At 46.0% G+C, this 277,964-nt stretch overlaps 16 protein-coding genes and 1 long non-coding RNA gene across 23 annotated transcripts; 6 read left to right on the top strand and 11 right to left on the bottom strand.

Moving 5' to 3' along the window:
- The first annotated feature begins 6,160 nt into the window (after positions 1-6,160).
- Positions 6,161-56,935, top strand: LOC115598744. 2 transcript variants are annotated; one of them, XR_003987883.1, is made up of 11 exons: positions 6,161-6,393; positions 6,948-7,144; positions 8,700-8,879; positions 36,213-36,389; positions 38,561-38,640; positions 39,311-39,374; positions 40,343-40,451; positions 51,289-51,446; positions 51,596-51,883; positions 52,842-53,769; positions 55,330-56,935. It is a non-coding gene; the product is annotated as an uncharacterized LOC115598744 (long non-coding RNA). The 2 variants fall into 2 exon arrangements; XR_003987884.1 differs by lacking the exons at positions 6,161-6,393; positions 6,948-7,144; positions 8,700-8,879; positions 36,213-36,389 and adding an exon at positions 37,329-37,454 and having other exon boundaries at positions 52,842-56,935.
- Positions 56,936-65,037: 8,102 nt separating this feature from the next.
- Positions 65,038-86,658, top strand: TSC22D2 (TSC22 domain family member 2). Of its 2 annotated transcripts, XM_008500195.2 has the most exons (4): positions 65,038-67,229; positions 79,116-79,187; positions 83,515-83,566; positions 84,946-86,658. In XM_008500195.2, the coding sequence occupies exons 1-4, from the start codon at positions 65,233-65,235 to the stop codon at positions 85,198-85,200; spliced, it is 2,376 nt and encodes a 791-aa protein (XP_008498417.1). In that variant the 5' UTR covers positions 65,038-65,232; the 3' UTR covers positions 85,201-86,658. The 2 variants fall into 2 exon arrangements, with proteins under 2 accessions (XP_008498417.1, XP_030311870.1); XM_030456010.1 differs by lacking the exon at positions 79,116-79,187.
- Positions 86,659-91,099: 4,441 nt separating this feature from the next.
- On the bottom strand, positions 91,100-92,228 carry SERP1 (stress associated endoplasmic reticulum protein 1). The gene is made up of 3 exons (XM_030456626.1): positions 92,052-92,228; positions 91,878-91,958; positions 91,100-91,722 (listed from the first exon to the last, which is right to left on the bottom strand). The coding sequence occupies exons 1-3, from the start codon at positions 92,135-92,137 to the stop codon at positions 91,521-91,523; spliced, it is 369 nt and encodes a 122-aa protein (XP_030312486.1). The 5' UTR covers positions 92,138-92,228; the 3' UTR covers positions 91,100-91,520.
- A 92-nt stretch (positions 92,229-92,320) lies between these two features.
- Positions 92,321-104,564, top strand: EIF2A (eukaryotic translation initiation factor 2A). Of its 3 annotated transcripts, none has more exons than XM_030456622.1 (14): positions 92,321-92,405; positions 93,960-94,029; positions 94,274-94,348; positions 94,887-95,005; positions 96,100-96,199; positions 96,396-96,478; positions 97,675-97,748; positions 97,893-98,037; positions 98,911-99,027; positions 101,196-101,767; positions 103,089-103,205; positions 103,756-103,884; positions 104,037-104,102; positions 104,187-104,564. In XM_030456622.1, exons 1-14 carry the CDS (start codon positions 92,378-92,380, stop codon positions 104,250-104,252), a joined length of 1,761 nt encoding a protein of 586 aa, XP_030312482.1. In that variant the 5' UTR covers positions 92,321-92,377; the 3' UTR covers positions 104,253-104,564. The 3 variants fall into 3 exon arrangements, with proteins under 3 accessions (XP_030312482.1, XP_030312485.1, XP_030312483.1); XM_030456625.1 differs by having other exon boundaries at positions 103,756-103,888; XM_030456623.1 differs by lacking the exon at positions 104,037-104,102.
- Positions 104,565-104,829: 265 nt separating this feature from the next.
- On the top strand, positions 104,830-112,710 carry SELENOT (selenoprotein T). Its single transcript, XM_030456621.1, has 6 exons — positions 104,830-105,039; positions 106,088-106,198; positions 107,255-107,381; positions 108,800-108,887; positions 110,385-110,536; positions 111,894-112,710. The coding sequence occupies exons 1-5, from the start codon at positions 104,864-104,866 to the stop codon at positions 110,507-110,509; spliced, it is 627 nt and encodes a 208-aa protein (XP_030312481.1). The 5' UTR covers positions 104,830-104,863; the 3' UTR covers positions 110,510-110,536; positions 111,894-112,710.
- A 2,026-nt stretch (positions 112,711-114,736) lies between these two features.
- Positions 114,737-115,698, top strand: GPR119 (G protein-coupled receptor 119). Its single transcript, XM_008500235.2, has one exon. It carries the CDS (start codon positions 114,737-114,739, stop codon positions 115,673-115,675), a length of 939 nt encoding a protein of 312 aa, XP_008498457.2. The 3' UTR covers positions 115,676-115,698.
- A 268-nt stretch (positions 115,699-115,966) lies between these two features.
- ERICH6 (glutamate rich 6) lies at positions 115,967-122,377 on the bottom strand. 2 transcript variants are annotated; one of them, XM_030456216.1, is made up of 12 exons: positions 122,371-122,377; positions 121,960-122,075; positions 120,945-120,991; positions 120,726-120,842; positions 119,798-119,893; positions 119,555-119,721; positions 119,027-119,097; positions 118,058-118,284; positions 117,886-117,971; positions 117,254-117,406; positions 116,760-116,991; positions 115,967-116,359 (listed from the first exon to the last, which is right to left on the bottom strand). In XM_030456216.1, exons 2-12 carry the CDS (start codon positions 122,069-122,071, stop codon positions 116,090-116,092), a joined length of 1,578 nt encoding a protein of 525 aa, XP_030312076.1. In that variant the 5' UTR covers positions 122,072-122,075; positions 122,371-122,377; the 3' UTR covers positions 115,967-116,089. The 2 variants fall into 2 exon arrangements, with proteins under 2 accessions (XP_030312076.1, XP_030312077.1); XM_030456217.1 differs by lacking the exon at positions 115,967-116,359 and adding an exon at positions 116,361-116,412.
- Positions 122,378-125,385: 3,008 nt separating this feature from the next.
- On the bottom strand, positions 125,386-132,989 carry SIAH2 (siah E3 ubiquitin protein ligase 2). Its single transcript, XM_030456580.1, has 2 exons — positions 132,550-132,989; positions 125,386-126,479 (listed from the first exon to the last, which is right to left on the bottom strand). Exons 1-2 carry the CDS (start codon positions 132,925-132,927, stop codon positions 125,922-125,924), a joined length of 936 nt encoding a protein of 311 aa, XP_030312440.1. The 5' UTR covers positions 132,928-132,989; the 3' UTR covers positions 125,386-125,921.
- A 3,296-nt stretch (positions 132,990-136,285) lies between these two features.
- On the bottom strand, positions 136,286-143,027 carry MINDY4B (MINDY family member 4B). The gene is made up of 11 exons (XM_030455811.1): positions 142,921-143,027; positions 141,975-142,095; positions 140,968-141,087; positions 140,698-140,789; positions 140,032-140,197; positions 139,535-139,600; positions 138,928-138,998; positions 138,068-138,140; positions 137,609-137,752; positions 137,354-137,528; positions 136,286-136,428 (listed from the first exon to the last, which is right to left on the bottom strand). The coding sequence occupies exons 1-11, from the start codon at positions 143,025-143,027 to the stop codon at positions 136,286-136,288; spliced, it is 1,278 nt and encodes a 425-aa protein (XP_030311671.1).
- Positions 143,028-145,781: 2,754 nt separating this feature from the next.
- Positions 145,782-152,081, bottom strand: CLRN1 (clarin 1). 2 transcript variants are annotated; one of them, XM_008500198.2, is made up of 3 exons: positions 151,739-152,081; positions 146,954-147,133; positions 145,782-146,047 (listed from the first exon to the last, which is right to left on the bottom strand). In XM_008500198.2, the coding sequence occupies exons 1-3, from the start codon at positions 151,989-151,991 to the stop codon at positions 145,782-145,784; spliced, it is 699 nt and encodes a 232-aa protein (XP_008498420.1). In that variant the 5' UTR covers positions 151,992-152,081. The 2 variants fall into 2 exon arrangements, with proteins under 2 accessions (XP_008498420.1, XP_030312232.1); XM_030456372.1 differs by having other exon boundaries at positions 146,954-147,067.
- A 2,266-nt stretch (positions 152,082-154,347) lies between these two features.
- On the top strand, positions 154,348-257,771 carry MED12L (mediator complex subunit 12L). The gene is made up of 44 exons (XM_030455917.1): positions 154,348-154,518; positions 159,462-159,566; positions 161,026-161,217; positions 161,586-161,745; positions 163,791-163,960; positions 164,605-164,715; positions 165,126-165,395; positions 167,473-167,622; positions 168,099-168,198; positions 168,385-168,521; positions 174,653-174,784; positions 175,811-175,937; positions 177,657-177,862; positions 178,430-178,528; positions 179,428-179,604; positions 226,520-226,667; positions 227,425-227,543; positions 227,965-228,108; positions 228,538-228,701; positions 229,090-229,221; positions 231,470-231,697; positions 233,706-233,847; positions 234,712-234,832; positions 235,421-235,522; positions 237,136-237,249; positions 239,485-239,687; positions 240,176-240,364; positions 240,938-241,012; positions 241,144-241,334; positions 241,753-241,914; positions 243,315-243,426; positions 244,638-244,727; positions 245,313-245,422; positions 245,849-245,984; positions 246,478-246,639; positions 247,987-248,349; positions 249,319-249,475; positions 250,226-250,443; positions 253,159-253,248; positions 253,868-254,049; positions 254,884-255,034; positions 255,518-255,580; positions 257,000-257,081; positions 257,574-257,771. The coding sequence occupies exons 1-44, from the start codon at positions 154,420-154,422 to the stop codon at positions 257,624-257,626; spliced, it is 6,438 nt and encodes a 2,145-aa protein (XP_030311777.1). The 5' UTR covers positions 154,348-154,419; the 3' UTR covers positions 257,627-257,771.
- On the bottom strand, positions 180,847-182,212 carry GPR171 (G protein-coupled receptor 171). The gene has a single exon (XM_008500201.2). It carries the CDS (start codon positions 182,210-182,212, stop codon positions 181,247-181,249), a length of 966 nt encoding a protein of 321 aa, XP_008498423.1. The 3' UTR covers positions 180,847-181,246.
- Positions 187,297-194,407, bottom strand: P2RY14 (purinergic receptor P2Y14). The gene is made up of 3 exons (XM_008500200.2): positions 193,966-194,407; positions 190,197-190,287; positions 187,297-188,868 (listed from the first exon to the last, which is right to left on the bottom strand). Exon 3 carries the CDS (start codon positions 188,848-188,850, stop codon positions 187,840-187,842), a length of 1,011 nt encoding a protein of 336 aa, XP_008498422.1. The 5' UTR covers positions 188,851-188,868; positions 190,197-190,287; positions 193,966-194,407; the 3' UTR covers positions 187,297-187,839.
- On the bottom strand, positions 202,431-204,297 carry GPR87 (G protein-coupled receptor 87). The gene is made up of 2 exons (XM_030455914.1): positions 204,198-204,297; positions 202,431-203,467 (listed from the first exon to the last, which is right to left on the bottom strand). The coding sequence occupies exons 1-2, from the start codon at positions 204,229-204,231 to the stop codon at positions 202,431-202,433; spliced, it is 1,071 nt and encodes a 356-aa protein (XP_030311774.1). The 5' UTR covers positions 204,232-204,297.
- On the bottom strand, positions 219,976-230,505 carry P2RY13 (purinergic receptor P2Y13). Its single transcript, XM_008500222.2, has 5 exons — positions 230,392-230,505; positions 229,163-229,408; positions 226,501-226,636; positions 221,660-224,955; positions 219,976-221,152 (listed from the first exon to the last, which is right to left on the bottom strand). Exons 4-5 carry the CDS (start codon positions 221,833-221,835, stop codon positions 220,108-220,110), a joined length of 1,221 nt encoding a protein of 406 aa, XP_008498444.2. The 5' UTR covers positions 221,836-224,955; positions 226,501-226,636; positions 229,163-229,408; positions 230,392-230,505; the 3' UTR covers positions 219,976-220,107.
- P2RY12 (purinergic receptor P2Y12) lies at positions 223,900-224,948 on the bottom strand. The gene has a single exon (XM_008500223.2). The coding sequence runs from the start codon at positions 224,927-224,929 to the stop codon at positions 223,919-223,921; it is 1,011 nt and encodes a 336-aa protein (XP_008498445.1). The 5' UTR covers positions 224,930-224,948; the 3' UTR covers positions 223,900-223,918.
- Positions 257,772-259,259: 1,488 nt separating the features above from the next.
- On the bottom strand, positions 259,260-270,302 carry IGSF10 (immunoglobulin superfamily member 10). The gene is made up of 8 exons (XM_030455810.1): positions 270,214-270,302; positions 269,512-269,751; positions 268,130-268,259; positions 267,467-267,857; positions 265,262-267,070; positions 262,904-265,210; positions 261,459-262,341; positions 259,260-261,244 (listed from the first exon to the last, which is right to left on the bottom strand). The coding sequence occupies exons 2-8, from the start codon at positions 269,697-269,699 to the stop codon at positions 259,336-259,338; spliced, it is 7,617 nt and encodes a 2,538-aa protein (XP_030311670.1). The 5' UTR covers positions 269,700-269,751; positions 270,214-270,302; the 3' UTR covers positions 259,260-259,335.
- Between the last annotated feature and the right edge of the window lie 7,662 nt (positions 270,303-277,964).

Below are 277,964 nucleotides of genomic sequence, written 5' to 3'. Positions count from 1 at the left end.
ATATCACTGATACAGACATAAGAAGGTTAAATGTGGCGATTTCTTTACACTTCCATTTTACAGAAATAGCTCTAAGTGCCTGAGCATTCTTTGCTGCATTTGGCAGCTCCTCTGCAGTTGTGTCTGGGCACCATTTCATTAAACGGGTAGAGGTAGCTGGAAGTCTGTCCTCTGGTACCACCATTATTATATGCAAAGCATATCTACAGAAAGAAGTGCCCTAAAATCTGCACAGGGCATAAATTGACTTTTATTTCTTTTTAGATGCTCTTTATCTCATTGTTCCATGTAACAAATAGTGTGGCTGGACCATTCTTCCTTTTTACTTTCAACTGGAAAAGAAGATGCATAGGCTTTCAAAGATGAGTATAGGATTTATCCACAAAGCTTCCTCTGACATAAAGCTGGAAAAAATTTCCTCTTTGTAAATGTGGAGATTGGAGTGTGGATTAGATGTTCATGTTCAAATAACTAACTCCTGAAGTCTGGATAACATCTTGGCAAGCAAACCAAGCAGGAAATACAGAACAGAGGAATCTGTGGAGACACAGGACTGATTAGTTTATACAGAATATGACAGCAAGACCATATTTATATATATATGCTGTCCACTTTTAATTACTGTCCCACATTTAATTAGTGCCCAAGTTGTGGCTTATGCCGGTAAAGAAACTCTTGACAAGCATGCTCTTGGCACCACCTCTGTGTTCCCTCTTACTCCAGTGTGGCTGCCCAAACACAACCAGTTGCTGGAGAGCAGTGTGTCAAACTGGGACCCAGCACAGACAGGTCCATCCTGCTGGGAAGAACGAGGCTACACTGTTTCTTCTGTATCCATCTGTGTCTGTCCATTTGTGCAAAAGAATCCATCTATCATTAGCAATATTTGAAAGCTGACTGGGAAAGGAATCAATCTTTTTGTTTGGTTGGTTTTTCTGCATCATGCTTGGTGAATATTCCTTTGTAATTGTTGTGGTTCTCCTTAGGGTTTTTCATCTTAAAAGACTACTTGGCACTACTGCACTACCAAATGTGCAATATCATAAATTCAAAATGGCCACAGAGGGAAATAAAAATAAATCACTTCACTGTTCAGAAAGATCCTTACTACAGTAAGGGACCAGGCAATAATTAATGTTGGGGTTTTTTTGTTGCTTTACTACAAAACCTGATAAAAATCTGATTCTTGTGGTGTTTTATTTACTTTCTGTCACAGATGCTTTTTGGTTAGGATGCATCAGGCACTTGAGGACAATGCACTCTACAAATACTGCTTAAAAACAGCGTTCTTCCCTTTGTAGTGTTGGTGGTTTCAGAGGACTGTGAACAAAAAGTGGAAAAAGCAGAGGTATATTCTTCAGCCACCTGAGGCCTGAATCTGATTGTGTCCTGTTCCTTGTGATGATATCACTTCTGAACTCCAAATGATTCCTGTTTCAACAGAATTAGGTCTGTAGTAACTGTGGCAACCCAAACCACAGAAAGCAGCTTATGACCTAAAGCTGAGGTTGCTTCTGAGAATTAATGGGGTGCTTTTTTTCCTCCTAGCTAAGTTACATGAGTTGGCCAAGAAAACAAAACAAAACAAAACAACTGATCTTTGATTACAACAATGCTTTGATGTTTCTGTTTTACCCTGATGTAATCTTAGGAATAAATAAAAAACAGAAGGTGGGAAGTGAGACAATAACACTGGAAACAAATTCTGTCATTAAAGCACTAAATGTTTTTTGTTGGCTCACTACAAAATCTAAGCATGAATTTCCATATTCTTACAGACCTTTCTTTATGGGAATAGGACAAGTAGGATGTATTGAAGTCCTCAGCAAGGCATGCAGTTTTTTGCAGTACACAGCTAGACAGGACCTGCAAAGAATGTACAAGAAGTTATCACTGTGTTCTCTTCTCACCTTCTTAATATGTAGTGAAGGCTTTGTTTGTGTCCTGAAATAATTCTGTTAATTATCTCTGGAATACTTGTAATGTCTGTGACATTGGAGGAAAGCTTTTTGACACATCACACACAAACTTTATAGGTTTATTCTATCATTTTTCATTGCACTGTATCTTAGTCACCCTGCAGCCCTCTGATGAAGCAGGACTTCAATTTCTATCATTAAACACCTCCCATTAGTAATTTAAAACAGAAACATGTTCGGCTGTTTTCATTCTTCCTTATTTCTCTTCAGAGAGCAAATGAGGGCATTAGCCAAAAATCTTTTTTCTCTATCACAGCGTGTGATAATAGGTGGGCAGGAAATGATTTTGCTCCTCTCTGGAAGAGAAAAAACACCTAGTGAAAATGAGAGGCCTAGGCATGAAATAGACACTAGGCTGCTCGGCAGTGTTAAGACTGATGTGCTTCCCAGAATATTCAGATCTTTTTCTAGGTCTCTGGAGACTGTAACTTCAGAAACACAGACATTTCTGAGTTTAGGTGGCTGGTAAGCAGGAATGTTTTGAGCTCTGGGTCCCTGAAGTGTCTGGACCCTTCTGAAGGCTGTTGTGAGAACGAAGATATTTGCCAGACAGGAACTGAACTCAAAAGTGAGCCTCGTTGTCCAACCTGCAATTGCTCTTCACCCTGTGGTGGCCAATTTGTTTGCGTGTCTTCCCAGGTCAAAAACCACTTGTGCTTGTGTTGTTTTCCAGAATAGCTGGCATGAGGGAGTCAGCATTATGGAAAGCCCTGTGCTGTGGATCACTCCCGGCCTGACCTTTTGTACTCAGCTGGTCACCAACAGCTGGGAAAGGTCTCATCCTCACAGCTCTCTCCTTAGAGAAAGAATGTGGCTGCTTCTAACAGTTTATTGGCCAAACTAAGTGTGTTCAGCTGGCATACTGAGCTGTCAGGCTGCAGTAATCATCTTGGCAGGCTTCATGCAGTTGTGGGGGCTTCCTTCCCCTTTGGGTTTTCTTGGGGGAGAGGAGCTGGTGAGCTCTGCTGCTGTTGACCTCCCAAGGCTTTCCTGGTGCCTCCTGCTGCTAAATGACATGGCTGCTTTTGTCTGCTCCCACGTGAATGTAATTCCAGATTCAGGGCAGAGTCACAGGAGAGCAGCAGCTCTTTTACTCCTTAAAGGCCATTTTTAAAAAATAAAGATCTAAATGATGGCTTACTCAGGCAAGTTTATTTTCTGTTGGTATCAAAACCAACCCATTTAAATAATTGCAACATTTTCCCTATATTTCCTTTCCATGCCATTTTTCACAGACCACACTGCCTGCTTTTGCAATGGATTCCAAATATAGTGGAGCATCTGAGTCTTATACAGTAATGCAGATGCTGAGTAGCTGTTGTGTTTCTACCTAGAAGAGCTCCATGTTACTGTGATTACCTATCTTGACTGTAGAACACTAGCTTTTGGTTCTTGTTGCAAGTGAAAAAATCAAGATTTATTTCACTTTACTGCAGAAGTGTAACTTCCCCTGATGGAACAGCAGGCTATGTTGGGCCAGTGTGTGTCAGGATGCACAGATCCCGTAGATCTGTAGACAGACCTAGCAATGTACAAGCTCTTGTTACAGAGAAGATCCTTTGTCCTTCAGTGCATTAATGAGGAATTCCTTCCACATTCAGCTCTGGTAATGGCAGCTATAGTACTTGATCTAGCAGCTGATCTACCCAAGAGAGCAGTTGTTTTGTGTGTTTCTTAGAGGCTAATGCAGTGCTACTTCTAAATCTTTACAGCCCTGTCATGTTAATGCCAAAAAAGAGAGAGTATTTGATTTTCTTAAAAAAATAAACTAGCCAACTGCAAACCTTGTTTTTTGTGGTCAGCCCTTCAAAAGCACCCTGGAAGCTGTTCAGTTCTTTCTATTGAATAATTTCAGCATAGAGCCCTTGTGAAGTTGGCTCTAAAATGGGTTCAGTCCAAACCTTTTGTTTGGTAGTAAAGAACATGTTATAGACAGTTGATCTTTCTTTCTTGTTTAACATGTTCAAGCTCCTTTTACAAACTCTGTCCAAAGAACATTCAGTTAATTACTCAAGGCATCTTGTTATTTGGGGACACTGCTTGTAGGGGAAGTGAAACTGCTTCTTTTGAGGAGGCACAAGCATATCTTCGTGACTGTTTTGTTCCCGGCTGTACAGCCCAGCCGAGCACTGAACATTCCTTCTCTCCGTGCTTGCTTCTCCTGGTGCTCCAGCACAGGGGAGGAATAACTGTCAAACAGCACTTGGGAATAGAATTGAACAGCAGGAGAGCAGAGGCTGGGTGGCTGCCAGGGCAAGGGCAGGTGAGCTGAATCCTCTGCTCTCCTACCTGGCCAGTCCTTTCCATGCCAGAGCAGAGCTAGGCAGGGATGTGGAGGTGGTGAGGGCTGTCGCAGGACACTTGTGTGCTTGTTTTTTCTGAAGTGGGTCTCTGATGTTTTCAGACAAGTGCTATAAGCTGGTGGTGCTTCAGATCTCCCTTTCAGCATAGCTGCCAACTGATGGGCAGCCTGTCTGCTTACAGCAGAACCTGCTCCTCAAATGGCTGGCACAGGGCTGTCCCATTCCCCTTCTCCCAGCTCAGGGGAACAGCACTCGCCTCTTGTGCCTTCCAGAAACGGCCCATGGGATCCATCAGACCTTCCTTAGGGTGCTTAAGAAGAGGTGTGCTGGCCGTGAGCCTGCTCAACAGGTACAAAGAACCAAAGGCAGAGATTTTGTGGGCCGTCTGTGAGGGCTTCTGCCCTTGTGTGAGCCGTGTTCTGTGAGCAGCTGCCCTGCTGCAGACCGGGACCTTTCACACTGCCAGAGCTCATCCCCTGGCACGGGGTGTGAGGAGCACAACAAAGCACTCCTCTTGCTTCCTATGGCAGCCACAGGACGGTGCTGGCATCCAGGCGCTGCCGTGGCCCCGGGACACGCCGGGTACCGGCGCGGCGGCTCTCGAGCTGCGGGCACGGGAGGTGGGGACGGTGTCTCTGCACCTGATGCCTTCCTATGCAGTGAGGAGGCTTAGTGCTAATCCTCGGGAGCTGCACCGCGCTCAGACCCGCGGGAGCTCGGCGGTTCTGCGCTGGTGCTGAGGGAGCGCCTGCGCTCCTGTGGCGGGAGCGGGGCCGGGCCCGGGCCGGGATTCCGGTGCTGGGGCCACGCGTGGGCCCGACCTCCCAGCAGTGCTGCTGTGCAGTCCTGTCCTGAGCAGAGCACCGGGCGGTAACCAGGGGGGGAGATGGGGTCCTGCCCGTGGCCGTGGCCGCTGCCTCTGGGGAGGCTCTGCGGTGGCTGCGGCCGTGGTGCCCGGAGCACGGCAGCTCCTTGGCTGGGAAGGAGGGACCGGTCACCTCTGTGCGGAGCAAACCGAGTGACCCCGCCGAGCGCAGCATCAGCTCCATGGCGGCCCTGCTGCGGCTGAGTCATCACCTCAGCCTGGCAAGGATTGGAGCTCTCAGACCCTAAGAATTTCACTCTCTCTTTATTAATTTTAAATTGATTAAAATGAATCTTTAACATACCATGAGAGACTTGCCTAAAGAAATGGTTATAAAAAAAAGAAGACAATAGACTGTGGGAGATAACTGTGTGCTTAACAATCTGCCTCATACAGGTGTGAACACCCATTGCAGCTTGGAGGAGTCTCATGTCAGCTATTCCATCCTGGTGGATTTAGCAAGGACAGGATCAGTCAATCGTCATTATTAGAAAAGTGAGAATTGTCCTTGCTTATAGCCAGTGCAGGCCCACTGGTGTCCTCATCCATGGCAGGATGGTGTTGCAGGCTTCTGCTGTCAGCTATGAGGCCTTGTCCAAAAGTCAGGATCTCCTGGGGAGCAGCATCCCTGCAGGAGCAATGTGTTCTCTCCCAGCATCACCCAGTGCCTGATGAATCTCCAAATATGGTCCAGAGACTCCCTGGAGTAGCCTGTGGGGCACCTTCTACCAGAACAGGCTGTCGTGTCCTCTGCTCAGCCTCCATGTAAGGGTGCCACAGTGAGTGTAGGCAGTAACAGATGGGTGGAAGATCCTTTTCCCCACCCTCAAAGGGCCTTTATAAATGTACTTTTCCTCTGAGCCATTTTTGCTTGCTGTTCTTGTCCCTGCTTCACCAGGTGGAAGATGCGAAGCAAGAGTATTCTGGTCCCTTATGATGCCCATCTGCTCCAGTGTGACTGTACTAGTCAAGGTTATGTAGATATTTAAAGCTATCTCCTCTTTCAAGGATGGAGAGGTGGGTGCAGTGTACCCTCCAACCAGCAGCCTGGGACTCCTGTGGACCCACCTCAGCCAAGAACACCAGAAGGCCTTCCATGTGTGGTGAACTCCAGAGATGTAGAAACCCTCCACTTGGATGCTACAGAAACAGTGTCAGAGCCCTCTCCATGTGGACAGTCCTCCCTAAAAGATCATCCAGAGGGCTCCATCCCTCAGTATCCCACCTGCTGCACTGGAAGAGGAAGGTGGGCAGTGACGTCGCCTCCATGGTGCTGCACTCTGAGGAAGCAGTGCTGGGGCTGGCACTAATTTGGCAGTAGGAATTGTTCTCCATTCTGATAAAGGCCAGGGCTAGGTCAGACAGCATAAACAGTAGATTAATTGATAAAGCCTTTTGTCCTGTGAACAAATTAAAAAAAAAAAAAAAAAAAAAAGGCAGGTAGAAAGCTCTGTGACACTCCAGAGAAGACTGCAGGATGCTGAGGGGAGTGAAGGAGCAGAAAATGGAGTTCACCTGGAGATAATGAAGCATCAGGTTTTGTCAGACCCTTTTATGTCTATCTAAAAAAAGAGACCTGCTATTTCAGTGAGACTAGAGTAAAAAATCTAGAAAAAAAAACAAACCAGAAAACCTGTGCAAAAACACTGTGACACCTGCTATTGATTGAAGTAATGGAGCATGCAGAGTTCTAAGAAATTGCATTTTTATTGCATCTTTGGTCTGCTTTAAAAATCCCTCTAAAAGATAGAGTGAAATTGCTCATATGCTGTTCACCTATCTGTCTCTTCTCATCTCCAGGTCTCCAAAGCTGAACTGCTCTAAATTCACATGCCAAAGCAGAGTCTGGTTTTTATGACTGTGTCCTGCCCTCAGCTGTCCCTCTTGCTGTAAAACAGATACCGCTGTGGAAGAGCTGGGCTGATGAGAGACACATAGGTCCAGTTTTCCTGCTTGACTGGAGAAGCCCATCTCCTTTCCTCGTCCTCTGATTCCAGGTAGGATTGGTTCATTCTTAGGATGTCCCACAGTCAGCAGCAGACCTTTGCTGGGTGGGTCACCATTTGCTTGGTGGGTCACCACTTCTGTGAAATGTTCTCTTTGGCTTCACCTCAGAGACCTAAGAAAGGTGGCAAAGGACTGGTTTTGGATGGTTTGCACACTGATGCTTTATCTGAGACTGGCTTATGTTTAGCTTTTAATGTGTTTTAATTTTTTTGTGACCATGGTGCTTTCCAGATTTATAAATAACACTTATTCCTTTCTGTGTTTAAACAGACTCTAATTTAGTGCTTTATTCAAATCAGGAAATTACTAAGGAGGATAAGAATCACACTGGTTTACAGAATATTCTTGCCTTATTCATTCTCTCCATTGCAGTTTCAGTTTTACTGGTAGCACACCATAATGTACTAGTTACTTTACAGTAGCATATTTCTGTACAGTCATGAAATTAGTGATATGAGCCTTACTGAAGCACTTGCTGTTTACTCTTTGCTGAGTAATATGCACATTAATTACATACATATTAGAATGGCTTGAAAATATATTTAGACTCAGATAGAGGATGAAAGTATTTTAGACTTGCTTGTTCTTCATGTAGTTAAAAATAGTGTCATTTAAGACCTGGTCCTAAAGAAGTACATGAAATCAGTGTGACTATTTGTGGATGGAAGGTTCTGGCTATGTGAAATTCTTTCAGTCTCTGTAGGGCCAGACCTTAGCCAGCCAATCATTAAAGAGCAGATTCCAGTGCTTTGAGTACAAGGTTGTCTGGTTCCTTCTAGTTAAAAGGTAGCTAACAAGATTGCCTTTTCTGTCCCATATGAGCTGCCACAAAGTAGCTCTGCTGCTGTTAATGATGAGCATGGGTGTAAAGGTTGGAGAAGTGCTGGAAACATGACTGACAAAACAAAATACTGACAGATTCACTAGGCAAACAGACTTGAAAATAGAGAAAATATTTTTTCTTTATCACTCCACTGTGCTATTTGTAGTGGTAGTAGACACAACATTTGTGGAAGGAAATGTGACAGATCTATTCAGCTGACAATACCAAATTTCTCTGTACTGATACCATGTCTTGCCAACAACTCCTCTCCCATGGTGAAAGTTGTGTGTAGTTAACCAACAGGACAACTACCTGTCTTCATTCTGCATTTCCATTTTTTTCAGCCAGAGATAAGACATGCCCAGCTATGCCAAGAATTAAAACAACCAAACGTGTTCATTCTTGTTTAGTGAAAATGCTGCCTGATATTCTCAGAGCAAAACAGTAACAGTCTTTGTATTGTCACAGGTTCTGCTATTTAGTGGTAATAACTCAAGCATCAAAAAACCCACAACAAAACAAACAGAAGCAGCCCAAGGAAGATATTCTTCCTAGCAAGTGCCTTCCCTTAATCACTACTTTGCTGTGCTTAGCTCCAGGCTAAGAATACTGCTGAAAGAAGAGTGATTCACCCCAGCAGCTTGCCCCCTGGGGTTTGGTTTCCCTGTTCACCCTGGTACAGTGGCTGGCCATAAACATGCATGATCAATGCTTTCTTGCAGCCCCCACACGCCTGGCAAAAGCAAGGATTGGCTGGATGGACAGAATCTGAGGGACTTTGCCCTTCAAAATTCAGCATATGTGAAGAGATCACATCAAGAAACTGAGCTGCATTTTCATTTTCTGTGAGACTTTTCTGGAGGAGTGGACGTCGCCTCGTGGGGAGGCTGAAACAGTGCCAGGTAAGTGCCACTCCTGTGCTCCTGGCAGCAGGGGCAGGCACAGGAGACCCAAGGTCCAGGAGCTCCTCACACAACTCTTGGGTCACCCACCAGCCCTTTTGTTGAGTCAGGCTCCTCACTGCCAAGGGTAGAGTCACACTCCCATCCTATCACACAGGGTGGACAAGGGTGGAGGTGGGCAAGGGTGAAAGGATGCTCAGTAATGTGAAAAAGCTGACTTAATGTCATCGTGAAGGGGACTGGAGGGTGGCCTTTGCTTTAGATAAACAGGTATCAACAGCTGAGTGGATCAACTGGTGGTGTAAATATCTCCCTGAGTTAGCCAGCCTGGCATGGGGGGGATTATGTGGCTCAGTCTAGCCTGGGGTAAAAAATCTGAACAACTAGCAGAAGAATTTTGAAGGCAGCAATGGGCTGCAGCTGCCATCAACATACATATTCCCTCCCAGTGACAGGAACACCCAGTGATATGCTGATGAGACCAGTAATGGGAATCACACAGTGGTGTGGTGACCGAATTGTGCATTGCAATTCCTAACTCACATTTGTATTGTGTTTTAAGTCACCCCTTCCCCTCTGAGGCCCTTGTGCCCATCACCAGGAGCAAAAACTCACCTGCAGGTACCAAATGTCTGTGTGCACCTGAATTTAATTGATGCAAAGGAGCTGAATTTGAAATGCAGTAGAGAACCAAACGGCCAGCTGGAGGATTTCCTGTAAGAGAAAGGAAAAGCCTGGGGAGGCAGCAGACAGAAACTGTGCTGAGCTGTGATGCATTCCTTCTGGCTGTGCATAATGTATCTGGAAGGAGGGGAATGGCTTGGTTTGGTCGTTTGGTCTAGTGAACTCTTCTAGTTAACATTCTTCTCATCAAGCATTTGACATGTTTGAGGGATTTACATTTTTATATGTTTGTTTTAAAAAGATACATGTATGTGGGAGGAGGTTGATTAAGTATTCAGTATAAAGGTCCCAGGAGCCCTGTGCTTCCATCTCTGAGCACAAAGAGAAATAACTGAAGATAGAGAATAACTTGTCAGGGTTACACTCTAGTAAATGACTTAGAACTGTGTGAGTTGTATTTGATTTGAGATTTGATTTTGTTAGTGAGCGACAGTGCTGCAGGTTTGGGATTAGAATGAGCAGGGAGCATTGCTCTAGAATGAGCAGGGAGGCAAACACTGTCCCACCTTGTCCAGCCTGGCCTTGTCTCCCTGGCTTGGTCAGCTCTGGCTCCCTCACAGCAGTGGGCATGGCAGGTGGCACTCAAATCCATCAAACACATCCACACCATAAAACACATTCGACTGTTGCACAGACTTTGAGTTTCCAGTGTTTTCTTTACCAGGCATTAACAAAAAAGCTTAAGTCAAGTAGAGGCATGTTTAATTAAGTGCTTGTCTTTCAGTTTCAGTCTTGTCATACCTCTTAATTTTAACAAAGGCTGAGTCATTTCCATCCAGCTTTAAAATCAGGGTATGGAGCAAGGTCTTGTTCTGGTATGTTTGGGAAGTAGAACAATTTTTTTTCTCTCTTAGTCAGATCTTGCCTGCCAAGCTTTTATCACTCTCTGCTCTTAGATATAAAAATAACATATCTGGGGATGATTTGCAGAGTTAGTTTTATTGCTGTAAGCAAAACTGAAACGTGAAGTATGCTACCTTGCATCATGTGGATTGATTTATAAAAATAAATTTAAAAATTAGTCCCAATGAAATATTTAACTTTGTTTTGACATGATTTCTTGGGGAAGAATTTGCATGGTGTAGCAGTAGTTAAACAAAATACAGAAAGCAAGTTCTGTCTATCTGTGGCCTCTCAATTCCTCTTCAGCCTGCCTGTCAAACCCTCTCCTAAGGTTGCAGTTGTTAATGTTTTTATGCTTAAGGTACTGTAATGCTCCCTGGTTTTGTTCTTGAAAACAGCTGATTTTGTTGCAAATCCAAAGTCTTCAAATGGAGACTTTTGCTGTGGAAAATACAGGTGGAGCAGCTGTAGTCTGGCAATGCTGTAAACTAATGGAAACTGTTGTCATACGAAGCCTTGGCAGTAGGTAGAGCTGTTCTAAATGTCCTACCTTCAAGTACACATCCCTGTGCTACAGGGAGGGGAAGCAGAGGACACCAGGGGAATGCCACAACACACCTGTGACTGTGATGCAACTAGAATATTGCACTCCTGTGTGTGGCTTAGGAAGGGCATGGCAAAGCTAGAAAAAATACTGAAAATGGGACAAATCCTAGACTGCAGGACTCAACAAGCTTGCTCTGTTTATATACAAAATCTGGTTATGAATCTGTGCTGATCTACATTTGCATTCTCAGGTTGGTCTCTTCACATGAATTTGAATTGTAAAGGAGTGACTGGTTTCAGGTTTTTAAATTTATTTATTTTTGCTTTGAGTTCATCTGAACCTGCATCTCAGCAACAGCTTGGGCCTTCAGACAATGTGGGCTGTAGCAGAAGCAAATACACAGGTGTCATCCTCCCTGTGCAGTTTCCCTCTGGGTGCACACGAGGCAGGGAGCTGTTCTGCTGCACTGGCCAGGGGCGTGGATGGAAGCTGTGGGACGAGGCTCTGCTGCCTATTTTTAATGTTTCTTCCAGGCTGGCACAGATTTCACCTCCCAATGTTAAGTGTGAGTATTGGCCTGCAACATGAAGTGGTACCTGGTGAGGACTTGCTTTATTTATACTGTCAAGCAGGTATTAAAGATCTCTGCTCATGCTCCAGTACGAGTCAGTTTGCACAACCAAGAAACCTCTGGTTCACTCAGCTGATCTTGGTGAGATTCTGGCATAGTCCTTGCTTACAGAGACAGGCTAGCAATTGTTAGCCACATTAATGGAATTACATGTCTTTTAAATGGGAAAGATAACTTGATTTAGTTGCCTTTGTTTATTTTCTACCAATTTACTGGTCTGCTATGTGAAAGTAAAGCATCTTACAATGGCAAAGAGATCCAATTCAGTATGGAGATTTTGTTTGGTTTGTATGTAAGTCACTATCTGTTATCTACTAAAAAAGTTGGTTGAAAAAATGCTAGAAATATTATGTATGATTCTGTTTTTTCCACACTTAAAATGGTATATAAGCAAAAACAACAAAAGACAACCACAGCATACTTTTTATTGCCTTACAGGGAGTCACACCAGAACTAAAGTCTGTAGCATGAAGGGAAGTAATTCTGTGCCTCTCTGAGGCTTCTTCATTGCCCAAGACGTTACCATAAATACGAAGAAAACTCCACACATTCACAAGGGAGAGTAAGGTACCTGACCTGGCACTTGTTGTGCATGAGTTCTGTCTCTCAGATCCACAGGAGGACCTTCCAGCTCCCTGCATGCTGTCTCTGTGCTCTTTTCCTGTTTCAAGCCCCATCCAAAGTCCAAAGGGAGAGCATAAGTCTCCCTTGACTTTGTCAGCTCTTTGGCCTGGTGCTCAGCCTGCCAGCAAGGCTGCAGTGGTGATCTCCAGTGCTTATTTGTGTTTCCTGAGGCTGAAGGTCTCCACCAAAGACCACACACTGAACAAATGCAAAGCAGGAGACAAATGCAGGCAGGTGTGGGAGAAGATGTTTGTGTGCTGTCTGTCTGGTTGCTGGCTGAGAACTAGGCCAGGATGATCAGTCCCCTCTTTCAGTAGCTATATCATCTGGCCATGCCTTTCAGTCATTCAGAAGCAGGTGTCAGCCACTGAAACAGGCTGTGTCCCATTGCCAGTTCCCTAAAAGCTGCCACCTGCAAAAGCTGGTTTTCTATTTGTAGCCATGGGTTTATTTGCTGATTTTAAAAACCTTGCACAAATGGATCTCCACCCAGCTAGGCACACACAGGCTAATTTAATTTCTGTCACTAGCAACTGTTGCCCTATTGCATCCCATATTGTGCACAGGGTACTCCAGATTTCTTGCAAAATGAGGTGATGGAGTGTCTAACGTCACCTGTCAGGTGCCTTCTAAAGGACAAGGTGAGGCTGAGTGTAACAGACTGAAGAGCATATGTTAGTCTGAATTTGTCCATGGCTTCAGTGCCACAATAGAAATGCTGTGATCAGAAGCATCATTTCCAATATTGAAGATAAAATTATTATGATAAATGCAGGCTAAAATAAAGAAACACTTGAAAAAAAAAAAGACTGAGAAGCACATGAAGCTGGATCCTGTGAATAGTGGGTGTCAGGGCTGGACTTCAAGGAGGTGGTCCCTTTTTTTCAACCTACTTATCTAGATTTGGCTTCTAGATAATTCAACTGACTTTTTTTCTTTTTTGGTGTACTTCAGAATTTGAAAGTTCTGAGCTTTTAAAAGGAATTCACCATTTGCAGTGGAACTGATAAAAACAGAGGCATTAGCTGTAATGAAGGTAGTATCTGGCAAGGCAATGGTTTTCTGGTTTCTGGCTTCATTTGGGGTATTTTTAAGGTATTTGGTTTCTGTTTTGCTGTGCAGAAGCAGTTTATACTAGCACATTAAATTCATCAGTCTTGAGATCAGATTTCTTTTCCTACCTGCCTCATCCACTGAGCTTCTTTGAAGATTGCAAAGCCTTCCTACAGAATAAAGATTGTCCCTGGGGGATAGCAAAAGAAATATTGTTATGATGCTTTCTTCTGCCAAGACTCTAATCGGCTAGACTAATAGTACCTAGGCAATCCTGAAAGCTGTTCACCCCTTTTCCTGTTTTAATTTGCTGCTGCTGGCATTCCATTGTCTCTTCCAGCACTTTGTCCTTCCTGCAGAAAATTCAACATACATATTTTTCCACAAAACTACCCTGTTATTCTTGATCTATACTCGGAAGAAGTGAACACCACTGTCTGCTTCAAAAGGATCTTTTGTGCCCACCCTCAGCTTTTTCATTTTAGACTAAACACATCACATTTTTCCTGTTTCTTGCACAATTGAAAGACAGCTGAGGTTGGAAGGGACCTCTGAAGATCATCTAGTCCAACTCTTCTCTTTACAGCAGGTTGTGCAGAGCCCTGTCAGATATGTTGAGAACCCTTGAGCACAGACACTGCACAGCCTCCCTGGTAACCCACCCCAGTGTTGGCCCAGCATCACCCAGAAGACATTTTCTCTCTCATGAATGGATCTTCCTGTATGGATTGTCCTGTTCACCACTCACTGTTCAGTGCTCCCATCAGTATCCATACACGGATAAAATCACCCCAAGCCTTTCTTCTCAAGCCTGCATGCCCCCAGCTCTCTCAGCCTCTCCCCGGATGCCATGGCCTTCTATCCCTTATCATCTTCGTGGCCCTTCACTGGACTCTCTCCAGTATGTCCAGGTCTCTCTGCTACTCGATGATTTTTAATATTGCCAGATCTTGAGATCACACTATATAAATAAAAAGGTGTTTGGTGACTGAGCAGGGGGGAGAAGTGAGAACTGTGGCTATGAAGGAGCAGAGAGGGGCAAAGAGACACCATGTCTTGTTCTCTGTTCTGTCAGGATTAACATGGCAAATGCAGAGCAAACACAAGTGACTATTAACATTCAAAAGTGGCTGATCTGGTGATTAAGCACCATTTTGTATCCTTGCTTTCTGGAGGGGCTTATTTTCTTGTCTGTAAAATGGGAATGACAGTCTGTAAAATGGGAATGTCCAGAAACCTGACCATACCCTGTGTTAACACTCACAGAGCTGCTTTCGCTCTCTGAAGCTATTTGTCACTCTCCCTTTCTTGGGAATCACAGTATTTCTGTTGGGCAAAGGTACAGCTAACCTAGATGTAAAGGACTGAAAACAGTAAATGTGAGATTGTGTGGGGTGCAGAAGGAGGAGACAGCTTGTCCCAGTAAACCATGAGGTAGTATGTTGAGGTGGAGCTTTGAATCTGGTCTGCAGGATGCAGTCTAGGATCTGCTTTAGCAGTGTCAGTGGTAATCAGTGGTCATGCTTTCTGATGCTGCTAGTATTTTGGAAAAGGGCTTTGGCACAGACTTACTACATTCATGAACCTTTTGTCATCAGATTAGTTAAATGACAAAAAAACCCCAACAACCCAAGAACACAGCAGATTCAGACTCTTGTTTCTCCTCTATGGATACTCCCATTTATTGTGGTGAGGTGGCTTCACTTCAGACAGAGCAGTCCTGCAGAGCCTTTCCCCGGGCTCAGCCCTGCCTCCCTGCCTTGCCCACTCCAGGCTGCAGTAGAACCTTATTCTGGTAATTTCTGGGCATTTTCTACTTGTATTCGCTGCTTTGGAAGCCTCAGGAGAGGAAATGTGAAGGTTTCTGATGTTCATAAGGTCTGTCTATGTTTTTTTGTTCTTTTATTTTTTTTCCAACCTACTTCTTCCACAAGCTATCCAGTAGTCCTCTATCAGTTCTGTGCAACCTCTGGTTTTACAGAGGATTACTTTTGTGTTTCCTGCCATTTTCTGCATTCTTTTATGCTCCAGTTATACTCATCTCCTCCTATCTGCCCTCTCCACCTCTCTGTCTGAGTGCTGGGCTCTGGTGTGTGGGTGGCAATGGAGCAGGTGGGGTGTCCAGCAGAGCAGGGTGGATGTTTCTCACCTGAGCCAGCCTTGGGTAGCAGCCACAGCAAGCAAACAGTTTCCAGGTTTGGTCTGCAGTGTGTTCTGACACTGAAGCATGGGTGCTTTTGGGTACGCTGTGCACACTGGAGCCACCTCTTGTGGAAATCCTGCACACACTGACGACTCTCTGAGGTCTCAGCAAGCTGGGCTCTGGCTTTGGGCAGCAGCTGAAGGAATCCTGTGCAGCTGGGCAGAAACTGGGAGTGAGCAGGACTGCCAGTGCCTGTTCAGTGTGTGAGTGGGACAGAGCAGGCTGGGCCATTGTGACTGTCCCCTCTGCTCCTGCAGCTGTGCTTAGGAAACCTCTGGGGACTTGTGTGAACTGAGGACCTTCCCGGTCTCGGTGTACAGCTGGTGCTTCCTTCCTGGGGCTGTTTCAGGTCTGTAGGTGGTGGCAGGTTGACGCAGGGTGTGCTGGGTGGAATGACGTGGTGTCTGGCATGGCCAAGACAGTTTCAGTGAAACTCCTGTTGATGAGACACTTGGCTGACATCTCAGCACTCCACGGGCTGGTGTGGGCAAGGGCTGTATCACACCGGTGTGCTGCTCATCGAGACACTGCCCAGGGATCAGTGCAGCATCAGGTGTGACTGGGAATTTCTCTCCACCACGGTTGGGTTGCACCCTGTGCTGTTACCAGGCAGAGCTTGTCTAAGGAAATCACTGGCATGCATCACCAGATCCAGTGACATGGGCTAGCTTGAACCATGGGAGTATTCTGCTGTCACCATCTGCACACCAACACGGCACTTGGTGCCCTATTTCCAGGCACAGGGATGCTGTGAGGAGGAATCCAGCCAGGTGTATCAGAGACACCTTCCTCCACAGCATCCAGACACCTCACAGGCGTTCAGTTAGAGTAATGTCTGCCTCATCAAACACCCAGGGGGACCAAATAATTGTAAGGGCATTCTGCTCTTTTTTAACACTTCATTTATCTGTACCAGTTGGGTGAGAGCCTTTGTTCCAAACACCATCCAAACTGCCTTTGAAATCAGAAATGTGACTGTTCAGATGCACAGTGTTACTTCCTTTCTTTTTCACATAGTCTAATTCTTTTTCTCCCCTTCTTCTTAAAGCCAGCAGCCTCTGGGGTGTTTTGCAGTACTACTGATGTTTAACATGAAGAGGCTGAGGAGCTGGTGTGTGCAATCATGAAGTCATTTTCACAAGGTCACGCGGCAAATCGTTGGCAACGCCAAGAATAGCACCCCAAGTCTCTTGGCTCTCTCTAGCCCACCCTGAACACTACAGCCTGCCTTTTTCCCTGTGAACATGATCTGATTCATAATGCAGTAGTTCTGCTGTAAGGCTGGCTACCTCTCTGCAAGCTGTCTCTGCTGCTGCAGAGGAAAGCAGCCAGGCTGAGGCAGCAACAGAGATTGCACACGTCTGTAGCAAAAAGTCTAAACCCCAGAAATGGTATTTAGCTGCTTATCTTATATCAGATAAGCTCATAAAATGTACTGACTGGTTAAAAATAGGTTTTCAAGTTCTTGGCAAACATCTCTGACTTTTATATTCTTTGTTTTTTTGCTGCAGTACAAAAATATCATTTCAGTGGTTCTACTTCATACTGGCTTTTTCTGGTCTTTCTGGAAATGTACCAAATTATTGATGGGTGTTTTTTGCTTTCAATTGTGCTCTTTAGTGCTAAACCTATTCCTGATATTTGCCTGCAGTATGTTTAGGCTATGTTTAGGGAAATGCAAATATAAGTGGTTATTCAGTGCCTTTGGCACTCTGAACAGAATGTACCGAGTGCCTGGGGCTTGTCACAAAGCCTCAGCCTCCAGCCCTGGCAAAGCCTGTGTAGTCAATAGCTAAAATAAGAGGACTACCTGGTCTTGACACAGGGAGCTCAGAGGATCTGGGATGATCACAAGTTATGAACCTGAACCCTGTTTTTGTCCTGTGAATTGGGTAAATAAGGAGACTCTCACCTGTCTACCAGCAGCTCTGGATGCTGCACGTGCCTGTGCTGTGGCCAGGTTGGGTTAATTTTGTGGTCTGTGGATCCTTTTGCAGCGCGTAGTTTGCTGGTGAAGTTCTTGCCTCAGCTCAGTGTGTTCCTGAATCATAATGGAGGCTTTGCTTCTACAAACACCACAGTCGTTGGAAGTGAGCTGAAACAGCACAAAGTTGCTGCCTGCTGCGTGGCCCTTGGCAGCAGCTTGAGATTTTTACAGTTGTTTGCCTTGTTACTAAACCTATTTTAAGCTCTGATGGAATAAGGATGGCATTTGATCACAGCACTGGGCACAACTGTTTGGCTTTTATAACCCATGTTTTAAACCAGAGGCTTTTTCCATATATGCTTGTGTCTTCAAATGACTTTAATCTGGTGGCTTTAGACTTTTGTGCTCTTATGCTGGCTTTTGCCATTGCCTCTTACAAGAGAGTTCCTGACCTGCACTGTGATGGGTGTTGTTTATCCAGGAGAGAACCCCTTGAAGGAAGGAGCAAAGTGATGGTTCAGGGACTCAGACTGAACATAGACCTAACCTCCATCCTTGCTCTGGTTCTCATGAGGGGAGTTAGGGATGGCTTTGTACCTGCCTTTTTATTGGATTTTCTTTATAATCTCTACATGTGTGCCGTGTCTTCTTATCTTCAGTTTATTGGGTAGGTGTCAGACTGTAAAGACTTTAATATCTAGCACTACAAGATAAATCTCTCCCCTCATGGAAATGATGAGCAGCTCATGCTGGGTCTATGTTCATCTACCTTTGGTGTGCTGTCTGCCACGTAAAATACTCTTGAAACTGGTGTTCTGCTTTTTGCCCACAGGACTGAGACTTTTGAGAGCAGCTTGTCCTGCAGCTCTGGTCCCTCAGCTGGTGTATTAATTGCATTTATGGTTAGCAGTGAACTTTAGTCTCGTGTCATTTGCTTTATTACTGTGCAGAGCAAGGCAGAAGGCTTGTTTCTTCTTGCAATTGAATGTAGCCAGGAGATGAATGTTTGCCATCTGGGAAGAAAACCAGAACTGGCAGTAACATGAAGTCAGGGCTGGAGGAAAGAAAAAAGAAACACTTGGTTGAGAGGGCCAGGGTATGGAGCCAAGGAGAGGCAGATAGGGAGATATCTGCCATGGTTATCTCTCATCTCCTTACTTAATAACCTAAGAAACTCCGGAAGGTAAATTGCCAAAGCTGCTGCTTTACTTGTTTCACAGCTGTGTCTGGGTGGTAAGGAAAACCATGGGTCCTCAGAGCTGCTTTATCCCATATAAGTGTTTTTCAAGGCCCACGCTGATGGTGGATACCCATAAAACCAGCACACATTTACTGTGATTTGAAGTTAGATTTCTACCCATATATTGCCCTGCTTTCATGTTTTGATGACCAAATTATTATAAAAGCTCAGCCTTTTGATTTCATGTTTTCAAGCTGTGCACTGTGTTCACATACATAAATACCTGATCCTTGTCACACCCTGGGACTGAGGATGGAGACCTCACCATAGCCTCTAAAATCAGGAGCTCAGTTAAGGGACTGCTGGGTTATTGTGCATGTTGGTGCTTGGTGTGTGAAAGAAAGAAAATCACATTCTACATGAAGTAAATTACAGCTGCTGAAACCTCTGTGCTATATATACTGTATGTTGGAAAGAAATGTGGAACAGTGGGTTTGTTACAGTAAACTACAGTTTGTGCTGCTGGGGCTTAGGGACAGCTCGTTACAGGAATGCTGCTTCCCCCAGAAAACCTCTTGCAGTGAAGAGACAAAAGCTGTAGCAATTTGGCCAAACACAGGTACCTGACACCCCAAAAGCCACGTATGCAGACAGAACTGTTTGAGGCAGCTTTTAATGAGAAATATAAAGAATGTGATTATTGAAAAATGTAACTAAGTCATTGTCTAAATATACAGTACAGCAAATGAACCAAAAGCTAACACAAAAACACAAGTTCAAGCCATTTGTGGGAAGGGAAGCGGCCTTCACTGCCACCTTCTTGTTAGTATTCCCAGTATTATCCAGGGCTGAGTGTGCATCACGCACCCAGGAAAAACTGGAATATTTCAGTTCTTAATGAAGACTTGTTAAGCTGGAGCACGAACTGCTGGGGTTTGGGGCAGAGGAGCAGGTCACTGACTGTGGTGGCACTGCTGGGTCCTGCTGGCACCATGGCTGGAGGGACGAGGAGGATCTCCAGAGGAGATCTGCCCATGCAGGTCAGGGTGCTGGCAGCATGCTCTGTCTTGGAGCTGTCTGTGCCCTCCTGGCCTTTAAGGTATTCTTATTAACATTATGAAGTCATAACTTTTATTTGAGGTTTCTGAAGTGCCATAGGAACCTCCCAACAGGTGTACTTTTCAAGCTGTTATGTTTTTGTTCCCTTATCTTGTAATTTCCAAAATTGTGTCCTGTAAAAACATTTTTTTACAAAGCTTTTGAGCATATTTTCTGCTGCTTCCTGGGGGAGTCCCTGATCCAAGCTCTGGTTTGGTATGAACCCATGAGAAGCTGAAAGAGAAACTGATTGCTCTCTGCATCTTGCCTCCATTTTTCCTCTTGTGATAAGGGCCATAAAGCAGAAAAGTAATTGGAAAATGGTAGTTTTAAGCCAGTGCTGTACGTGAATTTGAGAGAGCTGTTTGCCCTTCCTCCTCCTTGCCTCTTTACTCCGCTGTTAATGGATTTGGATAGGAAACTCAGAATTTCTGTTGCCTGATGCTGGCTGGCAGCTCCTGTGGGTGCTGTGGCTGGCAGCCCTCGCTGGCCCAGGAGCCCCTGCTCACGTCAGGCTGCCTGTCCTGCTGCACTGGGAAGCCTGGTGTATCCATAGCCTGGAACACAGCAAAGGGAGTACACGAAGAGCAAGGCAGAGGTTGGATTTTTATTGCATTTTGAGCTCTCTCTGTAGATGGCAAAGCAAGTGCTGTGGTTTTCCTTATTTGTGTAGTCCTGATACAGAGAATTGTGACTTGCAAAGAATGGCCCGGGCAGAGAATGTTTGTGCTGGTAATGGGTTGACGTGTTTTCTGTCTTGGAAAAGCTGAACAAGCCAATTCCACATCACCTTTCTTTTCTAAGACTGATGAGTACTGTCAGCATTGCTGCTATTTTAATTCCTGAGCTGCTGCCCTGTGTGGTATAAACACCATTGCTATGTGTGGTCAAGTGTTGCCTTCCCAGGAACAGCAGGGAGGGAGTCAGAGGGCACAAGTCCTCCGTGTGCTCCCTCTGCCTGCCCCCTGCTCTTCACCTTTTGCTGTATCACAGTGCTCAAGGCAAATCAGGGCAGGAGATTGAAGGGACCAAAGGTGTCAGCAGGAGAGTCTAAAGGGACAGGCAATATGGGAGCAGTAGGTAGCAAAGGCCAGGGTACCATGCCCAAAGTCTTTCTGTGGCCACGGTCAGTCCCCTGTATTCCTTGTCCTTCCTAGCTGGTGACAAACGCTGTAGTCAGACCTGTGGGAATCAGACCTCCTGCTTTGGTAAGCTCAAAAGGATGTTAGCAGAAGAATGGTGGTAAACTCCCCTGTTGCAGCTCTGAGCTTTCTGAAACTCTTTTGTCCCAATCAGACGTGATATGAAAGCCTTATAAATAATGCAATACTGATAGGTGAAGTCTCTGTAAGGATGAAATTATCAGCTAAATGGTGCTTATGGAGGCTTTCCATATGTGGAGGACAGCAGCTCTGTGTGTTGGAAGCAGTGAGAGACACAAAATTGTCACACAGTCTCTGTGTTTGTGATCTGACCAGGCCAGGAATCACTGCAACATTAATTAGAAAAATGTGCAGGTTCTTTTTGAGATTATTTTTCCCTTGCTACAGTCACAGGCAAAGGGTATATTATGGGAGCATATACTAACAGTGAAAAGCCTTGGGTCTGTCTTTCTGTCAGAGGGAAGATGCCCTGATTATCCCTTCTGTAGTCATCACCCAACTGATGGTGCATCACCTTGAGCTACCAAATACCCCTTGCAGTTGATGTCAGTGTGTACAGAACCAGACACCGAAGAAACTTGTTGGAGAGCTTCCTTTCACTTCTGTGGGAGCAGGAGCTTCTCCCTGTCACCCTCACTCTTCTGGAGCTGCTCTTCTCTAAGTTGATGAGTCCTTAACATCAGCAGGGTTGCTCTGTCTCCACTCAGTTTCCCCGTTAGTATCCAGCTTGCTCAGTACTGATGTGGACAAAAGCTTCCACAACTTGGTACCTTTGAAAGTCTTTTAAGTGCACGGGCAGATGCTCTGGGAGGAAAAGTGATTGAGTGCTGAAACTGCCAGAGTTGCCTGTGCATGGTATTAGAGCTGGTTCCTCTGCATGTGTCTGTGCTCGTGTGTATCTCCTCTCCAGCACTTTATCTCCCTCTTCTCTTTAGTGCTTTATCTCACTCTTGCTCTTTAGTGCCCATTATCTCATGTCAGCTATCTGCCTTACAGAGTGTAGGACACTATTTAGGAGGAGTGCTGTGAATCAACCTTGTCTGCCATCTCAGAGAGCCACACGTGTGGGTGATGTATGTTTCACTTGAATGTGCCTCCTAGGGCAGCATGGGGTATGCCCCATCTTGCTGGCAGATACAGTAGCAAATCATACAGATACTTCTTGGTTTTCCTGTCTCTGCTTGAGTTGCTTTCTCTCTAGCTGACTGAATGTAAGTATCCTGGCTGCTGTCTGTCTGCAGTTCTGCCATCCTGAGTCGCTTTCCCCTGTCATTCATTAACGGGTGAATACCCTGTGCAAGCCCTATTGATTATCTTCATGACCACCTGCCTGTAAATCATTTTCCATCTCTGGCTGCAAGTAATACCTGTGTGCTTTGCTCCTGACCCTGGTTCTCCTCCCATTTCTCAGCAGCCCTGCTCCACTGCACACAAGGAAATGATGTGGGGATCAGGCTGGAGTGGATGAGGAAGACTCTGCCCCCAGGTGGGTTTTATGCTCTTTGTAGATGCCTGAAGTAATTGGAGAAAGTGGCAGGTGTCCAGAATGTGCAAATGCAAGTGTGGGACAAATGATCAGTTGACCATTTCTTGCTGAAGTAAAGCAGTTGTACTTGAGCAGGCAGTGTGCTGGTGAAGGACCCTTCTGTGCTTCTGTGGCTACAGGAAACTCCTCTGCTCAAACAGGAGCCCGGAGAGCACAGCCCAACCTGATTTTTGTCCCAAGTGGTGCTGTTGTGTGTGACTGTATGGCTGCAGGAGACAAGTGGCTGGCAGGAAGGCAGCAAGCATGTGTTCCTCAAACATGCACTGCCTAGTGGCTGTCTGCCCATCATCCAGGGTATGGCTTGCTCTAGGACACTGGGACCTCCCTCTCTGCTGCAGTAGACACTTCTATTATTAGCTCAGTGGCAGCTTTCCATATGCCAGCCCTCGTGACAGCAGGACTGTTTAACTTTCACTTCTCTGAAGTGTTTAATTTATCAGCTGTTGGCTTCTCTTTATTAAAGACCAAACCTCCAAGTCCCTACCTATATTTTTGCTCTGTTACTGCTGAAGCACAGATCCTGTTGAGCAGACCTCTGTGCCTTCACAGAATCAGAGGCAGGATGAAGTCTGAAATGCAGAAAGTCAGTTGTTATTCAGATAATCAGCAGAAAATCCCTGTCTTCAGAGATGGGCATCCAGTCTCCCTCGTGCTAAATTCTCTTCAGAGAAATGAAAAATCATTTCTGTTAAAAGTGTCCCACCTGCTTGTGTTCCAGTGCCTGACCATGAAGATTTGTGCAGTTGCCAGAGCCTATCTTCAGGTACTGGCACTGCTCTGTGGCTGTGGATAGCTGCTGCTGCCATATAATCACGCAGCAATCCACTGGGGGGTCTCTCTTTAATTATTGAATGCCAGAATAGATGTATATTGAGTTACCTTGCTGGCAAATATCATCTCCAGCATCTCGTATAACTCTACAGTATTCTCAGTTTTCTTACTTGCATAACGTGAAATCTACCTCAAAGTATCTTTAAAAAGTCAAGCTATGTTTTTATATATTGCTTATAGCACAAAGTTTCCAGAGAATAACAAGTTGGACTCTGGCTTTGAAGATAGCCTTCCCTGGCAGTCTGTAGCATGTGATTACTCTTGTTTGAAGTCAAGCCTGCACTTGGATGTGCAGCAGAACAGAGCAGGATGTACCCCCCAAGGGAAAAAAAAACAACAACAAATCACAAAGAGGGCAGCCTAGTTTTGTTCTCACTTCTCTGAGGCATTTAATTTGTCATAAGTATTCTTTCTCCTCTGTCCCACTCTTACATACGTTAGATCTGCAAGCAGTGGTTCAGAAAGTGGCCACAGATCCCTTGACTTTGGTTCCTTTAAATCCTCTGGATAATATAGTCTTGAGTGTTCACAGACGTGATACAGTTTTTATATATGTTCTCTCTAAATGTGGCAAGCAAAACTCGTCATTCCTTATTTTGCAATAATAATAAAATAAAACAAAAGAAGCCCTTTCATTTCCCAAACTGCTGAATTCCATGTCATCCTGGCAACAGTTTACAAAAGAAAGGAAGAATATTACACAATGCAGTGAAGGAAAAGCAATATTATGGTTAATCAAACATTTTTGTCATTTCCAAGTTTGGGAGAATTCCATACTGCTGGATGATGTCACGCAGGCAGCCCTGGAGCCCGAGATCCCTCCTTTGTGACCGGCAGGGATACGTCACATGCAGCAGTGCTGGCAGGTGCTGACAGGGTAATGACAGTGCTGGGATATGCAATACTGCAGACATTAATGGACTCCTGGAGCCAGTGACAGGAGAGCTCCATCTACTGTTGTATGAAGAGAAGGCAAAAATAACTCGAAAGGCCTTCTTCCTAGCAGAAAAGCTGCTGGGCACCATGCACTACTTGTCTTTTGTTATTATTTTTCATCATTTCATTATTCGTGTGGCTTTTAGTGCCCTCCACTTCCAATGGAGTTCCCTGCCTCGGGTGCTGTGCAGGGACATTGCAGGGGACAGTCCCTTCTCAGCCATCACTGAGCAGGCAGTGCAGACAAAGGATTTGAGAACAGAAGCATAGAAATTAAGTGACTACTACATGCACATGCAGGCTGAGGAGCAGAACCAGAAACTGACCCTGATTTCTGGTTCATTTCCCTGTCAGGAGGGGGTTCATTTTCTACAAGGTGTGGAAAGCAGGGATTTCTTGGCGGGCTGCAGGCAATGCTTGCTTTAGAGCTGCAGAAGCTGGGAAAAGCTCCAGCAAGCTCCACAGTTCTTTTTGCAAGCACACTGCAGCTTTTTGCTTGATTTGCCACTGCGGCTATTGCTGCAATTTCTGAATTTACTGAATCTTAGATAGCCAGGGAAGTCTTTCTTGTCTAAGTCTGCTTAGGCATTTATATAGGAACTGGACCCTGCATGAAACCTGTGTCCCTCCTCTACCAATCATAGGAAAAGAATGAGGGGTGCAAGCCCTGAGCTGAGGTCCAGATATGAATTCTGCAAGTAAATTATGTCCTCGAGATTTCAGCTGTAATCCTACTTGCTGATATTCAGATTATGCTTTTTGTAGTGGTCGTGCAAGTTCATAAGTGGGTGTTTTCTACTGATGTTAATCTTTGTAATAGGCTGTATTAAGATCCACTGTTAAAGTGCCCTTTGTGCTGGCCTCAGATATATGATAAATATAGCCATTACTGGCCAGTTTGAATAGCTCCTAAAGGACAATGTGTACAACTTAATTCCAAAAAAAACAAAGACAACTTGTAAAAAGTTCTAGTTTTTCTCTGCAAGTGGTTTGCTAGTAGTGAAAATGCATTGTTTGTCTGTGCTTGCAGGGAACATCAGAAGTGCCTGGATTCCTAAATTTCCACAAAAAAGCTTAACTGATAATTGTTCTGCACTGATGTCAGGAAGAGCTTATACTTATGTTACTTGAGTATGAGAGCTCATCTCGAGTTACATGAAGAGATGTTTCAGATTTGAGTTGAGCATGGCAGAAAAGAGAGAACAGTCTTGTCCCCAGTATTTTTCGTATTTCAGTGTTACCACAAGCTCACATCTCCTAGATAGGCTCTTGGATACCACATCTTCTGTAGATACTTGCAGTCCCTTTTCTGTCCAGGAAAAAAAATAGAATTCATTAGTGATTAATTATTTTTTTAGCTGGAAGTATATTTATTGTGAGATGGAAATGCAAATTCCTTGAGAGGAAAAGGGGGGAATCACTTTTATTCATCCTAGTACTTCTCATGTAGCACTGTGCTGAGTAAAATGTGTGGGTAAATACAACTTTGCAAGTTCTCCTAACTCTAACTAATGTGTTACTAGCACTGGATTTTCCTTTGTGAGAGGACCCATAGCTCTGTAACAACTGTATGTAATGTGCTCATACTAATTAACTCTATTACTTGCTTATCAATAATCTGTAGTTTCAGAGCTTCACAGCTCTTTGCTCAAATGCTTACTTGTCAGAGTTATAACATATGGAGCTGCAAGTCTCCTGGTAAAATTATAACAATTAAACCTGACAGTAACACACTCTGGGAAGTCATCCTCTGCTTTCCAGCTCCTGGGCTCTCGCACAGCTGAGCAGTCCTGGACGGAGTAACTCAAACGTATTCAGCAAGAGGAGCAACAAAAGCATAAAATACTGCTCATGACACAGCTGTCAACAATTAAACTGTGTGAGGCTTTGCTAGTAGAGGTTATGAAGAAGCCCGTGGAAATCTGAAACAGCTTTCAAAAGAAAGCAGTGAAAATGTGTGCCAGAAATGGAGGAATAGATTGCAGATGGCAAATACATGTCTCTGCAGACTGTCAGGGAACAATTTGGTTTGACAAATGTCCGTGATCTGCCATGGAGCTGTGCAGAAGATGAACCATCAGGCAGAGTGGCAGTGTACAGAAATAATTAAGCAAGATTAATCATGCCCAATACTGATTTTTATAGGAGATTCTGCCCATGTATTCAGTGGCCCAGATCCCCTGGACTGTGGGGAGGTGGAGGACCCTCTGCTCCTGCAGACTGTGTGCTGTTGTTTTTCCATGTTTTCCACGTACCAGGGATGTACGTACAACCCTCGGGACCTGAGAGCATGCAGGAGGTGGGGACCTGCAGGGCTGCAGCAAATAGGTTTGAAGTTGGGTCTAAAATAGCTGAACTGTGACATTTTCTCTTGATGGTTACAAGCGGTGGGAGAGGCTGCAGGCGCTTCTTTTCTGGGATGCAGAAACTTGAAAATCTTTGATTCACACCTTATAAGTAAAATTAGCCTGTGCTTCGCTGTTGCCAAACTTATTCAAAGCAAAGTTATTTGTACAATGGAATTCAGCAGCAGAAATGCAATTTGCTCATGCATCAGATTACTGTTATTTCTGGCTAGAAGCAGCACCAGAAATACTTGCAGGGATTTCCACTTTGCCTTTGGAAAGATGTTGCGCATGTTGTTGACAGAAAAGAAGCTATTTGGGAGGATAATTCGTGTACATTAAGAGACAGGAAGGGAGACGAGCCCCTGAGGCTGTCGCAGCCATAAACATGAGTGTTTAGTTTTGCATTATAACATTCAGTCACTTGTGAAATGGGGATCTTCAGCTGCTGCTGTCAAGCGTGTTGTGACATGAGTTGCATGGATTGCTACTGCTCCAGAGAAGATGTTTCCAGCCCAAAGTCTAAGCTTTCATTCCAAGCACAGCTCTCCTCAGACTCCTGGAGAGTTGAGCCAGTCATCTTCCTGCCCGTGGGACTCTGCAGAGATACTTAATGAAGGGAAATATTTTGGTGATGATTATAGCAGCCACCACCTGTGACACTGATGAATGTGACATTATGGGCAGATCCTGATGTCATCTGAAGAGCTGGGCTTAGAGGCTGGTGGTCCTGCGTGTTGTGTTCCCCTCCAGATGCTGGGATGGAGTGGGTACCTCCAACAGCATTCACTACCTGGGGTAGCAAGGGACAGCCACAAACTGTAAACTTTTAATACAAAAATACCTAATTGCTTATAATACACATGGATGATTTGAAAAATAAAGTCAGAGTCCTCTAACCTTAAAGGCTGATAAAAAAGTTGGAAGGAACAGATGTCTGTATTGTAATGTAGAGCAACATTTCTATTCCTGGAAAAGCGAGAATTTTAAAGTAAAGGAGTATTTAAAATGTTTTACCTAAGAAAAAGTTAGGCTTGTTGCATTGGAAGTAGGGCTGAATTTATTATTTTACCTAAATATAATGGTTGGTATCTCTGAATATCAAGTGAAGTCTTAAAAACACATCGTTGCCTACTGTGGCCATCTTAGCTGGGTTTCTTTATGCTGCTGGATGGGCTGTGCACAAAGAAGAGTATCCTAGAGGAAGGAATTTTGTGGCTTTTTGGAAATGCATGTGAAAGGGGACAGCAACACGTAGATATGGCATACCCCAGGGGATAGCTGCGGGAGCCTGAGAACATTTCATGCCTGCAGCAAGTGTAGGAAGAAGGGAGGAGATGAGACATCCCACCAGCTGCAGGGGGTTGTGTGGTGAGTGCACCCAGTTACACACTGCTCATCCCACCAGGAGTAGGAGCAGCTCCGCTGGTCAGGCAGCCCTCCCACACCCAACGTGGAGAACATGTCTGATACCATGCTCCTTCCCTCCACGTGGGCTGCAGCAGAACTGGGAGATGGTTGTGAAGAGCCACGGGCAACATCTGCACCATTAAAATTATTGGACCGAAACCAAGGCAGATGCTGAGGGAAGAACAGAAGAAGGGCTGGTTCTGGGGCTGGTTCAGCCATCAAAGGGTTCAGGCATGAGCAGAGGCGGGAGTACCCTGTGGCTTTTCCAAATGTACTGCCCTGAGGGGATGTATTTATGGATCAGAAATGCCAAATGTTGAGCACCACAATGGACCAAAAATAGAACTCTTACCAATCTCCCACAAATTGCAGGTGAGGACACCATGGGCAGAAGGGCACACACAGAGTACCTGCAGCGAATGCCTGCAGGAGCCTGCATGTTGCCATATACTCCACAGCAGGTCTTCAGTACATTTTCTCTCTCTCAGATGGAAACAGAGCAATTGCTTACTTCTTCAGTGCTGTGAATGGCAGCTGTAATGGTAGAGTGTTAAGAATTACAGGTCTCTCATTCTGGGTCTTAAAGAATAATCCCCTCAACTTGTAAATAACATACACAATCAAATGGAGTGCATTTTCTTCTGCCTAAAATGTGTGATATATTCTAGTGAGGCCAATGGAGGCTCCTGTTCCTTTCTATAGTTTTTATTGGTGTTAAAAGGTCATCTGATTTATTTACAAGACCTGTTCATAAAGGCTGGGCCTTTTTTTCACTCTGATACCCCAAGCAGGTATTTGGCAGGAGATGCTTTCACCTCCACAGCTGTTAGTCTCAGCATTTCCGTGGTTTGCTTGGAGCAGCAGCACAAGCCCGATGTCACCTCCAGACTTGCCTGCACGTAGGGCCAAATGCCACCACGCAGCCACATCTCATGACCAGGTCCCTGCTGCTCTCACCCTGCAGCTGTGGACACCACATCAGAACACAGTGGCAAAGACACAGGAAACTTGCTGAGGTCAAGGCAGGACCAGCTTCTTGGGAAGGAAGTAGTCTTGACAGTAATATTAATGTAAATCTATACTCAGACTATATATTAATCAACTCTTAGTTGTTATGTGAAGAATTAATTGCATTAAGTTATCCAAGAACTACAGAATTATTAATTTTTTTCCTTCAGATTTCATGCAACTCCAGTGGACCAGATCTGCATCCCAAAATTTTTAATGCAAAAAAAATGGAATTCACTTTTAGACCTAGCTTATGAACCAAGTTTCTGCTCGAGGAGGAGCATGTGGCACTGAGCTAGCTGTCCAGTAGAGCAGAGGACTTGGCATGGGGATCCCATCCCAGCCCTAGCAGCAGCAGGACAGCTGGTGAGTGTCTTACAGGACACACCTCACATTTGTGCTCACAGGTGTGCATCCTGCAGGCTAGTCCTGCTCTCCGATTCTTGAGTTCTCATTTCTGAATGGTCCCAGTAAAGGAATAAATAGTTCTTTTTGTTGCCAGCGACGAGATGAACTCAGCACTAATAGAATAATAGAATAATAATATCTCTTAACTCCAGGGCACTAGAGATGCAGCTTGTAACTGACAGCTTGGCTTCTCTTCAGTTTCTGTCTTCTCTCTCATCACCTTCTGCTGTTGGCTTGCCCCTGTTTTTACGTATCCATTTCTAGAGTACTATACCTTGTACCTCTTCCTTTACCAGTAATGGTTAATGATGTTTCCCAAGCCATGGCACAGAGAATAGCATCCATCCCAGTTTGTCACAAGGTGCTGAGTTGTGGACACACAATCTCTTTCCAGGACCAGCCCTGCCATGGTACCTGCTCGGAAGGGCAGAGATGCCAGACAGGCTCCCCGTGTGCGAGGCATGCCAGGCTGTCAGGGCTTTTCCTCATGGAGCTGGGAGCTCCTCATGAATGGGAGTTGATTTTATGATTATTTCAGTCAGTCAAGAAAAATCAGGGACATGAACTGCTGAACTGTCATTAATTTCAGTAACTGCAGAGCTCAATTAAGCCTCTAATTTTAGCTTCATGCTAATGCTATTGTCAGCTCCTTCTGTCAAGCAGGTGATGCAGTTTTAGACATTGCTCTGCAGCTGCTTCAAGTGGATTGTATAGTTCCCTCTAATCTGACACCCAGCAGGAGGATCAGGACAGCATTTGGAAATGTTTTAAAGGGCCCTTGTTTGTTTTTTTTTATATAGTGCCATATCATGTTCTCCACAAAGAAAACAGAACTTTCTGAAGCTTCAGAAATCTCTGCTGGCTCAGAGAGGTATGTCCATGATGTTGGTCACTTATGAATCCTTGTCGCTTCTTTTGAGGGTCTGAAGGCTTTGTTTTCCAGGAGAAAAGCCTGAGTGTTATTTTTGCTGGACTGAGCTTCAAAAAAACCTGCTGCTAGAAACTGACAGCATGCATGACAGCGAGTGGTATGCAACAGCCCTTTCAAGGAATGGATAATCCCCCATCCTGAAATATACTTTCTATTTATGTTGGCAGTATACAGACTTCTAGGGATCTTACCAGTTACCCCAGACATAACACTTCAAAAGCACCACCAAGGAAACATGTATGCAAATCTCTTTCTATTTCAAAACTTCCTAACTAAGTAATGTGAGTGGGCAAATATATTGCAGGCTTTTGGGGCTTAAGGTGGAAAAATATTCGAAAGCAAACCAAAAATACTTGGAGAGGATCTTTCTGCTAACACAGACCTGGAAACTGAATCAGCTGATAGGATACACCAGTTGTTCTTGCAGCTTAATTCTACCTGGTTCATTTATTTTTCATGTTTATCAGAATTCCAAGGTACCAAACCCCTTCCTAAAAAAGCTTGAACTGACTGTCCCAAATAGTCAGTGCTTTGACAAAACCATGGCATAATTTTCATTTCAGTGTTGCAAGCAGACTTATGACGAGATTCTGGTGAGAGAAACTGATAGTTTGGGGCTCTGCTGCGTGGCTACTGCTTGTGGGACTGCTGCTGGCCTTGGGATCCCTGCTCTGGGGCTGCCCAGTGCCCGTCCTGAGCTCAGCCCCAATGCAGCTGCAGCAGGCAGCCGGGGGAAGACTTCCTTGGTTTTTAACCATCTGAATCCAGGGATCTGTTTCTCTCTAGTGCTGACTGGTACAATCACCACAGCCTGGCTGGAATTAATTGAATTAAATGGGAAGCTTGCCAGGGACTCCAGTTATCTTGCTTCAGTCATTAGCACAGAAACCGTGTCAGGATTAGCTGTTGTTTGCTGTCTCAGGTGTTAGAGGTGATACCAGCCAACAAGTTACAGTCTTGTGAGAAGCAGTACACTCTGGAAGAGAGCAGCCTTTATGACTGATAATATCTATCTATATATTATTTTCTAAAAATCCATGCATTCCTCATTTAAATTATTTTATTCCTCACTTTGAATAGTTTACTCTGTTTCTTATCTCCTCTCCTTTCTGCTGCAAACTGCACTCACATTTTCAGGGGTTTTGCAAGCCTGTAAGACAGATTTCCTCATCTTTCTGACATTTCTGAAAGACTTGACTTTCCATGCCTTGGTGGTTGGCTTTTCCTGGCTGGTGGAGTGGTGAGTGGTGCAGGAGGGGTTCAGTCACCCCCAAGAGTGTCCATGGGCTATGCAGGGAGGGGAGGAACGAGCTGGTCTTTTTGGTTCTGAGGGATATTGCTTTGACAAATAAAGAACAGATTTTTCTACTGCAGGAAGCCATGGTTTTGCTGGTTTGTATTCTAGATGAGAAATTCTAGCCCTGAAAGTCAGCACGGTTACTGAGGAAGCAATGGGAAAAGTTACATACTTGAGAGCCCCAGGAGACCCTTGAGGAAATCAAGGCAGACTCAACATTCCTTAAATATTTCTTAAAGTGAAGGGGGGAACCCCAAGCTTATTCATTCTCCTGGTCCCCAGCATTTTGGACTTTTGTTCTGCTTTGCAAATGAGCATAACAGGAGAAAAGGCCAATTTGTGAAGGCTCCCTTTCTGAAAGGCTTTTCACCTCCCTCAGGAGCAGAAGCACTTGGGAAGTTCTCCTGAAGCAGAGCAGCCATCCCCACAGCCAGAGCAGTTTCTGGTCCTGCTGGATGTCTCCCCATAAAGTCTCCCTGGATGACTCTGAACCTTGAGACTTTTTGGTGGTGAAGTCCTGCCGGGGGCCAGAGAAGCTGTGATCCCCTGGGCTAAAGCTTGGCCTGTGTTGGGCTTGGCCCACAGAGGGTGAGAACATCCAGGGAGGCCCCAGCTCAGCCCCTCAGCCTGGGTTTCTTGATGGGTTCCCTCTTTCATAAACCACTTCTTCAAAGGCAGTACTCTGTGCAGCAGGCTTGCAGCCAGTCTGTGAGCCCATGGCTCCCCATGATAACCTCAGTCTGCTCTGGATGTTGTGAAGGGGCCTTTGCTTTAGGGGGTTGTTTTAAGCACTTTTTGAGGGGCCTTAAAAATTTCTGAACTTTTGAACTATATTCTTATAAGCAAATATTTATTGTTGAACTCAGCATGAAATATAGAACAAAGCTTAAATCCAGGGATGTTCTTGACTTCAGCAGTAAACACTGACAGCATTTTTAATATATACTGTATTTTAGTGGTGAATGCTTAAAATTCTTCCCATGTTTTTCGTCCTCAGCTATTTCTGTCTCCACTGTGGTTAGCTCTAGGTTCTGCACTGAAATGAGCAACATGCAGAGATCTAAGACTTATGATAAACTTAGCCTAGACTGGTCTAATACATGTTTTGTAGAAAAGTGGATATTTGCTGGCAATGCTAGAGAGTTTTTGCTTTTTTGCCCTTTAACGTGCATGTTAAAAGAAAAAGGTGAGGACCTCATCAGGTAGTAAAGGCAGCAGGCAGGGCAGTTTCTGGTTCTGCTGGTCCAGAATCACCAGTTTTGGTCCGTCATTAGAACATTGTTCATTCTGATGGGTAAGGCAGAGTTAATGTTGTGTGGCTGGTGCAGGGCCTGCCTGGAGCTGACTGACAGCCTGAGGCAACAGGCCCTGACCTGGGATCCAGCCTGACAGGGCTGGTGCAGTTTCCAAGGCACAGTTGGTAATTTCTGGTGTACTCTGGAGTATTATCAAGAAATATAAATATACAGGACCTGTCCAAATCCAAAAATCCACAAAATGCCTTTTGTACTGTTTGACAAAATCTCATAAATGTTTCTTTCATATAAAATATCCCCAGTGTTTGCTGATTCCCAAGAGAAATGCATTCCAAGTGGTAACTGCAGTAACTAGCAAATAGAATTGTAACTGCTTACTGAAAGAAAAAGCACACTGTAATGATAAAAGGGCAGAGCTGGTACAAAATGTAGTCTTCATTAGAGTCAAAATGAGACAGATGTGAAACATTATGCTAGTATTTCCTCAAGGGTAGCACTTAAGTGGTTCTTTGCTTACTGAAATGTATCACAGAAGGTTTGTACCAAAGTAACGTTAGCCCAACTTATTTGTGTAAGAGGAGATAACCATCTCTGCTTGGAATTTCACAGATAGGCTTATCAGATATGAGAAATATGGCACAGAAGTAACGAGAGCCTTCAAAAGATTCTCTTTGTCCCCAGGCCTTGCTTTGGAGAACATGATGTCCTGAGGGGACACTGAAACAGCAGCTGTCTGTTCTCAGTGAAAAAGCAGATCTGTTCCAGTTAAGGTATGGGAGGTGTGGGGCTCTCTGTGGTGCAGCCCATGACCAGCACCTTCCAGTGAGCTGGGGGGAGTCAGGGATCTCCCTTTCCAGGAGTGAAAGAAGGTTATGGACACTGTTGCTGTTCCTACAGCCCACACTCTGGCTTACTCTCAGGAGTATGGGCTTACTCATACTCTTACTTCATGCTTACTCTGGGGCAAGTAAAGGGGTATTGCACCAGGCCCATTGTCAGATGAACACTAATCATAAGAATTATTGTTAATTAAAGAACAGTGCATGCCTTAACTGAAGGCATGTTTTGTAAGTTGGTTGCTCTAAGCTGGTTCAAAATCCCCATCAAGTGGAGCTGTCTCAGGAATATCAGATTATGGTCACTGAGAATAGGTTGAAGCTAAAATCATGGCCTGGTCTAAATACATCTGTGCTGGTCTTTATGCCAGTTGAGTACCTAGTTTTAATTCAAGAGATAGGTAAAACTTGTATCCAAAGGCTGTGATCTCTCTGCCTGTGGGCAGTTATGGGCTGATCTAATGAAGTCTGATGATTTCCATCAACGAACCTGAGATACAAAAAAAGTCACTGAAGAATTCTCCAGAGCAGCAACCTCTTACACAGGTGGTATCCCAAAAAATGCCATTGAGATTTCTTTTTCAAAGGCTTCCAGCTCTTCCTAGCTATGTTGTTTTGGGTTTAATGCTGTCACATAGCATCCAAGTGTTTTAACACTGAAAGTATCAGCTGGGGATAAAACACTTTCTTTTAGCTCTGAGCAAGAAATCAGTGGGCAAGAAAGCAGGACTGCATTTCAGAGGAATGAAAAGGCGCTCAGAGACTGATAGAGCTGTCCTGGAGGTAAAGAAGAAGGAGTCTTGATGTCTCGGAGATACCACAGAAGCCAGAGCTGGCCTGTAACTTTCCAAAACTTGGTGTGCTTGCATTTGTCCCACTGCCACAACTCCAGGCTATAGGGAGTCTGATTTTGAGTGTTTCTGTGAACAACATTTTCAGAAAACAAGGAGAAATCTTGTGCTTCAAAAGCACCTATTAATACGTAATAATCAGATTATATTTTTAAAATTTTAATGCAAAATAATGCATATTTTGTTCATTAATACGAATGTCTAAAAAGTGCTAGACTAAAAGTACCCATCCATGATTTTATTAGGCTTCAAAACAGAAATGCTTTGAGTTTTCTTTTAATGTCTATCCCAAGCCCTTTCTGACTCCTTTAGCAGTTTCCCATAAAAGAGCTTTGTTCTCAGCCCTGGTTTCCCCGAGAGCAAGTGTTAGGTACCCACCACACCGAGCTGGGCATCTCAGCAAATTCTCTTCTAAAAAGAGGTGTCAGATTGTTCAGCCAGCTGAAGTAATCCAGTTGGCAGGAGAGTGACTTAATTCAATAAGCAGAATTTTAAAAACACTGTGGTTCTTTGTTTGACAGCCAGATCCTACAAAATTAGCTCCAGCTCTGAAGTAATTTCTCTCCCCACCCTCCCTGTGCTCTGCCCCTTCCCTCCCACCTCTCCCTGCCTCTCCCTGCTGCCCAGTTTGCTGTCACCAGTGACCAGCAAACCCCGGGGGAGTTAAAAACACTCAGGACCTGCAAGCATCTTTGCAAGGAAAGAGAAGTTCTGGGTGCTGGTCTCCTAAGACTGCTATGCTGCTGCTCCTTGCTCCCAGGAAAATACCTTCTTTGTTGTTTTCTGTCTCCTTTGCTCTTGTCTGTTGAGATAGATGAGTACACAAGTTACCTGCTGGCTGTTCCTGGTGGGGCTGGAGTGGCCTCACTGCTGCTCAGAGATGCTTCATAATATTTTCTCTTTCTTTTTTTTTTTTCCTCTCTTTCCAGAGGGCTATTTTTTGTGCACTGACCATGTTTAAAGTACATTCCATATCACCAGCAGCTGTGGAGCTTTTTTCCAAAGATGTTTCTTCCCTTCTCCATGCCTGTGCTCCTGTCTGTATCTTTCCTGCTTTGAAAAAAAGCCAGAGGAAGTGAAAAGCACTCTGCTCAGACTGGGTTCCTGCTGAGGAGAACTGGAGGAAGGAGGGTGAGCAGTCAGGCTCAGGCTGACAGCAAGATGCAGATCTGAAGTGAAACACCCGGAGCCCTGGTGCAGTCCTGATCCTTTCTCCAGCCTCTCAGCTGCTCTCTGATTTTGGGGAGGCAGTAACCAGCCAGGCTCAGCCCTGTCAGAAGGAAAGTAACTCCAGGTCATCCCGTGGACTTCTGGTCAGTTGATGAATCAATGAAAACCAGGATTCATATTAACAGAAAACACCAATCTCCCACTAGCCCATGATTCAAGTCAGGTGGAGATCAGATGTTCAGAAATTAAGCTGGCTTACCATGGCAACTGAATGGCTACCTTATTTGGCCAGTTTTTACCATCCTTTTACTGAGTGGGCCATTGACTGCGAGAACCCAGCAGGTACCCAGCAACTATTGTTCCTGTCTGAGCCTGGCAACTGTGCTGTCATGATTTGTCTGTCATCCACAAGTCCTTAGCTTTCTTTTTCAAATGCACCTTCATAATCTTAAGCAAGGACAGATGTGGCTGAAATTCTGGGCAAAACTGCACCACAAATGTCACCCCTTCTTGGCTGCTTCTACTGTTTGATTTATCTTTTGCTTTTCATTTCAGGTCTTCTGTTTCCTGGCTGTAGCATTTTTTTATAGTCTGCATTATAAGAAAACCCACACATGAAGAAAGGAAAAAAGAAGTAAATGGAAAACAAACTACAGGCATGGTCATTAATTCTTCTGGGGAAGGGATGGCCTGCCTTCTTCAGGCATCCAGACCTGCTGCAGAACATGTGAGGTAAAAATAGAAAGCAAAATGCTAAACCAAAGAGGGGGTAAAGATTAAGGCAAGGGGACTTGGTGGCCTAAATATAGACAATTCTGCCTCTCTCCAGTAATTTACAATAACAGAGAATATTCTACAGCCAGCATGATTTGGCCAATAGCCAAAGGATAGCACAGAGATATGACAGTAGGGACTGCAGCTAGAAAATGTGGCGTTCTCTTTGGCACAGCTGTCATATACTAAGCCAGTTACTTCCCTTTAATCCTAATTAATACTCTCTCTTTCCACTCTGAGCCAGGTTCTGTGGTCAGCAGTCATCCTGGGGGGGTCTGTGCCTGCTTTCCCTACAGGAACCTTCTCTCTTCAGGCAGCCAAATTCTCTGTGCTTCTCCCACAAAGGAGCAGCTGAAATAATTGATAAAACATTACTGATATTAAAGATAAGGAGAGGTCTGCTCCTGCTAAGTGTAGGCTCCTGCCGTCCCTGCCAGAACCACCCCAGCACCTGCATTGCCCCAAGGGTGCTTGCTGGTGCAGGCTGGAGAGACACCACCAGATCTCTTCCATCTTGGGCTGCATTTCGACCCCAGACCACTAAGCAATGTGCAAATTAAATATATCTGGGGGGGGGGGGGTGACGGGAGGCAAGCTGAGCTCTAGTGTCTCAATGCCATGCTCTTTTTATTTTATTCCCAGCATTTTTCAGATTGCATGATTCACTAGAGTTTGCAAATATACACAGTAACCAGAAACTATTAAATGTAGCTGGTTTTAAAGGACAATGTGTCTCTAACAAATGCTATATATATATGTTATATAAACACTGCAAATGTTCCACCATGTTTTTTTATAGTTTTAGACTGCTATTAATGGCCACAAACAACATGTTTGTAGTCTGAGAATACTGAAATGTTTTGGTCTCTATGTTTTTCTAATTATAGATTTTCATATTTTCTCAAAATATGTCCCCATGAGCATGTTATGAAATATTTAATTCCAAGCATAAGATAAATGTAATTGGAGTGGATCTCGACTTGGATCCAGAAGTCAAAGCAGGCACAGAGGGAGCAGAGCATGGTATGCCAAGCAGCAGGTTTTTAACCACGCAGAAAAGACTGATGAAAAGATGTGTTTGCACTTCAGTAGAGAAAACTATGGTTGTCTGCATGTGATGGAGCTATAATGTTAGAAATAATTAACACACTTCTTTCCTGAAGAACATGTGTTTCTGTACAAATGCATTGTGTGTCACCCTCACTTGGGAACACTCTGTCCTGTGCAATCATTTCTGTACCTTCATGGTCTGCAAGATGTTGGGAATAGTGAAAACTTTCCAGAAGACTGGAAAAGTTTTTGAGGTCTCTACTGAGAATCTTTGAAATAGTTGGCAAGAATGTGGGTCAAGTGATCAAGGCAGCCCCAAGTACTTGAGTTGCCCTCCCCTGAGAAGCTGATAGTGACAGCACTTGGAGGTACTCATGGGACAGATGAACCTCAGACAAATTTTATGTCCCTGTGTCTTCAACAGCATCTAAAACCCAAGGCAGTCTGTGTTCTCCTGAAGAGCTTGATACAGGAGAGTCACTTTAATCAGCTTGATTTGTGCAACTTTTTTCCAGTAGAAGTGCAGATCCTTGTGCAATAACCACAAACCAGAGCCTTGTACTAGGTTTTGCAATTTGAAAAAGCCTTTTAAAAACTTCTAATGAGTTTGCATCTGAAGTGGCATCGTTCTGTTCTTGATTACAAATTCTTTTTCAGTAAATAAGTCTGATTTATTAAATTACAATCACTCCTAAAATAGAAATTTTATCTTGCAAAGTCCCTGTGTGCTTCCAGAGCATAGTATTAAACAAATCATTTACTTCTGTAGTTGGAATTGAACTTACTAAAGAATAACATGTTTCTTTAATTTTGTTTGATGTTTTTTGTCTATTTTTGTATGAATGTTGGCATTATTTGACCATCTTGTGTCTGTTACAGTTGTCAGGTGGCTTCCTGTTTGACTGGGTGGCTGCACAAGTCTGTGCATGTCAGAAGTGGTTTTAGATTGTTTTTCATATCATGGTGCAAAGATAAAGCTTGTAAGTGGCTTAGAAGTATAAGAATGTAGTGAGAAGAGTCTTTGCAAACCTCAGCCATTCTCAGGGCAGCAGTGAACAACGCAGATTTTTCCCAAGCAGGTGACTCTTGAGGAGGTATCTTGGGAAGAAAACAGGAGGAGATGGTGCCAGGACATGGAACAGATGGATCCATGGGGCCAGTGAGTTCGAGACTTTTACAAAGCCACCTTGTTCTTTTCCTGGTTTATGTGGGCTTTTGTTTAACAAAGAAAGTAGCTGGAAAAATTACCCAGAAATATTTGACCTTCAAAAAGGCCTCTAAGGCACAATTACCTGATGTTCACTGAACTGGTTCATGTGGTTCCCACTCCAAATGACTTTCTAGGTTCACCCATGTGTGAAAAGGGGTCTTAGTATATATGGAGGAGTGCAAATGAGAAAATAAACTTTGGGAGGGAGAGAAATTTCGCTGGGGATTTTTCCTGGTTATGTTTGCTTCAAGGGGAGGAAAGGGCAAATAAATGTAGCGATTGAAAGTAGCTTTGAACTTCAAAAGAAAGTAACACAGGAGAGATGTGAGATATGGGCAGCCTAGATACAAGTGGTTTCATGCATTTCATGGACCTGGTCCTTGGGGATGTGGTTTAGTGGTGAACTTACAGTGTTGGTCAAAGGTGGGACTTGATGATCTTGAAAGTTTCTTCCAACCAAACATTCAGTGAATTTGTGATTTAGAAAGGAATTGTAGACTACATTGCACTTAACTTTGAAAAAATCTTTTTTTCCTCAAGTACAACAGAAATATAACAAAAATCTTGCTTTCCTCATGTGTCTTTTCCTTCCATGTGCCCTTGGATGCCCTGCACACAGGAGACCCCTTGGCTATGCCCTCTCTGCAGCTTCAGCTCTTGCTCCCAACACTGGAACAAAGCAAGTGGGTTATCTAGGGTTGCAATCTCTATTGGGCTTTAGGGAAAATACTTTTTTAAGGAAATAAATTCCATGGTTGGCACAAAAGTGCTGCTACCATGTACTCTTTTCAGTGGAAGGTACAACCAGGTGCACATAAAAGTGTGACTTCAGTAGATTAGTACTGGCAGAGGCACAAAGAAACATTTTATGTGCTGTCCCTCTGCTCTGAACTGCCAGCAGAATGCATTGATGTGCAGACACAGTCCTTCATACAGTCTGAAAACAGTAGCACTTGAGAAGTGGAAGAAACTTCTTCAAACTGAGGAATGGGATTTCCATCTTTGGTGGGAGAGCACCGTGTGCAATAGGAAGTATCTTGTATGGAAGGCAATTATTTTAAATAATCTTGGAACTTAAAGACTTGCATGAGCAAAAGCAGTCAGTATGCCTCCTGTCTGCATTATGTAACAAAAGGAACAAATTCTCTGAGGCAAGGTAGAAAGTCAAGAGCACCAGCATGACAGCCTGGTGCAGTGTGTGTGTGTGTGTGTGTGTGTGTGTGTGTGTGTGTGTGTGTGCTGGGGTTTAAGCTGGTGCTCACAGCACTCATCCAGAGCACAGGTTGGACCCAGTACCCTGTTTCTCCTGTAGCTGGGAGGGCCAAGGACTTGTGGTCAGGGACACAGTGAGATGTGGAGCAGGTGCTGGGGCTTGGGAAATGTTCTGTTGTTTCTCAGCATGAGCTCATGAACTTGGAATAAAATTGTCCTTTGTGGAAAAAGCAAAACATGAAAATTAGGAGCTCAAGTAAGGGTTGAAGGTGGAGGTGGTCTCAGAAATATGGTTTTGCATCTGTTTGTTTTCCATCAGGTTCAGGAGCAACTCTGAGCAGGAGTTGCCTCAGTTTAGGGAGGTAGAAAAAAAATCCGTTGTTATAAATGAAAGAAGAAACCTGAATAAGGTTTTTCAAAGAGCCATTTTTTTTCCTAGACAAGACATCCAGATCAAAAATGAACAGTGAATCAGGAGAGCACTGAAGCACATGGTTACAGCAACAGCTCCCAGACACCCTCAGGCAGCATCTCTGCTGGAAGGCCAGGTTAGTTTCAGCTCATAGTAGCATAAATATGGGACAATGGGGCATTTGTCAGGCTCCTGCCTCCTCTTTTTGGGGGCTGAACAATGTGCACACATCCATGCTTCTGAATTTACACCTGTTCCAGCAGTTTGTTTGCCTGATCCTTAAATTTATGTGTTCATTTTGGTTTACATTAAGTGCTCCAGAGCTCTGCCAGCCTACAGCAGTTGGCTATGGGGCACAGATGGGTGCCTCAGCTTACTGGAGAGGCTGCATGGAAGTTCTCTCCCTTCCTGCAGTGCCTGCTGCTTGTTAACAGCTAATCCTGAAAAGGAGCTGACATAAGGGCACAGAGGAGCATGGCTTTATAAAATGCACTCCGTGCATTTTTGACTGAGGGTATGTGCTGAGTAGTTAAACTATGGCAGAGAGACTGAAATGATTGAAAGCTTTCTACTGGAGTCTGCTTTTAACTGTCTGTAGCCCTGTTTAGAAGAGGGCTGTGGTTAGTGCATGCTTTTACCTTGAATTTGCACTTCTTCAGTCTGGGAGGAAGAATGGAAGAAATGTTCTGAGAGCAAATTCCATGTATGTCTTCTGCCATCTGCTAATAGCATGTGTGAGCAGCTCTGCTGCCAGAAACTGAGGAACAAAGATAACATCATTGTGGAGAAAATTGCACTGCTCTGAAAATGAGACTCTTATTCCAGATGACTTGATAGCTCAGCACCCGCTGAGGCCAAGCCTGGGGCTCAGCTCTGCTCACCAGCACTTGAATAGACCCAGGATAATGTCACTCAAACTAGAACAGGGGCAACACTGTTCCTGCTAAGCCTAAAGGATGTGTAAGTTTTATAATCTGTCCAGTATAGCAGCCTCGTTGGGATCCCAGAAATGAAATTATTTAAGATGGGAGGAAGGACAAAAGCTGAAGAGCTTCTCCAAGCTTGACAAGAAAGGTCTAAAAATTACGTGAGGATTTTGATTCATTTGATACAACCTGTTAAAGAATTACTGTCTGTAATTCTGCTTGTGGTCAGCTCAGCTTCTTCCCCATCTAGGACTTAGCCTGTGATACTTCAGAAAAAAAGTTATTGGTAGATCTCAGAAGTGTTTAAATTTCAGTGTGGAGCTGGTACAAGGACAGTGTGTTGGCCTGACTGTCCTCTCAAAGGCAAAACAAAAGAGGAAAAAGGTCTATGTTTTGCCTTAGCAGGCTGGAGTGTATATTTATAGCATTACTTCCAGAGCAGGAGGGGGCATGAAACACAATGAGGGTTTCTGCACAGCTCACACTTTTTTTGTGGTCCCCTTTTCTGCTTGGAAAGCTTCCTTTGTGTTTCACCATCTTCCTGGTACTGAGAAGTTGTCTTTTGAAGGACACTGACCCTTTATCTCTCCAAGCCCAGCAGTATGGACAAGGAGAAGGGGAGAGAGATGAGAGGGAGGAAAGGAAAAGGAGCACTGTAGTCTTGGGGCAAGGAGAGGAGCCAAGGAAAGGAACATGGTCATCACGACATGAAAACTGTCCTCTGTTCACGTCATCTAACCTTTCAGGCTTCACTGCTCCTCTTTGTGCCAAGGCTTTTCCATTCCTCCTCTCCTAGAAAGTGTCCCTGGTCCTCCTCCTAGGCTAACTTACCAGAGCTGAAAGGACATGCTGTGTCACCAGGTAAATGCACATCCATCCCCAAGTCAGGCTTTTCTATCTACAGTCTAATTATTAATAGAGGCAAAGGGTGAAGGGTGTTAACAACTGTCCAGCTTTCAGGTAAATCTGCTAATTGAAAACTTATGCCCTGGCCAGTGTATTAGTGCACTAGGTGGGTAGCTCTTCACAAGTAAATATCCATTTACAACAGGGTCATAAAGGTCTTTGAGGCACTCAGCAGCAAGTTGCCTGTGGCTTTTCACCCTTCTATCTCCAGGAGTTATTGCTTAATGAGGGAGTATGTGGTGTTTTGTGTGAACCAAGACGTAATTGTGAGCAGCTACTCAAATAGCCCTAATTATGTTTAGAGAAGGCTGTTCCCTAAAAGCAGCTGGAGTCCGTGAATAAACATATTGCCACAGGTAATCAGCTGATCTGTTCATATGGACCTAAAAACAGCCAGTTTGCTAAGTTTAAATACCTCAAAATAAAGCTGAGCAGACACCAGACGCCAATAGCTGTGCCTGCTCCGTGCACAGGACCAAGAGCATCACTGCACAGGGAGTGCAGCCCAGGTCCTTGTGGCACTGCAGACAAACACTCCATGTTTAGCCAGGCCCCAGCACCCCTGAGGGGAATAGAGGGCTTAAAATACAGCCTTGAAATACCACACAGACAAAGAAAGATGAAGTGACTAGGCCCTGTGAATGGGGGATGGGGAAACCCAGAGGCTTATTTTGCTTAATCTTTTCTCAAACAGACTGTGTGTCTGCTGAAGTCCAGCAGCAGTCCCTGGAGCTCCCAGGGGACCCTGGGCACCTGCTCTCTGCCCAGGGCCAGCGTCCAGCTTGGCCATGGCCCTTTGCTGACAGAATTTTTGAAAGAGAAAATCCATGACAGTGGAGACCATCATGAAACAGTAATGTCTGTGAGGGGTGAAGAGTTGCTGTGACAGCCTGGCTGGGCCCCACTCCCTCTCTGCTGCCTGCATCCCATCCCCTCCTGTGGGAGTGAGTGCCTGGCTGCCTCACACACTGCTACCACTGCTGGCTTCAGGGAGACCTAAAATTAACAGCTATGTGTGAAATTAGTACATCATTATTACATGCATATATATATACACATATTACTGCATTCTTACAGTACAGTAGGTCTAGAAACAAACCCTGTGCCTGTGTGCACATCACACCAGGTAGAAGAACAGTCACTGTGTGACTGCCAGGAGCACGAATCTGCCCTGAGGGGACAGCTGAAGTTTTGGTTGTAACTGTGGGAAACCGTAATAATAAGCAGGCAGGATATCAGAACACAGCAATGTGCAGGGAAGGTGCAGGCATGAACCCCGGGTGCTCAGGCAGTCACTGGTTCAATGAGGACACTGTTGAGCAGCACGTCTCTGCTGAGGCTGTTCTGAGACCAGAGATCCACGGGATGAAAGCAGGTCTGTCTCCAGCTTGTTTACACAGACTCTCACATCCATGAGCCTCAGTGGTCACTCGGAGCAGTGGCTTTAACCACTCACAACCAGCACCACATCCCTCTTTCAGAGAAGTGTTTTGAAACACTGGTCCAGAGTTTTCAGCGAGGAGTGACAATTTTCAGAAGGGAACAGCAGCACAGGGTGAGGAACAGGAGGCCATGGCAGGAGGGGCAGGCTGCCTGCATCTCTAGCTGCCTCTCATCCTGGAGGACTCATCCTGCTCTCAGCAGCCTCAGCTTCATTTCTGCAGGCAGAATGCCCTGACACCAGGCATGTTCCCGTGGCTGTGTACTCACAGGGTTAGTCATGAAGCAGCAATTGCAGCCATCTCAGCAGCAGCAAGGCCGCCTGGTGAAGAGCAGTATCACTCTGACATGCTTCTTCCTGCTCCATGCATACTTTGAAGCCAGACCACAAAAGGTTTCTTCTGCGATCCTCACTGGGTCCCTGCTGGAGATCAGCCTTGGGGCTTTTTTCCTGGCTTCTGTGTAATTACAGAGTGAAATCAGTGAATGGGATAGAGGATTGCTGCTGGCCAGTCCCTGTGCTGCAGGCGTGAAGGCAGGGGCAAGGTTGCTGATCCTGGCTCTGTTGAAGGGCAGGTGCAGTTCCTTGGTGGGACTGTCCTGGTGCAGTTGGGTGATGATTCATCTGCAGTGGTGGACTGAGCTGCACGCCCAAAGCTCTTAGCACCACAGGCTCCTTCCACACCACTGTCCTGGAGGTTCCTGGCCCTAAAGCAAGGACAGACAGGACACACAGCAGACTCTGAAAAGCCACACTTTGTAGTGTGGTGTAACACAAGCCACGCTGCACAGGCCACGTCCCCTGTTAGTCTGGTGTCCCTTCTCCCAGCCCAGCTGCAAGCAGATACCTATGAAACAGTAAGAAAATAGCAAATCTGCTGTTTTCTCCCTGCTAATTTTCCAGCTTTTAGTACTTTCACTGCACAGAATTTTATGAGCTGGCTGTAGTCTCTTTGGCAATTCCCACTGGCTTTATCCCATGTTCTTGTCCCTTTACCCTTGACTCCCAGAGAAATTTTTGCATGCTTTTGCAGTTGCCTTTTGCTAAGTGCTCTACAGGCTGGTGCTGCTGTATGAGGAATGACCTCTGATGTTCTTTGCACGTGGCTCTTATGATCCTTCACTCTTTGTAGGTACCACCCTACCCAATGGCTTCCAGCATGTTGCCTTTGAATTTCCCAATTTGAATGAATGTGTTGGAGATGAGGCAACCAGAACTGCAAACAGTGCTCAGTGTGTGACTGAACCTCAGATTTGTAGCCTACCACAATTATGTCTTCTGCTTTGGTCCCCGAATAATAGTGTTAAATTTGCTGAGTATTTTGGCCACAGCAGAGCACTGAGCTGATGTTTTCACAGTGTTGAGGCCTCACTCCTGCCTAGGAGCCATCAGCTCTTTTTTTACAGGTGCAGCTCTAATTTTTTCTAGTTATATCTCTTTAGAGTTATATATATTACATATAATTTGCTGTTGTATTGCTCCATACTCAATTTTGCTAAAGTCTTGGGCATTTCTTCATAGTTAACTCTTACTACTGCAACGTATTGAAATAAGTGCTAGTAATCTTCACTGTGCTGGGCTGCAACTGCACTGAGTCAGAAGCTGCTGGAAGTCCTGTTCAGCATTTTCTCTTCAGGATCAGCAATATCCAGGAGAGTCAAGACAGTAAACTGGAGATGGTTATAGCATCACTCATCTCAGTTTAATTTACTGTCAGATGGAAATCAATGCTTTAATCCCACTGTGATAAGAATCTTTATGATCTCTGCAGTGGATCAAGCTTGTTTGGTCAGACCAAGCAGACAATTTTAAGCCAGTCATTGTAATCCTCTTTTTCACTAAAGCAGATAATTTTGTAATCACTGTACATACCAGATCCCAACAATAAACCATTATTCTGTAACATTAGCTGCAACACTAAATTTACTTTGGAATTTGCTAGGACACATGATGGAGTTGTCAGTTTGCTTCATCCTCACATCACAGCCTGCACTGACACATAACATACAAAGCTAAGTTTCTTTGCACTGCTACGTGAACAAAAAAGATTAGAGTAGCATCTTTTCCAAGAATGATGAGCAAGCATCTTTAGTTAGATGAAGACGGGAAGTCTTGTGGTTAGACACCCACTTAGAAGCCACAGGGCTGGCTTCTTTCCAGTACTGAACAGATTTTTTATATTATCTTTGAGCCTCAGCTTCCCCATTCAGGAATTTTGTGAAGTTCAAGTGATTCGTATTTCCTAAATTGATTTCTCTCTTCCTCCTATAACCATTTTGGCTGACTGGGCTTGTTCTTCTTTTCTTGCAACAATTATATTTAAATATGAGTCAACGTGGAAAAAGTCAGTAGCACAGGATGTACTGGCTTTTGCTGAGAGCATAGCCCCATGTGCATGCATTTAAAGAATTAAATTGCAGTGTTATGGCACTGGCCACTTACAACTTCACTTTTCTCAGCTGACACAAATCTGTTCAGCTCAGAAAAGCTGGGAACATGGCAGACAACTGCTGTGATGACATCCATGTTCCTCTTGGGCAGGATATGCAGAGCTTCTCTAAAAGAACAGCTAACACGTTCTCCTCTTGGTGTGTTACAGCAGCTTCCCAAGGACCAACCCATGTGAACAAAAGAACTCATGAGAAAAACACCGTGGGTCTCTTGACTCCTCACTTACTCCTAGGAGTCCTTATTACTGACATTCTGATGAGAATCCTTTGCATTCCTCCTGGCACATCCACTGAAGGATATGATTCAGAGATGGCCTCTTGCTGTGGACAGGGTGGCATTTCTTAGCTTTCACAGTAACCAGGCATTAAAACATAGATGACTGGAGCAGAACAGCCTTTTTTTCTCTTGAGTGGCAATAATAACATTTGGGACATACCTTATGTTTCTAACAGAAAGCCCTGGTTGCATTACCCCAAACCAGAGTACAGTAAGTGCTTCTCCCTTCCTCCTGATGTGCCCATTTTCCACCACCCCAGGCAGGGCAGGTACTTGCAGTGATTCTGGGTACTGCTGTGTAGGAAATAACATCCCCAAGCAGCTGCTGGCATGGTAGATTCCATCCCTCCACATCAGCAGACCTGGGTTAGTGACCAGACAGATAAAAGCATAAGGCCCAAAGCCAGCAGGCACCCAGTGCAACCACAGGAGATGTCTGCTTCCAGTAGCTGAGCTTGGCTGCCTTTTTTAAGGGACAAAACCTCTGCCTGGCAGTAAACATCTTTTTGCAGGTCCCTTGGTGTGCCTCAGCTGAAGCACAGATAAAATGAGGTAAGAGAGACTCACAGGTCAGTTGCAGGGCTGAAAAGACAGGTTCAGATACTGCCACAGCTCTGACTTATGATCTAACAGATCCTTGCACACTCCAAGTTGCAGAACTTAAGCTTTTTGTATTTCAGCATTTTTACAACATTTCATCTACCAGATTTCTCAGTTTTATCTGCCCTCAGAGCAAACTTTACCCCTAATTTTGCTGCCTTTCCGTGCTTGTAAATGGGTGGAAAGCAGATCAGCTCCAAAGAGGCCTTGTGAAGAGGAGGGTGGTAATAGCTGTGAAATGCCCTGTCTGGTGAAGTCTCAAATGACAGACAAGATGGCTGTGTTGAGCATTATCAAGTCTTCAAAAATTAAGATAATAACAAGGCAGGCCAGTGTCTCCTGCTAGCACGTGAGATTCAGACTTGCTGCTCCTGAGCAGCATTTCCATGCCAGGAACCTGCACCGGCTGCCACGGCTGCAGATCAGCCCTCCAGCTGATACCAGAGCATGGGTTGTGCTCCAGTTCTTGGACTCCTTCACCTCGGGATCACCAGGATTTCTTCAGCACAGTCATTACCAGCTCACACCATCCTGCCACACCTTCCAGCACACACCTCTGCATTCCTGCCTGCTCCAAGCTGAGCCTTGTCCATGGACTTGTGCTAACCCTCTGATTCATGTGGGGCCAGCAGGGCCCATGAGGTGCTGCTGACTTGTGATCATGATGAATTTAGCCCACAGTGACCCTGTCCTTGCAGGAGCAGATCAAGGGCAAAGGAAATAGTTAATCTATCACTCCTTTGAAGCACAAATCTCTGCTTGTTACCAGGGCAAGGGAAAGATAGAAGTCCTCAACTTATATTAGAACATTCAGCTTAGGCTGATTTAATTTCCTATTTTTCTGTTCTAGTCTCAAATATTATGCCTTATGGCATCAACTGCTTCTCAAAACTATTCATTCTGTCCAATAATTAGGCCTATTAGCTATTTACCTAGCAAGTTGCCTGATTATAATTAAGGCAATGTTCTGGAAAAAAAATAATCTGGGAAGTGATATCTCTTTAAAAGGAGTTTGTTAGATTTGTATGGCAGAGAAGGTGTCCCTGGGCTCTGGGTGAGAAGATGCTTACTGATTGCTCTTGTTTTCTTCTAGTCATGTTTCTGCACATGCAGGTCCTGCTGGACAGAAGACATATGAGGGTGCTGACAGGTTGAGGTATATATTTTGAGAACTGGTTTATGGTAAATAAGATGTCACTGACAGATTCTCCTCAGCCTCTTCACAAAAAAGGTTTGTTCAGGAGGAATGCCCAGGAAGAAGATGGAGACACAGGCAGGAGCTGGAGGCAGAGAAGCTCCTGTTGCCTACACAAAGATTTGCAGTCCTGCTGCAGGACAAGTGCTCTGCAAGTCTTCCTGAGGGAAGAATGACCTGGTGATGGAAAATGGCCTTTCTCTGGGACTGATCCCAACACACACTTGCTTTGAGGCTGTGGATTTCTTTTGCAGGTTCTCTGCAACACTGTTTTGATTGAGGAAAGTGATGCACCCTGAGATGTGGTATCACTTCTCTGATACAGCAGAAACTCTTCTGATCACACACTAGTGCAAGGCTTGCCTGCTTTCTCACTTTTATTTTCTACAATGAGCTTTTCAGTCTTTCATCCCTGCTATACTGTCATACACAAAACTGCACTTTAAAAGCCTGTCTTCATTGAAAAAATCCCTCCTCCTGATGTTTTTACTAGCATCAGTCCCCAACTCAGGGAGCATGTTCCCCACTGATGTGCCAGACAAAAGTTCATGGCTTTGTCTTACTGAAAATGAAGTCTTGATTATTCATGCAGTTCCCAATGAGTCACTCCACACCCTTGAATTATTTCTGACAGATGTAAAATGCCTTCTGCTGAATCCCTGCTCCAAAGAGCCTTTTGCATGACCGGTTTATCAGTGAATGTGAGCAGACTCATGATTTACAGTCCTTCACCATCATGCCATGTGTAATACTAAACATGATGACTAAGGAAACCAGACACACCTATTTTTTGCCATTGGCTCAGGGTCTCCAAAATCTCCCAGCAGCTGCACCAGAGATGTTCAGGCAGGGCAGGTGTGACCCTCTGTTAATCTGTGGATCCCAGCACAGCAATGCAGGTGAAAGAAGGTTGCTGGGCTAAGGGTATATGAATCCACTCAAAGGGGTGATAAGGAGACTGAAGGACTAACCTGAAGGCCTGTTTCTGTTGCTTGTCACTTTCTTGCTGCCAAGAGTGTGCTTACCACTGGCTGTGCACTCAGCTGTGGTGCAAGTCACACACAGTCACTGTGAGCAGTGAGCAGACCTTTCCATGTGAGCTGAAGGGCTCTGCACCCCCAGCCTGGCCCTGACCTCCCTCCTGCCAGCTGGAAGCTCACTCCCTGCTGTGTTTACTCACAAACACGGTCAGTGCCCATCACTCTGTACACAGGCAGGAGCCATGGATAAACTTTCCTCCACAGCCTGCAGAATGAGTTCTGCCAACACAAGGCTGAAGACAGAGCCTCTGCCATGGGAGGCTTTAGGCTAGGATTGAAGACTTTTTCTCTTGCAGAAATATCTGTCCCTGCATGACAAGACAACAGAACACAAAACCATGCTAAGTGGTCATTTTAGCAATTCTGAAATCCGATATTCGTCTGGCTAATTAAGATAAAATACCCTGTGCATTACAACAGTGAATTTTGTATTTCCAGTGGTGAAACTCCCCCCTTCTCTTTCTTCCCAGATGGTCATGATGATACCTTTTATTCAATAATTACTTATTTTTGTGTCAAGTTTGACTTCTTTTAGGGAATTAAACTAAGCATCTCATTCAAGGAAATCTACAATTGGGATACAAATCTGGGCATCTGTGAAAAATGTCAAGATTTGTACAGATGACTAAGTATATGCTTTTAAACATGTATTTTACTACCTTAAAGGTGTCTACCCAGGATGCTGGTAGAGGCTGATCTGTCATCCCTCTGTCTTGTCAGTAGGCCCACTGGATGCTGACAGCTGAATAGAGGCGATCAAATAAAACTGCCAGGTTTTGTCAGACTTCTGTCATAATCCCTAGATAATTCGGTCTTTGCATTTCAAGTAGCTTCAGTGGGAACACAACCAAACCTTTTAAATTCCCTCCTAAATTCTTTGCCTTTCCTTCTACAAAATAGGATTTGTTCCTGCAGTAATAACCCTTTGCATTTTTTGGGGTGAATGTTAAGGAATGCCCAGGGGTGTGCTGACCCTTTGGTAGAGCAGCCCTGGGCAGCCACCAGTGCAAAGGTTCTGGTGTTAACTCCCCACCCTCGTGAAGGTTACAGAGGATAATGCCACAAGTTTTGCAGGAATAAAGAGCCTTTTTCTTGCTTTTCTAAGGAGGATCTATGCTAGAATAAGCAAACAAAAACTGGACCTGATTTGACGTCCCTCTGCTCCCACAGCTATCCTCACTGGAGTCAGTGACTCTGCTCTGTGGACATGCAGCATGGTGTAATGGCTCATAACTATTCATTCTTAAAGGAGAAGTGTTATTTTTTCATGTAACTTTGACCTAGTTTTTTATTTTGCTCTATATACAAATTTACTTTTCATAGCACATCTATGAATCCTTTTAAACCTGTGTGATACAGAGCAAATGCTTGGACCTTGGAGGCATGCTTAGAAAATGCCAGCTTTGTTTATTTTACACATTCTTAATTTTCTCTGGCCATATTATCATTGATACCTTTTCATAGTAGCTTTCAAAAAAAAAATGTTCATCTAAAAAGCACTTAAAACATTAAACACAAAAGGAGGTGTTTGGTTTTTCTTGCTGCTGCAGGCTGACAGAGCTGAACCATGAGCCACTGTGGCACAGCTGCTGAAATCAGAGTAGAGCTGGATAATTCACAGCATAGCACAGGCCAAAGATACACCAGGATCTGTCAAGAATCCCTGGCATGCAAATGGCCTGCACTTCAGTGTTCTTGCATTGTGTTTTCAGTACATGCTTGCTTTGTTTCAAAGGCATTTGAAAATAAAATAGTTTGGGTTGACAGAAAGGTTTGGGATGAGATAATAACCTGTAGTCGTAATGGGAAGATCTTTATTATGCTGCTTGCTTTCTAAATTATCCTCATCAGAGCTTTTTGTTAAACATTTAATTGTCTATGCTCCTCTCCACTCCTTAGACTGAAGTGCTTGGGGACTGAACTGGGTCAGTCTGTGGATTCCTACACACACAAAAACTCTGTCGCTGGAGCAGAAACAACTTTTCCTTCCCTGTAGCTATAGCATAGTAAATTTATAAATTTTATGTTTCTGTAAGAGATTATTTTATTTATTGTAGCTGAAGTAATATTAATAAATAAATTATTTATTTAAGTACAATGTATACATACTCTAATTCTGTTTATTTCTTTTCTTGTAGGGCTTTTTACCCCACCTCACTGGAGGAAGGAAACTGATTTAAAGAAAAAAAAAAAGTAAGATAGAGTTTCAACTGGAAATAAAGTACTCGGTGGGCACACCATCATCAAGCTGCAAGCCTGATGCCCCCAAGCTCAGCCATGGCAGCTCTGGAGGCAGGTAACTGGGGTCTTGGTGTTCAGGGGGATTTTCCCCCAGCTCACCTGGGTTCAGGTGGGAGTCTCTAGAGTCCCTGTTGCCCATCACAGTTTTTCCCCTGCAGTGACTCAGGCAGTAAGCAGGTTTTCTGTTCTTGGTCCCTTCTCCAGGGCCTGCCCAGACAACAAGGGACTCTTGGGCAACCTCTGACATCAGGGTCAGCCCAACTGAGGAGATAATGTTCAGTTCTGAAGTGGTGTGAATAAGAGCATCTGCCAATGCCTGCCTGTGCACGAGGTCAGCGGGTTTGCATTCCTTCAGGTCAGGAGGCAGAACAAGAGTGATCTCATCCCCGTGCCAGTTTCTCCACATTACAAAGTTACAGGAAGAGGAGTGGATGGGACGGAGCCCTTGTCTGCACTGCTGGGGAGGAGCAAACACCCAGAAGCAATCTCAAGGTAGGAATGAGGTGGAGAACAAGCACATTGGTTTTCCCACAGCATGAAACAGATGAGCTCACAGTATATATTTCCTCAAACCCTTACCTGCCTTTAATATGGTCTTTACTATGCTTTTACCACAGTCATTCACACTCCTTAGTAAAAGTGTACCATATTTATAAGGACTGCAAGATGTTAATGACCAGGTCTGCTTGGTGCTTGCCCAGCTGGTGGGCAGAGGTCTGCCACTAAAATTATGTGTATGATGTATTGTTCAGCCCTGATGATCAGAGAGGGAGTGGAAAGCAGGAAGAGTGGCAGACAGCTAGGCAGAGCCTCCACAGAGGAATTGTATTTTCCCACTCCTCATTTGTTATTCTGTGTGCTAATGTATTAATTAACTAAAGTATTTTTATTATTTTTATAACCCTTACTGATGTCACTCTGAATATTACTGTTAGCCTTACAAATACACAGTTGCCTTTCTGGAGAAATTTTAGCCATACAGCTAACTTGCCCTATGACTACTACTACCTGCCTACTACTACCAGAGTCAATTTATCAGTGGAATAGACCCTAACATCCACAAGTTGACCATACATATAGAGTGACAAACAAATTAAAAAGTCAATTTGGATACTGCAATTATTCTTTTCAGTGCATAGAACTTGAATAGGGCTCTGGGAATTACCAACAAAAATAATGATGATAGTGATGAATTTGAAATACTCTCCAAACAAAAAATTGAGGAAGTCTTTAGAGGTCTTGTGGTGTACTTGATAAATCTTTCCACAGTTTTTAATTCTGAGTATTAATTATTTCACCATCTACAATGCTTATGTAGCAACTGCTACAGGCTACTGAATAAACTACCAAGGCAACATGAAGCTTTTGCCATAGGCCAGGATCACGAAACTGCCTGTGGCTCACTTATCATTGTGAATCTGTCCGTGGTTCTGTTACTGTCTAACTGCAGAGCTCACGCTGATTAACACTGCTGGGTATTCATCAGCCTGATTTCGAAAACGGGGCATCTGTGAGGTAACGAGGTGAGGAAACTCACTGGATGTCACAGGATGAATGAGCATCCACACAGGACTGGAACTCATCTCCACATTCCTGGGGCCATTTGTAATCCATGCACAAGAATGCCAGAACAACCTTTTATTGCCATTCACTAAGTTCCCATATAACAGGGCATCGAAGGACCAGGCATTGAATCTTCTTCACTTTTCATGGGTTTTTTTAAGAAACTGTGGTGACTAAAAAGAGGACTTCAGCAGCTGCAGAAAAAAGCCCACACTGCACTCTTTCACCATCTACCTCCTTTCACAGGTCTACCTCTCCGTTCCCTCACTCCATCCTCCAAGATGCAAATCCAGGAATTTTCATGGATATTTGAAGCGTACTTCCCAGGTCCTTTGCGTTACCAGAAGTTAATTTTTAGAGTCAGATTGTATGTAACTTCTGTATTACTTCCACTCAGTAGTGCAGTTGTTCCAGATAGATATCAGTAGAGTTGAGACCAAGGTTTGTCTTGCATTATATTCAGTGAATTTGGAAGCAAACTTGCCATGAAATTTCTTTGCCTCTGTTGTTTTCATCTACAATGTACTATCGTAAATTGCTAATACTCATAAAATTTATGAAGAAAAACATTGCTAGATTACTCTTCCTGTTTTATAACCTGTGAAAATCAGCTCATAAAACTCTAACATATCTTTAACTTCCACGCCTTCCAAGATATTCTAATTTTTTTTTTTCAACACAGCATGGAAGAGACTGTGAACAAGTACCTTCAAGTTTACCCATTATCAGAGCTGTGATGTGAGCTTGTAATTCAGGTTCTGTGTCATCTGGGGAAAAATGTAGAATGCTCATCTCTGCCCCCTGCACCCACCCAGGTGTGGTATTAGGTTTTGATCACTTTAATAACTAAATTTTTTTACTTATTATTTGAGTTAGCATACTGTGTAGATGAATTCCTTACAGACCAGGATGTTACTATGCTGTATGTTACCCAGCTTTTTCTGATCTGTATTTTGTAGATCCCTGAATGGTTTAATTTACCATGTGCTATTCCCCACAAACCCAACATCACAATCAGGGGAGGAGGATTGTCCTGCAGTCATGATCCTACCATAGTGCTCTGTCCTAAAGCTTTTTCTTTAACAGCTGAGTGGGCTCATGCCAGGAGCTCCTGCAGAGGGGAATTCATCCAAGCTGGGATGAGGGTCAGCAGGGACTGTGAGGGTGTGGTTTTTCATTTTAGTATTTCAGCAAGGTGAGGCTGAAAGGTGTTAAGTCTCATGATTTACAAAGCCCAGACAGGGTTGCAAGGTTCTTATCTGCATGCAACTGTATATGAATCATGGAAAGAAGTGAGACACATTACACATTCTGCAGGGTGAAGTCATACGACCTTGTCACTTGGGGTTTCTTGGTACAGAACACAAGTCCCTGCCAGGTTCCTGTTACCTACTTTATTTCACATCCCACAGCTTGTCTTTGTGAATACCAGACAGAGGAAAGCCCCAGACCTAACTGCTGGTCTCAGTTATGCTGATGTGACCTAAATAAACATTCTTATGTAAAATCTCTAGCAATTTGCTCAAAGTGCTTGGTCTGAGAGCTCTGATGACCAAGCAGTAGACCACCAGCCCTGTGGAGCCACTGCAGCTGGATGGGAGTCTGACCACCAGTGGAGGATCTTGCACAGGGACCTGGAGAATTTCCTCCTGCTGCCACACGTGTGAAGGGTAGGCAGGAACAGAAAGCAAATGCAACAGGGAAAGACATAACCAGAAACTGTGGGAGGGAACTGAAAGCATCTCACTGCTCTTTGTGTGACTTTATCTCCAACTCTGCTCTGCATCACCTCTGTTATAAGCAAAACCTGGTTTCCCTTCATCTGAGAATGCACAGGGAAGTATGGCCTCAAAAATCCCTCACTAATTTAACACTCAGAATCACTTTTCCCTCATATCCTATGTGGTATCAATGCAGCTGCAAAAGCACAGATTAAGAAACCATGGATGAGTGCACTGTGAATTATGCAATCCACAGCTATAGGCTTAAGAAATTTGAGTATGTTGGTATACTTGAAAAGTGTAATTTCAAATAAATTTCAATGTGCATACTGTCATGCTAATCTGAACACTGTGCCCACTGCACACTTCAACTTTCAGAGTATTCTGAAACCCTTTTCTGCTACTTGCATGTACACTGATATCACTTAACCTTCATGTTCTTACAGAGCTCACCACAAAATTTCCCACGTGCAAAACCTATCATGCTCAATATTTTCTCATGATTATAAAAGTCTTTCATCACAAGAGTAAATACTGAAATATTTACACAGGTTAACTGTGATATTGGTCTGCACAGAATAAAAACACAGTCTCACTGCACTGCTGATCTGTATTTTAGCACCATTCTTCCACCATCATCTTTGTCTCCTCCAGTTTTTCCGACCTGTGTGTCCTGGTAAAGACCTTGGTGATGATGGAGCAGACTATGAGCAGCCACCCCTAGTACCACATTGGCAGGAAACTGATTCCCCGAAGCACGATGCAGCCATCAGACAGAAGGATGCCCTGTGTGTCTTTTACTGGAGGGAACTGCTTGCCACAGCCACCCTCAGGCAGGGCAGCAGAGAGCAGGACCAAGGCCACCACCCCCCTGTCACTGCTGGTCACTGGGACAGCACAAGGGCCACCCACACTCTGACAGTAACATTTTCCCATAGCCGACATCCTTTCCCTCAGAAAACTTCCATTTATAGTTCACATCTTTGTCTCAGCTTGTCCTGCAGTGGTTTACACATACCAGCATTCAATTAGCATCTCTAAGTAGTACAGACAGCTGGGTAAGGGCCGTGCAGCCTGCAGGCAGACTTTCCCATCCAGGTGTTTGGGATCTGAAGGATACTGAAGACCTCTTCCAGAATTTTGTTGGATCCACCAAGCAGTGTTGTGCAACCTGCAATTCTGTAACAAAGAACAATACTGATGTCATGTGTCAGCTCTGCCCATCATTCCTGGCACCAGATGAGAAGAAAAAAAGAACCAGCTCCAAGATAACTGGATGGAGAAACATCCTAAAAGTTTAAAAAGAAAACACAGGCAATCTTTGATCTAGACAATGCCCGATTCATAGTAGCACATGTAATCTGAGTGCCTCACTGAGGGGAAAAAAAGTGAGAAATCACATTGCTTTTTTATATGGTCATCATGATGCAAACTCAAGGTGCTAATGCAGAAAGACTAGGAAATTAAGAAAAATCCTCTCCCTTTTCCTTCAGCTGATCTTCTGTGTGTATGATTTTATCATCTAAAAATTGTGTATGACTTAATGCTGGGGGGAAAAAAAAAAAGATAAAGCCTCCTGTCCTAGAGAGACCACACTAAATCTGCTTACAAACTGAATTAGTCATAATGTACACTACTGTGTGCTGTTGGAGTGAGTTATCTGTAGAGAGTGAGTATCAGCCAGTACAAACAAATGCTGTTGTCCAAGGAGGGAAATCTACACCAGTGATGGTATTCAGTACTCAGACCCTCTCTGTCCACTTCTTAAGTAGGACAGAAGATTTTTTGTTTTGTTTTTTTTTTCTTTTTTTCTTTTTTTTTTCTTTTTTAAACATCATATAAAAACTGAAAAAGAAATTTAATGAAAAATCTATAATAGGGTTATTCATGTGGTAAAATAACTGCAAAAGCAGTTCAGAACCATTCTCACACTTAGGTGAGCTGAAATTGTTATTTTCTCCAAAGAGGGAGGCAGAAGAAGTGAAATAACAAAGGTGAATGGACAACTTTAAGATTTACTAATTCAGAGAGAAAAAACTCCATAGATTTTCACAAAGCAAATCTCCTTGGAGATACTGGATTATACGTCACACAATGATTGCCAAATGTCTCACTTGATCAGGGTGGCCCATTCTCCAATGAACATGTATTATCTTCACAGCTTTGTGACCACAATAATGAAGTAAAAGGCAATCTTGCAGTTCACATCAGTTAGAGAGATTACATAATTTTTACTATTTTTCCAACCCATGTCTGGTTTCCATATAGATGCATGTGACACTTCTTCTAGTATTTGGGAGAGTATTAAAAGAAACAGTCGTAACAATTTGGTGCCTGCAGCCTCAGGTAGGATTCAGAGTGATATTGAATCTCTGCATCACCTCCTGCCAAACCCAGGGCTGCTGAAAGGAGCAAGAATCCACTGCAACTGTTACTGAGAATGTTACATGAAACACTCCAGCTGTGTACTGGTCTCAATTTCAGACCTAATTAAAAACGCATGGAGAATTCCACAGGCTTTGTCAGCACTCCAGGTTTAAGTTAATTCATCAGCAGTGCCTGCACTTGACCAGAATTTCAATGAAAGAAAAAAAACCATGAATCTGCATCACAGAGTGCAAAGCACTTAGAAACTTCTTCATGGTGACAGACATTGCTAAAACTTGGTCAGTGTTCGCTGACACCAATTTCCAAACTGGATTTGGATGGGAATTCTGCTTGAACAAGGATTTCAAGCTCGATTCCTGCGTTTCATGTATGCCTACTAGTATTAATTTCAGCTACCCAACTATGTGCATTGTTATTGAAGAGCAATACAGCTTCAAGACTTAATTCCACATGGTGTTTGCATTGTTCACTAAATTAATTTTCTTGTGCATCAATGCAGAATTGCTACTAATAAAGCAGCCTAGCCCTTAACTTTGCTTACTAGAGCAAGGCAACCCCTAAAGAAATAAGGAAGTGTTCCATTATAAAATAATAGTATCTGCTATACAAAATACATGTTGTAAACAACTATGGCTTGTCTACTTTTTTTTTTTTCTTTTTTTCTGTGTCATCTCTCAGTTTCACTGACAACTTTATTTCAGTGCTGCTTAATGTAAGTTTTAAAATGAAATTAACATCAGAAAAACTGTGGCTTACATGAAGAGAATTTAGGTTTTTATTCACCACATCATGTTAGTGTCTGCCAGCATGTGTGTTTCAGTAGGTGCAGGCAGAGGCTGTTATAGCACCTGTATGGTCTGACAAGAAGAGCAGGGATTAGCCACAGGAGCATTACAGAGGCCTCATGTTTTGCATACAGAGCCATTTGGAGACAGAGAACCCATCAATCAACCATCCACTACAACAAAACACTTGTGCTTTTGTAAAAATGTGGCAGCTATTGCAGAATGTCATTTTTGTGTAGCATCTTTATGCAAAAAAGGCCAGCGAACCAGTTTTGTCTAATCAGTATCCCACTTGACATGGCAGCAATAGATCTGTCAAAAATTACTCAGAACCTGAGTATGTACAAGCTCCCACACACCTTTATTTATCTAGCTCTACTCTTTGCTCTTGAATGCGTGCTTAACAAGTAGAAAGGGGAAGAAAAGTCCCTGCATGAGCTGAAGTGAAATGTGAGGGGCAGAGACACAAGGTCACCTTTGAACCCCAGTATCTCACAGACTTGAACGAAGAGAGTCCGGTCACAGAGCACAGGCAGTACCATGCCCAGCAACCAGGACTCCCTGGAAAGTCTATTTATATGGGACATCTAAATATTAGTATTATAGAGTTGCAATTGCTTTAATGTCTGATCTGTAGCTGCCCTCTCATCTTGAAAATAAGTCATCATTCTGTGCCATGGAATGATGGCACAAATACTACAGATTTGCATGGGGAGCATGCAGAATGCTCCAGAAACTCAAACTGCAAACTGATCTGTAACTGCAGATAAGTCATGCCACAGGTTATTTATAAATGTCTGACTGCAACTCTGAAATTTGTGTTCATTCCTTTTCTGCTTAGACAACGTTAGGTAAAAAAAATTAATCCTCAGCCATTATTCATGCTTTTAACTCATGGAGATCATTGCTGTAACTAGTAAAAAATCTGAATAGTTGTTTATACTCAAAGTAAAGTGACTACTATTATTCAGTAAGATGAGAAATTTCCTGATTCCAGGAAACCCAACAATGAATTACTGAGAAGTCCCATTAAAATACACTCCTGCCAAACAGAAAGGTTTAAGACATGCAGAATGTATTGAAGAAATGTGGACTTTCTCCACTAACTGTATTAGTCTTTACTCAGTATAAGTTTGAAAAATATCAGAGAATATGCTGATGAACGGATATCTGAAACCATTCACATGCTCCTTTAACTAAGCTAATTGAAACCTGATCTGGATTCCGCTTGATCATAAGACTGGAATGCTGAAAACGCTGCAATCTATTTATACATCAAATTGAAGAAATTTCATGTGTCTTTAACTTCTGTTACATTCCAGTATGTTAACTAAATATCGACAGTTTACAGACTGTTTCCTGTTCAAACAGAAAGAGAAACCAGACCAACCTGACATATTTAACCTAAAGCTAGGATTCATTTTCTGGCTTTTCAGGCATGGACCAAACCCACGTCTGCTCTGTGCCTTCCCTAAAAGTGGTATCCTGCAGCAATAACTCACTGCTAGTGTCAGCTCAAGGTAATTGCCTTATAATCACTTCAAAATACATACTGTTTTTAACCAGCATCAGGAATGTACTACAATTCCAAACTGGATCTGCAGCTCAGATTTTATTTACCCTTCTCTTCTTCCTTCTGTCTCTAAACCACAAATAATTCAAAATCCAGCAGACAGCAAGGCTGGGAACAACTCCGTAAATGAGAACAGCCAAATCAGACAGATGAAAACCACACAGGGGCTTACACAGCCCAGAAGCAATTAACAATAACGAGTCCACTAACAGGCAACCCCAGGCTCCCCTGGTGAAACAGCACTCTTCAGGCAGCCCTTCCCTTTAATGCTGCAATTTCCCTAAGTTATTTACATAATTATTTAGGTGTGCACAAGGCTCTCTGACATGTTCTGCAGAACAGAGGTGAAGTTCTACCCCAGAGTGCTCCAGTCAAATGTGATCAGGTGCAGCACAAGATGGTGTGAAAAAAGTAAAGGTACCCAACGTGATGGAGGCTGCACTGTGGGGAAGACCTCTCTGTCAGCCTGCACAAATGTTCATCTTGGATTTTAACATCTTGGTAAGTAAAACTCAGCTCCCACTGACATTTAGTGGGTTTGCCACTGACTTGAAAGGGGTCAGGATCAGGCTAACAACAGCTGATGAGATTTCATAACATATATTCATTTCTGTTTGCACTTTAAATGTGTTTCCATGCGTGTAACTTTTTCCATTTGCTCCCAGTTCTTGGTCATAGTAATTCTTTTTCAGTGGTTGTTGTATTTAGTGTCTATTATTTTCCATATAACAATGAACACTGCAAAGAGCAATTTTGTTAGGGTCAGGAAAGAGGAAATTTCCATGCTTTTTGTCACATGAGACTTTAAGAAGAGCCTAAAGCTAAATACTGCAGCTGTTACTTGCTGGATCTCTTGGTAGTTAGTGGCCTTTATAAATGCAAAAATCTCACTCAGACGTTCAAGTAACTCATTTTCCCTTTTCTCTGTCCTTCTTCCCCCATCAGTCTGTAACCTGGAATTTGTCTTCCAGGTCTTGCAGTTGGTGTCTTGCAGCTTGAAATTCAAAAGGACTTGAAATCCAGGTTACCATTGCATCTCAGTCCAGTTTGAGATAATTTGTGGTAAATTAGTTGGGCTCTAAAAACAAGAATAACTTAGATAAATGTCTGTCTAGCACCACTTGTTTAATAAACTGGAAAATGTACAGATTACAGTGAAGGAAATGATTTTCTGATATTACTGTTTATTTTAATATTGATGTTAATGCAGGATCTCAATACATGGGTCACCTGGAAGGGAGTGCAGTCTTGAAGTACCAAGCTGGTAAATGTGTGTTCACACACATGAAAATCTAACTTTTTATTAACTCCAAAATTTCTGTCCACTTTTGAGGATAACCTAATGATGAATTAATTGTTTGTCACTTGTCCATAGTAGTGCCAGTATGTTACTAAGGCAGTATCACATAGCTTGGCCAAAAATCTATGTCCGAATACACAACACAGAAAAAAAGGCAGGCAGAGCCCTGAAGTTGTCTCTGTATTTGCATACAGGGAGATCGATAGATGGAACAGGAGGGGAGGGGGGGAAAGAGGCACAGAAATGGAAGAATAACTTATAGAAGGCTACACTGCAGGTAAATACCAACTTAGGTGTAAGTCTGAAGTTTAAAATAATTCAGTCTGGACTCCTGAGATAAAGGCAAGTGCCCTGTTTGCTCAGGCTGCCTCTCCAGGCTAGTTTTTAATCTTCAGCAATCATCACTTGATGTTATTAAAAGCTAAGAAATTTGAGCTCATGAACTCTGCCTGGGCAGTATATGGTATAAGCTATGACCAACAGGAAGGACGACCTTTTGCCCTTTCAATATCATACAAACAAACAAATGGAATATTTTGTTACCATTTTCACTGGCTGCATACATGAGGTCTGTGCCTGAGTCTGTATCTTATGCTCTAAGGAGGAGTTTCTTTTTCTCAGGCTTCTCTCATCCATTACAACATTTCTGCTCTCTCAGCCTTTGAGAGATTTGTGACAGATTCATCTTGGGCATGACTGTTGGGTAATCCTTAAATGCCAAAAACTGTAAGTTCCCCTGCAGCCCCCAAAACAGAACTACAAGTGTGGGAAGCTGCTCACAGCTTTCATTGCTACTGAGCCCTATCACAGGATCCTCTTGGTGGAATGTGAAATGGTAGAAGGGGATGGAGAGCATGTGGAAGAATTACCCAGCAGCAGTGAAAAGAGCCTGCTGCCCACCCCATTGCCTGCTGGGTCCCCCCTGGCCACATCTTGAAAGAACAGGGACATAAAAACAAGGAGGCCCGTGGAGCTGACACTCACAGGAACTCAAACAGGAGTCATGTGGGAATTTCTTCTGACTAACTGTGGCAGGTGTTTTTCTTGAAGGCAAAAAAGGAATATATGCATGCTTGACACTTCATAAAAATATCAGGGGTTTTGTGCCCAACATACTGGAATATTGTTCAGCACCAATTCAACCTTGCAAAAATATTATCAGTGTAATGCTGCCAAGGCCATTGTGTGGGTTATTTGTGTGTATCTTGGCTAACCTGGCCATGGGCTGCAGCAATTTTTATACTTGACTTTTCAGAAACCTTTCTGTTTTGTGAGTGAATCAGTTTATCTTGTTCATTCTTGTCTCTTATCCATTCCCTATTTTGCTTTTTAACCATTTTCCCTTTCTTCTTTGCTAGACCCCACTAATGTCACACTAAATGTATGACATTATGTCCATTCCTCATTACATTTTAGGGTGTGTTAATATATTCATATTTAGGCAGCTCATGGATGGAGGGCTTAGCAAATGGCTGTTTCAGCCTGGGATTTAGAATTTCACAATCTCAAATGTTAATTTATTCCAAACAACAGTGGCAAACTAATGGATTCTAAAATAGCATGTTTGCTATTTTAAATTTCAGACCTATTCAAAGCAGACCACTCTACTAACGCATATTTTCAGAAATTAAAGTGATACAGTAGTTTCATTAAAATGAGAGGAAATTAGCTTTAAATTTTGTTTTACTGAACTGTCAGGAAACACTTGTGTTCAACATCTTAACAGTAGTTGTTCAACATTGAAAAAAAGTGTTACCCTTTCTCTTCCAAGTCTTTGTAACTATATGGTGGGAAAGAACTTCATCCCACTAATTATGAATCAGTCTCTCTTGTACAGTAATTTTGAAAGATCACTCATAGGGGTAGGTTTAGTAGAATAACATCTGCCACTGTTTTTAAGGCTCTCTTGCAGGTTTTTAAAATGTCATTTACTGAGGGAGATTTTACTGAGATGAAGTACAACACACACATGCAATAGTCGGTCAACAAGAATCTTCACAACTACTTTGTATCATCATATATTTAAAACGTACTCTTCTAAAGTGAAGCAAATTTTAAATATTACAGTTTGAGGGAGATTTTTGCCATCTTTGCTCATGATAAACAGTCCCCACAGATTGCCTTATGGACTGAAAAGTAATTGTTGGATTGGGTTGCTCGTGTTGTGGCATCCTGCATCTTTCCACTGATACATCTATTATTTATCTGTAGGGGGACTGTTTTTAAATGTATCACTATCCAGAAACGATTTATCACCTGTTGTCCTGAAAACTGAGAATTATTATGGTCAGTTCAATTTTCAATGAGAAAATGAAGACATTTAAGGAGACCCATATACATAAGATCCCTCAAGTCTTTACTGTTCCCTGTAGCTAGCTGTTCCTTGCTTTCACGACTTGTTTTTCCCAAAGATTAACATAATCATGATTTATAGAAGATTTACAGCAGTCTCACCTGCTTCACCTCCCTGCAGCTTTCCTACCAACCTGAAAAAAAAAAAAAAATAAAATTAGAGCTCCTGCTGACCTCATTGTAGCTGTGGTATAAACAGGAGTGCTGTATAATGTATTGCACTGACACCTCCAGCCATATGACTTTGCCTCACTGTTTATCTGTCACTGCTGGGATGAGTTTAAAAACTTCCAGAAACATCCAGATGCTGCTTGGTAAAACGAAACTTAACTTGCCAAAGCTGCATTGCCCAAAGACGTCCAGAGTTCCACTCCTCTCTCAGGTTACACTCGGGGGGCAGCAGCGGTGGGGTTGGGGTCAAGCTGCACATCATCCACAGCGTTGGATTTATGAGAAATAGCTAGGAATTGGTTACGCCTGTGACTGTTATTTGGCTGTAAATAAATTCAGGCCAGAAAAGACTATTTTAATAACCAGAGAAGTTTCTGTGAGAACTTTCTGTGGTGTCTGGGCAAACGCCACTCAACAGTAGGTGTCAAGAGCTTCAATGCAGCACATTTATGTAGAGGGCTTCCTCAGCAACTCTTCTGGGCTACCTGCACACAGGGAACTTGGCACAGAGCAGACAAAGGCCGAGAGGGTGGGCATACCCGGCCAGGCAATAGCACTGCCCCTCACTTCTCCCCTCACCTCTCCCCTCACACTGCCCCTCACACTGCCCCTCACACTGCCCCTCACACTGCCCCTCACCTCTCCCCTCACCTCTCCCCTCACACCTCCCCTCACACTGCCCCTCACCTCTCCCCTCACCTCTCCCCTCACCTCTCCCCTCACCTCTCCCCTCACCTCTCCCCTCACATCTCCCCTCACATTTCCCCTCACACCGCCCCTCACACTGCCCCTCACATCTCCCCTCACATCTCCCCTCACATTTCCCCTCACACTGCCCCTCACACTGCCCCTCACATCTCCCCTCACACTGCCCCTCACATCTGCCCTCACATCTCCCCTCACACCGCCCCTCACATCTGCCCTCACATCTCCCCTCACATCTCCCCTCACATCTCCCCTCACATCTCCCCTCACATCTCCCCTCACACCTCCCCTCACATCTCCCCTCACATCTCCCCTCACATCTCCCCTCACACTGCCCCTCACATCTCCCCTCACACCGCCCCTCACACTGCCCCTCACATCTCCCCTCACATCTCCCCTCACATCTCCCCTCACACCTCCCGCCCTCCTGAGGAGACGCCCGCGAGCCCCGACGGCACGCGCGCGGCCGGGCGGGACCAATCCGGGGGTGTGGTGGGGGGAGCGCGATGGGGGCGGTGCCGGGCGGTGGCACATTCCAAACGGACGCCGCGCGCGCCGCTCCCCCGCTGCCCCACCCCCACCTAGCGCAGCCGGGCCGTGACGTCAGCGCGTGGCGGCGTCGGGGGGCGTGTCCCGTGCCCTTCCCAGGGTGCCGCGCGGCAGAACTTGAGCCCCATCTTGGGCGAGGGGACCGCGTTCGGGCCGCGCTCCGGGGCCGGCGCAGCGCAGCGGCGACAGCCGCCCGCCCCAGGGCCCCAGCGCCGCCGCTATCGCCTCCTGAAACGCCGCCGCCGCCTCCTCCTCCTCGCTGCCGCGCCGGCCCTTCGCCCCGGGGACGGGGGGGGTTGCCCGCCGGGCTCGCCCGCGGGCTGGTTCCGAGCAGGATGCGCCTGGCGCTGGTCTCCAGGTAGAGCGCGGAGACAAGGCGGGCGGGAGCGGGGGGGAGACGGGGCCGCCTGGGCCTCGCCCGGCCGCCGCGGGGCCCCTCGAGCGGGGCGGGCCGCGGGCCCGCCCGGGGCCCGGCAGGAAGCCGCGGAGCGCTCGGCCGGCCCCGCCGCGCTCGGAGCGGGGGCTGCGGCGAGGAGGGGGAGGCCCGCGTCCCGGCGGCGGGAGGAGGGCTGCGGACGGGGAGGAAGAGGAGGAGCCCCGCCGCTCGCCCGCCGCAGGAAGCAGCCGGAGAATGTGCGGTAGCGCCGGGGGCCCGGCCGGCACGCCGTGACAGCCCGCCCCGGCACCGCTCTCGCTTCGCCCCGGCTGGCCCGACCCCTCCCCGCGGAGGAAACATGTCCAAGATGCCGGCCAAGAAGAAGAGCTGCTTCCAGATCACCAGCGTGACCACGGCGCAGGTGGCCAGCAGCATCACCGAGGACACCGAGAGCTTAGACGACCCAGATGAGTCCCGGACCGAGGACGTCTCTTCGGAAATCTTTGATGTGTCCCGAGCCACCGACTACGGCCCCGAGGATGTTTGCGAGCGGAGCTCCTCAGAAGAGACTCTCAACAACGTGGGTGAGGCCGAAACTCCTGGCAGCGTCTCTCCCAACCCCCTTCTGGACGGGCATCTGGCTGTGGCTGCGGGAGGGGCGGCTGCAGCTCCGCCAGCTGTAGCCCCCAACGGGGGGGCTGTGCCCAAGAGCTCTGCCCTGCCCCTGCCAGCTGCTGCCTCGGGCGCTGCCATGGCAGGAGGCAGCACTGCTCCACCTGCCGTGCCCTCCACGGGGCCTCCTGCATCTGCCCCTCCTGGGACCATGTCTCAAACCGTGGCCGCTGCCTGCAGCTCGCGCTTCAGGGTGATCAAGCTGGACCATGGCACAGGGGAGCCCTACAGGCGAGGACGATGGACGTGTATGGAGTATTATGACCGGGACTCAGACGGTGGTGGTGCTGTCCTGAGCAGGACTGGAGATTGCATTCGGCACAGCAGCACCTTTGAGCAGGCTGCTCAGGACAGGGACAGCGGCCTTGGTGCCACGGGAGGTTCCATCGTGGTTTCGGCTGTGCCGGTGTCGGCCCATGGCCCTGATTCTATAGCTGACAGTTCCCTGTCTGCTGTGTCACAGCTGCTCCAGACAGAGAAAATGAACCAGTCCTCTCTACAGCAACCTAATTTTGTCATTGGGCAACAACAGCAGCCGCAGCAGCCCATAGGTGGGGCCATGCCTCAGAGTACTGCTCAGCCGATGTTCTCTGGGGCTCCAGTAGCGAACCAGCAGATGATGGTGCCACAGCAGCCTCAGCCTCCAGCCAGTACGCAGGGTGTTGCACAGCCTGGACCCAACGGGAAAGCCATGGCACCTCCCAGTGCAGCAGTGGGGCAGCCGAGCATTCCTGTGGCACAGCAGCAGGTGCAGCAGGCAAACGTACCAGTGACTCAGCCTCAACAATTTGCTTATTCTCAGTCCCAGATCCCACCGGTGCATCTACTGCCGACGCAGCCTTCTGGTCAGACTGAATACATGCAGCACATGACAATTATGCAGTCTCAAGGAACTATTCAGCAGGCTACTGCGGGCTCTGTTCCAAGTACTGTGGCTTCCAGCCTTCCTGTGGGGCAGGTGACCAGCCAGAATCCCTCACCTGTGGGAGTGCCAGCCATGGGGGTGTCGGCGCAGCCCGGCGAAGCGGTCGGACAGGGATCAGGATTAGTGCAGGGTGGGCAGACACAAGCTGGTCAGAGCACCGTCCCGCAGCCCGGAGGGGTGGTGCAGCAAGGCATGGGGCAGACAGGGGTTGTGCAACAGAAATCTGTGACTCAGCATCCAATGGGTGGAAGCAGTCAAGTGTCCGGAATGCCTGGTGCTCCCCACGCCGTGGTCTCCGGGGTTCAGAACGTGCCTGCAGCCGTGCCCGGTACCAGCGTGCCTACTGCCTCTACCACCACTTCTGTTACTATGCCAAATGTCCCTGTTACACCAGCGCAGTCACAGCTGAGCAGCCACACCTCTGCCAGCAGGAGCTCCGGTGTTGTCCAGCCACAGCACGTGGGACACTCGCTGATGCCAGGCACACCCAGTGTACCTGCTGGTCTGACACAGCCAAACCTCGGACAGTTTCAGACTCAAGCTCAATCCTTAGTAGGCCAGATTGATGATACTAGAAGAAAATCGGAACCCCTACCTCAGCCACCACTTTCTCTTATAGCTGAAAATAAACCTCTTGTGAAGCCTCCCATTCCAGACACTCTAGCAAATCCTCTCCAGTTACCTGCAAGTACTCCTATGAACAGTTTTGCCAGCTCTGTGTTTGGCATATCTATTCCTGTTGATGGTGATGAAGACAGGTATGAATTTTTCTAACGCCATAAAAATACCTTTTCTTAAGGCAGAAAAAACAACTTTAGAGTTATTATCAATTGTTTTTTCTAAGTCCATATTTTCAGAAACTTGTACTGAAATTTACCTGGGCTGCCCCTTTTCTGTTGGGGTTTTGGTTTTGTTTTTTTGAAAGACTATAAAGTATAGCAAAGTGTTCAGGCAAGTATTGAGCTGTATGTGTGCTTCCCAGCCTACAAGTGTTTACTTTTTTCACAGAACAGGGCAGAAAGTTGCCTGAGAGCTGCTTAATGCACAAGCAGTAAGACCTCCTCCAAATCAAAGAGGGAAAAACTACTTTCGTGCTTAGTTGCTCAGTATGCAAGGAAATTTTTTTCTCCTTTCCCGTGAATGCATCATAAAACACTCGGATGACAGCCAGGTTAAAAGGGGTTTATCAACACACCACACTGTGTTGTTAAAAATAGAAGTGGTGCTGTCTCAGGGCCATTGGGTGAGATATCTTGGAAGACTTCAAGGGTTTATAGCGCAGATTCTTCCTTTTTATCCTGCTGTTGAATTTGCACATTATAGTATTGTTTAGTAAGGAGAGTACCTGCATCTGGATATGAATTTGTGTGTCCTTACACAGTGGAAGCTCTACAGATAATGGTCCTTTGTGATGTATGAAAAGGACACTACTTGGGCAAAGGTGTGGACACAGTGGAAAGTACAATCTTGTGATAAGTTTTCCTTGTAGGAAAGTAGTTTGGAGCTATTAGTTGTAACAGAGGTGTGTGGTCTGCAGACTCAAAGGGCCAGGGAGAGGAAGTGAGTATGTGACTTGTCAAAGTACTCTGAAGGGTAGCCTGATGGCTAACTGCTCTTAATTGACTTCAAGAGCAGGCTTTCAGGGAAAGCAGTGTTGTTAATTGGCACTGAGTTAATGTCGTTAATGTTTACTGTTGGTATTACTGCAGTTTCGAGGAATGAAATACATGTGGGTTATACATATTTGTATTTTTTAAAGTAATAACACTGCTATGAGGAGATCTGCTGTGCTGGATTACCCTTTAAGCCTTGGAGAACACCAGACTCAAGGAGTCTGTCACTGTTGCTGAGAGCACCTTGAAGCAAAGCAGCCTCGTGTGTGGGGTTAGGGTGCAGTGGATGGAGAAGGTATCTCCCAGAAAAAAATAGTGTTTGTGGAGGTAAATCTGCAGTAATGCTGCCTTGTGCTCAAGAGCTTTGGCTAGTGCTGTGTTTGAGGTAGTAACTGCTGATGCCTTTGTGCAGGCAGCAGCTGTGTTGCAGGGTTGTGCTAGTTCTGATGGACATTGCTTAAAGAACAACTTAAACAGTTAAAATTTTCTAGCTGTTGTGCCTACCTTAAGAGGATTGCTGACCCAGCCGACAAACTCTTCTTTGTGCAAATAAGGTTAGATTTCAAGCTGGCAGTGTTTGGTTCATAGCTCAGTATGTTATCAGAAGATGATTTGTCTTGTGTTTAATAGTTCCGATGATTAAGGAGCCAGAAAGGAATGTAGTTTGCATAGCTTCTAATACTTTATATAAATTGTAGTACAAGACGTGATTATCTGTGACAAATAAATCACTTTCTATAATGATAAGGAAAAACTTACCCTACTTCCTCAAAACTGTAGGCTGCTACTGTTGTGCTGCACACTAGTGGGACACTTTTTGGTACCCCAATCCTGAACAGTGATTTTTAAGTTATTTCTGTGCTTTTGTCTTTGAACTTGGCAGCATTGTTTCAGACACTTTGTTTCTAAAGAAACCTGTTGAGAAACTTGGCTATGAGAACCAGGAGTAAGAAATGGCAGTAGTCTCAGTGCAGAGCACTCGTTCTGATGTGCCTCTGTACCAGGGTCAGGAGGGAAGTTAGTTCCTGGTTATCTGGAAAGGAGCACGTACTGCTGGGCTGCCCGCCTCTGCACAGGGTGATAAAACCTTGTCTGTGCTCAAGTGGTACAGTGAGCAAGGAACTGCATCTCATTAGAGTCTCTCCCAGCTTGGGGCAGCTTTCTTTAGCAGTGGTACCAGCACACAATAAAAGTTGACTTTAAATAGGCCCAGACCTCGGACAGACCAGGAGATAGAGTGCTGGTAGACCTATGATTCTTTACCCCCCTCAAACAGTGTTCTGACTACCAGTGGTTTTAGACAGAGAAAGGAGAAAATAAAAACTTAGCAGCCTGTTAAGGATGTTTTACCACTTTTTATAATTAGCTGTATTCCATGAGAAGGCTTTACAATATAACCTTCACCTATGTGTCTGCTTTTCTATTCTTGCTTTTTTCCTCTTCCCAGACATAAATTGTACCACTACTCCCATGGGCTTGTGCCCAGCTGTGTTATCTACTGAAATCAGTGGTGAAATAGTTAATGAAGACCTTCAGGTGTCATTAGTAGGCTGAGGCTTGACACTCAGATAAAACTAATAGGGCACAAGGGGAGTTGCAAGACACATCATGAGTCACTGTTCCAGGCTGCCTGCAGGTTCCTGAAGTTTATGCTTAGTTTTGTTTAGAGAGCTTACTTTGTGATCCTAAGAGCTAGAAATCTTTGGGAACATATGCATGAAGGGGGGGTATCTGTGAAGCAGGTATCTGCACTTCTCTGACACCTTTAATTATATTTAAACATTTGTATATACTTGAAGTTTGAGAAACTTGTGTAGATTATTCTGCTATGGTCATCTTCTAAAACACTGATTCATCAAGGAATATGTATAGCTCGGAATATCCTGGATTTATCTAGCAAGTAATTCACCATTCTGAACATGAAGAGGAACTGCTTTTAAAGGTAAAATATAGTCTAGCATGGGAATTATTTAAAAACAATGTGAGAAATACAGTGCAAGGCAGAGGTCTGATACAAATAGCCGGTCAGTTCCCATCTTTCTGATAAAGCTCTTTGTGTTATTCCTGTCTTATGGTCTGCTATTTTGAATGAAACTAAATCCAAGATAGTTAAAAGTGGGGGTGTGAAGTATATAACCTGACACATAGCTAAATGCTAAAGAACTATATAGATGTAGAACTGACCTTTTTGCAAGACGTTGTTTGAAAACCTTTAATTTCCTGTTCTGATAGTCCAGTACTTTTACAGTGGTTAAAGCAAAACTGTGGCTTCTTGCATTGACCTGATGAATAGTGAAGAATCAATTGATAAAGAAATCTTACCTGCCCTTTGTCCTTCCCCCCAAGTGTGTGATTCCAAAGAAGAAAAAAAAAAAAAAAAAAAAAAAAAATCGAAACCCTTTGGCATGTCACACCTTCCTTTAAAAAGCACAGATGTCTGTTGTTTTAGTTGATGTGTCCAAATTACTGAGCTCTTAAAAGAGAAATATGTTCCCTGGAAGTTAAAGATTTAAAGGGTAACATAGTTTTATTTTCTTTTCCTCTCTAATGTGGCTACAAGTGGAATAAACTGCAACAGTATTCAAGGAGGGAAGAAATTGTGCTCTTAGGGAGGCAGATTTGAATATTGGAGTTTGCTTCACATTTGGGGTCTGACGAATAGCATAAAAACACAAGTAGATCTGGATCTTGCCCTGGGTCTTAGTTTGCTGACCTTTAGCAGCAGTACTCATTGTTGAGGATGAGGGTACCTGAGAAGATTTTGGGATTGATCCATGGAAGTTTCCCCACTCACCTTTATGCCCATGTATACACAGATTTGTAGTTGACAAGCATAATATTCCAGCTGACTTAATAACTTTATTTTGGCTCTTGGGGGAAAAGAAATATGTTGCCTCTGTTAAAAGAATTTGACTGAGAAAGCTTGTTCAAACCTCCTACATGTTTGGCACGACTTTTGGGGCAAAACATTACTAGGCATGTTGGAAAAGGAGCAGAGTATAGATCATTTTCCAGAGATAGCTGACCAGCCTGAACTGTGCAGGCTGTATTCCAGGAACGCTAATGAATGGCAGCAATTGTGAACTGTCAGCTACAGCAGCTGAGCTGCTGAAAACCTGATTGTGCAGACTTCTTCACAGCATATATCTCTGCTCAGCTAAATCATATATTTATATAGTATACTCACTGTGATAAAACTGAGCCCTTAGACCCATGTTCACAATAAAAGGACAAAACTAGGCATGGACATTAATGTAACCTTTAAGTGTTTCCTTATGTATTGTCCTAGATGCCTATTTTTTTAAGTTTTTATTTACAATGCTTTATTTCCTAAAGGAAAATGGTGTTCTGCACATAGGTACCAGTAGGCAGTACTTGAAGGCATTATAATTGCATACTCTGCCTTGCTTGTCAACTTACTGTAGATTTGAGCTCCCTGCAGCTGCAGACTAACATTTTCTGCTTCCTGAAGGATTCTGTTTAAGAGTGTTTGTAGAAGCAGGTGAGAATGAAACATGGATTATCATGCTCCAGAATCCTGAGTGCCTTCAGTTCCACTGCCAGAACTATAGCATTTGAAAAACATGGGATAGTACTTCTGAGGTGAACATTATAGCTGGTGATACCAAATGATAGTTAATGCAAACAAAACTCCAGTGAAGTTGCAGTCACTTCTTGCTTGACTTTCTATGATAAAAAATTATATAAGGTAACTCCAGTTACCACATCAGTTTCTATGCCATGCCTTCAGTTTTTGAGTGTTACAATATATCTTAACAGAAAAACTCATTTGCACCACCATTTCTCAGTTTAAACATTCAAATGCCTTTGTTAAGGATGAGTTAGTACATTCTTAAAATTAATGAGCTGATTTTCAGGTGAGATAGTTATTAAAAAGAGGAAAGGAGGGAAATACTTGAAACAAATTCACAAAGTGAAACAGTTCCATTGATTTTAAAGGCTGTAGTGTATCAGCTCTGTCAAACAGTTCTCCGTAGCTCGTGTTCCTCAGTGTTCAGCTCGGCTGCTGTGGGTTAATTTTTTTTATGCTTCCCTATAGAAGAGTGCAAGTGTTCCTGAGTCAGCTCACTTCTGAATGCTGTCTTGTGTGATGGAAATAACAGCGTATGTTTCATGAGAGCTTTTTTTAAGGCTCTTGAAAGATGAATATTCAAGTGCTTAGGGGTTTTTTTGAGCAGGCATGACTACCAAACTGCTATGAAACTACTGAGGAGCTGAAATTTATCCCAGGCTGTGAGTATTTTTGTGGTCCTGATAATCTGTGACTTCAAGTGACACTGTAGTAATAAGGAGTTGTTCACTGTTACTGTACTGGATAGTTGGATATCAGCCTGTTGCACTTTGAGGATATATATAAAGTTTTCAGTTTTAACGCTGGTGATGAACAGCTTCTCCAGCTCCTGAAGAATGCCAGCCTTGCTTGTGCTTTCTGTGTGTCAGCAAAGATTCCATAAGAAACTGGTGTGGCCCCTCCTGCTAGAGTACAACTGGTTTAATTCTGGTAGATAAATCTAGATTGTCAGCCACAGGTGTTTGCTTTTATTCCTATATGTGACAAAGTGCAAAGATAGAAGTATTAATAGTAACTGCTAAAGCTACTGTCTTCTGAGAAGCTTCTCCAGACATAAAAGGTCACTTGAAGTGCAGTGTAAGGTTATATCTTCCTTCTTGAAAATTCCTGTCTTTAAGCTTAATGCTTTATGAATACAAATGTTTGTTGAGTGCTAGTAAATTCTTTGCATTATGGGATAATCTATTTTTGGTCATACAGAGCAGGTGGGTTACTGAGCCTCATGAAGGACAGCTAGGTGCTTGTCATAATTTTTTTGTCATGCAAAATAAAATTATCCCAAGAGGTTTTTTGCATATATCTGTTCTCTCTTTGGAGCTGGGAGTAATGCATTTGTATCATGACAGCTTGCTTGAATGCATTTAACAGGGGGGAGTGAAGGTAGAAATACTATTTAGCACCATAGAGAGGTGTCAGCTGTCAATCACAGTGACAACTGGCATGGTTTCTGGTACTCATTAAAGGTTACAAACTGAAATAGAGATCTGTGTCAAGAGCAGAAACCAGCCACAGAATGACAGACTGGGTGAGCTTGGCAGGGTCCTCAGGGGTCCCATCTGGTCCAACACCCCTGCTCAGGCAGGGTCACTCACCTGGTTACCTAGGACCATGTCCAGGTGGCTTCTAAATACCTCCAACAAGGACAGAGACTCCACCTCCTCCCTGGGCAACCTGTGCCAGTCTTCAGTCACCCTCACAATGAGAATTGTTTCCTGATGGAACAATCAGGAAAGGGAACCTCCAGTGTGTGAATTTGTGCCCATTGCCTCTGGTCCTGTCACTGGGCATCACTGGGAAGAACCTGGCTCCATCTTCTTGATGTCCTCCCTGCAAGTATTTATAATATGATCCTCCTGAGGCTTCTTATTTGCAGGCTGAGCAGCCCCAGCTCAGCTCTCTCAGCCTTTCCTCACAGGAGGAGATGTTTTCTTGTCCCTTCATCATCATTGTGGCCCTGGCCCTTTGGGCTCTCTCCAGTCTGTCCAGGTCTCTCTTGAGGTGCCAGCACTGGACCCAGCACTCCAGGTGTGGTCTCACCAGTGCTGAGCCAGGGGTAAAGCCCTCATACTTAAAGTGCTTTAGTAAGAATTTAAGCTGAGTGCAGGCTTGCATGAGACTTGAAGAGTTAGTGAAGAAGTTGTAAATTGTGTGGAAAGGCAGACATATATTTATAATATGCTGTATAGTGTACTGACATACGTGGTCTTGGCTCTACTATTTTTTTTAAGAAAACCAACAGAATATGTAATTACACACAAAACTTAAAGCTTTTAATCTTGATTACTTTTCTTAATCTCACATTGACTTCCCCATTTTTAGTCCTTGTCACTTCTCTCCTGCAAAGCTTTGTACTGTAGTTACTGTTCTGGAGATGGAGTTGCAGGTGCTTTAAATAGAAGGCAATATAAATAAAATAGCAAAATTTCTTTTAAAAGAAGAAGGACAAAGAAGTAATTCTGTTACTAGTGCAAAAATTATCTCAAAATGCTGTAAACTTTACTGGGAGTTTCCTGATGAGCTATGATCAAGTGATTGCAAAACCCCTTGGTTTAGCTGCTCAGTGTTTTAATTTGGAGACCTGCTGTAATAAGCCTTTGTTGCAGGTCACAGGAGTAACCTGGTTAAAGGTGGCCTTCAGGAAGATGTGTAACTGACAGCTAACCAGAAATGTTTCTGGATAATAATAATAATAATAATAATCAACTTTTATGAACATTAGAAAGTAAAGAGGGATGATTTTGTTGTCTTTTAGCGCACATCAAATTAGGTGGGTGATGGCTCTACCTTTCTGTTTTATTTATTTCTGTGCCTTGATTCCTCATTGATCACCATAGTTAAAATATTCATAAATGCTATTAGTCCTCTTCAGTAAGATCAGACTGTGCTTACCATCAAGTCTCTTGATTGTTGAATAACTCTGATGTTGCATGAAGGCTAAATACTTTTATTTGCTGACTTCATCTTTAGGCTATTTATGATTGACCTTTTTTCTCAGAGTGGTCAGTTCAGTTTTGGCACTGCACAAAAACTGTAGGTCTAAAAAGTAACATACTAGTATCTTTGACAAACCTGTGTGCTGGTCTGGAGATGTAAGGGCCTGAAATCGTTTGAAACAATAAGTGCTTCATCTTGATGGCATGTATGGGAATCCCACCACTTCTGTAAGAAGTCTTCTGTTCCTTGCTGTTTGAGGAGAACGGTTCTGATGTGTAGTTTAAACTTATTTTGCTGCAATTAAACCCCATAGTGTTTGTGCTTGCTTATACCTACCAGGTATGACAAGTTTTCTCCTCTTCATATACTTTAAGCTATGTGAAGCTGTACCTGTTACTGAAAAAAAACCAAAGCAACCAAACAAAAAAGTAAAACAGGAGTGTGACATCTCCTAGCTGTCTTACCTGGACTTTGTTGGGCTTATATCCTTCTGCAGAGCTGGTATCCAAAACTGGCTGTAAAATCACAGTTCAGGACACAGGCTGAAAAAAGCACGACTTCAGTTAGCATGTGTACATCCTGTGCTAGAGGAGTATTGGAAGTCTGACACCTTTGCAAAGTCTTTTAAAACTTCTCTTTGCAATTCCACAGAAGAGAAACTAGTCAGTTACTTGCTCCATCTTTCGTACTTATGTAGCTGCTTATTGCTAAAAAAAACATACAGAGCATAGTACTTCATGTTTATCCTTCTTGAAGTGCATCCTTTTCATTTCAGACCATGGCTTCAATTGGGCAAGATCTTCCTGAATTCTATTCTATTCTTGCTGTTCAGAGTGTTTGCAGATCATCTGCAGGTATAAAGATAGCCTGTACTCCACTGTCCAAGTCATGGATGAGGTATCCTGTAACATGCTCAGAAGAGGCCTCTGGAGAGCTCTGTTTGCATCCTTCCACAGAACCACTGGAGAGCCATGTATACACAGTACTTACCAATGATGGACCCATCTTCTTACTTAAAGGAATGTCATGCTGAGTGGCATTGAAAGCTCCACTGATTTTTATAAAGTGGTCACATCTTCTGTGTCATTTCTATATGAGGTCTGTTGATTTTTCTCAGATGGAGTCTTTGTCACATGTAAGCTTCTGCAAAGGCCATCTGTGTTGGCTTGCTGCTGTCTAGGTGATGTTAAACAGGTGATTCTGCTTTGCTTTGTTTTTTCTCTGAGGTATTGAGCACGGGTTATCTGACTTGTGAATTTATGTTCTTCAGAGACAGATACTGAGGCCTTTTTAATCTTCTGGATCATTCCTGTCCTCAAAGTGAATGAAAAGAATGGTGATATTGAGAGAGAACTGTCTGAGGTGCTCTCGTGTGAATTTTTTATTTTGCCACCCTGGGGAAAAAGAAGTGTGATATTCTTCATGTGTTCCTCCTCTTCTTACCCTTAGCTGCTGAAGCTGGGAAGTGGTTTGAAAGCTAGCTGTGTTGTGAAGAGCAATGTTACTGCTCCTCCTTCAAAGGTAATGGCTTCTGTTCAGCAGCCTCTATATACTGAGCTGATACCCAGCACTTCCAAAGCCAATGTCATTATTTAAACTAAAAGGCATTTATCTGTATACTTGAAAAGTTGCCAGCTTCCATGGGCATGGTTTCTGGCAAAGCAGAGCTCTCTAGAATAAAGTTTGTATGGCAGTGGGAGGAGACTCTTTCAGCTGTGAGATGAGACTTTGGATGTGCCTTTCCAAGGCACAACTTGGAAGTTTCAGGTATTCAGAGAACTGAACAAATTCTCATCCTTTAAATTTGGATCAGATTTCTGTTGCATGAAAATTGTTGTTAGTAACAGTGACATGGGAATGTTGTAAAGGTTGATGGTTTTGAGCTTTTAAAGGAAATAAATAAGGTAGGTGTTGCAGGACTTTTTTAGAGACAGAGGCATTTTTTGCCAATCAAGATTCAGTTTGAAGGTTGGAATGTGCTTGTCTAGTTGACTGTCATAGCCTCTGGGGTGGAATGGGGCCTCTCTGTCCTTGTCAATCCCTGTTCTGTCCCTCCAGAGGCAGAGGAGAAGTACCTGGTGTCCCTCCTGGGGACGAGGAGGTGGGCTCTGGTTCTCTGGGTCAGGGTGAGGGACAGCCCCTTTCTGGCTGGCCATGGGCTCCAGTTTGTCACCCTGCCAGCAACTGGGCTGAGTCTTGACCTCTTGCACCCGTCTGTCTCCCAGAGTGGGGGTGTGAGGAATCTGCTCCCCTGGTCCAGGCTGTCCCTGCCTTCAGTTCAGGCAGTGTCAGAAGGATGCTGGTGTCATTAACCACAGCAGGCTGAGTTGTTCTGCTTCTGTAAGCCATTTTATCCATTGTTTCTGCAAACTGAAAAGAGTTTTCAGTAATGCCCTAACCTTTTGCTGTTTGATGTGGTTAAAAATAGATGTCTCAACAGTCTGAAACTCAGTCATATTTGCTCAGACCTTCACATCAGGCATCATTCATGTTACCTCTGTGCATTTGCTTTTCCTGTTTAGGTAGCATCCTCCTACCTCCAACTAATATCTTGCTAGAATATAGCTATGGAGCAGGAAGTGTTCTCTTGGTTGTCTAAAGTAATACAAAAGGTACAAGTGAGAATTTATTCAGGAAAACTTTTTCATACCTTTTCAGATGCTTGCTTAAGAATAGTTCAATAATGTATAGCACATAAGGTATCAGTATAAAAATGGACTGTATGAAATACATGTCACGTGGTTATAAGCCACAACTTTTTATACCTATCAATAGAAACAGGGCTTTTATACGCTGCAAGTAAATTTATCTTGGAAGTTAAATGACTTTCTATTTACAGTCACTTTCTGAGGAAGAGACTTTCTGCATATTCCTCACAAACAACTGAATTGGAAAGAAGAGCTTGGGCCTCATCCTTCAACAAAGGAATGATCTCTTGATCTCCAGATGCTGATTCCTTTCTGTGTTAAGTCCCTGTATCACTCAAATGTCCTTTAGCTATTGTGTTGGTTTTCCTATGTTTAGTTGTCACCTAATGTGCAATACTTCTTAAGAAAATAAGCAGTACCAACAGCAGAGCATGGGATTTGTCAGCTTGATCAAGCAGTGTCCGTAGCAGATTTTAAGTTGAATTCCAGACTTACAGGGAATTTGGGGTTTTGTTTTGTGTGTGGCTTTTTTTTTTATATGTACAAATGAGGGTCTGGTGACTTCTGGTAGTGTTTTGCTATGATCCTGCTTCTGTGATTTTTGTTGCTGTTTCATTCTCTGATTTCAACTATGCAGTAATTATACTTAAATGGAAATAATAACTTGATAACAGTTGTTCTAAGAAGTATTCTTACCACAAACTTAGGAAAGGGTTGGGCACCTGTGCTTTTAACATTGATGTAAACTTACAATATACATAACTTGGTAAAACTTGCTTTAAAAGGAATATGAACTAATACTAGCTTTTCTGGAGATTTTCCAGCCAAGCTGTTGCATTCTTCTCTAGGACTGGCATAGCTGCACCATTGTGAGGATGAACTGTGGTGTTGATAAAAGGAGTTGCTGAACTTAAGTATAATGCTCTGATAAAGCCAATAGCAGTAGAGAATTTTGACTTTGTGCTTCATCCTCAGTACCTTGTAAGCAGTAAGTGTCCAGGTGAGCCTTTGGAGAAATGAGGTATCCAAGGTTCACTCTTGATATTGTTGCTGTCTAGGGGCCTGATGAGCTCTGCATGAGGGTCAGGCTCTCTCAGGGGTGGCACTGGTCACAGTGTTTGTGTTGCAGAGACTGATTTTCATCAGGGTTGCTGGAGCTTGTGTCAAAGGCTTGTGAGACCCAGGGTGAGGCTCCAAATAGTGCCTGGCAAAGGGCCTCCAAACAGCAGCTGCCTTTGCACATCAAGAAGAGAGCCTGAGGATGACTGACAGCTGCTTACAAAGTTACTGATATTTTAGATTCCACTTTTCAATTTTAACTTGATATGGTTTTCAGTTGTAACTTCATCTGTCATAGCTTGAATGTGACATATTTAGCTCTGACTTGTAAGTCCCCTTGGAGAACTCACGTTTAGAATATAAAGTAGGGTGCTAAGTAGAACAGAAGCACTGAGTACTGTTTGTGGAGATGTTTTGTGAAGTGTGAAAGGTATCTTTTGAATTTAGGTGTTATACAGCTTTCCTTTGCATGATTGTCAGGGTGACATGAAATACTTCAGTAGTGGCTTTACAGTCGTCTTTTTACAGTAGCAATTTGAAATAGCATGAAGATCCATAGGGCTTGAGGATTACTTATTCTTCTGGGATCAGTATGTTCTTAATGGAAACCCATAGAAACAGTAGGGCCCTACAGTCACTAAACTGTTCTGTAGGTACTGTGAAGTGTGTAAACTTTTGGACATAAATTTAACCTGTTTGGACATCTAATTTACTTTGTAATGCAGGCTGAGTAAGAGAGTTAGTATTTTTGTTATGTACCCATTTTCAATATGTCTGTTTGATTCTTGGATCTCATAGGAATCCGTCAACTGCATTCTACCAAGCGTTCCATTTCAACAAGTTACGCGAGTCAAAGACCTTCTGGGATAGGTATGAATGCTTCAGTATGGAATGCATACGTGCTGGGGTATGCATGAACAGCTTTGCTCTACGCAAGTTTCTCGTCATTTTTGTTTGCACAGAACTGCTGCTTGTGTTTGGAACTTCATATGAGGCTGCTGCAGCCTGGAGATCTGAAAGCAGTCATAGAAGTGAAGTATTCGCACTGAAACTTAAAGCTAAACAAGTCTAACATAGACAATGTGATGTGTTTTCTTCATTTTTCTTTCATTATGCATGTATCATACATGTGTAAGCTGGAAGAGTTTAATGCCAGTCAGCTACTAGCTGAGCTGCACTGAAACAATTGCAGCTTCCTTTACCAGAAAAAAAAAGGGGAAGCTTTCTGACATTCTGGCTATTGAGTCCTGTATCTGAAAAGATGTTGTGAAAATGTTATATTTAAACACTATTTTGCAAAGTTAAAATCTTTCACTCTCAAAACCAGGAAAGGAAGCTTTCTGGCTTGCTTTCATTCTGCTTAAGTAAAGCTAGATGGGGAACAAATGTGAACCATGGCAAGAGACAAGGATGAAGTAAACCCACTGAGTTAGCACTGAACTCATGGCGAGAAGCTGCAGTGAAGTGCAGCAAAGTCACATCTGCTATGGGTGTGGCCTCTCAGAGGCACATCACTAATTAATTCATCAGTAGCTGCAAGCTGTTTCTTTCACGCACTTTGATGGTTTTGAAGGGGGGCTGTTTTTTTGTCAGCATTAGTTGAAGTCGTAGTGATTATGTGACTTCATGCCTGTGATGCTCTGGCTTGTCACAATACTTCTGCTTAGCAAGCTCTGTAGAAGCTGTTGAAGTATTGATAACCATTTCATCATTGTACTTGCTGTATTTGACTTGAGAGGCTTTTCAACTTGCAAAGCTTAACTGACTCCTTCAAAGTTTGCTTAGCAACAAGTTGTGTACCCTACAACACTGGTGGTTAAAAGTAATGCTAATGCATCCTGCTCTGTATTTTGCTGCAGTGGCATTAGGCTAAGTTTCAAAAGCACATCTTCCTTTTCTAGCAGAAACTTGTACAAATTTACATATTTGCTTTAAGCTCTGAATTATGTCACTTTCTGGTATTTATGGGACAGAGCCAATATTCAGGTTCCAGGGGTTTCATTATTTAAGTGAAATAAACTTCAGGGCTATGAGTAAGAATGGGGTAGGTAGGCCAAAAGTTTACTATAAGGTGTAGCCTTCATCTCTTTCTCTGTTTTCATGCCTCTTAAGATCAGGAAGCCGACTAAAAAAATCCAAACCACTAAAATCAAGTACTTAATCGTAAAGATTGAGGCTTCACAAATCTGAGTCTTATATATGTCTGAATCAAGTACTGGAAGCATGGGATATAGAAGAAAATTAAATTCTGGTAGAAGACTGTAAGTGGCTTCCTTTAAAAATAGTCTTGCATCTTTGCTGTTGAACACTGTGGTAAAAACAAGTATTTGTAAAAATATAGAAGCAAATTCCTCAGGGCTGATGCAAGTTCTAAGCTTCTAATCTATTCAGATTCCAGAGTCCTCAACAAGGTTTAGCAGATTTTGCATTTATAACCCAGTTACTGGGTTGTCTTTAGATCACATGATGCAGTTTTGCTTTACTGGGTGCCTGAAGCCCAAAAGCTTTCAACAATAAAATTGCAATGGAAACCCCCAGGAGGGGCTGGAAGGGGCATGGGCAGGAGTGGGGTGGGCTGGTGTGGCTCTGCCAGGAAAGCTGGCTGTGCCCTCACCTCTTGGACATCTTTTGTCAGACACCAGTAGCTGGAGCACAGGTACAGAGCTTTGGGGCTTTTTTTTTTTTGTCTCTGGTTTGTGAAAGAGAAATCTCTGCTGTGAAAATGGTAAACTCATGTGTAACTTCCTGAGAATCCCTTTGTTTCCCCATCCCAAAATGTGGGGGTTACCACACTGTTGAACACAAGGATCGTAAGCATGCTGGCAGTAGACAAATTACATTCTGCAGCTCCTTCAGAAGCAGTTGGTGAACCTCGGGGGCTTCAGTTAGGAGACTTTAGCATAAGCATAATAGAAAACTCTTCTGTGCAATTTCAGTATTTCCTTCCATCAAATACAGATTGTCCCATGAGCAGCCATCCCTTGGGACCATCTGAAGTCAGCAAAGCTAACCACGTGCTATTGCAGTAGGCAGTGAAAGGTTGCTAAATTGCTCCAGTGAAATAGACACCTGTTTATTTTTCACTGACACATCATGGCAGGGAAGGTTGCTGGTAACATTCAAACCATTAAATACTAGTGAAATACTAGTTGTTACCAGCACACGTAGGTGTTACCAGTGCTCACATAGGTGTTGCCAAGGGCACAAGTCTCATGGGTTTGTCTTTTCCATGGGCACAGTTACTGAGAGGATTTAGAAGGTGAATGATGGCTTCTTGGCATAGTGACTGCATTACCTTCGTATGGTAATAGGGACATGGGAGCTTCAGATGGGTTTTCCTAAAACGTAGCCCTTGTTGGTAAACTTGTATTTAAAGGAGTAGGATTTGTGTTTTGGAACAGTCTGTAGTCACTGAGCTGTCTTGAACTGCAATATAATGCTTTACTAACAACACTTGTTTGATCACTATAAAACACCTCTGTTTTCAGCAAGGCTGTACACTGGTTGGTATGTGTTGTGCTAACAGGGCTACCAAACACTTTTAAAACAATATTATATTTGGTTGATAATACTGAAACACTAGTAGGTCCCACTAAAAAGTGTGCTGTTTACTCTAATTTTTCCCCTCTTGTCTTCACCTCTTCAGAGCTGCTCTGGGGTGGTGTTCATGAGAGGCTGTGACAGGGATCATCAGAGGTTTCAGTGACTCTTGAACACAGACATTGTGGGCAGTTTCAGATGGATCAAAACACAGTAATTCAGGATGGAATGGAATACTTAAACTTGTAATGAGTTACAAATGCTCTGTATTGTGAGGAGTTTTCCATGAAATACAGCTTTAGAGGGTCTCAGAAGACAGGGAGACACTGGAACAATTTTCTTGTGCAATGGGTGTTTAGCAGTTCTGTTTTAGATTACAAGCTCTGTTCAGTGTAGAACTAGAGGCTGTTACTCTGAAAAGCTGATTCCCTGCACTTGCAAGTGCTTGGTGCTGGGTACTGACAGTTCTTGTGAGACTTGGGAAAATGGATTTCTCTAAATAGTCTAATCTTTTCTCAGGAGTTGAGCCTTGTTTCATGTATGTAGTTAATACTGCTGAGCACATTGCTGACACTCCTTTTGAAAAGCCTTGAGCAGTTTTTCCCTGCCTGTTGGGTATTTTCGGGGCAGCATGTTTCCAAGCACAGCCACAAACCTTGCTTTTTTCCCGGGTGCTAACTTTTTTTTTTTTTTAAACGTAGCTGCAGACTGCTGATAGGAGCTTCCCCCTCCGGGGAGCATTATCAGTGGTTATCAGAGCTGCCTGGGCAGAGCCCCTGCAGGGAGCCTGGCTCCTCCACTGCCTTGGGGCTGGAGAGAGCAGGGACAGCCCCAGCCCCCCAAATCCTGACTCCAGAGTTAGGAGTGAGGAACTGGCTTGTGCTCCTGTGTTGTGACTGGAGAACTGACCAAAAATAGCGAGGCCTGGGTTGCTGTCAGCCAGGACTTTAAGGCATAGCTCAGCATCTTGATTCACACAGCAAACACGTTCTTACAGTGATGGCTGAGATGTTTTGTTGGGCTGCTCATCACCAGCGTGTCTGTGAACAAGGCTGACCCTTGCTGTGAACAGCCAGCCACAGATAATGCTGATCCAGTGAGAACTCATCAGAACACAGCACTGGTGGAGCTCAGGGCTTGGGTTCTGTCTGCTGCCACTCAATTGCAAAGTGGTACAGACAGTGCTGATCCAGAAACATTTTAACTGGAAAGTAGTCTTCAAGTACAACCAGAGAATAAATATAAGAGGTTTGGGGGTTTTTTCCTTCAGTGCTTTATAAAAGGAGTTCAGCAGAAATAAAACTGTAGAGATAAGGGCCTTGTGGGTATCCCACGGATCCCTGTTTTCCCAGTGAAGAAAGCTGTAAAATGAGGCAAGGAATCAAAGGCAGTTGATTTACTGTTTATTCTAATGCATTTTTATGGTTATGGGTGTCATAAGTATAGTCTGAGGAATTGTAAACTGAAGGAGCAGTGTCTCTTAAGAGCTCTGACTGCACTGGGTGGAGGGAGGAACCCACCATGATCGTGTACAGAGTGCTTGAACCATTAGCTGCTCAGAGAAGCTCATTCTGGGAGTCCTGGGGGTACCAGGGGGTGCATAGTTTTAACTGAATGTTACAGTGATACTCACAAAGTTTTCTCCTTGTATTTACAGTGCATCTGGTGCAAGCGTTGTTGCCATTGACAACAAAATAGAACAGGCAATGGTAAGTAAAAAGTTATTTCTAATAGGATTAGTTGTTCAGTATTACTCATAAATTTCCAGCTGTGTTGTGAGTCTGTAACAATCCTTCCAGTCAGGTCAAACTGAGACCATAATTTGAAAAAACAGATTTTCTGTATCAACTATGGGATGACCCCAAGTAATGATTGCTTTTACTGTGTGCCCAGAAGTGCTCTTAAGTGAATTCTTTTACAAATTTCTGTGAATGAGCTGATTGAACTTAAAGCAGTGCTGAGATGAAGTAGCACATTTATATCTCCTGCTTCAGCTAAGTTTATCACTTCTTTTTCTTACTTGTCACAATGCCATCCTTGGCATTTTTTTCAGCGTCAGTTACATCTGTTTGATTTTTGCTTTGGCTGATTTGAAGGCTTTTTTTCTTGGTTCTTGTAGACCTTAGTGCTTGGCTGGCATGGAGTGATACAGTCTCCTACCTCCAGGTCAGAGCTGATTCTTTCAGTCTCAGTACCTGGAATGTAGCTCTGGTCCTTGTCTCCAATGTAACTTCACTGCTGAATGTTGGAAACAAAGGGTTTGATATAGGGGCCTTTTTGCACTTGTTATGATCCGAGCTATTATTTTATATTTTGATTGTGAGGAAAAATCAGCCACTACTCATAGACGTCACACAAATTTACAAAAATACAGGCTTTATGATTTAAGCAAATTACAAAGATCTATTTCAGGGAAAGGAGACAATAACACCACCTTTAAAAGAAAAAAAACAATTGCTCTCTTGTTTTTTCTTTACTTAACAACTCTCTCCTCAGAGTGGCTAATTTAGATAAAATTTTGCCCAAGACTTCTCCTTTTTTCTTGGAGTTTTTATACAGCAAAAAAAGGGGTTCTGTCTTTTCATAAATCACTGGCACACAGACTTGCCAAAGATAAGACACAGATTTTGCCATCCCAAGAATTTATAATTATTGTAATATTTCAGTCCTTGTTACCTTGCTAAATTTATTATCTTTGTCTTGACTGTGTACCCAGGAGGTGACCGGATTAGCAGTCTTACCTTTAGGTGTCTGTCCGGCATGATAGAAAACAGAAGCTAGTTAAGTTTGGGGTAAAAATCTGTTAATTGAGAATATGTTTGATATATTTTTAAAAGAGCAAAAAAAAAACTGATTCAAGAGACATATTTCATATTTTCAAAGTGTTTACATCAGTACTTCATAAAAGGATTATGTTATTGTCTCTCCAAGGCCAATTTATTCTTATACTTCTAGTGACAACTGTTGTAGTTTTTCCAGCCTCATCACCTCAGTGATGAGTAAAGCAGTAAAATAGAGTAAATTCTGGGGCTGGAGTGGAATGAAACCATTCTCCAACTTGGTGTAACTGTTACCTTGTTTTCCACAGGATCTAGTGAAAAGCCATTTGATGTATGCAGTAAGAGAAGAAGTGGAAGTCCTGAAGGAACAAATAAAAGAATTAGTTGAAAGGAACTCTTTACTTGAACGTGAGAACGCACTGTTAAAATCTCTTTCAAACAATGATCAGTTATCCCAACTCTCAAGCCAACAGGCCAACCCCAGTAGCACTTCACAAGCAGTGACAGCACAGCCTCCTCAGCCAGCACAACCCCCACAGCAACCGAATGTCTCCTCGGCGTGAAGCTTCCCCGAGAGCCTGCGAGCAGCCTGTGCCCTGGCACCTCCCTCACCTCTGTCCCAGCCAGCAGCCACGCTTCTCTTGTCTCTTTGGCCTTTTCAGTATTAGACAATCATTCTACACGAGCTGCCCCTCACTGGTGTCTGAGGCCTGCAGGTGGTGTCCCTTAAGCCACCAGTGCCCGAGGGAGGTCTGAGAGGGAGTTCCTGGTGCACAGGATGCCTCTGCTTGGTGTGCAGGAGTGAGATCTGCAGGGGCTTGGGTGGCTCTCCAAGGTTTCCATTTCCCGTGGATTACTTTGCGCCTTGCTATCTGCTAAGCAGTAACAATTCATCTGAAGAGCCACTGTTCTTTCAATATAAGTAACATTTGCCTACATTAGTTTCATTTGTTTTATTTATTACAGGGCTGCTATTTTCATAATGTACATGAACAATGTCACAGAACTTTTTTATTTTTTTTTAAATAAATGTATGTATCAGTAAAATGATAGATGGGATTGCGTTTAATAGATAAAATGTTTAGGCAATAATGGAACAAAAGAATCCTGGCATATTTCTAACACTAATGGCAATTTACCTTTGGTATTTATTTACGGTAGTAAAGATGCAGCTTGAATGTAAATTTTGTATAGAGTGTAAGTATGAAAACCATAGTGCATCTGTACAGGTAGTCACCAGTTATTGTGATATAATAAATAATTGATGGGCTATTTTGATGAAGAAAACTTTGCTCATTTCTGTTTCTACTTTCTAATTGAGAGAAATTGCCATGATTCCTCTGCTTTTTGACATTTCGTATAGGTTTGGGTTTTGTTGTGTTTTTTTTTTGGGTGGGAATAAAAAGCTGTGAAAATTGTTCAACCTACTTTGTAACCAAAAGAAGCAAAGCTGTGTAATTGAGGTTTTGGTTTTTTGTTTGTTTGGGTTTTTTTTTTTAATTTTTATTTCATAATGCACATCTTTATGTATTTTTATTTAGTGTTTTTCTCATTCACAAACTTTCTTTGCTGTCTAGCATGATCTGCATGACCCTATAATCTTTGAACCACTTTCGTACCTCATGTTTTTATCCAGCACTCTTATTGTAATATGTAATAGTCTGTGAACAATGTCAAATAAACAAGAAAGAACAGCTGGTGTTGGTGGAGCTGAACTAGTGTGCTGTACACTAGTTGTTTAAAAAGATAAATGAAGTGAGCCATCTTTTGTTCATTAAAATGGTGTTTTTGAATTTCGTATGCAGAAAACGTTTTGTTACATTGCAGATTTTAATGTATTTAATAAATGCAACATGCAGATTAAGTGCAGTGTATACTGAGTATTTAAATTAAAAATGTACATTTCATAAATACAGTTTCAAGAGAGACCATCATTTGTGTAAACTAACACAGTGTGTCAAATTGATGTATAAATATATATTTTAACACCTTTTCTGAAATTAAACTGCAGTTTTGTTGAATTTTTTTTTGGCTGTAGATGTTGTTACAGTGTAATTACATTCAGTAGCACCTTTTTTCCTAGCAGAGTGAAGAAAGGTAACTTTGAGCCAGTAAAAAAATAATGCTGAAATTTATAACTACTTCTCTTGCAGCAGATGCTTTAATTTTACTCCAGGAAAAGCATAATTCTGGTGCTGTCACTGACCCTCTTGGTTTGGTTTTGCACTGATACCTGTAAATAACACTTGGGTGTGTTGAAGCAGTTTGGCAGCTTGGTGTGTTAAATGAAGACTCTGCTGTTAAGAAGCAGACATGTGCTGTGGTTTGTCAGGTTGCCTGCAAAGGTTTTCTGCAATTTCTTACCTGTGTGTATGTCTGACTCTGGTCAGGTTTGTGTTGGATGAAACAACAGAAGCAGCAGTGCTGGGAACTGCAAGTTTTGGTGTCTTCGGATTTCAAGGAAGCCTCTCTGTCCCATGTTCCAGAAGCTCGGAGCATCACACCTTCCTGGTAAGTGTCAGTTCACAGCACAGCTTGGAAAGCCACGTGTGTGAGTGTATTTTAGATAAATATATTTTTTATATATAAGGAAGTATTTGCTGAAGTAATAACACTAAAATGATTTTCAGCTGTAGGTTGGCACTCTGGGCTTGCTGTGAGCATGTGTGCACACTGCTGTAAATCCTCTAGTGAAACAAGAGCTTTGCACACAGAAATCAACATTAATAGTTGAGTGTATTCTCCCTCCAGTGTGATGAACAGCTCATTCCAACTATACAGCAAGGATGTAACTAGTAAAGCACCTAAAAAGGAACAAATCAGGAGTTCTGGGAACAGAAGTCTTGCAGCTGAACAGTTGATCAGAACTTTTATGGAGGGGACTCTGCTAATTCTTTAAGTGTGGAATAGAAAGGTGATGTTTGGAACATGGCTGAAGCTGCTGATGGAGGAGCTGGTGAGAAGAGAGTCCTAAGCACCTGTGTGCCCGTGGGGCTGGGGTCTGTGCATCTCCTCTCCCTTGTGTAATGCTTGTGCTGTGTGGTGTGGAGTTGTCTTTGTGTGAGCTCTGCTGTAGAGCCACAGCTCGATACACTTAGAGGTGTTCTGGAGAGCAGTTTAGCATTTAGTAAATCTGGAAATAGTGGATGAAACAAAGATCTGGTGTAGAAATCCTTCACTCCACTTGTCAGGTTTGGTTTTAGTTTTCTCCTCGTGGTAAGCTGTGTTTGGTTCTAAATGCCAACTTCTCTTGTTGTGCAGGACACAATAAAATGGCAGAAATGGTTTTTGCATAGATGCTGCCTTTTCCCACGAGGCAGTTAGAAGCTGCTGCCTGGGGAGAGGAAGCAACAGCAGTTCCTCATGGTGAGAACATCGTCTTGAGGTTATTAAATGGTTGATTTTGGAGAGGATGGAGGAAGTTTTGTTGACAATCGATTGTGCTGCTGTCAGGCTGTATTGGCTGCTTTGTGCACACCGTGTCAGTCAGCTCCCCGCTGCTGTAAAGCACTTCTTTGTTGTCCATGCCTGTGACAGCACCAGCGATATCCATCAGCTGCCTGCCAGCGTGGGCATTGCGTGGGGCTGGGGCAGCCGTGCCCCTCCAGATGGCTTTTGGGTGCTCTTCCTGGGGAAGTGGCTGAGGGAGCTTGTGTGTCCACATGTGTGTCCAAGTGGACTCTCGAGGTGTAAAACTCTCCTCTGGGGAGCAGTGCTATAGTGCATGTCTTTGAAATGACTCCATAGTTTCAGCATAACGCGTGGAGAAGCAATTCGGGGTTGCTTGGGACAGGGGTTGACCCGACAGGAGTGGAGGAAATGCTTGATGAGATGCTTAGCGATGGGCCTGAGCAGGCTCTGGGAGGTTCCAGTCTGAGGAAGTTTCACTGCGTTTCTGCTCACCAGGGCGAGTCCCCTGGACCAGAGGTGTGGGCTGGGGCGGTTCGGAGGGCCAGGCACCAGCGCAGCATCTCCCACCGGGTATTCCTGGACTCAATCAGCACACAGGGATTTGCTCCTGCTCACACCCTGGGGTGCGCTGCTCTTGTGCTTTTCCTTTGTGGACAGGCTGTGAGGGGTGCGGGGCTCTGGTCCGGGGGTTACCGGGGAACCTGCGCTGTGGGGAGCGGGACAGGCGGTGTTTGTGGCGCCTCGGGCTGCCGGGGAGAACGTTGGACCCGCGGGTCCGGGAACCGGCGGAGGTGCCGGCCAGGGCGCGGGGGACGCTCTCGGGTTACCAACGGGATCTGGGGCCGGGGCGGCTTGCTGCGGGAGGTGACGGAGCGCCGGTCCCGCCTCGGTGCGGGGTCGCTGACCCCGGTAGGGCGCCGGGGTGGCGGGACCGGACCGGATCGGGCCGGGTCGGGCTCAGTGGGACGGAGGGTGCCGGGCCCGCAGTGCCACGAGCTCCCCTGCAATGGCGGCCGCCTGCCACAAGGCGGCGCAGTCGAGGTGCGGGCGGGCTCCAGCGGGGCCTGCGGGAGGGCGGGACCGGCCGGGGACTCCTGACCCGCGGAGCCCGCACTGTCCCGGCCTGGGCGTCCCCGGGACCGCCTGGCCTGCCCTCGGCCCGGTTCGGCCGTGCTGGGCCGCGGTGCAGGTCCGCCCCTCGCCCTGCTGTGCAGGGACCGGCGTTTCAGACGCAGCCCCCTCCCCGGGTGCGGAGCAGCCGCTGCGGGCTCTCCCAGCACAGCCCGCGGGCTTCCGAGCAGCGGTTGCTGCGACAGGCGCAGCGGTTCCCCGTCTGTCAGACACAGCTCTCGGTCTCTGACACTCGGTGCACTCAGGTGTCTCTGAGCCCCGCGTGTGCGCAGGGGACACGCGGTTTATGGATGCTCAAAGCTCAGTTGCGTCACCGCCGTTTCTCATCCCTCCCCTCGGTTCGTGCCGTGCTGAGGGGAAGGGAACAGGCGCGAACGGCGCCGGAGCTGCCCAAGCGGTGCTGGGCACTCGGTGGGTCGCGGCTCCAGCCCCGGGAGGCCGCGGGGCCCGTCCTGCCGCCACCCCCGGGGGTAGACCCGGGTGTTCCCCGCACACCGGGACCACGGGAGCAGAGTCCGCGGGGGCTTCCGCCGCCGCGCACCGGCACGAGGACAGGCGCCGGTGTCCCTCGGACCGCGTTTCCCCGGTGCTGAATGCCTCACCCGCCGCAGCGGCTCAGGCTCCGATCAGCTCACACCGCAGAGCAGCTGAGCCCTGGATCCCGCACAGCCCGCACCGGCTCCTGGCTCTGGCTGCTCCTTCACCCCTGTGACACGGAACGCTTCGGTTTGGAGCCAACAGCGCTTTCCAGAGGCACCACGCGACAAAGCTGCGGGAGTAGGAAGAGGACGGGACCCTGCCAGGCCTGGGCTGCATCCCCAGGGACCAGAGAGGAGGGCAGCAGCCACGCACCCACCCTTGCGGAGAGAGGGGCCGGGCCCCGGGGGCAGGGAGCAGCACCGGTTCACGGCCGTCCCCATAACCCCAGCACCGGGCTCCTGCAGGAAGAGGCTCCACTCATTCAGCTGCACTGAGGGTTCCAACACCCAGCAAGGCCACCATTTGGCCAACCTCAAACCAACACAACTCGCCTTTGAAAAGAACTTTATTTAAAATCAGAGGTATTACATACTTCCCCCTCCATCACCACGTACAGAACACGAGGGTCCGAGCAGGGGGGAACGTGTGTTACCCGACATAGCTCGGGCCTGGGCATGCTCCTGGTTGCACTGGTTTTGCAGCAGTCCCATGATTTAAAATGGAATACGACAACTCACACAAAGGATCTGCTCTTCTCACGGCTAACAGGCATTTAATTCACCTCTAACAGGAAACATTTTTCTATTAATTCTAATGTAAAAGATTTACAATTCGTCTTCTGCTAAGAAACCTGGAAAAAAAAGCACCTTCCTCCAGCAGCTGCATGTAGCAGCAGAACCATCTCAGACCAGCTTTGTTTACAAGAGAAGCCACGGCAAAGCTGGGGCCACAGCAATGAAACACATCAACAGCAGCATTTTCCACTGTCATCTACAGTTACAGTTGTCTACAGATGTAAAGAGGGCTTTTTTTCCTTTTTTTCTTCAGTGTCACTAAGCAGGACCTGTGATTGTCCATAGAGAAGCAGTTATGCACCGGATCCGTCATTAGATGAGAAGAGTTGAAAGCAGGATTTACCTTAAATAGAATTAAATATATATATATTGCGAGACACACCCACACTCTGCGGTGTTGCACAGCAAGCAGGGCCGTGGGCAGGCTCCCAGCACCTTGCTGACATTCACAGGACTTTGCAGAAGGAGAAGCTGTCACCAGTGGTAGAGAGTCATCCCAGAAGCATCCAGAGCCCATCCGAGGCCATGGGCAGGAGAGGTGCTTGGGGAGCCACGCTGCTGTCCTCTGGCTCCATGCCCGTCCTGTCAAAGCAGCTGCTCGCTCTATCCTGCTGGTTTCTAATTACAGCAACACCCACTAGCTCTATACAAACAAGCATTTTGCATTTATTAGGACAAAGAGGTATAGGCTGAAGTTTCCGTGGTGATAAGCGTGTCGGGCACTGCCACATGCTGCAGCACTACTCTACGTGTACGAGAGGACGAGTCACTGGGGAGCGCCGCGCGGCCCCACGGCGTCGCTGGGAACGTGCTTCCAAATGAAAATCCTGGCTTCCAACTTTTTAAATAAAACCATTTCCAGCTTATACAGAGACTCACAACACTCTCAGGCCCGGGCGTTCTGCAGCAGGTGTCGGTTCCTACGTATCTACATGGCGTACAGTTTGGCATCTCTACAGAGCACGGGGCTGCACTTCACCGAATAAGTGGGTCCACGATTGCAGATCAAACAATATCGTTTTATTGCTTTGTACATGTGGTGCTCGTCAAGGCACTGTGGCACGGGCTTAGAAAATTCGGAATGACTCGGAAATGGTGACGGGACTGGAATGCCGACGTGGCCGGTGCCGGCACCGCTCCGCGGCAGCCGCTGCGAGGAGGAACCGGGGCTGGCGGGCGCCGGCCGGGGGGACAGTCCATGGCAGCGCTGGGGGCGGGCGGGGACCCTCACATGCCCATCCGGATGCTCCTGGATGATCTGGAAGATGGCTGCAAGAGAGCGGGGGGGTGGGCCAGGACGAAACCGGCGTCCCCTGGGGCCGGAGATCCCCGGCGTTGGGGGGACACGCAGCCCCCGGGAGGGGGGCAACCCGCACACCCCCCGCCACGCGGGCCCGCCCGCCCGCGCCGCTCCGCTGACTTACCTGATCCGCAAACCAGCGAAGATGAAGAGCGGCCCAACAGCCGGGCCCGACCGGACGCCTTCTCCCTCCGGCGGCCGTCCTTCTGCGGGCACAGCACCGCCGTCACCCCGGCCCGGGCCGGCCCTTTCCCTCCCCCCCTCCCCCCGCCGCCACCTCCCCGTTCCCCCGACGCACCGAGGTCTTGGCGACGTTCCCGGCGCTGCGCTGATGTTCTTGCTGTGCTTCTCGTTGGCCATGCGGATGCGCTGCTTGGCCACCATGGTGCCCGTCTGTCGTCCGTCTCGTCTGTCGGTCCGTCCGTGGGTCTCGCCGCCCGCCCCGGGCCCCGCCGCCGCTCCGCTGGGGCTCCTCGCGCCGCCCGCTGCCAGCGTCAGCACCGCGCGGCGCCGCCCGCCGGAAACACGCGCCGGGGCGGGGCGGCACTTCCGGCGACGTGGTCGTCTGTGCGGGGCCGCGGCGGACGCTGACCCGGAAGGGGAAGGGCCGGGCCGCCGCTCAAGATGGCGCCTCCCGCGCCGCTGCTGGCAGGTGGTCGGGCCCGGGGGGCGGCAGAGGCTTCACTCCCGTCCCGTCCCGAGCGGTGGCTGGGCTGACCGCGTCCCCGGCAGCCGCGTCCCCCGCCGGGCCGGGTAGTTGGCGGTCCCGGGGCACCGGTCCTTGCGGGTCCCGCAGGAGCCTCGGAGCTGAGTGCCGCGTGTTCCCGGCGCTTGGGCGGCGTTCCCCGGGGCTCCTCCTGCCTTCTCTCTCTGTTTCTGAGGTGTCCGTGCGGCAGGGAGCTGCCTTCTCCCTTTGCCGGGGCTCTAAGCTCGACACGGCCGCCTCTCCCCGCTCCCGGGGTGTGTGCGGGGCCGGAGCTGCTCGGGTGGGTGTGCACAGCTCCCTGCAGCCCCTGACCTCCCGCACCTCGGCAGCTGCTCGGGAGAGAAGGACAGAGGACCTGGAGAGCAGAGCCGGTTGCCCTGGTCAGAAGCACCGCCCGAGGGCTCCGGGGCTCGGTGCCCCGGGGGGCTGCGGGGAGGGCCCGTGGGAAATCTGCCCAAAGAGCTTTTTCTACAATAAACTAGTGTGAAGTATTTACATTTGTTAATTAATGACGAGCAGTGAAAGAGGCGAAGAGGGAGGGAATGGTTCTAAGATGGAAAAGTGGAGATTTGTGTCAGATATTGGGTAGAAATTCTTTGGTGTGAGGGTGCTGAGCCCCGGGCTGCCCCGTCCCTGGCCGTGTCTCAGCCCAGGCTGGATGGGGCCTGGAGCACCCTGGGCTGTGGGAAGGGTGGCACTGGGTGATCCTTAAGGTCCCGTCCAACCTGGGATCCTGTTAGTAGCACCCTTGGCAGCTCAGGAGTATCTGGGGGATGTTTGGTGTCAGATGTTACTGTTGTCCAGGGCTCTGGGTGTGGAGCAGATGGACCCAGCTGAGCAGGAGTGCTGCCGCTCTGCTGTCAGACCTCTGTGTGCTGCTGGCCCTGGCACTTCCTGCAAGTAATGCAGAGCCTGTGGATGGAGCTGGGAGAGAGCTGTCTCTCTTGAGCCCTCTTTGTCAGCAAACAGTTGTCACTTCAGTTGGCACCTTTGGTACCCCAAGAAAATGCAGAGCAGGGAACTAGTGTCAGTGTAAGAGCTGCCTGTTGTGTGGCTCAGCACTGAGTTCTCACATGGTTGCAGTAGATCTGCCTGGAAACACTGTGGTTTACTTCTTGTGTAACAATTCCAGCTGCCTGATCCTGCCTGCATCTGTCTGTACTGCTGGTGTGTCTTCTCATGCCCTAAGCCTGTCAATGTCTCTAGAAAGAGTGACATTTTCCATGGGTGTTTCCTTCATGCTCTCCTTTTCCCAGTTGAGCTGCAGTGCTGACACCAGCACCAGCACCAGGGGAAATGCTGTGCTGTGTCCTCAGCCCTGCAGCTGCTGCAGAGGGAGCCACGTCCTGGCACCTTCTGCAGCTCCCTCTCTCACGTTTGCTCTCAAATGCAAGCAGGAAAAAAGTGTGTGCAGATCTCAAGGTTCACAAATTCGGAGCAGCTCTGGCTTTGGGTGGTTTTCTGAGTTGGAAATAAGTGGTTTTGTGTTTGCTCTTCCAGTGAGAGGATCCGAAGGGCTTTATATGGTGAATGGGCCTCCTAGTTTCACAGAGAGCACAACGTTTCAAAGGTATTCTTACCTTAAGTATTTCTGTTCTTTTGCACAAAAGAAACAATATTCTAAAAAGTAAAGGCAGACTCTGCAACTGACAGATGTATAAATGTAAGTGAATTTGTTCTCACTGTCAGTAGTCCAGAAAATTGATAGTTTTGAAAACTTTTGAAAATTTGATAGTTTTGAGTTTTGAGTTCCTTATTTTAACTAAAAATATGCAGTGTGGTTGAATACTAACATGCTTTTCTTATTCCCACAGGGACTCTGGAAAAAACTGCAAAGTTGTTGCTTTTAGCAAGGACGGCTCCCTCTTCGCCTGGTGCAATGGAGAGAAGTTGGTGCATTTTATCATGTGAATTTGTATTAAACAGGCTGGGTTAGATGTGCCACTTGCTCTCCTCTGGCTGTTATTAATACAAGTATCTGTGTATAGGCTTTAAATGCAGTTGATGTTTGCATTATTCACAGCAGTGTCTTTGCTTCTATCTTACACTTTGTATACTGATGGGAAAAAGATCTTTATGTGGGATAAATGTGTGTTTGAATTCTGTTAGAATCTTGTGTTGGCAGTTGTTCAACTCAAGCTCTGTGGAAATGTAGGTGGATTCTCTGCAGAGAGTCTGTTTTGTCTCCTGTTCAGAGTTTAAATGTTGCAGATGATAATGTGTGCCATGTTTTGACCAGCACTTTCACTTACCTTATGTTATGCAAAAATTCAGTAAAAGCAGAAGGGGGAAAAAAACACCTCTTCATCTTGTCCCATTGGCCAAATGTGGGGCAGATCGAGAAGAGTCAAACAAATCAGAAGTTACCTTGGCTGCTAATTAATTGTTCTGGGAATGTTTTCTTGAAACAGTATCTTTTGGTTGCAGAGTCAATGTTGTTAATGTCTCCAGTGCTGAGCTGCTGCATTCCTTTGATCTCCCCAAGGCAGTTTGCCTTGAGTTCTCACCAAAGAATAATGTTCTGGCCACGTGGCAGGCCTACACCAGTGAGTATTGTACCAGCTGCAGCAGTGCAGAGGCTGTCTGCATGTTTGATTGCAGTTTGCAGGCCTTCCATTACCTGCCCTGTTATTTTAGGGTATTTATTTGCTAAGTGAAATAGCATAGAAAATATACAGAAAATGACACAGGGGATCAGCTGTGGAGGGGAGCAGAGAGGGATGCTGTATCCAAAAGCTCTTCCTACAAACAGCACATCAGAGGGCAGGTACTAACAGTTGCTTTAAGTGATTCTTGTGTTTTTAGAAATTACCAGCTGATCTCAGGGCAGAGTGTTTTTGAGTGGGGTGCTGTTCACACAGTTTGTGTCTGGGTATAGACAGGGGAATGGGAAGCTGCCTCAGAGGAGTGGTGTCCTCCATGAGGCACAGCTGACTGAGTGCTCTTCATTGTCCAGAGGGCTTTGTCCTCCCCTCTGCCTCTCTTGTGGAGCTGCTGCTCCTGATCCAGACAGCCTCAGTCCAGACAGCAGGCAGTGTCAATGTGGCACAGAAGGAGGTGGCTGTGAGCTGAGGTGTGGGATGTGTCCTGGGGCAGACAAGGCATCACAGGTGACAGAACTGGAGCTGGCCATGGGCTGTGTGTGGGAGACCTACTGAGGGGTCTGCTTTGAGTCACTGGTAGCACTGGGCAGGATGGAGGGTACAGAGGCTTTAAAAAACCAGCAGAGCCACTTTGTGTGTCAGATACAGCTGTGACTGCAGCTGTGGTCAAAACACATGGCATTCCCATGAGAACAAAATGTAGGAGTGAAGAAGTTATCCTCTGGGCAAACAATAAAGGTAGTGTTTGATTTTGATGAAAAAACACATTAAAAAGCCATGGTAGCATTGGTGGTCCTGGTCTTGTCACGGGGAGTAGAAACCCCACACATCCAAACATCATCTCTTTCTGCAGGAAGACTGATGTTAATGGGTAAAGCAATTATCAGGCTCAGGTTTAGTCCCTCAGGGGGTAGGATGCTTCTTGCAGGAATTTCAGGCATGTTTGGTTGCTTGTAGAATGCTGGGGTGGGATGTTCTCATGGTGAAGCAGGTTGAGCCCCCAGGGACCACCACTGAAGTCTCTGGTTTTGTTGCAGCTGCTAAAGATGGTACAGCAGGGATGCCCAACCTGCAGCTTCATGATGTGAAAACTGGAAAATGTTTAAAATCTTTCATCCAGAAGAAGATGCAGAACTGGTAAGTAACACTTCCAGGTGCTGATTGTTTGCAAAGAAATTATCAGAGAGAGCTGGGAGGACAGTAAGTCAAGCTGGTTTTTCCTATGCAAATGTTATTTTTCCATTTGAAACATGTGCAATTTCTGAACTTACTTGGTTTTAAAAATCAGAGGGGGAAAATGTTCACTGTTTCTAATGCTTCCTTTTAAATGCAGGTGTCCTTGCTGGGCAGATGATGAGAGCATTTGTGCCAGGAATGTGAACAATGAAGTGCACTTCTTTGAAAACAACGACTTCAGTACGCAAGTATTTCTATGAGACAGTTTCAATGCATTCTGTATAAGCATCTTATTTTGGGTGGGTTTTTCCCTTGTTTCTTTTTTTTCTTTTCTTGCTATTTGTTAGAAATATGACTTACATTCTATTTGAATTTGGAATTCAGAATCATTATGTTCTAATGAAGTCTATTTCCACTTTTATATTTTCAGTGACTTAGCTAGTATGAAATGTATCTAATTTTCAATTAAAGACCCCTGATTTTCTATTGTGTCTCACTTAATGAGATCCAGGAAATTGTCAGTAGAGAATGTGATCTATGATTACTTCTTTGTGTCTTGTGTATTCTGAGTGAAAGTTGACTGCAAAAATGAAGTTGTGAATCTACAGCATTTTTTTCAAGGAAATGTCCTACTTATGGTAGAATATTTGGAGTCAATAGAGTTAAAAAAGGGAAAGGAGAAGAAAACAGCAGGAACATAAAAAAAGGAATTGGAACAAAAATTTAGAGGAATACAAGAAAAACTTCTGGGTGTGACAAGAGTAGTGTGTGGTTTGGGGTTTGTTTTGTTTTTTAATATAAAGCTGAAACAATTTATTTTGGAAGCTGAAACACAGGCTGTGAGCTGGTCAGTTTCCTGAGAATTTGCCTCAGTGGTGTTCCAGAAGCTCCCTAAGGGAAGCATGGAGCATCTGTTGCAGCAGGAGGGCTGCTGCTCAGCACATAATTCTGTGCTGGAATAAGACTGTGGGTTGTGGCTGTTAATTACTTTTTAAACACACATTTCCAGTGAGCTGTTTGTTAGGGGGGCAGCAGTAAGCTCGGATGCCTCCTCCAGGGATGTGTAATGGTGCCTGTTACCTGGAGGTGACTGGTGCTGCTTCCTCTGAAGCCAGCAGGGTGAGATGAGCACTGTGTCTGCCTTCCAGCATCAGCTGTGTTCCTGTGTGCTCAGAAGCTTCCTTGCTGGTTGAGCTTCAAATATTAAACATTGTGTTTCAGACCTGGGCTTGGTTCAGGCTGGCTTTCTAAATAAAAATGTGTTGAAATGGGAAGGTAATGGCTGTTTGCCTAATAAAAGGAATCTTTGTCATCATATGTACTGTTCTCTGCTATCTGTGACACAGGCCCATAAAAAGGTGCAGTTAAGTCATTGAAGCCAACGTGGTTTGTCATTAACCTCATCACATCTGTGACTTTTATTTTTTTTTTTCCAGATACTATTGCAAATAAACTGCATTTGCAAAAGGTTAATGATTTTGTGTTATCTCCAGGAGCACAGCCAACCAAGGTACTTCTGATGTTGTTTACTATTTTTTTTCTTGGTTTTCTTCAAAAAGAAAAAAATTACTGTAATTTTAGTGTAATATACTAGTAATGAGCATGCCCTGTACTGCCAAGAACATCATCTGCAGTCCATCTGGTGTCTTTGCAGGTTGCTGTGTATGTCCCGGGCAGCAAAGGAGCACCCTCCTTCGTTAGGTTGTACCAGTACCCCAGCTTTGGGGGCCCTCAGTCTGCACTAGCCAATAAAAGCTTCTTTAAAGCTGACAAGGTGACAATGCTGTGGAACAAAAAAGGTACAACACGTTTAAACTCTTAGATTCCACCCATTATGGATTTTAATTTCTTGGTTTAATGCATGGGGTTTGTGTTTAATTTGCATGTGCAGGTGAATACTGAAAAGCAGCCACTAGTGTTCAGGTGACAGTGCTTGAGGGAACTTTCCCCTGCTGACTTCCATGATTTTAGATGTTGTAATTCAGAATACTCCCTGTCTTGGTAAATTTTGCAGTCAAATAGCACATTCAAATTTTGAATTCTGTGATGGTAATGTATTTAGACTGTAAGCATAAGATTATAATGGAGCATAAACTGGTCTTAATACATAAAATTATATATAGGCAGGTGTGTCACAACTGGGAGCACTTGCACAGCCCTCTGCTTTGCTGTTTGTCAGCAATCAGCTCTGTCAGAATAATTTTGTAAAAGCCATTTTACTTCACCCCACCTTGCTTGGAGTACAGGGGAGGTATGACAGGCATGTAGAAATCACCTGGGGCACACAGTTGGATAAAATAGATGTGCATACAGAAGCTGTTGATGAAACATTTTATTTGAAGACTGATCAGGGTGCTTGGCTTCTGCCTGAGATTAATGGCTTTTTTTATGGCTGGGAATCACAGAGTTCTGTGATTTTCTGATTCTGCGAGAAGGATGTTCTTAATTAAACAGTGAATGAACAGCCTTAGATAAAGTTTTTCACCTGAGAAAGGAAGATACTTGCTCTTTTTGGAGTAACATTTATGAAAAATTAAATTGAGAGGAGCACGATAACAGCGCTGTGACCCAGTCATATCCAAACTGATTTCCCTTTGTTCGTGGCACTCTGTGAAGTGGTTTCTGTAACTCGCAGTGACTGTGTTGAGCTAACTGCCTGTCTGTCCTGGTAGCCACTGCTGTGCTGGTGGTAGCCAGTACCGAGGTTGATAAAACAGGAGCTTCCTACTACGGAGAGCAGACTCTGCACTACATCGCCACCAACGGGGAGAGCGCCGTCGTGCAGCTGCGTGAGTAGCTCAGACACCTCCTCATTGCAGGGATTGCTGTTCACTGACCTTTGCTTAATGTTTGAGGGGTTTCTTGTAAGTGTAATTGAAACAATTTAACAGAAAAATAATTACTTCATCACCAGAATTATTTTTTTTTTCCTCTGAAATAAGGTGTTTTGTTGTTTGGGCTTTTTCAGTAGCTGAATTATCTTGTCAGTGGCAAACACTTAAACTAATATATACTGATGATTTGCTTTAGAGGGTGTTCATGTGTGCAGGACAGAAATTGTGCATGTCTACTAAGGGAACACCTGGGCAGCAGAGCCAGCTTAGTGTCTGAGAATCTGAAGTGGGGAAAAAAAATGCTTCCAAAGAGAATAATCTTGCCTGCACTTTTAGGTGTGTGATTGGTACTTTTACTCAAGTGGGGCAGAGTGAGAGCAATTTTTTGAAGTATTTTGGCAACTTAAAGTCCTTTAGTTTGTATTGTACAATCTGGATATGCTTTATTTCAGTGTCTTTTTTTGAGCTGAAAGTATTTATTTTCTAGTGGTATTTTTTCATTATCCCAAGCTGTGGCTGTTTATGCTAAACATTTGTCTTGTCTGGAATTACAGAGAGATGTGTTTGTTGCTGGTATTTCAAAACACTGGGGATGAGGTGATGTAGACAGGGTCTGGTTAAGTGGCTGTAGAGAGATTGTGAATATTTTCTCCTCAGTACTAGTGCTGACTGGGAAGACATCTCCAGTTTGTCTTCTGTAACAAAACTGTGCCCATTTTCCTTTGTTGCTGTATTCACTGGGGAAAAGTACTCAGGATTACAACTCACTGTCTTGATTCTTTCTGGGAGCAATTTCCTGGGCTGAGAACACCTGTTGTTTAAATACATGTGTACTAAAGCATTTGCCCTTTGCAGTTACTTATTTCTAGTGTATATTTATTTAACAGGAAGCTTAGAATCAATTTCCATTTAATTCAGCACCTCCTTTCCAAGGAAAAAAAATACTCAAACTGATGTTTGTTTTGTGAAACCTTTTTTTCCAACAAAAGCAAGTGGTGGGCACTTGGAGTGAGTGGTGCCTCATCTCCTGTGGGTTTGTGTCTCTGGTTACCTATGCAGTCCAGTTTTGAAGCTTTTTTCACCCCAGCATTTGTAGAAGATTTTTTTGTTTTGGCTGACACGAGGCTCACACTGCAGCCTTTCCTGTCACTGTTGAAGCCCAAATAAAGCTGCCCTCATGCCTCTCCAGCTGCCTGCTGTCATGAAACTAATTTTCTGTCAGAAAATGCAACTCTGCAGTTACGTTTGGTTAATGTCATCTATAAAGTTTTAAAGGGAGAACAGACAGTGTGATTGCACAGTCGAGTTTCTAAAGATAAAAAGGCTTTAGAATAACAATGGGATTGAACAATTAACTCAGTTTGGTATTTTGGGTCAATGTCTGGATTTAAGAATTGTCAGTAATGGACCTGGCATATATCTGAAATACAGGTTGAGTTGTCCAGATTATGAAAAGTTACAAGGACCTGTGGTTTATATTTACCTCTCTACATTTTGCATGAGTTGCCATCACTAACTCACCATTCTTCAGGATCTCCTCTAACCCCCAGAATAGCTCGTAGCAATGTCAAGTTTTAACCATTATGTGTAAAACCATTTTTGGTGTGCTCTCTCACTTCAAAGTCTGTCTTATAAAACACTGTGTGTGAGCACAGTCCAAAGATGACATGGATAATATTCTTTAGCTCTGCAAAGCTGAGCTATGCAATGTTTCTTAGATTTTTAAAAAAGAAACTAGTATCCAGCTGGTATAAAAATCCTGTTTTTGCAGGTTTCCAGTGGGACACTTTGAGAAGGTCCTGAGAGATCGTACTTGAATAACGAGGAAAAAATAAAAGAATTTTTTACATGAAAAAGTATGCTTACTGTTAAAGTGCTGATGCTGACCCTACAGAGGTAACTTGGAATGGCTGCAGTCACTGTTGTAAACCTTAACTAAAATTGTCAGAAGACCAGAATGTTGTTTCTACCTCTATTGTTGGCAGAATGAATTTTCTGTCAGTAATTAGATCACAGCGTTTTAGCCAAGCATGAAGTTTAAGAATAGCTGTTGATTTTATTTTTGATTGCACTGGCAAGGTACTGTCTCCTAACAACAGCTGCATATCTTCTTTTTCCTTTAGCAAAAACTGGCCCTATTTATGATGTTGTCTGGAGCCCCAATTCTGTCGAGTTCTGTGTGGTGTATGGTTTTATGCCTGCCAAAGCAACAGTTTTTAATCTGAAATGTGACCCCGTGTTTGATTTTGGAACCGGTCCTCGCAACGCTGCCTACTACAGCCCCCACGGACACATCCTGGTGCTAGCAGGGTTTGGAAATCTCAGGGGACAGATGGAAGTGTGGGATGTTAAAAACTACAAACTCATTTCCAAACCAGTAGCCTCGGATTCCACGTACTTCGCTTGGTGTCCCGACGGGGAGCACATCGTAACAGCCACCTGTGCCCCCCGGCTGAGAGTCAGCAATGGCTACAAGATCTGGCACTACACGGGCTCTCTGCTGCACAGCTACCAGGTCCCATCAGAGGAAGAAATGTGGCAGGTTTCTTGGCAGCCCTTCTTGGATGGAGTCTTCCCAGCCAAAGCTGTAAAGTACCAGGCGGTTCCGAGTGAACTGCCCAGTGCTGAGCCAAAGCCTGCTCAGGCCTACAGACCTCCAGCCCTGAGAAACAAACCCGTGACCAGTTCCAAACTGGTAAGGAGACACTTGCATGCATCCTCTAAACTGATCTGTTTCGTTGCTTGGCCCATCTTTGAAGCTTGTCTGGAGTGTGTGTATGTATTTAATGAGAGACGTGAGAGGTGTGATCAGACTGGCAGTATAGCTGTGACAGCATCCTTTGGGGCTTAGGAGAGGTTTTCTTGATAATCCTCTCTAACACTTTGCTGTTAGTAAGAATGCGTGCTATGAAACCGAGATGTCTCTGGTCCAAATAGTCTCCTTTTACAAAGTCATTTACAAGCACTCTGTATTGTGCACAGAAACAAAGGACTGCAAATTTGGTTTATAGTGAAACAGAAAGAACCTTATGGTTTGGGTCATGCAAATTACCAGTCAGATCCCAGGCAGACAAGTGGGTGATTGTCCTCCCAGTACTGTGGGGGTTTTTTGAGGGTTTTTTGGGGTTTTTTTGTAAGAGGGGAGAGGGCAAGTTTACTTGCTAGAAAGATTTGAATCCTAGCAAGTCAAGTGCAGTTTAAATAGGTTTCAATGTAGTGACCTACTTGCCTAGTTAGTTTCTTTTCTGTCAGTTTTCAAAGTAGGCTGAGTAGCAATTAATCACATTTAGCAATGGCACCCTTGATGTTCAAGTCTTAGCTTTGATTTTGAGGTTTGTGCTTTTGAAGGAAGGGCTGCTGCTCACCTTGTGAGGAATCTGCTAATCATGCTAATTCCTGATTGCACAAGTGATCAGCAAGCAGAGGTAGTAGAGAAAAGATGCATTAAATAAAATTCTGTTTACTTATGTGGGTGAGAAATCTTGTTTGTTAAAACAACCCAGCTCCTCAAATAAGAGTTACCATAAAAAGACAAAAGACTGAAAAAACCCTCCTTTTCATATCCCATCTGACATCCACACCCCAGCAGCCACTGCCACCCCCAGCAACGTATTTTTCCCTTCCTGTCACTGGGAGTTTGAGTTAAAAAGTCCATGAAAGCAGAATGCCAAGCTTCAGCCATTTTTGTGCTGGTTTATTCATCTGGTTTTATTCTCCCTCAGAGATATAAACATGTTGGCTTTATTATTTTATCAGAAGTCCATTAAATCTTTAAGACACATAGGACAGTCCCATCCAAACTTGAGAATGGGTAACTTTGAAACCCGTATCACACTGTCTTCTGCTGCTCAAAAGAGAAAGGACTTGTGCTTTTGTATCTTTTTGTTCTTTCTTTGTTTTTCCTTCCTCTTCCCTTATGGTTCATCGTTGGGAGTTCACTGTGAGGGTTTTTTTGTACCAGCGTGCTTGCTAAGATTTAATGCAGATTTTGTCACTTAATTTTGCATGTCCTGCAGCATGAGGATGAGCCACCTCAGAATATGAAACCACAGTCAGGAAGCAGTGATAAACCAATGTCTAAAACAGCTCTCAAAAATCAAAGGAAGCACGAAGCGAAGAAAGCTGCTAAACAGGTACTGCAAAAGTAGTTATGTCAAGAATAACATTAAATATTTTACACAGCTGGCACTAATCAATCACAAAACAGTGCCTCCACACATTGTGCACACATGAAGTTGTGGGGAAGTTGGTAGGCCTAACTTCTGAAGCAATAATTTCTTCAAATAAGATTTTATTTTTTTTTAATTGATTACACTGGTTTTGAGTCCTTTCTTTTACTTCAGAGGCAATGACCAACCAGATTACCTAATAAAATATTTGCATATATGTTTGTCACATCATCCTTACTGATGTTTCCCTATGCTGTGTATGGTTGATATCTGGAGGAGTAGAAATTAAACAAGAAACAGCACATGGGTTGTTACAGATAACCCTTTTTTCATGGGAAGTACATACACAGGTGATGCAGTACAGCAAAGCAAGTCACTGAAAGATTTGAGTACACCAGCAAACTAGTGAAGGTAGAAATATCCAATGTGCCCCTTGAAATCACTAAAGACATTCTGCAGCCCTTCTGTAATTGAACACATTTTCTGGGTAATGTCTTATTTTATTTGCCCACAGGAGGCCAAAGCTGATGGGAACCAGGAGCCTGCACAGTCCTCGGTACCACAGAAGACCCCACGGAGTGCTGTGCCTGCTGTTACATCAGGAGATCCTGAAGTGGACAAGAAGATCAAGAATTTAAAAAAAGTGAGTGGATTTCTTTCCTAAAAGATCTGCCTCCTGGTAAATCAGGCAGTTGCAACTGGAGGAACTTCTAAGACTGTGTTTTATATTCTCAGTTCACCATTTCTTTGTCTTAAGTGTGGGTTTATTTTGGTTTGGTTTGGTTTTTTTTACAGAAACTAAAGGCAATTGAGCAGCTGAAGGAACAAGCAGCTGCTGGCAAACAGCTGGAGAAGAATCAGGTACTGTTCTGGGCAGTTTATTCAAGTTTTATTTTATAATAAGCTACATCTGTGACATCTTGTGCTATTTTTTTGTTCTTCTAGTTGGAGAAGATTCAGAAGGAAACTGCTCTCCTTCAGGAACTTGAAGACTTAGAACTGGGTCTTTAAAGCTCCATAGAAATCCAAATTGGCGTTCACACAAAGTCCATGAAAACTGTAAAATTGTATTAACTGGAACCCAATAAAATGCTCCAGCACCTGTCTGGTGATGCAGAAGGCCACAGGTTTGGTGCACACTTGCCTTCTGAGCAGCTTCCTAAGGATTTGTGCAATGTGTCCCCAGGGATCCTGCTGGCCGTCCCTCTGCTCCCCCTGGGGAACTGGAGGATTACCGTCTGACAGCTTTATTATATTTTAAAAGACGTGACCTTTATGCAACGATGGGATGTAGATAAAAATAAAGAGCATTTACTAACAAAAAGCGCCGTTTTTCCGCGGCAGGGCGGAGCGGGGAGCAGGCTGTGCCGTGACGGGGCAGGTCCCCTCGCACCCCTTTGCAGTCGGAGTTTTGTTTCTTTTCTCCCCATTCTCGTCTTCCCCTTCACCTGCGGCCCTTAAACCCCCTCCACCCCCTCGCTCCCCTCAGTCACAGCCGGGCCCTTACCGGTACCGGTACCGCCCGCCGGGGGGCGGGGCCTGCCTGTGTCACGTGGCCGGCGGGGCGTGGCGGCGATCGCGTGCCCTTGTGCGGCGCGGGGCTGCGGGCGGGGCGCGGAGCGATGCGGGCGGCGGGAGCGGTACCGGGGGTACCGGCCCTGCTGCTGGTCCTGCTGGCGCTGCTGGCGGCGGGGCCCGGCGGGGCGCAGCACGGCGGCGGAGCGCAGCACGGCGGGCTGCCCGCCAAGAAGCTGCGGATGGCCTACGCCACCGGGCCGCTGCTCAAGTTCCAGATCTGGTGAGGGCGCCCGGCAAGATGGCGGCGCCGGCCGGGCCCGCGCTTCACCCACCCCTCCCCTTCCCCGCAGCGATGCGGGAATCGGCGGGCGGGGCGCCACGGGGATGGATCCGTTCGGCCGGCCCTCGGCTGGGGGCTGCGGGCCGCGGGAAGTCCCCGGGGCGGCCGAGCGGGGATGGGGCCTGGGGGGCGGCGGGAATGGGGAGCAGACGGCGGAGGTGGGAGCGGGAGTGGGGGGCAGGGGATGGCGGCAGCCCCGCCGGTGCCGAACCCCATCCCCGGTACCGAATCCCTTCCCCGGTGCCGCGGGCCGCCGGCGCTGGGGTGACTGAGCAGCGCTTGGGAAAAGGGCCCTGAGAAAATGGCGACCCGCGGTAGAACCGCTCTGGGCAGGATCCGCCGGCGGTGCGGGGCGGTACCGGCTCGGGATCGTGTCTGGGGCAGCGGCGGGGCGGGCACAGGGCTTGGGGACCGCACCGCTGCCGGGGGGTGTTCGGGCACCTGTGGGGGGGAGAAGGGGCCGGTGTGGGCTCTCCCGGGGAAGGTCGGTTCTGGTAATCCTCATTTCGGATACTGGAGAGGCAGCGGGAGGCAAAGTGCGGGTCTGCAGTGTGTAACTGCGCTGCCGCGGATCTGCTCACCCGCACACAGCGATAGCCGGGACGGGGTTACCGGGCAGGGACAGGCTCGGGACGGGTTAAATCTGACTGGTGAGGCATTCAAGCTGCGTTGTGTGAAACTTTTTTTTTTTTTTTTTCCCCTGACTTTCGGACTTGACAGCTTTTTATGATGGGAAGCAGGTAATTCCCTGCTCAGTGGCTTTAGCAAAGCATGGAGAACAGAGCTGAGAGAGCCCAAAGGCCCAGCCGGCTCTCGGGAGGTCCGTGGGTAACGTGGCTGTAGATCAGTGTTCTCCTTTGGCACAGAGAATTTTAGTTTTACTTGAAACTGGGTATATCACAAGACAAGCAGTGCTGGTGCTGCCCATCCAGCAGCAAGGTTGAGGTGCAGCAGAGCAGCTGTGGTGACAATCCCTGTCTGTGTGCAGTGTCTCCTGAGGCTACAGGCGGGTGTTTGAGGAGTACATGCGGGTTATCAGCCAGCGGTACCCAGACATCCGCATCGAAGGGGAGAACTACCTTCCTCAACCTATATATAGGTAAGCAAATGACTAGCAGGGATAACTGGCTTTTTTCCAGCATGGAATGTCAGCACAGCATGTGGTGAACGTGTGCCTTTACACTTAAACTTCCATTTTCAATACTAATGAAGGTTTTTTGCCCATAATGTTCACACACAAGCTTGGTTATCTTCCCTCTTCGGGATAGCCAGCCACACAAATGCTGCCTTCTGGGTATCTGTATGAGGCCTGATGTGTTTCAGTCTAAAGCAGATTACACAGTTCCCCTTTTTTCACAGTGAATCTTTCCAGCCTTCCTTCATGGTGTGTCTGGATATCAGTTGGCATTTGTTGCTCAGGGCTACGCACTTAGTGACAAATTCCTGTAATCAGAATTACGGCTGCAGAGGTGGGAAGAGTTTGTTTAAAACATCTAGATTAGGGTAGAGGTAACCTTACCAGAGAGACTGCAGGTTGTCCTGAACTACAGTTTTGGGGGAAAAAACCCAAAGAAACTGGCAAAAGACAAAAGTAACGTTATTGCTTATATTTTAACCGTTGTGTACATGTGGAGAGTGACACCATAGTTACTGTGATTCTGAACCACTTCTTGACTTGATTGCTGTACTAATTACAATGGTAAGTGCTACAGTAGTGAATACCTCATTGTCCATTTGTTCTCTAGCTATAGGATTATTTTCTACAAACAACTGTAGTGTTTTCTGTATCTGCTGGAAAAATGCAGCATTTAAATGTGTCTGTAATGTGGAACATCTCTAGGAAACTGCATGTTATCCAGCTAGGCACATATAAGTTGAAATTTCTGTTTGAGGTCTGCTCAGGAAAATAAAACAATCTGCATGGTGTACTGGAGTGGTATCCTTCTGAGCCTGTGTGTCTTTGTTAATGTGTGATGCATTTTTGGTTTTTTTGTTTATTTTACAGCAAGATAAGCTTGAAAATTTTGATGTTTCCTCTGAAACACTGCATTGTACACTATGAAAATTCCTCAAAAACTGATGAACTATAGCTATATAGTGATGAAGTAGTACCTGTGAACCTTCTAAGTCACTTTTATGTGTTTTCTTTTGATAGGCACATAGCATCCTTCCTGTCTGTCTTCAAACTAGTATTAATAGGCTTAATAATTGTTGGCAAGGATCCTTTTGCTTTCTTTGGCATGCAAGCTCCAAGCATCTGGCAGTGGGGCCAAGAAAATAAGGTAAACAGCATACTTCATTCTTTTATTTTGAAAAAACAGTTATATAAAGACCTCATGAGTGTACACTGGGAGTCCTTCACAATTCTTACTGGTTTAGCTTTCATACACTGCAGCCTTAAATCCTTTAGGCTCCTATAACTAAATGCACTCAAGAATTTTAGAGCAGTGTGGTAATTCTTTGTAGCTGTGCTTCATGGTTTTGGCAGACCCAGATTTGATTCTCAGCATTTCTCTTCTCCAAGCTGGTGTTGCTGCAGAGGGACAGCTGGGGTTAACATTACTATCACAGATGATTACAGATTTTTTTACTTATTTTTTAGGGCTCAAGAGTAGAATTTCAAGCCAGTATGATTGGTGCTAAAATTACAGCTCCCCTTTTCTGTTGTCTCATAACTACTTAGCATTTGTTGCTTTCTCCAGACTTTAATAGATGAGGCATGCAATTAGGTGGTGGTTAGAAAAATGGAGTTGAAATGGTGTGGGAGTTTGTGCAGAACATAGTTGGGCATGACAGACTGTGCCTCGTGGGATGAATATCCCTGTGAATCAGTACTGGAGATGCTCACAGATTAGTGTTGTACTTGGATTTATCGTAACCTTAGTCCAGATTTATTCAATGGAACAAAAGCAATTTAGAAATGTATTAACCTACATATATATATCTATATATTTGGTGCCTGGATCCTCAAACTGAGCTGCCCAGTGCAGTGGGTCTGTCATCAGCCAGTCTGCATCTGCAGAAGCTGTAGTAGATCCTGTTTAATTAAGTGGTGGTCCTGCACCAGGCTGGCTGTGGTGTGTCTGCACGGGGTGCTGTAACCAACCAACTCTGCTTTGCTGGACTCTGGTGTGTCAGCAACCCCTGTCAGTGTGACAGTGGTGTGTGACAAGGGGATGGCAAAGGTGCTGGCACTGGGAGAGATGCTGTGCTGCAGAAGATTGGTGCCTCAGGGTGGAGTGATGCAACACACAGAAAATTCCAGAGCATTAGGCTGAAGCAGTGCTGCAGGGCTGGTTGTACACAGATTCAGTTGGATCTCTGCTGTTTGTGGCCTTTGGGCAGAAGGGTCACAACTTTCCTTGTGCTGCAGATGCCATTGTGGCCTGTAGGTGGGCAGAGGGGCTGTGAGGATGTTCATGGGTTGTGGAAGAAAGCAGGGAGGAGGTGTGACTTTACTGTGTGTCAGGGCTGTGAGCCAGGTGTCCTCAGAACTGTTCTGATACCTGTGTGGGAAGGCAGCGTGCACAGCTCTGGAAAGAGGATGAGAGGGAGGGCTCTGCCCGACAGGGAGACTTCTTCAGAAGGTGCAGGGGGAAATTCAAAGACCCCTGTCAACTTCAGCACTTGTTAAGAGTAAATAAAGTAAGCCATGGCACATGTGGCTGAGGTGTCTGGGGTTCTCTCTGTTCCTCTCTAGGTTTATGCTTGTATGATGGTCTTCTTCCTGAGCAACATGATTGAGAACCAGTGTATGTCAACCGGCGCCTTCGAGATAACGCTGAACGGTGAGTGAGAGCAGCCTGTCCAGGGGACCCCATCCTGCTGCACATGCACAGGCAGGTGGAGAGCTCACACACAGGTCAGAGAGCTCACACACAGGTCAGAGAGCTCACACACAGGTTGGAGAGCTGTTGTGCTGGGAGGAGGTGGTGGTGTGAATACTGTGGACAACAATGTAAGCGTGACCTGAAAGGTGTGTTTCAGAATGTGATGGTATGTGGTAAATGCCCTTTATTTTGAAACTTCAGATGTTGCCTGTAATAAATTATGGAAATCATAAGCTTATGAAGTAGTTTGTGCAGATGTCACTAATGTGTTTTAAAATAGCTATGAAAAATGTGTTGAGGGGAAAGCTTGGTCACTTAGAGTAAGCATATTATGTTTTTTCTTTGTGTGTGATGTGCATTAAGTAAGAAATGGTCAACAGATGAGTACTCTTCACTTGATTAGATGCTTTCCCTATCCTTTTTTGCAACATGGTTTAGCCTTGGAATCCTTCTAAATCTACTGCTTTTCCCTTATTTTTGGTGAGCAGCAATACTGATTTTTCAGGTTGATGGTCTGTGGTCTACCTGCCTTCAAATAATTTTGTAGTTTTAAAGAGTATATAAACTTGGTGGAGTATAGATACAACCTTTCAGGCTCTAGGTTACCTGTGTGTCATCTGTGGTGTATAATCTCCAGGTGTGATTGTGCAAGATGTATTTCAGCACAGTAGTTTCTAACAGAGGTGATAAATTGCAGAACCTCTTAAGGACTGTATTGCATCAAAGTGGTTGAACTTGATGCCCACCTACTCCCAAATCTTGGGTTAGGAGTGGCAGCAGAGCCTTCCTGGGGCTGAACAGCCAGGTCCCAGCTTCCATAAGCCTCTGGGTTGTGTGTTGGGACAGTGTGGCTCCAGCCTGGCTTTTGTTTGATGTAGATGACAGCAGTTATGTTTGTCAGGCTGCAGCACTGAGAGATGTTTGAGGGTGTAAGGATTGGTCACATCAGGAATGCAGGTCATATTTATCTTATATGTTTATAGACTGTGCTGCCTTTTGTGTGTCTGGGTAATGGGACAATGGTTGCAGCCTCTTAGAGTGATACCTTCCAAGGCAGATCTTGGCAAGCAGAACTTCTGAGGGCCACTTTTATGTTAGGCAGAATGAGATGAATGTCGTGGGACATTTCAAAGATTTAGTGATGGTTCCAAAACTTGGTGTGCTGTTTTGCCACTCACTAATCTATTTTCAGACATTCTGTCAAGGGATTTTTTGAACCTCTAAATCCATGTGGTGTGCTTCTACACGGAAGCATTAGACTTCTTTGTTGTGTGGTCAGGGTGGGTTTTAGTATAGCCAGAGGTTTCCAACATTGTTGATCCAGCTATTTTACTCAGTATAAAATTACATCAATGTGCATGATCTATGATTTGTAAATCTAAATCATCTTTAAATGTTTTTTATGCCTTGGCCAATGTAATGATGCTTTTCTCCCCTGCATGTGTTCTCTGGCAGATGTTCCAGTGTGGTCCAAGCTGGAGTCTGGCCACCTTCCTTCCATGCAGCAGCTTGTACAAATTCTTGATAACGAAATGAAGCTCAATGTGCACATGGAGTCAATGCCCCATCATCGATCATAGCCCCATCTATCAGCACTGAAACTTCTTGTAAGTCTTCTCCCAGTCTCCAGCTGTCTGTTGACTCTGCATGTTGCAGAATGAACACCCTAACGTGTATTTTTTAGAAGTGCTTTACTGGAGGACCAGCTGTCATGACAGCAAGTAAATTGATATAGGTGATTTAACAGATACTGTTCTGGTGGGAGGTGTTGGTTTGGGGCTCATTGGGCTGTTTCAGAACTGGAAGCTGGCATTCCTTTGGGCAGGAAAAGATGTGTTATTGTGTGCAGAAGGCCTTAAGCCAGTGAACTGCATTGTGCAGAGATCAGAAAGCACTGCATTATGTGCCTTAATTTAGTGTTCAGAGGATTTCTGTACAGCTTGTAACCTAATTGCATCCCCAGAAAGCAGAATGCTTCCTTGCTGCCATCTCTATCCTGTTCTGTATTAACCTCTTGCAGCACTCCTTGGCTGTTGGGAGCACAGGGTTTGCATCCATATATTTTATGGCAAACCAATTCCACATTCCTAAGTCACCTGTGGCTTCCAAAACACTGAGCTTACGATTAATCACAGGAACAGGGATGTGCTACAAACAGACTATCGTGGTGCAGAAATGGACAGCTAACAGGAGACCACTGAAGTATTCCAGTGCTGTGGGGCAGCTTTTTGTGCAGGAGCCTTTGGTGCAAAGTGTCTTGGCCTTCCCCTCCAGCAGACCCACACTTGGGGTGACAGCCCCTGTGCCCCTGACCTCTGACAGGACCTCCCCTCCTCACACAGACCCGTTGGTCCCAGCTCTGGCAGTTGATGCCCTGGCTCTGCTCACACCTGCACAGCTTGCAGGTTGCCTCTGGGTCTCTGCTGGGATTTGCCTGCTGCAAGTTCCTGTTGATGTAAGCAGACAGTGCTTACACCCAGGCCCTGTTGGGTGGTGCCACTGCTGTGGGGAGCCTGGCTTCATGGCAAGCTGGGATCATTTGGTATTCAAATGTTTGGTGTCTCCTGACACGGTCAGCTGGGCTTGCAGGAGCCCAGCAGCCTACCTGTGTGTGCCTTGGGAGAGGCCTGGGCAGTTTCCCTTGTTCCAGAGTAGGCTGATGTTGCTTTTAAGCTTTCAAAGCACACAGAATTTTATGCAGTAGGATACGAGTTGCACACAATCCCTGCTCAGGTTGTATGGGGAAACAACAGTCAGACCTGGGGACTGTTGTGTTCTCCTGTCTCCTTGTTCAGACTGATGCTAATGTCATCTCACTCTGGTGGCATCTTGGTAAGCAAATGCCCAGAATAAAAGAGGACTGGTTGCCCCCTCCCAGCAGACACTGCCTGTGCCTGGGGTCTGCAGCCCAAGGGGGTTTGGTGGGTGTGGGGCTGATGGTGACTCTGGTGTCTCCTTTTCCAGGCACTAATGGTGGTTTCCAAGGGCAGCGTGGTGCAGACCCTTGAAGGCCTGTACTGAAGACAGCCTGCTGTTAGTACAGACTGGATGCTTCTCCTGCAGCCACGTGGTGCCTCCTGAGAAAAACCCTTAGTGACAGATGCCTTTCAGTGCTGGCTCTTCCCATACTGCACAGTCACGAGTGCAATAATACTGTATAGTTTTTTTAAGATTTCATCTGACCAGTTCATAGCTCAGCAATGCAGGCATTACTAATTGTAACTTATTTTATATTCATGTTTCACACAATGGCAGATTGAGTTGATACCTAATTTTTCCTCAGAAAAAAAAATTCTTTAATCTGTTGTATTTTATATGAATTTTTGTTCTTTTTGTAGTTTAAAATGAAGTTATAGGAGTGTCTGATATTGTCCTAAACTGTTAAGTAATAGACAGCTGTCTATCAAAGATCTCTAATGTGGTTAAAGCAGGTTTGTATATTTTTCAAAATATATGGCAGAGTTGAACAGTGCATTATATACTAAAATATATGAACAAAATTATATGCAGAGTAGTTACATCATTTTGTGACGTCAGTAAAAATGAAGATCAGCTGCTCTTTCAATTGTGTTGGTCAGCCCAAGAGGTTTTTCCTTGACCATTCTGAAGAGGTGACAAGCTGGGCTTTTCTACTCTCCTGAACAGAAACCCCGGAGAGTTATAATTTAAATTAAGAGTTCTCATTTACTGTGTGAAGTACCTTGTTTGAGTCACTGATGGATATTCTTAGAATTGTAATTGAAAAAAAATGCATAAAAAGCCTACTTTCCAAAGTCATTAACCTCGTGTTTGTCTTGTTTAAGCTCCTGACAATCTCTGTGACCCAAAGGAGCAGAGAGAGCTGGGTCTGTCCCTTGGTGTCTGCCAAAATCCATCTGCCAGGAGCCCCCAGCTGCAGCTGTGCAGGGGAGGTGGCTGGGGCAGAGACTTCTCAGGTGCTGTTCTCTTGCTGGGGCTGGGAATGTTCCTCTGAGAAGGGAATCTGCAGAGCTGTGATGGAGGCAGCTGTCACGGTTTGTAAGAATTGTCCTTCCTAAGGCTGTCTGGACTGATGTTAGAAATACTTTGGTAACCACAGCTCTGTCACACAGCCCAGGGAGAAGTGGATGGAGTGTTAGAAAGGTGTTGCTAATCACAACCATTAAACACACCCAGTGGCCTCAAGGCTGCTGTGATTTGGTGATGAAATCATTGCTTCAGGTAATTCATGCCTTCTCTTCTGAGGTAGATTAGCCAAGATCTTTCAGTTTTATTTTCTCATTAATTACACAGTTCAGACAAATTAGACATAAAACAAATAAATGCACAGATGTGTTGCTAAGCTAAGATTTTCCATGAGCTGCTCACTCTGGTACCCTAGTGATTACTTTCTCAGGATCTGCTTGCTGCCCCCAGTATTCCTCCTCTTCCACCTCAGATGGTTTATCCATGTGTTGGGAGTCAGGTACGTGAGACCCTTTGCTAAGTGCATCAGAAGCTTTTCCCATTGCAGGGGCTGGGCTGGGCAGTGTTTTTGTCATCTGTAATTGCACTGGGTTGTTGGGTGCACTGAACAGAGCTGGTTTTATGGGTTGGACCCAGCCCCATGATGGCTGTTCATAGAGCACTTCCAAATGGAAAAACAGAACAATAAAATGGGAATAAAGAACCTTGATAGTCATTAGAGGCAGCAATACCTGACAGCCTTCCTGTAAAGTGGTTGCCAGACACCATCTGACAGTTCAGTGTTTGTGGTGCTTTAACTGTTCTGGTCCAAGATTGGTGCTGTGGCTACTTGTGGGTTTGGGCTCCCTGAGCGTGGAAGCCTCCAGCAGTTCCCTGCCCATTCTCCCTCCCTGCTGCCAGGAACCCCCAGCACTGGGATCTCTTGCGTCCTTTGTGCTTTCTGTGTGCTCAGTAATTCTGAAGGGTTTCTGCTTGAATTTTACTAAATGTGTCTTGTGGAGAAGGGTCCAGCACTGTGGGGGAGGCACAGATAGTCACATCTTGTCCTGGTGATAATGTGGATTTTTGGTCTCCCCTCCTACACCATGCTACTGTATAATTTTGAGATGAAGGTTGATGAAAGACTCATCTAACAAAACTCCTGTTTGAATACTTGATTGATTTCACCCACGTGCAAAATGGGAATCAGGTAACGTCTGAGGGACAAATTCAAGCTGCTTGGCCTGGTGGAGTTGCTGTGAGCTGGGTTCAAGCTCAGGAAGAACAAAAAAATGGTTCAGCCTGGCAGTGCCCCAGTCCCGCAGGGTTTATTCTTACCCATTGCCCCCTCCCCATCGCCCACCCCTGAGCGGGGCCGGGAGGCTGCGGGCTGTGCCGTGCCGGATGCTCAGCCTGGCACCGCGCCTGTCCCCGCAGCCCCGGCGCTGGGCGGGGATGGTGCTGCTGGGAGGAGCGCACCCGCCTGTCCCTGTCCCGCTGCCTTCTCCAAGGCTTTCCCTGGAGAGGCCGCTCCCGAGCACTCAGTGTCACGGTGCTGGGGACTGCGGTGGCTCTGCCCAGCCCAGGTGAGGACCCCGGCGCTTCTGCATGCCTGCAGGCACGGAGCAAAATCGGATGGTAGAAGAGAGGGCAAAGACCCTGGAAAGACAACCGAGACACAACAGCTGGGAAGGTGCTGGAGGTCTGGGATGTACAAAGTGCTCCTTAAAGGGCTTGGTTAGATGCTCTGGGCCTGCAGCTGGAGGATCTGAAGCACTTCTATCCCATCCCTCAGCTCAGCCACGTGTTGCCTCATGGTGGGGTTTTTCCACGCTGGGCCAAGTTTTCCTGGTCATCTCTTTCTACCCTCCTCACCAGAAAAGATGGCCAAGCTCCTGCGTGCAGTGCTGCACTCCCTCCTCAGCTGTCTCATCCCCCCGGCCAACCTGCTGGTGATTGTGGCCGTCTGCCAGCTGATGAGGAAGCAGCCAGGCACCAGCTATGTCTACATCCTCAACCTGGCCACGGCTGACCTGCTGGTGGGCATGACGTGCATCACCGAGGCGCTGGATGACATTCTTGATGGAGGTTTTGACCACAGCAAGTCCTTGTGCCTCCTGCGCATCGCCATGAGCGTGACTCCTTGCATCGGCTCCATCCTGACCCTGCTCCTCATCTCCCTGGACAGGTACCTGGCAGTGACACTGCCACTCTCCTACCCCATCCTCCTGAAGAAAACACCCCTGGTCCTCTCCCTGGTTGTCCTCTGGATGATTTCCTTCTTTCTCGGTTACTTGCCTCTGATCCTGCCCTCCCTCCAGCCAGGCAACTACACGGGTTACTGTGGGCTCCTGTATGTGGCCAAGAGTGAGTACCTCTACACCATCTGCTTTGGTGTCTTTGCCCCATCCCTGCTGGTGCTGGTGGCACTGCACGTCTCGGTGGGCAGCATCGCCTACGCGCAGCACACGCGGCTCCGGCACTCCTGCGCCCGCCGGCGACACTTCAAGGCCCTGCGGACCGTGCTCCTCATCCTTGTTGGCTTCAGCCTCTCCTGGGGCCCCTACCTCGTGGGGGGCACCGTGCAGGCTGCCTGCAGCTCCTGCACCCTGGCTGCCCCACTCAAGGATGCCTTGTTCCTGCTGGGTGAGACCAACTCCCTCATCAACCCCCTCATCTACGCCCTGTACAGCAGGGACATCCGGAGCCACCTTGCAAAGCTGCTTGGGTGCAGGGCCCAGGGCCAGGTGCAGCCCCCAGACCCAAGCATCGGAACCATTGGGACCTGGGCCAGGGGCCAGCCCGCAGCACCCTATTCATGAGGGGTCAGTGCTGCGGGCTGCTGGGCCTGCAAGGGGGGGGAACATTGTGCCCAGAGCAGCAGCTCCTCAGGCTCCCTGTGCTCACTGTCCCAGCCCACACAAACCTCGCCAAGACAATGACCTTTCCTTGCCTGGGCTTTTTGGGATGGGCTGAGCCTCATCACTGCTGGCACCACGGAGGCCTGGGCATCCCACCCAGCCGTGTCCCTGGCAGAGGCTGCAGGAGCGGTGGCTCTGTGGGTGACTTCTGAGCAAACACCCCCTGCACCTGTCACGGGTGTGACTTGGCTGTGCTCTGTTTGCTTTTATCTTTGTGCCACATCCATGGGCTGAAAATTACTTCCAGCCTGGGCTGGTTTACACCGGAGATAGGAGGGAGGCTGCTGGGGAGCCAGGCACCCACCGACCTGCTGGTCAGAACTGAGCATCTGCAATCGCCCTGACCCAGCTGCGCAGCTCATCTCTTCTGCCAGAAGTTGTGCAAAGCTGCAGGAGCTTTAAAGTCTGTGTGATAAGGTACGCTGGAGGCTTAATTTTGTCTCGTTGCTCGTAAGATGGGAAGCTGAGGCAACCACGCAGCCTGTGTAAGAGCCACAGGATCCTCACCCTGAGGGCAAGCAGCAGGAGCTCCTCTTCACCCAGCAGTGCCGGGGCTGGGGGAGGCAGTCTGATGGTGTTGAGGGGCTGGGGAGTGGAGGTGAGTGGTGTCAGCAGAACCACACATGGGACAGGAAAACCTGGGATGGGGGAAACCTGGGATGGGGGAAACCTGGTCTCATGGCAGGAGCCTGTGGAGGAAGGGAGCTGCCAGACAGCCTGCAGCTCTGCTGCCCTCCAGAGCCAGGGTGACACTGGGGAACACAGCCAGGGACAGCAGGGACCCACTTGGGTAGACCCATCTGCTTGGGACTGAGTCAGGTGCACCTCCTCTGTTTGCTGTTTTGGGGGACAACACCATGGGGAACATGGGGAGCTCCCACTGAGGGATGAGAATACTTCCCCAGGAATGGGAGGTTCCCTGGCTGCCCTGCTCCTGCTGTTTGGAGCAGCTTTGCATGGAGCTGCCTGTGTGATGGAGAAATACCTGCACTTTGGTTCCCACGTTGAGTTTTGCTTGTTGCCCCATGGCGAGGAAGGAAACGGTGATCTTGTCCTGGCCCAGGATCCTGACCCCCACATGCAGGTTCAGGGAGATGAAGATGGGGCTCAGGGAGACGTGGGGTCCTGGTGACATGATGGTGTTTGGCCACGTCCACCTTCTCACCCTGCTGCCTGCTTGGTCCATATACTGCCCACCCTGAATATTCATGGTTATCCTAAAAGAGGAGAAAACCAAAGCTCTGCACCCTGCAGGTCCCACAGCTGCTGTCCCCTGTCCCCCAGAGGGACAGGACTGACACTGTCCTACCTCAGGACACAGCTGGGGTAACCTTCCCCTTCTGGGAGGCACCTGAAATGGCCTGCAAGCTGCTACCATTGCTTTTTAACTACTGAATGCTACTAAAAATGCCCTTCATGACTCTTGAAAATTAAAATGCTCAGTGGAGAGCACAAGTGCTCATCCCACAGTTAACTCACCACACAGACCCCCCGGGGTAGTAGCAGGTACTGCGGCCGCTGGACGTGAACACCGCCTGTATGGCAGCCATGCTCTCCTTGTCTTCCTGCACTATGCAAACAAGATGGCTCTTCTCTCGCACCACAATGACTGCCAGATTTCCAGATGGATAACTGCCATCAGATAAGGTGTTCATAACCCCGCTCTTTGCTTGCTCTGTTAGTACACACTAAGTATTGCACAGCGCTACTTTGTCCTCTAAAAATTGCCATACGACCCTGCTCACCATGTTCAAGGTGCAGTGGTGCTGGGATGCTGCCAGAGCTGCTCTTCATTGAAGGATTCTGTATGAACTGACAAAAGATCAGGTAGAGATACAGAATACATTTTTGTTGTTAGTTTTTTTTTTATCCAGTAACCCAGGCAGAACTGCTTAGCAAGTTTGTTTTAAAGACACATCCTTGGACAATGCCTGTTCTGAAAAACTTCAGAACAAGTGCTATGTAATTGGTTTTACTCCCCCTTTGTTTTCAAACTGTAAAAGTGAGTGTGAGTGGTGGGGATCAGGTTATTGGGTGACAGAGCAGACTAGGACACAAACATCAGTTACAACCCTGCACTAAGGCAGGCAAACAAACCCCTTGAAGGATACAATAACTGTACTGTTCCATCTGGGAGCATGGTAAGGAATTTCCCTCCGTGTTTGTAGTATTTTTCTAACAATTGATTCTTCACTGCCTAAGATGGGAAACATAACAACAGAATGGAGAGGAGCCCCCTGCACCAGCTGAAAGAACACACAGCCCCGGGCCATCAGTTCTTGCCTTGGCACCCAGAAGGGTGAAATCACAGCAGGTGATGGTGTTGGAGAGAGTTTCCTCCTCGGGAGCTGCTGCTGGGGAACCAGGCATCAGTGTCCATCCCTCCGGCGACGGGGGCTCCCGAGAAAGCTGGTAGGAAATGGTTCCAGGCTGGTTTGAGCCTTGAGAGCAAAGGGAGGATCTGCGTGCAGTGGGCAGGGCTGGCAGCAGCGCTGCAGGCAGGGTGGAACCTGGGGGAACAGGAATTTCTGTTTGACATGCTCCCTCCTGGGAGTCTGTATCAGGGTATGTTCTACCTAATAAGGACAGTCCAAAGTGTTCAGCTATTTCTGAGAACAGGATTATGAAAAGGAAGAGGGTTTTTTCTGTTATATATACATACACATCTGTGTGAGTAAAAAGTTACATTTTTTGGCACTTCGTGGCTCCAAGCTCTGGAGAACTGACAGTCTGAAATCCCTGGTGCCACAAAAGCCTCAGTGCCCTGCCATCCTCTGGGCAAATGTGTTCATATTATAAGTCTAGTTTATCTGTTCTTAGTCAAAATGCCTTTGATTTTATAGCTAGATCCAAAGGGCTGCTCAGTCATCCACAGCCTGGGCTAGGAATTTGTGGAGTACTCACCTGATAAGGCAAAATGTTTATTTAGCACCTTAATGCTGGCAGTTCCTTCCTTCCAAGTAAGTCCTAGTCTCTAAGTGCATCAGAAATGTCAGGTTTTGTGGATCTCAGCTGAAATGTTCAGATGTAAATACTAAAACCACAGCAAGGAGATACTCTGTGCAATGGGAATTCGTTTTTCACGAGAGGGATTATTCAATGTGGCAGTATCTAATTTAATGGGATTGCACACATGAAAATGAACTGATGTCATGGTATAAATCCTGTTCAATTAGACAGTATGAGACAAGAAATTCCATTGAATTCATTGCTGTAATAAATAAATAAATAGATAAGGAAATGCAAACTCACGTTCAGCTACACTTGCTGACTCTTCTGCCGGGAAAGCTTCTGACTGTTTGGCCATTTGTCTCTCCTCCTGCCTGGAAAATGAAAACATTCCTGATACGTGTTTCATGTGTCCTGTTTTGAAAGCTGGAAGTAGGCTTAGATACTTGGATCAGCTTTGGGCCTCCTGCTAAGCAGCCCAGCAGAAGTCAAAGTCACAAACTCAGGAAACCGGAATCCAAATGCAGGTTATGCAGCAAAACACAGAGTTCTGTTTCTGGCTCTACCTGTCTCTCATACTTCATCTGTTAGCACTAGAAGCAGTGCTTTAGCTAGCACAAACCTCACCATGTTCTAACACAGCCTGGTAAGAGAAGAGCCAAGAGGATTCAGACTCAGAATATGACCTTGTGTTGCCTAAAGCAAATTATTCTCTGCTTTCACTCCCTCTTGCTGCAGTTTCATTTTCATAATGCTGCTTTTCCCTCCAGAGCTGCTGCTGGTCCTTTCACACAGCCTGACCCCCATCTCCCTGTGGTCATTCCATAATACCTCTGGGATGTTTTCTCCTTGGGCTGGAGTTTGCTGTCCTTGGTGCCATGGGGTGCCACGGGTTGGTGGGGGCTGGCAGCAGAGGGGTGGCTCCAGGCACTCTCCTGGTTCTTCCTCTCATTTACAATGAACTCGTAGAGGTCTCGGTTACGCTCACAGCAGAAATTCTGAAAGGCAGAGGAGCAGTGCCAGGGAGGGGGCCTTCCCACAGCAAACCTCTGCCAGTCTTTCCCTCCAGCTCACCAACTCGTAATCCTGTGGACAAGTGTCTTTGAAGGAAGGGAAGGGCTGCAGCAGGCTGCCACAGTACTCGCATCTCGGAGCTGAGTCCTCCTGGGGCTGAAGTGGAGGTGGGGAGAGAAGAACAGGGAGGACAGAAATATAGCATCAGCACACAAGTCCTTGTTTTATTTTGGGGTAAGGGGGCTCTGCCCAAAACACAGTGTTAAAAACATGCAAGAGCAGTTAAAACAGATCTGTGTCTGTGGTATCTTGGAACAATTTAGCCCATAACGTTAGGTTCAGGAAGCCACCAAAAAAAGCAAAAGCTGATCTACAGTAAATAAATAAATCAAAACCCTCAAAGAAGTGGGATGACTGTTGTATTCCTGGGACCCGTTTCTTCCAAGGGAAACCCTCACCACATGCAGAATGCTGTAGCTGAGTACTCTGATGCATTAACCCTTTCAAATACATTGCTCGGGGCTTTGAAAAAGCTCCCCAAATGTGGCACTGTTGATCACAGGAAAATCTGTGGGGAATTTCCTGAGGAACCACCAGCAGATCTGTTGAGAAGAGCAGTGAGCTCCTTTGACCAGATACAAATCAGGGCTGCTGCAGGATGTATTTTGAGGATGGTTACTGGACTTTGTCTCTATACCTAATATTTATATAAATTTTATATCTCTGCTTTAGACAAAGGGCAAAATCTTCAGCTAGGAAATTCTCAACATAGGATGTAGTGGTGGGGAGTTGAGTTGCACAGCCTCTTGCTGTTTAAGTGGGCACAACAAACATCACTTCAACAGCCTCACAAAGTAAAACCCTTTCAGAAAGGAACTCCTGCAGTGTCTTGCCAAAGGGCATCACTTTTATTTTTTTGACATGGGAATCATATAAATCAATATAAAGAAAACCCCCACACTGTAGGGATGCCCTGCCACTGACTCACCTGGATCTCCATGAGTTCTTGTGAGGACTCGGGTCTGAAGGCCAGCAGGGCAGGCAGGCCAACAGAGGGGAGCGTGCACAGAGAGCTCTTGAACAGCTCCACAAACTCTTCTTTGAACTCAGGATGGAAAATACCAAAAGAAACATGGAGTCATATCTTTCTTCAGGGGTAATACTGCTTGGCACAAAATGTGTATATGCAACCTGGGTGAGTCCTTACCTCCGTGTCACACAAAACATCTAAGCTGCTGAGCTCTTCTGACAGGGCTGCAAGTGACAGTGATAGTGAGAATTACAGAACAGCAGTGCTATCTTCTCAGCTTATCTTCTAGACACACTTGGTTTGTTCCTTTTTTCAGCATGCTGGCCTTTTCTCTGCAGCCACATCAGCTGCCTGAGACCTGCAGAAGAGCAGCTCTGGCTCTGTGTAATGCCTGAGGGACTGGAGCTGGGCACTGGCATCGAAACAGGGCTCTACAAAATTGTCCCACTGAAGTCATGGAGATGGCTTATTGGTTAGGGTCAGTGACTTGTATCACTAATCTAGTATTGCATTATCCTCTTAAGCATTTCCAGCCTCTCTTGTCCTAAGAAGAAAGTGCTGGAGAGACTGAAGTGTTTCATCATTTCCAAGTGCAGGTCATGCTGCATGAGTGCAAGGAAGGGTTGGTGAACTGTGTGTTGAGGCCTGGATCACTTCTGCTCTCAGAGGAACATAAGATGTGGGACGTGCTCTCCTACAGAGGAGAGATGGCTGAAAATGAATCCCCAGGGATGTTTGATGTGCTTAAAAGGGATGGGCTCAGGCAGCAGCCAGCACCAATACACTGTGTGCACAGTACAAAGCTGAACTTCAGCAGGCAAGTGATGGAGCTGGTTGCTCCATAACGTGCTGGGATGACACAGCTGGGCAGGAGGAGAAAAAAGGTGGGTGTTAATTTCACCTCCCCTTACAGGCTCTGGCAGTACCCTCGCAGAGATACAATTTCTGCTGAGCACTCCCACGCCTGCTGCGTGCTCCAGGAGGACCCAGAGGTTCGTTTAGGATCGGCTCTGCGGGGAAGTTAATGAGGGGAGCACAGAGGGGAGTTTCGGGGGGCTGCTGCCACTTTGCTAAAGGATTCCCGGGAAAAGGCAAAGTCACACGTCCCCTGCAAGACACCGGGGGACGAGGCAACCCGAGTGGGTGACAGCACCAGTGAGCAGCCTCAGCCTAGAGCAAAGCTGCTTCTTACTTGTGCTTCTGCCGCCGAGCTCAGGAAGGCAGGAGGCTCCTGCCCGCACCGGACCCGGCTCCCCTGTCAGCTCCTGCCCCAGCTCGGGCTGGGCGCTGCCCGGCGCTGCCATCTCCCTGAGTTTAAGACACAAACCCGGCGATCAGTCACAGGCAACGGCTCCAGAGCAGTTGCCCTTGACGACACTAACGAAGGAAACTTTTCCAGATGTAGAGAGTTAAGAATCCGAACAGTTTGGCCGCAGCTGTGCCGCCCTGGGCGGGGGTGCTGGCCCGGGGGCGGTCCCAGGGGCCCGGGTGGTCGCACCCCCGGGCTCCTTACGCAGATTTCAGGTGGTCGGGAGCCCAGCGCTGGCTCTCACCGGGGCTCCCGCAGCGGCACTGGCCGCCCCCCGCCCCTCTCCCTCCTCACCGACCCGGGGGGTTCTCTGCGCTGTCCCGGCCCGCCCGGAGCCGCCCCGTCCATGGCGTCGTCTCCAGGGTGACGCGGCGGGGGCTGTAGGGCAGGGCCGGGGGAAGGCAGAGCCAGAGCCCGGCGGCGGCTCCGCCTGGGACGGGGGAGGGAGACCGGGACCGGGTCCGTCCGCCCCGGTGCTACCCCCGCGAGTGGGCCAGGGGCGGGCACCTGGCGGAGTGGGGTCCCGGCTGGAGCTGCGGGGGTTCGTGGTCGGGCTGCGGGAGTACGGGGCAGTGTTGCCCGCATCCCCCGGCCAGGCGTGGGGAGCCGCAAAGGCTCCACCGAGTGCGCTGGAGGGACCCAGACCCCTGTAGGTGCTGCAGGACCCAGCGGCGGTGGGTTGTGGTGAGCCGGGGGATCTGCTGTGTTACGAGACCTCTGGGTCTGTCCTGCCGGTGGCACTTCCAATCTGCAGGGACCCCCTGGGGCTGCGGTGGGGGGTACCAGGCTGGTGAGGTGTGACTCGCCTGTTGGGACAGGAGCTCCTCACCGCACCTGAAACACCCGCCTGTCCAGATTGCTTGTGCTTGTGTCATGCTCTTGTCCTGACCCATCCGATGCCGATGCGTCTTGTGGTCCAGGTGCTGCTGGGTCACTTGAATTTGCATTCGGAGCTTGGAAAATGAAAGTAAGTGCTTCCCTTCAGGTCTGCGAGCCAACACGGGCTTTACACGCACCTGAGGGGGAGGTGTATGTGCTGCATTACTCGGGCTTTGTGTAAGAGCTTCCAGTTGTCTTACAAGCACATGAACCCTACAACAAAAGGTTTGGAAAAAATGATTTTAAAGGTTTCTTCCAACGCAAACCATTCTATGATTCTAAAATGACTTGGCTTTTACTCATTGTCAAGAATGGAAAGGGTACACTGGGGTGCAGCCACGCGTGTTAGTGCAGTGTTGGGATGGACGATGCCCCTTGCTGCACCGGGGTCCTGGTGGATCATCTGTGCTGGGTGCAGGTCCTGGCCTTGCCATAGGTTTGGGTCCTGGCTGTGGCAGGGGAGAGGTGAGTGTCCATCCCAACAGCACAGGCCCAGCACTGCAGCACTGCATGCTCTACTCAGGTTAAAAATTCACCAGTCCCTAGGAGGTTTTGCATTTTTGTGCTTAAAGTGGAAATTGTCAGAGTTGTCAACAATCGTGTGGTGACTCGAGAGAAACTGCTTCAGTAACCACAGCTCGTTTTTTCATGGGGCTGTCTGCAGTTAACAGTGCTGGGGTACAGCTGAGAGGGGCTGCTGGAACACTTGCTGAATTTTTTGAGGAGTTTTCACACTCTGACATGCTGCCACTTCCCTCGGCAAGATGCTGGTGTCCTCTAAGCCTCTCCTGCCTCTGGCCCTTGGACATCCCCCTAGGGAAGTCACACCAGATGCAAAAGGAAACCTGAAACGTTTTGATCAAGTGCTGGGACAAGGATCACCTGTTCTTTTGCTGACCTGAGGAGGAAATGCATCCCTTCTGGCAGTGCCAGCTAAGGTATTTGTTATCCTAAATTCAGTTTCAGTCAGAAAAGATATGGGGTGGTGTGTGTTTTTGGGTTTGTTTTTGTTTTTTTTTTCTGTAAGATTTTACAGAAGTTTGCTGTTCCTTCAGAAGTGAATGTTGTGGAAAGCTCTAATGAAATAATGTGTGTTAACTTACCTAAAGTGGATCATAGGCAACATGATTAATTAATTAATTTCATTAATCCTGCTATAATCAAAAACATGATTCAGAGTTTTGCTTTACACAAAAAAAAGCCCTTTTGTCCCAGCCGTCAGTGAGAAAATTTATCTTCTATAAATGTTGCTGAAATATGGGAAAATGAATCAACTCCTCAGGAATTCTTGCTTAGCAAGTTCTGCTGAAAGCACAGGTGTTAATGCCTGTCAGAGCCAGAGCCTGACTTTGATCCTGCTTAAGCAGGAGCAAATTAGTTGACTTGGCCTGATGCTGCTGGAGTTCTGCCAGCACAGTACAAGTGAGATCAAATGTAGGATCTTTATAGGAAAGGGATACAGAAAGATGAACGATTTCTTGTGAGTTTTTTCTGTGGTCACTTCCAAAGTCTGAAGGCCAAAACAAGCTTCCATCCACTGATGTGGTCCTTGTCATTCTCCCCTCATTTGTTTTTCTGCTCTTCTGGTGATCACTACCAGGCACTGAGTGACATTTGTGTAGGACTCTGGGTCATAATGCCAAACAGCTTTTCCCCTGGAGGGAGGCTGTTAGGACTGCTTTTCCTCCTTGTGTATTATATTTGTTCACACCAAGCTTCATCTGTCACTTTACATGGAGTTTTCCACTATCATGAATGAGCTTCTTACTATGGAATAACTCGGAGGACTGTATCACTTGGCAACTTGTTGCCTTTTCCACATGGCAAACATCTTGATATTCAGCAGAGCCGTATGTGGAGCTGGTGGTTTTTTCTGGAGTGATTCAGACAGGAGGCTTCTGCTTGAGAGGGGGTAGGAGAGTGCAGGCACGTTCAGCTCTGGTGGCTTCAGTTTGCACCAGTCAGGCTGCTACTGCTGCCCCTGGGACTCAAATCACCACCCTGTTCTTACCCCAACTACCCAGGAAGCTACTGCCACACACACATGGTAGCACAGCATGCTATGCAGGATAGTTTTTGCAAAATATTTATTACAAAATAAAAGTAAATATGGCAACAAAACTTAAATAGCAATGTCATGACACTGGCCATAAAGCTCTTGCTGTATTATTAGTCTTTTACAATAATCAGTAATCAAGTAGGCCTCTGAGGGAAGCTGCAGGTGGACTGCTTGAATATATTTATTATTGGCTCTAGCTGTTTGAGATGCATTAGTTTGTGCCTCCTCCTTCTGCCAGTACCTGGCTGTACTATGTGCTGGGCTCACTGACGCCCCTCAGCCAGGCTGGAGTTGGCGATTCCCACACTCTGTAAAGCCCAACAGGCTTTACCCCAGCCTTTCCTCCCCTTTTCTTTTAAAAACAGAGCACATGATCCAATGCCCATCCCTTTTTACTAGGGTAGCAGGAAATGGAGTAGCAACACTGAAGTACCTGTTGTTCCCCTTCGAGCCACAACTTCTCTTGTAAGAGGTTGCTTGGATTTCTTTCCCACCTCCTAAAAACTGTTACTGAAGTTCACCAGTGAAAGAGTAAGTCTGTGTTCCTGCTGAAAGGGCTTTTATGTGCACTCCAAAGAGGAATGCAGTTCTTCAAGTCTCTTAAGACACATGTCTAATGGAAGCACTCTTTAAATAAAATACAATTAAATTTTAAAAAAAAGGTGACTGTGTGGGAATCTTCCTAAGGCACCCAAGAATTTTTAAAAAGCCTTTTCTCACCCATTTTACTTACAGGACAGTCTTGTTCCTCTTCTCTCCAAAGTTAAAAATGTTGGCTAGTTAGGAACCTTAGCTACACGTGATGACATAGCCGGAGATCATTTAAAAAGAAAAACAAAAAGAGAACAAAAAGAAAACCCTTGGTGAATGTAAAGCTGTATGTCCAGACAGCCCACAGGCAGGCAGGTCACGGACAGCAGGTAGAAATGGTGACGTTGATGCCCAGGTTGCCGTTGTCAGCGAAGAGGTGGGCGATGGCGGTGTCGAAGGCCAAGCAGTCGCTGTTGCGGATGGCAGCGGAGACCCCGTCGTGGATGGAGCGCGGCGTCGCCTCCCACGTCAGCCGCCGGCGGTTCCCGTTCAGCTCCAGTCTGTAGGCAAAGTTCTCCGCCTGCTTGCGGGTGCCGATGAGCAGCACGATGGCAAAAAACTGCTGGTGGCCTTCGTACTTCTCTTGTTTCTCCAGCACCAGCATGAAGTGGTGGCCAAAGCAGGACTGCATCATCACCCAGTCCACCGCTCCGGGAAGGTTAATGTCTGTGGCTAGGAAAACGATGTCTTCTCCCTGAAGGGTGGTAATGCTTTTGTGGGCATGCATGAGGTGGGACATCACGGCTTCCAAGGATCCCTGCCACTTGCAGGAGGCACCAGGACACGGGCAGGAGTAGGGACGATACTCGCAGATGTCTTCGTGTTCTGGCTTTTCTGTGTGGTGGAGTGTCAGGGAGCAGCCCGTTGTGGCGTACTGGGAAAAACAAACACAAGCTGTCAGGACAGGCAACAGCTCCACTGCTCCCAGCTGGGAACACTGGTCATCAACCAGCACTCTTGTGCTTATTGCAAATTTTACATTAGATACTTATGTTTAGCCCTGGATGCAGAGCTGAGCTCCATTTATTTTTTTGTTTCCACTTAAAAATGGGTTCCTCTTGTCTGTTGTGGATGGTTCTTTCTAATGCAAGTGCTTAGATAAACTGGATTGTAAGGCAGAGTTCTGGTTGCTGTTGAAGTTAGATCTGATCGGTTCTTGATTAGCTGAAATGGTCTTGGTTGGGATTTTTCTTTTCTTTAAAAAGAACAAAGGATTCTAGTTTCAGCAAAGAGTAGCTAGAGTGAAGTATTTTTAATAGATGTATCTTATTACCATCGCAGAGCAAATTCAAATGCAGATTCCACACAGCTTTTTTTTAACCCTGCAACAGTATCAAGACTGCAAGAGTGAGAAGTGGAAAGAGAGGGGATGGTTTTTCACTGAGCATAAAGCTAGCAGACAAGTAAGTACCATCTAATTTCTCTTAATTGCAATGCTAATGCTGTCATGCTGGCTACAACATGTGTGCATGGCTGCTTGTGGACACTGTGACACTTCCTTGAGGGTGGTTATAACCCAGGTATAAATGATTATGTCTGGGCTCATACGTGTAAAAGAAGTTTCAGCTCAAGGGTTAAATTCCCAAGATGCAAATCACCCGTGCTGTGAGCACCAGAATACTGGGGCAGAGACCTGACCTTGCACTTCTGACGGAGCTTGTTTGATAAAGAGTTAACGTGAGCCCTCACTTACTGTGTCTGCCCCTGCTGCTTAATGCTCTGCTCAGGGCTTTATTGCAGGGCACTGTGAGGAGCAGGATGCCCTCCTGCCACTGCAGGACCCCCTGATGGCAGACACAGGCTTGCCACGACTGCTGCCCTGCCACAGGCTGCAGGGTCCCAGGTCTGTGCATGGCTCCAGCCCTGGTGACCTGCTTGCGTCTCCCATGTCCATACCCCTGCTAACACTTCAGTCATCCAAGGTGCTGAAGAGCAGCTCTGAGTCTGACCTCATTAACAAGATCAGAAGGCTGCTGGTTAGGGGAAAACAGATGTCTATGCAAAAGCAACTGGTGGTGACTGTAGAAGTGAGAGCATAAAATCAAGAAGAGCAAATGGTGGTGGCTTTGCCCTTCAGGGTGAGAGGTGCCTGTGCTGGTGTGCTCCCAAACCCATCACTGGGTTTCACTGGGTGAGATGCCCTACCAGTCATGGGAGGCTGTTGACAGCAAAAACTGACTTGCCATCTTCCTGCTGCTTGGCAAATGTCACTGATCTTTATCACCCCCTCCAAGCCTGCTTTGTCTCTTCCTCTGCACAGGTCACACAATATCTCTGAGCTACCTGTTCCAGTTCTACCATGTCCACTTTGGGACAGGGAGCTGGGGCTGTGCATTGTGTTAATAGCTCAGGTGTGGCACCAATGCCAGGGCTGGCCTGACTGTTTTCTGCTTTTTCATCGCTCCTCATAATTTCTAGTATTCTGTGCTGGAAAGCATCATGTACGTGTTTTCATGGTTGTTTAGCTCTGTATTCTCCTTCCCAAGAGGTCAGCTCAGAGCTCATCCCCACACACATGACTTGCCATGACATGTTTTTGCCATGTCTGTCACTCCTGGTGCTGCTCTGACCTCCACTTTGATGGGACAGTTTTCTGAGTCTCCTAAAGCATTTGGAAAATATCAGTTGAGCCTGAATGTGCTCAGCAGAGGCAGGACAGCATTATCAACCCTGTAAATGAAGGTAGGCACAGACATGGGATTTAAGTAACTTGTCTGAAACCACACAGACAATCAGAGGCAGAGTGGGGAATATGCCTGCCAAGTCCAAATCCCTCCTGCTCAGGCCAGCAGACTCTCTAGGATACAAGTAGGTTGAGATAAAAATAGTGCTCCTGGAAAGAAGAGGCATGCCAGCTCCTGTGAGTGTTGTCAGCAATGTTCAGGGCCTCAACAAGGACTGAGACCCTCTCGTGCTTCTCCTTCCTCCAGTCCTTTGTAAAGATCTGTCCCTGCTTTTAAGATCTTCCCCAGGCTTCTGCAGCATCCATTCCAGCGTGGGTACAGATGCTGTCAGCCCAGCAGTGATCCCAGGGAGCTCTCCTGGGGGTGCACAATAAGCCTGTGCTCCCTGGAGCCCCACACTGGGGAGGAACCTGGCTCAGGCCACGGGCAGCTGCCTGGCAGTGTGTTTGTAAATGCTGCTCTGCCAGCAGTGCTGACAGCACAGCCCAGAAAGGACCAGAGAGCACTGTGTCATGCCACGTGGAGCCTGCAGCCTCCATCCATCTGTGCAGGTAGGGTCAAGTAAGCAGATCCCTCTGTGTAATGATGTCTGTTCAGTTAAAACCAAAATAATCTTGCACTTTTTAAATCAGAAACCCCCCCCTGCTTTATTTGAGTCTACTATGTCTTGGAAATAGACGTGTGATCTCATTTTGGTTCAGTATATTTGCTTAAGATCTTTAAAATTACTTTAAAGGAAAAAAATAGAGCTCTGAAGAAGAGGCTGTAGAGGCAGCACTGGACAATGTACAGGAGTAAGTTTGTATACCATAACATGAATCTGCAATTTCTGTTCTAAAGTTGTATGTTTACATGGGAAATGTCATGTTTTCCTTTAAGCTGATGGTGCAGCAGCAGTGCTCTAGGGACACAAGCAGAACTGCTCTACCTCCTACCACCTGACTAAAGAAAATCAAGGAAAGTAATTACTCTGTTATTATTTAAGCTTGTTAGTTTATATATAGTATCACTATGCTTTCCACTTTTTAAATACAAAGTATGCAGATTTTTTTCCCTGCAAAACAAAATGTAATACAGTACAATGAGTTTACAGGATTCACTTTTTTTCACAAGGACCAGAGCTCTCTGGAGTCTCAGATGCTGGTATCTCCAGTTAGGGGTGGCTGTGTTGAAGGATCTTGGAATACTCTTGGTGAGGGGCATCTGCCCTAGCTTCCAAAGTGCAGAACATCACCATTCTTAGGAAAGCCGGTAAGAATGGGGCTTCAAGCCCCATTTACTTAAGATGTATTTTTAATGCATGTAATAACTAGAAAACTAATTTCTGATACTAAAAGTAAACTTATTGTTATGTTGAACTGATCTCAGTACTGAGAATTCCCTGGTGTACCCATGCAGCAGTTTGGTTGTTTTGTTTGTTTGACTTCTCCCTGTGGTACATTGCTAAATGCCATCTGTATAGCTGCCCACCTGGGCTGCTGTCAGTGTGTGAACACACTCTGGATTTGCTCCTGGACATTCTCTCCTCAGTGCTGGGCCAGGTTTAGCCCATACAAGTTGGAGGTGAGCTCTGCTGCAAATGGAAATGCAAGCAGGAACTGCCCATGGTTTTACACAGGGCAGAGGAGGAGTGATAGTCCCACGTCATTTCCATGGCCACCATCACTCAAGCATGAATATCTCTGTTTGTCAAGCCCCACCACAAAAGGCCAACAAACCAGAAACACCTCTCCCACCCTGCACTGCTCAGCTCGATGGGTCACGGTTCCCAGTTTAGCAGCAGATGATCACAGAGCACCTCCCACACTGCTCTGAGAATGGATTCTCGTGTCTCTTCATGAAGCTTCCAATTCATCAGATTTATTTTCCTTTACAGACATATTGGACAAACCGTCCCCGTCCCCCCCCCCAAGTTACAGAAGAACCCATATCTGAATTAAGTCAGCTTCACAGCATAGAGGGCAGCTTTATATATTTTCCACTTGCACTTATTTAAAAGATGAAAGAAAACAACTAGATCCTTTTGGCATTTGTTAATCAGTAGTTTGTGTTTACAATGTGCATTTTCTGCTGATTGCTTAGAGCACTAAAAGGCACTTTCAGCAACTTCACTGTTTCTTTAAGATTTAAATTATCTTGTAGATTTTTTCCAGAAGCCCTGTAAAGCACAGAGATGCAGTAACTGTAGTTCTTTTTACAGCATTTCAAGAGCAACCCTCAAAGCAGCTACACCCACAGGCAACACCAAATCCCCTATTTCTGTTTCTGTCATACCTCAGTCCTCATTCCAAGTAGCATTCACAGTTGTCTCTATAAGTGATGGGACCTCCTCCAGCCAGACCACTGTCCCTGTTTGTTCTTTCAGATTTTCTGGAGCTCTGACTTTCTTCTCCTCCCTCTCCCCAGGAGCTTACATCAGTTTCCTCAACACAGTGAAAGCCTCAGGTGAGTCAGAGCCGGGCTGGGCACTGGTGTGTGCCAGCTGCAGAGCAACTCTGGCTGAGCCCCTGCTGCTGCTGTGGCACCCATGGGTGCTCGGTGGGTCACCCCTGAGCACTGCCAGTCCCTGCACATCACCCACTGAGCACCACAGCCCTGGTGGTTTGTTGCTGGGCACAAGAAGTACGAGAGAAACACATGAACGTGTGCTGATCTCATCATGCGGCTCCTGGGAACGGGGAAAGCAGCTGAGCAGGAATTGCTGATGGCAGAAAGAACCCACATAAAAGAGAGGGTGTGCGAGAGGAGAGGAGCAGAGACTTATTTACCTTTGCCTGCCTGAGGAGCTGCTGGGTGCCCAACACACAGGGGGTAGAGAGCTTGTGAGCAGAGGCTGCTGACAGGGAGGGAGCCTGATCCTGCGTGGGCCACACCACAGCATGTCCTGGGACACAGGGCTTTGTGGTTTTTGAGCTGGGCAATTCACAGGGACACGTGTAGCATGGCCCAGGGTTCCTGCCTGCACTAGGATCTCACTGGGCCACTGAGAGGTGCAGATTGACCACGGCTGGTTCAGTCTCTGCAGATTTCCCAGCTCTGAACTAGCTTGCAGGCACAAGAAACCAGACCAAGCCCAGTCCACAGCCTCTGAGACACTGACCAGCACACACCCACGCCTTGGGTTACTGCAGAGACCACCAAAACACAGCTGGGTTAAAGCAAAACTCCCAGTTCTGTAACCAAGATACTAAGCTGCCCAACCTTCAGCACTTGCTTCTGCAAACCTCACCAGCCTCCCTCCTCCTCCAAGCCAGTGCTTGAAGAGCACAATATTGACCCCAGTAGTAATACTGGGAGGGATTTTTGGAAATGCTCTCTAACTGGTTGACATGTGCCAGTCATGTTGTTATTTATCTTTAGAGAATATCCAAACTAAACTAAAAGAGTGTTTACGGCTGACACACCTGAACCAGAACTTGGGACAGATGCCAGACCGCCTGGCACCTTCAGGCAGCAGAGCTGCACCTCGGTGCAGGGAAGGGCTGCAAGGACCAGGGAGCTGCTCCAGCCTGGATGCCTCGGTTCTGCTGCAGACAAGCAGGGAATGCCAGCTGTCACAAATGAGACACTTCAGAAAATGAGAACTAGGCCAGCATTCCTGTGAAAAAACCTGCACTGGCTGCCTGTGTTCCCCTGGGCTCAGCCGGGGTCACAGCTGGGCGCACGGCATTCCGCACTTCTGCTGCGTTCAGTAGAGGGGACCCGTGCCCCACCACCGTGCTCCATCTGCTCCATCTATCCCGAGGTTAACTCCCACCCGACGGTGAGCAGCCAAGCAGCCCCACGGTGCCACAGCCTCTGCCAGCCCCCCGCTCCGTGGCCCAGCCCGCGGCACACGGGGCTCTCCCCACGCAGCACGCGTGCTCCATCCACACGGAGGATCCGCTCCGGAGGTGCTGTCACCCCCGTGCATCCCGAGCGATGCTCCTGCGGGCTGCCCGGGGGCCGTGCCTGCCGGTATCAGCGGAGGCGGTGCGGGCTCCAGGCGCTCACCGGAACGCTCGCCACGTGCCACCGGCGGTCCCGCCACCGACAGCTCCCTCCTAAAAAACTTTCTTCTGTTCCTCGCCAGCAGTGGCTCCAGCAGTTCCACTATCCGCCCTGCCATCACTTCAGCCTCTGGTTTCAGAGTACTTTTGATATTACGGAGGTGTGAGGGGGCTCCAGGAAGAGATAAAAAGGAGCACGGATATTGTGGTGTTTAGAATTAAGACGAAAGGCAGGGGACGGGGGACCCCATCCCGCTGCCACCCCCCTTACCTTGCAGGGGAAGAGCACCGCCGAGGCCACCTTCTCCATGGCCAGGTTCCTGATGCTGGGGGTGAGGGAGCCCCGGCAAGTGGGGCAGAGGCTCAGCTTCTGCCGGCATTGATTGCAGACCAGGTGCCCGGCCTGACACTGCAGGATGGGCGGCAGCACATAGTCGAAGCAGACGGGGCACTCGAAGAGAGAGGTCAGTTCGTGATGCTGCTGCTGCTGCTGCGGCGGCGGGGGAGGAGGCGGCGGCGGGGGGGGTGGCGGAGAGGCCCCGCCGGGGCCGGGCAGGACAGCGGCGGGGCCCGCGGGAGACGGGGCGTGCTGCTGCTGCTTGCCGCAGGGCTTGTTAGCGCCGGGGCCGGCGGAGGACGGGCGGCTCATGGCGCCGCCGACACCATCGGGGCGAGGGAGGGAGCGGCGGCAGCGGCGGCGCGGAGGGGAGCGGCGGCTGCGCGGGGACCCGCCCGCTCCCGGCATACCCTGCGCGGGGGCGGCCTGGGACGGGGTGCGGGGGGGCCGGGGCGCGGGGAGGCCGGGGCGCGGGGAGCGGCGGGGCCGGGCGGTTCGGCTGCGGTCGGCGGCGGGGGTGGTTGATCGGGTACTGTCGGTGTCGGGGGCGATTCAGCGCCCCTCGTCGTTGCGGGCGGTCAGCACCCCCGCGTCGCTCCGTGCGCGGTGTCTCCAGCGTGCGGAGAGCTGGGTACCGGCCCGTGCGGGGCTCACGGGGCTGTGGTGGTGGAAACGCGGTGAAGAGTGTGTAACAGGTGCTCTGGTTTGGTTTCAGAGGTTATTTAGAGTGAGGTATTTTGGTTCACCATCGCGTCCCGGCGTCCTTGGCAAGTGGTTCGTCTCTTGGCCGAGTTAGGTTAATAGTGGGGCTCGGTGAGCTTAAAGGTCACAGAATTGTTTGAAAGGACCTTTGAGATCATCGGGTCCAACCACTAACCGTTTTCATTCATAAAAGTTTTTTTTGGAACAAAAGTGTGATACTTGGAACATCATCTGACGCAGTAACGCTGGAAGTGAGGACAGCAGAGAAGAGACGGGAGTCCCGGGACAGAGCTGTCAGAATCCCTTTGCTCTTACAGCCAGATTGAGAAATTGAGAAAGGCGAGCGTTTGCTTGTAGGTGGTGGAGTCAAGGCGACGTAGGCGTGTTTGTGTACAGGTTTATTGTTCTCTGTTCTCCTGGTCCCTGTGGTGTGAATTGCCTCTGGCTGTGCTGGGTGGAGGTGCAATTTTCACCTATTCCATACAAAATCCCACTCAATACCCCCGTGCAGCACACCCATCCAGGGGGCCAGAAACAAGCTCTGTCATACAAGGTTATTTCCCCTGTCGGCAAAATTGGAAAGTTTCTCTCACTTTTATTTTTTCCCAAGAGTTCTTCTTGCAAATTGACTTTGAGGCTTCTTGTCCTTAAACGAACAGTACTTTCTCCTGAGATGCCCACACAGAGCATTTCTAACACTCTGCTAAAGTGCTTTTATTATCAAAGTTCCTTTAGGATGTGCAGGCCCGTGACTCATTCTTGGCTCCTGGCCTTGCAAAATTTCCAATTAAGGCACTATCTGTACTCAGCTTCCAGTAAGAAGGCATCTTATTAGCGGTTTTTTCTCCCATGATTGAGAGAAGGCAGGGCACAGGGCACACCTCACTGGGAGAGTTTGCACCAGGAATGCAGTATTGGGAATGAGTACCTTGAATTGCATTTTTAGAGGGCCCTGGTGCTGCCCTGGGTGAAGCCTATGACTGTCTCTCCTTGAGCCCCAGAAGCGAGATGGCACTAAGATAAGATTTGCCAGTTACACTGAGTTAACCTAAAAAACTAACAAACAATTCTCTCCTCCTTGAGATGGACTCACTCAAGGCCCCAGAGTGAGTTTCACTGCTGTATTCCTGGGTTTGTTGCTTGTATTCCTTGCCAAGTCACCCTTCTTTCCCTACAAATATTCCTGTATTTCAGGGTATGACAGCACCCCGGAGTGTCTCTGAGAGGTGTCTGGGGGTTTGCAAGGTTTCTTTGTCTGCAAAGAAATTTCCAGGGTAGAAGTGAAAATCTTCAGAGCTTTCTGAGGTGCTGGAGCTGTGGGGGTTTTCAGACAAGTTTGGCTAATAGCCAGATTGTGTCATTACTGCTTCTTATTTTTAAATCATCCATAAGCGTGATTGTTACCTTGCAGAAATGAGCAAGAACTTAGTTCTCTTCAGGGGAAATTAGCGGCTTAAATTTAGCCCCACACTGCAAGAAAGTTATAAAAAAGACAGGAAGCTGTGGGGGCAGAAGGATAAGAGCCTGAGGGAGGCAGCAAGACTCTGTGTGCCTGCACTTTTCTCTTCCCCTTTCCATCTGCAGCAACCAGGTGGGCATTTGCTGCCACCCTGGCAGCCCCCATGCTGTGGAAAACTGCTCTGGAAGTCTGGAAAGGCAGTCTTTGCACCCTTTTGTCTCTGTAGTAACCTGTGAAGCCCTGATTTGGTGCACCCAGCCTGGCAATACTCCATGTTGTGCATTTCCTCAGCATTTACCACGCGGTGTCATTCATCTGTTATGAATTATTTGCATAAGCACACGCTGGTTTTCCACACTTAAAATAAGAGCTGTCTTGCAGCATCTGGTTGCAAGATCCCCCAGGCTTAGGGTGCTGCCAGCCCTGCCCCCCGGCCCTTCTGCAGTGGCAGGCTTGTCACCTGTCAGCAGGGCTGTGGCTGCCTGCAGATGCAGTGTTTGGCTGCTCACCTGCAGGGATGCCACACACTCAGGGAACTGAAATGAGCAGCAGCTGAGGAAGGGGCAGTGGGCAGTGACCAGTGCAGACCCCACATTAGGTTGCTAACCAGCAGGCTCCTCACCCATCCAGGCTAAATTTCAGGCTGCTTATGACCACTCGATTTTATTTTATTTTTATTCAAACTCTTTAATCCAACTTCTGGGTCGCTCACAGAAAGGTTTATTGTTCTCAGTACAGTTGTCACTAGCAACACACATTTTTGTGTGACTAATAGGTCTTGTTTGTGGGGTGTTGTCTATCAAAAAGGAAGTAGAAAGTGGTTAACATGAGTGAGGAGCAATGTGCCCATCCCGTGCTCCCAGAGGTGCTGCAGGGTGCTTGGAGTCAGTGAAATCACTGACTTCACAGCAAGGAGCACCTCACCAATCTTTACTTTGTCCCAGTCCCCGTGTATCAGCTCTGCTTCCTGGCTGGAGTGCAGGATGCAGGGTCTGGCTGGGGTCTGTGCTTGAGCTTTTGCTGGAGCAGGAGAGAGGTTGGGTTGCAGAAGCCACAGCTGTGGGGAGCTGGGAGGAAACCTGGCTTGTTGCAGACAGATAAATTAGTTGCACACGCTGGATTAAATCAATTAGATGCACACAGTATTGTCACTGGCCAATGTTCGTTTTGCTTCCACTGCACTCTCAAGAGACATCTCGGTTGCTTAAACACCTCTGCCCAGCACAGGAGGGAGGCAAATTGATGCTCTCTTTCCTTTGTCTGCCGGCTGTCGTGGGAAGCAGAGGAACCTGCACCCCACCCCGGGACATGTGCGCAGCGAGGACCCATCGCCAGTGACTGCTCCTCGCCAGAGCAGGTGCCAGAGGCTGTTTTGGTGGTGAGTGTTTCATCTCCTCCAGATGGCAGTGTGCAGTGGAGTCCGCGGCACTGGGAGGTGCTGGGGCTCCTCACAAGAAGGGGTCTGTCCTGTCCATCTCCTCCGAAGAGGGGTCTGTTCTGTCCATGTCCTCACAAGAAGGGGTCTGTCCCATTCCAGCTGATGGTTGCACCTGCCCACTTGGTTCTGATTGCCATCTCCACAGGTGGACACCTCTTCCCCTGGCTGCCTGGGTCTTCACGTCGATCCTCTTCCCAGTGATGAGAATGAGTGTCTGAAAGGGAAACACAGTTAAAAAAATCTAAAAAAAAACCCCAGCCCCTCTCAGAACAGTTTTAGAAAAGGCTGAAAGCAGGGAGGGCAGGATTGCTGTAGGTGTGCCAGGTTGGTGAGACTGTTCCGGCCCTGCCTTGGGAAATCCAGGCACTGTAAGTACAGATTTGGGCTTCTTGCAGAGTGTGTTTGCATAATTTTTTTTTTTTTTCTGAACAGGTCTCTGTCCTTTCAGAGCTAGGATTTTATTTGTGGATGTAACAGCTTGAGAGAGCTGGGGTTCTTCAGCCTGGAGAAGGCTCCATGCAGACCTTATTGCACCTTCCTGTACTTTAAGGAGGGCTACACAATGGGGACAGACATTTTATCTGAGCCTGTAGTGCTGGGATGAGGGGTGATGGTTTGAAACTGAAAGAGGGAAGATTCAGACTAGATGTAAGGAAGAAACATTTTATAATGAGGGTGGTGGGACCCTGGCCCAGGTTGCCCAGAGTGGTGGAAGATGCCCCATACCTAGGAACACCTCAGGTCAAGTTGGAGGGGGGTCTGGATGACCTGATCGGATTGAAGATGGCCCTGCCCATGACATGGGGTTGGACTAGATGGCCTTGAAAGGCCTCTTCCAGCTTGACCCTGTCTGTGAGTCTGCAAGTCTTTTTACACTGCTGTTTGGAGCGGTCTCCTCACATTCTGTGTAAAGGTTAATGTGATGTATGTTTTTATTTATGTATATATGCATATATTGTGGATATTGCAGCGCTTTGAGTTGGACTCAATGATCTTGAAGGTCTTTTCCAACCAAAAGGGATCCTGTGACTCCGTATCTGTTAGGCACAGAGCACTGGACTCGGTGGAAGGGTCCCTACCCAGCTGTGCACACCCCCTCTTTCTGTGTGACAGCCCTGCCCGGGGGCTGGGGTGCCTACCCACGGTCAGACGGGCTGTTCCCCCCTGCTGTCCGCTGTAGAGGTGCAGGTGGAAGAGTTTCTCCCGTTTCCAGTCGCAGAGGAGGTGTCTGTCGGTGCTGAAGAGGACGCAGTGCCTGCGGGACGCGCTGCAGAGCCAGACGGGGAAGCGAGGGGTGCGCAGCCCCCGGCACACCTGGGGAGAGGAGGAGGGGACAGCCCGGCCTCAGTGCCAGGGTGGGAGCAGTGTGATGAGACGGCCCCGGCAGCCCTCACCTGCTCCTCCAGACCCCGTCCCCAGCGCAGGTATCCCACGGGGCCGCGCCATGCCCGACCCTCCATGGCCCCGTCGTTGGGCTCCGGGCCACCATCCGGTTCCTGTGGGCTGGCCCGGCCCATGAGGAGAAGGCTGATCAGGGCCTGCGGGCAGGTGAGATGGTCCATGGTCACACCATGAGGCAGCAGGGAGAGAGCCCTTCGGTAAATGGCAGCTGTAGCCATCTCTGTGGTGGGCAGAGGAATGCCAGGCTACCAGGACCTTCATTAGCATCATTATTATTCATTTTTAAAATGGATAATGATTGAAATTGGCATGTATGATTCATGATTGAATTTGGCAAGTATTTTCCTATAACTTACCCTTTTCCCCCATCAGAGTAACAGATGAGACTTTTTTCCTAAATCAAATGTGGGAGTAATAAAAAAAGAAAACTTGAGAAATGCAGTTACTCTTACCTCTGTACAGGTGATGATTCCAGAACTGCAATTTAACAGAGGAGTTGCTGTGCAGCCTAAATCTTCTTGGACCCTGTAGGACCAAGCACAAAATGTTAGGATGGCACTGGGACCAGTGCCTGTGGTGGTGGCTGTACATCACTCTCTGATTAACAGGCAACAGGGAGAAATCCTATGGACCCTTTTATTCCTCTGTGCTGTCCTGACACAGCAGTTTTATCCTGATGCAGCAATTTTCTGCTCAGCTGGAGCTCTTGCACTTCAGGTCTGTTCCTGTTAAAACTCCAGTTCAGGGCTGTGTTCAGGCCCTGCAGACAGAGCCAGGATTTCCCTGGCAGCACTTGCTGCCATGAGGCTTCCATCACACCAGGCGTAGCCTGAACACAACTGTTTGAAGCAGAGGTGCAATTCTTTTGCTGACTAGCTAGGATAGTGTCACATCAGCATGAGTCATGTTTCATATTGGTATAAATATGCCTCTGTACCTTTCTAAAGCATCTTTACCCAAACCTAATTACATGAGGCTTAGAAAGACCCTGTCAGTGTCCTCTGCCAGCAGTCCCCCTGGCAGAATCTGTGTTTATGTAGACTCCTTTTGATTTTCATATTTTAGTGCCTGTGATTGTTGATATCCATGGGTTTACACAGTATATTATTTTTGCTTTGCAAAGGCTTTCTCTCTGCTCTGTTGCCCCTCCTTGCTGGCTCCTGGGGCAGATGCTCAGGGGCTGCAACACCCACAGCCAGCAGGGCTGCTTCTCCATCTGTGGCTAAGAATGGACAATCAGGTAAAACAAGAAAAAGACCGGTTCAGAAGATGTAACTGAACTAGAAGAAAATATTTAAAAATGGAAATATACCTTTTCAGTGTCCTAGAGAAAAGTAAACTGTATAAAAATAGGATCACGCCACAACTGCCTTCACCTTTGAACTGTAAAAAAGAAGTAAATAATCTCAGGGGAGGAATTATGGCAGGTATATGATGTTTAATTAAACAATTCTTCTGCTTAAACAGAACCGTGGGTGAGTATGGTGCCAAATGAATGAGGTGTTATTCCAGGAGGGTTTTATAACTTATTTTGTTGAGTAGGATCAGGTTAAAAATAAAGGACTAACTTTCAATAATTGACTAAACTGGTTCTGTACAATTTTTTTCCTCCCAGATTTTTGCTGAAATTGCAAGAAACAGTATTTTATATTTGAGTAATGTACAAAATGCTGCCTGTTTTCAAATGCCATTTTTGGGATGAGAGTGCTGACATAGGTGGTTGCAGTCCTGGGGATGTAGTGGGAGCAGGATCGTTTCCCATAGGAAAGGCTAGAAATGATCCAGAACTGTGCACTAAGTGTCTGAATGTCCTGCTGAAAGTGATACTATTGACCTCCATGAGGTCCACTATTGACTGGGAAATAAGATGCAAACGAGCACCAGAATAACTCATAATAAAGCAAATATCTCACACTTACACAGTTTATGTGGTCAAAGATGAACTCCTGAGCTGCTGCTTTCTCAGAGAACTCAAACAGCTGGATCTGTAGGGCACGAGTGTAGGGGGAGATGTGGTAAAGGAGATGCTAATGGTATCAAAAAGCTGAGCTGTTTTCTTTAGATAAATTAAAGAATAATTCAAGAGTCTACTTGGCCCCTTCCTAAACCAATATGTTCAGCTGCACACAGAGAGCCAGAGGAACAGCTTTATGTTAAGTGAGCGTTCGTCCTTTCTGTTGAAGCCTCAAATGGAAGGGAACAGCAGTTCCCTGGGCTCCCCTAATGCCTCTGTGAGGAGACTCAAGTGTCTCAGAGGCTGCAGCTGGCTCTGGTTCGAGAGTGCTCACAACTTGTGGTGCACCAGGAGTTACAACACAGGATTATTATGAGATTTTAAGTTTCTTGCTTTCAAACATTTCAGGCCAAATGTGTCTTCATAGAAAACCCCATTTGCAGAAGGTGCTTTTGTACTCACTCTTTCTGTGAAGTTGTCAGCCGTGTAGTCTCCGCATGGGGCGATGTGGAGGGCGGTGGTGATGAGGCAGACCACGGCTCTGCCACCTCCTCCCGCTGCCCACAGGGTCTCTGCGAGGGCGGCGGCCAAAGCCTCTCCCTGCACCCTCCTGCTGATGCTGCACAGCCTACAGGGAGAGGCCGTGGGGCTGGGGGGGCACCTCGGGGTCCTGCGCCCCGGGGGTGGTGGGTGCAGCCTCAGTGGGGTGCATGGAGGGGGTGTCTGCGTGTCGAGCTGTGCCCGTTTGTCCACAAAATCCCCTCTTTTCACTTGATGCTGTCACTGTTGCTGGGGTGGACATGTTCCCCATGGTGTGTCTGAGATCCTATGTTCCCTGCAGAGGGGCTAACCCCCCCTGCAGCCCGGGAGCAGCTGTGTGGTGCTGGCACTGCTGCCGGGAGGGGATGGGTGAGCATGCGGTGTCGGTACAGAAACAGGGATTTGTTGGGAAAAGCCTTGCCTGAGAGTCAGACAAAGGTACAGATCCTCACCTGTGGCTGCAAACCTGAGCTGGGGTCCAGTTTGGCTAAACCTAGAGGCTGGTGCTGGTCTGTCTTAGTCCAAGTAACACAATGAAATAGTTTCTGAATAGTTTCCCTAACCCAATGGGAAGGTTCAGCTTCTTACCTTTCCAGCTCAGTACATTTTGTGTTTCTGATGAAGAGCAGGTATGTGATGATGTGTGCTTGTACAGCCATCAGAAGGGCTCTTGTGCCCCCCTGGAAACAGAAAGGCAGCACTCCCCAGTGCTCCAGAGCAACAGAGCCCGTGTCCATCCCCTCAGTCAGGGGAGCAGAGCACGGGGAGCATCCGTGTGCACCCTGTGCTGCCTGCCAGCTCCCAGGAGTGGCTGAGGCACTGATGAGAGGGTGCTGGCCTCTTCACCCAAAACTTTACCTTTTCTGCCTCCAGAGCATAGCCCAGGTCAGAGTATGGCTCCCAAAACCTGAAGTTTGCTTTTTCCCACTCGCAGCTGAAGCGCTGGCACACATCTCCAAAGAGCAACTGCCGCAGCCCCTGCAGAGCAGGAGGAGAGGAGAGGAGAGGAGAGGAGAGGAGAGGAGAGGAGAGGAGAGGAGAGGAGAGGAGAGGAGAGGAGAGGAGAGGAGAGGAGAGGAGAGGAGAGGAGAGGAGAGGAGAGGAGAGGAGAGGAGAGGAGAGGAGAGGAGAGGAGGATGAGAAGGAGAAGAAGGAGAAGGAGAAGGAGAAGGAGAAGGAGAAGGAGAAGGAGAAGGAGAAGGAGAAGGAGAAGGAGAAGGAGAAGGAGTGTGTGGGTTCAGCTCCCTTCATGTGGGAGGATCTCAGGTCAGGGCAGGCTGGGGTTGCCACTGCAGTGAGTGTGCTACAGCATAACAAAGTCATCTGCTGAGGATCAGGGTGCGCAGAAGGGGCAGGGACTGGTTTGGTGTGGGAGGCTGTGGTGGTACAGCTGGCACTGAAGCCTGTCCTGTCACCCACAGAACTCCTGAGCTCCTGGAGAAGGCTCTTCATGGGGCAGCAGGCACCCAGTGTGGGTGTCTCAAAACCGGGGGATGGGGTGAAGGCAGAAACATCTTACTGATCTCCTGAACCTCTGCCTCCTGCCCTGAGGAGATTTGCTAGAAAGCCTGGAGAGAAAGGAACCATTATGCTTTGCCATCTGACCTCTTATCTAATGAGACTTATAGCAGATCAGCTTTAAGGTTGTGTTGCAGCCATGTCTTTGAAAGTCTGATAAATAAATCATGATGATATACCCTTCTGTTGCAGCTCCCAGCAGCCTGCAGCCCAGCAGCACCCTGAACCTCCCCTCACACCAGGTAAGGTTCCTGTGGCTCTTTCTTTCAACAAGATTAAATTACAGCTCATGCTTCACTCCACAGGCCTGCTCACCATGGCCATTTCCAAGGAGATGGGACGGCCACCCCTGTCTGGAGGGACCAGGAGGAGCCTGGGGACTGCTGAGGGAGGCTGAGGTGGTGGTCGTGGTGGCCCCGTGGGCTCTCCAGCTCCAGGTGGTCCATGGCCACTGCTGCCTGGGTGCTGCTGGGTGGAGAGAGGAGCAGAAGGTCCATCATCCTCAGGCTGATCCCCCTGCACCAGTGTCACCCCCACATTGCAGCAGGGTGGGCACCAGGGCCTGGGGGAGCCTCTGGCAGGCAGGAGCTGCTGCCAGGCAGAACCAGGGGCTGGGCTCACAGCTCCCTTCCAGACACTGCAAATACATCCCTACAGGATAATGATGGGAAAATTTGTCTGAATTAGCTCAGTACTTCCCAGCCTAAGGACACAGCAGATATTCCAAATATTTATGTCTGAGATCTTAATTCATTATCTTTTTTTTCCTGTATTCTAAAATACACCATAAAACCTAAAATATTAATTTCTGTTGAGACTACTCAGTGCTTTGATTTAGATCAGGAAGATGCTGCTTTAAAATATCTGAAGATAATGAGTGTTTCTTAAAGGAGGAGCATCAAGAACTAAATCTTTATAAAGACTGTCTGCTGTGCAGTGTGCAGAGATGTGTCATTTATCCAGTATTCAAACCTAAACAGTCACAAAACCCACTAGACCAATACAAATTGTTTCCTTTTAGCAAAACAGTTACCTGATGAGTTGTATTGCTGATTTCCAAACTGAAAAGGGAAAATAAAATAGAAATTAGAAAAAAGAAAGGGAAGCAGTGCAAATGTGAAGAAACAGAGCAGACAGAAAAGAACTTCAAACAGTAGAGTAAGAGCTGTAACACTTGCATCACTGAGTACAGGAAGACCTTTCCATGGTCATAATAAAACATAACTTTAAAAATTATAATAATAAAGCACTTGGAATTAAAAACGTGATAATGAAGCAGAATAAAAGTCTTACCTATGGAAACTAAAAATTTCTTTCCATTTGTTTAGGTCTGAAATTTTGCTGGCAATCTCCTCCAGCTGTGTCTGGGTCAGGGTGGGCTGAGCTCCTGTCTCACCCATGGCCCCAGGCGATGCTGAGGGCTCTTCAGGCACCCACAGCCCCGTCCTCACCCCCGGGATGGCAGCTCCCACCCTCCCACCCTCACAAAGCTTCCAGCAGAGCCCTCGCTGCCTGCACGTTCCTGCTCACTGCATCAGCACATGAATGTTTAATGCCAGGCACAGTGCTGGGCTGCAGTTGGTCCAGACAGCCAGAAGAGGATATGGTGTGGGATATCCCATCCCATGGTCACATGCAGTGTCCACACCACCCATCCTGTCCCCACCTGAACCAGTCCCCCTCACCTCTTGTCCCACCTCCCCTGAGGCTGGGCAGCTTGTGTGCCATACAGCCCCAGGCAGGGGATGAAACCCCACCTCAGGCTGGGTGACACTCCTGTCCATGTGCCACCACCATGCATGGACCTTCAAGAACCTTCAAAATATGTTTATATATTTCTCCTCACTATAGGGTTGCTTTTAAGATAATGAAATACAGTAATCCAGAAATGAAACAGGGTAAAACTTCTTCAGCTTGTGCTCACAGGTGACAGGTGAGCCCCAGGGTAGGTGCTGGTGCTCTGGGGAGCGCTGGCTGGGCCAGTCAGGCTTGCTCTGTTACTTTCAGTTGGACACACAAATATTTTCCCAAATCTATATTGCTAAGAAGTTGTCATATTTGCTTTGAGAACTGGATACAAATGAAAAAAATATCTGGCTTCCTGCTTGTGAGTGGGGCAGGGTGAGGTGGAATGGGATGGGGTGGGCTGGGATGGAGAGGGAGTGGTGGAGCCTGCAGGGATCCCCCTGTGATTCCCCTGGACCCCGTGTCAGGGGCTGCTCTCCCCTGCACAGCAAAAGGGATGGAATGGGTTTATATGTGGTGCTGAGACAGGTCTGGACAACTGTATTTTAATGTACAGAGCCAGCTCCTTCTTCGGGACCAGTGGAAGGACCACACAGAGAAAACACAGATGTGAGCAGTCTGTATGTACAGTCTGATCCTGTGTGCTGCCCCTTGCAGAGGTTTCATGAAGCAGAGCAGCTTCAGGAAACCTTGGGAACAAAGAGAGTGGAATGTTACTTCTCATTATTTGCTGCATAGGAAACAACACCATGAGATGCAACACAATGATGCCTTAAGAAGATACATTAGCATGAAGAAGGATAAGCATGTTAATTAAGAACAAAATGATGTAGAAAGGCTGGGGTGGTGGAGCCCCCTGGAGCAGCCCTCACAGGTGGCTACAGCCAGGGGCAGAGCTGCTCCCAGGGGCTTGGTGGGGCTGAGGAAGAGCTGACAAACAAAATAACCCAGCCAGGTTTTGCTATCCACAGTGTAAGTATGAAAACTGGCACCAGTGTCAGAGGTGACCCTAGGAGCTGCAGGAGCCCCCAGGTGCTGGAGTGGGAATTGCTGCTCACCCGCAGCTGGGAGGGGGCTCTGGCCCCTGCAGATAAAAAGGTGTTTGGGGCAGCAGTGCTTCCTCTTCTCCTCCTCCTTCGTTTGCTCTGGGTGTTGTGTCCATGTCCTGCAAGGAGCATCTCGTCTCCAGGGTAGCTGCAGACCCCCATGGAGGTAGTGTTTGCTTTCATCCACCTGTAACTGGGCTGGGGCAGCAGTACCTGAGGTGGGCAGGATGGTTGCTGCTACTGACCTGCAGAAATTTAAGGGTGCAAGGGCTGATGTGCTCCTGTGTTCTGCCTGCATGCTGCAAGGTGCAGGACCTCAAGGTTTCTTCGTCGCTCTCTGCTGAGCAGCCTCCAAAGCCTGACTGCCCTCTGAGTCCACTGTGTCCTTTGCCAGCGATTTTGATTCTGTTTGTTTGCATTGCCTGATGAGAGGGAGCTTGTAGAGCTGCTTCTTGCAGAGCTGCTTTCTGGGCAGGGCTCCTCACCTGTCTGACCGTGAGGCTGTGGGAGGAGGTGATGTGCAGGGTGCCTGGTTTGCACTGCTGCTCCTTTGCTCTGGGACGTGCTCTTGGGGACAGCTCTGGGGATGCTGCAGGGGATGGTTCAGCAGCACCAGCCCAGGATCTGCTCCGTGCTTTGCTGTAGCTGTTGTCTTGGCCAAGACCACGGAGTTCCTGGCTACAGCAATCACTTGGAGAAATGAGGGATTTGGGAACCTGAGGGTCAGAGGATTATAATTTGGTTTGTTAAACAAAAAAACCCCAAAAGAGCTTTTTTGGGTGTCAGCAGCAGCATTGCTGAGCGTGTGGTGCTGCCTTAGTGTCCTGGGGTGTTTGGACCCTGTCCTGCAGCCCTGGCTGTGGCTCCTCCTTGCATTGTGCTGCCCAGGTGGGGTCTGTGTGCTGGGGCAGAGCCCACCCCTCTGCCTTCCTGGGGCTCCACCTCTGCAGATGTGCTGAGTTTCCCTGTTCCCTGGCGTGGTACCGATGGCATCCCTGGGACTGGAGGCAAAGCTGCTGCTGGTGACAGTGTGGGTACCTAGTGCAATACATTTGTTTTACTTCCCAGAACCAGTTCAATGCCATGGATATTCCTAGTTTTCTTCATACAAGCTACTTCTTAAATAACTTGTAAAAAAGCTAAACATCTTCGTAAGGTCTTAAGAAAGAGAGGGTATTTTGATCTAGATGTTGCTGAACAGCTGTCTTTTGTTTACTGAGCATGCCACAGTGACATTTACTTCAAACCTTCAGTTGCTTTAAATTCTTTTGAGTTAATCACTTACTAGGTAGTACACCTGCTGGCTGTCGAATGCTGAAGTGATGAAACTCTTTGCTTCCAATGCTCTTAACTGATGTAATTCTAATACATCAGGTCAGCAGCTCCAGTTGTTGTCCCTGAATGTTTTGATTTTGAAAAGGGAAATTCAAACCCAGCAAATCGTATCAACAAGGCATTCAGGAACTGCACCAGGGAGCAAACCAGGATGATCCAGAATGAATTTGCAAACTGTTCGCTGTGAGTCTTGAATATGAAACTTCCCTCTTTGAAATTAGCAATCTTCTCTGAGAGGTGATGGATTTTCACTTCTGAGGAAAACAGAATCATGATGAGGCAGCCACAGGAACCTGGGAGAGAGGGAGGGAGGGAGAGATGCTCATCACCTCAGCAGCCCCTGCAGCAGGGCAACACGACCCAGTGCCACAGGGACAGGGGCCACCAGAACTTGGGTTTAGCAGGGATTATTTTTAGAACCCAAGCCAACAGCTATTGAAACTAGTAAGCTGTCTTAATGGAATTTGGCTCAGGACCAGTGATATTTAGCACAGCTGCTTTAGTGCCCTGATCCAGCCAAGTATCTGTGCTCTTTTTCAGCTTTAAGCTGCTCTTTGTCCCATGGAATATAACTGAGCTGCCTGCACATCTAAGGATAAACATGTACTTAAGTCCTTCATTAAATTATGATTGTAAAATGTGATACCTTGTAATGCAATGGCACATCTTGTCAGTTAAGCTGGTGACACAGAGTGGCTTTGTCCTCTCTGTAACCAGCAAAGAGGCAGGGACTGTCCCATATCCCTGGTGGCAGTGTTTTTTCAGAGACTGCCTTTTCAGTCTCTCAGCTCCTCCTGGCCATGAGGAAGCCTTGCTGGTGTAAGTGCTGATCTCACTGACAAAGCTGCAAGCCTCCCATCGAGGGGATGCAGGGGTACAGGCAGTTGCACCACTGAGTTTTAAAAATTTATTTTATTTATTTTTTTCCCTCCACTCTGGCACAATTCCTGATTCTGAGCCTGTACTGTGACCCCAGCTCTGGGTCTCCAGGGTACCATCCCCTTTCCTGCCAACTCATAGAGAAGGACTTTGGGTCTGCCTGCACCATTCCCACCTCACCACCTGCCCCCACTGAGGGACTGAGCAGTTTATCCCCTAATTCCAATATGGAAAACATATGTTTTGCCACAGCAAAGTCATCTGCCTGTCCAGCTTTATTTTGCCAGTGTTGGGTGGTGTGAGGGCTCAGTGGTACTTACAGGAGATGAAGCTCCAGAGGTACAACCCCACGGGGCCGTGCAGGGTTTCGTAGGGGCTGCCAAAGGCATTGAGCATGAAGAAACCTGCTCCCACCAGAGCAAAGACCACCAGCACTGTACAGAAGAGAATGACACTAACATGGATACTTGCAGGGATGATTTTGAGCAAATCTGGAAAAACTGAAAACAAATGAAGAGAGAATTATTACATGCGTCAGGCAAAGCTGTTGTAGAAGTTAGGGGCTTCTTGCTGCCTTATGATGATTGTTTTGAGTCTTCCAAATGCAACCAAAGATGGACAAGAAGCCATTCACTAGAAACAGGTTTGCAAGGATGTTTAGAGGCAGAAGCATTTTGTGACACTTGGTAGTGTAATTTTGTCCAGGAGAGAAGGAGCAGGAAAAAAACCTCTCTTCTCCTGCCCCATACACATTGCTGTTTTGTCACCTTTATACCCAAAAAATTTTGGCTAAAAGTGTGGGTTTTTTTCTTAGAAGCTTAAGCAATAAAGATGTAAGTGAAAAGGTCCATGTTTTGTTATGAAGCAACAGGAAATGGGGCCTGAAGCTGCAGTGCTGCTCTGCACGGTGTGTCCCTGGGGAAGGAAATGTGTGGGGCTGCTCAAAGTGTGACAGCCCACCAGGTATTGCCAAGGAGATGTCTATGCATCTGAAGGGATTGGAGGTTCTTATCTCTGTCCTTTGGAATTTTCCTGTTTTTAGAAAATATATAAAAAAGGGAATTCTGCTAAAAATACTTAAAAATAGAAAAGGAATATATTTATAAATGTCCATCAATCTATTGAATTATTAAAAAATAAGAATTCTAAAGAAGGGTAAATTAATAAAAGTTAAATAAAATACTTGTTTGCAACAAACTCTGGAAGAAATTTTGAAAGAATAAGCAAAATTTTTGACTGAAATTTTTACCCCTTTAATTTCCCCAAGTAGAATACTTGCAGAACATTTTGTCTCTGGAAGCTCAGGCCCAAAGAGGGAAGGTGACAAATCAATGAGAGGAAATGGAGAAATCTGACAGTGAAGAAGTGGGGCCCCAAGGCACAATGAGGCATCAGAACCAAAGCTTTGCTCCAGGGGGCTGGGAGGGAGCAGCTGCTCCTTGATGGGTGTCGCCCAGTGGTCGGTGCCACTGCATGTGCAATGGGTCAGGAATAATTAATTTTAAATATTTTTATGCAACTTTTTAGCTACCATGTCATCTTGTGATGGAGCACAGGGGCACAGTCAATCAGATGCAGTACGAGAGAATAATTTCTAATCATTGGTGTTTGTTTGGCAACAAGGGGTGCTTTGGAAGGAATCATCAAACACACTGAACTGCTCCTGATCCACAGGGGCACGATTAAAGCTGGGGTGATGATGCCTTTGTGCTGTCTCACTGCAGCTGCAACCTGCAGAGTAAAAACTCCTCACATAAATTACTGTGCTTGGGAAGTGTTTGCCAGCAGCCAGCTCTGCAGCTCACCAGGGAGGTCACACTGGCCAGGTCAGCTCATCTCTCTGAATAAATGAAGGGGAAATTAATAAAGCAAATGTCTGTAAGATGTTCTTGAAGCTGTGTTAAGTATCACCCCTCATGCTGGTGATGGCAGAGGGTCCAGGAAGAACTTGCTGGTGTAAAACGTGGCCTCTGCTGATGGGTAGTGCTGTAAAACACCAGGTGTGTTTTAGAAACTACTTTACTGGACTTTATATAAATATTTCATGTATTTACATGAAGCAGTTGTACTGCTAGTGTGCTGTGAACTGCACAATTTTGCAGTTATCCCATTCAGGCTGGCTAATGGGAAGGCTGAAGAGCAGAACCTCTTCATGGAACAGCACTGGTTTTGCAATGCCACCTGATCTCTGGGGAGAACATACAAATCTATGTCTTTAATAACACAATGGTGTACTATTTATTTCAAGAAAACACTGCTACAGCAGCCTATGGAATCTTTCCCTTGGTACCTGCATTTCTAGTGCTTTATGCCATTAAAATTTTATATGTGACATATCAGGAAAAATAATTCCAGCAGCTATATTGTTTTGAAAGAAAAACATTCCTTCAATGTGCTGAATGAATTGTGTGTTAGGCATGCATGCCAGCGACCTTTAGAAAATGAACTGATGACCCAGAAACTGATGAGAATCAGCAAGAGCAAATGAAGCAGAAGGCTCTCCCCAGACGAACCGGGTTTGCTGGCAGAGCAAATTCATTTTACAACTAAAAGAGATACAGTGGTCAGAGGGGAGTATTTAATGGGAGCAAATATAGAACTAAATCATTTAGCCTATTCTGTGTGCCTTTTCCCAGGCATGCTGAAGTGGACTTCAGTGCATTAAGCTTGGGATGTGCCTGTTGTGCAGTTACCCTGTTCCCAGGGGTGCTGGCAGTGAGCTCCAGAGAGCCCTGGGATGGTCCAGGCAGTCCCAAGGGATGTGGCCTCTGAAGTGAGTGCTTCTTCCAGAGCCACGTTTTGCTCAGACACCCAAGTGTTGTTTCTAAATATGAAGCTGATTAAATCAAATGTTGTGCTTGCCTTTTAATCTAAATAACATATCATCTTAGAGCAATTGGCAAAGAGGGATCGATGCCCCCTGTCAGTGACAGCTCAGGAAGGCAAATCCTGCCTTGTGGTCTATACAGCCAGGTTTGGGGAAGATTTGGGCTGTAACTGGGCTGTGTTCCAGGTACACCCAGTGCCAAAGATCCACTCATAGCATTACCTCCTTGGAGTGCTAGCCAAAAGATGCCAGGGCAGGTAAACAAATTACAGTGGGCTTGTAATATGGTGAGTGAGATCTACTGAAATATTGCACTGTTAATGCTTGGCTTGTACAAAAGGGGAGAAAAAGGTAAAAGAAAGCTTTAGAAGGCAAGTGTGGGTTGAGTTTTAGGTGGGGCAGGCTTATGTTGTGTGTCTGCCCCTCGATTTCAGATCCTTGGAGTTCTCTGTGTGTGTATTAGGCACTCAGAGAAAGTAGTTGTTAATATTGTCCTGTGCATCGGGGTACTGCAGCTCTGTATGAACACCCAGGTTTTGGTCTTCTGACCATTGCAAAATGGGTGGCTTATCTGGGATTAAATGAAAACTTCACATGGTATTGTTTTTGTTCTGTGGTTGCAGTTGTATTCCTGTTCTCCCCTGGAACAACACTAACAAATGAAAGTTTGGAAAACATTTGGCTAGGAAAGTCTGGCTACTTGAGGTTCCTGAGGTGCTAGAAAGTGTAGGGCCATAGTGAGAGCAAACTCCATCACCCTGGAGCACTTTTGTTTGTCAGTGCTCTGCAGGGCTGGCACCCATCCAGAGCCTCTCTGTGTATAGCACTGCAAGACATTCAGAAAGCCGGGGTGATGGATATTATTAAATCATCACAAACAAGCTGTGCATTTGTATTCCATCTTGTACATGCAATATTAAATTCACACTGCCCACAAAATTGAAATTCTTTTGAAACTGTTGCTACGGTCACACTAGCAAGATATTAAAATGGTTCAGCCATGGCCAGCTGAATGTACAGACAGGACCTGAATGCACAGCACACAGTGAAATGGTTTAGAAGGGTCGAGGTAACAAAGCTGTGGAAGGGCAATACCTGGGGAGAGAAGTAGCCCCCCTGCAGCTCTCCTCCTGGGGCAGCAGTGGAGCTGTGCCACCCAGCTCTGGGCTGGGGGACATGGACAAGTGTCACCCACCAAGCTGCTGGTCACTGATGGACTTTGTCTGCTGGGGTCTGTAACCACTGCTCCTACAGCAGGGAAGTAATTCCTTTAGGTTTAATGACCCCTCTACAATTTCACCCCAGCCTGTAAGCAGCAGGGGGGAATATCTGCACAAAGCAATTGAGGAGAACTTTGGCTGCACAAATGGACTAGTGATGGAATTGAATTAGACATGGCAAATCTTAATATTACATTAAATTAACTTGGTCAGAAATTAAATTAACTACTTCAGAAAAATATTATGTAGTAAGTAACTCCTGATACTTAAGCTGGTAACCTTGCCTTGCCTTAAATGACTTGTGTAAGCAATTCACCTGTGCTGCTTTAGCAGAGTGCTTCTAAATCATGTTTTGCAGTAACTTTGGGTGCCGTATTGCACATACAACAAACGGATGCTTGTGATTATCTGTTTAATGTGCTGCTATAGGCAAACTATATGCTCACTTGATCATTTTATTGATCTTCTTACCCTTGAAGAGCCTGAAGATAAATAGGTCATGAATATTACATGTAAGCAAAATCATTGCTAGCAGCCTTTGATAAAATTCTGTGTGTCAGATAGCAAGTTCAACTTGCAGCTGAACACCAGCTAGCACCAGCCAGACTGTTTCCCAATTAATGCAGCAGCTTGCTAACTTTTAGGCTGCTTTGTTTCTTGACAGCAGCCAAGTGTATCCATGCCCCAGCTCTTTCATGAGATTTCTGCTGGTTTAGTTCATTCTTTCATGGTGGAGCAGAGGACATAATATTGACACACATACAAGAAGACGACACAGATTAATTGAAAAGGAAATGTGATTTTTTTTTGCAAGTATATTTTGAAATTTAGCTATCCGTGTAATTGAAATATAGAGTATTGAAAATGGAAGTGTGGCTTTGTCTTGGAAAAGCAGTCCTGTGAACCTGAAGATCAGAACACTCTAATAACAGCATTTGTTTCAGAATATGTCCTGCTCTGTGGGGTCGGTGACCGAGGGGACACCAGGAGAGCATCTCCTGGCTCCCTGAGCCACCAGCAGCACGGTGTTAAATAATTCAGATGCCGTCGGTACTCACATGAGAACTGCAAAGGTCTGCCCCCGAGCCCACACTGCCTCACACGCTCGCCATGGAAAAGCCCATACTGGATGTGGCCAATAAACTTGTGCATCTCCTGGCTGGTGGCATTGACGAGCAGAGCTCCTGTCTTGCAGAGGATGCTCCCCTTCACCCACAGCTGGGTGCCGATGGCCGCGGCTGTCCCCAGCGCGCAGGCGAAGCTCAGCACCCCGGCTATGCAGAAGATAATTTTCTTCTGCTGAGCTGGCATGGTGGCATCTGAGGTCCTCTGAGGGACGCAGCTTTCAGCCAGGCACCCACAAGGTCCTCATCAGCTGGGCAGAGCTCCCGGCTGGAGCACTCTCCTGACAGAGCTCCACGTCTTTCCTGAAAGATGCTGACAAGGTTTATTCCCTCTCCGTCCCTTCTAACTCCAGCTGGACAACGGAGCTGTCTGCTGAGCGTGTCAGTGCAGCCCTGGTGTCACTCGACAAGGAGGGTGTAGGATGACAGCAGGAACCTCTCTGTAACCCGATGAGTGCTCGGTTCTCCCAGCCCGGGCCGATGGGTGAGTGGGAGATTTCAGGGAAGGGTTTGGCTGCTCTGTCTGCTTATCTGCTCCCCAGAGGGTTTTGTTTTTGCAGGTTTCCTGTAAAGCTAGCAATGCTGTTTGCTGTTCCTAGTGTCATGGCACAGGCAGCACAGTGCCCCTGCTCAGCCCAGGGATCCTCGCTGAAGGATCGGGTTGATGCTGGCGCTGCTTTTCCCCGCCCAGGCACTCCCTGGCAGAGGGCAGATGCCTGTTACATGTTGTGTTGTTTTGGCTGCAGTGTGCTTAGACAAACCCTTCAGTTCAGGTTTCCAATATAGACAACTCCTTCATCCCATGTCCCTGCAGAGGCATTCCAGGACCTCTCCCCAGATCCTGATCACTTTCCCTTTGGCCTGATCTTTCCTCCCAGCATTTCTGTGAGCAGATTGCTGATGGGATGTTTTCATTCCTGCCCCCCTCAATATCCATTTCTCCCTTCAGGCCTGTAGGCAATGGAAAAGATAAATAGAAGGCTGTTGTTGTGGTGGTGTACAGAAACCGACTAGTTGTGATGTACAGAATGCTGCCATCCACCTGTGGATGCTGGGCTCCAAAACTGCTGCACAGTTTCGTAAGAGATTTGGACTTTATAACTCTCAGAGATGAGAACTTCCTGTTATGCATGACAAAAGCACCAAGAGACAGAGATCTTTGTGTTCAAAGACATCAAGATGTGTTTGACAAAGTCTTGGGAATAAAATGTAATGATCCTCTTAAAATATGCATGGTGATAATTTTCCTGAAGCCAAGGATAAGACCACTGATCTAGTGTACCAAAGTAACTTAGGAGAAGCTCTGAAGCATTTTTATCCTCTGTTGGAGTGAGGGAGCTGAGAAACACTGCTGGAATTTGGAGTGCCCAGGGATCACAGTCGAAGTCCGACAAACTTGTCAAGGAAGGCATCTCAGTGATAGATTTTAACCTTTGAAGATGTCAGACTTTTTGATCCTTGCTTTGGATGAACGACACAGTTGGATGCATGAAATGTAATTCAGCAATGTGAGACAGTGTAGGATATTGTTATTGTTTTATTGCTACTACCTAGCTCAATATCAGCTTTTAAGTTATAGATGGTTTGTTTAGAGAATTGCTTAGGCACAAAAAGAAATGGGGTTTCCCTGTATTTCCTGGTTTTGTCCATAGTAAATTTGAACATAAGCTCATTTGTAGAATGCCACTGTTAATTTTATTTAGATTTATTAGCAACTGACTGTCGGTTATCTTATTTCCAAAGTGCCTGGTGTCTGTGCTGTCCTGGAGATGTAGCCAAGGGAGGCTACAAGGGAGGATTTGATAAAAATAATGGACAGAAAGGGGGAGGAAAAAAGTTCCCAAGCTTTTTTACGGTGATGGCGATGCAGGACTGCACCCATCTCTGCAACCCCTCGGTGTGGGACAAGAGCTGTGCTGGGGACGGGGGGGCACAGGTCCGGACACCCTCCAGGGATGGGGACGGGTGCCCTGCAGCTCCCAGCTGTTCCTTTTGTTTCTCTGAAGGGTCCTTAATCAGAAACCGTCTCTCTGGAGATGTCACGCTCCCGACCCCGCTCGGCTGATTCTCCGGGTGCTGCAGCCCGGCACGGGGACCGTCCCTCGGGCAGCGGGAGCTCCCGGGGGCGCGCCCGGAGCGGGGACGGCAGCGGCAGCCACTGGGACGGCGCTCGACTGCGAGCGGGCGGTTGCACCCTTGGGGGAACGATTTCTCCTCTAAAATGAACGGCATTAACGGCGGGAGCAGGCGATAGGGTGCGGGGTGGCTGCGGTAGAGGGGGCCTGGAGAGAGCGCGGCTGCTACGCTCCCCGAGCCGGGCTCTGCCTCTGCCGGGCAGCGCAGCCTCCCCCGAGCCCCGCTCCCTCTCCCTCCGGGGGGGCTGGAGGGGGGGGGGGCCCGGCCGCTATCGCCGACCCCCGACGCTGTGCCCGGGGGCGGCCCCGGCCGCCACCTGCGGTGGGCAGGAGCGGGGTGGGCCGGGCCGCACCGCCCCCGCCGCCGCAGCCCTCCCCCGGCGTGGCGGGGGTGAGGCGGGGGGAGCCGCCGAGTGCTGCTCCCTGGCGCTCGGAGCCCGCTCCAGCGCCCGCCCGCCGCGCCGGTGAACATGAGCGATCATGGCCGCTTTCGGGCTCCTCAGCTATGAGCACAGACCGCTCAAGCGGCCGCGCCTGGGGCCGCCCGATGTCTACCCGCAGGACTCGCGCCAGAAGGAGGTGAGACCGCAGCGGCCCCGCCGCCTGCCCCGCTCCCGCCTCCCGCCCCCCGCCCGCCGCCTTCGCCTTCGCCTCCCGGCCCGGCGCCTCCCCCGAAAGTTTTACGCGGCGCCGAGCGGCCGGGGAGCCGCCCCCTGACTTGCATTTTCTGTGGTGGTTCCCCAGTTCACCGCCGACTCGGCCTCCGCTCCCGCGCTCGTTCTGCGGGGAGGGCGGAGGGGTCGGGAGGGCTGCCAGGGAAACGTGGGCTCCCGAGGGGCGCAGTCACGGGCAGTGAGGGCACCCACGAGGGATGCAGCTCCCTGCGGGGGCGGTGGCTGCCGGCTGGGGGGATGATGTGCCCCCCGCATTTCTCTCCTAGCTGCAGGGACCCGTGGTTGGAGGGCTGTGGAGGTTGGGAAATGTTTCTGAAAACGTGGGGCGGAGGTGAGCTGGGTTGCTGCGTGGGCTCTTGTGTCGGGCCGTTGCTGTCCCACTCCTGGGTACCACAACCAAACCCGTGCAGACCTGGTGTTGGTGCTGGGGTGAGTGTGTCATCCGGGCCGGTGCCATGGCTTGCACGGGTGGCTGTAGGCTCTCCCCTGCTTGGCTTCCTCATCTTGCATCTATGCCACTGTCAATCCATAGGTGGGTGGAAGAAGCTTCTGGTTGGGTTTTGTCACCAGGATGTGTCCCAGCAAAGTCAATGATTTCTCTGAAATTTGCCTTGAGCGTTGGGGTTGTGACTTGTACACAAAGCTGTGGGTACCAGGTAGCTCCACATGAGTGCTTTGGGATGTCCTGTTCTCCTGGTGTTCCTGTCTGTCTTCTGTCCCGGTGAATTTGGCACTTGCAGAAGTCATAAGGCCGAAGTGTCTAGAGGATGAACTCCAGATGAATGGAGCAAGTACAGCAGGGCAGCCATGCAGTGTTCTTCATGCTTTTGCTTTCTTCTTGGTTTGTTGTCTTCTTGGAGGCTTCCAGAAAGGAGACTATTTAAGGGTACTTGTTAGCTGTGTATGTGTGTTATGATCTGGTTCATGTATTTGGTCAGTACTAGTTGAGAGGGGCTTGGACAACATGCAATAAAAGATGTGTACCTAATCCTTTGAGTTACTGCTCACAATTTTTTGACCTCTAGCATATTTCAGTTTTTTTCACCCCTATTTCACTACTCATCATGTTTACAAACTTGGTGATTGCAGTAACTAGTAACATTCTCCTAACGTGTTTTTCTGTGTGTTCCTGTGGCGGGGTTTGCAGAACTGCGTCTGAACTCAGCTTTGACAATGTATGGAGATGAATTTTTAGCAGTGGACTGTTGAATATTTTTAGCCAGGTGGTGGATTGATTCTTGCAGATACATTTATAGATATGAAAAAATGAAAGTGGCAAGTGCCCAGATGGTTAATATTTTAAACATGTTCCAAGGCTGCATTAGTAAGTAGAAAATAACTGCACGCGGCTCATGGTTTGTTTGCCATGATGTAATTTGGTGGTATTGTGGTTGGGGAAAGCCTTCATTCCATAGGTGTGAGCAGTTCTGGTGTGTGTTGCATGAGGTGTTCACAGGACCCAGTCCTGTGTTCCAAGTCTGCCTGTCATTGGTAAAAGGAGAAAAATGCAGAGTTAGGGGTCCTGGTGGAGGTGGAATGGGCTGTCTGGTGGTAGTGATGTTGTCAACTGCTGCCTTGTGCCTTGCTAAGTTTCCTCTTTGCTAGGAGCTAGCAGACCCAGGGACCCTGGGATGTGAATGTGCTCCAGAGCCTGTTCTCCTGAGTGCAGGGTGGAAATCTACACAGATGGAAAGCTTGGGGTGATGCTTGGCCCCTGAGCACTGGCGTGTGCCCTGTGTGCAAGGTGCTTTCTGCAGAAATAACTTCCCCTTGAATGCTTTTAACACCTGGTACTGCTCTAAAGGAAAACAAGATTAGGAGTTATGAGCTTTCCTTGTCTTTCTGTTACACGTTTTCTTTGAACCTGGTGCAGTTCCTTTCACATAGTTTATGTGTATGATCAGCAGTCCCTGTTGCTGACTGTGGAGCAAAAGGTAGGTTTGGAAACCATGCCCTGGCAGGAGCAGCTCTCCGGTGTTGTCCCCCTGTTGCCAGATGGAAATGTATGTCTTTCTGGGCCCTCCAGTGTTATCAGAGACCAATCTTCCTTCTTACTCTCAGTATCAGTTTATAATGTGGCTGGTTTGTCATCTCCCCAGTCTCTGCAAAACTTGCTTCTGCCTCTGGCTGGCTGTTGGGTATGGCTCATCCCTGTTTGTGACTTCTGAGCTGTTGATTCAGAGTGGGTCCTCTAAATACCATTATTCCTCTCTTCATCATGAAATGTAACTTGAAATATAGCAGTTCTTTAATCGGCACAGTATTTTATACTGCCTCTTTTAGGAAGTTATTTTATTTAACTCATTGTTCAGACCAAGCCCAGCATTCAGTATTGTCATTTGATTGTTAGTGGAAGGTTTATGCTGCAGCAGCTTTGCAACAGCTTGAAATCCTGGACCTTCCTGCAGAGGACTTGGGTCTCCAAGGTAATGAATAATATGATTGCTCCAAGCCCTGTTGTGATACAGAAATGAGAAGAAAAACGTGGGGGAGCATGTGAGAGGGACTAAGAGTAATGACTGCTTAAGACGATCTGTGTTGTCACTTTCCTGGGCTTAATATGGACTTACTTTAATTTTTTTTTCTCAAGGAAAGTTTTGAGGTCAGGGAGAAGAAGAATGTCTTTCAAAAATTTCTTGGGTTTGCCTGTCAGGTAGTGCCAGTGCTCTGTACATTTGTTCAGCTCCTCTTCTTTTTGCTCAGCTCAGATGTCAGAATAAACTGTCCAGTTCCTAGTTTTTCTAGACCTCTGTACATCATTAACTTTCTGCTTTTTACTCGCTGGCTTGGTGCTGCAGTAACCAAGTGAGAATGCTCAAGTTGAAAGGGCAAATTAATATGGAATTGCACAGCCCAGAAGACCCACCAGTAACACCTCAGTGCTTGAGGCTTAAGCTGGGGACTGACTTCTTGCAGAGCTGATGGATGCTTAGCTCCTGTGAACATAAGCCTGGACCTTTCTGTCATTCTGTAGGTACCTGTCTGCTGGTGCTGTGTTCACAAATGGAGTGCTGCAGCAGGTCTCAAATACCCATCATGAAACAAATCAGTGCAATTTGGGCCAGAATGTTCATTTGGCTGTTTTAAAAGTGCAGAAGGGTTCATAAGCCGTGACTGGGCTCACTTGGGGCCCTTCTTGACATTTCAGAAGGCAGCTCCACAGCCCTGCAGGAGCCCGCAGGACCCAGCGTGTTGTGGCACACAGAGCATCTCTCTTGGTGACAGCAGTGTCTGGTGCTCCTCTGCTGTCCTTAGCAGAGATTTCACAAACCCAGTGACAGTGAGCTGAGCCCTGATACCCTCAGGACTGTAGGATGTGGTTATACCAGCATTCCCTCTGCCTCTTTGTCCAGGAAACTTTCCCCTCTGCAAGGGGCAGCTGTGCCCTCAAGAAATGACCCTGAGCTGTTAATGGAGCTGGTGTGAGAGTGATGTCATATGAGCTTCTGCAAACATCCATTTTATTGGTAATTTGTTTGCAAAGGTGTCTCTGTGTGCTGTGTTCACAGATGACCTGTCTTTTCATTTCTGGTTGGTGTTTGGTTATGCAACTGTGCCATGTTCCATGTTTAAAATCTCTGAACTGCTGCTGAAGGGAGGGAGAAATCTGAGCTAATAATCTGAGCCAGACAAAACCAAAAGACTGATGTGTTTCTGTTGTCAGTCCCTCCACAGCTTGTTCCTAAGGTAGGTAGACCGGTACAATGTATGGTTCTTGGTTATTTTCAGCATAATGATTTCTACAGAGCTTTTTCAAAGGAGGAGGAGTTTAAAGATAGTAGGACTGGGGTCATCTATGGAAATGGCACTAATCATAATATGTGTCTCCATATGTTTGCCATTTGCCTTTTATTTATTTGCTTTTAATCTCTTTGATCACTTTTATTCCTGCCTTTGTGTTTTCCAGGCTGTCTTGTGGATAGTGTGGGTGAAGGAGTGTTCCAGCACTTCTTGATTTCATTTAAAATTCAGATGAGGCTTTCTAACTTCATAAATCCTAGAGATCTTAGATTTCATCTAAATAAATTCCTGTCTTCTGTGTTGCTCCTGAACTTTGTGAAAATACTGAAAAGCAATGTGCATTGCAGAGCATAAGAGAATAAACTGAATGGAAGGTTTCACCACTGTTTTTGGGGGGACGCTGCCCAAAACTAGTAATGAAATCTAGTAAAACAATGCTATTCTTTATTTTCTCCTATTTTATTTGCTTGGTTACCTGGCAGTCATTCTTTGTTTTCATAGGCCATTTCACAGCCATCTCAAAGACTGTTCCAGTATCTCACCCACTGTCAGTGGTCCATGGACCACCTGAGCCTTTGTTAGTACTCACCTGAGCCATTGGGTAGATCTGTGCCTTCTTGTCAGAGGCAGTAAGGAAAACGAACAAACCAAGCCCCCTCCATCTGGTGTAGGTAAACCTCAGTCTGGGAGGTGTGTGAGCCTGCTGGAATACTGATCTGCAGCAAAAGGAAGTGTGGAGGCAGGCAGTAGAACAGTAGTAACACTTCACCGTGAAGGTAACTCCAGAAGAAGTGAGGACAGGGACAGGTGCTTATTTGAAATTATTTCTGCTAGTGGTGTCCTGTTTCTTGTTTCAGTGTTGACTCTCAGATGGTGGTTGTGAGGCCACAATCTGAAGTAGTGACATTTTAAACCTCTTCAGAACTATCATGTGGAATTTTCTTTGTGCAGGGGGAAGAGAGAGGTAGAGTCCTGGTGGGGAAGGCAGAGCATGACATAGTAGCAGATACCTAAATTTTCTTCTTAAAAAAACCACACTTCTCAGAATAATGTGACTTCTTGTGCTGTTTCTTTTTTTTTTTTGAACCCTTAAATCACTCTGTGCAGGATGAACTTACAGCAGTGAATGTAAAGCAAGGCTTCAGTAACCAGCCTGCCTTCTCTGGAGATGAGCACGGATCTGCGAGGAACATAGTCATTAATGCCTCAAAGGTAAGACAGGGCTCTGCTGTCTGAGTGTGCTGGAACAACCCTGGCAGTGGTTGCACTTGGTTCCTGACTGCTTTGCTTTCCCTTGGAAGTCTGTGAACTAAAATAAATTACAGAACTAATATAAGAATGCTGAGCTGTGTTTCTGGTGCCTTGTGTTACCAGTCTTCAGAGGAAATCATGGATGCCACGAGCAGAATGTAACTAGGACTCTTCACTGTAGAAGAGATGCTGATTTCTGCTCTGGTTCTTTTACTTGCTTCACTTACAAAGACAGCAGTGACTCTGTCCCTGAAAGTCCCTACTGTTTACACACCTTTAGCTTGCTTTGGTCTTGGGACTGTTTCCTGCCAGGAGAAACTGGTCACTGATGCCTGTGTCTCTTGGGAAATATATTGTGGGATTGTTCAGTGGAATTTAACGTAGCTCTCTTGTGGTTCTTTTGAGAGTCAGAGAAGTGTGAGATACAAAAAAGCCCTAAAAATCACTAAAATATTAGTTACTATCACACAAATTGAGGGAAAGCAGGAAGAAATGATTTTGAAGGAGAATGTTGGCAAGAAACTTATGTTTCCAGACAAAGTCATTTTCTGCTGTGTGACTTGTAAAATGTGTAACTTTTTATGGTTTATTGGAAAATGAGAATTTGCTTATATGGTAATATCTTATACAGTGTTACACTTTTATTTTACCATAAGAGAATGAACATAAATGGCAGAGTTGTTTATTGAGACGTTAAAGGTTTTCCTGCTGCATTCTTCTGCTTTTGTTTTCTAGAATTGCTACCTGCAGGCACTTTCTCTCTTCTATTTTAATTATTCCTGTTGTGACTATTGAACACAACTGTTTGAAGGGTACAACAGAAATTCACAAGGAAGTGCTTATAGCTGTTTGGAAGATTAAGCGCAGAGTTACTGAAACAAGTTCAGGATCTCCTAAAAGCTTTCCATGGTTTTAAAAATTACCCAACTGTGAATATATTTGTGAGAAAATCAAACAGTTTATTCTTGCTGATAGGCCTAAAATGAATTTTTTTATAGTAATTTTTTTTTGACAAGGCAGTAAGCTAATGTGGGAGGCAGAACCTCTGTTGGTGTAAGGGGAGGAATGTCCTAAAAACACTGAGTCAGGGCTGAAGTCTGAGGCACCCACGGGCTGGAGGAAAGTGCTCTGGGCATTCACAGTGACCTCTCTTCCATCTCCAAGGCCTGGTGGTCTTTGGGTTGGTTTTGCTGACCTGCAGCTCCAGTGGTGCTGATGCACAAGTGTTGCACGGGTACTGAATGTTGTGAATGCCCATCTCCTAGCTGCAGGCTTTGCAGTCTGATCTTTTTAGGTTGATAGCCTGGACAAGGGTGATGGCTGCATCCATTCAGATGGAAATCCTTTGTGCACTAATGTATGGTGGATGCTTGCTTATTGTGTTGTCCTACATGTTCTGCTTTTTTTTATTCCCCACCAGATTGGCGCTTACTTTAGCAGCATACTAGCGGAAAAGCTAAAACTTAACACTTTCCAGGACACAGGGAAGAAGAAGCCACAAGTAAATGCCAAAGACAACTACTGGCTGGTCACTGCTCGGTCTCAGAGTGCAATTCACAGCTGGTTCACAGACTTAGCAGGAAGTAAACCACTGACTCTTTTAGCAAAAAAGGTATTAAAATTTTCCTTCCTCTGTTTCTTGGATACTGGATTGTACAGAATTATTCTCTCTCTGCAAGCAGGATGCCCAGGCAAAGGGGAACTCCTGATCTGTCAGTGAAGCTGGTAGAAAGCTCCTCAGCCTGGCTGTATTTTAGCTCAGACATGTTGTATTTTAGCTCAGACATGTTGTATTTTAGCTCAGACATGTTTATCTGACTGACAGGCAGTTTCTTTGCCTTACGCTGCACTTCAGGGTCCCTTTCTCAAGCAAAGAAACAGTTTACAGAAATTCTCGTGTCTGGAATCAGCTTGAATGCTGATGCACTCTTTAAAGAAAAGTGTAAAAAGGGCTGTAACTTTCTCCCTGTTTTATTTCAGGTTCCGATTCTCAGTAAAAAAGAAGATGTTTTTGCTTACTTAGCAAAGTACTCTGTGCCACTGCTGCGAGCAGCATGGCTGATTAAAATGACATGTGCCTACTATGCTGCTATTTCTGAAGCTAAAATCAAGAAACGTCAGGCCACTGACCCAAATATTGGTAAATAAACATCTCTAATGTCTAAATGCATAATAATAGCTCAAGGAATCTATTCTACTTTTAATAGGTTTGGTGTTACTAGGTGTCCACAGTGGAGTCTTTGTAGTAGGAAGGGGAATAAAAATTCTTTTAAATCAGTTTTGCTTAGAAATGTGTGTCAAGGAGTACAAAGAGCCATGCAGAATTAATACTTCTGATTCCTCCCTAAATCTCTAGGTGCAGCATCTCCAGCAGCACCCCCGGTCTCTGTGGGACTGGCAGGAGTGGCAAAGGCTGTGCTAAGATAAATGTTACCAGGGAATGAACAGACCTGCTAATTCAGAAAGCCTGGTGTCAAACGTGAATTTCAAAGCTTATTTATTAGAACTCAGGTGGCAGTGTCTGTACTCAAATGGCACTGCCTGGCACATAGGCATCGGGCCAAGCAGTGAACACATTTTAAGGTCAAAGGTTCTGTAACTACCATCAAAGTTGTAGTTTGACTCTCACAATTTACAGAGGCTGCCTACGGCTCTTCTGCTGCCTGGAGTGAACAGGTTTCCTTTTTTGTTCTGGTAATAACTGTGCTCAGAGCAGATAGTTTTGCTGCTGTTTAGCAACATCATTGTATTGCTGCAATGTCTGCTTCCTCCTGACAACCTCTTCTGTTGTTTCTTTAAAATCTTGCTTTGTAGTGTGGGGTTTTTTTTGTTGTTGTTGCTTATTTGACTTGTAACACTTTCAGTCTGAGTTCCTAGTTGAAGCCCCAAAATATGGATTTTCTGTTTTCTAGCAAACATTCTATGTTTGTTCTTTGACGATAATTTAAAAAATGTCTGATTTTGAGAGAAAACAAGAGAGAGAGATCTGGCAAGGAGGAGGAGAGACGGAGATGCCAGGTGGGGTTGGTGCTTTTGTTTGTGCGTGAACTCTGGGAGGCTGCTGTGCTGGGGTTAAAACTTCTCTGTGGGGGGGTCAGAGAAGTGGAGGTCAGTGGTGGGAGATGAGCACAGATCCCCACTCCTGCTGACATGGGTTGCTGAAGATTATGTCCTCTGTACAAATTCTCTGGTTTGCTGAGGTTGTTGAGGGCCTTTTGGGCAGTGGTGTGCTGCAAAGGGAAAAAAAGGATGAATGTGCTAGCTGAAGTCTGAGGGGGGTAGTAAGCATCGAAAATGGTTGTGTTTGAGAGTGGCAGTTGTGTGACAATAAACAGGCTTAGGTTGTCAGAGCAACTGCATTAGGTACACATAAAAGAGTGTGCTCTTCTAAAATGTGCTGCCTGCTGATTAGATACAGCTCTGTCAGATGCTTGTGTCTGGGATCTCAACAAATACCTTTGGTTGTTCCAGTTACTGTTATGAGATTGCCTTCCCTACAGTTCTTCTTTTCCCAAAGCTTTATGTGTATGACCACCCAAGTATACCCCTGTTCACTAATTTCTGCAAGTTATACTAAAAGTATAATCCCTGCAGAAGCAGAGAGGAAAGCTGATAATTTTTAGTAGGTTTGTGTGTGTGCTGAACAGCACCTACTGACTTCTCTGGGACAAAGATAGTGTCTTACTGGTCACTTTGACCTGGGTAGCTGCTCCTGAGCTTTTGCATTCTCATCAGAGTGAAAATCTGGAGGAGTTGTCTGTTTCAGGGTGGTTATAGAAAGAACAGTTTTATATCCCATTGCTTGTGCGAAGTCCCGTTGGGTTTTATGTTTGCTGTATTTGGAGTGGGAAGGAAGAGGGGAATAAAGGTTCAGGTGGAAAGAAATAATGCAGTGTATTTATTTCACCTGTTTCAAGGCTGCTTTGTGGCTGAATGCTGAAATCTGATGAAGGAGACAGGTGATTTCCCTAAAGGCATGCCTGGTGTCAGTGCTTTTTATGGTGCACTGAGCCAGCAGGCAGTGCCCAGGAGGGTGCTCCCAGCAGAGCAGCCCCATGCAAAAGGGGGGCTGAAGTTTTGTAGGAATACTTTTGATGACAAAGGCAATATAATTTTGCTTCAGTTCCCACTGTGAAAGAAACCTTTTATCACCCGAGGTGTTCTAATTGTAAACTCCTTTTGCAGAATGGACTCAGATTATAACCAGATACCTTCGGGAGCAGCTGGCAAAGGTTGCAGAGTTTTGTCATGCGACCTCCAGCCAAGGCAACAGCTCTGTAGTCATGCCTCAAGAGATGGAGCAAGCCCTGAAGCAATGGGAATATAACGAAAAATTGTCATTTTATATGTTTCAGGTAATACTTTAAGAAGTTCATGGCTAAAAAAATTTTTTTTTTAAGATTGCCATTCTTGGAAAGTTAGATTTTAGAACTCAGTGGCAGCTTTTGTCATAAGATGTGCTTAAATTGTTTATGCTAATTTATTTTGAAGGTTTGCTAACAAAAAAAAGTGTTATTTACTAGGGTGCTTGATTGTAATCTCAGCAATGTACTAAATTCTTCCATCTCTCAGATACTGTCCCATCTTTTAAGGGTGTTTTTAATGACTGTGGATCAGGTTGAGGCCTTGGGTGTCGGAGTGGTGGTCTGGCTGTTCAGTTCCCCAGGGGTGTAGCACAGAGTGACTTTGGATATATCTTCCTGAGGACAGAAATAGCAGAAGGGTTGTCAGGAGGGGATCTGTCTGCCAAGAGAAGGTTGGGCAGCCTGCTGAACCCCAGCTGCAGAGGTTGCTGGTGCTGTGCACAGATCCTTCCCTGCCCATAGGACTGACCTAGCGGTGCCTGTTCCTGCTTGGGTGCTGGTGCTGGAAAGTCTTTGGAGCTCTGTGCTGATGTGGGTAATGAGAACAAAACCAGAACTGAAATAAAACTTGTAATTGTGCACCAGCTTGTTCAGTGCTCCTAGTTAATGTGTTGTGTCATTTTAAATCCCTTAAGGAAGGAATGCTCGAGAGACATGAGTATTTGACGTGGATACTGGATGTTCTGGAAAAAATTAGACCTACTGATGATGACCTGCTTAAGCTGTTGTTGCCTCTGATGTTGCAGGTACCTGCATATTTTACGGGCAGAATCAACATAAGTGTGATTTATACATGTTAAATGATTTTAATGTTGTGGTGGTAAAATGTAAGCATTTCTACTTAGGACATGTAGGGCAATATATCTTTTGGTGCATGTGTGGAATTTATAAACACCCTTAAAATGTTCATGCTTTATAATCCTTAATGTGAATTGGTAGAAGGATTCTGTTACTGTAACTGGAGGGCAGATGAAATGTTTGAGACAGAAGTAAAGATGTGCCTGTCAGTTGCCTGTTTCTTGTTTTTTAACTTCTGGACTCTTGAAAATAATGGAGATAATCCCTTCCAGTTCACACATGTTCAATGTTAGATTGTTAAACAAAGAGTATGTGGAGCAGACTGTGTAGTAAACTCTGCATTTTGTTTAAATTTCAGTATTCAGAGGAGTTTGTTCAGTCAGCTTACCTGTCCCGTCGCCTCGCTTACTTCTGTGCCAGACGCCTGTCTCTGCTGCTGAGTGATGGTCCTAACCCTGTAGCTGCACACCCTCCTCATGGGATTCTTGGCCCAAGTAACCCTCCCCTGGCAGCCCCCAGCCCCACTGCCCCTGCTCCCGGGGTGGCCCCACTGCAGCTGAGCTGCTCGGATTTCCTCTCCTGCCCCCAGCACCGTCCACTGGTGTACGGGCTGAGCTGCATGCTGCAGGTAGGACACTTCTCTGGATGAACATCTGTTTATATTCCTCAGGCCATAAGCATTTGGTTCGTTGGAAAACAGTGGGGTTGGCTGTGACAAGGTGTGCTACTTGTGGTTTGAAGGGTACCCATGTCTGTTAAAGGGTGAGGACAGTGTGGGACCCTGGGGGTGTGGGTCTCCACACCAGCACAAGGGTGGAACCACCTGGAGGAGCTTTTGCTGCCCATGTGTCTGCACCTCTGCTGTGGGCAGGAGTGACTCTGCTGCCAGGATGGCCAAGCCTTCCCTCTGTGGAGGAGTGTTCTGGCTGTAGAAAAGCTCTGTACATCTCACCACCCTCTTGTCACCAGTGACCCTGCACTGTTCTACCAGACCCAGACCACTGGATGGGAGATGGCACTGTATTTACATATCCAGGCTCCAACCTTTAGGGTTTCCTTGCTCTTTCCAGCTTGTCACCAGCTCTTGGTGCCACTGCAAGCTGTGTGACTTTGGTTTTGTCAGACTTGTGAGCTGTTTATGTTGCCTTATCAACTCCCACGGTTTTTAAAACAGAGGAGCAGAAGAGACTGTTCACTTGTGCTTGTTGCTCAGCAATAGCAGAATTGTCAAGAGAGTAATTATTTTCTAAAAAAGGACTTGTATGATGAGCTACAGTTGTTTGCTTTCCTGAGTGCTGACCTGGGAGACTTCTTCAAACTCTCCTGATGCTGTCTGTTGAGATGTCTGTCTCTGGGGCTTGCAGAGATGTTTTGGTGGTGGTACCAGGAGTATACTGATGCTCACGGGATCACAAAACCACAGAATGGGTGAGGTTGGCTGGAGCCTCTTCAGATGTTGTTGTTCACCTCCTTCTCTCAGGCGGGGTCAGCTACAGCAGTTTCCCCAGGAGACTGTCCTGGATCTGTAACAACTCCACTGCTTCTCTGGGCATCCTGTCCCAGACCAGCTCTGCAGTGAAAGAGCCCTTTCCCACTGTTACTGCAGTGCAGAGGTCCAGCACCTGGGGTTGTCCTCTGGGCATACTCAGTCGGTGCTTTCTGAGGAAAGAAAAGAGGAGAATATCCACATCCCTCTCAGCTGCAGGTGTGTGAGTCAGGAAGCCAGACCTTGCCTGGCTCCTGGCATGCTGTGACTGTTTTCCTCTTCAAGACGGATCTGTCCTGGGAACATCAGAGTTTGTCTCTGTCCTGGGCTGCTGGGGTCTGCCTGTGTCCTCTGGCAGCTTTACAGCTTTTCTCTGCTAGCAACACAGCAGGTTTTCTTTCTGCTCTTCCTGTGTTCTGTGGGTTTGTTTTCTCTGCTCTTTTTTCTGCCCCCCTTCCTTGTGCTGCCCAGATCCAGAGGGCAGCCTGTGTTACACAGGCATTCAGAGGAGCATTTCCCAGGCAGTGGTTTTGCTCAGGTGCTGGCTCAGAACTGGACCAGGGCAGCTTTCCAAGAAGTTATCCAGCAGTCTCAAAAATCTACATATTCAAGGATGAATCAACATGCTTCATTTTAGATGATATTCAGGGTCTGACCCCTAAGCACCAAAGCTTTTGCTGTGCACCATCCCAGATGTCCCAAGGGTAGCAGATACCTGCTGACAGGCTGTTGTGGAATGACTGTTTGGAAGCCTGTCAATGCAAAATCTTTTTCAAGTTCACTGTGCATCTCAATAACTCTTTTGTGCTTTAAAATCTTGATTACAATAGTTGATTTAAATTGATTCTTTAAGTTTTAATTTTTCCCACGTAGCTTCTTTCTGTAAGGTGAACACCAAACTGACTTCTTTTGTCTAAAGCCCAGTCACGTTTCACAGAAGTGATCTGACTGAAATTAACCTTTGGTGGTGGTCTGTGACTGCCTTATGAAAGCAATACAAATGGAAATGGAACATGTATATATTTAAATAAGGAAAATACTATAATATTGAATTTCCTCAAATATGTGTTTTAAAGTCATTGTGCATAGGGCTGTCTTTTTGCTTCTTGCACTGTAATAGTCATACCAAAAGTGATTCTAGGTCCATGGGCTCTTATTGTTGGTATTGTCTGTCACACATGTTTAGAAAAAAATTTCTGTCTTCTGCTGTTGCTTGCAGACTGTAACCCTTTGTTGCCCAAGTGCCTTGGTGTGGAATTATTCCACAAATGAAAATAAGAACATTAATCCAGGCTCACCTCTGGATTTACTTCAAGTTGCTCCATCAAGCTTACCCATGCCAGGTGGAAATTCAGCATTTAATCAGCAGGTAAGCTTTTCTCATGGTCAGATATATTAAGTTCTGTTATGTATCCCAAGTGTTCATTAGGGTCCACAACCAAGCTTAGACACTGTAGGCCTAGTGTCAGGGCTACTTTTGTGCTGTTTTTTGGTAACCTTACATGGTACTTCATTCAGGCACCAATTTTGTGAAAATACCAGGAGTTTTATTGATGTTTAGAGTTTTTCTTTCTGTTACTAAATTGAAGTTACTTTGAGATGTAAAATGGCAAGTAAGAGGAAGCTTGGCATGCTGTATTGAGATGTGACTTTTCAGACATGCTGAAAGTTAACCTTTGCTGGGCTGAATGTAAGAAAATGATGATTTGGTTTGTTGTTCCCAAATGTAGGGAGTGTTGTGGAACACCACAGGGTACCTGGCTTCTGCTGGGAAAGCTGTCACAAGCTTGAAATGAAAATTGAGACTTTCTACCACTAGCTAAGTAGGAACCATCTTTTTTACAGGTTCGAGCAAAGATTTATGAAGTAGAACAGCAGATAAAACAAAGAGGTCGTGCTGTGGAGGTACGGTGGTCTTTTGACAAGTGCCAAGAATCAACTGCAGGTAATACAACTCAAAATGAAGCAAATGTTGGGATCTTTAGCTTTTACATCAGTTCTTTGAGTATCAACCTGTTGCACCATGATTAGTTCTAGCTGTGGATCTGACAGAAGAGCATAATGCAATGTCTGCTGTTCAAACATTTTTTTTATTTTTATTTTTTTCCCCCCCTCTAACTCCCATCTCTAGGGGTGACCATCAGCCGAGTGCTGCACACCTTGGAAGTGCTGGATCGACACTGTTTTGACAGATCAGATTCCAGCAACTCAATGGAGACACTTTATCATAAGATTTTCTGGGCAAATCAGAATAAAGATAATCAAGAGGTAATGGCTACATTCTCATCTCAATTCATAATCTTTAGACAGCAGTTTTTATTTTAACTTAAGAGAACTGTGTCTATGTGTGTATTGACACAAAACTTTGTGTTTTAGTGGAGCATTTATTCTTTACTCCTTGATGTTTGGCTTATTAGGAGAAAACAGCTCTTTGGTGTTGTAATTGAATTTTTCAGTTCTATGTACTGTAAGTCTTACTTAGAAGAAATGATCTATCAAGGTCTTACCTGTTTTGGATGACATTCCAGATTATTGTTTGATAACAACTTTTACATCTATTGTAGAAAGTAATAAATAAATAAATAGGTTATTAAGTGTAGTAAAATAAAACTACATACTCATGTTTTCTGAAATTTGTCCCTGAGTTTCCAGCTCTTTTAAAGATGTGCTCCCCAGTTCTGTGTACCAAATACTTCAGTGAAAGTCTCTCTAGTTAATTTGCAGGGCTACCTCTGCTAACAGTCTTTTTTGATCAGGCTGAATCTGGATCTGGAGCTCATACAAAATGAAACTTTTAAATTACCTGCAGCTTCTTAACCACTTCTGGAGATTTCAGGGGTGTTCACTACTGCTTGGCAGGTAGACAGCAGATTGCCTTGGCATGCTGGATGCCCAGTAGTGGTGCATTTTGATGTTGGAACTTCCCACATTAGGTTTGAGTCCCTGGTCTAGGTGTTCAGGTGCTCCCATCCCTCCCAGGCAGGTGGTGGTGAATCCGGGTGCCAGGGCAGCACTGCCAGGTTCCCTGCTTGTTTGTTTTTTTTTCTGGTGTGTCTCTGTTTCCTTCCCCCAGGATAAACTTAGGCTGTTTTTCTTGGCAGAAAAAGGGCCATGAGCTGTGAGGTCATGTACACTGTTTTCAGCTGGACACTCAGGTCAGGCTGTGAGGAGTTCTGTTTTGTTGTGAAGATGTCCATCACGAGGATGTTTGTCTTGAGAGACTTGGCTGAGGAGGAGGACCTGAGATCTAGAAATCTGTGATGTGGCATAAAGCAGTGAAGTCACTTTCATTTGAAATGGTATTGCAGAGAAAACTACTGGCCTTATATATAGCCACAGGCATTTTCCATCTGCCATTTCCTTAACTCAGAACATCTCTTGTGCACAGTTCCAGAGTTTTTCCTGCTGTGGGAGTTGATGTGGAGGTGTCTTCAAATAAACCCAGTAAATAGCTTGTATTGGTTTTTATCTATATATATTTTTATATTTTTATATATAAAGTGCCTATCACCATATTGATAAACATTCTTTGGAACCACAGTTTTAAATAAGAGTAAAATTACACTGCACTCACCCAGGTTTGGAACACCTTTGATTCCTTTCCAGCCCCTTGTAAAGATGGCTCCCTCTGGAAGCTTCAGTCAGTTTGTGCAGAGTCCTTGGAAGAGTGAGCTGGAGAATGCAAGAGAACTTTTGCATTAAGTCTATGAAAACTCCTTTGCCTGTCATCATCCTGTGGCTAAAAGCCACTCACTTCTCACCTAACTTTTCATCTACATGTATTTTATTATCTGCCATAGTGTCTCCGAGATAGAACTAAAGAAGGAAACTGAGAAAGGATTTTTTTCCCTCTTAATTAGTTTTGATTTAGAATGGTTGGTGTGACTTTATAACTTGTAAGTCTCCTGTGGAGAAAAAAGCAATTTGGTGATGTATAGGTTGAAATAAACATAAGCAGTGTGGGGGGATACCTATTAAGTGAAACTTCATACCAGTTTTTTGTAGCTAGGATGCCCTAGTGAATAGATGGAATGAGAGAGCTCCTGATTTTTGAGGGCTGATAGTGAACTTCTTGAAATCATTATGTGGAATCCTGAGACTTCATGGGTATTTGTGCACTCAGATTGCTTTTAAAGCTTAGATCTCAGAACTTGGATTTAGGTTTTACTTCTCGCGTTGTCCCTGAAGTCCAACTGAATTCTCATGATGCCAAGAGATGTTTTTAATTTTTGAGTGAAAAAGTCCTGTTTGGAGCTTGGTTCTCAGGAATAGGGCTTGTTACAAATGCAGAGAGTTAATATTTTTCTTTCTGGAATGACGTAGCTGGAAATGAAACAAGCAAACAAAAAACCCAGCCCTGCTGTGTCTGTGGGAAAGGAGGTCTAAGGATGCATTTTTATTTAGTAAGCTACAATTGAACAGTTTTTACTGCCTGAGGGACCTGAATCTGAGCATGCTGGCATGGGCAAGAGAGGCAAGATGAGTGAAGTAGAAGGAACTGAATATCTGCAGAATCAGAGTCTGTTTCCACAAGTACTGAGAAAATAGAGCACGTTCTCAGCATTCTTCTGGTTCTTGATATTTTTAACAATGCAGTTAGCATGAGTCCTGTTGCTTGAATTGCTTGGTAAACAGAAGCTTGTTTCTGTGGGTGTTCTCACCTTTGTTATTTTGGTAAATCCAGCATCATATTTGTGCTCACTTGGGTGTCTAAGGGAGCTGAAGGACAAAATCTCTCTGGAAGGGAAAAATGTATTCTGTGACTTAATTAACTGATGTGGCCCTTAAGAAGAACATACAGCTTGTTTTTTCTTTTTATAGAGACACCTTCAAAGCAGTGGTTAGTATTTTGTTGAACATGGTTCAATATCATTTAAAGCAAATGAAAGCAAGTTGTACTCCAGATGAAGCAGTTTGTCCCTGAGCTGCTGGTGGTGCTGCAGTGTCTGCAGAGCTTGCCTGCCATCCTTCAGTGCCTGTGTCCCTCCTGGGCTGCACTCAGAGGTTCCCCTCATACTCCACATTTCAGTCTGCCCTCTGCACAGTGCATTCTGTTGGCTTTAAAAACCCCAGCTTTTGAGGACAGTTTTTTCTGAAGAGCAGTGCACCCTGAGAGCTCCTTTGTTGCAGGTGTGCAGATGTGTTTTCAGATGGAATGAGCTGTCCTGTGAGCAGAGCTGATCTGTCTGGATTTGGGATTCTGGGCCAGGCACCTGTGGATGGCACAGGCCCTTTTTTTTTTTTTCCCTAGAAAAAATTGATAGTGCTCTCATCTTCTTTCTTCCCTGTTCTCTTTGGAAAGGTGGGTTGTACTAATAAACATTGCTGTATTGTATTCCTTCTTCAACTTGATGAGCAGGAAGCCAGGAGGCAGCCTGGGAGGAAGGAGGATGTGCAGCATGCAGGAGCCGTGGCTCTGGGGGCTGCAGCCAGGAGCTGCACAGCCCTCTCCATGCTCAGCGGGGCAGCCAGCACCAGCACAGGAGGTTCCAGCCCTGGTTAACTCATTTTCCAGCTTCTGGCTCTCTACAGATGAGCTGTGGGTTGGTTAGTGTAGTTCTCCACTGCCCACACACTGCTGTAGAGGCGTATGCCCTGTAAGGGTTTAGGGGAATAATTTATGCTGCAGGGACTTGATACAGGTTTCAAATGTATTTGTTGTTTTCAGTCAAAAGCACAATGAAGTATTTGAAAGTTAGATGTTTCAGCTTTACTTGTCTCTGTTCCTTCAGGGCCCCATGTTCCATGCCCAGTGTCAGGCAGTGACTGTTGATGCTCAACAGAAACCTGCAGCAGAGGGTTTGAACAGTTACCTGCACTCAGACAACTTGTCCTGATTGCTGCATGGCTCAGTTCCTGAAGCCAAACCCACTGTTTTTAGGCACTGTAAGTGGTGTGGTAGGTGGATAAATGCCTCGACATTTCAAGTATTTCTGGTGGGCTCTCTTCCTCTCAAGAGGTTATGCTCTGTATATCTGAGAGACAGCAGCATCAACCCTGATTTTTAGGATGTGTATTCACTTCTAGGTGTTTGGTTTGTGGTGGTGTTGGATTCTGCATCTCTGAGAATGTAATTCTGCTTTTTAAAGGCAAAGAATTGGAGCTATTTTTATATTTTTTTCCTAATATCACAGTGTTAGCAGACAACTCATTTAGGAACAGAATTACCTCTCTGCATTCTCTTAACTTTAGACCTGTCTTTTTTCTAGTTAATTTTAACACCACCCACACCTGAAAAGAACAGGTTGTCCCTTGAAATTAAGCTGCTTGAAGCAGATCTGTCATCCTCTGAAATCTCCTGAAGTTAAGGTAGAACAGATGAGGAATTTATCTGTAGTTAATTAACAGACTTCAGTGTGGTCTTGACCAGGGTAATTTCATGTTACTTTCTTGTGAGATACACAAATGTCTGTCCTTTATTTATCCTCTACAGAGCTACACATGGAAGTATTGTCGGAAAGTAAGAATTGATAGCATTTCTTAAAATTACTGAAATAATATCCATCTTTAGCAGAAAAAGGTCAACTGGCCCTGGGTTTTCAAATTGGACTATCAAGTAATTGATACAATCTTCAGTTTCAGGTGAAAAAAAAAAAAAAAAAAAAAAAAGGCTGTGACTGTCACTGGCTCATTACCTAACACTGTAAATGTACAATTTGGTGTTGATCACACAATTAGTTTGCCCTGCACTCACTGTCAATGAGCTTCCTGAAAGGGATGTGCTTGGGTAAGTAAGCCTTAGCTTAGGCACTGGGGTGTGCAGTGCAAAGGAGGAACCTGTCAATTACAGCCTGGAGGGCAAGCTGAGCCCTGGGGAGCCCTGGGGAGCCCTGGTGAACACTGCTGGGCCCTGGTGAGCCCTGCTGGGCCCTGGTGAGCCTTGTGTTCTGCTGGGCAGAGGTAAGCAGCACAGGCACACAGTTCCAAATAACGCTCACTAGGACCCCAAAAACGTGGGCACGTGAGATTGGTTTGAATGTTGGTTGTGTGTGTTTGTGTGTATGGTGACTGGAGGTTTGCCTGGGCTCTGCTCATGTTTGTCATGAGGCTGAGATATCTGTTCCTTGAGCAGCAGGGGTGGAAGTGGTTTGCTCACCAGCTCCAGGCTTTGGTGGTTTGGCTTTTCAGTTCTAAGTAAAACTGAGTGAGAACAGTTGAGTAACAGGCTGTTCTTGGCTTTAGTATCTCAGGCAGTGTCTGAAGGAAATATCACATACATGTGCACAGCTCAGTGTCTCTCTGCATGCTGGCAGTATTTGCAGTGTGTGCCCCTGTTTCTCTTGTTAGGTGACTGCATCTCAGCCCAGCAGTGCTGAGGCTGCTGCCTCACTTCCTCTGGGTACCAGAAAAGCATCCCCACCCTATGTCATTTGGTATCTCTTGCTCACCCCTATTTACAGGAAACTTCTCTGTGTGATGGGTGTGCACATGCACACCAGGCTGCTTAGCAAGCTGCTGGGGTTTTTGTATTTTCGAGGAGGATGACTGAGTCATCTTCAAAGCATTAATTTCAGTGCTTGTGAGTGTGTGATCAGTGGTCACCCTGAGTCAAGGGTTTGCTTTCTGAGGGTGCCTTGTGTGACATTCAAATGTTTATTTGTAAGTGTATCCCCTCTAATCACACCAAGAAGAAAATCACATCTGCTTAATATGCAGGTCAGGCTTATGTTTAGATGTTCAGAGACAGTAACCAGACTGGGTAGGAGTGAGGAAGTTCAGCAGATCCGGTTCAGTAACACAAAAGAAACTTCCACGGTGTGGGTGGTTACTGGACACAGACTGGATGGACACTCAGTAGCTGTAAGCACAGAGCATCCCCTTGCAATGCAGTACGTATGTCTTCTATAAAGACATACACTGCTCCTTAAAAATCTCTGTGTTAGGTCACACATAAATTGATCTTTTGTGGAGTTCTTTGACCTAAGTTATCTGATAGGTACACCTTTAGAGGTTAGTTGTTTTTTTGGGTTTGTTTTTTTTTTTTTTTAATGCATCAGTGAGAGGCAAGTAACAGCCTGGCAAGAGATGAAAGACGTTTGGGAGAATTAATGGAAGGAAAGTGTAAATTCTGTGTGGTTAATTGGGCGTAGGGGCTCTGTGTGGTGTGCTTTTCCTGTTTCTCTTGCTCGTAAAGCAGATCACCCTCTTCTGTTTTTGTGAAGAAACATTTATAGAAAAGTTTTGATTTGAGTATCAGTGGTGTGAAAAATGAGTTCCCCCTTTGGCTTCCAGATTATATTTCATTGGAAGAGACTGTGAATAAAGCGACCATGTGCATCTGTCAGTACTGAAGAACAAAACCAGCTTTTGTCTTCATCCCCACAATGCTGGTTGTGGTCAGATACAAGGCTGTTGCCTGTGTGGGTGAATGGTTTTGCCTCTGTTCTTGCACTGCACAGGTGGCCACCAGCGACGAGGCGGTGGTGACGCTGCTGTGCGAGTGGGCTGTGAGCTGTAAAAGGTCTGGTAAGCACAGGGCCATGGCTGTGGCCAAACTCCTGGAGAAGAGGCAAGCAGAAATTGAAGCAGAAGTAAGTTATGTCCTCTTCTACAACAGTGTGAACAGGTTGTTTAAAAAAAAAAGATTGGGTGGGTCAGGGCTGTTCAGCCCTGTTCAGGCTCCCAAACTAAGATCTGCTTTGAGGCAAGATTTGAGTGCAGCTTTAAATCTTGCAGTCTGTAGAAGCCCTTCTCTTTGAGGGGAACTGAAACGTTTCACTAGAGAAGCAGGACACTGGAGTGATATCTTGGATGCAAACTGTTGTCTGTCAGTTGTGACAGATGATCCTACTCCAGCTGGCACAAGCTGGCACTTCTCCATCAGCCCTCTGTGGTCCCAGTTCTGCTGAGCAGCCTTGCTGCAGCTCTGAACATCAGTACCCCCACTGCCCCACACCCCCCACATCCCTGCAGCACCCACAGGCACTTTTCTCTGGATGGGTGTTCCCTTGAGTTGTTTTTTTCTTGGAAAAAGAAGTGCCCAGGAAAGTGGTGTGTGTCTGTTCAGCCTGGGTGTGGGGACAGAGGGGTGAGCACTCTGCAGAGCCCATCTGTGCCACAGACAGACAGACAGACTGCAGAGAGACTTTCACTTTCCAAAGCATCTCTGCTTTGTCTGCTCCTCACCACAAACCACTAGCTAGGGGGAAGGGAGTTTACTGTGTTGTTTCTGCCTCACTCAAACCGAAATCCAGTCAGGGCTGAGATGTTTGCCCGTTATTGCTGTGTTTAGTGTAATTTACAGAAACAAGAGGAGTTACCTTTTGTATTCACATTGGTCCTGAAAGTTCTTAAATTTTTGCTTGTATACAAAACCATGTTGTTGCAGGTGGTGGTATTTGTTTTGGGCATTGCTTTTTAATGGTAATCCAAGGTGATTAAATAAAACACCTTAGAAATAACCAAACAGGGTAATGGGACAGAAACTGTTCTAGAGCTAGCCTGGATTTTATGGAGAGGTGGGAAGCAATCACATGTCTGGTTGCCTCAGATGGAAACTATGGGAATATTACATTTATTTGTGTCTATATGTATGCTTTTTAAATTTAACTGTGCAGAGATGTGGTGAATCTGAAGTCCTAGATGAAAAGGAATCTCTGTCTTCAGCCTCCTTGACAGGTTCCAGTCTTCCCGTTTTTCAGAATGTCCTGCTGAGATTTTTAGACACACAAGCTCCCTCATTATGTGAGTATTAACTAATTTACATTCAAAATAGGTCAGAAGCAACTGGTGTGCTGTCTGGCTGATGAAGTTATTGTTTTGCTGTAGTGAGTGTTTCATGGTTTCTGTGATGACCTGCTCTATTTTCATGTGCACATTTTAGTTGTTTTTATATCTCCTGCCTTTTTATAGGATCTTTCTATGAATTTTTGTTTCTTTCAACAGAAGTGGAATTGGCAGAAACTATGTTTATTTCTGTTTAAGCTGTGTGAGTTTGGGGAAATTACTTGCACCCTATGCATATTTAACATCAAACACTTGCCTCTTTTTGACACATTTACATTCAAAGTGACTGACTTGGAAATTACACACAAGCTGCTATCTGGCAAATAGGTGGATTGAAAAAAGGAGCTTTGGTCATTGTAGGTTGCTTTGTGATACTGGAGCTTGTGTTTTTGCTATATTAAATACTCCAGGTTAGTGCATTTTTTTTCTGGTGCCCTTAAATTAAAGGGGACTTCAAATAATTTGAAACATGACACTGAGAACTCTTAATATCCCCAAAGGTGAAACTTTTAAAACATTTTATACAGACTCCGAGGTATTTGCAGTGCTTGATTTTTCTGCCAGTGGTGACCCTGGTTTTAATAAACTATCCAAACTATTTGTGTTTCTGGTGTGCTTCTTTCAAACATTCTGTCGTTCTCATTCCCCCAGGTAGGTCTGCAAGGCAGGGGAGGAAGAGCAGTTGGGAAAACTGATATTCTTTGGTGTTTCTGAGCACTGGACAGTTTTGTGGCATTGTGTTGGTTTATGGTGATTGAGCTTCTGCATCTCCAGAAATGCAGAGGGTGTGATGGGGGTGCTGGAGGAGGGCAGTGGTCTGGGGTGCTGCTGCTGGGGAGGGAGAATTACTCAATTATCTGATTTGAACTAGTAAAGCATGATTTGCTTTTAAATAAATGTTGGCTGTTGGGATTTGGTAGTTCTGTAGCTGGAGGTTTTGTTGCCCAGTAGAGTCACCATGGTATAGAGCTGTTTTCTCTTAGCTGCAATCTTGCAAACCTTCCTGTGGTACAAAATTAAATATAGCTATGATAGATGAAAACTTAATGGTAATTTATATATTTCTCCAGGCTTTGCTTTGTCAGTGCAAAATAGCATGCATTTACCTTAATAAATTTCTTCCTGTTGCATGTGAGCATGTTTATTAGATAAAATCCACTACACTGTCAAAGCTGAATAAAATCCTGCTTTGACATCTTGGAGGCGTGGCATGCAGAGATCTTGATTTCTCTGAAAGTTTTTTTTAAAGTGGAAAAAACTACAAAAATACTATAGACAAGACAGTAGTATTTCCTACAGTAACAGAATTTGGGAGGGCAGGACAACTACTGGGTGATCTGTTGTAATCCAAAGCTTCAGGTGCAATTTTTCCTCACCCAAGGAGTGTCCTGGCTCCCTTCCCCTCTCTTTTTAATTTTTAGTATTTAAGTATTTGAACATATCATGACACACATCCAACTGAGGCAGATGTGTATGGGGTTGGATGTGGAATCCATGCAAATTGTATGGGAAGTGGTTTCTTTGTGGAGACAAAGAGAAACCTGTGCAGGATGCTCAAGGCAGTTTTTAGCAGGCATTTAAAATAGTTTGCTGGGGTTTGGAATGTGGATAGTTGAAACCCAAATATTTACAAGTTGAAAGTACAGTCTAACTCTTTTATTTTTTATTTTTGAGTAGCTGACCCAAACAGTGACCATGAGAAGACAGAGTTTGTGAATTTGGTGCTGCTTTTTTCTGAATTCACTCGGCATGATGTGTTCTCCCATGATGCATACATGTGCACTTTAATATCACGAGGAGACTTGTCAATCACTGCAGCTACCAGACCACGCTCACCTCATGGGGATGAACACTACTCCAAGGATCATGATGTGAAATTGGAGGTAACACTTTGTGCTGCTTCTTCCATGTTTGGTGCTCCATTTCATTAAAAGTAGATTTTCACTAAAACACTAGTATTTCAGATACCAGATACTCACTTTTTTATTCTCCTTGTCTTTTTCTCTCTCTTTGAGAAGACTGAAAATGATCAGCTAGCTTCATTTATGTCTATAGCTGTAAATATTGCTGTTTTGGTGCAAATATACTGAACTGACCCTTGTCTGCTGGTGTAAATACCTCGGGATGAACGAAAGGCACGATGTAGACTTCTGAATGTGCCAGTGGAAAAACTTGTTTGCACATGTACCCTGGAAAGGTACAAGAGTCATCTTCCTGTTCTGTAGGTGTCCCTGGAGCAGAATTGCTCATGGGGATGTCCTGTAAAGTTTTTCTGTAAATTTGGTGAGTTGATGCTTACCATAAATACTTAAAAGCCAGTATCTGAAAACTTCCTGCCATCAATACCTTTTTCTTAAATAGGTGGGATGTTTGGTTTTACCTGAAATCAGTGAAATGGACCTTCAATAAAATGTGTCTGATGTTTGTTTTTTCTCTCTGTCAATCATTAGGATCATAGCATTGTGGAGCACATTGACTCAGGAACTGCTGGTGTTTTTGATGATGTAGACAAGGGTGACTTCAAGGCAGATTTTGGTTCGGACTTCCCAGTAGGTTTAACTTTTGATTCTCTGCATGCCTTCCATGCCTGCATCTGCTGCTTGCTGGTGTCCCAGAGTGTCTCTCCATGCCCAGCACCACCTTGCTGTTTCCACCCACAGCCCTTGTCCTTTGGCCATTTTCTGTGTCAGTGCCTCCTGTCTCTGCCTTTGCTGTGGGACAGCAGACTGCTGTCCTGTGCTGCCCTGGGCCAGCACACAGACCTGCTTCTCTCCCCATCACCTTCCTGTGTCTTACTTAAGCATGAATAAATATGCAGATTACCCTCTCCTCTGACACCAAGGACCCCCAAATTGATGCCATTATGCTTTTCAAGTGACTGTTCTGAGTCTTGGCTCTGTCTTTCCAGATCTGCTGCCTGATTCTGCATTACTCTTGAATCTCCCTGTTTATTTGTTTGGGGCTGGTTCTTGTTCTGCATCCACACAGACCCCTGTGCCCAGACCTGTCACTCACTGCTGGTCCACTTGTAGGATACTGAGACCCCTATTTCTTCCTGGCTTCTGTCTCACTGGTGTTTTCCAGCATGCCTGCCTGCAATGTCTCTTGTCACCTCTCCCTTCACCCTTTTTCTTGTTTTCCCTCAGTCCCTGGAATCTCCAGTTTCTGTGTAGGGAGTGTGGGGATTGCTCTGACTCATCATGCTGTTTTTCCCGACTGAATGCTGCTTTTTTAAAACTTGTCTGATAAGAATGGAGATATTCATAGAGATACAGCGTGTGCATGTATCTGAAATTTCAGGCTTGGTTACCATCGCCCTTGCTTTGTCCTTGAAAAAACTCAGATGTTTAACTGTAAGCAAGAATCCAGTCCTGTCTCTGAATGCAGCTGATGAATTTCAAAAGCCAGTGGTTACACTTACCTTAAACGTTTGTTTTACATGACTTAGATTTTTTCTCCGATGCCTGGGGAGACTTGTGAGAATGTCAACTCTTCTTTAGACAGAAGAATCTCAGCCACCAGCGAGAAGTCAGTCAGGAGGGAAAGACTGGGAGATGTGATTTTCCCATCCAACTACGACCTCCTGCGCCATTTGCAGTACGCGACGCATTTCCCCATCCCTCTGGTGAGTCGGCTCCTGCAGGGCTTGCAGCAGAGCAGGGAAAGGAGAAAAGCCTTCAGGGAGCTGGGTTGTGTGGCTCATGTGGGGCAGGACAGGGGTGTCTTGGAGTGACCCCAGGGGCACAGCTGGAGCAGCCCTCGGGAGGGGGAATGACGTGCCGGGAGTTGGGTGGGTAAGGAGGCCCCACCATGGAACCACCAGGGACTAACGGGAGTTTGCTTCCTAGAAATTGGAGTTGTAGTTAACCAGATGGATGGATACCAAAATATCTGAGAAAAGGAGTTCTGAAATGTGAGGGACAGCATGGTGTTATTTCCTCCCACCCACTCCTCGCTCTTCCTAGCGTGGGTTTTTGGCTGCTGTGGCTGTTGTGTTTGTCAGTAGGCTCCTGGGAACTGAGGAGAGCCCCAGGAATAACATTTCAATTCCAAACCCTCATTCAGTTGATTTTTCCTGTTTCCTACTGTGAGGGGAAAAGGGCCCAGATACTGAACAAGCCCCAAGGGACAATGTAAGAACTCAAGATATTTTTTAAAAAAATTAAATGTCAGTGATAACTTTTAAACAATATTAAACCCTATCAATATACAGAGTGTCATGTGAGGGTGTGATGTACAACCACAATTTTCTTTGCCTTATATTTCCTACTCCACACGTTTTGAGTTCTGATTTGTTATGAGAATACTGAATGAGGTGTTACTGTTCAGAATAGTTTTGGATGCTTGCTGCAAGCTTGGATTGTGTTTTGCTCATTTTGAGGACTAGAAAAAAGACAAGTTGATTCAGTTTTGTTGCAATATGTTTAATTTGCAGATGGAGCAAACACAGGTAGCTCCATTTTACGTATGGAAATTGATAATTATAATTTTGATTATTGATTATTCTATATACGCATTATTTCTTAAAGTAATTGTACATTTTAATATTAATAAATGTAGTTGCTGTTTGCTAAGTTTTTATCAATCAAGCAAAGAGATGTTTATACTTACAAGCACTGATATTTATACTTACTCTCTACCCTAATTTCAAAATTTCCTTGCATTTTCTGTAAGAATGTTAGCTTTTTTGTTATCATTGAAGCAGCAAGGAGAGGCAGTGGAACTTGGCAAGGACAAGAAGTTCATTTATAAACACTGCAGGTGTACTGTAAGCAAATAAAAGAATTTTTAACCGTAGCAGCTTAGAATTAGTTTCTGGAGTAAATAATGCCCTCTAAAATGCTTTTGGGTTAATTACGTCGGTGAAAACTTTGCAGCTTATGAACTGCTATTAAATAATCTCTTCACTTGATAGCACCAAGTCATTTAATATAGTAACTACACAGCATTTAACTTAGAAAAGGGGAGTTCGGGTGTTTATCATAAATAATTATAAGGTATGTTTGAGTCTGTCGTACCATGTTGTATTCTTCAGTGTTGCTGGTCCTTGGTAGGTCACCACTGGTGCATGGAATTATTTCTGAAAGGTGTTCTGCTTGTTCAGACCTGCTGTTGGTGTACAACAAGCTGGCCGTGGTGTTCAGGTGCTCTCCTGCTTGGGTTTCTTCAGCAGGAAGGCTGCTGGCTGTGGTGGCTCTGCTGCAGCTGCACAGGGGCTCTTGGCACTGCGGGATGCTGTACTTGAGAATCAGTGATTTTTGCACCATTTACTGCTCACTTCTGGGCTGTGGTGCCTCTTCATCACTGGAAACCTTCCCTTCTTTGGGTGCTGCAAAAGTCTTGGAGAATTTCAGTCTGAATGATTTGGAAAGGTGGTAATACAGGATGGGGTCGAAGCAGAGGTTTGATACAGCAAACAGCATGGTGGCTTCTTTAGCTTTAAAGAGAGCTTGTTTGAGGGGACAGCTGGTTATGGTGTCACTCTGGCTCAAGGTGTAGGGGATGCGGATGATGTGGTAGGGTAGGAAGCACAGCAGGTAGGCTGCAGTTACCAGCAGGATGCTGGTGAGGGCTTTCCTCACACTGGTGTAGCTCTCACTGTGCTTGTTTTGGTAGAGCTGCCGAACAACCAGGAGATTGGAGATCAGTATCACAGCTGAGAAATTCAGGAATATTGCTGTGCATATGAAGTTAGTTAACACATGCCAGTCTCTTCCAAATTTTGTTTTGAGATCGATGCATCTCACACCAGGTTTTTCTTCCATGGTTTTTGTGGGAATAGCCATGTTAGGCACTGTTATGAGGAGAATCATTGTCCACACGACTGCAGAGAGCATCTTGGCAAAGCCAGGCTCTTGAATGCGGTAGATCTTGGTGCTGTGCACTAGCTGAAGGTAACGATCCATGCTTACAAATCCCAAAAATATAATGGATAAATACATGTTCATGTAGATGAAAGAGGCTGTAACTTGGCAGTGGAATATCCTCAGAGTCCAGGGTGCGACTCCTTGGTCAACAATAATCTTTACTGGCAAGGCCAGAGTCAACAAGAAATCTGCTGTAAGTAGGTTAATTAAATAGATGCTCATGCACTTCTGTCTCTGATTTCTTTGTGTGAATGCCCATAATGCAAAACAACTTCCAATAAATCCCATGAGAAAAATCAAGGAGTAAAAATAGGTAAAAGCTTCCATTTTTTCACCAACATAGCACTGTGAAGCATTGCGTGACATTGTAAACTTCTCGTGCAGGTTGGTTTTGCTGCTAGGAGATACCAAGAACCTACAGAAAGTTCCAAGAAGTCATCAATGACATCAGCTTTTCCTGAGCAATATTAGGGTTTTTTAGAATCAATTTCATGGGAAATTGCAATTGGAAAGAAATATGTTTCTCTTCATGCTGTTTCAGCATGATACTTGAGGTCGTTGTTCTCATGTCAGAAAAGTTTCAAAATGCTTTAGAATGTGTTCTTAGATGCATATAGACTTCTGAGAAACTGTTCCACTAAGTCAGTCTTTCTAAATTATGTGTTTGGTTCACACCCCCCCCCAGCTAACCAAAACACTGAAGAAAAAGGTTTGAGTTTAAGATTAAATGTCTAGTTAATAATGGTCATACTAAAAGTTCATAATGTGTGAACTGTGCCTTAAGAAAGGGTAATACTTGAAGAAGTCTTGTTCTATGGAGAACGTGCTAGGAATTTTGAAGTTTATGCCAATAAGAAAGTTACTCATATACCAAGACACAGATATATCTGATAAGCAAATGGTTCTAATTAGTCCTGAGTTTTCCAAACTGCTGTCTTCCTGCTTTATCAGGGGATAAAGTAATCTTGTATTTTATGAAGGCTCTACAAAAAAGCACACTTTGAAAGAAGCAGCTATTAAATGATTTTGCTCATTTCCTTGTTAGGCTTCACTAGAGATTGTAGGGAAGAAAATGAGAAGATTTTAGTCTTAACTTAATGGAATTTACTGCTCTGTGGCCGAGGGCTGGGTTGGTTGGCTTCTTTGCTACACTGTCAGGCTGCTTCACAGAATGTGTGTGGGAAAGGAGGCACATTCATTAGAATTTCTTGGAATGAAAACTAATATATTTGTATCTTGAATAGCATGAGACTGCAGCTGTTTGTCATTTCCTTATATTGCTCCTAATTTTAGTATACAATATAAGTGAACTACTGCACATACACATTTGCTTTCTGCTGTATAGCATTCATCCAGATGTGCATAATTGGCACTCCAAAATGATTGCAGATACTGGAGTGATTTAATATGGGGGAAAAAGTAGTTTGTTTCTTGCCACCTGAGCCTGACTTCCTACACCTTTGTACAGTTAATATTTCAAGCTGTGTTTTTAGGTAGATCTGGATATGCTGCACCAGACCCAGGCTAAAAGCACGTACCTGTCTGTGGGGTCTCCTGAGCCAGGTCTGGTGTCCCTCTGTGCTCTGGCAGCCCCGTTGTGTGTGTTTCAGCCTTCTCCTCTGCTTCCTTCTGAAACATGTCTGTGGTTTTAAATGTGCTGACTGACGCAGTTAAAGCCAGCATTCAAATCACCAAACCACGTGGAAGTTACCTAAAAGAGAGGTGGCAGAAAAACCCAGTTGTTGGGGGAACAGCCCTCTTTTTCCATCTGCCAGGTGGGCAGTGCCCCCTGCACCCCCGGAACCTCCAATACCCAGCAGGACCCTGGGCACCAGTGGCTACCAGGGAACTAGGTTAGACAGGGGTGACTTTAGTTACTGCAATCCAAAATACATTTTTGTGGAGGGAAGATGGTCAGAGGTGCCTGGCTGGTTGGAGACTGGAGCTCTGAGCTGGCTGAGCCCTCTCACTCTTCCTTCCTAACTTCAGCCCTGAAGATATCAATTTATATCTTTATCCTGTGTCCACGTAGGTGTGACTGGACATCTTTGGTTTGGTTAATTCCCCCATGTGGACTTGGTTCATGTAGTTTCTAAAATTCCACCAGGTTCATCCCAGGTTCTTGACCCGATGTGTCACATTAGGGGTAGGTTTTTTGGTTTGTTTTTAAAAATCTGAAACTCTCTCCCCCTCCTTATATGTCTTACATTAAAATCCACCTGGCATGAGGGTTTTGCAATGTAGTTGGCCCTCATTCATTATAATATACCTGCATGAAATTCCATTTTTTTCTAGAGCTGCCACTTAATTTACAGATTTAAAGGCACATAAGCATTCTACTGGTAGCAATTAAAATTCTAAACTTTTAGGACATTTGCTAGGTACTAATGAAAACAAAAATTACTCATTAGGATATAAGGGAAAAAATAAGGTTGGTTGGTTTGTTTGTTTGGTTGGTTTTTAACCAGGAGGAAATGTCTTAAAGAGCAGGAGAGGGGGCTGAAGTCCTGGCAGCCGTACTGAAACCCCGACATGTTAGCATGGTGGTGTAATTGAGAATCCGTGGGAATTTTCAAATCACTTAACAGGGCTCTGTGCAGAAAAAAATGAAGAGTGTCTGGTTTTAAGTTTAGTCATAAGCTTAAAGTTCAGACCGTATTTGTCAAAAAGTTTGCAAAGCTTCATAATCTGGAATGATCGTACGTTCCCTTTTGAGCAAACATGGGCTGGTTGTATGGTGGAATGCTCCTCATGCAGAACTGAACCTTCCATACATGTATGGGCTCTTTCTGTTCTTTTTTTCTTCTTTTTTTTTTTTTTTTTTTTTTTTAGACTTGAAATGTTGCATTCAGGTTTTCCTCTGTGTTTGTGTCTCCCCTTTTCTGAACAGTTGGTTTATGGTTCATGAAGCTTTTCCAGGTTTAAAGAGACCTGTGTGGTTAGGAAGGTAATGGTTAGGTAAACCTTTGCTGAAGAATGGTCTGCCCTTGCTACAGAAGTGTTTCAGGAGGAGAAGGAAGATGAGAATGCGAGTCAACTGAACTGTAATTCTGTTTTAAATGCAGCTCAGTGTCATCCTCTTCCACTGCCTTACACGTCTAATTTAAAAGGCCATTTTAGCTCGTAAATCAGAGATGAAGATGGTAAGATTTTGCTGTATTTAATGCTGCTGAGCACTTCTCATCATAAAGATGAGACCCCTCTTTTTGGTGGTTTAAAGGTGTGAAGGTGATTGGTGTCACTGAGCCCCTTGGGGGGGTTGGCTCTGCCCAGCACCCTGCACTGGGTGCTCCTGTGACCACGTCCTGGGGACAGCAGAGCAGGCTGGCACCCAGCCAGAGCTCCTCAGCCTCTCCTGTTGCCATCCACCAATTAACAACATTTAGTTTTAATCATTTGGAGTGTTTTACAGGTATGCAGTGTATCACTTTGTAGTGAGGATGCTGTCGTAAAAAGAACTGCAGACTTGTTTTTTGGGATGGGATGGCAGAAGATGTAGAGGGTGTTGGCAGGGGGTAACGGAGCCTCCTGTCCCTTCTGGGTTACAGTGAGCAAGCACCAGGGCTGCTCCCTCACTGGTTGTGGCTGGGTGGCTTTGGTTCAGGTCCAGCTGAGTCACTCAGCTCTTCTAAGAACACAGAGAGCAACCCCAGCTTCTTGTTCCCCTGGTGCAGTGGGGATGGTGGTGGGCGAAGCAGGGGGCTGTTTATGGGGACAGGGTCCTGGCTGAGGGCTGGGGTTACCCCATCACCTTCACTGGAAGCATTTCAGGGAAGATCCTCCCTGGTAGGAGAAGCAGGCAGGAGCTGGTGACTGCAAAACCTGCGGGTGCCCGAGGAGCTGGCTGACTTCATCTGAGGTGTGAGGCACGGGGAAAGGTGGAAAAGAACTAACTTTGTGCAAAACACAAAAATGCCCCCATTGTGTTCCCATCCCAGGCCATACAGCAAGGCACAGAGCAAGGCTGGGGCACTGGAGCAGAAGTGTGGTTTAATAATCACATTATTTGGGGCTGGCATGTTGCAGGAGGATCAGGGGTCAGGGAAGCATTTGGAGGAAGATTTTTTCCAAAGTGAATGAAAAGCTAGAAGTCTAGTGTCACTGTTTCAAAAGTGTGTTGGTCAGCATCCTTTCCCCTGGTGCCTGTATGTAGATTTTTCTTGTCCTAATGTCAATAATCTGGTGGGCTGAGGAAAAAAATTGTACAGTATAAATAATTCTTCAGGGCTTGCAAAGTAATTAAGAAGATATGTAGATATATATTGTGGAAGTGTTCTCATCTCTGTGTACCACTGTGCTTTCACAGCCACAATTATTTAGAGTTACGTAGGCAAATACCAAGGCATGCCATGTAAGGAACTAAATTTTTTTGCCATAAATGTCTAAAAATCTAATCTCCCAGAAAGCAGTAGATTCCTGTCCCCAACAGGCTATTTCCCTTGCTTGGAAGGAAAAGCCTGTGAAGTCTCAGTTTGACAGGAGCCAGGGAGCTCTGCAAGAGCCATATTAATAATCTTTAATGTATTTTCTTTAAAGAACACAACCAAAATGCAGCTTTCTTCCCTAAGGGCTGGCCTGGGCTGAGGGTCACCCAGGCTCCCTGGAGCTTGGGTGCTTTGTGGGGTTGTTCTGGGACCACTTTTCAGCCCAGCAGGAAACAAGTGGAGGTAAATCTGCTCCCCAAAGTGTGCTGAACTCAGCAGGCACCTTAAGGGGCTGACCTGTAACTTAAATATAATCCTGCTTGGTGGTAGAATAGTGTTACTGTAGGTCGGTGTGCTCAGACCAAGGAAAGTTCCCCACAGCCTTGGAGAAGGTTTTAGACAGATCTAAAAATCTGTCACCCGGAGAGCTGATCTGTTAGCACTGCAGTGAAACGCAGTGGCAGGAAGGTGAAGCACATGTTATTTCTGTTCTGTATCTTTGTGAAGTAAAACGAAAGCATGTGGCTTCCAAAGCCATTGCCTGAAAGGAAGTTTTTATGGGTACTTTATTAATTACTGTATTTTCCCTGTACAATGGTAAAACCAATTAAAAAAACAAGGCTGCACTGAAAAATACAGTTAAAAGATATAATATTTATATTTATAGAAGGCTGGTGACTTTCAGCTATTATTCTTGTACAAAGAGTAATGTTTTATCATCATGCCAAAAGTGTAAGAAAACCCAACAAATCATTCTGTCTGTATTTAACTGTACCCCAGAGTTTCTAGGCAGCTGTACACGTGTGTGTTCAGACAGCTCCTTCTGCAACAACAGAAAGGGGGTTACTAGCATCTCAGTTTGGTAAGAACATTTTTGGTGTACACTATGTTATGTCTGAAAAGTCCTGAGGAATATGGTACAGTGTAACTCAGCTATTTAAGTTAGAGAAGGATCCTCTTCATTACTTGCTTATACTGAGCATCACATTTTATGAAGTACTCTGGCATTTGATGCCTAAGGGTGGCAGTCACATTGGATTTTTAATTTTACACGGTTTCTCTTAAGAAATCCTCTATCTGTATATAAATATATATGTATTTGTGCATATATAAAATACAGCACATTTTACCAAGGTTTCTTCAGGCTCTGTGCAGATACCTGAAGATTTGGTCTGGGTTTTTTTTGAAGCTGAGGGGGAGGGAGCCGTGGTGCCCAGGCCTTGGTTTGTGCCTGGCTTTGTGAGGAACAGCAGCAAATCAGCTTGGTGTTGGGTCTGCTGGATAATCATGGCCAGAGAGCCATGGCCTGGAGCTCCACAGTGTTTTGTTCCAGTTATTCCTCTCCCTTTTTGAGATCCAGATAGGTCACGTCACACCACAGTGCACTCCTCGCATCAGCAGTACAGAGCAGATATATTGGGAACATGCAAGAATGTGTTTGGAAAGACAAACTCCTCCTGGTGTTTCATGCTGAAACCTTTCTGCTGTTTGGTTGCAGGTTCTCCTCTGGTCAGTTTCTTGGAGATCTGAATAACTTTCTGAAACCTGCCTTGTTTTACAGACCTGAACCTACACTATGTTTATGCTTTCCCCAAGTGTGTTTGATCTTCTGGATTTAGAGATGTCGACTTCAGGTGAAGCTTTCAGCTTGAGGTGTAGCTTTTGATACAGCTTTTCCTTGAAGGGTTGGCAGAGGTAAAAATAAATAATGGGGTCGAGGCACACGTTTGCAGCAGACAACACCAGAGTAAACTCCTTCATGTAGAACAGAGTTTTTTCTGACTGGCAGTTGAATTTTGAGCTGGTTTGGCTCAGGGTGTATGGTATTCTGCAGAGGTGATAGGGCACGAAGCAAACGACAAATACAAACATGATACTGAATATGTTACGGCTGGTTTTCCTCTTCGCCACAACCGAGTTCCTTCTGAACTTTTTATAGGAATTGTATATTTTTTTTGATATGGAAGTGTAAAAAATTATTAGCAGGAGAAAAACAACCCAGAATATCCCTGTGCAGATATAACTTGAAGCTTTGTGCCACTGTCTGCCAAGCTCACTTTTAAGACCTATACATTTTGTGGAATAATTTTCACTAGGGATTTCAGTAGTTAAAACCATATTTGGAAATGATATAAGAATTAGCAATAACCATATGATTATAGAGACCACCTTACTGTAGTTAACCGTGTGAACAAAGGAGGTGAATAAAGGCTTTACAATTTTGTAGTACCTGTCAAAACCTATGAGGCCAAAGAATGTTATCCCAATGTACATGTTTGTATAAAAAACAACCGCAGAATATCTGCACACAAACGTGTTGAGCTGAAGAGGTGCTATTTCTGAGTCAGCAAGGATTTTGAAAGGAAATGTCAAGCTCATGAGGAGGTCAGCAACAAGGATGTTTTTGAGATAGACAATGAAACTCTTTTGGCTAGGAACATACAGAAAGATCCATGCTGCCACAGCGTTCAGCAAGAGTCCTACGATGAAAATCAAGCAGTAGACCAGGGGAATGACAGTCTTGGTTATTACTGTGCTGTGACTGCAGTTTCCTGAGGAGCTTGTGCTGGAGTTGAACATCTTACAATGTCTTTCTTCCTAGAAGCAGAGAAACGTTATCTCAGTAAGATAAAATGGTGCTGTGCTTCCCATTAATTAGTGTAAGGTTGCTACTCTTACTTCAAAATAAACTTGGCATGCTGCTCAGAAATCCCCACCTTATCATTTCCATCAGGGATCCAGAGCAAGCTTGTTACAGGTGCCACCACACTCCTGTAGATGCTGTTTGCAGCTGGGAATCCATCTGCTGCTCCCTTGGACTCCCACCCCTTCTCCTCAAGCCCCTTTTCTGCCCCTTTTCTGCAGGTATAAGCCTTGGGCTGTGAACGGGCAGGGGACTGAGTCATAGTGATGCTGTGGCTTCAGATGTGTCTCATTAACCCTCAAGGACCTCTTTTAAGCAATAGTTACCAGGAAGCATGTGAAGGGTATGAATATACCCTGTACAGGTGTTCTGTTTGGTATACAGGCATAGAAAACACTCTTCTGTTAGTCAGGTGTGGAAATACCCAATGTAGAACAATATTTTCTGGTGTTCACTTGAGAGAAAGCCTTCTGTGCAGCTAGTAGAGCAGCTGTTAAACTTTTAGTACTTTTAATAAACATTTAGTGGTTTGTCTCTGTGTTAGCATAACAGAGAAGCTAGAGCTGTCCTCTCAAGTCATTAAAATTTAAATTTTAGAGGATCTCCAAGAAGAAACCTCATCTGCTGTCTTTCTTTTACAATGTTTATGGGGGTGGACTATCTGCTGTAGGGAGGGCAGGACAGATATAGATACAGTGCTGCTGTATTTGGCAAGTGAAAACCTGGGCAAGTGGGAAACACATGCCATGGAGCTGGGGAAAAAACCCCGGCTATGTCTTTTAGGAAATAAAGAATTTCCTGGTTGCCACAATTCATTGTTGGTAGCTGATGCCTCCATGTAGCAGATTGGAACCTGAATACAACCCTGCATTAATTAGAAATGGAAATTTTATTTTAAATAGGTGAAACTGTTTCCTTTGGTACAGTGTTTTCTGTATCCTGGTTGTTCTGCCCACCAACCTGTCTTGATGTTTAAGGCATCAAAGCATTTGTGTTTGGTTGGTTGGGTTGGGCTGGGCAGAAGATAGTGTGGAGAGTAAGTGTTATAACTACCATGTGAATGGGTGTGTTAGGATTAGGAGGTGATAATGGGTAAAGTTTGGGGGGATGTTGCTAAAACTAGAGGGATGTCCACGTTTCCCTCTGCATCTTTCAGCCATCCCCTCAGACCTCAGTGATGAGCATTTTTATTTAACACACTGTACTTGAGAACTTGTTCTCTTCCCACAGCCAGAGTCCAAACTAGACTGTAAATCTTTCAGTACCAGTGGCTTGTCCTTACCTGTCTTGATTCGACTGCTGTGGTGCTTTTTGTTAAGGATCTAGAGCACCTTCCATTCTGGGTCACAGGGCCTCTTCTCTTCCTGGGAGACCTGTGGAGAGACAGGAGAACAGCTGTGTAATGGGCAGGGTAATTCTGCAGTGCCATTCCTGCTCAGGCTCCCGAGCAGCAAAGCCTTCATTTAGATTTTTCAGCAGGACTTCAAAGTTGGCTAGGGCAGAGTCACAGAGCACTCATGTTCAACCTAGAGCCCATCAGATTTGGTCAGAGGAGCCATTAATTTTACTTTTAAATTTCAGAGGCATATACTTAGGCTGTATAAATTTCCTGTCACTGCTTATTTTTTCCTAATATTTAATGTTTTTTACTTCCTGGTGTGCAAGAAAGTAGAGGGAAACAGTCTGTTCCTATAATACCAAAACTTCTAAAAACCTTTTTTTGTTTATCTCCAGAGTCAACTGGCACTCTGTTTTTGCATTCGTACGGAATTTATTCTGAATTTTTGTCACAGATTCAGTGGAATAACTGAAGTAGGAAAAAAGCAGTCTGTTCTCCTAGCTTTCTGAGCCTTTTTCTCTCGTCAGGAAGTTATTCTAACCGTGTATTTACACATGCATTAATTTATTGTTTTCAAAGGTAGATTAATTGAGGTATAGATTTCCTTGACCTCAATTGTTGAAGGTATGGTCCCTCTCTACCTTCTGTCTTTAGACAGAAAAGGTGTTAGCAGTCTAATTGTATCCAGAGTAGGTGCACTGTAAACTTTATAATTTAGTACTGGGAAATTAAATCTTGAAAGCTTTTTATCTAAATAATAAAGCAATTCCAGGTTGGGTATGGGTAAGACCAGAGGCTTTTGTGTCCCCCCTGCTGTGTCCAGGATCAGCTTTCCCTCCTGTGTTTGTCACCCTGCCACCCACTCAGCCCTTGCTGTGTCCCAGGTCCCTGCCCGGGCTGTGATCCTGGGCACAGCCTGGATCCTGCAGAGCTGTGGCCATGGGGAACCCCGGGATTGAGCTCCTGTGCTCTGGGAAAGGACTCTCTGTTCCATCTGAGCATCCTCATGGAGCTGAGGGTGCTTCTGGCTCCTCAGCCATGGCCCTGAGGTCACCTCCTCTGCTGGTGCAGGGATGGGGGGCTTGGCAGGAGCAGTGATGCCACCTCACAGAGGAGCTGCACTTCCATGTGTGTTCTGGGTGCATTCTTGTCAAACTGCCCTTAACAAGAACACCCTCTTCATCCTCTTCTCTGGTGAGAACTTGCAGGGGCTCCACCAGGTGATGCTTGGCTTGAAGTGAGTGTAGGGACTGAACTGGGGTTCCTCTGGAAACTGTGAGTACTCCTCATTTGATGTTAAGTGGTTAATCACCAAATTAACAAGACTGGCTTGGTGAAATACAGAAGTGCTCTGAGCTTTCTGAGTTTGCAAATCGTTCTGTTTTGGCAAAGTACACAAAAGGGAAGTGTCACAGCCTATTACAAATGCTCATTTCTTTCATGCTAACATTTGTAACCCTTCTAATATCATTAAGGCACTTTTTATTGAATTCTGTAACTTGGCTCTCAAATTTCAAAGTCTGTTTTACTGCTTTAGTGAACATATGAATAATATTTACAAGTTTGTTGGGGTTTTTTGTTTGTTTAGTTTTGTTTTTTTAAAACCCTGAATAATGAGGAAGATTCTGTAGTACTGAGTGGATGTTTTATCTATTTCTGGAAGTTAATGCAGCTGCTTGATGAACATCCAATGCAGTTATAGTCAGGAGCTGTTGACAGTGGTCACTGTCTCGGGAAATTGTTTTTGAACTGCAAAATGGAGTTTATCAGGGAAGACGACTGTGCCAAGTGGTATCTCTGTTGTGAGAAATCAAGAGGAAGAGGAAGCCCAGTGCACAAAACACAGCAGCTGTGAATTGTGCTGAGCTGTGCTAAGAGGCTGGGGAGGGTCAGGATCCATGGTTGTGATCTCTGCTCTCCTCCTTTGGAGGAGGCATTTTTTGCAGTGACTCTGGAGATCTGTTGGTACACTTGACTTCCTGCAAGTTTGCCAGGAGACTGTGATTTTGTTATTTTTCTGTTCTTATTATAACATTTGTCATAAGGCACTGTCTGGATTTTAATACTTAAGAGAATAAAAGTATGTAAAAGTATGCAAAATACACCCTGTGCTATTTCAGCCCAGCACTGGGGGGTGGTAGTTCTTGTTTGTCACAGGTGGCAGAATGTAGTGGAGGAAAACGGGAGATCCCTGAGCTATGGTTAGTGAGGGGAAGAACAGAAGTGTAAACAACTCAACATCCTAACAGTACTTCTGTCTTCTGATAAAAAAAATGGCAAAATTCAGGGTAGTCCAAAACCCCACGAGCTAAAGCTGTGACATCTGCTGTGCCATCTCTTGGTTGGGATCGTGTTTGCCCCTGACTGCCTTGGCTGTATGATTCTCATGGGATGGTGAAGGATTCAAGTTCTTTGTATAAGGCATCCAATATTCATAAATTCTTACAGATTAATGATTGTAGCTGTGCTTCTCCTGCCTTATTTCTCCTAAAACAATTCCCAAACTTACAAGTTCAGTGTGTGACAAACCCCGGGCTGAGAGGAGCCCCATCAACACCCTGCAGACATCTGCTGTACTGCAGGAGAAGTCTGAACTTCTTTATGGTTGTGAATGAACTCTCATCTCCAGCTGAATACAAAAACCTCTGTTCCTATAACTGAGACAGACCTGGGTGCTGAGCTGTTGTCCCAGCGCTGAGGAAAACAGAGGTTTTCACCCCGGATTAGCTCCCAGCAAGGTTGGGTGCTGCTCTGTGTTCAGCATTGCCAGAGTTCAGCTGCAGATTCTCCTGAACAAAGTGATTACAATGAGATGTCTGCTTGGTGTTCTGAAGGACAGAGTGAGTGAGCAGCACCAGAGCAGCTGTAGATAGGAGTGTTTATTTCTTGGTAAAATAAAAGCTCTTTGAAGGGCCAGGCAAGCTCCTTCGGTTGCAGCATGAGTACACCTCAAGGGTACAATTTTATTTCTGTCTTGCAGAACTCACCAGTAATCATTTAATTTCTTCTTATTGTGCAGGAGTAACATGCTGCTATTGAAATCTGAAATCTAACAGCCTAATTTGCCTTTTAAGTGAAATTCTAATTTATTTCTGATTTTTTAGACAAGGGTCTAAATTATTCTAGCCCCTCAACTTTTTAGCCTGTGAAGTATCTCCACAAACCCTGATATTCACACTGAAACTTGGGAGTGCTCTGGGCTGTTTGCATGTAGGATCATTTTGAGATACAACCTAAATATTCAGATTTTTTAATTAAGCTTCAGTAAATCCCACCAAGATCCTTCCCATCTCCCAACAGTTACTGTATTGGAACTAGGATTGGGACAATGGATGTAAGAGGAAAAGTTAGGACCAGGGTATGAGGGAGGGTCAGTTTATGATTTGATATTAGGATTAAACAGAAAACTGTTGGAAGCAGCTCTGCTATCAAATTTGGAATCAGTCTAGTATGAGTATGTCAGGAAAATGTTTTAAAGATCAGTAGTTTTATTGTCCTAGAACTGGGTATTTAGAAGTAAATGAGGCTGAAATAAAGAAATTGTTCCCTTTAATATTCTGGTTTAGTTGTAACATTTGTAATTTAAATATTTTCTGATGTTTTAAATGATGATTTTTATAAGTCTATGTTTTCAGAGTCATAAATTAAAACAAAAGCAGTTGCTTAAGAAAAACATCTTCAGCTAAAATACACAATACTGAGCAACCCTTACCTGTAGGTCAGCAGTCTGTGGTGCTGTGGCTTGTGGCTGCTCCATCTCAGGCTGACAGGTGCAGGAGTTGGTCTGCCTTGGCTTTCTATATTTAATTACAGTTATCACTGATCATTTCTGTTCTTCTTGTCCGTATAATGTGTAGATGATTTCCTTTCCACCTTATTAGTCAAATTTAAAGTAAAAACTCCGGTTGTAGTTCCTTAAAAATTAAAAGGCGTATCTGAGAGCGTTGGTGAGGTACAGAAACATCTCTTGAGGAGGCAGGGTCTTTCGGCTGGAGGGAAGTTAGAACGGCTCGTGTGGTTCCTCCTCAGATGCGGAGCAGATTTACAGAACCAAGTGCCTGCAGGGCCGAACCCTCCTGCGAGGTGCCGGTGCTGGAGCTCAGCCCGTCCCACCGGCTCCTCCGGGAGGGGTCTGGGGGCTGCCGGGGCAGGGTGCTGGGTGGGAGGGTGGGTGCTGGGTCTGGGGGCAGGGGGTTGGCTGGGTGGGTGTTGGGTCTGGGGGCTGGGTGGGAGAGTGGGTGCTGGGTCTGGGGGCAGGGTGGGTGGGTGCTGGGTTTGCGGGTCCGGCGCTGGCTCCCGCAGCTCCGCGCTCCGGCTGCGCTGCTCTGTGCGGAGCTGTTGGAGGCAGACACGATTGTGCCGCCGGCAGCAGCACTGAGCGACCTTAAGTTAGGAGCTGGTGATTTATTTTCCTGAACTGTTCCCAGGCCTGGCTGCAACCTTTTCTGGAAAGCTCCTACCCGATAGCTTCTGCCCCTTAGAGGGGAGGGTTCTGACCGGGAGCACATGGGGTTGCTCAGGGCGTGCTCAAAGGCTGAGGGATGTATTCTGGGGATAAGTGATGACTCTCCGGTGTATGGCTTTTTTTTTTTTTCCTTATTTCTTTCTTTCCTTTTTTTCTTTTTATTTTTCTTTTTTTTTCTTTTTATTTTTCTTTTTTTTCTTTTTATTTTTCTTTTTTTTTTTTTTCTTTCTTTTTTCTTTCTTTTCTTCTTTCTTTTTTTTCGTTTTTCTTTTTATTTTTCTTTTTTTCTTTTTCTTTTTTCTTTTTATTTTTCTCAGTTTTTTCTTTCTTTTTTTCCTTTTTTTTTTCTCTTTCTTTTTTTTTTTTTTCTTTTGACCTGGCCCACCTGCCTGTCTTCCTCCCTCCCTGCTGTTCCTGCACGTTCACTGGGAGACTGAGGTCAAGCACAAAATTAGTGCAAATGTATGGTAATGGAAAAGCCAATACCTGTTCTATGAATCTGGGAAGTGTTACATTCTGAGAGAGATCTGAGGTTTGGGGAGAGAAATTGAGGCTTATGTGCTCATTTAAAAAAGGTGAAATATGTAAGTTGCATACATGAGTGTTAATAAACACTAAGTACATGGCTTGAGCTCTGCTTTACAGTGAGTGACCCAAACCCTCTGCTAAATACACAATTTCCTCACGGGCTTTCTTTCCTCCAGCCCTCTGAAACAGAATTCGTAATTAGTTCTAAAGAAATCCATTCTTGGTTTTTTGTTTAGTTTTTTCTTTCCCCAGAAACAGCAGCAGAATCCTCAGTATTCCTTTTGGGACCAAGGTCAACTTACATAGTGTGACCCACAACAAAAATTTTCCAATAGCTTCCTCATCTAAGCCTAAAATTAAAACAAGCAATGTTCCATTTGTGCCTAAGTGAAATCCTTGCAGAAGAGGAGGAAAAGTGCAGTCTGCCAAAATGAGTTTGAAGAAGAAACATAAAATAAAGGATAAGAGGATCTTCTTGGCAAGGCAACATTGATCACCAACCTCAATTAAATGTGTCTCTCCCAAGGGCAGTTCTCACTTGCTGAGCAGCACCCCAGATGTTCTGTTGGAGCAGGACATCATTTGAAGACCTAGCAACAGGGGAAGTGGGAGCAGTAAGAAAAAAAAAGCTTAAACATTCAAAAGTCATTCCCATAATTGTGAGCAATTATTTACTGAAGAGCTGAATAACATTATTTTTCCCAGTTCATCAGAAACTCAGGATGTGAGCCCTGCAGCCAGCAGTCTGGCTCAGGCTGCCAGTGTCTGTGTGACAAAACCTACGGGCTCAGACAGCAGACTTGTCACGGGAGGGCTGGGCTCTGGCAGGGTAAAATGCCATGCAGCAGAACGAGGATTCTTGTTTGGGGACTGAGGGGCTGGAAGCATGGCAGAGAAGTCCAGAGCACAGCCCAGGCTGGTAGCCAGCGTTCCAAGGTTTCTTCCACCTCTTACCACTACTGAAGGGGCAGCTTTTTATCCCCTGCAGCAGGTTGGGCACAGCTGCTGAGGAGATATCTGCATCCAGACCAGGCTCTGGGAATGGGAGCTGCCTACAAGAGCTGCCAGTGGTGTGTGTCCTGGAGCAGGACAGCAGCAAGGCCAGGGCAGGCAGAGCTGGAGCTCATCTCCAGAAGGAAGCAAGTTCTAGGACAGTTTTGATCACATGCATGTTGCATGCTGGGGCTTTGATTCCATGGTTGTTATTGCCTGTTTGAAAAGCTCAATCTGAATTGAGAGTCTGACTTGAACTATTCCAGCTTGCTGAAAAGGGTTCTCAATGCTTTCTAAGACTCAGCTCCTTTCCTGGGGTCTCATACCAGATCATGAGTTCTCTCCTGAAGCCTAGAAATGGGGTTTCAGTACTGTATAGTAGATGTATTACTGAGTTTGTATCGTTGTTTGGATGTCCTTTCCCATCCTTCCCTCTGCTGTTCTTCCCTCATGCCTTATAGAAAAACCCAAGAATGAAACAAGTCAGCCCCTGTGAACAAACCAGTGCTGATATATGTACCTTTAAAATTGGCTTATGATGGAAATGGTTACCCAGCCTTCAGCTTGAGGTGGAATTTTAGAAATTTAGAATTTAAAGCAATGCACAATGCAGAGAGAAGCCTGAGTTCAGAGCGTGCTGTCTCCCGTTCAGCTGGTGCAAAGGAAGGACTCACCTGTTTTTCAGGGAGCAGAATTCCTGCCTGGCCAGCCCTGCTCCTCCGGCTGCTCCCTGCATCCAGCTCTGCCCACCCCGGGGGTTTTGAGCTCTGGAAGCAGAACACCACTGGCCAGGGGACCAGAAGTGAAGTGTCACTGGTCTTCTGGAAGGTCACAAGTAGCCAGTGTGCACTAGAAAAGGAAGTCAGTTCTGAGTGGGTAAGGTCATCCCAAACACGAGTTGAAGGCCTAAAACGTGTGGGTGCTGTGTGGTTTCTCTCTGAAAAGTTGTGCAGGTCTCATGATGCAGGGGACAGTTCAAGTTTCACAGCCATGGATACTCTGTGAAATTATTTTTAAAATGTTAATGTGCTGAAATGTAAACAGGACCCAAGGTGAGCAACTTTGGGGATGACTTTTTCATACCTTATGCTTTGAATTCGTGTCACTGTAGGACTGCCTAATGGTATGGCTGTGCTTCAGGGTTTGAAGTACTGTTCTTGGGGAAAACCTCTTTGGAACTGTTAAACTAGAACAAAGAATGGAAGCCACAGTGCTGCCTGCAGTAAGAGACCGGAGTGTGTGGGTCTCTGTGAGTATGTGAAGCCCCAGAAAAAGGAGAAATTCCGTTTTTTCAGTGTGAGCTGTTCTTATGTGATGGATTAAATGTTGCAGCACAGTTTTTTGTATGCTTCAGAGACAAGTAAGCAGTTGTCCAGGACAGAGGATTAAGAGCTTCAAGTGTGGGTAGGAGGCTGTGTGCAACTTCACCCTGTTGGAATGACTCTAGGCAGCAGGGCAAGCTGAAGGGTTGCTTTGTTATGCAAACAGGGATATATTTCCAAAATGCCAGCCAGATTTAATATCTTAAGTATCTAAAGATATTGTTGCTGTTTCTGAAGGGTTAGAAAGCAAGCAGTGAGCCTGATTGCCAGAAGACTCTGCTGTGTATCACACTTTTGATGGCTTAAAAATAAACTGATAATGTGTTCTACCTTTAGCCATACATGTCTTCCCCCAAACCCAAAGTTCATTTCTACTGGTCTAGCTGTTATTTTTATTAAGAAGATAGATTGAACTTTTTGTCTGAGTTCAGTGCCCATGAAGGGAAACCTTTCCTATGATCCTGCTGATGGACTCCTGTGTCAGAAGTGGAGAATCCAGATTCACAGTCAGAGATAAGAGAAAACTGAGGGTAGATCAGAGCACGTCTGGTGACTGACAGGGCTGCTGGTGGTTTGGTTCTTCATCTGTCTGATGACACAAGTGCAAGTTGGGGTGAAGCCTTTGCTAACAGGAATGGGGCTGATGAGTTCAGACAGGTTTTTTTCCAAAAGAAGGATCTTATGCCACCACACCACTGCTATAAATAAGCAGTATCTTCTTATAGGTCTGTGTCCTGTTACCAAAACCCAATGAAGCAGTCAGTTCTTCCAACTCCACTGAATGTAAAAACACAGGGATTGTATGGTATTTGTGGCTAAGCTCTGTGAATTGCTAAACGCAGGATGAACACAATAAATATTTTTATAGAATAATCCTACTAGGAGGCATGCTAAGCACTAAAGCATTGCAGGATTTCTGGATTTTGGTTTTTACCCTACCAAAGCTGCTGGCAAATACTTCCTGCCTAGTTTTGTTTTGCTGGTGGGTCGATGTCCGTGCATCATTGATGCATAGCTGAGACCTTACAAGGTTCTGTCTGAAACTTAGTCATCAGGTCTTTGTCCCCATCCAGATGACACCACTCTGGCTCACAGTGCAAAGATTTTGCCTTACAGGGTGGCACAGGGTCTGGTTGGGAGAGCTGAGGAGTGGGGCTGACGCATTTTGAGTAAACCCGGGAGTCAGGGTGGTACCAGTTATGCAATTAGTTGCTTAATTCATGAAATTCTGGTGTGCTTCAATACAAAGATACATTTTTAGAACTTCCTGGGTTTTAGTTTCCTTTTTCAAGATGTCTAGGAAGCTTCCTAAATGAAAAAAAAAACAAGCCTAGAGATGTTCATGAATTTGTGTGCTCCTTGTGTTCTTGGCTCTGATCTGCTGTCGTGCCCTCATCTGAAACCCCTTCACATACAGCATCCTGTAAAGAATGGGACTGCACAACTGCACAACCCAAATGTGCACATGCTTCTGGCCTGATGTGCTTCTCTGAAGTGACAGCAACAGACCAGGGCCTGAGACTTTTCCAACAAACTTTCTTGTAAATTTTTCTTCCAAGAAGAAAATCCGAGGACCAGAATTCCATGTCAAATATAGACAAGTTAAATATAGTTATCTGGTATTTAGGGACTAAGATAATCTTTTGTAGTTCATTTGTAGCCCTGGGAAGATATTTCACAAACAGTGTCTTCAAAGAACTGTTGTATATGTAAGTGTGTGTATAAACCAGTGGAAAAGAATCATCACACATACATTCTGTCAAGATAAAGTAAACTTACTTTGGGGGTGATTTTACAGTGAACTGTTGTATGCATCCAAGCTGTCAGGCATCAGAGCAAGCTCGTCCTGGCTGGGCTGCCTCTCCTCTTCCCAGTGCAGGATTTCATGTGGATGTCCACAGCTCCCATGGGGGACCACACTGCCCAGCAAGTGCTGGTTGTGTTATCTCCATGGGCCCCTAGGAAGGGCACCCTTAGGCTGCTCATTGAAGGGCATCACCCTGGGTAGCAGATCTGTGGGTATGAAATTCTTTCTAGGGAACAGCAGTACTGTTTCCCCTGGGAGGAAATCCCACCTAAATGCAGCCTTCAGCTAAGAAATGAGTGGGTAGTGAGAATGTGTAGGATGTGTGCATCCTGCAAGGAGAGGATGCACGGGACAAGAGGTAGGTGACCTTCTGGCCTTGTGTGCAGACATCACTGAGCTTCATCACTTGATGTGCCAGGGGAGGGTCCTGTGCTCCTGGTCTGTAGTCTGCTCTTGTCCAGTGTGTCCCTGGTTAGGGACAAACAGGGATATTTCCACTGCAGTAGGTCTCTGGGCTTCATGTGAGCTGGGTAGGAAGACCACCATCCACCCAGAAAAAGGTCACAATACTCAGAGGGGTTCAAGCTCGCTTGTGCTCTGTGTGTGTATGGTGAATCCTATAGATTGTGTACATGTACGTATATATATATATATATATAAATACTTTGCTGTGCGATATATTTAAAATATCATCTAGTAGTCAGGATATTTGAATTTCATCTTAGGAAGCTTGTGCTTGTCCTGTGACCTGCCCTGGACAGGAGTTAGCTGAGCGAGGTGTGTGGGACACAGAGCCAGCTCTGTTGTTTGGGGTCAGGAGGAGCTGGAGCACTGGGAATGGGGGAGGCTGGATGAAACCAGGAGCCAGGTGGAAATGCTGGAGGGAGAGGTGGCTGCAGGGCAGAGACCCAGGGGGTGGGGGTGTGTGTGAGTTGAACACAGTAATTATCCAGCACAATTTAACAAGCTGTAAACCTTCTGTGATTTACTGCTACTTGAGCTGTAAAAGGGAGACCAGAAGCACTAGGTCTTGGTTTTCTTTAACCACATGAGACCTAATAAGAGAGTCCTGGGTTGTGAATCTCTGTGTGTACATTACTGCTCTTGCAGTCCTAAATATTACTGTTTCAGAGAAACAACCCCATATGCTGTCCCATTTAATTTGGTGCTCACAAGAACTGTGTAAACCAGTCCAGAAATTGTTCTCTTAATATGGTTTTGGATAGTCTTAGACCATAGAACCCCAAGAGTACAAATTGTAAATTTGATCCCAGAACTAGTCTTTGAGGCTCTACGTGAACATAGTTTTCTAGTTGTGGTATTTTAGCCAGTGAAAAGTTTTTTATGTGAAGTCAGATAAATATAAAAAAAATCTCCTGCCTTCCTTTACAGAAATAAGCAAGGTAAGTAGTTTTATAATACTTGCCTTAATTCAAATATTATAATACTTAGAGTTTAACTTTTTAATTATGCATTAAACAGAATCTGAAACTTAAACTAACAGCATTAAAAAATAAAAAATACACTTTAGTTAAAAAATATGTTTTAGTAGACAATTTCATTAAAGGTGTTGCTATGCAATATTTTGTCTTGTTTGAATGCTGCATTTTCAGGATTTCCTTATCAAACCATTTTTTTGTATATTAAAAGGAAAGTCCTTATATGAGTAAGACACTTGGTGATGAACTGTTGCCATCTCCTGTTTGTTCAATTGCACTACATGGCACAGAATACGTATCAAAGTTAATTGCTCTAAACATGTGTCAGCTCCTTACAACATGTATTTTTCAAAGCTGGGTGTTTATTTTTTGTATGAGCAGCTTTTACTCTAAACAAATCTGATTTAATCCCTGGTGAAGGACAGGGAATAAACTATTCCCATCAACATCGTTGTGTTTACAGGTTTAAATACAGATGTGTCCTTGTAGCCTTGAGTGGCTGAGTGTCCTCACTGCAGCAGGCTGGGGGTGTCGAGGCTTCAGCAGACCTGGACCTCACTGTGGCTCCTGCTGCTCCTGCTGTGGGCATCCCAACCAGGTTGGGTCATCCTGCCTCCTGGGATCCACCAGGATGAGCTGGTGCCAGCCCAGCTCAGGAATGTTTGTGCAAGCTGTGACAAGTGGTTTGGGTTTCTCCTGCCCTTGTTATAAACAAGTCTGGAGGGCTGTTGGCTGCTTGCGTGGTGCACAGCCTGCCAGAAGCTCACTGAGACCACCTGGGGTCTCCTCCTCAAATCTTAACTCTGATGAGTGCTCTCCAGGACTTGTTTTTTTCCTCTAAATTATGTAGTTGTTAGTCAACACCTTCTCCTTCAGCTAAGTTTTTTGTTGTGTCTTCAGTTAGAATGAGATTAGTGGGTATTAGAAACCATTTTAACAGTCTGTTTCTTTGTTGTTGTTTTCTGTTTGTTTGTGGGTTTTTTATTTACTTATATTTTGAGAAGAGACTTAAACCAGGGTTGTGTTTGAATGCTTTATGTTTGATATTTTGAAAGAGGTGCTGATTGGTAGGTTTGATCTGTGGATGGGACAGTGCTACCAGCTCCACAAACACCCGAGAGGAAAAGCTGAGATGCTGCAAAGTGCCAATGCCACAACTGAGCCCTGTGGGCACCCCGAGGGGGCTCTGCTGGAGCATGTCCCACCTCCTCCCCTCCTCTTCACCAGCCATAAGCCCTCAGTGGCCATCTACTTGACCCTGGGGATGCTGGTTCCTCTCCTTGGAATCCCACTCTGAGGCAAGGTCAGAGCTTGTCCATTCCATCTGAAGCCTCCAGGTTGCTTTCTGAGCTGAGGCATCCTTAGCTTCTGTTGGCTTCTACAGAAACCAACAAACCAAAACCATCCCCCAGGCCCCTCTGAAGTGAACCCCACCTCTGTGTGGATACAAGCTTTTGAATTTTGAGGTGATGAGGATTTTGAGGGTGCTGTGAGCTGAAACAGGAAAGCTCTAGGTATCTGCACATTCCTTAATGAACTTCCATGGTCAGATACTCAAAGATATGTTTTATTTACAGATATACAAACATCCTCACAAGTTAGCAAAAGTCTCTGTGGGTGAGTTCAGACATCAGTGTATTCATGGTATATGCGCACTTCTGACCTTCTGACGCTCTGAAGGGATCTGATGCTCTCACTCCTGGTTCTCATGTTTGATTTTCTGAACAGCCTTCGGGAGAATGATCTACACATGAAAAAGTAAATGATTGGATCCAGACAGACATTGCATGCGGAAAGGAAGAGTGTCATTTCCTTACAATAATATAAGATTCTGTGTGCAGAGTCATCTAAAATTTTATCTAGATGGCTGAAAGTAAAGGGTATTCTGCACAGATGATAAGGCAGAAAGCAAGTGAAGAATACAGCCACAACGACCCTTATACTCTGATTATGCTTTCTCTTTCTGCTTGACGAGCTGATAAATTGTTTGCTTGATTTATAAATGTACCTGGATATTGCAATATAGCATCCTATCAGCACTATCAGCACCACTACGAACATGCAGGTGTTGATGTAGATGACAGCCGTGTGCCACTTGACCCCCAGGGGGGACTTCAGCTTCAGGCAGTCATCTATGTTCCTCCTGGTTGGGTAACCATTGGTGAGGATCAGGTTCGGCAAGGAGAGGAAAGCCATTACAACCCAAACGCAGGCAGACAAGATCTTGGTGAAGGTGATGCTGTACATCCTGGAGTCCCCGAAAGGTTTGACCACTTTCAGGTAGCGGTCGATGCTGATGAGCCCGAGGAACACGATGGTGGTGTACATGTTGGCGTAGAACAGGACCGTGGTGTACCGGCAGAGGAAAGAGTTGAAGTGCCAGGGCCCCAGCTGCGAGTCCTGGATGATCTTGAAGGGGAAGGTCAGTGTCATGAGGAGGTCTGCAACCACAATGTTCTTCAGGTAAAAGATAAAGCTCGTCTTGTTCCTGATGTGGAAGAATATCCAGACGGCAAGGCCGTTCAGCAGGAGGCTGGCCAGGAAGATGATGAGGTAAAGCACGGGCAGGACGATGGTGGTGAACTCGTCGTGTGCGGCATCCCCGGGTGAGCCCGCGGTGGAGTTGGGTGAACTGCTGTTGTCTGGGCTCAGACGATCCTCTGTGGAAACAAGGGAACACAACGTCTTTAAAGGACGTCTCTGGTTTACAAACGGGGCCCTTTTAGACCTGTCCTCCAAAAGATGGCAGATGAACCAGCGGGGAAGACCTGAGGTAAAAGCGGTGTTGCACATGTCCAGTGACGGTGCCTGTGTCTGGCTGTCCTCACAGGGACTGGGCTGGGGATGGCGGGGCCTGGCTGGCCTTGGGAGGTGCAGGGGACACCTTGGGAGTGCTCAAGAAATACAAATAACCTGCAAACTCTGCAGAGAGCCCCAGTGACTGCGGTCAGTGAGAGGTGGGACAGTGGGCAGGCTGGGAACGGGCCCGTGACACTGGTGGCAGCTCAACACAACCCATGAGATGTGTAGCAAGAGATAGGGCTCTGAGAGACTCTGCAGGCCTGTTAAAACACTGGTTTAAAACTTAGCTTGCATTAATGTATTTTAAAATCACAGTCTCTGCGTATTTGAGGACTTCGTGCGTGAATTGTTTATAGGAATACTTCAGATTTATAAATTTTCTCATAAAACTGTAGCACATCTTATTTCATGTTGTTTAGACTATGAATTTGGCTGGTTGGTAAACCAGGATTGGCACCCATGGGGGCAGCACCTGGCAGTGTTTAGACAGCCAGTTCTGAAGTGACTCATTTCTTTAAAACATTGCTAGGAACTGATAGTAATAGAATAAACAGTTATCAACCACTTGAATTTCCAGCATTGTTTTACCTGACAGTTTTCCATAAGACAAATTGTACCCCATCCTTTGCGTTGCTGTAGGTTTTCAGCTGCAGTGCTTCTCAGGATTCCCACTGGCAGCTGAAGATCCGGGATGTGGCATGGGTTGTGCCAGCATTATGTTCTGGGGAAAATAAATCAGAATTAAACCCAGGGCAAAACAGAAGTGCTCGCCTTCCTTTCCCTAGCAAGGAGAGGAGCTCTGGGAAATGAGCATCCTCCAGAATTCCCTTCCACCAGGAATGGTCCCTGATGGTCTGTGGGTACTGCTCAGCAGTTCTGCTGTTGAGGTCTTCACGTACAGCTGAGCATGGGCAGCATCTCTGCAGGCAGTCCTGCCAGGATAGCTTTTGTAAGCCTATCAGTGTCACTGTTAAAAGTATTTCCCTTTTTCTAGCTCACTAACAAAGCTGTGCTGGAGCTGTATTGATGTAATAGCATCAGTATTCTAATTTCCAGCCTGAAAGTCTCAGCAGCTGCTTTCTGCCTTGTACCACTGCCTGCCATTTCCATCTGTGGTACCTTGCCCTCTGTGTATGTTTCTTACTCTACTGAGGTTTCAGTGGCTGTGATGAAGCAAGCCCAAACCCTTCTCATATTTCTGTAAGACTAAAGGTACCAGACGTCTTCCATAGCTGCTCCAGTTAAGATAATCTTCTATGAGTCCCACTCAAAGGGCCAGCCTACAGGGAACACTGATAAACTGCAGGATCTAATTTATACTGTGATGGCATCATGAAGTTTTGACATTGTTCAAAGAAATTTTAACACTGCCAGTTTGTGAGACTGCATTCCAGATTACTGCTTTACCCTTGCAGTATGCAAATACATTGATTTTTTTCCATGCTTCGCTTTCTGTTTACAAGTTTGAGAGGAACAAAGAAAAACAGTTCCGATTTCAGCACTTACATTAACCCCGACTGGCTCTGGTGTGGGAATGAACTGATGATAGAATTACTGATTTGGCAAATCCCAACTTGTTCCTTGTGATAATCAGTTGTGAACGGCGTTGAGGTGCCACTAGAGGGCAGTAAAGGAAATCACTGCAGTTTGAAAGGTCAGGAAAAAAATGCAATTCTGTTAATTTGAGCTTTTTGTCGATTTGGCTTCTTGTCTGGTGTTGTTTCCTCTGATAATAACCGGGGTCCATAATGAGATTTTCAGGGGTATTTTAGACATTTTGTTTTCTGTTGGTCTGAGAATCATTAAGCTGTTGCTTTTTTGCTCTTGTTTATAATTTGCAGCTATCCTTTTTTTGCCCAGGAGGCACTGAGATCAAAAGAATATATGATTTTATGGAAAGATGCATATCCATCTAGTTATGGAAATAAGATGCTTGTTTCCCTGCTTTTCAGAGCTCCTTTTAAGTCTGTGTAATTCCTGGTCCCTGGAAAGCTCCCTGCTCTTCCAGATCCTCAGCCCAGAGAAGTCAGTGCAGCACAGGTTGGAGGCAGAGGGAATGCTGGCTCCCATCTTCCCATGCTGAACCCTGGGAAATGCTGCAGGGTTTGATGGAGCTGGGGATCAGACCTGTGCTATCCAGGCTCCTCAGATACTGTCAGTTACTCCAGGTCATGGAGAGATTCTCTCTAAATACTGTCAAAAAAGCTCCTTCCTTTTTCCACCCCTACATCCGTCCTTTCGGGATGATGTTCTCACTCAGAGTGCAGTCTCTGTGGATGCCTTTTCGTATGCAGCCAGCCCCTGCACTCTCCAGAGGTTCTGTCGTTCTGTCTCTTGTTTTCCATCAGAAAAGGATGGAAAAGGATTTAGCTCCTTCTTTCATAGCTGAAAATGACTGCAGGGGATGCTCTGCTGTCACTTGGAGCAGCAGTGGCTGAATCACCTGGAGAGGTGTGTTTTGTACCCCATCTGGGCTGTCTTATTCCTGCCCAGAGCACTGCCCATGGGGGACCCCTGCCACAGGCACCTGTCTTGCCAGAGAAGGTCTCACCATGCTCTGTTTGCCCAGGGAAATCCAGGTCACCTGGAAGCCACATGGGGAGCTTGCTCCTTGTTCCTGCAGGCCAGTTAGGATCAGAACTTTCAGTGGATATCTCACTGTAATGTTACTCGTGGTGGCTTCAATGTAAGACATGTTCCAAGAACATCCCAGTACGTATGGGTTGGAAAAAGAGAGCAGCAGGCTCTTCCCAAGTGTGAGCAGTGACAGCTGAACTGCAGAGCAATGCTCTGTGTCCTGCCTTGCTGGCTGGTGCCTGCCTGGGGTGGAGGTTGCAGACAACACCTCCTGGCTGCCCTAATTATGTGCTGAAGACTTTCCCTTGTGCTGCTGGAGGTGGAGACCAAACAGGTTTGTGCACAGCTCTCAGGGATGCAGGCACCGTGGCCTTGGCTGCACAGAGATGGTTGTGTGATGAAGTTTTGGGATGCACAGATAGGACCCTGCTCGGACACACCAGTCCAAAGGTGTTGCCACAGCTTCCTACCTCAGTCTGCCAGGATGAGGGGTGGTGGGGTAGACAGAGCACTTGGGGCAGTGTGGTTCATTCTTCACATGTGAGGGTGGGTGAGCAAAGCTCATGTGAGTCTCATCTGGTGTATCTCTGTACACTAGAAGCTTAATCCTTTTTCTGATAAAAGCCACTATATTGCAGACTCTAGAAGGAAGAAAGTTATCCCATATGGAGAATGGTCCTTTTCCCATGTATTCTCTTGGGATGGGAGGTGAAGACTGCTTTCTCTTTAAAGATCATTTTAAGGTAGTTTATAGTTGTTCACTGACTATGTACTCTGGTAGTGGCTTTTTTACTTGTTTGAATATGATATTTCTGTGCTAGGCAAGTTGGTTTTCCACTCCTTGGCCAGTTCTCCAGATACTTTTCTTCTGACCAGTTTCATCCTAACCATCTGTCTTGTTCTTCCAAATAGGTATATTCTGCATAGATGGTTTGGTAGATGCAATAGAAGCTGCTGCTTTATTCAAATAGCTTTTTAAACCAGAATACTTTTTACTTTTTGTAGTGTCTGCACTTGGTTGGTTTTGTTTTTTTCTTTTCTTTTTTTTAATTAAATTTTTTTTTGCTATCATTCCCCTAAAGGCTGTCAACTGCATTAAATATAAGTTAAGTACACACTGTTTCACAGATGAGGTAATCTTTTGCTGCTAATGTTGATAGACTGGTTTATATGCATGTCTGACATAACCTTAGATGAGAAATTAAATAATAGGCTGCACAGCAGACTTTAGTGTCATATGGGTAGGGAATGACTGAATGGTTTTTCTAATGACTAAGGCTTTAAGTTGCCTCACTGTTTAAACAAATTCTGTGTCCTCAAATCTATTTGCTCCTTTTTTCACCTTACTTAACATGTTTTTAAAAAGTAGAAAATAGATATTCCAGGTCACAGGGCTGCAAAGTTTTAAGTGATGGTCTTTTTAGCTGAGCAGGTAACTTTCTGGTGTGTGACTTCTTGCCAGTCAGACTGTGTTAATCACCACAAAGTTTGGTAAATTACAATTAATGTAAACAATAGAAATGTGAGGCAACGTGTAAAATTTGCTGTTGTCTGGCTGCAACATTTTCATCTCACCAAAACCAAATCACTGAGTTAATTGCAAGGACTTTGGGGAAAAAAAGCATCTGTGTATGCTGCAAAGTCAGTGTATGCGTGTGGAGCTTCTGCAGAGAAGTGGAGCCTGTGCCCCTAATCCTGATTTCAGTCCACTCCTCTGCTGCATCCCCTGAACAAGCCTTAATGTACTGGTTTTCCCTGCTTGCATTTATTTGTCATCCCAGGTGCTTTTCCTGTTCAGTCAAAGAGAGCCCAATCCCCATACCTGGGACACTTCCACCCTTTCCTTCCGCTGTTAAGAACTGTCCATCTCCCTTTTGCTGAGAGCATATGTTAATGTCCTGTGATGCACAGTGGAATAACTTGATATTCCTGTTGGGATCACCCTGCAGCGCCTCTCACTCCCCTCTGCTTTGCACATCACCTTGGTTTTTGCATTTTACTGCCTCTTGGGTTGTTCTGCAAACTGCAGAGCAGGGACAGTGTGTCTGGTCTGTGGAGGGGCTGGGGGAGCTGGGGTGGCTCTGTGGGGCCCAGGGAAAGCTACAGGGGCTCCTGCATTCCTCATGGAACCTGGTGGGAGGGAACCCAACTGCTGCTTCTTGGTGGCACCTGCTGATGGGACAGGAGGCAGTGGGTGCAGGGGTGGGCAGTGTCCCCAGGTGTCCCCCTGCCCTGGCTGCCTCAGCTGGCTCCTAACGGGGGCTCCTTCAGCATCGGGTGCCTGGAGACAGGGTGGAAAAAGCCCTCCCTGGGCATTGTGCCTCCCTCTGCCCCCCTTTTCCTTGGAGCCTGGTTGAGGGGTGTGCAGAGATCTTGTGCAAGTTCCCTGTAACACTGCCAGGCTTCACCCACTGACTTGCAGAGAGGCTGAAAAATAAGAACTAGGCTATAAGTGTCCTCAGCTGTGGCTTATGGTGCCCGTCAGCTTAGTCATATCCAGAAACAGGAACCTCAGAAAGCTTCTCCTCTCCTTTGGTATCTGGTACAAAATCTCCTTCTTGGTGTTCAGGTTCCTCCTTGAGCTTCCCCCTCAATTCCAGCCTCATTCTCCTCTCACGTGGTTCTGGACAGCAGAGCATCCTGGCCCGGATGAGCTGTGGTGCCACCTGCTCCCATCTGCCTCAGCTGCTGGGACAGCTTCTTGTGCTGTCCATGTGTCCCCAGGACCCCGTGCTGTCCATGTGTCCCCATGGCAGGCATGGGAAGCTGATGGTGCTGGAGCAGAGCCCAGGGTGGGCAGCAGGACCTGTCCCTGCCCTCTGCACCCAGACACGCTGCCGACAGAGACTTCCTTCCCTCTGTCCTTCTGCCCAGGAGCTGCCTCTGAGGAAAACGATGTGTGCCCCATTCCTGTGGCCGGCAGAGCCTCCCTGGGCAGTCAGGGGCTGAAACGTGGGCTTTGGTCTGGCTGGTTTCACACCACACCACACCAAAATGACCATGTGCATTGCCTGTGCCTGGGCTGGGCTCACCCTGCACCTGAGTAACCAGCCAGATGTGCTCTCTTCTGCTTTCTGCATTAGTCTCCCCCATGCTTTACTGCCTCAATCCAGTTTGCACCTTGGTTATGAGCTCTTGTTTTCCCCCATGAGGTACAGCTCTGACATGAGATGTCTGTTGGGATGCTGCCTGAGCTCTATCAAGTTTTCTTTTTTCTGCCATTCTGCATTCATGGATTAGGATGACTTACTTTGAATCAAATTATCCATCTAGAGGTTACAAAAATCTAGTAAATGTTGTTAATCATTACTCTAAGACTGTTTACTGTTCAAACTTGCTTGCAGAAAGATGCATGGATGAATTCTCTTTCCTCTTGAACATGCACTGCCATTCCTAATGATGCTGAAGAAATGCTTCCCAGTCCTTTGTTGCATTAATGACCAGCATGTGCATTTTTCATGCCTGAAAAGCAGAAACTACTGCTTCCCATGTTTATGGTGGGTCCTGGTCTTGCCTGCTGTGCTTTGCTCCTGGGGGGCTGCCTGCAGCACTTGGCTGGGCTTTTCTGTGGAAGAGGCCCCACTTGGACTGCTATTTCTCAAGCAGTGTGGTATGAAATGCTGTGCTAAAGGACATCTCCTTTAGGCTGCAATTGCTTTTACAGTAAGAGTTAAACTGCCAACAGAAATGGTATCCTGTTGTGCAGCAGGTAAATGGCTGTTGTTGGTGGAAGAGGAGCAATATGTTGCAATTGCTTCTTGGTTGTTGGGTTGTTTTTTGGGGTTTTTTTTTTGGCCTTTTTTTTTTTCTAGTGCAATGGTTGGCAGAGTTGGGATAATTAATGTTGTGTCAGTATGGCAGCCTCTAATTAGACAGAAGGAAAGGATTAGCTCTGGAATTTTTCCTTGGCTTCTTTCTAGAAGATGCTGCTGATGGTTGTTCCTGGTTGCACAAAACCTGGTGATGGTGGATGCTGTATTGTGAGCCCATAGAGCTGCTTTCTTTGACCCCCCAGGAAGAACAAACCATGATGCCAGGCAGGATGCCCCTTCCTGCTCAGGTTTGGTGTAGAACCTTGCTTTCCCAAGGAGCAGGTTCACATTCATTCCTCCAGGATAACTTCAGCTTTTCCCTCTTTCAGCCTCTTTGCAGGCTTCTCTCCCAGCCTTTCTCTTCCTGCCCTGCTTGTCTTTCTCTGGACTCTGTTCTTGGCACAGTGGCATCATGGAAAACTGTCAAATGATCACTCTTCAGTTCACAGGCTGCTTCTTACTTATCCAGTAACTTATCCACTTGCTTACACTATCCTGAAGTCACAAGCTTTTCCATTGAAAATTTTTCAAACGCAGTCGTTAGCAGGAAAAAGAGCAAAAACTGGGAATTAAGTTTCCGCATGTCATGCTTGAGTGGTTCTGCAAGGTGAAGGCTCTCCTGGGTGCCAGGCTTCATTTACTGGAGATTTTTGCTGAAAATACTAGCCTTTAGATTTGATTGATTATCAGTGTTACTCAGTGAAAAACATGAAATTAAAAAGCTCATGATGAAACTTTAAAAACAGGGTGTTGTCTGGGCACAAAAAGGATAAAAAAATGATGGGATGTGATTGATCTCATAACACCTTCCCCCATGGCTACTCTGGCTCTTGTGCATCTGTCACGTCTCTCAAATGCTGCAGGGGATATTGTGAAAAAATATCTTGTGGGGAAAAATTAGTTATTATTGGTACACACACACACACTGATGGTGCCATTTAAGCCTTTAAGTTATTTGAATCTCCATTTTAGGTGTTTCACTTTACACTGAAACAATTTATATTGTTTTCTTAAAACAGTTTAGTTCATGTTGCAGAAAGGCAAAAGAAAATCCTCATCTGCTGCTGTCAGCTGAGGTTTTTTTGAGTGTCTATTGCTGTGACACAGTTAACCACGTTAGCTACTTGAGCAATGCTGCTATTTCAGAGAGGAAGGAAAAGGACATGGGGATTTTGAGAGTGTGAGAGTTCAGCCTGCTGCAGCCCCAATTTTTTCTGAATGTCCTGGAGGGTCAGTGCTCTCAGGAATACACAGACTGCACATCCTGGGATGTTTCATGCAGCCAGAGCTCCTGCTCTTCCTTCCTCTGACCCAACTGCTCTGCCAGCTCTTGGCTGTTCCTTGTGCAGTGGCAGCAGCTTCTGCTGCCCTGGAGGTGACAGGAGCCCAATTTATCCTGCTCAGCATCAGTTGGCACTTTGAGATGTCACTGGAATTTTCCCCAGGAAAACAAGAAGTAGTGGTGACTGTAGCATCACGTGTGAGGGTCAGTGTTGGTCAGATGTGGAAAACTGCTTTTGGTAATTGAGGGTGCAAAGAGGTTTTTGGCTTGTTTCATAGGTTGTTGGTTGTTGTTTTTTTTTTTAAAGGAAGATACTGTAATTTTGATGTTGGAAGACCACTGAAACACAGGAGTTAACATCTCTGGCTTCCTTTAGTGCTTCCTCAGCAGTGCTGGGGTTAGTGTCTCCTGCAGCCTGGTTTCCTGGAGCCTTGGAAGCTGACAGCAGTGCAGCAGGTCTGTAGCTCTTGGTTTATGTCAGGCACATTTTCACTTAGTTCCAAACTTTATAAGTACTGCACACTTCAGGTCTGATGCTGTACCCTCACTGCAGGTGTCTGGCCTGGCTTTCCCTAGAGTTCCCCTGCTCACAGAGGAGGGCTGTCTGAACTTTGCTGTTGGGAGAGACTTGTCCTGAGAAGAGGAGAAGGAGCTTCCCCCTTCAGTAGTCCCTGGATATCATAGAATCATTTGGGTTGGAAGGGACCTCTAAAGGCCATCCAGTCCAACCCCTGCAGGTTCACCCTCCTAGGTCAGATGTTTCATGGCAGCTATGGGCAGGGAGTGGAGTGGGCTCCCAGGCTGAGGAGGGGCTCCTGGGCTGCCCAAGGCTGTGGGACAGGCTGCAGATGTGTCCTGGTGCCCTCTCCTGCCTGATGCTGCAGGATGGGGTGCAGGTGCTGGGCTGGTCTCCCCACTCCACCCTGCCCTGGGGAGGGACTGGGATGAGCCCTTGGGGTGAGCTGGGACGGGCAGCCCTGCACGGGCACCCAGGGAGGGAGCAGGAACCTCTGCCTGGTGATGATGATAATGAGAATCTCCTGCTTTTCTCACCCCCTCCCCAGTGCCAACAGATACCTTCTGTTTCTGAGGTCCCCACAGACCCTTTGGTCCTCTGCTCCCCTGCTCTCTCCCTCCTGTCCCACATCTGGGGAGTGTCCCCAGGTGCTGCCAGGTCCCCAGAGAGGGGGGGAGGAGAGGGGCTGCTGGTGCCCCAGGGCTGGCTGCCCACCCCAGCAGAGAGGTGCCTGCTGGAGCAGGCTTCACACCAGAGCCATGCTGGTGGCTTTCCTGGCATCTGTGGCCTGGAGTGAATCAGTGGCATCAGCTGAATAACACCTGACTTTCCCAGTTTCCCTTTTTAAAGGAAGATTGCGGAGTCGTCTTTAAAAAGATGGGAAAAAGTGTGAAATGCTACCAGTTTCCAGAGCAAGCATGCGTAGTGAGCAGGCAGAGGTCTGCAGTCCCCATAGAGCACAAAGCCCAAGTCCTTTTTTAACACACAGAACTTTAACACAGCGCTGCTTTGAGTGCTTCCTGACCAGGAAAACCTTTTCCACCTAAAACACTCCTTAAGTGACACAGGGTTTTGAAAGTGCCCTATGTATTTCCCAAACTTTGAGACTAAGCAGAGGTATAGCTTGTAAGTTGCTTGTTCAGAGCTATGTGGTTTTTCCAGTGAACCTGACAAGTTTTAACATGATCTGAGTGAAGTATGAAGGAAGAGAACCTTTATTCTGTATAATATAATTAAGAGAATTCAAGTATGCTTTCCCTTGCTGAAAGAAGTGAAAAGAAAGAGAGGAACAAAACTTTTACGCCAGTTGTTATAGATTCTGAATCTTGCTTGGTACAAATTAAGCCCTTTCGGGAAGTAAGTTATTGAAACTATGAACCCTCCTGCACTTTGAGTCTTAGAAGGAATGACTAGCAGAAAACCATTTTTTTGCTATTAGGAAAAAGATAATGAGTTAATGTTGAATAAATAGAAGACTAGCAAAGTCATGCTATTTCGAGAACTTTTCACTCTCTTATTTAATCTGTTTTTTAGCTTTTAGATTATTTAAGACTCAGTTTATGTTTCCAGGTCTGGTTTTCAGCAGCTGTGTTTTAATTTCTGTTTTCTCTGCCCTTGAGAGTGATCAATAGCCAGAAGATTCACAGAACAACTTATCGAACGCATTTCAGGTGCTCAGAGATCACTTACCTGTCACCATCGTCACCTTCCCCTTCCCTCTGAGCTGCATCTCCAAGGTGCCTCAGACTCCTCCACACGGCATCTCGGAGCTACAGGAGGCATGGGAGCATTTCTTGCGGTAAGGTGGCTAAACGAACCATTTCTGGCAGCAAGCTTTTTTGCTTCTGATGGCTTTTTTTTGGCGATACCTGATCAGAGAGTCAAAATTCCCCCGGCCAGGAGCAACAGGAGCGACTGGCTTTCTCATTCCTGGGAATGACTCACATGCCAGGGTAGGCGAGCGCTCCCGCTCACTTCCTGGCTCCCCAGCAGCCCGGGACGCAGACAGTGATTCACCTGGGAGGGGGGTTCCTGCCTCTGAAAGGCAGCAGGAGGGACCTTGCCAACACAGCAACCTGTGCAACCCTGCCTCTTGGTTCCTACAGCTTTGTCTGCAGGGGGAATGCCAATTTAATGTGATACAGAAGAAAAATCTCGTGCTGGATAGATGCAAATATTTGCTAATCGAGATTACCATGTCAATTATTATTTTGACTATATTTAGACATCTTTCATGTGCTTTCAACAGGTCCTCTCTTAAACAGCACGTAGGATGAAAGCAAAATGTTAAGCCTGTAACTAAATATTTCAGCTAAAGTGACTAGACTGTCTCTTTACCAAGTACTTTTTCCTGGTGTTTTTAACAGTCTGATGGTGAGCCTGCTGACTCTTACAGTCCTGCTGTCAGTGATACTGGGTGTACACACGTTTAAAGTAAGATAATTTAGTGCATTAAGAGCACTAAAATAATCATGGTAGTGGTTGTATCAGGACCAAATTTTGCTTCATGTCGGTAGAGGATAAAGTGGTTGATTTCCCATTTCTGCTGCCTCTTAAAAGGAGAGTGGATATATAGCATTAAATCTTCATGAGAAACAAGAAAATAATCCTAATGCTACGAGAGCCATGGCTGCCAGGTCACTTTGCTTGGACTGCACTGCCTGTTCTGCCTGGACCTCTCCATACTTGTTGTTCTTTTTTCCTCAAAGATCTGAGGGACAGCATCCCCTCTTTGGGACAGGGTCCTCATCCCCTCTGGGACTGGGCAGCCTCTGCACAGGTGCATCCCGGGGAGCCCTGCAGGGAGCAGGAGCAGGAACAGGAGCAGGAGTAGGAGCAGGTCCTACCTGGTGAGCAGCTGCCCTGGACCTGGGTCAAGGGGGCCCTGTGCTAATTTCCACATTTCTGCTGGTGGGCAAACTGTGTGATTCCCACTTGCCTCGGGACCTCTCCCTTGGATCAGGTGCCATCCCTGATGGTAAGAGACTTCTGACAGGGCTCATCTTTGAAGAGCAGCTTTTGCAAGGCAAAGCAGATAATGCAAATGAGGGCAGCAGGAACACGTGTTACACTTCTGCCATGGTTGTAGCTGTGTTACTGCAGGCTGCAAAACTGATCTCAGGAGCTGGATGTGGTGACATGAAGTGATGGTCCCTGTGCATGTGCTGGAGCCATCACCTGAGGATGGAGGAGGCTTCTCATTCACACAGGGAGAGGAGATTTGGCAAAGCCTCTCCCTCTCTCAGACCTTGCACATGGCTACGTGTGTGCCAGCCAGCATTTCTCCTTCTCTCAGCCCCTGATCTCCAGTGTTCAGCAGCTGCTTATGTTTTGTTCCTTGGTGTTTCTCTCCAATGCATGCAAATGGATTTGTGAGTGGAGAGCTTGTTCCTCCTCAGGGGAGCATCCAAGGCTGTTTGTCTTGCCCTTCAGTAGCTGGGGCTCCAGACCTGTGACAGTAGCTGGGTGGTCCTAGTACATTGAAGAGAAAGAAATTAGAAGTGAAAACTGAAATGTTAAAAAAATACAGTTTGGTTTCTTACAGTAGACCCAGGCTTTTAATAGTTGTTACTCTGTGAAGGGCACACACACACCAAAGTTTCATATTAGCAGCGGTCAAATAATAAAGAGATTAATAAAGTCTCCCTGGGAATGTTATTGTTTTGTTTTGTTTGTTTGTACTGTGATGCAATGGGAGGTTAACTTTTAAATCTGTGTGTTCTGGTGTATTGGTGGAGCCGAATGGGTTGGAAAGCAGAGTCAGAGCATCCCCCAGCAGGCGTGTGATGCAGACGTGTTGCTGGGCTGTTCTCAGGCTGCAGCAAGTCAGGACTGGCTGGCACATGAAAAGGAAATGCTGTGGAGCTTGTCATAAAAACAGCGCGAAGGTAATGTGGAGCTCTGATGTAAAGGGCTGAGAGCTAACCTGTAACTTTACTATTGTTCACATTATTTAAAGGCTGGATGTCCCTTCTTGTGTTCTGGTGATTAGAGACCAATTCACAGATTTCAAAAGGGCCTCAACAACGTTATTACAACAATTAGTGTGTTGGTTCATTCTAAAACTCCTTTGCTGTTGTATTTAGCAATACAAACGGCAGGGTTATTTTTAAGGCAGATTAGACACCTGGGTAATAGACAAAAATGGCTTTTTTTTTTTTTTTTTTTTGTAACAGAGAAAATGGTAGCAGGCTCAGTGCTTGCAGCTTGTGGAGGATTCCCACCTTCAGATGTGTGAGATGGAGCTGCTGCTGTCAGTGCAGGTGTCTGGGAAGGGTTCACCCTTCCCCTTTCCTGAGGTGATTTCTGTTGATCACTGTTCTGATAGCAGAGACTAAAAGGGAAAGAGGGAGGAAAGGAGCTATTGAAGAGCTGAATTTTGAAAAGCTCATTTCTTTTTTTTCCCCCCTCTGTCCTCGAGTTCCTCACGTTGTGTTGATGGGTAACCTGAAGTTACAGGTGTTGGCTGGCTGAGCCTGGCTGCAGACTCTGCTCTGTTCCAGGGCCTTTTGTTTTCACATGTGGGCTCTCTGCCTGTCTGTGTCATCCTAGGGGTAATGCCTTGGCTGCTCAACTGGGCTCCCCAGCTCTTGTTCCTGATGCAAATTGTAGTTTTGCATTTCTGATTAACTGAAGTGCAGCTGTATGTTTGGGAGTTTTCTCAATACTCAGAGTTGTAGGAGCCTTGATGGAGGGATGTGTGTGGCTGTGCCAGAGTCAGGACAGGTGTGTAGGGTGCAGTTTGTCTTCAGGCACTTGGGAATTAACTTGCTGTCCCTCTGAGGACAGGCAGTCCCATCCAGAGGCTGGAAGGCTGGGTGGTGTGTGGCTTAAGCAAACGTGTAATATAGTTCCTCCTTCTGAAATGCAAGTCAAATAGAAAAAATACAAAGAAATATATGTAAGCTTTTGTGTGCCTAAGCAAGATTGATTTCCTACAGTACCCAACTGCATAGTGCCCCATAGCTCCCCTTTCTAGAACCAAGCAACCTGTAACAAAGTTTAGAGTGTCAACAGTGTTTGTGTAAATCCTGAATCACAGAAACCTGGAATAAAGTTGATTTGTCTGGTGTCAGGAACACAGACAAACCAGGGAAATGGACATTTGGATGTGGGAAAGAGAAGCCCTGCTGCTGCCTCATGCTGGCGATGGGCTGGAGTACACACACCTCAGGTGGAAACGTTGCCTCCCTTTGCTCTGTCTTACACAGCTGCTGAATCCTGGAAAAGCAAAGGTTTCCCTGAGTGCAGGTACCAGCCTCTGCAAGCTGAGCTGGGAGAAAAATCATATTTGGGAGAATGGTGACTGCTGTATTGAATTTGCTGGTAAACTGTACTGTGTTGCACAGATTCCCTGATGCACTAAAGCAAGCTGGAGATCCCCCACTGAGTGTCTGGCATGCTGCTGGCACTCTGTAGCTGTGGTCTAGATGGATGGCTTCCTCATTCCTGTGGGAGTCAGTTCCTGAAATGTGTCTTTTTTGGTCAGGTGTAAAATATAAAATATCGCCTCTGTTATTTTCCTGAGCTTTAAAAATGTGCAAACCCCCGAATGTTAAAATTTAGGGGTCTTTTTTTAATTTTTTTTTTTTCCTGGAAGTGTATCAACCAGATGTCCTATCCTTGCAGTCACTTTGCGTTTCTCTGCCATGGAGTTTGGTAACTCTGCCTCCCTTTTACCTACCTAAGAAGCAGCCGCTGAAAAAACAGATGATTAAGACTCCTCTGAAACCTTTGGCACACCCCTTATTTAAGGAGCAACTCAGCCCATTTTGTGGTTACACCCACTCTTACAAGCTGGCTCTTAGCACTCAGCTGTGTGTGCTGCCAGGTTGTGTTTGTGCACAGCATTAAATGAGCTGAGCATTATAAGCAGCAGACAGGAGAAAATGAAAAAAGAAGCTTCCACCATGGAGTGGGTTTTCTGCTGTCAGCATTCTCGTAGTTGGTCGGTACCATGTTGCTCATTTGGTGTTACTGTCTTTCTCTGTAATAACCACAGAACTGGGCCAGGCTTCCCCTTTTGAATCCAGAGCTGGATGTGAGCCTGTGCTGGGAGCCCTGGGACCTCTGTGCCATCTGTGTTGCTGGGATCCACTGGGAAGAGGGAGGACCAAGCAGCAAAGTTCCCTGATGAACTCTTCCCTAATATACCCACAGTTCAGGAACTCAGATTTCCATGGGTGCTTCCCTGGTGGCAGATCCCAGCTGATGTGCAAGCCACCTCCTCCTGATGGTTGGCTCTGCTCACTACATTAATTGCTGTGCTGTGTCAGCTGGCTCAGAGAAACATTTCCAGGCTCTTCTTGCCTTTCTTTAAGCAGTTGCTAATGGGGTGACTGTTTTAGCAGCCGAGAATTTAATATATTTACTTTTACTGAAGAATGAAATTAATCCTCCTAAATGCTGTATGTGTGTGGGGAGAGAGGACTTAATTCATGAGCATTGTTTCATCCTAAAAGAAAGACACTGGTTGAGATAACATTGATTTATAGGAGTGTTTGGAACCAACTGCTGGGGATTAGTTCAATTTCCAGCTGGAAAGGGTGTTACAGTTATGGCAAGTATGTAACATGCCTGGTGGAGGAGATCTAGTGAGGAGAAATTGCTAAATCAGACATTGATCTACCTGTGTGGCACAGGCTGGGGAATCCCACGACAGACATAATTAATGCACAGTTATCTGAAAGCAGCTTTGAAAAAAACCCATCAGGCTGTGTGGAGCAACCTGCCTGATTGTGTTCAGCTGCTGTGAGTGTTTAATTTCTAAAAATAGCAATCAAGTGGTGATCACAGCTTCTGGCACGTGTGAGAAGGCATGAGGCTAGCAGGAGAGCTTGGGATGAGGGAGGTGATGGCTCTGCAGTGTCCCAGGGCAGCAGGAGGTGAGGGGCCAGGCATGGGTGGGGGTGATGGGAGCTACACCAGGGCTGAGGGAGGAGAGGATGTGGTGGTGCCTTCCCAGACCACCTCTGCAATTCCAGGACGTGGGGATGTCCCGTGGGCTGGCACATCAGGGACTGATGCCAGCAGGAACATAGACTAAGGCAAGTTTGACTTTTTTTTTTTTTAATAAATATAATTTGCAGAGTTGAAGTCAATAAAGGTTTGGTATCTCTGTCATGTCTTAAAACAGTGAAGGCAGTTCCAGGAGCTTGGGTTATAAAGCAGTTTCTCCTTAGGCACCATCCATTCGGCTGCCCCTGTGGGATGTCTGAGGGGTGAGAGGGGCTGCCAGGCTGGGCAGGGCAAGGCAATGTCTTTTGGGACTGGGATGAGTGAATCTGCCACCAAGGGAGACGTTTCTGGGTGCCTCCCTCTGGCTGGTGGCAGGTGGGGGGTGGCTGCATGGGCTTGGGTCTCTGGGTCTGCTGTGGGTCTGCACAAGGAGTGTGCTCTGGGGAGACCTGGGTATTGCTGACTGTGTCCCTGCTGCGAGTGCAGGAGGAGGATGGTGGAACAGTGTGGGCAGTAGGAAAGCAATGAGGTGAGGAGGGACCAGGTCCTTCTTCTTCTGTCAGGTATGGTTCCTCCTCTCTCCTGCCTGGCAGTGTGCCAGCTGAGGTGACACCCGGTGTAAGAATTACTGACATACAAAGTCAGCAGCCCATGACTTTAGTCCCCAGTAAAGATGAATCTTAAAGGTCTTTTCCAACCAAAAGGATTCTGTGATTCTGAATTGCTCTCAGAAGCAGCCGTAGTCATTAAGCTGCCTAGGTGGTAAGAAGTACTTGTTTTTATGTTCAAGGGGGTTAGAATTAATCTGTAGATTTTCTTAAATTATATGAAGGTATTTTAATTCACAGGCTGGTTCGTCTGTATTCTGTGAGGTGGGCATGATGTAGTCCCCAGCTCAGGATAAGCCTCTGGTCTCATTCTCTTGGCAGCACCAGCAGAGCAGCAGGAGGCTGCAAACCCATCACTGGTGTTTTCATGCATCATTGGTGCAGTTTTACTGCTCAGATAGATGTGGTGATGGCTGGGAAGTCATATGAGTGACTCTGGGGTGTCTCGGGGCTGTGGTTTGAGCACAGCCAGGACTCAGCTGGGCTTCCAAGGCTCTCTGTGGTGGTGCCCAGGGGAGAGCCTAGCTCAGGGCAGGTCCCTGTTGGACCAGGGCTGGCAGTTCATGTGGCAGCTTTTTGCCTATTAAGGCTAAACAGTGAGCATAAATAGGGAAACCCAGTTTGCAGGTTTTATTAACTATTAATATTACAGAACAAATACCCTTTCATTTCTATGAGACAGGAAAAAACTATTGTTTAACTTCCCTGTGAGTATGCAGAGACCATGGGGTGTGGAGCTGCAGCATCAGGATTCAGTTGGAGACTCTCGTGTGTCCAGTTCTGTTTTTGGGCTTGTGTGAACCGTTTCCTGAAATGTCTTTACTCTCCTGCACAAGACCTTTTCCACAAAAGGCTTGCACAAGAACAAGTATATCAGGGGGTCCATGCAGACGTTGGTGGCAGCCAGCCAGAGGGTGCTTTCTTTGGCAACAAAGAGCTGGTTCTGCAGACGGCAGTCCATTCGGGCACTCGTCTGACTCAGAGTGTAAGGAACCCTGCTAAAATGAAAGGGGGCAAAGCACAAGAAAAAAACAGTAAAAATGATGAATACTTTCCCCTTGATCCTTTTCTCACTTTTGTTGTCTTTCTTCTGTGTCTTCACGTAAGACTCGTACACCTTTTTGGCAATAATTATATAAAACAGAAACATGAGGATGAGAACAGTCCAGAAGATGAACTGACAGAGATAGTTGACAGCTTCGTGCCATTTGAGTCCAAAGTAACTCTTCAAGGAGGCACACTTCTTCACAGACTGAGGTGTTGCTTTCTTGTTGGACAAGATCATGTTCGGCAGAGAGAGAACAAAGAAGAAGAGCCAGACCAGGCACGCAAGGATCTTTGCTGAGGTCAGGTTTTGCACCCAGAACTTCCCAAAAGGTCTCACAATCTTGAGAAATCTGTCAAAAGCAATGAGCCCAAGTAGCACTATGCTGATATACATAGTGTCATAAAATACCACGGCCGAGAAGCGACAGACAAAGGCTTTGAGCTGCCACGGCCCCAGGCCAGAGTCCGTCAGGATTTTCAGAGGAAGCATCAGGGTCATCACAAAGTCAGAAACCAAGATATTTTTCAGGTAGACAATGAAAGTTGATGTGCTGGGGATGTGGAAGAAAGCCCAGAAAGCCAGGCTGTTGAGTACGAGTCCCAGGAGGAAGACGAGGGTGTACAGTACTGGGAAGACCAGGTGGGTGACTGTGGTGTCTCGGGGGCACAGCGGGGAGGAGGGAGCTCCACTGGAGTTCCTGACACTGCTCTCGTTTGCAAAGTCTCCCATTAGTTGGGAAGGGCTTGGGGGAAAAGGAGAGAGAAAACATTAAATGTAGCATCCTGTATATGAAATCGCATGCTCCTTACGGGGACCCTGGGCAGCTCTATGCAAATAAACACAAAACCTGAACATGCATTCAATTGACTGATTTCTCATTCATAGAAAATCTGAGCCTTTCCCTGAAGTTAAGTTGTTTACAGACTTAGGTCTGCTGGAAGGTTAAAATGGTTCATATTCATTGTGGAGGTCTAAACAGAACTGTGAGATGTACCAGCAGGTTGCCTAGAGCACCATGGAAATGCATTTTAACATTGAAGAGAAATTTTACAGTTGTGGCCCAAAAGCACAGTGTTTCTGGGAAAGCAACTTCTGGTATTTCTTCCCAAGCACACACCATTCCTCCTTTCTCAGCACAGATTTAAATAACATGCTGAAGCCAAGGTGGCCACTGCTGGCTATCAGCCTCCCAGAGCTGCGAGCCAGCGTGCCCCATCACACCCCCTGAACGCTCCCATCCTCCAAGTACCTGAGCAAACCTGGCACCAGCACTCTCAGAGAGGGGTCCTGGGTCATCTCCACTTCATCTGCTCTTCCTCTGCTGGCAGAAGCCTTGAGCAAAGTATCAGGAATGGGGAAATGTGTAGAAAGATGAGACTTTTTCTGTTGGTCTGGTGTGTTGTTTCCTTCCTCATTTTCACACATTGTCTGTGTTAGTTAATCACGTTTGCTGTAGCTTTTCTCTCCCTTTTGCTCTCTGTCTGAGAGTACACCACCTTCTCCTGTACTAACAAAGAAGAACATAGCCCTATCCATCAAGACAGGCACGTTTTATTGCTTTTTGTTATTGTGGGGCAGACTCCATGGCTCCTGCATTGTGCTGTTGCAGTTTGGCTTCAGAGATGTGGGATGGACCAACACAGAAAGCTTCCTGAGCAGTGTCCAGGATAATCCTCAAACGTAGCTCTGAGTTCTTGGTTATGTGTGAGAATTGCCCTGCTCTGGGCAGCTCTGGTCCTTGTCAGAGGGCTGACCAGGAGGTCTGCTCAGAGCCACCCTTACAGTGGGTTATCAAATCCTGACAGACTCAGGAGCTGCAGCCTGCTGGTGCTGACCCGTGGCCCCAGCTGGACTGCTATCTCCAGAGCTGGGTTCTGTTTGGGCTTGTGTCCATGTAGCGGGGTGATGGAGGGTGCTGGTTAAACCTTTTCTAATTCTGCTTTGTCTTTGGTGTGTGTCTGTTATGTGCAATATTGGAATCTGGCACATTTATCTGTAAAAAAAGTGCTTTGTGTAAGTTCAGCTGAGTCACGGGATTTTCTTGTATTTTCTCATCTACTGCTGTGACTTCTGGTGCTGGCTCCTTGCTGGCTGCCAGGGGGGCAGTGGCTGACCAAGCCACCCTTCTGTGGGCAGGTGTGGGTTGCTTTTTCAGGTTCTTATGCTGCAGCTGTGTGGACAGTAAGTTTGTGTCTTAATATCTGTATTTTGCTTAATAAAGGTGTGTGTGCTGATGTCTCTGCCAGATGGCTGGCACAGAGCACAGAGCCATTGCCATCAGTGTGACGTGTCCCTAGCTGCCTGACCCCACTTCTGTGCCTTCAGCAAGGACTCTATACAGCTGAGATAGTCCAGTGCAGTGCCCCAAAGCTGCTGCTGCCTGGCACAGAGCAGGGATGGGGCTGGGGAGGATGGGCATGGGGGTGGGGATGGGGATGAGGATGGGGCTGGGGCTGGGCAGGCAGTCTGAGCCCTTGCCCAGTGGTGAAACACGTTTATCAATTGGACCTGTTTTGCAGTGGTGATAAATGAACCACAATTTATTACAATAGCTGAGGATCTTTTTCACCTGTGGTTGTTACAGTACCTGAAAATGTTATGTTCCTGAAAATACTTACCTGGTCTGGTTTTTCATAGCTTTTTGAAATGAAAAAAAAAAAAAAGGAAAGTGGATAATTTTTTTGTATAGTGCAAAAAAGATGCTGTTAATAATCAGTAAGGATTTTACCATATGTCTTTCTTTCCCTCAGTATTCAGTAAATGGAGTCTTTGTATATTTTCTAATATAATATATTGTTCTCTATAAAAGTGTACATATTTCTTCACTCATATAGTAAGGTGACGTATCTGAAGATATAACTTTCATCAAGACAAGCTTGATTATGAAATGATGTCCTGTGACATGGAGCCATTAATTATTGGTTAATGGATTAAGAATTGCAAGCATATTAATGGATAAGCAAAATGTTACTGGTACCAAAAATCTGCACAGATAAAAATATTAAAAATTTTTTTTTAAAAAGCTGATCTACATAGGTCTACATAGGTCCTACGTTTCTGTTTGTCTAGCTGTTGCATACAAGGTGACAAGTCCCTGTATTTAAAACTCTTGTTACTGTGGATTTTATCTGTGTTTCTCAGATCTTGTGGTGTCATGGACTTTACTCTGGCCCAGGTTAAGCTATTTCTGCAAAATGTTTGCAGTTCATAATCTCATCTGTAGCATTTCATGACTCCATTTTAATTTTTTTCCTTACAGCTCCAACTCCTAAGTTCAAAATCCTTCTTGGGAATTCTTTTGTGCTCTTGGGAATTCAGGGTTGTGATTTGGTGCTGTTTTGTTTAATTCAAGCTTTCTGGTTTCGCCAGGGTCGCACCCAGTGATGCTCATTAGAGGGTGCAGACCTATCTGTAAAGGATCTGGTGGAATTCTAGGTACTCTTTGGCAGGATTTGTGCCTCTTCCACTCACCAGTATTTGTGAGCAGGGGTTTGGGCAGTTCTTAGCTCTAGAGCTGTGTCTCATCTGTGTCATCTCCTTCGTTCTGCTCCTTTACCTGTGCTCCCAGTTCTGATGCTGCTGTGTGCCTGCACAGCGTGTCCAGCAAGGACTTCCTAAATGATTTACACAGGAAAAAGTATATGAAGGGATCTAGGCAAGCATTCAGTGATGTCAGCCACAGGGTGCCCTCTTTCAGGATAAACAGAGTGTTCTGAGCAGAGCATTCAAAAACATCTCTGGTTTGGCTCAGGGTGTAGGGGATTCTAGTAAAGTGGAATGGCACGAAACAAACAAAGAACACTGCAATGATGATGAACACCTTCAGATTTACAGCCTTTTTGGATGCCTTTCCTGGGGTTCTTGTCTTTTTATAGGATTTGTACAGCTCTTTGGTGATGAGGATGTAGCACACAACTATGACTGCTAAATTAACCCAGAAGATGAGCTGGCAGATGTAGTTAACAATCTCATGCCAGACTAAGCCAAACTCAGATTTCAGGAGAGCACACTTCTTTACATTCTTAGGCGTTTGCTTCTTGTTTGTTAGAATCATGTTGGGTAGAGAAAGAGCAAACATCAATATCCAGATTGCTGTGGACAGGATCTTGGCACCCAAAAGGCTCCTGGGTGTTGATGTTCTGAACGGGGAGGTGGCTTTCTGATAGCGATCCATAGTGATGAGACCAAGAAACAGGATGCTGATGTACATGGTGAAGTAAAACACAACCTGGGTGACCTGGCACACAAATCCTCTCAGCACCCATGATACCAACTTTGCATCGCTCAGGATTTTAAATGGAAATGTCAAGATCATGAAGAAGTCAGAAATTACAGTGTTCTTGAGGAAGATGATGAAGTTGGATTTACTGGATATTTTAAAGAAGACCCACATTGCCAGGCCATTCATGGTGATGCCAACCAGGAACAGAATTGTATAAAGCAAAGGAAAAATGACTTGTCTGATTTTGTTCTCACTGGTGCAGTTGCTAGAATAGCTGAAGTTGGTTGAGGCTTTCATTTGCACTTTTTCTTTTCTTCCTATTCCTGTAAAAGACAAAAAAAGAATTAATGGAATTGTGTCATATCTGTTTGGGTACTTCAATCTTTTGCATCTATATTTTGTTTTTTGTGTTGGGAACATTCCTTTGGGGATTTTGACTCCTGCCAACTGTGATTTATTTGTGGCACCACTGTTTGTTTCTTCCACAGAGGGGGAAGAAGGGGTCCTGTCCATCAGCTCTGGGGCAGCTGAGAGCATCTGTGCCTTCAGTGCTTATGTGTTAGCCAGCAAAGCCTGAAGTTGTCTGTATCTGTGTCTCTGTAGGTGTCCGTGTGCATACCCTCACTTCTGGTGTGACCCTTTATCCTGGTATTTTCCTGAATTGGTTTCTTTGCTGGTGCTGAGTTAATTGAGATAATTGAGGAGGTGCCTCTGGTCCCACAGGCAGAGCGTGGCTGAGCCCCAGCACTCAGGAGCTGCTGTCACCCAATGCCCCAGAGCTGAGCTGCTCACCCTGGGTGCTGCTGAGAGCTCTGGGTGCTGCCTCTGCTGGAGCCTGGTGCTCTTGTGGGGTCCCTCTCTGCTTCTTTAGCTCTTTACCATGAGGAGCACTCCTGCCTGCAGCCCACTGAGCAAGGGGAGGCTGGAGGAGCAGCTCAGAGCATCCCAGATGGGAGACTGGGACCTTCCTCTGCCTTGAGTCTGGCTTCTCAGCCACAGGCAGCTGCAGATTCCAGGTGGCACTCTCAGTGCTTCTGCTTTTGTTTCTTCTAGAAGAGAGACAGAATTTTAAATCATACCTAAATGTTTACTTTCTGCTTTTGAATCACTAGAAGTCACTGTTTTAAAAAGAGAGTGTGTATTTTGTAAGACTGCAGCTTTTCTGGGCACAGGGTGGCACTCTGTCTGCCACCTTTTTGCCTTGTGATTCTTTAGTATTATTTTTGTACATAGCTTTGTTTTTGAAAAAATCTTAAGTAGTTGAGACAAGTAGTGATTGGTTTGCTTGGACAAAGTATGTGTGTTACTGAGCAAAACATTTGTACCTTATATGACTTGCAGAGCAGTTCCCCAAGGTTTTAAGTAGATATAGTGCATCAACATTATATGAAACATTTTATTAAAAGAGCAAAGATGACCAGTTACAATTTAAATAAACTAAAAGTACTGCAATTTCTTTGGAATGTACAAAGTAGAATTTTAGGAGTTGGGCTGCCTTATTTTTTTTTTTTTCAGCAGACTTGAAATAAGAGAAATGGCTCCCAGTTTCTTGACATCTGTCTCCTATTTACTAATCTGCTACTGAATATCAGCCCAGCTGGGCTGATACCCAGAGGGCAGCTGGGAGGGTCACCCCTGTATGTCCTCTGCTTCTGTCCTTACAGACACACTGAGTTCATAACACTGGATGACATCTTTCTGCTCTGTGTTTTTATTCTACACTTGAATAATTTTGTTTGGCACTGTTCCCCCTACACTGATGAGATGGACAAAGAGGTTGTTACTGTTATTGCAGTCTGGGCTACTCGGTGTGTGTGTGTGTGTGAGAGGTATTCCTGCAGGTGGAGACAAAAAAGAGAAGATCTCACTTGTATATGGTCTTTTTAGGATGAATCTTCAAGTCACGAGTGCAACCAGCGCATGATTCTCCTCTATGGAGTTGGTAAGGAGCGTGATGAAGCAAGGCATCAGCTGAAGAGGATCACCAAAGACATCCTCAAAATCCTGAACAAGAAAAGCACCACCGAGATGGGAGGTGAGAGCTTCCACACTGCACAGAGACCAGGGGGCTGAGAGGTGTTCAGCAGGATGAGAGGTGCTCATCAGGATGAGGGATGCTCATCAGGATGAAGGATGTCAGCAGGATGAGAGATGCTCAGCAGGATGAGAGATGCTCAGCAGGATGAGAGGTGCTCAGCAGGATGAAGGATGTCAGCAGGATGAAGGATGTCAGCAGGATGAGGGATGCTCAGCAGGATGAAGGGTGCTCAGCAGGATGAGGGGTGCTCAGCAGGATGAGGGGTGCTTAGCAGGATGAGGGATGCTCAGCAGGCTGACTGCAGCCCTATATCTTGATCCTGTCATTTGGCTGCCAGGCCCTTCACAATCCCTTGGACAAGTCCTGACCAGAGCCCTGTAGCTAGAGCAGGATGAGCAGGGGGCACTGGCACTCAGAATCTCTGCTTTTCTAACAGCTTGGCTGGGAACACTTTCCTGAGGCTGGAGCATGAGAGACCTGGCCAGCAACTGACAGATATTTCTTTCCCTCCTGATTGCATGGGTGGTTTTCAGGGTTTTTGGGGTGTCACCTTTTTGCATGGGAAAAACCTCGAAGTAGCTTTGATGCTGTGACATGCTGTGTGTTTGTCCCAAGTCCAAGGGAACACTGAGGCTTTACAGAGCCACCAGTAAAGCTTACTAAGATTTTAATTGTCAGTAAATCAGTAATAATGCATGACTACTAGGGCTCCACTAACTGTCAAATGGCCAAAATAACTTTCTTCTCTGTTAAGTTGGGGATGAAGGGCAGAAAGCCAGGAAGACCAAACAAGAAACTTTTCCAACCCTGGAGACTGTGTTCACAAAACTGCAGCAGCTGTCCTATTTTGACCAACATCAGGTGACATCTCAGGTACTTCCCTTGAATAAAATCGTGGCCTTTTACTTTCTGTTGTAGAGGTAGGAAGCAAAACCAATTTTTTTTAGAAGTGTTTTGTATATACCAAGAATTTTCAGTGCACTGCTGCTTCAAAGGCAACAGGAAAAGTGCTGCCCTGCTGTTCTAAAATACCTGCTCCAGTAGCTATTTGGGGGTCATTATTACTCCCAGCTGCAAAGCAGCAGAACATGATTTTCTGTTTTGTCAGTTTTGAAAATAAAATCTCACTGGGACTTGTGGGATAGTAGCCTGACAGGTATATTCATGCATGTCAGTGCTTTTGTCTGCCAAATGCTGACGCTCTATTTCCACGTATAAACCAGGATTTTTGTAGCACCACTGTGTCTGAGAAGGCCTCAGTCTTCTTACGACTTTTTGACATTTCTTTTCACAGATCTCCAGTAATGTTCTGGAACAGATAACGAGTTTTGCCTCAGGAACATCCTATCATCTTCCCTTGGCTCACCATATACAGCTCATCTTTGATCTCATGGAGCCAGCACTGAATATCAATGGGCTTATAGACTTTGCAATACAGGTGAACAGAGTTCATCTGGGGGGTTATGTCAGGGTAAAGCTGTGATACTTTTCCGGTAAAGCTGGAAAAAACCCAAGAGCTGGTCTGCAAATTCTCCTGATTTGCTGCCATGTACTTTTCTGTTTTGGTTTCCTGACCTCTCAAACAGAGTGACAGATGACTTCCCCTTTTGTCTTCCTTTGACAATTGTGGAGAAACAGTAGATGTATTTAATTTTAAAATCTTTCAAAATTAATAACATTCTGGATCATACTTTAAAGTATACTTTTGATACTTCAGCAGTTTATTCTGCTCCCTCTTCCCCATGTTCTGTAGCGTGTAGAGGAATTCCATTTTTTCTTGCCTCACGGTTTATCCTTAACATCCTGGGGTTTTGCACCTATTTAACCTATTTTTTGAGCTGGTAATTTTTTGCCTGTGTGTTTCCAGCTGCTGAATGAGCTGAGCGTGGTGGAGGCTGAGCTGCTGCTGAAGTCCTCCAGCCTGGCAGGCAGCTACACCACGGGGCTCTGCGTCTGCATCGTCGCCGTCCTGCGGCGCTACCACGCCTGCCTCATCCTCAGCCCCGAGCAGACTGCACAAGTCTTTGAAGGGTTTGTACCAGCCACGGTTTTCCAAAACATGGGGTTTGGTTTTTCTGGTGTTCTCTCTTAGGCAAAAAATCCCCAGCCAACCAAACCCTGTGTTTGGGTCCAGGCGGTGCTGTGGGTGGCTGCTGGGGAGCTGGGAGGGACCTCACGCCTGGGAGAGGGGGAGCTGAGTCTTTGGGTTTCCTGACCCTTCGTTCTGCTCTGGGATGCCCCAGTGCCACTGTCCCCTCCCTGTGGCCCTGGCAAGTGCAGAGGTGACACCAAAGTGCAGAGGAGCCCCATCCTGTAGGCAGAGGGTCTGTCATGGCATGGCCCAGCTGGTGGGGTGTGTGTGTGGGGTGTAACTCAGTAGACACCTGTGATCAAACTCGGGGTTTCTTTCCCTTTGCAGGCTGTGCGGGGTGGTGAAGCATGTTGTTAACCCCTCGGAATGTTCCTCCCCAGAAAGGTGTATTTTAGCTTACCTCTACGATCTGTACGTGTCCTGTAGTCACCTGAGAAGCAGGTTTGGAGACCTCTTCAGGTGGGTGGGAATGGGATTTTCCTGAGCGCTGCCTAGCCCGTCGACTGACACTGCTGAGCTTTCAGAGCTGTTTGCTTTCCATGGAAAAGACACCTTTGCCTTTGCTGCTCTCCTTCACGGATGTCACCCTCCTGCTGGTGCCAAGTGTCTGGTCCTGAGCCCACAGGTCCTGGTGCTGTGCTGGTACCTGCGTGGGGGAGCAGAGGCTGAGCACCTCCAGTGCTGGGTGGGAAACAGCACAGCCCTGCTGCTCTGTGAAATGTTTCCTTTGGTGTGGGGAGAGCCACAAGCAGGTTTTGAGCTTGGGAAGTTTTGTGTTCAAATGGTCAGTTCCCTGATTTTAAAATCAAAAATACATGCTGTATTTTTGGCTCTCACTTTTTAAAGGAGGAGGGGAAATGCACATCTTGTGAGAGTTACAAACCAGCTACTCTTTCTCCTCCTGCTTTATATAGCTGGTTTTGGCTAGTGTATTTCAGATTTGTGGGCTTTGCTTCATAAGGAGCAGTGTAAGTGTTCTCAGTAATATTTTAATCGGTTTGCAAAGACATGAGAACAATAGAATTTAATATGAAAAACTCTAGGAAAAAGAAAATGAAATATCGAAGAGCTACAGAGCTGTCTTAGTAGTATGTTCATTTTTGTACTTAAAAGCCAAAGTTCAGTAATACAAAAATAATGTTTCTATTAATAATATTAGCTTACTGTAATATATAATATAAACCTACTATAGCAAAACAAAATGTAATATGTTAATACAGGGATATTTAAGATATTAAATAATATATTAAATATGTTATATATGGCAATTGGTTTGAAGCCCCTTTTCAGACAAATAGGGTTAGAATTCTATGAAAACTGGTAATAAAAATGATGCATACATTTTAAACAGCTGTATATAAGGTAATACTACACTCATTTTCTTTTTAGAATCATAGAACCATTTGGGTTGGAAAAAACCTCTAAGCTGATCGAGTCCAACAGTTATCCCAGCAATGCCAGGTCCACCTTGGTTTCCTAGATGCAGCTGAAACAAAACCAGCACCAGTTGTCTGTACAGGGCAACTTTTTTAGTTCCCTCTTAGCATACTGTGCATCCAGCTGTTTCTTTAAGTTATTTTGAAGCAACAGTGAAGTACAGTCCATGAATGTCCACATTTCCAGACTCACCCTGTGTGTTCTGCAGTGCTTCAGCAGTGGTTTCTGAGCTCATCTGCAGCGTTTCTCATCTCTGGGTTCTCCTGAGGGAGCTGCATGTTTTGCTTGAGTGTGCTTGCTTTATGTAGTTGTATTCACCAAACTTCCGTTTTTTGTTGTTTTTTTTTTTTAAATCATTCCTTCACTTTTTTTCACATCTTATCTTCTGACCACTCCCCCAGCATTGCCTCTGGTGCAGGGGCAGTGCCAGAGCCTGCTGGGCTCACACGCTCCGTGTTTGGGTTTGGGACCTCCCTGCCCAGGGTAAGGTGAATGCTGTGGTGGCCCAGCTTGGGGACACGTGTGTGCCCAGGGTCTGGTGTGTGACAGCCCAGTGGTACAGTGCTGGGTGTTTGAGCTGTGGGGTATTTGTTTTCCACTGGCTGGTTTTCCTACTTTACTCTTAGAGAACCTTAAAACGTTTCTTACAACATTCTGTGTGTGCAGTTTGCATTCTTCACTAACACCTTTCTTTCCTCAAAGAAAGCCAATTAACATGTAGGTCCTGGAGCATTTCTTGGTCTTTTGGCAGATTATTATTGTCAAAATATGATCTTTATCTTTTCTGTGCTTACTGATTTCTTCTTTCAAAAAGTTGTCTATTATGCGACTTTATTATCAAATGGAGAGTTTTTAATTTATCTGAATTTTTTTGTTTATCCTTAATTAATTCTCCTTACCAGCACTACATGTCATGGTGTAGAACATGAAGAGGGGGAGCAGAGCTGTGAAGCACTGTCAGGGTTCAGTGCAGGGGCACCTGATGCTCCAGGAAGGTGTTGCTGGTGAGGAGGGACCGTGTGGTCCTTACCCACCTACTCACAGTTTCAGTCAGAGAAATGTTAGAGAAGCTGCTGGGAAACTTGAGACTTTATTTTCAGGAAAACTGGAATGAAATTGATGTACCAGCCCTGTTTTCTGGTAGCTGCTCCTTTTCAAAAATGAGTCTGAAAATGTGTACAGGATGGTGATCCAACTGACCCCACACTGAATGTTCAGGGTATTTCTGCTAAATAGGTTTTTGGCATCTCTCTGTCTTTCTGGTCCTCAGTAGTGCCTGTTCTAAGGTGAAACAAACCATCTACAGCAATGTTCAGCCTTCAAATTCCAATTTGCTGTGGGACCCAGAGTTCATGATGGATTTTATTGAGAACCCTTCTGCTCACAGCATTAACTACTCGATGCTGGGGAAGATCCTGAGTGACAACGCAGCCAACCGCTACAGCTTTGTCTGCAATGCCCTGATGAACGTCTGCATGGGCCACCAGGATGCAGGAAGGTGAGGCAAACCCTGCTGGGATGGGAATGGGCTGGCTTTTTACATGATGCCCATCAGGTTTCCTTTCCTCTGACTGTGTCTTTTTTTTTTTTTTTTTTTTTTTTTGCAATTGTTTCCATTCGTTGCTGCAAACTTACTGAGTATGCTTCCTCTGGGTTATTTTTTCTGATTGACTTCTGCCCAAAATACGTGCAGTTCCTGTGTTCTTCTCTCTGTCCCCATTATGAAGCCATCTCTGAATCCATCTCTGTCCATAGGAGACAGAGGTTATTAATCTGCAGAATTTGCCAGGAGGGAGTTAGGAGCAGACAGCACTCACTGCAGGACAGCCAGAGAGCTTTCTGTGCCACGCTGACACAACAGCTCAGCACAATCTTTGCTCATTAGAATCCTGCAAATGAGGGAAGGTTCTGCATTAGGTCATTTCCTTCTTCTGATGCAATTGGTGTTTAATTTATTAAACGTGTTTACTCTTTACAGAACCCATCTTCATAGATAATATGTAGATTTTAAAAAAAATTTTAAAAGTACTAGAAGCTTTATTGGATGAAAGCTATAGAAGTTATAAGTGTTACCAGTTATATTTTAAGAGAAGCTTGGACCTCACAGTGCACAGTTCCAGCTGATCTCCAGTGACTAAGTTTAGGATGGGATGTTCATCTGTCCTGTCCTGCAGGAGTCCTGGTCAGGTGGAGATTTGCTCTGATCCAGCATGACACTTCTTGGGTCTTATGCCCATGTTAGACCTTTGTAGGTGATCTCAGGGTACTGACAAGAGGAATAATAAAGTACCTTTGTAGTGAAGCAGTGTCAGTCTCAGGGTTTTACCCTGCCAGTCTGTTTTCTTTCCCAGGCACACTTGATCTTCTCCTGCAGATGTAGCACTGTGGCATGGACACTGGCTGACCCTGGTTTCCCACTCTGCAGCATCTGTGGTGCAGGGTGATGCAGACACAGATCTTTGGATCCAGCCTTGACCTCTGTCCCTGCACCTTGGTTCCTCTTACACAATCTAAACACCAAGAACCTGGTGTTCTGTCTGGTCAGGTTTTTAATAAATTCTTGGGTTTGATAGTTAGGAGGAGCTGGCAGCCTTTTTAAGGTTGCTGACAGTTCATGGATTTTTTTTCCTTTTGTTTTCTGATTGAGTCCTGCCTAAAATATGTGCAGTTCCTGTGTTCTCCTCCCTGTCCCCAGCACGAAGCCATCTCTAAAGTGTCCAGAGGAGACCATGAAGATCACCAGAAGCCTGGAACACTTCTGCTATGAGGAAGGGCTGAGGGAGTTGGGGTTGTTCAGCCCAGGGAAGACTCTCAGTGGACCTTAGAGCACCTTCCAGTGCCTGAAGGGGCTCCAGGAAAGCTGGGGAGGGACTTGGGACAAGGGCCTGGAGTGGTAGGATGAGGGGGAAGGGTCTCAACCTAAAGGAAGGAAGACTGAGATGTTAGGAAGAAATTCTTCAGTGTGAGGGTGCTGAGCCCCTGGGTGCCCAGGTTGCCCCAGAAGCTGTGGCTGCCCCATCCCTGGCAGTGTTCAGGTTGGATGGGGCTTGGAGCCCCCTGGGCTGTGGGAGGTGTCCCTGGGCATGGCAGGGGTTGCAACTGGATGATCTTTAAGGTCCCTTCCAACCCAAACCATCCTCTGAAAGTGGGGTGTCCTGGGCAGAACAGAGCAGCTGAGAGGAAGCAGTTTTGTAAGAGCAACAAAGGGGAACAGCTAAATGTGGCCAAACGAGTTTCACTGTGGAACAGAGAAAAAATAACTTGCACTGGGGTGATGAGTCAAGTGTGCTGGCTTTTAATGTGTTAGGTAAGTCTGAATCACACACCAAATCACTCATCTGAACACCAACTTATGTGTACAGTGCCATACTCATGTTTGGACACAAACCCCCAGCTTAAGTAGGGAAACACCAGTCCTTCTGCCAAGCACTGATCTGCTTTTACCTAAATATTCACGTTTTTACAAAATATCTTGCTTCAGTGTTAGTTCTCCTCTTCTCTCCTAGGATTAATGACATGGCAAACCTCTGTGCAGAGCTGACTGCGTGCTGCACGGTGCTCAGCTCAGAGTGGTTGGGGGTCGTAAAAGCTCTCTGCTGCTCTTCAAATCATGTCTGGGGTTTCAATGATCTGCTCTGCAGTGTGGATGTAAGTTCAGTATCTTCTGAAGTACCTGGTAAACCTATTTTCTCGGGGTGAACTTAGAGGCATGGTAAGATTTCCATTCAATGTGAGATGCTGAGCACAAATGGAGCCCTGTGTCCATTTGAGTTTTCAAGGTGTTTGATGAGATTTCTGATTGATTTTTATTCTTTTATTATTTACCCTCTTTGGGGTTAACGTAGATTTTGAGCAGTGCTTATGGTTTTCTTTTGTAAATTTTGTTGTTATAGAATGATAGGAAATATCAGAAGTACTCTTAGAAAAGGAGCAGGCATGTACAGAAACTTTTTCTAAAATGCCTTTGGATGTGCAAATAACTATCTCTGTTTTAAAGATCCTGTTTTATTGCTGGCTCTTAGATTGTAGGAGGGGTGGTACAGCTTGCTGTGCCTTATTCATCTGGTGTAGGTTATGTAGTCCTGTTCTAGTCAGCAGGGTTACCGTGACTGGTATTATCCAGTATCTAATTCAATAAATTTACCTACAGTATGATTACATGTGCATTTAGGAACAGATTGAAACCCTGTGCCCTGGGATGTATTCTCAGAAGTCCTGAGGCTAAGGAATGAGTATTGGTATTATCAGTTTTTATAGAATGGAAAAAAAATCTCAAGCTTTTACAAGATTTTTTTTTTAATTTCAGAATTTGTGATGTTTGAAGTAGGTGTTTGTTAAAATTAAAAGCTATAAGCATTTGCCATAAAGTATTTGAGAAATGCATCAGGATTTAGAGACAAATGCTTATGTATAAACATTTTACCATGTATTCTTACAGTTAATTCCACAGTAGTCATGGCCAGAGCTGTGTGTGCTCTGTGGTGTGAAGCCTGGCTCTGTGTTTCCTTCCAGGTGAGTGACCTGTCCTTCCACGACTCTCTGGCCACTTTCATTGCTATCCTGATTGCCCGGCAGTGCTTTTCCCTGGAGGATGTGGTTCAGCACGTGGCACTGCCTTCCCTTCTTGCAGCAGGTAAGAAAATACCCACACAAAAACTTAAAATGGAAGCTTAAGATTTGTTGAGATGTCTCCGTTGCCTGAGCTGGTGCCTTGGGTGAGGTCAGAGAGCCCAGACATGAGCAGGGTGTCAGATCCTGACAGTGCCTCTGCCCTTCTGCTGGGCACCTCCCCTGCTCACAGCTCCCTTCTGCTCTGCTCAGACCTCTGCCAGCTCTGCTCAGGGGGTGCCTTTCCCTCTGCCCTCAGCCTGCTGTCCCTCACCTCAGTGTCTTCTCCTCCAGCCCTGCAGTGCTGCTGCTGTGGTCCTCTCCGTCAGCCACTGCACATTTGCATGTTTCTTTGCATTTGTGTTTCTGATCTCTGGCAAAAGCCATTTTAACCCTGTGTTTTCTTCTGCCCTTAATTAGGTCTCCTGCTTACCAAAAATTGTACTATTCTTCCCTGTTGTTAATGACTCAAGGCCATAAGTGCTGATTGCTGTTGATGAAATTGCTTTATTCCCACTTGAAGCGTGGCTGTGAGGTAGAACATTTCCAGGCCTGCCACTGGGACTTGTGGTGTCCTGGGCAGATGCCTCATGTCCACATCCCATTCCCACAGCCTGTGGAGACCCCGATGCTGAGCCTGGGGCAAGGATGACCTGTCGGCTGCTCCTGCACCTCTTCAGGACACCCCAGGTCTGCCTCTTTCCCCAGGGAGCAGGTGAGTTCTGCTGTGTGGTCCTTTCATACCAAAAAGTGAGACCAGGTGGCTTCTGATGGCTTCAGACTTCATGTCTGAGGGTATCCATGGTGCAAGAAGAAATGACAGCCTGGTTGATATGTGCTATGCTTGCTTGTGTGGCAAACCTTTGATATGGATATAAAACTGTGTAAGTTTGCTGAGACTTACCCCTTACCCACACCTGGCCACCCAGAGGTGGTATAATGTTGACATAAACCTCAGCCACATGAGCATTTTACGCAGTAAAAAGGCAAATTAAGTGTTAGCTCAGCATCTGTGTATGCTTCAGCAAAGCAGTATGAATTCAGAACTGCTCTGTCCTGGGAGTTCTTGTTTTGTTTTGGAATTCCACTGAAACATTCCTGGGACTGATCCACCTGGGTCTGTGGGACGTGACACAGTTTGCACCTTCCCTCCTGCGAGGAGCTGGCAGGGCAGGGGCAGCTCCTGCAGTGGCTCAGCTCCCAGTGCCTGGGATACACATCCTGCACCTTGGTAGCTTTATATGGAAATAGAAATGAAATGTATAAGAAAGCCTCTAGTCCAGCAGAAGAAACTTGAGGAAATTAGATCTCGGAATACAGTAGTGTAGTTCTCTTTCCTTTTAAATTTGAACATTCTGTGGTCTGACCTGTGTGTGCTTGCCGCAGACCAAAAGAGGAAGGAAAAGGGCAAGGAACAAGCACCTAACAATTAAAAGCCTGGAAATATCCTGTATTTTGACTTAAAAATGTTTCAGCAAATTTGATTACAAGACTATATCTATGGGAAAGTGAAATTGAAAGAAAAAATTTTTTCAGCTCTGAAGTGGTGTCATATTCTTCCATCTAAAAATAATATTAATTTCCCTTTTTTCACCAGAACTGTGTGACCTTTGTTGCATATTTGAGCAAAAAAAAGTATGAGCTATGAAGAATACTGAGTAACAGAAAAGTTTTATATGGTCCTAGGCTTCCCTAGAAATAAAAGCAGATTTGAATTGATAGGAAAAGTCATGTCTGAACTCCACAAATCAAACAAAATGTGACTGTGTTGCTGTCTTTGCTTACACATGGCTCAGTTAACTGCCTCAGAAGATCTGTCCTTCCTTTCTCCCTCCCTCCTGGTTTTCAGGCTGTTTGTCTTGTCCTTGAGGTTAGAAAAAGCTCTCACTGCCTCTTTCTGCAGCCTGCTCCTGAGCTGCAGCATCAGGCTTCACTGGAGCCCAGGCATTTATGTTAAGTCTCGTTTGTTAAAATGAGTAGAAGAGGGAAGTGATTTCCTGAACCAGAGAAATCAAAACCAAAATCCATTTCAGGGTCTCCTTGTGATTAAATTTGGTGTTTACATGGGCACAGTGAAATGTCAGGCTCCTTTTTCTATTGAAGTGATCAGAGATTACCTTGATATTAATACATCATAGCCATGTATCCCCAGTGATCTTAATGGCTTACCTGTTGGTCTTCAGCTTCAGAAGATGCTGTTCTCCCTCCAGTTGTTGTACTGCTGTAGCTATTCTAGATGAAAAGGATTTTGTCAAAGGAAATTTTAGCTAGTAAATAAACTTTCTACATAAAAACAATTTCCTACAGGATTTACTCTTCTTTCCATAGGGAAATTCTTTCCTGGAATTCGTTCTTCTTGTGACCGTCACCTCTTGGCTGCTGCTCACAACAGTATAGAAGTGGGAGCTGTGTTTGCAGTCTTAAAAGCAATTCTGATGCTTGGTAAGATTGTGCAGAGTCATGTGTGATGTTTCTGTTTTGTTGTTTGGGCAAAAAACCAGACCGTGCTACTTCACTTCCCTGGGAATGCTCCTGGGAAAGGAAAAACCTGATGACAGGAGAAAAATGGGGCTGCTGGCTGTGCCTGGGTAGCATGTTCCCCCCAGGGGTCAAGAGGCAGAATTTTTCCCTAGTGAGTCAGCCCCAGCTGAGGAGGCTTAAAGCAGATGTGCTGCTTTCCCTTGCTGACCCCTGCTCCCACCAGCAGCCCTCAGGACGTTTCAAATCTCACTCTCTCTCAACTGTAGAGAGGAAATATGGTCTCGGGTGACTTTTCCCTCCTTTTTCCATGTTTTGCCACAACTCATGTGTGTCTGTCACTGTGGAAGTTACAGAAGAATCCCTGCTCAGCAGCAGTCCTTGAGAGATGAGTGTCTTGTTCTCCCAAACAAATAACTGCCCAAGAGCTTTGGTTTGGCTCAAGTTCAGTTCAGGCTCTTGTTACCACTGCTGTTGGGTATTTTTGGAGCTAAGTAAGCTAAACAAGCAAGGTTTTCCAGATGTGGGCATACTCACATCTGGGTATATCCCCAGCTGCTTATACCTCTGTTTGCCTTTTTTGGCCAGTGCCTCAGAACTGTCTTAAAACCCTTTAATGATCTTTCATGATGTGACTGTATTGGGAAAGATATTAGAGGCATAGCTATGGGATGGGCTCATGGATTTGGGTGAGTTTGAACTGCATTTAGGTCATTCTCTTCATTCTCTTCCTACTCAGAGTGCTGAGATTTTCTGCTTTTCTTCATTAGTGGTGGGTAGTGTGGACACTTGTTTTTTCACAAGGGACATGATGATGCCAAGTGGCTTGAAGGAAGATCCAGGCACACAGTTTATTTGTGCCTGTGTTGCAGCACATCTCCTCCTCTACCTGAAGTGGTGTATCTGGAGATGTCTCTAGTTGGCACCCTGTGTGGCTGTGGCTCTGAGAAGCTGTTAAATACAAGTCCAGCCTTGTTACAAAGAGGATTGTATGCTGCTCATGTAGGAGTCACTCTAATGCAGCACAGAGCAGGAGGGCACAGGTCTTGGCTGTTTCTTAGCACTCACTCTGTGTCACAGCCTCATTCTCTGTGTCCAGGGTAAAGCAGTGGGGGGAACACAGAAACAGGGGTAGGAGAAGTTGAGTGCATGGGAGGACCCACACACAGTGTTTGAAGTGTTTGTGTGAACGTGTAGCAGCCCAGTGATGAGGTGCTGAAAGGCTTGGTGCAGTAGTTTGAAATATTTTGCTGGTAGCTGTAGATTTGGGCAGTGCTGGTGTGTGTGTAACCAGGAACTGTGCTGGGAACCTGTGCTTGAAGGGGCAGCTTCACCTTGGTTGTTGAGCTGGATAGTAAACCAGGGGGTTTCCTAAGGGATGTCCTGTGTGCTGCATCAGGGGGTGAGGAGGAGTTTCTGCTGAGAGGGGCCTGGGCTCTGTCTCTGGTGCAGGCTGACATCCCCCACACCCCTGGGCAGCCTTGCAGCCTCTGGGCTGTTGTTGCTGCAGTGTTTTGGGCTGTTCTCCCCACTGCCACACAACTGCAGTCCCATCTTCTCCCTTGTCCAAAGTTTCAGGACCATAAACACAAAAAACATCAACTGATACAGGACTGAATTTTTTTGCATTGTGTCCAAAGTATTTTTCCTTGCTTCCCCAGCTGGCTTTGGGCTGTAGAGCTGTGCTGGTGCCTTGCAGGGCTCACCAGTGCTGGCCAGGCTCCCTCTGCCTGCTCTGCACATTCCCAGGAAGGTCAGTCTCTCTTCCTGGGAAGTTCATGGTAAGGTTGGCCAGGGGGTCACTGCTCACAACTTGTCTCTTAGATCTGTGGAGTGTTAATAAATCAGAGTAGGAGAGAAGCCTCAGAAGGAGACATCTGAGAAGAGCAAGTAACCCAACCCTTCTTATCTGCCAGAGCAATTGCACACACTCACAGACCCTCTCCTGTCAAGCACACAGTGTCTTTATTTGTGTTTCAGTTGTATAATTTTTTTATTTTACTTCTGCAATACCTGTTAAAAAGATGCAATGCAAAGTGAAGCAAGGGGCCAGTGCTCTGAGCCAGTGATGTTCTGGTGTTCTGAGTGCTGCTCCCGGGGCTGTGTGCCTCCTCCCCAGCTGTGTGTCCCCAGAGATGTCCCTGGGGATGGGTCTGGGCCACGGGTTCACCCCAATGCTTCTCTGCTTCTGCTCTGCAGGAGATGCTGAAATTGGCAGCAACAACATCAACAGCTCCTTGAAGGGTGAAGACTTCCAGATGAGAGGCTTGTTAGATGAGCTCAGTGAGGATGGGGTCTGGGGTTCCTCTCACACTTTGAAGTCCTGTGGAAAAGCTGTTTCCATAGAAACCGCCAGTCTGAGCGAGTATGCCAGATACGTGCTCAGGACCATTTGCCAGCAGGTAATCTGTAACACTGACCTCGCTCTGCATTTGGAGAAACCATGGTATTTTATTTGAGTCACACACATTGTGGTGCAAAGTGACTGCTGAAATCAACTCAGTGTCTCAGTTCTGTCTGGGAGTCCTGTTTCTGACAACTTATGCACCGAGTAGTATGTTACTGGGGAGGGAAATAGCTTTAGTTAGTTGCTAGCACCTCCCTCCACCTTACCAGAATGGAGATGATTTTCTTCCCTGAATCTCAAGCACTTTGAGGAGACAGTAGGACTGGTAGCTGTCTGCTTCTGCAGTGGCATTGTTTGTCCTGCAGTGCAGTCTGACACTTTCAGGTGGTACTGAGGGACAGAAGACATTTCTGATCTCACGTGTTGCATCAACCATAGTTCACTTCAAATTTTCAATATGGAAAAAAATCCCTTTTCTGTCTAGTTTACCAAAGGGTAGTATTTCCTTGAAACTGTCTCATGACTCTGTTTGATTACTTGCAGGAATGGATTGGAGAGCACTGTTTGAAGGAACCTGAGCGGCTGTGCACAGACAAAGATCTTATTTTGGATCCTGTTCTTTCGAACAAGCAAGCACAGACACTCCTCCAACTTATCTGTTATCCTCATGGTGTTACAGAGTGCACGGAGGGTGAGAACCCTCAGAGGCAGCACATCAAGCGCATACTGCAGGTACTGCAGGGGGAGACCCAGGGTGTGCTGGCATCCTGCAATGGGGACACCTCATTTCTTAACCCACAAAATGGTTTTTCTTTGAATTGCTTTGTGAAGAATCAAGGCAGAAGTATCTGTGCCAGGACAAATAGGGATCAGAGCCCTGCAAAATACTCACTTCAGCTTCTGCATCACTTTAATCAGGTCTCAATGGGCTCGTGCTAAATACAAACAAGTCCACTGGGACAGCAGAGCCATGGGTTAATGTAATTACTAAGGAAAGGCTGAAGTCCATTTTCTGTGTTCACATTTAACTAAACTCAGATTTTGCAGAGAGTTAGAACTTTATTCCAAAAAGCTGCATGGTTAAAAGTGCTGAGTAACAACGATGGCTGTGAATATGTGAAAGTTAATACACATTCTTTAGTAGCTCTGATATTTTGGCATGCCATTAGACTATCAAAAGAGTGACAGAGATGGTCTGCTTAAAAGAGAGGCTTTTGCATGTAATGTTTTCAGTTATGAGCTTACTGTCCTCTGCAGACCTGTGAAGTGTTGACAGTTGTGTTTGTAATGTGGATTCTTACCTAGAACTTGGATCAGTGGACTCTCCGTCAGTCCTGGTTGGAGCTGCAGCTGATGATCAAGCAGTGCCTGAAGGAGCCCGTGAGTATTTGCTTTCAAACTTCCTTACCTAAATATTTACTGAAAAAAAAAAAAAAAAGTATGTTAAATTTTAACGTAGTCGGTGAGCAAACATACCACGAATGTGCTAGTTTACTTATGTTTTACTGTAGGGTTCTGGGTCTGTGGCTGAAATGAACAGCTTGTTGGATAATATTGCAAAGGCGACAATAGAGGTGTTTCAGCAATCCGCTGATCTAAACAATAACTCTTCTAACTCTGGTATAGGCCTCTTCAATCCAAACTCTGTTGGAAATGCTGACACAAGTAATACAAGACAGAATGGTAAAAAGGCATTCCTAAGGTATTTTTTGCAGCACCTTTTTAATTATTTTAGCCTCTGTGACGCTTAATTATGTGTAGATTGCCTGAATTTTATTTTTTTTTTCACTTGAAAGAGGAATGTGCAGAAATGAGTTGTCTGAAGGTTATTTCTGTTTGTTTCATTTAGCAATAAATATAATTGCTACTCTTGAATTTTTCTGGGAAACAGAAATCATAGAATCATAGAATGGTTTGGGTTGGAAGGGGCCTTAAAGATCACCCAGTTCCAACCCCCCCTGCATGGGCAGGGACACCACTGTGACTGCTCAGTCCACAGCAGTTATTCCAGATGCATTGTGTCAACAGCTTTAGTTAAAGCAGTTCAGTTTTACAGCAGCTGATACTGGTTGCAAAGCTAAGTGGATATTTAGGCTGAAATAAGTTTGTTGTACTTCCAGTTCCTCTGAGCGGCGAGGAGTGTGGCTGGTGGCTCCCCTGATTGCAAAGCTGCCCACCTCTGTGCAAGGTAGGGTCTTGAAAGCTGCAGGAGAGGAGCTGGAGAAAGGTCAGCATCTGGGGTCATCTTCTAAGAAGGAAAGAGACAGACAGAAACAAAAAAGGTATGAGCTTGGGATGTCCCTGCAGGCAGACCTGAGAGGGGTTTTTGGAGGAGTTGTCTGCTGAGGGCTGGATCTTGGCTTCACTTTTCTGAAGCAAAAACTTCATACAGGGTTCAGGTTTCATTTGGTCTGAAGAAATATCACTGTCTGCAGAAGAAGACATGAGAAAGCTTTGTAACACATCTTCCAGTGGCTGTTCTGCAGCTTGGTGACAGGAAATGTTAGAGATTTCAGGACCAGTTAGAGCACTTGTTTTATCTTACCTTCTATGGCAGTAGAAAAAGCAGAACTTTTCCAACCATTAGGATCCCCTAGTTGTCATGTCACTTAATTCCTGTTAGGAATCTCTTAACTCTCCCAAGGTGTGAGAATTTTAATGGCTTAATGGTTATTGATTTTCCTTTAGTACAATAGTCTCTCTCAGTCTGTCATTTTTTTGTGCTTTGTTACAGTTAGGATAGGAATTCCTTTTAATACAGTACACAACAGGGTCTCTGCACTTCACATACCAACCATCTTTCTTTTTGTGAACTCTTCCACAGCACAGTTTGGGAAAACAAAGCACTTCTCAAAGGCTTGTGGTATTTGATTGTTGTATATGGCCTCACCATCAGTGCCTTGTCCTGAGGTGGTGGCAGTGTGTGTTATCATGTTGGTCATCCTCTGTGCTGTCCAGGGCAGTTCCCCTTCCCTGGGTGGGGACCAATACTTCCACCTATCATATTTTCCCTTTCAGATTAGATTTCTTTTTCTTTTCTTTCCATCACAGTTGCAGCATGCCTGCTACTTGCTGCAGTGCTGGGCTCTCCTCCTTCACCTGGCCATTTCTTTGTGTGTTTCTTCTTCATGTTATGTTTAAGATGGATACACCTTAATATAAAAAAAAAAAAAAAAAAAAAAAAAAATGTCAGTAATCTGAAAGCCTTTGCACTGGTATGGCACATCTGCAACCAGCTACAGGTTTCTCCTGTAATCCTGGTGGCTGTCATCCTCATCAGTGCTGGAAGGCAAAATTTGGGATTGGCTTCAAACCACTAATATGGATTAGAAACTTCAGCTGCCTAATCTCCATTAAAATTATATCCCTGGTTAATCAAAATGCTCTGTTTCTGAGTCAGGCCTTCAAGTGTCCCTGTAGGTCCTGGTCATTCCATGCCTGGAGCAGTAATGACACAGATAATCTGTGTATTTATGCTGGCTGGTGCTCTGCCTCCTGTGTGCATGTTCCCATTTCCCTACCAGGGCTTTAATTTACTAAAACAGAAGTTTTAGTAAAAGGAGACTCATAGGCAGGCAGTGCCACTTCCTGGAAAAAAAGTAGACAAAACAAGGTAGGGAGTGAGGATGAGCAGAATGAAAAGGACTTTCCTAATTGACTTCTGTGTTTGCCTCTCTTAAAGCATGTCTCTCTTGAGTCAGCAGCCTTTCCTTTCATTGGTGCTGACTTGCCTTAAGGGCCAGGATGAGCAACGGGAAGGGCTTCTAACATCACTGCAGAATCAAGTCAATCAGGTAAAACAAGCACATAACCATGGGCACCCTTTGTTAGATGTTTTATGTGTCATCAGTTTTATGTGTGTGTGTGATGGTATAGAATCAGGAAAATGGCAGTGCAAGGGCATGCCAAAAGGATCAGTCCAGGGAAGGGAGGATGAGGAGGTGTTTGTTCCTATTTGAGAGGGAATACATGTTTTTTTTTCTAAAAATTGTTTTCTAAATGTTTAAAATATGCTTTCTAAGATATTGTTAGAGAGAAACAAATGAGTTTGTTTTCAGTTCTTTCCAGAAGAAACAGGAAAAAATGTTTGTCCTGAGAGGAACAATTTTCTCAGTCTTCAGCTTCATCATGAAAAGTTTTTACATATTTGAAACTTTTCTTCTCTAGGAAAGCCCTTCATATTCTCCAGTTGGACAAATAAAAAAGTTTCCATGTTAAAAACCCCACAATATTGCTAGTCCCAAACAGCCCATTGCCTACAGCTCTTCCTTTGGATCCCCTGTGCTCACTCACAGCTTCTGCTGATTCTGCTCCCCTCTGGGTCTTGCTCTGGCCCATGCCAGCCCCTTAAGACTGTCCTTAAAGCAAGGATACAGAGTGCCTGGTGTAGTGGGTGCATGTTTCCATCTTCTGCCTCTAGTTTCTGTGCATTACTGTGGCAGTGGAAGCTGATACCTGTGGGCCTGATGTTTTCTCATGCTGCCTCTCAGCCCAGGTCCAGGCTGTGTTGTGGGTCCACATCCCAGTTAAATTCCTTCCTTTGATATGTTTTATCCCGATGTCACTGTCAGTTGGGCTTTCCTTTTGCTGGATGGGTTCTCCCAGTGCCCTCACATCCTGGTCATTTCTCACCCAGAGATCCCACCAGATCCTGTTGGGAAGCTTCATCCAGCACAGGAATTCTAGTTACTTACTGGTGGTGAACAGTTAAGTAGTGTTTCAAACAGTAGTTTTTAATGGGTACATAGCAAAGCTGCTTATTGTGTTTTTGCTACAACAGGCAGGCCTAGTCATGCAATTGATGGCAGATTATCATCTCTGTTCACATCAATGTATTTCCCCACTAGTTTGCTTAATCTGTTCCAAGCCTTAAACAGGCATGATTATAAAAAGGTTAACAAGCCTTTGTGATTCCTTATAGATAGTGATCACAAATACTTCAACTCCCAAGGGAGGACATTTCTTTACAGGAAGAAAACAGATTTATTCAAATGCTTTTTCTTAGATCCTTAGTAACTGGAGGGAAGAACGGTACCAGGATGATGTTAGAGCCAGGCAAATGATGCACGAAGCCCTACAACTTCGTCTTAACTTGGTAAGAAAGACTTATGTGGTTTTTCTGCTGTTATGAAAATGATAACCACAGCCTGATGCTGTCCCTGGTCCAGGCCAGCAGGACCTGAGCCAGCTGTCACTGGCTTTGGGGCTGCTGTGACTGCACTGGCAGTGGAGCTGCGGTCGCCTCTGAGCTGCGTGGGGACGTGCACTTTGTTGTGGGTTGGGAAGCTCTCGATATGGGAAACATTTGGTTTATCATTGCAACAGCAAGATTTTATCCTTTTGTAAACCATAAACCACATATGGAGTTCAAGGAGGAATCTTCTTGTGCAAAGCTGGCAATGTTTATGAGCTAAAAGCAGGTACTGAGAACTGAAACAGCCTCTATTTACTGAGCGAGACACAACTCTGGAGTAAGCTTGAAGCCCTTCATGCAGTTCCTTCTTGGGAGAAGCTTCGTGCTAGGAGCATGGGGTGGGCAGGAAGAGTAATGTGGAGTCATCCTTTTGAGATGGCACTGTCAAGCAGGAGCTGGTGGGCCTGGGTGGCAGTTGTGTCCCAGGCAATGTGTGTGTCAGGGCAGGGGGAATGCAGCCCCTGCCATCCGTGTGCTGTCCTGCAGGTGGGGGGCATGTTTGACACCGTGCAGAGGAGCACCCAGTGGACCACAGACTGGGCACTGCTGCTCCTCCAGATCATCACTTCAGGAACTGTTGATATGCAGACCAACAAGTACGTCCCTGCCATTTAAATGGGCTAATTCATGTCCTTAGTGCATTTAGCTTGCATGGATGTTGTTAACTTTTCTCACTATTATCCTGTCACTGCCCGAGCACCATTCTCGTGCTCAGCGCTGGGCTGGCAGCTCCTCTGGTTTGCAGAGCTCTGAAGCCACAAATGCCACTCTTCTTTAACAAGCACGTGCCTGAGCTCTTTCCATAACTCCTAATGACTGCTAGCAGTGTGTGCTGTCTGTGCCTCCGAGCTGGGGTTTGTGGTGCCCTTTGTGTGTGAGTCCACCCGCACGCGTGTGCTGGGAGAGGTGTGTGTGTGTGTGCAGGGAGCCCTGGCCCAAGAGTGTGTTCCTGGCCCTTGCTGTGCACATCTGGTCTCTTGGCAGGCATCGTTCCTCAGGGTAACACTTGTCTTTCCCCCCAGTGAGCTGTTCACAACCGTGCTGGATATGCTGGGTGTCCTCATCAACGGGACGCTGGCCTCCGACCTCTCCAGCGCTTCCCAGGGAGGGCCTGAGGAGAACAAAAGGGCTTACATGAATTTAGTGAAGAAACTAAAAGTAAGTGTGATCTTCCTTCACGTTCAGTGTTTCTTTTGAATCACATTCTGTGCTCCTCTTTCAGTCCTGTCATTTCTACTGCCTGGGAAGGCTTCCTGGGAAAACAGGAGAGACTGAAAGAGAACTGGTGATACCAAGGAAGAAGAGAAGAGAAGAAAATGAAATTACAGGAATGGATGAATGAGAGGACAGACTTCTAATATTTTCTTGATATTAAATTAAAATTAGGGGCCTTGTAAGCTACTTCTGTTCGAGACTCTAAATGGGTATTACATGTTTTCCACATTCTGTCTAAACAAGAGCTGAAAAGATAATTTCCATTCTTAAAAGAAAACAGAAAAAACCTGGCAAAGCCATTTGTTTAAATTTAGTAAACGTACAAGGAAACGATTAATCCAGAAACTGGACATTTTCTAATAGTGAAAGCAGTGCAATGTCTCTCTTCCTTTTTCCCTCCTGCTGTGTTGGGCTGACCAGTGTGTTTGTTCTCTAGAAGGAGCTGGGGGACAAGCGCTCAGCCAGCATTGACAGGGTGCGCCAGCTGCTGCCTCTGCCAAAGCAGACCTGTGACATTATTGCTTGTGAGCCAATGGGATCCTTGATTGACACCAAGGGGAACAAAATTGCAGGATTTGACTCCATTGATAAGAAACAGGCAAGAGTAAATGTTTGCTCTTATCTCAGCTTTTCCGTGGTGTTTGAGGCAGATGGAATTCCAGCGAGCAGGCACAGCGAGCCCAGTGCCTCTGTTTGTCTGCAGTGTCACAGCAGTGCTGGGCTGCACATCAGCTTCCTGACCTGCTCTCACTCACTCCTGAAGCTACAGCCACAGCACTGCAGCCTCTTGTGAACAGGTAGAGGCTTTCTGTGAGGGGATGCCCAAGGTGAGGACTGCTGGGCTTCTCCAGTGGGTACCTTCAAAACCGGTTGCAAATGGCAAACTGTTTTTTGGTAGCAGATGTATTTCTGCTCAGAAGATTCTTGTGCAGTTGTTGTTTGCATGATCTGTGTGAGCAGCCTTGGGCAGGTGTGGAAGCTGGGGTGGGTTGGAGCTGTGCAACCCCAGCTGAAGGGGTTCCAGCACCCTCTGGGGACTTGGACCAGGCACCAGCACCAGCAGCCTGCAGCAGGGAGCCCCTCCTGCCTCCCACACCTTGCTCTGGGCCTTGCAGGTAGTGTCAGAGCTGCAGGTAGACTTACAGATTAAATGGAAACAGTTTTATGGCAGTGGAACAAATTCAGGAGTGTGGGTGACCTCTCACTCTGATCTGTCTGGGGCTCAGTCACTGTGTTTGCTGCATGCCCAGTGTCCATGGTCAGTCTGGAGCTCCTCGTGCCATCAGAGCTGGCACCAGCTTGCTCAGTTTCACAGCACAGACTCTTGACTGGTGTCAGCCAATTCCACAAAAGTCACCAAAAAGGAAATTACTTTTGGCATGGAGTTGAACAGCAGAAGCTCTGACAAAAGCATCTGCTTTCCATGCAGAATCCTGCATTGGAGAGCTCCTCTGACCTGGGAACCTTTAGGCCCGTTGCTTGCTGGGAACAAGATCCTGCTTACTAAAGACAGAGGAAAAAGGCAGGAGGAGGAAGCATGTCACTTGTTTTGAAGCTTTTGGGTATATGAAGGGATGTGTAATTTTTATAAGTAAATTTATTTAAAAGAGAAGTGTAGAGCTTTTTATTTTGTGTTTTTTGTGGTTTGAATATGTAAACTTTTAGCAAATTTACCCTCTACTCGACTTTTCCTCCAAAATATGATGGATTTGACTTGAGATTTTTAGCATAGCTATAAGCAAATAGTACTAAAAATATAATTGTTTTTATCTAGGGCAGCCTTGGGGAGAGGTTAAAATCCCACCACTGTGCATTTGGTACATCTTTTTTGGGGGGAAATTCCTTGCTGTCTTTTCCTGGCTCAGATAGTGATGTACAAAAACAAGGAGTCTGCTCTGGTGTTCAGCCTTCTTAGTATACTAACTTTGCTTTTATTCTGAAATAGGGTCTTCAGGTTTCAACCAAACAAAAGGTGTCCCCTTGGGATTTATTTGAAGGTCACAAAAATCCTGCTCCTCTCTCCTGGGCATGGTTTGGTACAGTTCGTGTCGACAGGAAAGTGATAAAATACGAGGAGCAGCAGCATCTCCTCCTGTACCACACTCACACCAAACCCAAGCCACGGAGTTACTACCTCGAGCCCTTGCCCCTTCCTCCAGAGGAGGAGGAGGAAGAGCCCACCACACCAGTCTCTCAGGAGCCAGAAAGAAAGTCAGGAGAGCTCTCAGATCAGGGAAAACTTGCCACGGAGGATGAGAAGAAGACAAAGGGCAGGAAGCGAAAGTCAAAGTCAAGCTCAAGGGCTGATGTAAGTAGTTGGTGCCCCAGGCAGAGCTGGAGACACCTCCCTGCAGCATCTGATGGTGAATGGGGCTGTTTCAGGTACCTTCAGAAATTGTTCTGCACCTGGAAGAGTGGGTGCTAGTGCAGGGAGTGAATGGAGATGGTCAGGAGGAGCCTGGATTTCTATCCAGTAGAGCTCAGTGCAGAGGAGTGTGCTGTGCTTGCCACCTTGTGTGCAGCTTCAAATATGCTAACCTGGATCATGCTAAATATTACTCAGGTTCTGTATCTGCTTTCTCTTGCTTGGGGTGAAGTACAGCTCTAATTCTTTGTATCCATTGCTAAAATTCCTCCAGTTCAGATGATGCTGCGAGCACACAGGTTGGTTCAGATGGAACCCAGTTTGAAAGGAGCTGGTTACTGTGCAGTTTGTTCTGGTTTCTGAGACACTTTCCCTTCTGGCTTTAATGTGTCTTGAGATGTGGATTCCCAGGCTGAAGGCTCATTTGGAGCAAGGGCTTGGAAACCATGCCTGGCACCAGACAATAACAATGTGCATTTACTGTAGCAGCAATTCTGCTGTTCCCATCCTCTGCTGCATATTGTGGATGTGACAGTGTTCTGTCAGCATCCAGCTGGTTTGCCAATGTTTGTGGTTTAATAGCTGTAATTTAAAATAATATTCTGGCCTTTTTGATGTTTCTGTTAAGTTCCTCTTGTTACTTATATCCTGATACAGTAAACTGTTCTTGTGCTGTACGGAATTACAGCCTGCAGAGGAAACTTGCTAATAAAGTAAAAATGGATAGTGTGTCTAGAAGTTGTTAGTGTTAATTACCTGTGGGCAGCCTGAGCTTCCTCTGTTTTTTACAGCATTGCAAACAACAATGGGAGCTGTCTCTGTCCTTTAATAATTCAGTAGGAAAGTTGTCATTATTTATGAGTTAGTAGGGTATGAATGTCAATAATGTCCACTTTTACTGTGTGTTTTCAGGAATATCCACAGAATAACTTGTACAGAGTGCCTCCCACTTACTCCCCACTCTCCTCTCACCTGATGCACCATCCTCCCCCTGCCCTCTGGGGTTACAGCCTCCTGGGGACCCCGCAGCCCCCCGGCTTCTTCCTGCAGAACCCACCCCTGCCCCCAGGTACGTGTTGGGGTTTATTGCTTCTCTGATTCATAGCAAGAGCCATGCTGGCTAATTTAACTTCTAGGTAGAATAAATAAATCCATGGGCTCACTTTTCCCCCAGCATTTGTGGTATGTGCTTAATTTTTTGTTTTACTTCTTCCAGTTCTGATGTACACAGTTTGACATCAGTGTTGTACTTACTCTAGAGGGCAGCAGTTTGTGGTGTTTTGAGAAATACTGTTGTGTCCTGCTTGGCGATTATGCTGGAGAAGTTTAGAAAGTCTGGTTCCAGTCATAAAAGTTAGGTATATTTTCTGAAGCTCCAGTTACAAGTATGTCTGTATTTTAAGTGTGTGGAGCTCTTCAGAATATGCCAGACAGTGGTGAAAAGGTCTAAAAAGAAATGTGTAAGATTACCTTCCACGGTCTGACATGCAGATACAGGATTTTTATCAAAGAGCATAGAGTGCATAAATTACTGCCATTGCATTATCAAGCTGTCTTATCATCATAAGATGTTCATATCATGCCTTTGATCTGATATGCAAATTCTGCTCATTAGTGGTAGTCAGACATTTTATGTGACACAGAGCATGCAACAGCCCGTAGCCTCGTCACACCTCGTGGTAGTCTTCAAAGTTATTTTGCCCATTTAATTGTTATTTAAATTGTCAGTAGTCTGGTTTAACACAGTTCTCTGTCTGCCTGTGCAGAGGGCAGCTTGGTGGGAGGCAGGGGACACATCTGTGTTTTGGGTGGGTTTCAGGTGGCTCCCGGCTGGACCCGACAGGCTCCTTTGTCCCAGCCAACACGAAGCAAGCCCTGTCCAGCATGCTGCAACGCCGCTCTGGCAGCCTGCTGCAGCCCCCTGCCCTGCACCCCCTCCCACCCCAGCAGCAGATGCTCCAGATGAAGCTCCTGCAGCAAGAGCAGCAGCAGCAGCGGCTCCACAGGCAGCAGGCACAGGCACGGGCTCTCCAGCAGGTTTGTCCAAACCCCCCCGGTCTGAAGAGGAGCAAACACAGGGATTTTGCTTGCCCAGTAAAGCTGCAGTAATTCCCCACGTACTGCTCAAGCAGGGCCATCTGCTTTTAAACTTCATTTGCCCTCTAGCCTCTCAGCCCCTTCTGTTTTCCCTGAGTTTCATAAAATCAGGTTTTGCCTCTGCTGCTTGGGGGTATTCTTGTTCCCTGTTGTGTGGCAGAGGCTTTGGTAGGGGAGGTGCCTGGTGCTGTGTTCCACCCAGCTACCAGTGGGCAGCAGGCTTTGGGCACCATCTCACTGAGTGCTGGTCCAGCTGGCTTTCAGTGCCTGTGACTGAGTCCAGGCTTAAGTAGGAGCCCTGGGTGAGCAAACAGTGGTCACTGCCTATGATTAGGTGGATCATAAAGTAATGATTGAAGAGCTAAAGTTACACCTTATTCTCACATTTAAGAAATGCTGTTGTTTAACACTGCCACATTTGGAGGACAAAAGATGTTGCCCTTCCCCTTTGGTTTCAGTCAAGGACGGGATCTGAGGCATTAGGAGCAAGCTGTGATCTGAATGGACAAACTGTCAAGTTTACAGAGAGTAAACTTGTCATGACAGCATGAATTCATGCCTAAATAGGATTGGGAAGGTGTCTGTGATGAACTTCTTGGTAAAACTGGGACCAAACTAGTATGGTGTGAAAGCTGCAGTAGAGTTCAGCAGGGTAGGGTCAGGTCCCTGTTTCAGCTCATCCTTGTCAGCCAGCAGCTCCCTGTCAGCCAGGTTTTTCTTTCAGCAGTAAGTCAGTAGAAGTTAAACTGATGTAAACCAAGTCAACCCAGCCCCATCCAAACCCAGCCCCGCTTTCCCAGTTAGGTCCCCACTGTGGCTGGTATAGAGCCCTTTGCATGTTTCTGTCCATACATTTCATAAAAATACAGAGATTCATTATCATGAGATCCACCAAAAAGGAGCTTGTTAGTGTTCCTAAACACCAGTGTTCTTTAGTACATAGAGGTGAGCTCTGCTCCACTAACAAGCCAAGCCTAATTCTTAGCACTGTTTGCTGTTTTCTTGCCTGTCCTTTTCCTTTAGGATGTCTGTAGCACTGGTGTGTCCCTTCAGGATGGCTTTGACAACATAATGGTAACCACTCTGAGACCATGAACTTCTCTTTGTTTTTCTTTCTGCACAAACATGCATTTCTTTCAGAACACACTCTGCACACTTTGCTTTTGATGAGAATGATCTGCTTTGGCACTCCTCTCACCCAGGGGCTGCATGTGGGAAGGCTGTGAATACACTTGCACACATAGAATATTTCTTTTCTTACAAAAATTTCCAGTAACTTCATCACTGATAATTTTTTTTCTTTCCTCTTGTGTTGTGTTTCTGGCTGTGAACAATGAGAGCAGCTGCAAGGTGTGTCTGATCCCATGTCCATCTCAGCATGGCTGGTGCCTTCCAGTTATTCACTAAAAAAGCTGTTTCAGAGTCAGGTTGTGGAACTTTTGCCCAGCAGCTGTCTTGGAGGAACTGTTAAAAAAAGCTGTTAAAAGTACTAATTGGAAAGGCAAAGCAAAATGTGTTTTTGAAAAGGCTTTTCTGCTCCCCCCATTGTCCATATTTTACATGTGTGCAGTCTCTCCTGTTAGCATGTCAGATCACCCTATTTTGTATCCCATAGAGGGAGCAGATGGAGAGTCCCAGTGGTGCCACGGTATTTTCTCCCATGTGAGATTTTTCTTTTCCACCTACTTGTAGCATTGCTTCTTGCAGTGTGTTATCACAGTCACTTTTAGCCCTAACCAATAATGCATCTCTGTAGGGATATCCTGATGAAAACGGGAAAAGCTTTGTAGCAGGACTCAGGGTTTTTGTTTGTTTTTGTGGTGAGCTGGGCAGCTGCAGGGCAGGAGCATCACTGCTCCCAGCTCATGTCTGCTGCTGAGCTCCAAGAGTGTTCAGAAGTGCAGCTGAGCAGTGTCCCTGTCACACAGGACATGCAGAGACTGGGCTGTGTCCTTGGCAAGTTCTCATTGCCAGTCCTGAAATTAAAGGCAACTTTTTTTCCCCCCCTCTCTTTCCTGGTGCTTCAGAACACATTAAACCAGTTACAGCTGAAATCTTTAAATGATTTGCCATTAATTGGGCACAAGCAGCAAACACTTTGAGCTGAGTGAACTTGGCTGTCTGCAGATCATAGTTCTGAGTTTCCAAGCTGTACTGGAGGGAGCTGGAGGTGCTCATGTTACCCATTTATCATACTGGTGTTTGGTATGTCATTCTAAAACTTGCTGCTCAGCATTTTGCCTACTTCACCTGAGGGACAGCTAGGAGTTGGGTAGCCTGAGGAAGAGATCAGCAGTGTGTTGATACTGGAGATTATCATTCACTCTCAGTTTCCTCTGTAATCCAATGGACTGTCTTCAAGACAGCCAGAATATTTTTTTCCTAATCCTTTGCAAAGCCCCATTTTATAGGATGTCTGCAAGACCTCTGTTCTTGAAAAATGGCTGGTCCTTCCCTGCTGCAGTTACAGGAGAGTCAAGAACCAAACACTTCCACTTCCCTGTGAGTAAATACTGTTCAATATTTGGCACTGAGCATCTGCCTTGAAGGAAATGGCCAAGTCTCTGTGACTCTTTAGGACACAACTTGGTAGGGTTTATGTCCAGAAGTGGACTTGTTTGGGCTGTGGGGGCTGATGGGTGGTGTGTCTTTCAGGGCCAGCCAATGGACCAAGCTGCTGTTTTCTCTCCTCAAGTTCGACCTGGGTCTCAGCTTCCGCAGTACCCAGGGGTACAGCAAGCACAGGTACTGCCTCAAACACCTTCAAACCCAGCTCCTTCACCCCCAGCCCCATCCTTCATGCTTGGGACCTGCTCTGTTAGTTGGGGTGAGGATGTGTCCTCCTGCCAGGACCTCGTGGTCTCCAGGTCCTGAGGCTGGCAAGCGTTTTAATGTGGTCACTGCCTGGTTTCTCCTAATGCTGTTGCTGGTAAAGGCAAGTCCAGCCTTAAGCCTGAGGTGTGACTAGTTTTTGGTGAGACAGTGGTACCAGTACTTGGTTACTATGCCATGGTCATTCTGCTCTTTGGGGTTTTGGGGTAGACACAAAGAAAAGGGTGAGGTGGAACTTGGAGCAGAGCCCTGTGTGAGCCCCTCCTGCTCCATGTCATAGAATCGTTGAATGCTTTGGGTTGGAAGAGACCTGAAAGATCATCTAGTACTAACCACCCCACCATGGGCCAGGATACTTTCCACTAGACCAGGTTCCTCCCCATTGCAGCTGCCTGAGCCCCCAGAGAAGGGGTGCAGCCCGGGGGGGACCCCAGTTGGGGTCTGGGGTCAGCTCTGTGCCTCCCTGCCCTGCCCTGGTGGAGCCCACCTTTCTTTCCTGGCTGATGGAGTGACTGCTCTCTGCCCTCTGCAGCATGTGCCCCATGGATACACCCTGTACAGCACACAGCAGCCAGCTGGGGGGGGGGTGGTGCCCCCCCAGGGGTACCCCAGCCCTGCACTGATGGAGCAGCTGCAGCAGATGCACCAACAGCCTGGGGGGCCCCCCCCACAACCCCCCACTGCCTACCTGCAGCCCCCCCAGGGCACTCAGAGGTGAGACCCCCGTCCAACGGGCTGGGAATGGGGTGGGCTTCGTGGCAGCTTTGTGCAGAGGTCTAAAGCTTTATTTAAAGTACAGTGTATTAATCAAAAAGGAGGTTAATGCTGGGTCTAATTAGCAACAAATGTGCATTTCTCTCTCCAATTTCCCCCATTTTTTCCCTCATTTAATTTTTATTTTAAGTTGATCTTGGCACATGTTGTAGCCCAGTTGTCCTGTGGGTTCAGAACATAAAAATTCCTCTAAAGGCAACTGTTGGATCTTATTTCACTGCACACGCAGATATTGTGTCTGTATTCTGTAAACACTTGTGTGGTATTAGACAATAAATATTCTGGGTTTACCAAAGAGTCTGTAGTCAAGAAAACACCAGGCTAGCTTGGTAATTTAATTTAGCAGCAGACAAATGAATTTTTCTGGGGCTTGAGTAGACTACAGTAGACTGACTTGGTTTGGGAAGTGCAGTGGGGCTGCAGTGCATGTGGGAAATGGGAGGGGGTTGTGGGTACTGAAAAGATGAATCAGGAAAGGAATCTATAGAAAGGATTGTTGCATAGTGACCCCAGTGGAAAACTGGAGCTTCTAGTGACAGTATTGGATTAATTTTTTTTTAACCTAGCCTAGTCCAACTCTGCTCCTAACTCAGAAACATTGCCACTTTTAATTTCCACTTCAAACAGATGTGTTCAGTAGAGTGACCCCTAAAAACCACGCTTAAAACGTAACATCTTTTGAATCTGGCAGCCTTATGTTGCAGCTTATTGAGTGCTCCTGACTTCTGCTCTTTCTATAAACAAAGTCTAATCCACTCTTTTTTCCCCACTCAGACTGAGCCATCAGCCTTTGCAGCCCAACTCCCTGGCTGGGGAGGGACTGGAGAGCACATCAGCCTCAGGTCCTCACCCCACGCTGGGCTCAGTGGCCCAGGAGCCCCTCAGACAGAGGCAGCAGCAGCTGAGGCAGCAGAGGCTCCTCCAGGTGAGGGTGTCTGGAGAGGCTGGGGCATTCCCTGCAGGAAGGTGTGTAGGTGAGGGGGGTACTCATCTCCAAACCTGGTGCTATCAACCCAGAATGCCTTCACTCAGGTGCCAGAATTCATTGTTCACGTGGGGCTTCCGTATGGACATACATGTGAAATTCAGTACTTCCATTTTGCAAGATTGTAGAACACCTCTGGAGAGGGTGAACTTGAGACCAGCCTAGCTGCATGTGCGGAGGCCAAAGCAGTGGTTTCCTGCCCTGTCTGGCCTCATAACATGTACTGCAATTAAACTGAAGGGCTTGCTGCTTCTCTGGCCTTTCCCTATCTTCTGATTTGATGAGATATTTTTAGTTTGGGGGTAAGTATCAGTTTATCAAGTAAATACGTGGGGCTTGGCACAGGGGAAGTATATTACATTGATATCCTTCTGGTGGCCCTTCGAGGGTTGGAATTATTTTCCTGATTTTGTCTCAATGCAGCAGCAGCAGCTGGGGCAGCAGCAGGCACTTGGTCTCCAGCCCGTGCAACCCCAGCAGCCCTTGGTAAGCAGAGGTGACTGCCTGAGTTTTTGGGAAGGGGTGAGGGCAGTGATGGGGGGGATGTCACTGATGGAGAGGGATGCTGGAGGGTGGCTGTTCGTGGCTTTGGGCCTTTGATTTTTAGGCTGTATTGCTAACAGGCTGGGGAAAAGGTTTTGGGTTTTTTGTTTGAAGATCCTTATAAATTAAATCATTAGTCACAAAACAGAGCTGTGTGAAGTCAGCAGTGCAAACAAAATTGTTTTGGAGGTGTTCCTTTATGCTGAAGGTCAGCCTGTTCTAATGTAGGATTCCACCAAATCACTGTCACTACCAACTAATTTTAATGGACCCATCTGCTGGATCTACAATGTTGTGATGCTTGTTTCCCATATTTGGGCAGGTCTCCAGATACATTTAGGGTAAGTGAGGGTAAATAGAAGAAATTTGCTGTAGAAAAATGGAGATGGAGTATTACTGGAATGGCTGCCTTCCCAGGGTGAAAGCATTTATCAGTGTGATCTGACAGAGAAAATCTTGCAATTTGTTGATGCAAGAGTAAAGAAAAATGAAGGGTGTTTATCTGATGGCTATTGACAGGTCATTTTCATCCATTTGGGGTTTTTTCCTCAATAGCTTTTATCTCTTGAGCAAACTGGATGTGAGAAGCTGCCCCGGGGAGTGAGCACCTGCCCAGCTGCAGGCTCCTCTCCCCACCTGGGGTGCAGCAGAGCTCCCTGTGCAGTGCCCTGCAGAGCCCTGCAGTGGTTCATGCTCCTGCCCAGCCTCAGCAGGGCTGTAGGACTGCGAGCCAGGGGTTACACAATGTGTCTGGAGTCAAGGATTTGGTTTCAGAAAGGGAAAAGATGCTGAAGTCTTGTAAAAGACTGAAGCTCCCTTCAGTAGAAGGGAGTAGAACTGTAGAAGTTTTTCTGAAACAGAGCACGGGTGTTTCTGTGGTGTGTGTCATGGTATTAGAGAGTGGGACAGCTCTGGGGTTACTCGGGACAGCTCTGGGGTTACTCAGCACAGCAGGTTCTCCAACTGGCCAGGTCTATTCTGTATCCCTGAGCCAAAGCACAAGAAATCACTTAATCAGAGGCACATGTAACTTCACCAAATCTGATGAGAAGGGAAATTGTGGGAATTTTTCACAAAGCTTCTTTTGGCTTCAACCACATGTAAGTGTTTAAAAATTCTAAAAGGGCTGCTAGTTTTGATTTGTGGTTTTGATTTGCCTTTTTGAGCAGTGCAGCCAGGAGAGCTGCTTGGGTGACTTGCAGGGTGATGAGTGGCCTCTCCAGAGGTGGAAAAACAGGGAGTGACTCTGTCCCTTGTCTCTGGGGACACATGCACTACCTGCACCACACCTGGACATGTGTGAGGTTCCAGGGAGTGCAGAGAACAAAGTCCTGTGAGTTCTTTTTCCTCTTCCTTTTGCAGTTCCCCAGGCCAGGCTTGCAGCAGACACAGCAGCAGCAGCAGACGGCAGCGCTGGTCAGGCAGCTCCAGAAGCAGCTCTCCAGTAAGTAAGCTCTACACCAGTACGTGGATACTGGGACAGGAGTTTCTCTGCCTGAGGGGTGCTGCCTGTTTGGATGCTGCTGATCATACCTGCAAGTGATGTACCTGCTGGCAGCTGGAGCCCCATCCCCCTGTAATACCCAAATTGTGGTGCCAGTGCCTCTGCTGGGCTCCAGAGAAGCCCAGGCACTGGATGGTGACCCCATCACAACTTGCTGCACGTTTTCTCCATGCTCATGTTGTGTCCCCGCTTACTGCAGGACTGGATGACCTTTAGAGGTCCCTTCCAACCCTAATTATTCTATTGTTCTTCCCTCACATCTATGGCCCTACAGCAGGCAGAGTCCCTGAGCATGTCCCTCCTGGTGCTGTAGAGGTGTGGAAGGGAACATTTTGACTGTTTTTTGCTACTGCTGCAGGAAACCCAGGTGTGCTCTGTGTTTCTGTAGAGCTGTCAGAAGGCACAAACTCTCCCCTCTGCTTTACCCCCCAGGCACCCAGCCCCAGGCAGGGGTGAACCAGTACGGGCACCCCCCACACTTCTGAGCTGCAGCAGGAGGCAGAGGCCAGGCCACGTTTGCACTGAGGAGCAGAACTTCACCTGTCAATGCACTACTTGTTGCTAGAAGCAGGCTTTAGTTTTCTTCTCTTATTATTTCAATATTATTTTTCTGAGCTGCAGTTGATGTGAATATGTAACAAGGTGGGGGGCTGGGGGAGGGGGTTGGGGTTTTTTTTTTGTGTTTAACTGGATTTAAATATATGGACTTGTGAGCCTATTTAAAGAATGTTATTGCAGATTTTATGAATTTGGTGCTTTTTAGGTCCGGTTACTTACAAAGAATGCTAGATGTATTTATTTTTGGAGACACTTTTTTGGTTCTTTTCAGGTTTTTGTTTTGTTTTAAGAACTGCACTGGACCAAACTACTGGACTGAAAGGCACTTCAAATTTTGGCATAAGTGTTAATTTGTTCATTAAAACGTTCACCTCTTTCTTTGTTGATAGAAAAAGCATCAGTTTAAAATGTGTTTATTTGACTGTAACTTTCATATGCACTTTATAAAGCTCCTTGTTTAAAATACCAATTTTCTCTTGCTCTCATTGTGGTAAGAAGGTGCTGAAGTGGGTTTATGCTTGTATTAGAACTTCTTAAAGTTTATATTAAAAGCCACAATGTAATGTTAATAAACCTACTAGAAGTAGCATTGTTTCATTTTTTGTCTATTTACTCTTATTTATATTTGGCCTATTGATATAAAGCTCACCAGAGCTAATGGAGTGCATGATGTAGTAACAAGGATTGAACAGGCAGCAGGTATAGGAATATTTTTTCCCTGTTTTGTGTTAACTCAATTTGCTTAATTTACCATAGGAAGAGTTTATAAATGGTGTCATTGTCAGGTGTCCTGTGGGGAGGGGGAAGACTGCACTGCACAAGCCTCAGAGGTCTGTGGATACTCACTCCATAGGAATCTGGAGAAAAAGAAGTGTTGATTGGCTGTTACAGTCATTGGGTAAGTTTTAATCAAGTAATAATTCTTGATTGTTTAGGACATTTACTGTTCTTTATAATAGCTAAAGCTATTACAGATATTAACCATCGAGATTTGTGTAATCCAACCATTTTGTGGCTACTGCTTCATCAAGGCTGTGGAAAGAAGTTGTTCTGTATGTATCATCCCAAAGTTCTGCCAAAAAAAAAAAAATGTGTGAAACAGAACTGTACCATTAGAAATGTTTCACTGCTTGTTTCACCATTGAATATTTATTTTTAAAAACCCATACAAAATATCCAGACATATTAAGAAGATAATCTGCCTCACAGTAAAATTGGCTCCTTGGTTCCCAGATGCTCTTGGTTTAGTGTGGTCCATGCTCACGATAGTCATGCAAGCTGGACAATGTTAAACTAATATGAAAAAGTCTCTACTGAAGATCTCTAGGTACATTTCCAGAAAGTAATTTTATTTGATACTCAATGTTTGCTGGCAGAGCAAAACTGCCTTAGCTTTCTTTTTATTTAAGTCTGTTTAGTCACTGAAAGAACCAATGCTAGATAATAGCACTAGATCTAATTTCCCCCAGGCCTTCCCTCTCTGGTTTTTTTTTTCCACCCTGTCATTGCAGACTGAAGACTCTGGATATATTTAGGCACTTACATGCCTATGGCTGCCTTTGATTAAACTTATCCCAAGAATGAACTCAGTCCAGCTGCAGACTTTGTTAACAGTCATTCATGCCATTATTTGTTTTCAGATGATGTGAACGTATGTTACTGTGAAGTCACTGCCAAGGTGGTTCCTTGCTGTGCACTTGTACGCCCCAGAATCTGAGGGTTGGGGACTCTGGATGAGTAAAGTCCCATGAGGGAGAAGCAGCTCGCTCCTAGTTGCTTGGCCGTGGTGGCTTGTAGAGAGTACAGAGTGGTCAGGTAATTCCCAGGTGATTTCTGGTTTTGGTATTCCCAGTGCTAAGCAGTGGAGCTGAAGCGCTGCCCCAGGCACCGTGCGCACAGTCTGGAGTGGTCTGGTGGTGATCCGGGGGGGGTAGGCTACAATGAGCACAGGAACAGTCACGGAGGAGTCTCCAGCATCGTTGTGGGCCTTACAGACATAATTCCCCCTGTCATGGATGGTGGCTTCTCGTATCACCAGGGTCCCATTCTCCAGCAGCAGGTACCTCCCGCTGGCCTGTGGCCGCTGCAGGACGTGGCCACCCGGCAGGGTCCAGGCTGTGCTGGGTCTGGGGCTCCCCTCTGACAGGCAGTGGAGCCACAGGGGCTCCCCACTCATGCCCTTCACCACCCCTCCTGGGCGGGTGACAATGTTGGGCTTCTGGGCAAGCTCCAGGATGATCAGCTTTTCGATGTAGCCAACGCTGTTCCTGGCAGCACAGCGGTACTTCCCTGCCCTCTCCCTGTCGGGGCTGTGAATGGTGAGGGTCCCGCTGCTTCCCGTCAGGAACTGGGGAGCCCTGATGCCACTGGGGAACCAGGTGCCATTGGGCAACATCCAGCTCACGTCAGGTGGAGGGTTTCCATCCACAGAACAATTCAGTGTGATTGTTTTCCCAGGTTTTGCTACTATTTTTTCATTGAATGGATTTTTAAACATCGGCCGCCTGAGCATTTCTGACACCTCCAGCTGCACCACCAACATACTCTCTCCCCCATCATTACGTGCCACACAGATAAAATCTGCTGTGTCAGAAGGCCTTATGTTCCGGATCTCCAGGGTCCCGTTCTGGTGTACCACAATCCTGCTCCCATAATATGGAGCTGTTAGGAAAATATTATCAGGCATGATCCACATAATCCGTGGGGGAGGTGTCCCTTCTGCCCGGCAGTCGATGTGTTTCTTGGAGTGCCTCACTGCTGTCACTTTGATGATGGTTTTGTTGGTGTACAGGCCATTTATGATGGGCGGCTTTGCAACAACTTCCAGTTTGTACAATTTTGTGTCATCCCCTCTAGGGTTCCGAGCAACACACATGTATTCCCCGGCATCAAGCAGCTTGGCTTGCCTGACAGACAGGGAGCCATTGATATGCAGGAGGTGTCTGGCTGTTGACGAGGAGATCATGTCACTGGAAGGCAGCAGCCAGAATATTTTGGGCTTGGGTTCTCCAGCAGCTTCACAGTCCAGTAGTGCTGTATCTCCAGCTTTGACTTTAATGGATGTCTTGGAACTGTGCTTTATCTGCGGGGCTGCCGTGACGACCGTGACATGAATCTTCATTTCATCCTTTCCCAGTGTGTTTTGAGCATAGCAGGTGTAATCTCCTCCTTCTGTGACTCCAACTTTGTTGAGATACAGGGTTCCATTGCCAAACAGGACATACCTGCGAGACCTGTGTCCGCTGTCATCTGCCAGCATGGCGTTATTGATCACTGTCCCGTCTGGCAAACCCCAGGATATTTCTGGGGTGGGAGACCCAGAAGCCTTGCAGTCCACTGTGAAATCTTTCCCGTATGGCACCAGTTTCTTAAAATACTGTTTCTGTTCAATCTTGGCTGGTTTCATTGTGATGCTGACTCTCATCAGAATCAGGTCCTCTCCGATTTTGTTTCTTGCAACACACAAGTAGTCGCCTGCATCCTTCTCCGTGGCTGCCTCGATGACCAGGGATCCATTGGGGTAGACGTGGATTCGACTTCCCATTCTGTGGTGGGGGACAAAGAGGAGAAGAATTAGGGAACAAACCTCCAGGGGACAATGCTGAGCACTGAAAGCTCAGATGTTTTACCATGGTTAAATGTTTAAAGGTAAATTTAGTTCCCTGTGTATTGTTTGGATGCTGTAACAGTCTCTTACACAAACAGAATAGACAGCATTTGAAGTTCCAGAGAGGTGGGGGAAAAATAAGAGGCTCCTACCTGTGCCACTGGTCAACAACTGCCTTGGAAGGTAACCTCCAGATGATCCTGGGCTTCGGCTCCCCAGTTGCTGTGCAGTTCAGAAGCAACTTATCCCCAAAATTCAGCTGAGTCATTTCTTGAGAGGCAGTAGCTATCTTTGGAAGTGTATCTTTGTGTTCCACCTCCAGGCTCACCACCCTCCTTTCTGAGCCCGTTGAGCTCGTGGCTATGCACTCGTAGTTGCCGCTGTCAGAAGGGATGAGGTTGCTGAGGTGGAGGGTGCCGTTGGAGAACAGGAACAGCTTTGCCTTTACAAACTGCAGAGGCTTCACCACCGTGCCGTCGAAGAGCACCCAGTGGACAGTGGGCTGAGGGTTCCCTTCTACGGTGCAAGGCAGCCTCAGGTCTTCCCCCGCTCTTCCCTCAACACGTTGTCTCTTCTCCTCCAGAATGGCGGGAGGCGCGGCGATGACCTGCAGCCTCACCACCAGCCGGTCGGTGCCCGCGGGGTTTGTAGCCATGCACGTGTAGAGGCCCCTGTCATAAATGGTGACCTCCTTGATGACAAGGGTGCCATCCGGCTCCAGGCGAACCTTGCCGTTTCCCGGAGAGGACTCGGAGACGCGTGTTGCGTTGGCCAGAACCCAGGAGATGGTGGGAGGAGGCCTGCCCTGGGCTCTGCACTTCACTGCTAGAGCCTTCCCGGAGTGGGCGATGAGGAGGTGCCGGCTGTCCCCGGCGATGCGGGGCGGGTAGGCCACCACCGACAGGGTGGCCAGGAGCCGCGCCGTGCCCTGCGGGTTGGTGGCTGTGCACAGGTACTGCCCCCCGTCCCGCAGCCCTGCCCGGGCGATGGAGAGGGTCCCGTTGGCAAACACCATCCAGCTCCCAGCAGCCTGCCCTGTGGGAGCAAGAGGCAACAGCACGTCAGGGCCTCTCACTTCTGTCCTCATGCACACTTCCTGGAAACGCTTTCCCTAGCCTCGTCTGCTTTGCCCAAATAACTGAGATAAATGAGAGAGACATGATGGTATTTTCCATGTGTGAGCAGAAAGATTTAAAGTGCACCCAAAACTTCGTCCTCAGTAGAGGCAAAGCTGGATGAAGCTTTTTGTGTAGCCACTGCCATAGCAGTGACTAGATGGTTCATTACCACAGGCAGATTTTTCTTTTCACTCGTCTCACTGTTCTGAAATAACAGGTAACATGCAATACATCTTCTCACAGTAAGCACGGAATTATAGTTAATTATAGGTCATATATCAAACCTGTTTGATCATTAGCAATAACTCCAGCACACTTGCTGGGAGTCTCTTTTGTTTTTACAGTTTCAGTGTCCATCTTTTCAGTGATATTTCATGGTACTCTTAAATGAAGCCAAACATGAGTTTGGCTCACAAAGCATCTACCAAGTCACAGGACTATACCAGAGGGTCAGTTCTAGGGAGGTTTATCGAGCATACCTGGTGAGATCTTGGTCCAGTGCACTGTTGGGTGGGGGTTACCAGTGGCCTCACACGGAATAAAAGCATCTGAGTCAGCAAGCACGGTGAAAGCAGCAAATCCCCCTCCCCTTATCCTGGGCTTTGCAAGAGGATTTCTGCTCGGGGAGTCCCAGGCTCTGGGGCTGGGGGTGGTGGGTGTGCTGGGGGCCAGGAGCTGCTGCCGGGGATGGGGGTCCCCCTGTGAAGCCCACGGGGGTCTAGCTGGGGCAGACAGGGGGGTGGGATGCTGCGTGCTGGCAGGAGGGGTGGGTGCAGCCCTGGTCCTGGCTGGGGAGGTGGGCTCTGTGGTGGGGGGTCCCTGCCCAACCCTCGTTGCCATCCTTGGGTGCAGTTTGCCACTGGCTGTGGTGAGGGCTCTGGTTTGCTGGGCAGGTTCTGTCCAAGCTGTTGTGGGTCCTGCACTGGTGTCACCAGAAGGGTCTGAGTGCAGTGGTGTGGTTTGGATGGTGGCAGGGGGGCTCTGGGCAGCATAGCCCTTGAGTGGTGGCCTGGCTGATGGGATGTCCCTCCCTGGGACAGCAGTCACCAACATCTGCGTGGCTGTTGTAGGCACGTCCTGAGGTGCTGCTGGTGTGTCACAGCCCCAGGGTGCTGGCATTTGTGTCACTGAGACCACGCTTACCCTCTCCAGGAGAGGCTTTTCAGGCCCAGGTGGTGATGTGGCTGCTGTCACAACAGGGACAGCTGTGTCCAGTGATGGAATCACCACAGTGCCAGGGCCTCCACTGTTGTCTTGTGCTGAGGTTTTTGGGGGCCTCTTCCTCCTCTGACCTCTCTTTCTTCCCACTCTGAATGTTTTAATTTTGGTGATGGTGGTCTCTCTTTGAGGAGTGATAATAGGTGTAACTGTTGGCTCCACACTTGTTACGTCCATTTCTTTGCTTGCAGGGTTAGGGTACAGCTGTGGTTCTGCAGTGGGAAGATGTTCTGACTTCCCACTTGCATAAGGAATGGGCTTGGTGAAGGACAAGAAACCACTGCTGTGCTCCCCACCTGTTGAAATGGGCATAAAGTGCAAAGGAGACATTCTGGACACGGTTAATGCATGCTGTAGCATGGTTGATACCTCTCTTGTTGGAAATACAGTTGTCTGTTGCTGAGGTAGCTGCTCCTCTTCATGTGCACCATTTCCAAAGAGATGTTCCCCAGCAGTTTTTCCTCTTTGGAAGTTCTTTGCTGAGGTTCTAGGCTTGACACTGGGTGGGGCTGATTCGAGGGCAGACAGTATCTTAGTGCTTATGGTGTGAGCACTTTCTGTTGGAATGTGAGCTGGGGGGGTTGCTGTTGTTGGTTGCCTGATACTAGAAGGCTGGATTCTGTCAGTGTCTGTCTGGACTCGAGCACTGGTCTCTAATTTCCATTGAGGAGTATCTTGTGTGCCTTTTGGAATTAAAAGCATGGCTGTTGTAGTAGCTGTTTGCCTTGCACTGGGTTTGGTTTCCTCTTCCCTGAGGAACACTGTGTTTTGATGAGGATCTGCTGGGGGCTCCAGCAGCATATTCATGGTAGGGGGTGAGGACAGAGGTGCTTCTGTGCTAAATGGGTTCATGGAGCTGCTTAAATTACTTAAGGCTGGTAAATTCAGTACATATTTTGTACTCCATTGAACATTTGCAGGCACAGCTGTACTTCCTCTGACAGATCCTAATCTCCCAAAATTGTATCTGTGTTCTTCTGTACTTGGAATCCATCCTGGTCTAACAATTCGTCTCCTACCAGAAATTTTCCTTCGTCTTCCATGAGGCTGCAGGGCCATGGGTGTGGGAGTTGTAACATCCTGGATAACCTGAATTTGCTGATGAGTACTGATAGTCAAGTCCAGTGGTGGCTTAGCAGTTACTTGTTTCTGAGGACCATGAAAATAAATGTGGCCAAATTCAGGACTTGGTTCATGGACTGTCACCACAGGTATCTGATCATCAGTTTTGGTAGAAATCTTACCAATAGGCTCAGTAAAAGGATGTAGCTTGTTCACTGAGTTTTGGGAAGTGATGAGTATGCTGGTGTCAGTAACAGCTGTCACAGGAGTCATAGATTCAGATTTTAAATGTTGGTTATTACTTTCCCTAGAATAAACCAACTTTTGCCCAGCAGGGAAGAGTGTGGCTGTTCCTCTTGCTCCGTTTGATGCTGTTGATATGCTTATACCATTTGTGGATGATTGGCTTAAATCAGATCTTTCAAATGAATTTGTCATCATAGGTTTTTGTGGCCTTTTGCTGTCAGATGAAGAAGGCTGTGGGAAAGGAGAGGGGAGGGGAGGTGCTGCCTCTGCATCCAGGAGAGATGCTGTCCTGGCAGGGCTGCTCCTTGTGCTCAGCCCAAGCCCTGCAGGTGCCCCCACACCCCCCAGAGCAGACACAGCCACTGTCTCTGCTACTGGTATCATCAGTTCTTCTTCTGGAGACAGGAGATCACCAGAGGATTCCTTCTCATCCCCAGGTACTTTTGAGAACTTGTAGACTTGAAGAGGTGGCTTTGTTGCAACCTCTCCTCGGTTTTCCATGAGTGTTGAGTTTCTCTTTGTTTTTTCCAGCAAGGCTGCCCAGCGCTGCGGATCGGCTCTCCTGGCTGAGGACACAAACTGTCTCCTGTGTCCCCTGAACCTCCTGCCTGTTTTGGCCCCGTAGTGCCTTGAAGCCATTTTTCCATAGCTGTTCCTTGCAGGTGCACTCTCTGCAACCTGATTCCTGGATGCTGAGGGGGCAGATTCCCTGTTAGCTGTGGGGGCAGACGGAGCAGCTGAGGGATGCTCCTGTGTCTCTGCTGAGCCCAGCATTGCATGGCCAGAGCCATCGCCCTCTGCCCATCCTCCCACAGCCACGTGCTTTTTCCTCTGTGTGGTTTCATCCTTTCTAACTAGCACTTGGAAAACCAGCAGATCCACACCATACTGGTTGGCTGCCATGCAGCTGAAGTAGCCACTGTCTCGCTCTGTTACCCCTTGTATCCTCAAAGTACCATTGCCAAAAACCTGTTTGTTTCTTACAGAACGGTGCAGAATCTCAGGCTCAGGTAACACCCAGCTGATGGCAGCATCTGGGACAGCACTGGATGTGCAGGGAAGGTAGAGTGTGCTGCCAGCAAATGTAGAAACCTGGGCTGCATTTGCACTGCTGTGTTCCACCTGGGGGTCCACCACAGTAATTCTGAAGGTGAGAGCATCTGCATCGTTGCCATTTGTGCCTATGCAGTGGTACAGCCCAGAGTCAAAAGTGTCAGCTGTCCGTAACGTGAAGGTTCCAGTCTGAACCACTATGATTCTCCCATCCTCACTGATGTAGGGAGCTCTGACTTTGCTCCCATCAGCCAGTATCCACTCTACTGCAGGAGCTGGGTCTCCCAGTGCTTGGCACTCCAGTTCAACGGTCCCCCCGACTAAAACCGTGTGCTCAGTTTTTGTTTTGTTGTCCCTGGAGATGATGGTCCAGTTAATTCTTGCCTGTTTTATGTCAGCACTGCCCAAAACAACCTGAGCATCTGTGAAGTACTGGATGTGCAGTGTGCTCAGTGTGGTTGCTGTCCTGTCCAGCTGTAATGCTACTTTGCTTTGCATTAACCAGGATGGTTCAGCTTTCAGGTCAGCTTCTACATTGGTAAAAATTTCATCTTTTTCAGAGTAGACTTGTTTATATTTGTAACTAGTAAAAGGTGTGTTAGATGCTAGGGAGCTCCTTTCCAGTGTTAAGGGAGAACTGCTGTACAGTGCCAGTATGCTCCATAGCTGCTGAATATGTTCATAATCAATGCCACACACAAGAAATGTTGAGAATGATGTTTTGAATACTGTGCTGTTGCCATCTTTATCGAGTGAGATGGGAGACATTTCTTTAGGTTTTTGGATGTTGCAAACCAAGTTACCTCGGCTCCCTGCTTGGTCAGTCATGTTCAGAACCATGGTTCCTATAGGAGCCATGAAGTCCTTGGGAGAGATGGTGCTGAAGTCTCCATCGTCTGGCACTGAGAGGTTTTTAATTTTCAGAGAGCTGTGTATGGCTGGCTTCGTGCAGCTCAGAGATGCAGAGGGAACATCCACTAAGCTTTTCCCTTTGTGATTTTTGGGACCTGCGCAAACTGGGCATTGCTGAGCACCAGAACTTCTGTCTTGTTTGCACTTTATAACATCTGAAGGGAAGAAAAATGAGTAAGTTTTTGTGATACAACTTTTAGTCTTAATTAAGACATGTAATTAATTTGCTACCAGCAAATTGCTTTCCTTTATGAAAAATGAACAAATTTTGTCTTGACATATGCTATGAAAACCTAAAGTAACCCAATAATTGGGTGAAACTAATTAAGGATTGTTGCTATTGCAGCTCAGTCAGGTGTCTGTCCCAGTGGTTCTGCACCCTGCAAGGCAGGTTCTTTAACCTCTGTATTCTGACTATGGGCACTGACAAAAATCCTGTCTTTCAGTCTTTTCTGGGAGAACAGATAAAGAAAGGATGGACAGTTATCTAAATCAGAAAGAGTAAGATGCTCTAACAGGATTCAAAAGCAAAGAGAAAGCCTGTGGCTCACCTGGTCTCTGCCTTGCCCATTCTGCAAACCACTGTAGGGTGCAGTCACAGGACCATGGGTTTCCGTGAAGGTAGATGCTCTCCAGCTCAGATAAGGAGGTGAACATTTCTTGTGGTAGTGAAGTCAGCACATTGTCAGACAAATATATGTGCTTTATGAAGGAAATTTTAAATATTTGGCTATAGCACAAAGTGACAAAAGTACCAGGGTGAAGCTGCTGCAGTAGATTTCCTTCCAGATGGACCAACCTCAGTGATGTGAGTCCGTAGAAAACGTTGGGATTTACAAATTCAATTTCATTGTGGTCCATGTGCAACCGTACCAAGCTCTTTAGACCATAAAAAGCATCCTGCTGAAGTTCTCTGACCTTGTTATAACTCATTTTTAAGACCTATTGATGAAAAAGTAACAGGCATATAATATTAACCCACGTTATATCATTATAAAGGTCCTAACAAATTTTGATTGATGATCACTCTGTGCAGTGAAACTAGTTCCACAGAGCAGTAATTGAGTGACAGGAATAAAATCAGGTGGTAGGAGTAATTATTTTTGAATGCAGCGTTAGCTGCAGGAACAAAAGGATGCTTTCTTGTTCCAGCAGTCCATCACAGTGACATAAAAGTCATAACAAAAATTCAGACTAGGTCATTTGTTTCTAACCTGTAATGAAGATAAATCCCTGAACACCTTATCAGGGATTGTATTTATCTCGTTGCTGTGCAGCATCAGTATCTCCAGCTTCTCCAGGCCAGAAAAATCCCTTTCTGTCAGTTTAAGCAAGCTGTTGTAACTGTAACAAACATTTCATCCTGGGGTTAGTCAGACAACTAAACTTCACAAACAGACAAAACAAACAAACAGACAAACAAACAGACAAAACAAAAGCACAGCTCACTGGAAGTTCACAGGCAGCACTTCTGGTAGCTAAGATACAACTTGCAGCCCTGGTAGCACAAAATCCTGTCCCTTCCCTAGGGCAGCTTTCTGCAGACTTTATCCCCCATGGGCAGAGAAAAAATAATGGCACAAATGTGGAGGCAAGATTGCCAGTCTGGGGCTTTGCTCCTGCATGGCAGAGGCTGCCAGCATCTTAATGCCTCTCTCAGCATCAGGCTGACCCAGCAGGGACATCTGGCAGGGACGGAGTGTGGTGCAGGTGGGTTCTGCAGAGTCCTGCAGTCCCTGCCTGCTCCCTGGCTGGGCTCTGCCTCCTGCCCTTTGCAGCTGCACATTCTGAGTTTCATTTCCACTCCACAGGTACCCACAGCTGGTTAGTGCAGAGGAAGCCCCAGCCTGCCCTGGTTTCCATGAGCATACCTGCAGTGGGGGTGGGCTTGGCTAGATTTAAATGTGGAACCAAACATGAAGAGAGCCCTGGACCTGAGGATGCTGTCACACACCCCTGTGTGACCTGGTCAGCTAAGGGACTCTCCTCATGCTGCAGTCACAGCTCTGCCCCGTGGTGACACAGAAATTGGATTGCTTCACCAGTCAATAGACAACCTCTAACCCCCCACAGACAGAACCATTTTGGGGCTGCAGTGTTCAGACAAGTGTTATTTCCCCTAAAAGCATAGACATGAGCACTGTGTGGCATTCTGAAGTCTCTGAAGGTGTTAATGCACATGCTAACATTCCAGCCCACAGTCTGAGCTCTGAACTGTCTTTTCCCAAAAATAATTCTATTTCAGACTCTTTCTGAGTTCCATGTTGCAGATGCAAAATGTTTGAGTAATAGAGAGCAATTAAGTTAATTCAAATGTTTGGGTGATACAGAATAATTCATTTAAGTTCAAAGTTTTTATGACATTCTTACATGCCCTGGGTCACATGCCTAAAATTTCCACTTAGTGTTGGAGGTCTCAGGCGTTGCCCACCGTGCCTGCCACCCCCTCTGAGTACTGGGGAACATTCAGCTCTCCAGATTTATTGCTTTTGGTTAACTTTCAGCCCTGGACCTGGAAACCCCTCGTTATTGCTTTGCAGAGTGTGGAGAGAGAACCGGTCAGAGGGTGTAGGAAGGAGCGCGGTGCTGGACGTACCCCAGGTTGATGCGCTGCACGCCGGGCGGGATGCGCGGGGGGACTGCGGTGAAGTAGCGGAAAGTGCAGTGGAGCTCGGAGGGACGGGGACAGGCACAGAGCCGGGGACAGGCTGTGGTGGAGGGCAGGGCGGCCAGGCAGGCACCCAGCACGGTCCCCAGCCACCAGGCTCTGCCCAGCACCTTCATCCTGCTGGGAAACGCTACACCGGCATCCTCCAGCCCCGAGGGGATCGTGCTCCTGCCAGGGAAGCAGAACACACCCGCACCCCCAGTGACACCCGTGCTGAGATGCTCAGCCTTAAACTAAGAAAAAGATTTTTTTAATTTTTTTTTCAGCTTGAGAGAGAAACCAACCCACAAAACACACCCGAACCTCAACTTTTAGCTCTCTGCAATGATCTAAAACGCTTGTTAATTTAAAGAAACATCCTCACGCTTTCTGTCGGGGGGTGGCTGTGCCCCCCGGGCCGCTGCCGGCAGGTGAAGCTGCGATTCCCGGGGGAGGGGAAGGTGGGAGCCGCTCACCCCGCGGCTCCGCTTGTGCCTGTCCCAATCTGCCGGCGGTCCATCGGCGGGGAGGAGGAACACGTCAGCTCCTTTCTCGCCAGTAATTATTCCCAGTACAATTAACTCATTTCACAGCCCGAGCAAGGAGCCCCCGCCCGCCCCCCCCGGGCTGCTCCGGAGCGGCTCCAGGTACCTGGGGTCCGGGTACCGGGGACGGGATGCCGGGTACCGCGGTCGGGGTGCCGGGGTTCGGGCACCAGCGTTCGGGTCCGGGTCCCGCTGCCGCAGCCCCCGGCACCGCGGGCAAGGCCGGGGGGGTCCGGCAGCGTCCGGCTCCTCCTCCGGGGGCCGGGCTGGGGGTGACGGGGGGGAGGAGGCGCTGGAGGAGGTGACACTGTAAAACTCCGAATTTTGCCCTTTTTTGAGAACAGGTTATCTTCCTTTTTATATCAGATCAGTGCTTCAGCTCCTTGTGTTTGGCTGGCTGGCGTTTATGACAGTGATAAAGCTGATGGATCGCACGTTTCCACCCAAAGTTGTGCTAGAAAAGGTCAGTAGGTACCTGAGCACGGGACTGCCGGGCTACCCAAGGGCTCTTCAGCTGCTGAACTTTACAACTGCATTTTAATTGATGCTTTGATTAATGCCAAAACATTTTATCCTTATGCAGTCAGGATTAGAAATGAAACCTGAGCTCTCTAAACCGCAGGGAATGTCTGCTACATCACTGCTTGCACAGAGTTACAACTCAGGAACTTTGAGTAAAACCCTTGGAACATATTCTTCAACTGGGACAGGTAACAGCAGTTATGGGAAGGTGTTTGTGGCGTGTGGGTGATGTCTTGGCCAGCTAGAACTCCCCTGGAGGTATCCACTGGGTGATGTTTGTTGTCATCTCAGTGGTGTCTGTGTTAAACAAGTAGGAGGCATTAGTTTGGTTCACTGTAGGAGATTATGTCAAGCACAAGTCCCCTGCTTGTGCCACCTGTCACTTCTGGTCTCAGAAAAATGACAAAGCCTCGATTGAGCACTGGCACTAAACTGTGAGCTGACATTTATAGGTGATACCCTGAGAACCAGGAGAACTTGAGAGATCACGTTGTGCCTGGTCCTGCTGAATTCTGTTCCCCTAAGAGATAAAAGAGAGCTGCAGGGCTATCATTAGGCCTGTTTTCTAAATTTTAATTCCAGTCTGAAGGATGAATTGTCTTAATGAGTAATTTTTTTTTTTCTACTAGATTATTGAGGTCAAGCTTTCTGGAGTGACACTTGCTGATGCTGGTTTGTTTGGAAAAAAAAAAGTGGCATTTGAAAACATTTGTACTGTTGTCCATAATTTCTGGTTGAAAAGGGATGGCAGAACATTTTTCCAAAGAGCACATACTTGAAAATTTACATTAAAAAAAAACCCAAAATGAAATGCACACTATACCTTGTCAAAGGTTTAAGAAAAGCATATTAATCTAGGGATACACTATGTGTATTGTCATGAAAACCCAACTCCTACTATGCTTCTGAGAAACAGGGTATTACGTTACAAAAAATACATGGTTTTCCCTCCAGAAGGCTGCTGAAGAACATGTGGAATGTTTTACATTGTAATGTGGTTGTGATTTCATGGAGCAGCCTTATGGAAAATACAGTGGTTAGAGAAACCCAGGCTGGTCTCTCTGTTTTGCTGGCAAATTCTGGCACATGTCTGATATTAAAGGACCTTGCTTTAGATGGAATTCATCACTGGAAAGATCAAGGGAGGATTTTTGTTGAACAAAACTGCATTCTGTCAAGGAAAGTGTAAACTGAGTGGTGCCAGGAGGAGGAATGCTGGATGGGGGAAGTGCTGCTGGGCTGGGTCTTCACCCAGGACTCAGTGTGTGTGAGCAGGTCAGCTCAGTGTGGGAGTGTAAAATTCATCATCCCACACTGCAAAACCCAGATCTTCATGCAGGCAGAGCCATCGTTACCATCAAGGGGCAGTCTGGGCCCTGGGGCTGGGCTTGGTGTGTTACATCTGTCACCTTTGCTTACACCTCTGTGTCCTTGGGGAAAGCCAGGCCCACAAAGGCAAAGGAGCACAGACTTCTCCAGTGCAAACACTAATCCCAGGCTGGAGTTCATCCTTTGATGCTCTTATTTTGCTTTTCAAATTTTTTTTTTGTCTAGTTTAATGATCATTTTCTCTTTCTTTACCCTCAGCATGAACTAGTCAGCACAAAATGACAATGGTGGGGCAGCAGCAGAGTGAAGGGGAGCTGCCTGTGGCTTGTGCACATCAGAAGCTTTTACATGAGGCTTGTGGATCTTCAGGTCTATCATCAGCTTCCTTCAAACAGATTGTGATGGGGGTGAGTCACAAGGCTGGGATCTTAAAGGAGAAAGTGGGTGATCCCTTTATTTACAGGAGTCAAAAGAAATTCCATGAAGAGAGCAGGACCCAATTTAAACACCACCATGCATCAGTGTCAGCAAAAAAAACTTGGTTGGGCAATTCTAATCTGAACAGTGGACCTGAGTTACATATATGCTTTTCCTTTGAATGATGCTTGGGGTTTAATTTATTCTTGCATTGAAGACAGTGGCTGTTCCCCCCCATGGGGGGCTGGTCTGGCTGTCAGTGCTCCAGGTGGCTCAGCTCCCTTCACACAGCCTTCCCACTCTGACTCGTTTTATTCCTCCTCATGCTTTCATCCACACTCACTCCTCTGCTGTGGCCTGAGAGAGGCTGATCTGATTTCAGTGACACTATAGCAATGTGAAAATCTTACCAGGAGGCAATAAGGTTCTTCCTTAAGCTGCTGAGTGTGTCCAGCACTAGAGACTAGAATCCAGGGGGAAACAGGCTGTTCCACAGCTAGGGACAGCTACACCAGGCAGCTGGTCCTGTTAAATACCTGCTGCAGGGTGATGGGCATTGCCACGTAGGGTCTGAGCAGAGAAAACAGACTCAGTTGGTGTAGACTTTACCCAGATTTCTGGATTTATTTTTTTTTTTTTTTGCTAGATTTCTGGAACCAGCTGAGCTAAAAACCTCTCTTTGTGAAGTTACCACCTCCTGGCATCCATGCTGATTCTGCTCAGCTCTTTGGGATGCTCTGGAAAAGATTAAGCCGTGTCAGTTGTGTGTCCCTGGAGCAGGGGGCTACCCTCCCCTCCTGTCCCATCCCTGCTGGTAACCCCATAGCCTCAGCTCTGCTCTTTGTTCTCTGTGTGTACCCCTGGACTGGTGGGTGCTGCAGGCACTGGGCAGGAGGGATTGATCTCCTCTGGTGGGGAGGGCTGTGGCTGGTGGGCTGGTGCCTGCTGGGTCTGGGACTCCCCTGGCCACTGCTGCTGAACTCCATCCAGCTCAGATGACATGAGCCCTGGTAAATCATCCACAGTGCTGGCAGCCACATCCAAAGCCCCTGCTTGGTCCATTTCCTACAGGCAGATAATCCCCTCTTTAGCTGAAAAAGAGCCACCTTGTCTTGCCTTGTGAAAAGCTGCCACAAGCTCTTTCTGCTGGGGAATTAATTGAGGTGGGCATGAAGAGAGGAATCATCTCTCACTCTAGCTTAGAGGAAAAGCTTCCTTAAAACTTGATGTGCCTGGGGAAAACCTGCTATTCCTCATCACTGGAGCATGTCCTCAAGCAGGGCAATTACCTGTCTGATTTACAATGACAGGTACCATCAGTTCCTGTCCTTTCAGGCAGAGCTTTGCTCCCCTTGCAGCCCACCTGGGGAGCAGAGGTGTCCACCTGGGAATCTGCTCAAGCAGCAGATGAACTGAGACACAGAGACTGCTGTTAAAGTCATGTAGCAGCTGTGGATGCTCTCAGTGCTCATCTCAGGCACTGCTGGAGTGTTTTTTGAAGGTTTTAATTTCAAAAGCATTATTGGAGTGACAATTTGAAGGTACCGACTCACCAGCAGCCTTGCTTTGGTCTCTTTGCTTCTTGCAAATGTCATCTGTGTGTTTTAAAATTTGTGTCCTGGCAAACAGTTTGCAGGCTGAGTCTCTGTTCCTCTGCAGCCTCCACAGAATTTTTTTTTTTCTTTTGATGTGAGAGTTCAGGAAGTATATAACCTATTCATGTGGTCACGGGGAGTGGAAGCATTTCACCACCAGGAGGCAGGTAGGGCTTGTTGAGCAAGGAATCAGCAGCTGCTCAAAAAAGCATGATTTATTTCTCATAATGCTCTGGGTAAAGCTGTACTTCATCACACTGCAAGATTATCTAATAAAGTGATGTGATTATACTTCCTCTGATGCAACAATGTCGTGAGTATAAACATCTAGAGAGATGCCTAGATAATCTTCAAAGATTTATCAGTGGGAATTGGAATAGCATAACTGCTAATAGCTGATACCATCTTTACCCATTTGGCAATAGCTGATTATAATTAGGCAGTGTCATAGGTAACAGTAAGTGATTGCAGTGCCAGTGAGCTGTTACTGACAAGCTTACAGCCCTGTGTAACCTGCAGGCACAGTGCAGGGGTTGTAGGAAGATGTTCTGGCAGATCATCAACAAGAATCTCAACACTTACCTGCCAGCCAGCTGAAAACAAACAAAAAGCTGAGTGCCATGGATAATGTTTGTTTGTGATGCAGTCAGATGGCTCTGCACACTGGCCATCAATGAATCTTTTAAGTAGTTGAACAAATAAACAAAACCCCCCACCAAAAAGCCAACCAACCCCCCCTGCCCAAACAAGCAAACAGGTCTGGGTAAAAGAAACAGGGTGGGGTGGTTTAATTCTGAGTTACAAATGGGAATGTATTTCTGAATTATATCATGTTTTATTTCTCAGTTACAGTAAAAACTTTACAAATTCTGAGAGGTCTGGCTCTCAGCTTGTCAGTGGGTTTCCTTAGCCACTTAGTGGGTTTCCTTCATTATTTCCAGGTGAGGAGGAGGAACCAGCTGTACCTGAGGGGATGCACACAACCCCAGGGATATTTAAAGGTGAGCATCAGTTTGGGCCTTTTGTTTGGCCAGGCCTTTGGTAGTCTGTGCTCTGCTCAGCTTCAGTTTCAGGGTGGGAAAGCTCATCTGGGCAGAGATTCCTGTATGGGTCTTCATAAGTCAAGGTCAGCACAAGAAAATTGTAGGTTTTCTGGCTTGAAATAGGAGGAGGGAAGAGAAGATGTCAGCTCCACAGGTGAGAAAGCCCAGGAGCTGAGCTGGAAGGTGAGTGCTCATGGTGCAGGAGGTAAGAAGGCTTTCTGCATGGGGTTTTGTGGCATGGTCAGCAGGAAGGTGTTACTGGAGCTGCACACACTCCCAGGGGTGCTCTCCTGGGAAGTGCCCCTTGCCTGGGGAGGCTTTTTCTGCTCCGGCTCCCCCAGCGAGTGGGATGGTCTCTGGGGCTGAGTATGCTGAATGAACCCACGTTGGTGTTGGGTTTGTGGAGAGCTTCCACCATGAGTGGGTTGAGAGACCAGGGGACAGTGCCTGGTGTGTGACTCTTTAATCCTTTGGCTCTAAGTAACTGAAGAATTTGTGTCTGGAATAGCATTTGAAAAGTCACCTGGGGGAAGGAAACAGTGTGAAAGTATGATATAGATTAAAAAAGCGAAAGGTGGAGAGTTTAAACTTTGCATTTTCTCCTTTTTGTCCCTTTGTATGTTCAGAAGAGTATGTCCCAGGCACTGCAAGTCTGAAGTGCCTAAAAAGACTTTAAAATTTTTATGGGTCATAACAAGGTCATTCCTGAGTTTCTAGGCAGGTAATAACTTCTGTTGCTCTTGTTTTAACAGTATTGTCCTGCTGCTTCTCTGATGGTGCACAGTGACTGCTGGGTAGCTGTTGGCTTTCTGAGGCTCTTGTAGTAACTGTCAAAATTGAAATGAGAGATTAAATGAGAAATTATTTGCTTTGAGCTCTGCTGTGAATGTGTTGTAACATTTACCAATGCTGAAGCTATGTGATTTTTAGATTTAACATGCTTATTTTGTGTTCTCCTTTAAAGTGGATCACTGTGCTTCTGGTCATCTCCATAATTCCCAGCAAAGTCAGTGCAGGGGATGGTTCAAAGCTTGTGCTGCTCATATCGTGCTGCTGACCTGCTGATGAAAAAGGCAATGTGGGTGTTTTAAATTATATGAATGATGGTATTTCTAGAACATTCTGATCTTGGTGTCAGTGGGGTGGCTCTGACCCATGGCTGTGCAAGTGCACAGGTCAGGACAGGCCCTGGTGGGGCTTGCTGGGTCCAGGGTGTTTCCTGGGGCAGGAGGTCCCTCAGGCTCCCATGGGACCCCTGGGGCCAGCAGGAATCCTCTGGGGGAGGAGTCAAGCTCCAGAATTCGGGATCCCTTCCATTCAGCCCAGCACAATCTGGTTTTGTTTGTTTTCTATTAAGGAATGAGGAGTAGAGAGAGCTTTTGGAAGCGGCTCGACAGCCACTAAAATAAATGTTCTTTTCTGTTTGTTCCTTGGCTTGCACTCAAATTAAATGGTGATGCACTAAGAATCTCAAACTTTGTCAGTCTTACTAAGTTTTTAGTGGAATACAGTTCAAAACCAAAATGCATGGCTTCCTTTATTGTTGCATTAGGGAAAAATGATGACTTGGAGAGAGGGGCTGGCTCTGTGCTCTGGAGACACAGGGCTGTGGCTTCACCAGGGTGAGGTGAGGGCTGTGCAGGGCATCTCTGGACACTGACACTTGGCTGGTGTGGAGCCAGGAACCCCCCTGGGGCTTGGTCCTTGTGTCTCTCCTGGTGGCCTCTGCCTGTGGCTTCCAGGCAAAGGAAGGAGATGGGAAGGGGCCATGTGAGGAGGCAGCTGTGGTTAAAATACATCACCCCTCTACAAATAGCCTTGATTTTGGGTCAGAATGGGCAGCAGCTCTGTCTTTGATTTGACTGAAACAAGGAACTGGAGCTGGTCAGACCAACTGAGGGGTTGATGCCAGCCTTGGGTAAGGATACAGAGGGCTGCAGATCCTGGCTGAAAGTTTCCTTCTCACAGCTGGTAACTGGCTACCAAGGGCTGGGCAGTGTGCTCTCTTTCCACAACAATAAGCTGAATACTGTGGTTTTCATATGAAGAAAACTGTTGAATTGGGCTGAGAGGAATGTGCCCTTAATTCTCTCAGCAGTTCCTAACCCCCATGCTCAGCAGCTCCTGAGCAATGTTTTTTGTGACAACATTCACCTCTCACTTTTGTGCTTTCCAGCATTTTTCTTGGTATGAAGAGAAAATGCCTTTTTTCTCAATGCTGTTTTAGGACTAATGGTACTTGGATATATGTGAACAAGTTATTTCCAGGGCAAGCTTAGCTTTCTGTAACATAACACGACGTGGGCTTGTGTTGTAGCTGTAAGCTGGAAACCAGTTGCCAGCAACTGGTTTGCATCAAAAGGCCCAGATGCTGCTGCTGTGTCCTGCTGGCAGCCCAAAGCCAGTGTTAATTTCTGAAATGAAGTATCCATCTCTGGCTGAAGCTTAAACATTTCCCAGCATATTTATAAAGTCCTGTTTACATTCAAACCACTTGAGGAAAACCAAATCAGTAAATAACCAGGCTCCCATCAAGTAAATATTACATTTAGGCACAGAAGATATTAATTTGCCAACGTTTTGCATATATTCCCTTTGTTTCCTAACAGAACAAAGACACCAGTTACACACTGGGAGCAGCCAGTGTGTCATCTCCAGGCAGCTCCCTTTGCTGCCCCTCTCTGTGCTTGTGCCTCCTGTGTCCTCCAACAGAGGCCATGGGCTCAGAGCAGCCCAGGAAGGGAAGTTTCCCCCTTGAAGTTGAAATAGAGGGTAGGTGGATTAACCCAAGGCTGTACCTGGCCAGAATCAGCATTTTTCCAGCATTTGAACTAAAACAGTCTTTCCTTTTACTGAAAATACTTTCACAACTCTTGTCACTGGAAGGAAAGAATGAAAAAGAGGACAACTTGGGTTTTTTTGTTGTTGTTGTTTTTGTTTGGTTGTTTTTT

Source organism: Calypte anna, chromosome 9 (genome assembly GCF_003957555.1).
Source record: "Calypte anna isolate BGI_N300 chromosome 9, bCalAnn1_v1.p, whole genome shotgun sequence".
Classification (NCBI taxonomy): Eukaryota; Metazoa; Chordata; class Aves; order Apodiformes; family Trochilidae; genus Calypte; species Calypte anna.
Note: the sequence above shows the minus strand (reverse complement) of the source record. Positions and strands in the feature narration are given on the sequence as shown.

Excerpts from the sequence above, each read along its gene's own strand:
- GPR119 (XM_008500235.2), top strand. The coding sequence starts at position 114,737 with ATGGCCAAGCTCCTGCGTGCAGTGCTGCACTCCCTCCTCAGCTGTCTC.
- MINDY4B (XM_030455811.1), bottom strand. The coding sequence starts at position 143,027 with ATGGGTGAGACAGGAGCTCAGCCCACCCTGACCCAGACACAGCTGGAG. Across the intron at positions 139,601-140,031 it reads CTGACAACTTCACAGAAAGA|ATCCAGCTGTTTGAGTTCTC; the intron begins GTGAGTACAAAA and ends CGTGCCCTACAG. Across the intron at positions 138,999-139,534 it reads TCTTTGACCACATAAACTGT|TTCAAAGGTGAAGGCAGTTG; the intron begins GTAAGTGTGAGA and ends TCTTTTTTACAG.
- P2RY12 (XM_008500223.2), bottom strand. The coding sequence starts at position 224,929 with ATGAAAGCCTCAACCAACTTCAGCTATTCTAGCAACTGCACCAGTGAG.
- GPR87 (XM_030455914.1), bottom strand. The coding sequence starts at position 204,231 with ATGGGGTACAATTTGTCTTATGGAAAACTGTCAG. Across the intron at positions 203,468-204,197 it reads GTCTTATGGAAAACTGTCAG|AGGATCGTCTGAGCCCAGAC; the intron begins GTAAAACAATGC and ends TTGTTTCCACAG.
- CLRN1 (XM_008500198.2), bottom strand. The coding sequence starts at position 151,991 with ATGCCAGCTCAGCAGAAGAAAATTATCTTCTGCATAGCCGGGGTGCTG. Across the intron at positions 147,134-151,738 it reads CAGACCTTTGCAGTTCTCAT|TTTTTCCAGATTTGCTCAAA; the intron begins GTGAGTACCGAC and ends ATTTGTTTTCAG. Across the intron at positions 146,048-146,953 it reads CCTCTGGAGCTTCATCTCCT|GTTCCTGTGGCTGCCTCATC; the intron begins GTAAGTACCACT and ends CCTCTCTCCCAG.
- SERP1 (XM_030456626.1), bottom strand. The coding sequence starts at position 92,137 with ATGGTGGCCAAGCAGCGCATCCGCATGGCCAACGAGAAGCACAGCAAG. Across the intron at positions 91,959-92,051 it reads GGAACGTCGCCAAGACCTCG|AGGACGGCCGCCGGAGGGAG; the intron begins GTGCGTCGGGGG and ends TGTGCCCGCAGA. Across the intron at positions 91,723-91,877 it reads TTCGCTGGTTTGCGGATCAG|CCATCTTCCAGATCATCCAG; the intron begins GTAAGTCAGCGG and ends GCTCTCTTGCAG.
- MED12L (XM_030455917.1), top strand. The coding sequence starts at position 154,420 with ATGGCCGCTTTCGGGCTCCTCAGCTATGAGCACAGACCGCTCAAGCGG. Across the intron at positions 159,567-161,025 it reads TAGTCATTAATGCCTCAAAG|ATTGGCGCTTACTTTAGCAG; the intron begins GTAAGACAGGGC and ends ATTCCCCACCAG. Across the intron at positions 163,961-164,604 it reads TGTCATTTTATATGTTTCAG|GAAGGAATGCTCGAGAGACA; the intron begins GTAATACTTTAA and ends AAATCCCTTAAG.
- GPR171 (XM_008500201.2), bottom strand. The coding sequence starts at position 182,212 with ATGTCACGCAATGCTTCACAGTGCTATGTTGGTGAAAAAATGGAAGCT.
- SIAH2 (XM_030456580.1), bottom strand. The coding sequence starts at position 132,927 with ATGAGCCGCCCGTCCTCCGCCGGCCCCGGCGCTAACAAGCCCTGCGGC. Across the intron at positions 126,480-132,549 it reads CGGTGCTCTTCCCCTGCAAG|TACGCCACAACGGGCTGCTC; the intron begins GTAAGGGGGGTG and ends TGTTTTTCCCAG.
- P2RY13 (XM_008500222.2), bottom strand. The coding sequence starts at position 221,835 with ATGTGTGAAAATGAGGAAGGAAACAACACACCAGACCAACAGAAAAAG. Across the intron at positions 221,153-221,659 it reads CTGGTGCCAGGTTTGCTCAG|CCCTTCCCAACTAATGGGAG; the intron begins GTACTTGGAGGA and ends TTTTCCCCCAAG.
- P2RY14 (XM_008500200.2), bottom strand. The coding sequence starts at position 188,850 with ATGTTCAACTCCAGCACAAGCTCCTCAGGAAACTGCAGTCACAGCACA.
- TSC22D2 (XM_008500195.2), top strand. The coding sequence starts at position 65,233 with ATGTCCAAGATGCCGGCCAAGAAGAAGAGCTGCTTCCAGATCACCAGC. Across the intron at positions 67,230-79,115 it reads GTTGATGGTGATGAAGACAG|GAATCCGTCAACTGCATTCT; the intron begins GTATGAATTTTT and ends TGGATCTCATAG. Across the intron at positions 79,188-83,514 it reads TCAAAGACCTTCTGGGATAG|TGCATCTGGTGCAAGCGTTG; the intron begins GTATGAATGCTT and ends TTGTATTTACAG.
- IGSF10 (XM_030455810.1), bottom strand. The coding sequence starts at position 269,699 with ATGAAGGTGCTGGGCAGAGCCTGGTGGCTGGGGACCGTGCTGGGTGCC. Across the intron at positions 267,071-267,466 it reads ATGGGCAAGGCAGAGACCAG|ATGTTATAAAGTGCAAACAA; the intron begins GTGAGCCACAGG and ends TCTTCCCTTCAG. Across the intron at positions 265,211-265,261 it reads ACCTGCAGGGCTTGGGCTGA|CACCTCCCCTCCCCTCTCCT; the intron begins GCACAAGGAGCA and ends ATGCAGAGGCAG.
- ERICH6 (XM_030456216.1), bottom strand. The coding sequence starts at position 122,071 with ATGGCAGCGCCGGGCAGCGCCCAGCCCGAGCTGGGGCAGGAGCTGACA. Across the intron at positions 119,894-120,725 it reads AAGAACTCATGGAGATCCAG|CCCCAGGAGGACTCAGCTCC; the intron begins GTGAGTCAGTGG and ends CCTCCACTTCAG. Across the intron at positions 117,407-117,885 it reads GATGGAACAGTACAGTTATT|TTATCCATCTGGAAATCTGG; the intron begins GTATCCTTCAAG and ends ATCTGATGGCAG.
- EIF2A (XM_030456622.1), top strand. The coding sequence starts at position 92,378 with ATGGCGCCTCCCGCGCCGCTGCTGGCAG. Across the intron at positions 92,406-93,959 it reads TCCCGCGCCGCTGCTGGCAG|TGAGAGGATCCGAAGGGCTT; the intron begins GTGGTCGGGCCC and ends TTGCTCTTCCAG. Across the intron at positions 99,028-101,195 it reads GAGCGCCGTCGTGCAGCTGC|CAAAAACTGGCCCTATTTAT; the intron begins GTGAGTAGCTCA and ends TTTTTCCTTTAG.